The sequence below is a fragment of the Martes martes genome, assembly GCF_963455335.1.
Source record: "Martes martes genome assembly, chromosome: 1".
Lineage (NCBI taxonomy): Eukaryota > Metazoa > Chordata > Mammalia > Carnivora > Mustelidae > Martes > Martes martes.
The window spans coordinates 210,716,931-211,005,288 of NC_137888.1; the positions used below are offsets into that span (position 1 = coordinate 210,716,931).

At 40.1% G+C, this 288,358-nt stretch overlaps 13 protein-coding genes and 2 pseudogenes across 15 annotated transcripts; 7 read left to right on the forward strand and 8 right to left on the reverse strand.

Annotated features, from left to right (window-relative positions):
* Nucleotides 1-59,121: 59,121 nt before the first annotated feature.
* Nucleotides 59,122-60,048, forward strand: LOC308349614 (olfactory receptor 7G3-like; the record flags this gene model as incomplete). The annotated part of the gene is made up of 1 exon (XM_080814391.1): nucleotides 59,122-60,048. One exon carries the CDS (start codon nucleotides 59,122-59,124, stop codon nucleotides 60,046-60,048), a length of 927 nt encoding a protein of 308 aa, XP_080670517.1.
* Nucleotides 60,049-63,074: 3,026 nt separating this feature from the next.
* LOC308349685 (olfactory receptor 7G1-like) lies at nucleotides 63,075-64,025 on the forward strand (the record flags this gene model as incomplete). Its single annotated transcript, XM_080814482.1, has 1 exon — nucleotides 63,075-64,025. Exon 1 carries the CDS (start codon nucleotides 63,087-63,089, stop codon nucleotides 64,023-64,025), a length of 939 nt encoding a protein of 312 aa, XP_080670608.1. The 5' UTR covers nucleotides 63,075-63,086.
* Nucleotides 64,026-73,119: 9,094 nt separating this feature from the next.
* Nucleotides 73,120-74,079, forward strand: LOC308349649 (olfactory receptor 7G1-like; the record flags this gene model as incomplete). The annotated part of the gene is made up of 1 exon (XM_080814437.1): nucleotides 73,120-74,079. Exon 1 carries the CDS (start codon nucleotides 73,141-73,143, stop codon nucleotides 74,077-74,079), a length of 939 nt encoding a protein of 312 aa, XP_080670563.1. The 5' UTR covers nucleotides 73,120-73,140.
* An 11,014-nt stretch (nucleotides 74,080-85,093) lies between these two features.
* LOC308353625 (olfactory receptor 7G1-like) lies at nucleotides 85,094-86,047 on the forward strand (the record flags this gene model as incomplete). Its single annotated transcript, XM_080820579.1, has 1 exon — nucleotides 85,094-86,047. One exon carries the CDS (start codon nucleotides 85,094-85,096, stop codon nucleotides 86,045-86,047), a length of 954 nt encoding a protein of 317 aa, XP_080676705.1.
* Nucleotides 86,048-100,044: 13,997 nt separating this feature from the next.
* Nucleotides 100,045-100,980, forward strand: LOC308349582 (olfactory receptor 7G2-like; the record flags this gene model as incomplete). The annotated part of the gene is made up of 1 exon (XM_080814347.1): nucleotides 100,045-100,980. The coding sequence occupies one exon, from the start codon at nucleotides 100,045-100,047 to the stop codon at nucleotides 100,978-100,980; it is 936 nt and encodes a 311-aa protein (XP_080670473.1).
* A 14,992-nt stretch (nucleotides 100,981-115,972) lies between these two features.
* On the reverse strand, nucleotides 115,973-116,939 carry LOC308349557 (olfactory receptor 7G2-like; annotated as a pseudogene). The gene has a single exon. The product of its transcript is annotated as an olfactory receptor 7G2-like (transcript).
* A 6,574-nt stretch (nucleotides 116,940-123,513) lies between these two features.
* LOC308349630 (olfactory receptor 7G2-like) lies at nucleotides 123,514-124,431 on the reverse strand (annotated as a pseudogene). Its single transcript has one exon. The product of its transcript is annotated as an olfactory receptor 7G2-like (transcript).
* A 5,370-nt stretch (nucleotides 124,432-129,801) lies between these two features.
* LOC308349594 (olfactory receptor 7G2-like) lies at nucleotides 129,802-130,737 on the forward strand (the record flags this gene model as incomplete). The annotated part of the gene is made up of 1 exon (XM_080814371.1): nucleotides 129,802-130,737. One exon carries the CDS (start codon nucleotides 129,802-129,804, stop codon nucleotides 130,735-130,737), a length of 936 nt encoding a protein of 311 aa, XP_080670497.1.
* Nucleotides 130,738-143,254: 12,517 nt separating this feature from the next.
* LOC308349566 (olfactory receptor 7G2-like) lies at nucleotides 143,255-144,220 on the reverse strand (the record flags this gene model as incomplete). Its single annotated transcript, XM_080814312.1, has 1 exon — nucleotides 143,255-144,220. One exon carries the CDS (start codon nucleotides 144,218-144,220, stop codon nucleotides 143,255-143,257), a length of 966 nt encoding a protein of 321 aa, XP_080670438.1.
* A 12,224-nt stretch (nucleotides 144,221-156,444) lies between these two features.
* Nucleotides 156,445-193,298, reverse strand: LOC308353704 (olfactory receptor 7E24-like; the record flags this gene model as incomplete). The annotated part of the gene is given in 4 exon segments (XM_080820695.1): nucleotides 156,445-157,375; nucleotides 192,377-192,462; nucleotides 192,466-192,569; nucleotides 192,572-193,298. Coding segments are annotated over 4 exon segments (1,848 nt in total).
* A 5,547-nt stretch (nucleotides 193,299-198,845) lies between these two features.
* Nucleotides 198,846-199,769, reverse strand: LOC308349704 (olfactory receptor 7G2-like; the record flags this gene model as incomplete). The annotated part of the gene is made up of 1 exon (XM_080814502.1): nucleotides 198,846-199,769. The coding sequence occupies exon 1, from the start codon at nucleotides 199,761-199,763 to the stop codon at nucleotides 198,846-198,848; it is 918 nt and encodes a 305-aa protein (XP_080670628.1). The 5' UTR covers nucleotides 199,764-199,769.
* A 21,809-nt stretch (nucleotides 199,770-221,578) lies between these two features.
* Nucleotides 221,579-222,538, reverse strand: LOC308349656 (olfactory receptor 7G2-like; the record flags this gene model as incomplete). The annotated part of the gene is made up of 1 exon (XM_080814448.1): nucleotides 221,579-222,538. The coding sequence occupies exon 1, from the start codon at nucleotides 222,515-222,517 to the stop codon at nucleotides 221,579-221,581; it is 939 nt and encodes a 312-aa protein (XP_080670574.1). The 5' UTR covers nucleotides 222,518-222,538.
* A 12,965-nt stretch (nucleotides 222,539-235,503) lies between these two features.
* Nucleotides 235,504-236,424, reverse strand: LOC308349623 (olfactory receptor 7G2-like; the record flags this gene model as incomplete). The annotated part of the gene is made up of 1 exon (XM_080814404.1): nucleotides 235,504-236,424. The coding sequence occupies one exon, from the start codon at nucleotides 236,422-236,424 to the stop codon at nucleotides 235,504-235,506; it is 921 nt and encodes a 306-aa protein (XP_080670530.1).
* A 7,338-nt stretch (nucleotides 236,425-243,762) lies between these two features.
* LOC308349675 (olfactory receptor 7G2-like) lies at nucleotides 243,763-244,716 on the reverse strand (the record flags this gene model as incomplete). The annotated part of the gene is made up of 1 exon (XM_080814471.1): nucleotides 243,763-244,716. Exon 1 carries the CDS (start codon nucleotides 244,699-244,701, stop codon nucleotides 243,763-243,765), a length of 939 nt encoding a protein of 312 aa, XP_080670597.1. The 5' UTR covers nucleotides 244,702-244,716.
* A 28,964-nt stretch (nucleotides 244,717-273,680) lies between these two features.
* On the forward strand, nucleotides 273,681-274,622 carry LOC308349572 (olfactory receptor 1M1-like; the record flags this gene model as incomplete). The annotated part of the gene is made up of 1 exon (XM_080814325.1): nucleotides 273,681-274,622. The coding sequence occupies one exon, from the start codon at nucleotides 273,681-273,683 to the stop codon at nucleotides 274,620-274,622; it is 942 nt and encodes a 313-aa protein (XP_080670451.1).
* Nucleotides 274,623-288,358: the final 13,736 nt, after the last annotated feature.

A 288,358-nucleotide genomic window follows, 5' to 3' on the forward strand; every position in this document is an offset into this window, starting at 1 on the left:
CCAATTGTTCCAGGATCCCGAGACTCAGTTCTCAGGTTTCTTTCTGTCTTCTTAGCGTTCTCTCTGTGGTAGCAGTGAATCTCACCATTTTAAGTACTGTTTATGCACTCAAGGCTCAAATTTCCATCCACAGCCCCACACGTCTACCCTGGATTCCAGATGGTAAGAGGCTTGCTCTCTCCCCTTGGCTATTTTATAGATACTTAAAAAATTTTTTTAAAAAGATTTTATTTATTTATTTGACACAGAGAGAGATCACAAGCAGGCAGAGAGGCAGGCAGAGATAGAGGGGGGAAGCAGGCTCCCCGCTGAGCAGAGAGCCCAATGCGGGGCTCGATCCCAGGACTCTGGGCTCGATCCCAGGACTCTGGGATCATGACCTGAGCCGAAGGCAGAGGCTTTAACCCACTGAGCCACCCAGGCGCCCCAATTTTATTGATACTTTTAAAATGCCACAGATCAAACTCCTGACTTCACCCTCTCAACCTCAAGTAATAGCAACCCTATCTTTCCACTTGTCCACTGAAAACCTTGACAACACTCTCAACCCTTTGGTTTGTCCCATCTATCCACTGTGGAACGTTCAGTCCTACCTTGACCATCAACCCAGAGCCCGATCACTGCCAAAAAAGAAAAAAAAAGAAAGAAAGAAAGAAAGAAAGAAAGTTTTCCTTGCTTCTGAATCAAGAGAGGTCATGGCCGGGCTTGGAAAAGTCCAGGTTAGTGTTCTGTGGTCCTCTTACAATGCCTTAGCCAGTTTAGGAGACCTAAATTCCAAGTGAGGGGAAGGTGAGCACAGGAGGAACGCAACAGGGGTCGGTGTCTGCTTCTTAGTTCTAATTCCAACTCCACCAAGACAGGCAACTTCAGTATATAGCCTATAGCCTGTCCCTTCTATAGAAATGAGCTACCTCCTAAATTGTTGTGAGACTCAAATGGGAAAAGTAAGTAATTCTGATTACTCTTAACAGGAACAAGAGGGGGACAGAACAAGCCCACTGCAGAGAGGAGAGCAAAAATGAAATAACCCAGGGCAGTGTGGGTGCTTGGGTCAAGACTGGGGGAAACTCCAGAGAGGGGAAAGGGTCACATCTTAAAGATCTGGAGCCAGCACAGAGGAGGAGAAAAGGGAAAAGATTCAGTTAGGACTCAGGCAGGACCTGGGGGCATACAACAGAAATTGGGTATTTAAAATTAGTAAACAATGCTTGGTCAGGATCAGAGTTTGTCTAGTCAATGCTGAATCCCAGTAAACTCACAAGGATTAATTGGTGGAATGAATGAAAAGGAAAAATATCATTCACTGAAGTCTTCAAAATTAAGAATAGGAAAATTCTGCAATATTCCTCAGTGGGAAGTATTATTAAGGGGACTAGCGCCCTGAGGTTTGGAAAAACTTCATGCACATTGTGTTTCTGTATAAAGATATGATTATTGTAATGAGATAAAATATGTTAACCTTCAAAATGAAACTGCCAGTTATTTTACCAGCCAAAAAAAAAAAAATTATGTGGGAATAGTAGAGAATTGCAACTCAGGACCAGCAGCTATGGAGTCCACAGAACAAAGGAGAGGAACGCTCTGTGATAAAGGAAAGCGGGAAGTTGGGAAGGCTGTCATAAACAAAAAGTCCTTTGGAATGAATTGGTAGATTGAAGTATAGTGGCTTTTCATTGGCTGACTGGTGACAGTCTCATTGCCTGGGCTGTTGCCAAGAGAGGAGAAAACCTTTCATCCTCTTGCTGGGGTAGTAAAGTGGTGTTAACTTGCAAGGTACCTCTCTTCCTGTTTGGTCTGCAACTGGCAACCAGTGGTGGGGCTGAGAACACCCTCCCCCCCATCTCCCCACCTTCTAGACTCCATTCTAACAAGATTTCCTTTTATTATTAATTTTTGCAGTTGATGAGTTTATACTGGTAAACATTCCCCTACTTGTGTAAATGGCTTTTAGTCATTCACACTACCTAGAAAAGATGGAAAGAGATAAAGTGGACTTTTTAAAATTATTTGTTGGAGTATAACGAACATGCAGAGAGTCTGTGAATAAATTTTAAAAGTGAGCACATCTATGCGCAAATCATCAAAACGTTCTCAAAGGGTACATGCCTATGCAATTGCTACCTAGGTTTTTTATTTTTTATTTTGTTTTTATGTATTTTTTACTTTTTAGTTTTTTTGCTACCCAGGTTTTTAAAAAAGAAAATTACCAGGAACCCAGAAGCCTCTTCCACGCTTCTCCTGGTCACTACAACCCCTCATCCTCCAAGAAAAACCCTATTATAAATTCTTTTAACATCTGAGAGGGTTCCGAATACGGCTGCCTTAAAATATGACATCTTAGCGTATCGAATATGTTAAGTTGAAGAAATTTGAGAAATGGCAGGTTCAGAAAGGACTCTGTGCCTTCCCCTGAAGCAGGCCATAAGATGGGCATGTCATGGATGTCCTTTCTATACCCAAAGAAGCATCCTTGTCTCTGAAGATGGAGGGACATAGAAAGGAATCCAAATGAACGGGATTGCTAAATTTGCCTCAGTTTACTAATCTTAAACTCGTATCCTATTGCCCTAACACATTTTCCCACTACTTTCTACTCTTCATCAAACCTAGCATAAAAACGTCTAGGTTAACAACTTTGTGCTTTCATTTCCCTTTAAAGGGTCCCGTGCCAAATAAAACTTAAATACATTTGCATGTTTTCCCTTGTTAATCTGCCTTTTGTTACAGAACCCCAACCTAGAACCTAGAAGGGTAGAAGGGAAGATTTTTTTCACCCTTTCTTACGCATCCTAGAATAGTTCAGCCTGTTTTTTGAACTTTGTGTAAATAGCCTTTAATTCCTTAGGGATTGATGCAGGAGTAAAAACCTGAGCAATGCAAGAGAACAGTGCCACCTAGTGTGTGATGGCAACGAGTGCAGTGGGGCAAGGGACCATCTTTTCAGTAAAGCTGGATCCATTCTCATACTATCCATCAAAATCAAAATCATTCTAGAATGAATGCAGAAATAAATGTGAGAGGTAAAACAAAATATATAGAGAAAAATGTGACTTCATATTGGAATAGGAAGATATTTCTTAAAGAGGAGGCAAAGAAAAGAAACATTTGATAAACTGGAATGCATTAAAATTAGAAACTGCTCAGAAAAAACAACCAAACAAACAAACTACTCATCAAAAGACATCATTGGGGTGCCTGTGTGGCTCAGTCTGTTCAACATCTGACACTTGATCTCAGCTCAGGTCTCTGTGTCAGGGTTGTGAGTTCAAGCCCTGCATAGGGCTCCACATGGAGCCTACTTAAAAAAAAAAAAAAAAAAAGACATCATCGATAATGAAAAAGCAGCCTTCTCTTAATAGACACAGGGTACCACACTACTCCTTGTGATTTTCCTAAAGCCCACCCATGCCTTTTGTAAATATTGCCTTATTAAGCTCTACTCAAGTTATTCTTGAGTCGTTTGAATCCTACTGGGCCTTGATGAATATGGTAAGGGGTACCATGATCGGCCTCAAGAAAGAGGCTCTCTTATAGAGGTTGGGTTGGTTACATACTTGAGGAGCTCATGGATGACCTCTTTGTGACGAGAGAAATGGGACATGGATAACACGGATAACACATGGATAACACGGCTGATAGTGGTATCACGATTACTCAAATTATCATCCATGGTAGCTAATGAAGTCCAAGAGAAAGCACTGGGGGGTGAAGTGGTGTGGCACCCACTTTACTGCTGTAACAATAGTGACTATGAAATTTGTAGAGTCTCCTGCTTTTTAAGACATCCCTAGAGAGAGACACACGGGTGAAAAGAGAAACAAAAAGCTGTAAATACACAGTTGAGACCATGCATAGAAAGTTAGAAACCGTACACATACCTCGTATCTCTCAAAGTGATATTCTCAGGATATACTTAATTAGTCACATAAAAAACATTTTTTTGAAAGTTAAAAAAAAAAAAAAGAAAGTTAGAAACCTTGGGGGAAAAAATTGGGAATTTGGAGGGTGTGTGTCTGGCTTCGTCATGGGTAAACAAGGGGGTCACCAGTGAGTCTTATCCAAGTCATAGAGGAAAGGGAGCTCTCTGTGGTAAGTAGTTTCTGGAACACAAAAGGGTAGGAGGTGGGGGTATTAACTGTCTTGGTTTTCTGGCAGCACAGATGAAGCTGAATATTGTCATTCTCCTTCACATGTTGGTATTCGAACAACAGACATAAATGACTGGTTTTCTCTCAGATGCCTTACCTGTTTTCAATAATAATAATAATAATAATAATAATAAATAATAATATATAATTATACATTATATATTATGTATATATTATATTACATATGATAATAAATTATATAATTATGATTATATAATTATTATTATGTAATTATATTAATTATATTTATTATTATTATTATTATTATTATTATTATTATTTTGAGCGGGGGTTCTCAATGGGAAGTGATTGGATGTCATAGCTGAGTTTGGGTGGGGTGCTCCTGGCACCTGGTGGCAGAAGCAAGGACGCCGGTAAACATCCCCCAATGCGCAGACCACTCCCATTACAGGTACATTGGGCTCCAAACGTGGTTAGTGCCCAGGTAGGGGTGCAGGGGGCGTGAACACAAAAAAATCACTGCTTGTCTCTCCTTCAGAACCAGAGCTCTATGTGCTGGGTGGCCATGTCCGAAAACCTATCAGGAAACAGACAGGATCTGAAGATCTTGAGGTGCACCTTGATTTTCCCTTGGAGTTACTGGTCGTTATTCATATGTTTGTTTACTTGCATTTGAAACAGCAGTTCAGACTTCTAGGATTTTTATATGGAGTGTGTCGAATTTAATTATAAAAATATATAATTTTTATATAAAATTATATATAATTTATATAATTATATATATAATTATATATATTATATATAACTTATATAAAATTTTTATATAAAATATAATTTTTATATGGAGTGTGTCGAATTTAATTATAAAAATTCAGAAGCAAGGGCCTCTGAGTTTTAGCTGAGAGACGGAAAAGGGCAAGAAGCCAATCTTTTCCTGTGATGGACCATATGGTAAATATTTTAGGCTTCATGGGTCTAAAGAAAATCTCACTTCCCCCTCTGCATCTCCTTTAACCTCACACAACCCTTAGAGCTTCTTCTGATACCTCTAGCCTCCAAATGTGCGTGTGTTTGTTCCCTCACACTGAATGACACATGTTCTTTCTGGCTACCAGCTGGGTGTCTTGTCATTCAACTTAGTTCTGATACTATCTACCTGGATACAGTGTCACATCCCACGAGTTAAGGGTTCAGTCCCACAAGACCGCCGCTGCCCCACTTGAGAAACCAATTGCAAGTCCAGATTGTCTCCTATGCTTCTGACTGACTGGCTGTAAATCAGAGGGGTTCCCTTGGCCCTCTCCTCAGGTTAGATGAATTTCCTAGAGCAGCTCACAGAATTCAGGAAAACAGGTTACTTACTAGATGACTGCCTTTTTTTTTTTCCTTACAAAGGATGAGAATGAATAGCCAGATAAAGAGATATGTAGGGCCAGGTCCAGAAGGGTCCCGAGCTGCCGTCCCTGGGCAGCCCGGGGTTCTCTACTCTCCTAGAACATGGGTGTGTCCTTGTTCACCAATCCAGAAGCTCTCTGAACCCTGTCTTTTTAGTTTTTTGGTGTTTTTTTTTTTTTTTTTTTTTTTTTTAGGTTTCATTACATAGGTTGGATTGATTGAATCCTTGGTCATTGGTAGATTGGTTCAACCTCCAACAGCTGGAGGTTGGAGGTTGGAGCTGAAAGTCCCAATCTTCTAACCACTTCTTGGTCTGTCTGGCAACCAGCCCTGAGGCTATCGAGGAGTCCCAGAGCCGAGACTTGTCTCATTAGCATGCCAAGGACACTTATCAATCAGGAGAGTCCCAGGAGTTCTGTGCTAGGAACTGTGGACAAACACCAAATAGTTTTCCATAGAGACAAAAGCCAGCCTTCCATCTGTACAAATTTCCTTCCCATGTCTCTCTCAGAGGGCACACAGAACACACCCCAGAAAGTATGTTCTGCTTAAAAACACTGTTTCCTCCATAGAGCCTGCTTAGTACAGAAATTTAGCTTCGGGGCGCCTGGGTGGCTCAGTTGGTTGAGCGACTGCCTTCAGCTCAGGTCATGATCCTGGAGTCCTGGGATGAGTCCTGCATTGGGCTCCCTGCTTAGCAGAGAGCCTGCTTCTCCCTCTGACCCCCTCCCCTCCCATGCTCTCTCTCTCACTCTCTTGCTCTCTCAAGTAAATAAAATCTTTAAAAAAAATTCAAAAAAGGAAGAAATGTAGCTTCAAACATGATAGCATGGATTTAATAATCAAGTGTGTAATATTACTCTGCCCATTTTATAGATGTTGATGTGAACTCAGAGAGTTAAGTTGGTCAATAAATGACAGGTACTAAAACATGGGACTGTAGGACTTAATACAAAATCTAACTTGAAAGTCATGATTAACCAGTTTGTTAGAAATCAGTTAGGGAGGAGTCAGGATTTCTAGCATACGCAGTATTTCATTCCCTTTCGGTCCTTCCAGAAACCTACACCCAAGGCAGATGACAGAATCATGAAAAGGAAGGTGTCCCAGAGATGAGTTTCCTCAAGGCTCCCTTCATGTCCCTGTTCCTCAAGCTGTAGATGAAGGGGTTCATCATGGGCGTGACCACCGTGTACATCACTGAGGCCACTGCTCTCCTTCTGGAGGAGACGGAAGCTTCAGAACTAAGGTAGACTCCAAAACAAGTCCCATAGAATAAGAAAACAACAGACAGGTGAGACCCACAGGTGGAAAAAGCTTTGAACTTTCCACCAGTTGATGGGATTCTCAGGATGGAGGAGACAATTCGAGTGTAAGAGAAAATTATCCCTGAGAGGGGACCAACCCCCAACAGGCTGGTCACCAAATACACCAGAATGTTATTGGTAAGAGTGTCAGAACAGGCAAGCTTGAGGATCTGAGCAAGCTCACAGAAGAAGTGGGGGATTCGCAAGTCTGTGCAGAAGGACAGTGGCAAGACCATCAGGTTGTGGAGCAGGGCATTCCCAATGCTCATGAGCAAGGAGAGAAGAATCAGCAGGCCACAGAGGCGGGGGTTCATGATGACCGCGTAATACAGAGGACGGCAGATGGCCACATAGCGGTCATAAGCCATCACAGTTAGCAGTAAATTGTCCATACATACAAAAACCATGAAAAAATACAGCTGAGTGAGGCAGCCTGCGTAGGTGATGGCTTTGCTCTCCGTCTGGATGTTCAGCAGCATCTTGGGGACTATAGTGGAGGTGAAACAGATGTCGACAGAGGACAGGTTGGAGAGGAAGAAGTACATGGGGGTGTGGAGGTGCGGGTCAGAGCTGACGGCCAGGATGATGAGCAGGTTTCCAAACACAGTGATCAGGTACATGGAGAGGAACAGCCCAAAGAGAAGGGGCTGCAGTTCTGGTTCCTCGGAAAGTCCCGTGAGGAAGAATTCTGACACTTCTGTCTGGTTTTCTGATTCCATGTGGTTGATGTGTCTGCTGAGTTAGAGACACGAGTTAGTTACCGTGAAACAGACACACAGGCATCCCTAGTTGGAGAGAAGTCTTTTATCTATTGCTTTAAAATATTGTAATATTTAGGGGCGCCTGGGTGGCTCAGTGGTTTAAGCTTCTACCTTTGGCTCAGGTCATGATCTCAGGATCCTGGGATCGAGCCCCGCATCGAGCCCCGCATTGGGTTCTCTGCTCAGCGGGGAGCCTGCTTCCCCCCCCCCACCCTCTGCCTGCCTCTCTGCCTACTTGTGATCTCTCTCTCTCTCTATGTCAGATAAATAATAAAAAAATAAAAATAAATAAAATCTTGTAATATTTAAACAATTCTTCTCATCAGGTTCATTTATCCTTTCTTTCCTCACCGAGTAAATTTTGAGCGGCTTCTATGTATCACCCATATTTCTAATGCTAAAATTAAGAATGAAAATACGTGCTGTTTTATTATTTTTTTAAGGAACTATCATGCCTGCATGCCAGTTTAAGATCTAGGGTTAAATTCTAATAGTTTCTTCAAACTATTAAACCTTGTTAGACAACTTTACTTTCTCAGAAAATCTTCACTGTGTAGTTAACTCTGTACTGGGTCTGCTCATAATTGCAAATCTCAGGAAATCCTGGAAATTAAAATCTGACATTCTCTACTGCCTCCATGTGAGGAATAATACTATTAACCCATTCTTTTAAATATCCTGAATTTTATAATTACATCAGAGCCTTCTGTCGGGACCTGTCTGTTTCAAAGGAATTGCTTTTGCAGGACTTGTGATTTGTCATCACAAGCCTACGGTGAGAATAAAAGACATTCTAAGAAAAGGCTGAATAAGTCTGTCTCTTGTGTCTATTGAGGAAATGTCACATCGAGAGGGAAAATTCTCGTCTGTTCCTTAAAACAAGAATAGCTAATGCTTTTTATGAGCAATTGATTATTTTCTCTAATAATCATATTTCTTTTTCTTTTCCCTTCTCTTCCTTCCTTTTTTCTTCCCTCCCTCCCTCCCTCCTTCCTTCCTTCCTTCCTTCCTTCCTTCCTTCCTTCCTTCCTTCCTTCCTTCTTTTCTTTTCTTTCCTTCATCTTCTTTCTGCTAGTAAGCTTAGAGCCAGATACATGGGTCACGTCTAGATCTGAGGAAGAGTGATTTTATTTTATTTTTAAATGTTTAAAAAGATTTTATTTATTTATTTGACAGAGAGAGACAGAGCAAGAGAGGGAACACAGCAGGGAGAGTGGGAGAGGGAGAAGCAGGCTTCCTGCTGAGCAAAGAGCCCAATGTGGGGCTCCATCCCAGGACCCTGGGATCATGACCTGAGCTGAAGGCAGAGGCTTAATCCACGGAGCCACCCAGACGCCCCTAGTATATTCTCTCTCTTTTTTTAAAGATTTTATTTATTGGGGCGCCTGGGTGGCTCAGTGGGTTAAAGGTCATGATCCCAGGGTCCTGGGATTGAGCCCCGCATCGGGCTCTCTGCTCAGCAGGGAGCCTGCTTCCCCCTCTCTCTCTGCCAGCCTCTCTGCCTCTTGTAATCTCTGTCTGACTTGTGATCTCTGTCTGTGAAATAAATAAAATAAATTAAAAAAATCTTTAAAAAAAGATTTTATTTATTTATTTGGCAGGCAGAGATCACAAGTAGGCAGAGAGGCAAGGTAGGGGGAGGGGAAGCAGGCTCCCTACTGAGCAGAGAGCCCAATTCGGGGCTCCATCCCAGGACCCTGGGATCATGACCAGAGCCAAAAGCAGAGGCTTTAACCCACTGAGCCACCCAGGCGCCCCTATATTCTTTTTTTTAAAAAAGATTTTAGTTTGAAGTAATCTTTACTCCCAGTGGGGCTCAAACCCGAGAACCCATAATCGAAGGTTGCACGCTCCAACAGGTGACCCTATAGTATATTTCTTTTTGACCGATTTTTTCTGAGTAGCCACCCCCTAGGATATGTCCAAATAGCAATGGTTTTGTAATTATTCCCCACCTTCCAAGTACTCTTGAGTGCATTTGATTTTGTGCATCTTTACAGAGCAATCTTCCCACCGAGGTCAGCAGAGGTCCAGCACAACCTTGCAGGATTCTTCAGTGACATTCCCCTGAAACCAAGTCCTTAGTGGCATTCAAGTCTCTTCATTATGTGGCCCCTGTAATAATTACAGATGGGGTGGTGTACTCCCAGCAGCCGCACCTGGTAAAAGTGTCACTCCAACTCACCGCCAAGTCAAGAAATCTTCAAGAGTGAGTAATTCTAGGAGCTGGTATGCAAATACGTTATTGACAAACCTGTATTGTTTCCTGCTTTAATCAGAACCAAGCTATCTTAGGAAGGATCCATATTCATAACAGAAGTACAGGGGGGATGGAATGTGTGGTGTCTTGAGAGACCAGAGTGGGTAAGTGAGCATTTTTTCTTCTGCCCTCAGACTGGCCTAAGTGGGGGAGAGAACTGTTGAACCAGCCAGTGCTAACATCCAGGCCACTTGACAGGATCACAGTCCGCAGGATGGTTTATGAAGCAAGGGTGGGAGGACAGTTGTCTGTTCATGAAGAGAGAAGCTGACCAAAGTTCAAAGGATGTTTACGTCCTTCAAATGAGTAAGATGCTCTATGCATTAAACAAGAAAAGGTCTCAGTGCTAGGGACATAATGAATACTCCAGAAATATTGGCTATAATTATTGCTGTTGTTATTTTTATGAGTAACAGTCTAGTGGTTATACTAATCTTTACACTTGATCTTAGCCAAAAGGCCAAGAAACAATGTAGTAGTCTTTATGGAGGAGAAAATGTTGAACTTGGTTTAGGATAATTCCCTTTCCCCTTGATTTCCTGACACACAGACTGTTACCTTTTTCAACAGTGACTATTGCAGAAACATGAATGGAGGTGATACATTTGGGAAATTAACAATGCGCAAAAGAGTCTTTATAATTCCTCTATGTTAAAATGTTGAAGGGTTTCATAAAAAATATTAAAAAATAGAATTGCCATATGATTTAGCAATTCCTAATCTGAGTATATACTTGAAAGAATTGAGATTAGGGTCTCGAAGATATATTTGTTCATCCATGCTCACAGGAGCATTATTCACAATGGCCAAAATGTGGGAGCAACCCAAGTGTCCACTGACAAATGGATAAACAAAATGTGGCATATCCATACTATGGAGTATTAAATATTATTCAGGGTTGGAAAGGAACGACATTCCGACACCTGCTACAACATGGATGAACTTTGAGGACATTATGTTAAGTGAAATAAGCCAGTCTCAGAAAGATAAATACTGGGGGCGCCTGGGTGGCTCAGCTGGTTAGGCGGCTGCCTTTGGCTCGGGTCATGATCCCAGGGTTCTGGGATCGAGTCCCACATGGGGGGGGGGTCCCTGCTCAGCGGGGAGCCTGCTTCTCCCTCTCTCTCTGCCTGCCTCTCTGCCTACTTGTGACCTCTCTCTCTGTATCTCTCTGTCAAATAAATAAATAAAAATCTTTAAAAAAAAGATAAATACTGGGAACCTGGGTGGCTCAGTGGGTTAAAGCCTCTGCTTTCGGCTCAGGTCATCATCCCAGAGTCCTGGGATCGAGTCCCGCGTTGGGCTCTCTGCTCAGAGGGGAGTCCGCTTCCTCCTCTCTCTCTGCTTGCCTGCCTACTTGTGATCTCTGTCAAATAAATAAATAAAATCTTTAATAAAAAAAGATAAATACTGTATGATTCCACTTCTGTGAGGTCCCCAGAGGAGTCACATTTATAGAGACAGAAAGTAGGATGATGGGTGATGGAGCTGGCAGAGGGGGATGGAGAGTTAGTGTTTACGGGGGACAGTTTCAGTTTTGCAAGTTAAAAGAATTTCTGGAAATGGATGAGGGGGATGGCTGTACAACGTTGTGAATGTACTTAATACTACTGAACTGGACACTGAAAAATGGTCAAAATGGTACCTTTTATGTCACGTATATTTTACTATGGTTAAAATTAATACAAAATGTTGAAGAAACTTTATCTGATTTACTTCATTATGCTCCTGTCCTTCATGGTGCTTTGAGAAATCAGTTGCCCCTCATTTCTCACACTTCACGGATGTTCTTAGGGAACACAACGCCAGGGGCAGATGGATGAAATAAGCAAAGGGGAGGAGTGCCTGGGTGGCACAGTGGGCTAAGCATCCGGCTCTTGGTTTTGGCTCAGGTTATGATCTCAGGATCCTGGGATTGAGCCTGAGTCAGACTCTGCGCTCAGCAGGGAGTCTGCTTGAGATTCTCTCTCTCCCTCAGTTCCTCCCCACATTCCCAGGCATTCTGTCTCTGAATAAATAAAATATTTAAAAAAAAGAAATAGGCAAAGGAGATTAAGAAGTACAAACTTCCGTTTATAAAAGAAATAAGTCATGAGGATGAGGAGTACAGCATAGGGAATATAGTCAATAATATTGTAATAACTTTGCACAGTGGGAGATAGTGACTACACTTAATGGTAAGCATTTTTTAGCATATATAATTGTCAAATCACTACGTCATACACCTTAAACCAATGTAACATTGTAGGTTGGCTATACTTCAATTTAAAAAAACCCACACAGATCTCTCTTCCCTACCCAAGAATTTCCAGTTGACTAGGTCTGGGATGGGGCCCTAGTGTTTGCCTTTCTAATAAGTTCCCAGGTGATGCTGATACAGCTGGGTGGAGGGCCAGGAACCACACTCTGAAAACCATTGCTGTGGAAGTTTCTAAAGTGTGGTGTAGAATGAGCCCATCTGGGTTCAATCCAATCAAAGCCAATTTAGGAAATCCATGAACACGCTCGAGCTTTTGTTAGTGTGTTTCTTTCTTTCTTTTTTTTAATATTTTATTTATTTGACAGAGAGACACAGTGAGAGAGGGAACACAAGCGGTGGGAGAGGGAGAAGCAGGCTTCCCGATATGGGGCTCGATCCCAGGACTCTGGGATCATGACCTGAGCCGAAGGCACTTAACTGAGCTACCCAGGCACCCTGTTTCTTTCTTTCTTTTTTTTTAAAGATTTTATATATTGGGGCACTTGGGTGGCTCAGTGGGTTAAGCCCCCGCCTTTGGCTCAGGTCATGATCCCAGGGTCCTGGGATCGAGCCCCGCATCAGGCTCTCTGTTCAACAGGGAGCCTGCTTCTTCCTCTCTCTCTGCCTGCCTCTCTGCCTACTTGTGATCTATCTCTCTCTGTCAAATAAATAAAATCCTTAAAAAAAAAAAAAGGATTTTAGGGGTGCCTGGGTGGCTCAGTGGGTTAAGCCTCTGCCTTCGGCTCAGGTCATGATCTCAGGGTCCTGGGATTGAGCCCTGCATCGGGATTTCTGCTCAGCAGGGAGTCTGCTTCCCATCTCTCTGCCTAGCTTTCTGATTACTTGTGATCTCTCTCTCTGTCAAATAAATAAATAAAATCTTTAAAAAAAGTCACTGCAGAAAGTTTGTAAACATTAAAAAAAAAGGATTTTATGGGACACCTGGGTGGCTCAGTGGGTTAAGCCTCTGCCTTCAGCTCAGGTCATGATCCCAGGGTCCTGGGATTGAGTCCCACATTGGGCTCTCTGCTCAGTGGGGAGCCTGCTTCCCCCCTTTCTCTCTCTGCCTAGTTGTGATCTGTCAAATAAATAAATAAATATCGAAAAAAAAAAAAGGATTTTATTTATTTATTTGCCAGAGAGACAGAGAGAAAGCACAAGCAGGGGGAGAAGCAGGCTCCCTCCTAAGCAGGGAGACTGACGCAGGACTCGATTCCAGGACCCTGGGATCATAACCTGAGCCAAAGGCAGGTGCTTAACCAACTGAGCCACACAGGCATTCAGACCTTTCATTTTTTATGTGCATAATAGAAATGAGAATATAGTATCAACATTCCAGGAATGCATATACGAAGGAAAAAGCAAAGTACATGTCTGAGTGTCTACTCATTTGCTCATATTATTTATATTACTATCACTGGAACTTGAGAAGATCCTGACATGATTCCTTCCTTTGAACGGCACGTATTGGAGAGTGTAGGGGAAAAGGACAGGAAGATAAAGGAGCAGCAGGAGGAGGAGAGAGAACAGCTATGGGGCAACACCCGTGAGTTATGAGGGAAGAAGACCGTTTTGAAAATTCTACTACGACTCTTGATTACATTAAGTGGCAAGTAGACTGGGGAGACTGGCCTCCTTCCCTTGAATTTCAGTGCCTTCCTCAAAGGATTGGATTTAAAACTAACAATGAGGGGATAGAGCAGAAAGGTCCCCTCCTGTTCTACCAGGAAGATAAAGTGGTGCATTGGAGCAGCCTGGAATCCGGGAATCAGTTCTTGCAAACTTCAGGTGAGGAAAAGGTGTCGGCGGAGTCAGCAGCAATTCTGAATCTAGTGTCAGGGGACTTGGAAATATGCCAAGTAGTTAATGAAAAATCGGGAGTGCCTTTATGAGACTGACTCGGGACCTTCTCGGGAGTGCCTTTAGACAACTATTCCAATCTGACCATACATCCGACTCACCTGAAGGGTTTCTTAAAAACTATTGCTGGGTACCACCCCAGATTTCCGCATGTCTAGGTGAGGACTGAGAAAGTGTATTTCAAAGAACTCGCCAGGTGAGCATACTTCAGGTGAAACCAGCTGCACCCTTTTTAGGTCCTGGGGCGAAATGAAAAGGTGGGACCCCTAGTTCAAAAACTTCAAGACCATGACAGCAAAGCATTAAACCAAGAGTGGGATTCCCTGTGACTGTCCATGTTGTAGACGTATGAACCCAGTCCTGGCTGGTGGTCTGGGGACAACATTTTGAGAACCACTGCTTTAGACTTCCTACTTAACCTAGGACTACCCCTACATGGGAATAATAATAATAATAGTAAATGGCCCCTTTTCTCCAGAACTTACAGGAGATTTCTGTATCTCCAGGATGGTCCCACAGAAGGCCACAGGAGTTGAGTTTCTCCCCAGGATGTGGATGTTGAAGACAAACTGGCCTTTGAGAATTTCAAGGAGACGGTCTTGTGTGGAGTTTCCGGACAAGAAAATTCTCTAAGAAGTGACGCGGTGTCTTCCTCCCTGGTCTGGTAGGTGTGAGATTGTGTTGATAGGGGACAGACAGTCTATTTACATTTTTTTTTTTTGTCCCTAGAGGCCTCATTTCCACAGCTCCTCATTAGCCAAATTATTCTCTTTCTTTTTTAAAGATTTTCTTTATTGGAGAGAGAGGGAGAGAGCGAGTGCATGTGCTCAAGTCGGGGGAGGGACAGAGGGAGAAGGAGATGCAGACTCTCTGCTGAGCCTTGAGCCCCATGCGGGGATCAATCCCAGGACCCTGACATCATGATGGGACCCAAAGTCAGATATTTAACCGACTGAGCCACCAGGTGCTCCCAGATTGTTCTCTCTTCATTCTTTTTTTTTTTTTTTAAAGATTTTATTTTATTTGACAGAGAGAGAGAGAGAGAGAGAGATCACAAGCAGGCAGAGAGGCAGGCAGAGAGGCAGGCAGAGAGAGAGAGGAGGAAGCAGGCTCCCTGCGGAGCGGAGAGCCCGATTCGGGGCTCGATCCTTCATGACCCGAGCCGAAGGCAGAGGCTTTAACCCACTGAGCCACCCAGGCGCCCCTTCTCTCTTCATTCTAATCCTGCAGCAGAAGACGGGAAACTACTGTCTTGCTAATTACCTGACAGGGCATAATGCATTTGCCCTTTCCTTCTTCTGCCTCTCCTCTGTTACAGGATTAGAGCTCACAGTCCAGGGCTGATAAAGATGCTCAAAATCAGAGAAGGTTACCTTTCCTCACGTACCACTCACCTTTCCGGGAGGCAGTTTCCCAAACCCCAGTCATTCCTGATTGTCTTCATGGTTCTTGCCAATACTCTTATTGACTTGGAAGCAACTCTTAATTGGCAAAGTTTAACTCACCACAATCCTAAGCAATTTTTTTCCCTAAGCAAATGTTTTGTGGGTATGTGTTGGCAATATATTTTTTATAGGTACTAAAATATGTAGTATTTTTTTTTAAAGATTTTATTTATTTATTCGTCAGAGAGAGAGAGAGAGAGAGAGTGAGCACTGGCAGACGGAGGCAGAGGGAGAAGCAGGCTCCCCGCCGAGCAAGGAGCCCGATGTGGGACTCGATCCCAGGATGCTGGGATCACGACCTGAGCCGAAGGCAGCTGCTCAACCAACTGAGCCACCCAGGCGTCCCTAAAATATGTAGTATTTAAAATAAAATATGTAGTATTTAAAATGCTTTCTGCATTCTATTGTGGAAACACTAGTGATGGCATCTCCAGATTTTTTGCCTTAGCAGCACCTGCTTGACTCTGGTCCTGGGCAAGTGTTCTTGATTTGGGGCTCTCCTGCAAGGTGGCTAGTCATTGACGGCACTCGCCTACAACTGTACAGAGGTGCAGGATTCTTGCCATTGTTTGAATAAAGCCCTCTTTGTGCTGTAAGCTCCAACTCTGAGAGAACAAGGACTTGCCATTTTTTTTGCTCACCATGACCCAAATAAGAGCCGATTAAGTATTACTGGTAATGAGACAAGAACTTGTCTCAACCTATGAGGTAGGTGCCATTGTTATACCTATAATAGAAATGAAGAGACCAGTGGTAAGAGGCAATGTTTTGCTGGGAAGTTGGTGAAAAGCTCTCATTTGTGACATTGGCGGGTTTCTGTAGTGTAAATTCTCCCCCCACGATTGCACTCCACTAGTGGGGAGTCGTTGAAGGTAGAGTTGAAAGGGGACTGAGTGGTCAGCTCTACAGAGAGAACTTGGTTCCCCCCTGAAAGGGAGTCTCTCTTCTGCCAACTCTCCAAGCTTGTTCATGCCTGAAGACATTTGTACTGGCATTTCTCTTTGGAAATGTCTTCTCCCAGGTAGTCCCCATAGTTGGCACTTGTAATTCAGGTTGGTAAATTTCTTTTTAAAGGGCACTTCAAAATTAGTATGGAAAGACTTTTTTTTCTTTAAAAAAAATTTTTTTTTTTTAATTTGACAGAGAGTGTGTGTGTGGGAGGGGCAGAGGGAGAAGCAGACTTCCTGCTGAGCAAGGAGCCTGATGTGGGGCTCAATCCCAAGACTCTGGGATCATTACCTGAGCCAAAAGCAGACACTTAACTGACTGAGCCACCCAGGTGCCCCCGGAAAGACTTTCTTTCTTTTTTTTTTTCTCTTTGAATTGATGTTTTTTTTTCTTTATTTTTTTCTTTATTTTTTTTTTAATTTTTTATTTCTTTTCAGCGTAACAGTATTCATTGTTTTTGCACCACACCCAGTGCTCCATGCAATCCGTGCCCTCCCCAATACCCACAACCTGGTTCCCCCAACGTCCCCCCCCGCCCCCCCCCCCGCCCCTTCAAAACCCTCAGGTTGTTTTTCAGAGTCCATAGTCTGTCATGGTTCACCTCCCCTTCCAATTTCCCTCAACTCCCTTCTCCTCTCCATCTCCCCATGTCCTCCATGTTATTTGTTATGCTCCACAAAGAGAAATAAAAGGTATCCGGAAAGACTTTCTTAAGAGGGACTCTTGCGACAGGAAGGCATGCAAAGTTTATGCACAATGGGGGAGGAGTGGGTGAACAAAAGTTTAATATGCAGAGAGGCTGGTAGCTGGGGAAAGGGAAAGAGGCCTGTGTCTTGAAACTCAACAGCCTGCATTAAATATTGCACTAACAGGAAAGTTGAGGTAGGAATGTTCACGTGTTGTGGGCATGTGGGAATCTGGACCTGATGTGGAGGAAACAAGTTCACAGAAAATTTAGGGCCCAGATGTCTCTGTCAATTTGGCCTAAATTACGTCAAGCACGAAGTGTGATCAGTCTTGTCAAGGTCTCAGCTGCAACATTAGCTCCTCAAAGGGAGCCTGTGTTGCATCAATTATAACTCATTTAAAAAAAAAAAGCCCACAATTCCTAACTAGGGAAATAAGATTTCCTGTCTTCACCTACACTAATCAGTCACTATCCCTTTACCATTAACTTCTCTTTAAGCAGTTGTCATTGCGGAAGCTTTCTTACTTGATTTTTCTGTATAATTGTGTGTGGTTTCCTCTACATTCCTGATATTTAGAATCGTGCATGGCACACAGTAGGCACTCAATAAATATTTATTCAATGAATGAATGAATGAATGAGCGAACGATAAAGTACCCTGCAAAAAGAAGCAGCAGTTTAGACTTTCGTAGGCAGGGAATCACCGTACCGAGATTTCTGAGTCCTCTTATATCTTTCTGGATATTTAGAAAATACCAAGTAAGTGGAATTAAGGTCATCAGGGCGTACTCTTTGGTTATCAATACCCCTATCCAAAGTGCACTACTTTAGTCTAATTGAGGAGACCAGGGTGTGTCTTTTAATCCTTTTGTCCTTTCAGTTGCATTACTTGGTAAAGGCAGTGACCTTGTGTGCTTCTCCAGACCAGAAGTGTGGTGTGGTGCGGGAGTTTGTGAACAGCCATCTGGCTCAAAGCCTTACCTTGCTCACATATGGATTTCTGTGTGTCTTGGTGAGTAATTGTGGTAGGGGTTCCCCTCTACCCTTCACTTTGTAAGAGAATTTTTAATTTACAGAATGTTTGCTCTTTTTTTTTTCCTTTTTAAAAGGTTTTATTTGTTTACTTGAGAGAGTGAGGGAGAGAAAGCATGAGTAGGGGGGAGGGGCAGAGAGAGAAGCAGGCTCCTCACTGAGCAGGGAGCAGGGAGCCCAATGCAGGACTAGATCCCAGGACCCGGGATCCTGACCTCAGTTTAATGGACTGAGTCATCCAGGTGCCCCAGAGTGTTTGCTCCTGACTGTGGGTATCAGGGTACACTTTGCGATTGGGGTGTTTTGTGAGATGTAATTTTTCAGTTATTTATGTTGGGTAGGTTTTGTTCACAGGGTATCAGAATGGGAAATGTATTACCTTTAATAGTGAGTTCTGTTATCAGCTTTGTTCCTTTCAGATGAGCTCAACTAAAAATTATAACCCCCAATGCTTGAAAATCAAGAGATTCTAGAAAAAGTAACACAACTTCATTAAGAAGTTAATGAAATTAGAGTTGAATTGACTGCACCAGATGAGTTTTGCCTAGTGTTAATGAGATACATGTTTATTTTCCCACAAGCCAGATAAAATATAATAGGCAAATTAGGTATCAACTTCGATTTTAAATACTAAGGATTTGGTCATAAAAAGAGTAGTCTCAGAATTTGAAGCCTTGTTTACTTAGATAGAATTCGCCTTATTTTAAACTCAATAAACTTCATTGTTTTTACCTTTTATTGTTACGTAAATGTCAGTGATTCTTATCATTTAGTGTGTTCACACTACAAGGTTTTGGGCTGCGTTTTTGCGTTTTTGTTGCCTGCGTTTGCCACAGATAGTTACTTCTTGCCTACGCTAAGCTTGTTACTGTTAGCTCAGGACCACAGGTTTGATGGCAAACAAAATTAGTAAGGGTCTCGCCCCCTGGATTGTACAGTCTAGCCATTAAGTGTGATAAATGATGGTTTTTGGCGAGATATTGTAAATGAGATGATGTCAGAGGAAGACTTGATCTGAGCTTCATAAAGCTTTTTGGAAAGAAGAGACGTTAAAGCCACGGTCTTAGAAATGACTAGTGTAGAGGCTGCTTTTAGGCAAACAGGCTTGAGCAATGGAACCCAGAAAGGGTCACCGTGACCCTCTGGCTGAAGGCAGGCCCATCAGGCAGCCCACCTCAAATTATCCATAGGCCCTAACTTACCAATGGGCTACTTATAACCAGGCACAGTTCCCAGAAAAGGGAAGATGCCATTTGTTGCCGTATTTCCTTACCTTGCCCTTTTAAGGATTAAAAAAAAAAAAAAAAAAGATTTTGAGAGAGAAATACAGCGAGGGGGGCAGGGAGAGAGGTTATGGGGGGAGGGCAGAGGGAGAAGCACACTCCTCGCTGAGCAAGGAGCCCAAGGTGGGTTCCCATCCTGGGACTCCAGGATCATGATCTGAGCCAAAGGCAGATGCTTAACTGACTGAGCCACCCAGGTGCCCCACAAAGATTTTTTAAAAAATTTAGAGTGTGTGGGAATGGGGGGAAGGGCAGAGGGAAAGGGGGAGAGAGAAGCTGCAACAGACTTTGAACTGAGCACAGAGCCAGATGTGGGGCTCATCTCAGGACACTGAGGCCACTGACATGAGCTGAAATCAAGAGTTGGGCACTCAGCTGACCGAGCCACCCAGGCACCCCAACTTCCCCCTTTAAAAACAGCCCTCATCACTGCCTCACTGCAGACAGCCTCTCCTCTGCTGTCCTGCCTGCTGTCCCTTGTGGTGTATTCAGTAAACTTACATCTCCTTTGTTCTGCCTCGGAATCCTTTCACCAGCCATTCCATCGGCTTCTACCCAGTCATCCCCCACATTTGGGGGGCTCCATCTGATTGAGATACTCTGTTAAGACATCACGGCTAGGCAGTTAGCTGGGATGTGGTGGGCCACGAATGGGGAGAGCATTTTAGCAGGATTGCTCTTCCCATGCAAAATGCCTGGGGCAGCTAAGAGCTTGGAGTGTTCTGGGAACTGAGCAAGACAGGACAGGGCTGAAAACAAAGCAAGAGAGGAGGAAGGTGAGCTAGACAGTATGATTTCCAACCTTGAAAGCAAGATACGGATTTAATGCTAAGGCTGGTAGGAAGCCATTGTGAGCTGGGGTGGCCCACCCGGTTGCATTGGTGTTTAGCTTAGAAGAGCTAAAGCTGGAGGGCAGAAGGACAAGTTTGAGGGAATGGATACAAGATTAAGTTAGTAGCAGGGGTTAGGAACGGATGATGGCAATCTAGACTCTTGGTCTCATTTTTTAAAAAAGGATTTTATTTATTTGGGGAAGAGGGAGAAAGAGTGCTTTGAGTACAAGCAAGGGGAGCAGTAGAGGCAGATGGAGAAGCAGGCTCCTCGCTGAGCAGGGAGCCCGATCCGGGGCTTGATCCCAGGACTCTGGGATCATGACCTGAACTGAAGGCAGGCACTTAATCTGAGCCACCCAGGCATTCCCAGACACTTTTGGTTTCAAAGTGAAATGAGTGAGGATGTCAGGACAGATAGAAGGTGGAATGGATTCTTCAGAGACTCATTTCTTCACCTGGAATTCTGGGCACTTGACGTGGCTACAGATGTTCCAGTGACTGGGTATAGTGTTTTAATAAGAAAAGGCCACTCTTGTACATTTGAACATTATAGTCTAGGGGAAGAGAAAGACTATAAGTAAGCAGAGAACTAAATACGTAATTACAAGTTGTGAAAAAGGCTGCATGGGAAGAATAACAGGCTTAGACAATAAGGGGAGACTAGCTTTATATTGGCTCTGGGCCCCACCGTAAAGGTGAATGACATCAAAGAGACCAAAAAGTAACAGGAAGAATTATCCAGGTGAGGCAGGGGCTGGGGGGCAAGAGTTCAGTGGTTGGGGAGATTTTCTCTGGAGAAACCGTCATTAAATGTAAGATTTGGGTGTTGGGGAGAGAGTGTGTAATGGTTTGGATTAGTATGAGTTTCAACCAATTTCTGCTATGTGGTAGGGTGGGGGATCCCATCAGGGAATAATTTCAGGTTTCAAGTGACTGTGGCTATCTTTGGGGTGGGGGAGAAAGTGTGCCTATATTTTAATTTTTCACTGGCTGTTGGGCCAAAGGGAGAGGAATCAAGGATTCTTCTGTTAGGTTTTGATTGCAGCCCAAGAGAGGCCAGATGCCCTTGTCAAATGGTTAATCTCATTTCAATTAGTTATAGCTGTGGGGTGGGATGAAGGGTGGGATACCAGTAATCCTTTCTGCCCTCTTTGAATAGCTAGGGAACTCCCATGCCTTACCAAGTGTGCAAATGTTTTTTTTTTGGGGGGGGGAGATAAGTTCAGTTTTTAAAATTTCTATCAGAGGAGTCTATGAAAATTTTAGATGTCAGTAGTTGAAAAGCAGCAGGATATAGGTCTTAAGCATTAATTTGAGGTCCCTCACCGGAGATTTGGGTAGAGGTGAAAATTAAGTTCAGGGGGATGTATAGATAGAGAAGACACAGAATGGGGCAAGAAGTAGGGGCCAAGACTGATCCTGGAACATAGTCAGTAAAGGGAGAAGAGCTTGCCGAGGTGAACGAGGGTAGCCAGAGCCATAAGGTGTGGTCACAAAAGCCCAGGGAAGAGAATAACTTGAGAAGAGAGTAGACAATAGAATTTCTCTGAGGGACCAGCTTAGTCAAAGACAGAAGTGCATTTACTGGATTAACTCTGATTAATTCTCTCAAACCCATGGCAGTCTTGGCAGAGGGGTGAAGGGAGATAGTGGGCTGCAAGCCAGGTTAGAGTATATTAAGGGAGGAGAGGAATTGGGAGCAGTGGGAGTGTAGACGACTCTTCTGAGAAGTTTGGTGGTAAAGAAGAGAGAGTGAGCAGTAACCAGAGGGTAGGTGGAACACGAGGCATTAATTGTTTCAAGATGGGAGAGATTTATTATGTATTAAGCTTAAATATTAAAGGTGTGAATACAGTGAAGTAGAAGTTGATGGTGTTTCCCAAAACTGAGTTCACCTCGTGGTTGGGTGTTAAGTCAAAGGACACAATTAAGCCAAAGGAGAGGAAAAGAAAAGGTTTTACTTCCAAAAAAATAAAGAAGAAACTTTGGGGACATTTCCCAAAGCAGTGCCATCTCCAACAACGAAACGGGAAGGTTTAAGCTAAGGGTGCATACACATTCACAAAGGGGCTTATGCATTGGAGAATTCAGCCTGAAATTGGGGCAGAAATCATTTTAAGGTGACAGATTCCAAGTCTTAGTTGATGGAAGTCACCAGGCCTACAAGGTTCAACATCTGTTAGTTCCCAGGCTCCTGTTTGTCTGGTGTTTGAGTGATCAAAGGAGTTTAAATCCTGAATGTGCTTTGGGCAAGTAGTCCTGGTCAGATATAGATCACAAGGTGGCCTGGGGCCTAAAATGGCTTTTCTTATGTCAAGAAAGCTATGTTTCACTTTTTCTGGGGACCCCTAACTCTTTGTGCTTACAGTGGGGATGGAAAAGAAAACCAAGGAATAACCATAGAGTAAGCCTTCTGGAGAGAAGATGTGAAGGGATTAGACCAGTAGTTCTTAATGGGGGCAGTTTTGCCCCCTAGGGGACACTTGGCAATATCTGGGGATAGTTTTAATTTTGCAGCTGGAGAGGATACTACTGACATCTACTGGGTAGAATCCAGAGATGCTGCAAAGCATATGGGTCCCCCATAATAAAGACATACCCAGTCCCACATGTCAGTAGTGTCAAGGATGGGAAACCCTGGCATAGCAAAGTTAGAGATCCTGGCTTTAGATAGGAAGGAAGAAGGGCACCTGGCTGGCTGCATGGGAAGAAAATGTGATTCTTGATTTTGGGGTTGGATTTGAGCCCTACACCGATTGTAGAGATTACTCAAAAATAAAATATTTTTTAAAGATTTATTTACTTACTTGACAGAGGGAGTGACAGTGAGAGAGGGAGCACAAGCAGGGGGAGTGGGAAGGGAGAAGCAAGGTTTCTGCTGAGCAGGAAGCCCGACTTCGGGCTCTGTCCCAAGACCCTGGGGGTTGTGACCTGAGCCGAAGGCAGATGCTTCATGACTGAGCCACCCAGGTACCCCTCAAAAATAAAATCTTAAAAAGAAAAAAGGAAGACCCTCCCTTGTTTCCAAAATGAAAGGAGAAAGAAACCATGATGGTAAGGAGAGGAAAAATCCTTCTCATCCTTGTTACTGTTCGCAGAGTAAAATATAAGATCATTTGTTGTTGAAGAGGGAAAGTTGAGACCATGTGAGATTCAAAGTCCTGGAGGAATTATGAAAAGAGCTTTAGATAACTAAGGGATTAAATTACTTGTGGGGCTTTTTAGCGATGGAGACCTGTTTAGAGTAGGTGGCCTCAAAATTTTAGTGGGAATCACCCAGCTGGGATGGACAGATGGCTGAAATTATCCAGAAGAGGTGTTATAATAGGCCAGAGAGAGAACGGAATTTGAGTCTTTGGAAAATACATGATTGAAATAAAGGGCCATGGCCTTTTATATGTAGTGCCAAGGAAATAAGGGATTATAAATAGCAAAATAATGGGAGTTTGGATAGCTTGGATGCCACTTTGGGGGAAGAGAGCAGGTGCAGTACAGATTAAAAAGTGAACAGGGTAGGAGTGTAGCTACTGTGTTCAGAGCAGGATGGTCTGGCTTTTTGTCTTCGAGAGGGCAAGAGTCTCAGGTGAGAAGTTCAAGGTATGTGACTGAGATGTGAAAGTATGGGTGTTTGCTAAGCTTATGCCCTAGAATCTTGAAACAAGGTGGAGAGTCATAGTGGGAGTCAGGTGCTGATGACTTAATGAGTTAGATCTATGCCTTGGGGCCATTGCAGATGAGAAACCAGGAAGTACCTCAGTGGAGATGGCAGTTTTGATAAGTGATGGACAGTGTGGTTTGTTAATATGGTAGGTTTACATTAGGGATGTGGAAGATCAAGTACGCCTATCAGATTGCTTTGAGGTTGTCCATGGCAAGAAAAACAAGGACCCATGATCAAAGACTGCTTGAATCTGAAAGGAACACATGCTAGATGGGCTATGATGGAATTGTCCTCAGTGCAAAGGAGAAATGGAACGCTTGCACATTCTCTTGTTAATGCCTCTTCATTTCAGAGCCCTGCCTGCGGTGGACCAGAGAAGCAAGAAGAGGAGCATCCTGGGCGTACTTACTCAAGAGTCTTGCAAAATGGTAGCCACATGTCTGTCTGCTGTGGTTGGTAAGTTCCTAGGGTAGATGCACTTCACTAGAATTAAATGGCCTTTCCCCCTTAGAAAGGGCAGCAAAGAAGAAAGCTGAGTAGCCATGAAGGAGAACTGGGAAGGAGAGGTTAACATGAGAGGAGATGCTGTGGAACTCCACAAGCCCATGGAGCCCCATAATTTGTTCCCATATGATTCAGCCATCTTTGGGATTTTGGAGGGAAGGCATTTGTGCATCATGGGGAGAGAGGGAAGAACATTGAGAGGTGGCACCTCATTACCTCATTATTCCATCCATGTGATCTATAAAGTTGGGAAAGATCACAACTCTACCATTCTGAGTTTCAATTTCCATGCCTAAGAAAATGGAGACTAAATGCATTCCTCATGGATATCAAGGCTCCCTATTCTTCTACATATAGCTGTCCAGTTTTCCCAGCACCATTTATTGAAGAGACTGTCTTTTTTCCACTGGATATTTTTTCCTGTTTTGTCGAAGATTATTTGACCGTAGAGTTGAGGGCCCATATCTGGGCTCTCTACTCTGTTCCACTCGTCTATGTGTCTGTTTTTATGCCAGTACCATGCTGTCTTGGTGATCACAGCTTTGTAGTAAAGCTTGAAATCAGGTAATGTGATGCCGCCAGTTTTATTTTTGTTTTTCAGCATTTCATTAGCAATTCGGGGTCTCTTCTGATTCCATACAAATTTTAGGATTATTTGCTCCAGCTCTTTGAAAAATACCAATGGAATTTTGATTGGAATGGCATTAAAAGTATAGATTGCTCTAGGCAATATAGACATTTTGACAATGTTTATTCTTCTGATCCAAGAGCATGGAATGGTCTTCCATCTTTGTGTCTTCTTCAATTTCTTTCATGAGTGTTCTGTAGTTCCTCGAGTACAGATCCTTTACCTCTTTGGTGAGGTTTATTCCCAGGTATCTTATGGTTCTATATGTAGAAGAATGAAACTCAACCATTCTCTTACACCGTACACAAAGATAAACTTGAAATGGATAAAAGACCTCAACGTGAGACAGGAATCCATCAGAATCCTAGAGGAGAACATAGGGAGTAACCTCTTTGATATCAGCCATAGCAACTTCTTTCAAGATATGTCTCCAAAGGCGAAGGAAACAAAGGCAAAGATGAACTTCTGGGACTTCATCAAGATAAAAAGCTTCTGCACAGCAAAAGAAACAGTCATCAAAACAAAGAGGCAACCCACGGAATGGGAGAAGATACTTGCAAATGACAGTGCAGACAAAAGGTTGATATCCAGGATCTATAAAGAACTCCTCAAACTCAACACACACAAAACTGATAATCATATGAAAAAATGGGCAGAAGATATGAACAGACACCTCTCCAATGAAGACATACAAATGGCTATCAGACACATGAAAAAATGTTCATCATCACTAGCCATCAGGGAGATTCAAATCAAAACCACATTGAGATACCACCTTACACCAGTTAGAATGGCCAAAATTAGCAAGACAGGAAACAACGTGTGTTGGAGAGGATGTGGAGAAAGGGGAACCCTCTTACACTGTTGGTGGGAATGCAAACTGGTGCAGCCACTTTGGAGAACAGTGTGGAGATTCCTCAGGAAATTAAAAATAGATCTTCCCTATGACCCTGCAATTGCACTGCTGGGTATTTACCCCAAAGATACAGATGTAGTGAAAAGAAGGGCCATCTGTACCCCAATGTTTATAGCAGCCATGGCCACGGTCGCCAAACTGTGGAAAGAACCAAGATGCCCTTCAACGGATGAATGGATAAGGAAGATGTGGTCCATATACACTATGGAGTATTATGCCTCCATCAGAAAGGACGAATACCCAACTTTTGTAGCAACATGGACAGGACTGGAAGAGATTATGCTGAGTGAAATAAGTCAAACAGAGAAAGTCAAGTATCATATGGTTTCACTTATTGGTGGAGCATAACAAATAATATAGAGGACAAGGGTAGATGGAGAGGAGAAGGGAGTTGAGGGAAATTGGAAGGGGAGGTGAACCATGAGAGACTATGGACTCTGAAAAACAACCTGAGGGTTTTGAAGGGGTGGAGGTGGGAGGTTGGGGGAACCACGTGGTGGGTACTGGGGAGGTCACGTATTGCATGGAGCACTGGGTGTGGTGCAAAAACAATGAATACTGTTAGGCTGAAAATTTAAAAAAAAAAGGCTCCCTGTTTTCCGACTCTGGGGAGCTGGGTAGGTTGCTCTGGCTAATATGCTTTGTGGGTGTGTGTGTATGTATGGATGACTCGACTGATGATATTGGGAAATTTCTAGGCTTGTGGGTGTTATAATAATGGATGTGCCCAGACTCTCATGGCACCCTGTCTTCTGTCTTTGCTTGTTCTAGACCCTGCTGGTGCCCATGAAAGGGTCACAGAGGTGGAAAACATGTACTCTGCATTACAGGTGAATTTTCTCCTAAAATACATTTCTTCCCTGGAGTGAATGTGTTTCCTGCCAGCATCCCACAGAGTATTAACCTTAGAAATAAAAATTGTCCATGATTTTACCAGCAGAAATGGGTTTATTCAGGAATAGCAGGGAATTATAATTTGGGACAAGCGAGCTACAGCAAAACTACAGGCAGGTCTGGAGAACCAAGGAGAGGACTCTTCTGTAGCAGAAAGAGGGAGTTGGAAGGCTGTTACAAACAAAATATCTATTGAATAAATTGGGAATTCAGTGTATTGTGGCTTTCCATTGGCTGAGTTGTGGCAGTCTCTCATTCCCTGGGCTGTTGCCTAATGAGGAGAAAACCTTTCTTCCTCCTCTGGGATAGTAAGTAGTAGCTGAAGTAAGGAAGGCCTTGCAAAGTCTTGTCTCTTCCTGGTGGGTCTGCAGTGACCACTGGTGGTAGGGTGTGAGAGCTCTCCCTGCTAGCCAGCTGGTTCCATTTCAGTGAGGTTTCCCTTCATTAATTTTCACAGGGGCCTTACAACTGATCTTTTATCTTGAGACCTGATGGTGGTTCAGGAATTTCCAAGAAATTACTCCACTACTCTACTACTTACAAATTTTTTCAGGGCATCTTTTGTACTTAGTGATGTTAGAGAAGGTAAAAGGATATAAAATTTATGGTCATTCTGTTGCGGTGGAAATGTATTTATTTAGCAAGTATTTTTCTTGCAATGTGTTCAGGTCTGTGTTGAATCCTAGAGATAGAGTAAGACTAAAAACTCTCAGGCTAGAAGTGGAGAGATACATCTTATCACGTGTTAGAGAGATGCTTTAAATTCTTGAGACTGAATGAGATCCTTAAGGAGTAAGAGGGAAGAGGACTGAGTTCTAGGATCTTGAAATTATTATGAAAGAAGTCATTCATTCCCAGTGAAGTCACCATGACTCTCTTCCCAAGAATGTTGGTGGGGTTGGTTGCTGATGGAGATAAAATGTGTTGATCTTTTAGAACTCAGTAACCTTTGAGGATGTGGCCATGGACTTTACCCAGGAGGAATGGGTGTTGTTGAATTCACGTCAGAGAAAACTGTACAAAGATGTGATGCTGGAGAACTATAGGAACCTGGCATCTCTGGGTAAGACTGACAATCCCTCCATTTATTTGTTGAGTTTGAGCATGGGTTTCTGGGGTAAATAAGCCCCAGTTACCTTGTAGTTTATATGAATATTCCTGTTGGTTTCTTGTAGGTTTTTGTAGACTTTTACACTTAAGAAAAATAGCTTGTATTAAGATACAATACACCTACCATTTAGCCATTTAGAGAACACAAAGCAATATGTTGTATATATTTGGGTGTCCTTTTTTTTTTTTTAAGTGTATTCAGAGTTGTGCCATCATCACCACTATCTAATTCCAGAACATTCTTTTTTTTTTTTTTAAGATTTTATTTATTTATTTGACAGAGATCATCACAAGCAGGCAGAGAGAGAGAACGAAGCAGGCTCCCTGCCGAGCAGAGAACCTGACATGGGGCTCGATCCCAGGATCCTGGGATCATGACCTGAGCCGAAGGCAGAGGCTTTAAACCACTGAGCCACCCAGGTGCCCCTAATTCCAGAACATTCTCATTGGCCTGCCTACAGGGCATTTCATTCCTCCTTGTTCTCCAGACCCAGGCAACAACTAATCTACTTTCCATTTCTGTAGACTTGCCTATTCTGAATATTCATATGAATGGATTCATACCACATGTGGTCTTTGTGACTGGTTTCTTTCACATAGCATAATGTTTTCTAGGTTTTTTCATGTTGTAGCATTTATCAGTACTTAATTCTTACTTATTGCTGAATAATACTCTGTTGTATAGACGTGCCATTTTGTCTGTCCGTTAGCTGATGGACATTTGGATTTTTGTTACTTGATGCTATGAATAGTTGCTATGAGCATTCATACAGTGCAAGTTTTTGTGTGGACATATATTTTCATTTATCTTGGGTATATGCCTAGGAGTGGAGTTGCTGGGCCATTTGATAACTCTGACATTTTGAGGAACTGCCAAGCAGTTTTCCAAATTAGCTGTATTATTTTACATTCTCTCCAGGAATGTATAAATGTTCCAAAATCTCCACATTCTTGCCAGCACTTAATACTGCCTTTTTGTTTGTAGCTATCCTAATGTTTGTAAAATGGTATCCCATTGTGGTTTTGATTTGCCTTTCCTTAATGACTAATGATATTGAGCAATATTTCTTGTGTTTATTGGGCATTTGTATATCTGCTTTGGAGAAATTTCCATTTAAATCCTTTGCTCATTTGGGGTGCCTGGGTGGCTCAGTCGGTGAAGAGTCTGACTCTTGTTAGACTCAGGGCTTGATCTCAGTGGGAGTCTCAGTGGGGAGTCTGCTTGAGACTCTCTCTCTCTTCCTCTGCCCCTCTGCCCATTCAAGCATGTTCTTTCTCTCTCTAAAATAAACAAATGTTTAAAAAAATTCTTTGCCCATTTAAAAATTGGATTGCCATTTTTTTTCTGTTGAGTTGTGAGTGTTCTTTATGTATTTGGGAAAGAGATTATCAGATACATGATTTGCAAATATTTCCCTACATTCTCTGTGTTGCCTTTTTACTTTCTTGGTGGTATCATTTGTGGTATAAAAGTTTAATTTTAATCCAACTTTTCGATTTTCTGAACTCCCAGTTCTGTGCTTATACCAGTACCATGCTGTTGATATGGTTGTAGCTTTGTAGGACAAGGGGAGATGGAGAGGAGAAGGGAGTTGAGGGAAATTGGAAGGGGAGGTGAACCATGAGAGACTATGGACTCTGAAAAACAGCCTGAGGGTTTTGAAGGGGTGGCGGTGGGAGGTTGGGGGAACCAGGTGGTGGGTATTAGGGAGGGCATGTATTGCATGGAGCACTGGGTGTGGTGAAAAAACAATACTGTTACGCTGAAAAGAAATAAAACAAACAAACAAAAAAAGCCAAACAAACAAACAAAAAAAGATTTGATTTGGTAAGTGTGAGTTTTCCAATTTCATTTCTCTTTTTCAAGATTGCTTTATATGCTGTGTCCCTTGATTTTCGTATGAATTTTAGGCTAAGTTTGTCAATTTCTGCAAAGAATGTAGGTGGGGGTTTGATAAAAGCCACCATGAGTCTGTAGATCAGTCTGGGGAGTGTTGATATTAATTATTCCAATCTATGAACATGGGATGTCATTTCATTCATAGAGGTCTTTATTTGTGTTAATATATTTTTATTTTTTTATTTACTATTTTTTAAAAAAATTATTTGTTTATTTACTTATTTGAGAGAGAGAGAGAGAGAACATGGGAGAGAGGTCAGTGGGAGAAGCAAACTCCCTGCTGAGCAGGGAGCCTGATGTGGGACTCGATCCCAGGACTCCGGGATCATGACCTGAGCCACCCAGGTGCCCTTAATATGTTTTTAATTAAAATTTTAAAAGTATAATTAACGGTGTTTTATTAGTCTCAGGTGTAAAATAGAATGATTCAGCAGTTTAATACATTACTTAGTGCTCATCAAGATACGTGCGTGCTTCATCTCCTTCACATTTTTCAGGAGGTTTGTTGTCCATACTTTGTTTTCTATAGTTAAGAATTTGTTTTTTTTTTTTTTTTTCGGTTCGTCTCTTTTTCTTTGTTGGTTTGTTATGTTTCTTGAAGTCCATATGTGGGTGAAATCATTGGTCTTTTTCTCCAACTGACTGACTTCACGTTATACTCTAGATCTATCAATATTGTTGCAAATGGCAAGATTTTATTCTTTTTTATGGCTGAATAATATTCTATCATAGATGCACCACATCTTATTATACATTCATCTGCCAATGGACACTTGGATTCCTTCCATATTTTTGCTATAGTAAATAAGGCTGCAATGAAAAGGGATGGAGATACCTTTTTGAAATAGTGTTACCATTTTCTTGTGGTAAATACCTAGTAGTGGAATTACTGGATCATATGATAATCATAATTTAAAATTTTTTGAGGAACCTCCATATTGTTTTCCACAGTGGGTGCACCAGTTTATGTACCACATCTTAACCTTTTTCTCCACATCCTTACCAATACTTATTATTTCTTGTTGTTTCTGATTTTAGCTGTTCTGACAGATGGGAAGTGATAGCTCACTGTGGTTTTGAATTGGATTTCTGTGATGATGAATAATGTTGTGGATCTTTTCATGTGTCTGTTGGCCATGTAGATGGATGGAAAAATGTCTGTTCGTGTCCTCTGGCCACTTTTTAATTGGAATGTCTGGTTTTTTTTTGTGTTATGTATAAGTTCATATATTTTGAATATTAACCTCTGATTTGATACATTATTTGCAAATATCTTCTCCCATTTAATAAGTTGTCTTTTTGTTGATTGTTTCCTTTACTGTGAAAAAGCTTTTTATTTTGTTGTAGTACCAGTAGTTTAATGTTGCTTTTGTTAACCTTGCCAGAAGACTTGTATATAGAAAAATGTTTCTACAGCTAATGGCAAAGAAATTACTGCCTATGTTTTCTTCTAGGAATTTAACGGTTTCAGATTTTACATTTAGGTCTTTAATCCATTTGAGTTTATTTTTGTGTATGGTGTAAGAAAGTGATCCAGTTTCATTCTTCTGCATATTGCTGTCCAGTTGTGTCAACACCATTTGCCAACACCCTGAGATCATGACCTGAGCCCAAGGCAGATGCTTAACTGAGTACCCAGGAGCCCCTTGTAGAATGAATTTGGAAATTTTCCTTTCTAATATTTTTTTTTGGAATAGTTGGAGATGAATACGTATTAACTCTTCTTTAAATGTTTGGTAGAATTCACCTGTGAAGCCATCTGGTCCTTGACTTTTGTTTGTTGGGAGGTTTTTTTTGTTGTTGTTGTTGTTTTGTCTTAAAGATTCAGTTTCATTGTTCATAATTGGTCTGTTCAAAAATTTTCTTCCTGATTCAGTTTTGGGAGGTTATATGATCCTAGGAATTTATCCATTTCTTCTAGGTTGTCCAGTTTCTTGGCACATAATGTTTTATTCTCTTACAATCATTTCTGTGGTGTTGGTTGCTATTTTTCTTCCTTCATTTATGATTTTGAGTCCTCTCTCTTTTGATGAATGTGGCTAAAAAGATACTGATTTTGTTGATCTTGTGAAAGAACTAATTCCAGGTTTCACTAATCTGTTCTATAATTTTTTAGTCTTAATTTTATCTATTTTCTCATCTTTATTATTTCCTTCCTTATACTGGATTTGGGCTTTGTTCTTGTAACTCCTTTAGGTGGGAGGTTAGCTTGTGTATTTTTCATGCTTCTGGAGATACACTTGTATTGCTATAATCTTCCCTCTTAGAAAAGTTTCTGCCGCATGCCAAAGATTTTGGACAATTGTGATTTCATTTTTAGTTGTTTCCATGTATTTTTAAACTTCCTCTTTGATTTCCTGGTTGACCCATTCATTGTTTAATAATATGTTGTTTAAGCTCAATGTATTTGTATTCCTTCCAGATTTTTTTTCTTGTGGTTTATTTCTAGTTCTATACCATTATGGTTAGAAAAGATGCATGATATGATTTCAATCTTTTGTATTTGTTGAGACTTGTGACCTTATGACCTAACATGATAATCTTCTGTAGAATGTTTTGTGTGCACTTGAAAAGAATGTGTATTCTGCTGCTTTGGGATGGAATGTTCTGAATATCTATCTATTGGATGCATCTGGTACAGTGTGTCATTCAGATCCATGGTTTCCTTGTTGACTTTCTTTTTCTAAATTTTTAAAAAGATTTTATTTTTGTGAGGGAGAGAGGGTATGAGCAAGGGAGAGGGTCAGAGGGAGAAGCTGACTTCCTACTGAGCAGGGAACCCAATATGGGACTCGATCCCAGAACCCTGGGATCTTGACTTGAGCCAAAGGCAGATGCTTAACCAACTGAGCCACCCAGGTGTTGGTTTTCTGTCTGCATGATCTATCCATTGATGTAAGTGGGGTGTTAAAGTCCCCTGCTGTCATTGTATTTCTATCGATATCCTCTGGTTTTTATAGTTTTATGTATTCGGGTGCTCCCAAGTTGAATGCATAAATATTTAAGAATTGTTACGTCTTCTTGTTGGGTTGTTCCCTTTATGATGATGTATTGTCCTTGTCTCTTGTTACAGTCTTTTTTTTTTTTTTTTGCAGGAGGCTGAAAAGGTATATTACAAAGCTGGGTTTTCTTTCATTATTTTTTACATCTTTTTTTTTTTAATTTCTTTTCAGTGTAACAGTATTCATCGTTTTTGCACCACACCCCGTGCTCCATGCAATACGTGCCCTCCCCAGTACCCACCACGTGGTTCCTCCAACCTCCTACCCCCCGCCCCTTCAAAACCCTCAGGTTGTTTTTCAGAGTCCATAGTCTGTCATGGTTCACCTCCCCTTCCAATTTCCCTCAACTCCCTTCTCCTCTCCATCTCCCCATGTCCTCCATGGTATTTGTTATGCTCCACAAATAAGTGAAACCGTATGATAATTGGCTCTCTCTGCTTGACTTATTTCACTCAGCATAATCTCTTCCAGTCCTGTCCATGTTGCTACAAAAGTTGGGTATTCATCCTTTCTGATGGAGGCATAATACTCCATAGTGTATATGGACCACATCTTCCTTATCCATTCATCCGTTGAAGGGCATCTTGGTTCTTTCCACAGTTTGGCGACCACGGCCATTGCTGCTATAAACATTGGGGTACAGATGGCCCTTCTTTTTACTCCATCTGTATCTTTGGGGTAAATACCCAGTAGTGCAATTGCAGGGTCATAGGGAAGCTCTGTTTTTAATTTCTTGAGGAATCTCCACACTGTTCTCCAAAGTGGCTGCAGCAGCTTGCATTCCCACCAACAGTGGAAGAGGGTTCCCCTTTCTCCACATCCTCTCCAACACACCTTGTTTACTGGCTTGTTAATTTTGGCCGTTCTAACTGGTGTAAGGTGGTATCTCAATGTGGTTTTAATTTGAATCTCCCTAATGGCTAGTGATGATGAACATTTTTTCATGTATCTGATAGCCATTTGTATGTCTTCATTGGAGAAGTGTCTGTTCATATCTTCTGCCCATTTTTTGATATGATTATCAGTTTTGTGTGTGTTGAGTTTGAGAAGTTCTTTATAGATCCTGGATATCAACCTTTTGTCTGTACTGTCATTTGCAAATACCTTCTCCCATTCCGTGGGTTGCCTCTTTGTTTTGTTGACTGTTTCCTTTGCTGTGCAGAAGCTTTTGATCTTGATGAAGTCCCAAAAGTTCATTTTTGCTTTTCTTTCCTTTTCCTTTGGAGACAGTCTATTTTGTTCCATGTGAGTATTGCTACTTCAGTTTCTTTTCACTTCCGTTTGCACTGTAAATGTTTTTTCATCTCTTTACTTTCAGTCTGCATGTGTCTTTAAGTCTGAAATGATTGTCTTATAGACAGCATATAGATGGCTCCTACTTTTTTTTTTTTAAATCCATTCAGTGCTCTGTCCTTTGGAGTGTTTAGTCCATTTATATTCATAGTTACTATAGATAGGTATGTACTTATTGCCGTTTTTTCACTTGTTTTATGGTTGCTTTTGTAGTTCTTTGTTCCTGTCTTGTCTTGCTCTGTTCTGTTGTGATTTTGTGGCTTTCTTTAGTGATATACTTGAATCCCTTTGTCTTTTTTTTTAGGGTATCCATTAAAGGTTTTTGACTCGTGATTACCATTCTTCGGCTTATATATAATGTCATATTCATATAGCAAGTCTATATTAGTTTGGTCTCTTAAGTTTGAACCCATTCTAAAAGTACTAAATTTTTACCCCCCCCCCCACTTTTAAGTATATGATGTCATACTTTACATTCTTTCATTTTGTGAATCCCTTGATTGATTTTTTTTGAAGATTTATTTATTTGAGAGAGGGAGAGAGAAAGAGAGAGCATGAGCAGGGGGAGGGGAGGGGCATAGGAATAGGGAGAAGCAGACTCCTCACTGGCCAGGAACCCTGATGCGGGCTCAGTCCCAGTACCCTGAGATCGTGACCTGAGCTGAAGGCAGATGCTTAACTGACTGAACCATCCAGGTGCCCCTCTTGACTGATTTTTGTAAATGTAATTAATTTTACTGCTTTTGTGCTTTAACCTCCATGCTGGCTTTAATAAGTGATTAGTCTGCTACTTTTTTTATGTTTCAATGTATCTGTGAAAATTTTTTCCTTTTATAGTTGTATTACTTCTGGTTATGGCCTTTCCGTTCCACTCAAAGGAATTCTTTATCTTGTATTATGAATGACAGCTTTGCTAGGTAGAATATTCTTGGTTGCAGGTTTTTTCCTTCCAGCACTTTGAATATGTCCTACCACTTCCTTCTGGCATGCAAAATTTCTGCTGAAAAATCAGCTGGGAGCCTTACAGGATTTCCCTTGTATGTAACTATTTTCTTTACTCTTGCTGCTTTTAAAATTCTCTGTCACCACTTTTTTCCATTTAGTAAGTTTGTGTCTTGGTGTGGACCTTCGTAGGCTGATTTTATTGGGGGTGACTTCTGGATCTGGATATTTGTTTCCTTCCCCAGATTAGGGAAGTTTTCATTTATTATTTCTTCAAATTTTATGCCCTCTTTTTACCCTTCTTCTAGGATCCATATAATGCAAGTTATATTATGCTCGATGGTATCATTGAGTTCCTTCAAAGTGTTCTCAAAATTTTTTAAAGATTTTTTTAAGTAATCTCTACGCCCAATGTGGGACTCAGGCTCCTAACCCTGAGATCAGGAGTTACTTGCTACACCAACTGAGCCGGTCGTGACTCTACTTTTAATTTTAATCATTCTTTTTATTTTTTTGCCATTCATCTTGGTTTCTTTCCACTGCCCTATCTTCCAGCTCCATGATCTGTTTTGCTTTCTCTAGTCTGCTATTATTTAGTTATTGAGTTCTTCATCTCTGATTGGTTGTTTTTATATTTTCTATCCATAGAGGTCTTTAAATTCTGTTATCAGGGTCTAAGTCTTAAAATTCCTTTTTAAAAATACTTAAAAAATATTTTATCTGTTTACTTGGCGGGGGATGCATGGGCAGGGGGAGGAGCAGAGGAAGAGGAGAGGGAGACAGTCTCCAGCAGACTCCACCTTGATTACAGAGCCTGACACTGGGCTCAATTCCACGACCCTGAGACCATGACCTAAGCTGAAACCCAGAGTCAGATGCTTTTATTTTTTTTTAAAGATTTTTATTTATTTGACAGAGAGAGAGAGATCACAAGTAGGCAGAGAGGTAGGCAGAGAGAGAGGGGGGAAGCAGGCTCCCCACTGAGCAGAGAGCCCGATATGGGGCTTGATCCCAGGACCCTGAGATCATGACCTGAGCTGGAGGCAGAGGTTCAACCCACTGAGACACCCAGGTGTCCCCAGAGTCAGATGCTTAACTGAGACACTCAGGCACCTGTAAGTCTTAAACTTCTTAGTGTTAAATTTGTCCCTAATCATTTTTTGATGCTATTGTCAATGAAATTGTTTTCTTGGTCTCATTTTCATTATATTAATTGCTTATATATAGAAATACAATTGATACATTGTATATGATTTTTTAGCTTGCAACCTAATAGTTTTTTGTGTGGATTATTTCAGATTTTCTATTTATAAGTTTATGACATCTGTGAATAGAGATGGTTTTTCTTCTTTCCAAATGGAAAGAAGAAAATTATTTCTTTCCTCCTTGCCTAGTTGCCCTGGACAGAACTTCCAGTGTAATGTTGTAATGGCAAGAATGGACATCATTTTCTTCTTGTTCCTAATCGTAGGGGGACAGTTTTCAGTCTTTGTCCATTAAATCTATTTATAATAGATGATTTTAAAGATTTTTATTTATTTGACAGACAGAGATCACAAGTAGGCAGGGAGGCAGGCAGAGAGAGAGGGAAGCAGGCTTCTTGCTGAGCAGAGAGCCTGATGAGGGGCTCTATCCCAGGACCCTGGAATCATGACCTGAGCTGAAGGCAGAGGCTTTAACCCATTGAGCCAAACAGGTGCCCTTACAATAGGTGATTTTAAATATTTGTTTACTAACTGCAAAGTGTGGCCTTTAAAGGGATGTTTTCTTTTGGCTGCTTTTCTTAACTCTGTATGTGTGGTATACTTTCCTGTCTCTTTGCGTGTCTCAGTTCCTAAAAATGAGGTTTTACTTAAAAATTTTTTTTAAAGATTGTATTTATTTATTTGACAGAGATAGACACAGCGAAAGTGGGAACACAAGCAGGGGCAGAGGGAGAGGGAGAAGCAGACTCCCCTGTTAAGCAGGGAGCCTGATGTGGGGCTCGATCCCAGGACCCTGGGACTATGACCTGAGCTGAAGGCAGATACTTAATGACTGAGCCACCCAGGTGTCCCTAAAAATTGTTTAAATTTAAATTCAACTAGCCAACATACTTTACATCATTAGTTTCAGATGCAGTGCTCAATAATTTATCAGTTGAATATAACACCCAGTGCTCATCATACCACATGCCCTCCTTAATACCCATCACTCAGTTACTCCATTCCCCACCCACCTTCCCTGAAGCAACCCTCAGTTTGTTTTCCATAGTTAAGAGTCTCTCATGGTTTTTCTCCCTCTGATTTCTTCCCATTCAGTTTCTGCTCCATTCTCCTATGATCCAGTGGCCTATTTATTAATTTTCACATATAAGTGAAACCATATGATAATTGTCTTTCTCTGATTGACTTAGTTCACTCAGCATAATACCCTCTAGTTCCATCCATGTTTATGTAACAGACACATGAAAATGGCATTTCAAGATAATATATTTTACCAACTCTAGTATCGGATGCCTTTGCCATCAGGGTTCATTGTTGTTTTCTCTTCAGTGCTTATTTGTTTTGTGACCTTCCTAGCTGAATTCCACAGATTCTGTATCCCCTGTAATATTCAGCCACAGAGTTTTCTCCTAACTTTTCTTTTCTTTTTCTTTTTTTTTTAAATTTTATGTTAGTCACCATACAGTACATCATTAGTTTTTGATGTAATGTTCCATGATTCATTGTTTGTATATATATATTTTAAGATTGTATTTATTTATTCGACAGAGAGGGAACACACGCAGGGGAAGTGGGAGAGGGAGAAGCAGGCTTCCTGCTGAGCAGGGAGCCTGACGCAGGGCTTGATCCTAGGACCCCAGGATCGTGACCTGAGCCGAAGGCAGATGCTTAATGATCGAGCCACCCAGGTGCCCCTCATTGTTTGTGTATTTAAAAAAGTGCTTATTTTGGGGCACTTGGGTGGCTTGGTAAGTTGAACGTCCTACTCTTGATCTCAGCTCAGGTCTTGATCTTAGGGTTGTGATTTCAAGCACTGTGTTGGGCACCACACCAGGCATAGAGCCAACATAAAAAAAAATAAAAATAAATAAAAATTAAAAAGTGCTTATTTTAATTTTTAAGCCTGGTTTCCTGGTCATTGTAACTTGAGTAGTCCAACAATGATTAGTATCGTTTTCTTAAATGCCTTGCCTATGTCTCTTCATCTCATGCCAAGTAGATCTATGTAAGAAGTAATGCCTTTAAGCTTCAGGCAACTTATAAGACTAGTGCCTGCCTGGGCAAGGTCTAAAAGTCAACCAAAGCTAGGTGACTTGGGACTTAACCTCTTTTTCTGGCCATGTGCATAGCCTTGGCTTATGCAAAGAATTCTGGATCCCCAGGAACTGATTGGAGCTATTCAAAGTCCCTAAGGTGATGCCTTGGGGATAAGAGTTTTTTTTCTGCTAAGCTGAGCTCTGGCTAAAATCCAATAGCCACAACAACTTGAGGATATAGATTTTATAGGGAATTTCAAGCTTAGACTAAGAAGATATCTTTATCTATAATCATATATATGTATATATATGTTTTATATCTATACAACTACAGTGGATATTAATGTAAGAGTACAAAGGACTCATTGATATGGTTTCAGATTCTGTGTTGCAAATAACCTAAAGAAACCTCTACTTTTACTGAGTTTTGGTGCCTTATCAAAGAATATCTACACTGATTTTCAAAGAGTATTAATATATTCCTCTTCTCTCCAACTACTTGTCTCTCTGAGTCTAGATTTTCTTCATATCGTTTTTTTAAACTTAATTTTTTCAGTGTTCCAAGATTCATTGTTTAGGTACCACACCCAGTGCTCCATGCAATACATGCCCTCCTTAATACTCACCACCAGGCTCACCCAACCCCTTACCCCCCTCCTCTCCAAAACCTTCAATTTGTTTCTCAGAGTCCACGGTCTCTTACGGTTTATCTTCCCTTCTGATTTCCCCCAATTCCCTTCTCTCCTTCTCCCAATATCCTCTGTGTTATTCCTTATGCTTCAAAACAACATAGAAAGCTGCACTGTATGCTGAAACTGATATAATAATCCAGTGATCTTCTTTTGAGCCATGCATTAGCAAGGTGTACAAAAATCTAAAAAAAAAATACCACTCTTCTTAATAGCTTTTTAAAAATAAATGTATTTTAGAAAAATTATATTAACTGTTCTGGGGCTGGTTATTTTACCAGCGCTCCAGTCTCTTTGTTGACTGCAAGGCTGGTGGCTTTTTCCTCTTACCAAGGTTCAGTGATTTTTCTTGGATAGACAACTTACCATTTGTTCTGTGTCTTTGGTTAATTTCTAGAGTTCTGAATTGATGGATTCTGCTTGTTTTGCCCATTATTTGTTGTTTTAGTGGGGGAGATGAATTAAACAGGGTCTTCATTCTATCATTATGAAAGCTGATCTCCCAGGGGCTTTACTTTTGTTTTATCTGTTAGAAATTTCTCATCATCATTTTGCCGCTCCTAAAGCCACACTTGTCTATCTTCAGAACCTCAAAGATAAAGTTGCCACTGTTGTTTTCTTGTACACCACATGGTTCTCTCCCATGCATTGTTCCCTATTACAGAAAAGCAGCTCAGCAAACCCACTCTGATCACCCAGATGGAACAAGAAGATGAGATGAAAACGGAGACAGGAAATCACCAAGATATCTGTTCAAGTGAGCAGTGGGCATGAGTGAATGTTTTGTACCACATCTGGTGGGGCTGAGGAAGAGGTACATTATGAAGAGTCAAACAGGGGACTTAAAAAAATCCTCTAAATTTGAGTAGAGAGCAGAGACCATTTGGTGTGAGCTTATTCATGTACTTTCAGAATTCCCTAGTCTTTGGCTTTTAACCTGTCATTTCATACTTTTTTAAAATGTGATGTTAGTCACCATACGGTACTTCATTGGTTTTTGATATAGTGTTCCAAGATTCGTTGTTTGCATGTAACACCCAGTGCTCCATGCAATATCACCAGGCTCATGCATCCCCCAACCCACTCCCCTCTGAAACCCTCAGTTTGTTTCCTGGAGCCCATAGTCTCTCATGGTTTTTCTCCCCCCTCTGATTTCTCCCCTTCATTTTTCCCTTCCTTCTCCTTATGTCCTTCATACTTTCCTATGCTCTGAAAGAAAGACCTGTTTTGTGCTTTAATATTTACATTTAGAATAACTAATTCTTCCCATTTTGTGTGTACAATATACCAGCCTTTGCTTATTAACACTAAAACATGTAAATATCATTCTTTTGATCAAAATACATTTTTTTTTCTTGCACATTGCCTTCCTAAGTTTAGGGTATATTTGAAGAGATCCACATGGATATTAGTTTTGGTCCTTGTCATCCCACCATTTCATACTCAAGATTGTTTCCTGTTTGTTTCAGATTGGGCTTGGGTTTTGCCTGCTTTTGTCAGCATATTGACAAAAACTTACTTTCCCCCACTTTGTTCAGATGGGATGGTTCCCCTTAAAACCAAACAGTCACAACGTAAGCAAGATATTTTGGAGAAAGAAGCACTCAGTGGCAAGAAGGTAGGAGTCATATGAGAATTTTTTGCTGTCTGTTAGAAGTCCAGAGTTCCATGTAATAGAAAAGGAACACATGAACTAAGGGGGCAATTTGAGGCATTCGTTCTACCAATAAAAAACAGGAAATTCTCTAAATACCATAAATATGAAGGAAACTTACCCACTAGCTCCAAAAATGGTTGCAGAGAATCCTCAAAGTAAATATTTTCATAATGGACATTAGATACTAAATATTAAAAACATTCACTCCAAAGCATTTGTATGTTAAAACTTTAAAGAACACTGATGAGAACCAAGTGGTATAAGATTCATCTTATTCAAGCTAATAAACTCAGATAGGAACTGTGTATATTCACTTAAAAAAATGTTATATAAGCTCTAATTTTAATAAAGTGCATGTTTAAACCTGTCAGAATTTATGAGTATGGGTCGGGGGTGGGGGGGAGATTCTCAGTCAACATAATGATTGTGATAAATCTTGTGATCACAACTAATTTTAACCAATAGGAGCAAACTCTTGGAGGAAGATCCATTGAACAGAATAAAATTGCCTTGAGACTGAAATCTAGCATTACTCAGAATCAGAGGATTCATCCTGGTGAGAATCCCCATCAACACCTTCATCTTGGGAAAGCCCTCAGAGATTGTTTACACCTTAACCCACATGAGAACATTCTTTCTGGGGAAAAATCCAATGACTGTAAAAATGATAAAAATACCTTCATCAGGAGTTCTTTCTTAGCTGTGCACAAGAGACCCCATACAAGAGAGAAATCCTGTGAATGCCCTGACTCTAGGAAAGTCTCAAGTTCAGTCTTAAATCTTAAGCATCAAAAAACTTGCATTAGGGAGAAATCTTTTCAATGTAGCCAGTGTGATAAAGTATTAGTGAACCACTCATCCATTGCATTGCACATGAGAACCCACATTGGAGAAAAACCTTTTAAGTGTAACCAGTGTGGGAAAGCCTACAGTTCAAACTCTTACCTCACACGACACAAGAGAATTCACACTGGGGAGAAGCCCTATGAATGCCATGACTGTGGAAAAACCTTCAGAGATAGTTCACTTCTCAGACAACATGAAGGAATTCATTCAAGGGACAAACCCTACAAATGTGATCAGTGCAGCAAAACCTTCAGTAGGAGCTCTAGGCTTACCATGCACAAGATAATACATACCAAAGAGAAGCCCTATGCCTGCACTGATTGTGGGAAAACCTTCAGCATTCTTTCATACCTCACAAGACATAAGAGAGTACACACTGGTGAGAAGTCTTTTGAATGCAGCCACTGTGGAAAAGCCTTAAGTAGTCCATCAGCTCTGAAGACACACTTACGGATACATACTGGAGAAAAACCTTACAAGTGTGATCAGTGTGGGAGAACTTTTAGAATGAGCTGTAATCTTAATGTGCACAAGAAAATGCATGCTGGAGAGAAACCGTGTACTTGCATTGACTGTGGGAAAGCCTTCAGGGATCACTCATGCCTTAAAGAACATGTGAGAATTCACACTGGAGAGAAGCCCTTTGCATGTAATCAGTGTGGGAAAGCCTTCAGAGTGAAATCTTTCCTCACTTTGCACAAGAAAGTTCACATGAGAATGAAACAGTATGAGTGTAAGGAATGTGGGAAAGCCTTCAGTGGTCTCTTATCTCATAGGAGACATATGAAAAAGCACACCAGGGAATATAAACCCTTCAAGTGTAGTCAGTGTGAAAAAGCTTTTAGGAGGCATGTGTCCCTTACAATACACATAAGAACTCACACTGGAGAGAAACCCTATGAGTGTGATCAGTGTGGAAAAACCTTTAGCGTAAGGTGCAATCTTACTGTGCACAAGAGAGTCCACACTGGAGAGAAGCCCTATAGATGCAGTGCATGTGGACATGCTTTCAGTAAGCTGTCTTCCCTTCGGCGGCATCACAAGAGCACTCATGCTGGATAAAGCTCCGAGTAATGTCCACGTACAGTAGTTTTCAGTGAACTCTGAATCTTGAAGGCGTATAAGCAGATACTAACTGCAGAGAACTGGATGTAAAGAATGGAAAAAAGCCTCTAAAAATCTGTAGGAGAAATATAAGTTATGCAGTGACTTTGATAAATCCTTTAATCATCTCCTAGATATGTGACCAATTGATACTAAAAGTAAAAACTTTTTAGTGTCTTCAAAACTTGTTGAGAAAAATAAATGCCTCATGTTTTAAGCCACCATGTTTACAGTGTGTGTGTGCATGTATTTTGGGAGGGAGGTTTTATTCACAAATGTGTCACCAATATAACCCATGTCAGGTTTTTAGAAATTTATGTATATAATTAAAAAATTGAATTGCTACTGGAGTACCAGGATGGAGGTTATCTGTATAACTCACACTGGTCATTCCCTTTTCACTCTCTGATCACCCTAATTCTTGACACCTTAACATGTGTACTCTGGATTCATTGCATTTTTTTAAAGATTTTATTTATTTATTTGTCAGAGAGAGAGAGAGAGAGAGTGAGCACTGGCAGACGGAGGCAGAGGGAGAAGCAGGCTCCCTGCTGAGCAAGGAGCCCAATGTGGGACTCGATCCCAGGACGCTGGGATCATGACCTGAGCTGAAGGCAGCTGCTTAACCAACTGAGCCACCCAGGCATCCCTCATTGCATTTTTTAGAAGTTTTTTTTTTTTTTTAAAGTAATCTCTACAGGAACTCACAGCCTGAGATCAAGAGTCACATGTTCCACTGACCTGGCCAGGTGCCCCTAGAATCATGCCTTTTTAACAGCTTTATTGAGATGTAATTTACATGTTGAAGTATAAAATTCCCATGGGTTTTAGTATGTTTACAGAGTTATATGCCCTATTCTACCCGATATGTTATTGTACCTGGATTCTGCTCAACACTCTTTGTGAGAATCATCTGTGTTCTTTCTTTAGCAGAATTTTATTGTCATTGATACATAGCTTCCCATTTTATGAATATGAACAATTAATTCAACTGTTCTGGACATTTGGGTTGTTTATAGTTGGAGTATTTTAAAAAATATTTTACTTATTTGAGAGAGAGAACACAATCAGAGGAAGAGACAGAGGGAGAGGGGGAAGCTGACTCCCCACTGAGCAGAGAGCTTGATGTGGGGCTCAATCCCAGGACCTTGAGATCATGACCTGAGCTGAAGGCAGGTACATAGCTGACTGAGCCACTCAGGAGCCCTATAGTTAGGGTATTTTATAAGTAATTCTGCCATGAACATTCTTGTACATGTTTTAGTTCACAGCTGTACATATTTTTGTCGGGTATATATTTTAGGAGTGCAGTTTCTGGGTCATAGGGAATACACATGGTCACATTTATTCAACACTACCTGGTCACATTTATTCAACAGTATCCCACAGTTTTATGAAGTAGTAGTTCTAGTATGCATGTCTGCTCTCTTGGTAATATTTTACATTGTCTTTTTCATTTTGGTCATTTTGATGTGTATGCCATGGGATTGTATTTTAATTTTTAAATTTTTAAAAACTTTTCATTTGGAACCATTTTTGCACTTACTGGAAAAGTTTTTACAGAGTCCTGTATATCCCTCAGTTTCCCAGTGTTAATGCAATTAATTTGTCACCTGCTTTCTTCTGGTTAGTATTTTTTTGTGTGGGATCTCTAAGATTTTTTTTTTTTGATGTCTGTTTTCCAGACAACCTCCAAAAGCCTTCCCAAGTAACTAGTAAATTGGTTCTTCGCATGTACTCTTTGCTATTATAGTACTTACCTCACTCACGAAGTGTTTTTGGTTAAAGAAAAATTGGAGAGTGAGTTTGTGGAGATGATCCCATGGTACATGCTCTGTATCCCCAGTCTCTGTCCCTATGGGGACTTAAACACCACCTTGCTTCTCTTACTCTTCCAGTGATAATCTCTGCCTCAGAGAAAGCTGGGAGTTGGTCTGATGAGAAGTTCATCAGTTCTCTTAAGGTCAGCCCCAAGAAATCCAAGAATGAGATTCCCAGTCTGGAGATGAGAGGAAACATATGGGAAGAGAATTTATGTACACCCGTCCTCTCAGGTTCAGGAAATCTGGTCATTCATGCATCCTATCTATGAGCTGTTCTCCTCAAAGATTTGAAAAGCCTTGGGGAAGAAATGATAGTATATATCTGGCTAATGAGGAGCTTTGGAAATTGAGTTCCCAGGCCCACAGAGATTAGAGTTTACCTGTGACCCCTTCTCTCAAAGCAATGTTCATGTCAGGAAACACACCTGAGTCTCCTGAGATCAGCCTTCTTGCCCTGGAGCCCAGTTGCCTTGGTCCCTCTGCCTTTCCTGGGGACAGATTTCCCATCTCTGCCCTTCAATATCTAGAGGAAAGGTGAATTACTCATTGGTGACTTCAAGATAATCTGGTGTGCCCTACTAAATGCTGTGAGAAATTGAATGTACAGTTTTGTTTTTTTTTTTAAAATCAGCCTATCTGGAGGACATCTAAGAGGTAAAAGAAAGTTCGGTAGGATGAAGCTATATTGAATTTGCGGTCAACTTTCATTTTCCTGCTCTTACTCTGCTTTTTAAATTCCAGGGACGTTTTTCCTTACTTGAACATGAATTAGCACCTTCAGAAATCGGACAGATAGGGGCTCCTGGGCGGTTTGACTGAACCATTTAAGCATCTGACTTCAGCTCAGGTCATGGTCTCAGAGTCCTGGGATTGAGCCCTGCGTTGGGCTCCCTGCTCAGTGGGGAGCCTGCTTCTCCCTCTACTGTTCCCTCTGCTGGTGCTCTCTCTCTTCCTCTGTCAAATAAATAAAATCTTTAAAAAAAGAAAAAAAGAAATTGGACAGATAATTCAACAATTCACTGGTTTCCCTCATTTTGGTGGGCTGAGAATGGGACTAGGATGGGTGAGTTTGGCTTCTCAGTTTTCCCCATATCTGATTCCAGCTTTTATCCTCAGAAAGTTCAAGTCTTGTCTTTACCTCTTACTTGTAAGGACCTTGAGAGAGAAGGTTGAGACCCATTAGTCTACCTTTCTAGTCTTTCTCTGAAAACCTTCAAAGAAAATACAGAATATTTTATTTTATTTTTTTTAAAAAGATTTTCTTTATCTATTTGAGAAAGGGAGTGAGAGCACGAGAGGGGAGAAGGTCAGAGGGAGAAGCAGACTCCCCATGGGCCTGGGAGCTGGACGTGGGGCTCGATCCCTGGACTCCGGGATCGTGACCTGAGCTGAAGTCATATGCTTAACTGGTTCAGTCAAATCACCCAGGCACCCAAGAAAATACAGAATATTTTAAACCATCAGAATAGCACAGTACTTTCCAGAATTAATGTTGACATTTGGGCCATATTAGCTTCAGACATTTAAAAAAATATATATAGTAGTATACATTATATACGATTGTTTTATTTTATTTTTTTTAAGATCTTATTTATTTATTTGGCAGAGACACAGTGAGAGACAGACACAAGCAGGGGGAGTGGGAGAGGGAGAAGCAGGCTTCCCGCCAGAGAGCCAGAGGCAGGGCTCATCCCAGGACCCCGGGATCATGACCTGAGCTGAAGGCAGACACTGTCATCATATTTTAGACTGAGTGTCAGATCCAGATCCCACAGGGAAAGGCCTTTCTTCACTTTTAGACAGGGATAACTCTGTATCAGCATGGACAAATCCTCTATTATGTTACTGTTCCCCTCCTCCCTTCCCAGAGGTTACCAGTCTGGAATTGGTAGATATTTGCCATGGGTAGTTCAATACTATTAGTACATGTGAACATGTCTGATAAATCTCTGATACAGAAAAAAATTGTAATTAGCCCAAATGCCCACTGATACAAGAATGTATATTAAAATTAATAAATCTTCTATGTCAATCTTCATAAATACAGAAAATACAATATAAAACCAAAAAAGTGGTTGAGTTAAATAATAATGTATAACAAATACGAGCTTATAACATGACGTGACGTAGGCATAGAATGTTTATGGTTACATTTTTACTCATGTGAAATATTTCAGGGGGATGATACATGTAAAGTTCAGTATCAAGTTTACCTTCAGAGGGAAATGGCCTGCCTTCTGTATTGAGGTTATGTATGAATATGCCGGGGCTTAAAAGCGATCTGCATTGTTTTTTTTTTTTTTTAAGGATTTTATTTATTTATTTGACAGAGAGAGATCACAAGTAGGCAGAGAGGCAGGCAGAGAGAGTGGGGGAAGCAGGCTTTCTGCTCAGCAGGGACTCGATCCCAGGACCCTGGGATCATGACCTGAGCCGAAGACAGAGGCTTTAACACACTGAGCCACCCAGGTGCCCCGATCTGCATTGTTTTATTTAAAAAACTGGGGCACGGGGCGCCTGGGTGGCTCAGTGGGTTAAAGCCTCTGCCTTCGGCTCGGGTCATGATCTCAGGGTCCTGGGATCGAGCCCCGCATCGGGCTCTCTGCTCAGCGGGGAGCCTGCTTCCTCCTCTCTCTCTCTGCCTGCCTCTCTGCCTACTTGTGATCTGTCTATCAAATAAATAAATAAAATCTTTAAAAAAAAAATAAAAAAAAAAAATAAAAAACTGGGGCAAGCTTGGCACAGTATCAGCTGGTGGGCTTAAGCCTTTCATTGTCACTTTTTCTTTGTTGAGTTACTTAAATTGAACATAAAACATCTAACAATTATTTTAAGGAGTATTTTATAATTACATAAATTTTATCATGTTATACCTATCATAAATTGCTTTTCTCCTTTAATAATTTTTGGTCTAATTTTATACAGTGAGAAGTAATGTAAATACTTAGATTTTTTCATTTTTAAAACATAACATTTAAAAAATGAAGGATGATATAATAGTATAAAATATTTAAATAACATGGTGTACCATGACTGTGCCATAACTTATGTATGTATTCATACTATGTTTGTTTCGCTTATTTCCTTTCTCTATTTCATTATACTGAGGGCTCCCAGTAGGGATTTGAGTACATCCTTTTCAGCCCTAAGATATTCTTGGGGTGCCTTTGCTTGCCTCTTTCACTCTGTCTCACTCAGCTTGCTTCCCTTCTAGACATTAGGACTGTCCACTGGTAAAACTGAAAGTGATAGGAAAAGTCTTTGCAAGTCCCCACTGTGCTGGGTGCTTTTCATTTATTAATTTTTTATTCCTGTGATACCTTTGTATATTTTTTATAGGAGTTCCCATTATAAAAATGAGAAAATTGGGACACCTGAATAGCTCAGTCAGTTAAACATTCACCTTCGGCTCAGGTCATGATCTCAGGGTCCTGGGATCAAGTCCTGCATCCATCTCCTTGCTCAGTGGGGAGGCTGCTTCTTAGCCTGCTGCTCCCCTGCTTCTGTGTGCATGCACCTTCTCTCTCTCTCTCTCTGACAAATAAGTAAAATCTTTAAAAAAAATTAAAAAATTGAATCTGCTCAGAGAGGTTCAGGGACCTTCTAATGTCACAGATCCATGTTACAGTTGGGAGATTCGTGACCAAACCAAGGAGTGTCTGTGTTCAAGCCTTATCCCTAAATGGTTTTTATGATCCCTTGTCTTTCTCCAGGAAGAGAGTCAATTCTGCTCAGGGTCTCAGCTTGTGAAGCAGAGGGCTCACATTATGTGGGCTCACTGTACACATCTTGTGATTCTATCATGCATTTGATATGCTGTTGCAGAAATTCCTTCATGGGAGTAGGTAGAGGCGTAGACACTGCTACCCATTCCTATCCCCTGTTGCCACTTTTGGGGACATCATGATAAATTTCTCAGGAATCTGGATAAGCCAGATGGGATATGAGAGGCTTGTAGCTGGTCCTGGGTAGGTCCACGTGGGACGACTCCTCTGAACCAGGGACTGAGGTGGCTAAACCCAGAATAATCAGGAAGGAGGGTGTGATCTATGGGTTACTCCTAACATTTTCTTTCTTTTAATTAAGTTGTAACATTGCTGTAGTTTTAGATGTACAACATAATGTCTTGATATGTGTAAATATTGCATAAATCATTACCAGAATAAGTTCAGTAACATCCATCACCACACATGGTCACACATTTTTTTCTTGTGATGAGAACTTTTAAAAGATAACATTTTTAGGGGTGCTCCATCAGTTAAGCATCTGCCATTGGCTTGGGTCATGATCCTGGGGTCCTGGGATCAGGTTCTACATCGGGCTCCCTGCCCATCAGGGAGTCTGCTTCTCTCTCTACCCTCAGCGGCAACCGTCCCCACCCCACCTTCTTGTGATCTTTCTCTTCCTCTCAAGTAAATAAAATCTTTAAAAAAGGAACATTTTTATATTGTCTATTATAGAAATAAAAGACAAGGGTTAAGACAAAAAAAATAAGGGTCTTAACCCTTAACAAGGTTTAAGACCTATGCTACTGGATAAACAGGTTTATTTTCACTTCAGAAACTGCAGTAAGAAAGGAGAAATGATGGGAGAGAAAGACATTATGGGATATGTATTAAGGAAGCAAAAGGGTAAATATTTCTATCCAGGCTATTATTCTAAGTACAGAGCTTGACCCTAATGACATTCACTAATATTTGAATATTTTTGGGATTAATTATCCCCCTTTCTTGTTTTCTTTCTTTCTTTTATCTTTTTTCCCACTTTTATCTCATCATCATGGGGTTAAGGAGTGTTAAGTGGAAAAGAGAAAATACCAGTGAGGAAGAGGTAAGGAACTTCTAAAATTGAGTGTGTCGTTTTTTCCTCCCAAACATAGACCTAATTGGGTAAAACATGCTAATGTGTTACTGCTTGCATGTGCCCTGTCAAACATTTTGCATTTATTACTGTAAGTCCCCCCATTACCCCGAAAGTGTAATCATCCAGGTGTATATGCTTCTTTTTTAAATATTTATTTGAGAGAGAGAGCGAGCAAACGAGCATGGGGAGTGGAGGGCCAGAGGGAGAGGGAGAAGCAGCCTCCCTACAAGGAGCCTGACACGGGGTGCAATCCCAGGGCTCTGAGATCATGACCTGAGCTGAAGGCAGATGCTCAACCAACTGAGCCATCTGGGTACTCCTTGGTGTATTTGTTTCTATTTCCTTCTTTCTGTCCACCAACCTTTCTGGGGGCTCAAGTGTTCAGTGGCCTTGATATCAGGGTTAGGTAATTAAGAGATACTGTCTAGGCTTATGAGAATGACACTTAAAAATTTTATTTGATTAAGACTCCTTATATCTCATTCTCCTGCTCTTCTGTTACAGAAGAGAAGTGCTTCACTCTAGCTTCAGAGAGGGACATTAGCCTTCAAACAATGGAGAGAAAATTGCAGCAAATATTTTCCCAGCCTACTTGTGTTCTCTCTCCTTAAGGGAAAGAATCGGAATTTGCAAACATTTTAAAATCCACCACAATCATGACTAGCAAGGCCACATGTTCCAAGTGATACAACTATAAGACTGGGATCCCCAGCAGCCTGCGTCCCTGAGTGACTGTGGAGCAGACTGTGACCAGTGTCTGTTAATTATATGCACATGTGTGTAACTCATGACTGATTCATACAAGCCTCTCTCTGAGCTGGCATCATTTTCTAAGCTTGACTTAGGTCCTGCAGATGGGCTCTGTTTTGATGTTAACCAGCACACACCACATGTGGCGTGTACGGGTATGGGAGCACGGGCATGGGACATAGGCATGGGAGACAGAAGACCAAGGCATTGATGAGTCTAGAACAACTTTCATGCCAAACTTAAGGGAGACCTGAAGCTGTAAGGCTTGTTTCAGAAGAGCTCAGAGGCAAGTTGAGGAATGGCCAAAGATGGCACATTGTCTGAAGATGAACGTTGTGTGTCATGCAGAAAGCCATTTTATTATTTTAACAAATGATGAATACAAGAATCAAGATGTATCCCGCCTTGCGAGAATGCAGTCCTCAGGTGACCAGTTGTATAATTAGGGAAAGTTCCTTCTTATTTTTTCTTAAAGATTTTATTTATTTACCTGACAGAGAGAGATCACAAGCAGGCAGAGAGGCAGGCAGAGTGAGAGAGGGGGAAGCAGGCTCCCTGCTGAGCAGAGAGCCCGATACGGGGCTCGATCCCAGGACCCTGGAATCATGACCTGAGCTGAAGGCAGAGGCTTTAATCCACTGAGCCATCCAGGCGACCTAAAGTTCCTCCTTATTGAAGTATTTTTTATTGAAGTATTTTAACCAATAAATGTCAGCATTTTGTAACTCCCACTGAATTAATGGATCAAAGTGATAATTATTACAAAAAGCAAGAGAGTATGTGGGTCCTCATGAAAATATTTAAAAGGGTTTGCCAAAAAATTGAACCTAAATCTAATCAGGCTTCCAGACTAGAGGTAGGCAGACTGTTTCAATAAGGAGCCAGATGGAAAATGTCTTAGATTTTGTGGGCCATGTAGCCTCTTAAAAGTACTCAACTCAGATGTAGCTTACAAGCTGCCATGAATGATAAAGAAATGAATAGCTATGTTCTCATAAGCCTTTATTGACTGGATCTTGCCCATAGGCTGTATTTTCTCAAACTGTGTTCTAGAATACAGCCTCAGTAATTTTATTCTAGAGTTACTGGTTTACAGGCATTTTAAAAATTAACATATAGTGTATTATTTGCCCCAGGTGTACAGGTCTGTGAATCATCAGTCTTACACATTTCACAGCACTCACCACAGCACATACCCTCCCCGGTGTCCATAACCCAGCCATGATATCCCTACCCCCCCCCCCCCCCGCCTCCAGCAACCCTCAGTTTGTTTCCTGAGATTAAGAGTCTTTTATGGTTTGTCTCCCTCCTGATCCCATCTTGTATTATTTTTTCCCTCCCTACCCCCCACAACTCCCCACCCTGCCTCTCAAATTCTTCATATAAGGGGGATCATTGTCTTTCTCTGATTGACTTATTGCACTTACATAATACTTAGTTCCATCCATGTTGTTGCAAATGGCAAGATTTTGTTTCTTTTGATGGCTGCATAGTATTCCATTGTATATATATATACCACATCTTCTTTATCCATCCATCTGTTGATGGACATCTAGGTCCTTTCCATAGTTTGGCTATTGTGGACATTGCTTCTATAAACATTTGGGTGCACGTGCCCCTTCAGATCACTACATTTGTATCTTTAGGGTAAATACCCAGTAGTGCAATTGCTGGTTCATAGGATAGCTCTATTTTCAACTTTTTGAGGAACCTCCATACTGTTTTCCAGAGTGGCTGCACCAGCTTGCATTCCCACCAACAGTGTAGGAGGGTTCCCCTTTCTTCGAATCCTTGCCAACATCTGTCATTTCCCGACTTGTTAATTTTAGCAATTCTGACTGGTGTGAGGTGGTATCTCACTGTGGTTTTGATTTGTATTTTCCTGATGCCGAGAGATGTTGAGTACTTCTTCATGTGTCTGTTGGCCATTTGGATGTCTTTTTTGCAGAAATGTCTGTTCTTGTCCTCTGCCCATTTCTTGATTGGATTATTTGCTCTTTGGGTGTTGAGTTTGATAAGTTCTTTGGATACTAGCTCTTTATCTGGTATGTCATTTGCAAATATCTTCTCCCATTCTGTCAGTTGTTTTTTGGTTTTGTTGACTGTTTCCTTTGCTGTGCAAAAGCTTTTGAGCTTCATGAAGCCCCAATAGTTCATTTTTTGCTCTTGCTTCCCTTGCCTTTGGTGATGTTTCTGAGAGGAAGTTGCTGTGGCTGAGGTTGAAGAGGTTGCTGCCTGTGTTCTCCTCTAGGAGATTTTGATGGATTCCTGTCTCACATTGAGGTCTTTCATCCATTTTGAGTCTATTTTTGTTTGGATTTTGATGGATTTTGATGGATTCCTGTCTCACATTGAGGTCTTTCATCCATTTTGAGTCTATTTTTGTTTGTGGTGTAAGGAAATGGTCCAGTTTCATTCTTCTGCATGTGGCTGTCCAATTTTCCCAACACCATTTGTTAAAGAGACTGTCTTTTTTCCATTGGACATTCTTTCCTGCTTTATTGAAGATAAGTTGACCATAGAGTTGAGGGTCCATTTCTGGGCTCTCTATTCTGTTCAATTGATCTATGTGTCTGTTTTTGTGCCAGTACCATACTTTCTTGATGATGACAGCTTTGTGATAGAGCTTGAAGTCTGGAATAGTGATGCCACCAACTTTGGCTTTCTTTTTCAACTTTCTTCTGGCCATTCAAGGACTTTTCTGGTTCCATGTAAATTTTAGGATTATTTGTTCCATTTCTTTGAAAAAAATTGATGGTATTTTAATAGGGGTTGCATTAAATGTGTAGATTGCTCTAGGTAGCATAGACATTTTCACAATACTTGTTCTTCCAATACATGAGCATGGAACATTTTTCCATTTCTTTGTGTCTTCCTCAATTTCTTTCATGAGTACTTTATAGTTTTCTGAGTACAGATTCTTTGCCTCTTTGGGTAGGTTTATTCCTCGGTATCTTATGGTTTGGGGTGCAACTGTAAATGGGATTGACTCCTTAATTTCTCTTCTGTCTTATTGTTAGTGTATAGAAATGCAGCTGATTTCCATGTATTGATTTTATATCCTGACACTTCACTGAATTCCTGTGTGAGTTCTAGCAGTTTTGGAGTCTTTGGGCTTTGGAGTCTTTGGGCTTTCCACATAAAATATCATATCATCTGCAAAGAGTGAGAGTTTGGTTTCTTCTTTGCTGATTTGGATGCCTTTTATTTCTTTTTGTTGTCTGATTGCCAAGGCTAGGACTTCTAGTACTGTGTTGAATAGCAGTGGTGATAGTGGACATCCCTGCCATGTTCCTGACCTTAGGGGGAAAGTTCTCAGTTTTTGCCTGTTGAGAATGATATTCACTGTGTGTTTTTCATAGATGGCTTTGATGATATTGAGGTATGTACCCTCCATATCTATACTTTGAAGAGTTTTGATCAAGAAAGGATGCTGTACTTTGTCAAATGCTTTTTCAGCATCTATCGAGAGTATCATATGGTTCTTGTCCTTTCTTTTTTAATGTATTGCATCACATTGATTTGCAGATGTTGAACCAACTTCACAGCCCAGGAATAAATCTCACTTGGTTGTGGTGAATAATCCTTTTAATGTACTGTTGGATCCTATTGGTTTAGCATTTTGGTGAGAATTTTTGCATCTGTGTTCACCAAGGATATTGGTCTGTAATTCTCCTTTTTGATGGGGTCTTTGGTTTTGGAATCAAGGTAATGCTGGCCTCATAAAATGAGTTTGGAAGTTTTCTTTCCATTTCTATTTTTTGGAACAGTTTCAGAAGAATAGGTATTAATTCTTCTTTAAATGTTTGGTAGAATTCCCCTGGGAAGCCATCTCGCCCTGGGCTCTTGTTTGTTGGGAGATTTTTGATGACAGCTTCAGTGTCCTTACTGGTTATGGGTCTGAACAGGTTTACTGTTTCTTTCTTTCTTTCTTTTGATTTTTTTTTTATTTATTTGACAGAGATCACAAATAGGCAGAGAGGCAGGCAGGGGTAGGGGGAAGCAGGCTCCCTGCTAAGCAGAGAGCCTGATGTGGAACTCAGTTCCAGGACCCCGTCAGTTCATGACCTAAGCCAAAGGCAGAGGCTTAATCCACTGAGCCACCCAGGCACCTCTATTTATTTTCTTTTCTTTTTTAAAAAGATTTTATTTATTCACTTGACAGAGAGACAGAGAGCACAAGTAGGCAGAGTGGCAGACAGAGGAAGCAGTTTCTCCGCTGAGCAGGGAGCCTAATGCAGGGCTTCATCCCAGGACCCTTGATCCCAGGACCCAAGCTGAAGGCAGTTGAGCCACCCAGGTGCCCCCAGGTTTTCTATTTCTTCCTGGTTCAGTTTTGGTAGTTTATATGTCTCTAGGAATGCATCCATTTCTTCCAGTTGTTAAATTTGCTGGTGTATAGTTGCTTATAATATGTTCTTATAATTGTTTGTATTTCTTTGGTGTTGGTTGTGATCTCTTCTTTTTCATTCATGATTTTATTAATTTGGGTCCTTTCTTTTTTTCTTTTTGATAAGTCTGGCCAGGGGTTTATCAGTCTTTTTAATTTTTTCAGAGAACCAGCTCCTAGTTTTGTTGATTTGTTCTTCTGTTCTTTTGGTTTCTATTTCACGGATTTCTGGTCTGATCTTTATGATTTCTCTTCTCCTGCTGGGTTTAGGCTTTCTTTGCTGTTCTTTCTCCAGCTCCTTTAGGCGTGAGGTTAGGTTGTGTACGTGAGACCTTTCTTCTTTCTTGAGAAAGGCTTGTATTGCTATACACTTTGCTCTCAGGACTGCCTTTGCTATGTCCCAAAGATTTTGAACAGTTGTGTTTCCATTTTCATTTGTTTCCATGAATTTTTAAAATTCTTCTTTAATTTCCTGGTTGACCCAATTATTCTTTAGAAGGATGCTCTTTAGCCTCCATGTATTTGGATTCTTTCCAACTCTCCTCTTGTGACTGAGTTCTAGTTTCAGAGCATTGTGGTCTGAAAATATGCAGGGAATGATCCCAGTCTTTTGGTACCAGTTGAGACCTGATTTGTGACCCAGGATGTGATCTGTTCTGGAGAATGTTCCATGTGCACTAGAGAAGAATGTGTGTTCTGTTGTTTTGGGATGGAATGTTCTAAATACATCTTTGATGTCCATCTGGTCCAGTGTGTTACCGAGAGCCTTTATTTCCTTGTTGATCTTTTGCTTAGATGATCTGTCCATTTCACTGAGGAGGGGATGTTAAAGTCCTCTACTATTATTGTGTGATTGTCGATGTGTTTCTTTGATTTTGTTACTAGTTGGTTTATATAATTGGCTGCTTCCATGTTAGGGGCATAGATATTTAAAATTGTTAGATTTTCTTGTTGGACAGGCCCTTTAAGTATGATACAGTGTCTTTCCTCATCTCTTATTATAGTCTTTGGCTTAAAATCTAATTTATCTGTTATAAGGATTGCCACTCCAGCTTTCTTTTGATGTCCATTAGCATGGTAAATTGTTTTCCACCTCCTCACTTTAAATCTGGAGGTGTCTTTGGGTCTAAAATGAGTCTCTTGCAGACAGCATATCAATGGGTCTTATTTTTTTTTATCCATTCTGATACCCTAGGTCTTTTGATTGGGGCATTTAGCCCATTTACATTCAGGGTAACTGTTTAAAGATATGAATTTAGTGTCATTGTATTGCTTGTAAGGTGACTGTTACTGTATATTGTCTCAATTCCTTTCTGGTCTGTTACTTTTAGGCTCTCTCTTTGCTTAGAGGACCCCTTTCAATATTTCCTGTAGGGCTGGTTTGGTGTTTGCAGATTCTTTTAATTTTTGTTTATCCTGGAAGCTTTTTATCTCTCCTTCTATTTTCAGTGACAGCCTAGCTGGATATATTATTCTTGGCTGCATATTTTTCGTGTTTAGGGCTCTAAATATATCATGCCAGTCCTTTCTGGCCTGCTAGCTCTCTGTGGATAGGTCTGCTGCCAATCTAATATTTCTACTGTTATATGTTACAGACTTCTTGTCCTGAGCTTCTTTCAGGATTTTCTCTTTGTCACTAAGGCTTGTAAGTTTTACTATTAGATGACAGGATGTTGACCTATTTTTATTGATTTTGAGGGGTGGTTCCTTGTGCCTCCTGGATTTTGATGCTTGTTCCCTTCACCAAATTAGGGAAATTTCTCTAATTTTCTGTAATTTGCTCCAGTATACCTTCTGCCTCTCTCTTTCTTCTTCTTCTGCCCATCATTCTAATATTGTCATCTTATGGTATCACTTATCTCTCAAATTCTCCCCTCATGGTCCAGTGGTTGTTTGTCTCCCTTTTGCTCAGCTTCTGTATTCTCCATCATTTGGTCTTCTGTATCACTAATTCTCTGTTCTGCCTCATTTATTCTAGCAGTAAGAGCTTCCATTTTTAATTGCACCTCATTAATACCTTTTTTATTTCAACTTGGCTAGATTTTAGTTCTTTTATTTCTCCAGAAAAGGTTTTTATTTCTCCATAAAGGGAATCTTAAATATCTTTCATGATTTTTTCGAGCCCAGCTAGCACCTTGATAATCATCATTCTGAACTCTGGTTCTGACAAATTACCCACGTCTGTATTGATTAGGTCCCTAGCCATTGGTACTGCCTCTTGTCTCTTTTTTGTGGTGAGTTTTTCTGCCTTGTCATTTTATCCAGATGAGAATAGACAAATGAGAGAAGAAAATACTAAAAGGGGAGCAACAACCCCAGAAAAATACACACTTACCAAATCAGAAGAGACCCAAAACTGGGGGGAGAAGAAAGGGAGAAAAAAAGAAAAAAAATGTATTAGACTGGTGATTAGAACAGAGCCACACACTTGATTTTGTGTGTATTTTGGTCTGTTAGAAGAAACTACCTCCCAAAATTTTAAAGAAAGAAAAACATATATATACAAAAATAAAGGTAAACACAATGACGGGATGGAATATGACCATAAAGATGAACATTTAAAGATTCTAAAAAAAGAATTGGTAAGGTAAGAAGTTGGTTGAAAAAAGAAAAGAAAATAAAGGAAAGAATGTGATCAGGCTGGAGACTAGAACAAAGCCATGTGCTAGATTTGGGTATATTTTGATTAGAAGAAATTGTTTCCCTAAATTTTAAAGAAAAAAAAACCTGTATATGTAGGCAAAAAATAAGGTTAAATACAATGAAGGGTTAAAATATGACTATAACAATGAAAATTTTTAAAAATATTTTTTGAGAAGGTATTGATAAGAGTCCACAGACTCTCCTGGTTCATCTACCCTTCTGATTTATCCCATCTCACTTCTCTTCTCCTTCACCCAATGTCCTCTGTGTTATTCCTTATGCTCCACAAGTAAGTGAAACCATATGATAATTGACTCTCTCTGCTTGTCTTGTTTGAGGGTTTTGGAGGGAGAGAGGTGGGGGATTGGGAGAGCCTGGTGGTGGGTATTAAGGAGGGTACGTATTGCATGGAGCACTGGGTATGGTGCATAAACAGTGAATCTTGGAACACCGAAAAAATAAAATTAAATTAAAAAATAAAGATCTCTATTTTAAAAAATAAAACATTTGTACAAAAAAGGTATTGATAAGATAAAATAGTTTAAAAATTAAAATAGGAAAGAGGAAAGAAAAAAATGAATTAAAAAAATTAACTTTGAAAGGCTAAAGGATCATGGGAAAAAAGCCATGAATTCTGTGTGTTGCTTTCCCCTTGCTCTGGAATTCAGCAGTTCTCATTGATCCATGAACTTGGTCTTGGCTGGATGTTCTTGCTGATTTTCTGTGGGGAGGGGCCTGTTGCAGTAATTCTTAAATGTCTTTACTGGAGGTGGAATTGCACCACCCTTGCCAGGGGCCAGGCTAAGTGATCTGCTTGGGTTTGCTCTTGGGAGCTTTTGTTCCCTGAATGATTTCTGTAGAGCTTTGGAGGATGGGAATGAAGATGGAGGCCTCCCAGTCTCCCGGCCTGTAGGAGCCGAGAGCTCAGGGCCCCACTACTCAGCGCACCCTCAGAGAAAAGCAGTCAATCTCTCCCGTCTCCCTGGTCTCCAGCCACGCTCTGAGCTCACCTGGCTTGTGACTGAGTGTTTCTGTCTCTGGCACATGGCCCTGTTTGGAGTCTCCAAACTCAGCAGATTCCTGTTGTGTGCTCCAGTGCTGCTCCCCCCAGAGGAGTAAGGTGAGTCTCCCCAGATCTGCCACTTCTGGGGTCCCTGCTCACAGAGTAGTGACCTGGCTGTGCCTCGGTCATGGTTTTTTAAGGTAACCCTGAGCTGAGAGTGCCCTCCTTGGCTCTGCCTCTACAGCTGGCTTCCCTGCTCTGATGCCTGGGGCCTCTGTCATCCTCAGACATCCCTGGTCTACTGTAACCCTGTGAGTCCTGAGACCACACTGTCCCCTCACTGTCCCCGTGAGGGCTCCACCCCCTGCTTAGCCTCTGAAGTGACATCCCTCAGTGGAGCAGACTTCTAAAAGTTCTGGTTTTGGGCTCTGCTGCTCTCTCACTTGCTGGGAGCTGGCCTCTCCCTCTGTGGTCTCTTCCCGTTGCTTTGGATTCACTTCTCTACACGTCATACCTTCCAGAAAGTGATGGATTTTCTGTTTCTAGAATTGCTGCTCCTCTTCTCTTCTATCTCTTGTTGAGTTTGTAGGTGTTAAAAATGGTTCGATTACTATCTAGCTGAACTCCTGGGACCTGATGATATTTTTCCTACTCCTCGCCCTCTTGCTTCTCCTTCCATCTTTTTAAAAAAAAATTTACTTATTTATTTGAGAGAGAGAGAGCAGGAACAGGGGGAGTAGCAGAGGGGAGGGAGAAGCAGACTCCCCGCTGAGCAGGCAACCCAACTTGGGGCTTGATCTTGGGATTTCGGAATCATGACCTGAGCTAAAGGTAGACACTTAACCACCCAGCCGTCATAACAGGGCAACATTTCATTCCTATTTTCTTATTAAGTACCTCTGCTTCACAAAGAATTGATAGAAGAAAAAACCTTGGGACAGGATGGTATATCTGGGAGTGTTGAGGGAAACACAAAACAGGAAAAGGAGGGGTAAAAAGGGGAGAGAGGGAAGCAGGAGAAAAGATAGGCATGTTTAAGAAAGTTTCTCTAAAGGTTTGTTTTCTTGTCATTTCCAATTTTTCTCTCAGACCCTTCAGCAACATGAACTCCAGAAACCTCTCAGATACTCTAGAATTCCTCCTCCTGGGACTGTCAGAAGATCCAGAGCTACAGCCCCTCCTATTTTGCCTGTTCTTGTCTGTGTACCTGGTCTCTGTGGCTGGGAACCTACTCATCATCCTGGCCATTATGTATGACTCCCACCTCCACACCCCCATGTACTTCTTCCTCTCTAATCTGGCTTTTGTTGACATCTGTTTCACTACCACAACCATCCCCAAGATGCTGGTGAACATCCAGACACGGAGCAAATCCATCAGTTACACAGGCTGCCTAACCCAAATCTGCTTTGTCCTGACTTTCGCTGGGTTGGAAAATGGAATTCTGGTCATGATGGCCTTTGATCGATTTGTGGCCATCTGTCACCCACTGAGGTACAATATCATCGTGAACCCCAAACTCTGTAGGCTGCTGGTTCTGCTGTCCTTCCTTATAAGTGTTCTGGATGCCCTTCTCCACACTTTGATGGCACTGCGGCTTTCCTTCTGCACAGACCTGGAAATTCCCCACTTTTTCTGTGAATTAGCTCATATTCTCAAGCTTGCCTGTTCCGATATCCTCATCAATAACATTCTTGTGTATTTAGTGACCAGCCTTTTGGGTGTTATTCCTCTCTCTGGGATAATTATCTTTTACACTCGAATTGTCTCCTCTGTCCTGAAAATCCCATCAGCTGGTGGAAAGTATAAGGCATTTTCCATCTGTGGGTCACACTTAATAGTTGTTTCCTTGTTCTATGGGACAGGTTTTGGGGTTTACCTTAGTTCTGCAGCTACACAGTCCTCGAGGAAGAGTGCAATAGTATCAGTGATGTACACTGTGGTCACCCCCATGATGAATCCCTTTATCTATAGTCTGAGGAACAAGGACATGATGGGAGCTTTGAGGAAACTTATCTCTAGAATATAATCTTTTCATTAATGTGTCAGCTGCTTTGGGCTTAACACTGCTGGAATTTGACAGAAAGAAATAAGGTGTAATCCAGACATCCTGACTGACTTTGAATATATAAAACCTGAGATCTAATGGTTAAGGGTAAGAATTTTGAAATTAGACCAGCTGGGTTTGAATCCTACCTCCACTAAAACATACCTTTGTGGCCTTTGACAATTTATTTCAACTCTAAACTCAGTTTCCTCGTCTGTAAAATTGACGTGATTATATTAATTTATATTTTGGGTAGATTTGAGAAACTTAAACTCAGTTAGTGAGGATGCATGCCTTCAGCTGTAATAAAGCAAGATTTTCAAATCCCGTAGGGTCAAATGATAAAAACAATGATCTTTCCTAACAAAAACTTCAGGGATTGCTTAGGTCCAGGCACAGAACCAGAGGAGTGCATTTCACTCTGCCACATGGTGATATTTTCCTATTAGGGCTATTCTCCTGGTGGTCACTGATCTCTGCTCCAGTGCAGAGGCCTTTCAAAGTCAGAAACAAAACCTGATAGCCTCTCCTTGAGTTTCCTTGCAACACAACCATAATATTTCCGAGGAGACATCCAGAAACTATTGTTATCATTAGCCCAAATTGAGCTATGTGTCCTGTATTCACTTTCTGTAATCGTAATTTCTGTCATCGTAATACGTTACAAACTTAGCCGCTTAACACGAATGTATTCTGTTGCAGTCTGAAGGTCAGAAGTCTGAAATCAGCTGTATGGCAAGGTGTTAGGTTCCTTCTGAAAGCTGGTTGGAGAAAAAGTTATCATTTAATAGGTACAGAGTTTCTGTTTGGGATGATAAAAACATTCAGGAAATGGATAGTGGTGATGGTCCTCCAACACTGTGAGTGTTCTTAATGCCATGGCATTGTACACTTAAAATGGCTGAAATAGTAAATTTTATGTTATACATATTTACCACAATATAAAAACTCAAAAGAATTCATTCCAATATACCAAAGCATTAGACACAAGAATCAAAGTGATTAAATATTTCTGAAGACAAAATAAGAAAACATTTTTATTACTTCAGAGAAGTTAAACATTTCTTTAAGATTTATTTATTTTTAGAGAAAGAGAGAGAGCATGTGAGTGTTCACACAAGTGGGGGAGGGGCAGAGAGAGGGGGAAAATCTCAAGCAGACTCTGGCTGAGCCCAGGCGCCCACACAGGGCTCAGTCACATGACCCCAGCCAAGATCATGACTGAGCAGAAATCAAGAGTTGGACACTTGACTGAGCCACCCAGGCACCTCAAAGTCAGGCATTTCTTTTTTCTTTTTTTGTCTGTTTTTGCTGAAGTCGAGCATTTTTTAAGAGAATAAGCACAATCTAAAAGATAAGTACTAAGAAATTCAAGCACCTCAAAAATGAGCCAATAAAACAAGCTACTCATTCAGTGAAAATTCAGAATTATTTTTTCACTATAACAAGGAAAGAAAGAGCAGGGCACATAAACTTCCAGTGAAATATTTCCAGATGGGGAGGTACACAGTACCTGTGTGTACACAGGTACACACTAAGGTACACAGTCACTATGATTTTGCTCACCCTACCAATAGGAACATGATTTTATTAGCACAGACAACAGTTGTTAAGATATTCTGGCACGCTAAAAAATTATTCCTTTCTTCCCTCCCCTGGGAACAGTGTTCATGTGCCTATTCGAGGCTCCTTAAACTAAAATTATACAATATTTGTTCTTTCTCATCTGCTCATTTTACCGAGCATAAGTTTTTAGGGTTCATCCATGTGGTAGCACCTGACAGAATTTCATTCCTTCTAATGGCTGAAATACAAATATATAATTTCACACCTACAGTTATCATCAGGCTTCCTGATATCACTGATTACATAGAGATGCCAAAGGAGGGCATGTCCACATCTGCAATGTACGTGACATAGAAGATGTGAGCAGAAACTGGTGGAGAAATGAGTGGTGATAGACTCATCGCATTAGGGTATCAACCATCTTGAATTCCTCAATTCTACTGCTTTAGTCTGAAAAGAATTTGCACCGCCCTGGGATCAGAATGAAGATATAATTGTTCAGTTAATGAAGAGCTTTGGATATTGATTCTCCAGAGGTACAGAGACATAATTGTGATGGCCTCGCTCAACAGCCCTGCCCCAGGAAAGAAATAGCGTATCTGTGCCTCACCCTGATGATGGTCTCTCTTGCCCAGGAGCCTGATGCTTCACTCCATCCCTTTCCTCTTTCTACCGGTGGAGCACTAGTCTCCATCATCCAGCATCTAGCAGAGATGTCCTGTATCATTCCACAGTGATGTCACCTAGGTAACCTGATGTCCCTTAGTTAATGTTTGGAAATGAGGGCATATATTTTACTACAAGTTTATCCAGCAGAAATTGTGAGGAGTACATGTGGAATCAAGACATCCATTTGCTTCCTGCCTGTCTTCTATTTTTTTGACTTGTTTCCTTGTACCTTTCCTCCAGTTCCCAAATAGTTATCTTTCTGTCAGTTTCTTTCTTTCTGTAAGGAGAAAGACACTTTTCCTTCTCAGCAGGAACATGCTCATTTGCAAATAGGATGATTGTTATTATAACATTTGCTTAATCTTTCTACTGGTTTCTGGGAGTTGGCTTGGGCAGTTTCCCTGTATCTTCCAGTTGCGGGTTTTTAACATACTGTTGTATTATCTTTGTTGCCAGACTGTGAGGTCTCTGCAGAAGGGAGTGGAGATCCAGACAGTCTGACTACCCATTTCTTCTAGTGAAGATACAAATTAAAGAATAGTCTAATTTTTAAAATGACGATTCCACAACCCTTTCCAGAATTAACAAATCTTGACTCACTGCTTTATTCACTTCAGATCTTTTTTCAAAATAACAAAATAATATGCAAAGAGAAGGCATCTCTCCATTTGACAGTTTCCTTTCCCAACAAGGTGCTTGCGCTTGGTGATACTCCTGCTGCTTGCCTAGGGGCTGACATTTCATTGTCTTGTTGCCTTATAATTTCCATCAGATTCATCAACAATATGGAACCCAGAAATGAAACAGACATTTTAGAATTTCTTCTCCTGGAAGTGACAGAGGATCCAGAACTGCAGCCCCTCATCTTCAGCCTGTTCCTGTCCGTGTACCTGGTCACTGTCCTGGGAAACCTGATCATCATCCTGGCTGTCATCTCTGACTCCCACCTCCACACCCCCATGTATTTCTTCCTCTCCAACCTGTCCTTTACTGACATCTGCTTAAGCACAACCACAGTCCCAAAGATGCTGGTGAACATCCAAACACAGACCCAGAGCATCACTTACACAGGCTGCCTCACACAGGTCTGCTTTGTCCTGGTTTTTGCGAGTTTGGATAGTTGTATTCTTTCAGCAATGGCTTATGACCGCTACGTGGCCATCTGTTATCCACTAAGGTACACAGTCATTATGAACTCCCGCCTCTGTGGCCTCTTGATACTTCTCTCCCTGTTTATTAGCATTGTGGATGCCCTGATGCACAGTCTGATGGTGTTGCAACTGACCTTCTGCACAGACCTCGAAATCCCTCTCTTCTTCTGTGAAGTTGTTCAGGTCATCAAGCTTGCATGTTCTGATACCCTCATCAATAACATCCTGATATATTTTGCAACTAGCATATTTGGTGGTATTCCTCTGTGTGGAATCATTTTCTCTTACACTCAGATAGTGTCCTCTGTTTTGAGAATGCCATCAGCAGGTGGAAAGTATAAAGCTTTTTCGACCTGTGGGTCTCACCTGTCAGTTGTATCTTTGTTCTATGGGACAGCTTTTGGGGTATACATTAGTTCTGCTCTTACTAACTCTTCCAGAAACACTGCAGTGGTTTCAATGATGTACACTGTTGTCCCCCAAATGATGAACCCCTTCATCTACAGCCTGAGGAACAGGGACATGAAAGGAGCCTTGAGGAAACTCATAAATAGAACACCTTCTGTTCTGTGACTGTGTTGTCTGAATGGACTGGGGTTTCTAGAATGAATCAAAGTGACAGAAATATTGGGTGAGCCAGAATGTCTGATTCTTGCATCACCAAGTTCTTCTAGAATGACTAGAGAACTTAATGGGTAAGTTCATCTTAACTTTGGGTTGAAACTTGATCTGTTCTTTGAATAGTTCTGTGATGTTTCAGAAACGAATTCCATTATCAAGCTCAGTTTCTTTGGTCAGGTCCATAGAGCTGAACCTGAGGGAGGGCATACAGTGATTTTGGGGGGATATTCCAGGAAGAAGAAAAGTAAAGAAGTTGGATGGATTGTGGAGAGGATCCAAATAAGTCTGTAGTCACAGAGAGATAATACTGCCAATCCCATACATGTACTTTGAAAGTAAGCCTACTATGAAACATGGGAGAAGCGGATCTTTTACACCTAATTTGGTGATTTACAAGAGTGGTCACTGGTAGACTGTGTCTGTGCAAAGGCACTATCAGCATCTACTACACCATAGTAGTTTGAGATGATAGTGAAAAAATTTATCTTAATTAGTAAAAAAAGCTTTGCTTCTGCTAAAAGAAAGTAACCCTGGCTCTAATGGACACAAGCAATAAAGATTTTTATATTTTTTTAATAAGTTTTAATTTTAATTCCAGGTAGGTAACACACAGTGTCCTCTTAGTTTCAGGTGTACAATATAGTGATTCAACACTTCCATACGATACCCAGTGGTCATAACAAGTGCCCTCCTTAATTCGGATCTCCTATTGATTTCACCTACCCACTTCCCCTCTGGTACCCAACAGTTTATTCTCTAAAGTTAAAGAGTCTGTTTCTTGGGTGGCCTCTATGTCTTTTTTCCCCTTTTTGCTTATTTGTTTTGTTTCTTAAATTCCACATATAAGTTAAATCATACAGTATTTTTCTTTCTCTGACTGACTTCACTTAGCGTTATACTCTCTAGCTCCATTCATGTTGTTGTTACAAATGGCAAGATTCCATTTCTCTTTATGGCTGAATAATATTCCATTTTATATGTCTGCTTGTATATGTTATATATAGATATATAATGAATACTATATATACACAGTAGAATATTATTCATTCATATACATATATGTAAATGTACATATATGTATATGTACGTGTGTATGTATATATATGCATATATATACACATACATAGTGTGTGCATATATATATATACATACAATGTCTATATATATCTATATCTACAGATATATCTATATCTATCTATATATAGATATATCTATATATACACAATGTCTTCTTTATCCATTCATCTATGAGAGGACACTTGGGATGCTTCCATAATTTGGCTATTGTAAATAATGCTTTAATAAACATAGGAGTGCATGTATACCTTTGAATTCGTGTTTTTGTATATTTTGGGTAAATACCCAATAGTGTGATGACCAGATCATGGGGTAATTCTATTTTAACTTTTTGAGGACCCTCCATACTGTTTTCCACAGTGGGTGTAGCAGTTTGCATTCCCTCCAGTAGTGCATGAGGGGTTCTTTTTCTCCAGATCCTTGCCAACACCTTTTGTTTCTTGTATTGTTGATTTTAGGAATGTTGTATTCCTGACAACTACTTCAGAGGTAGGGAATGTAGAGGTAAACTTATATGTTTTTCTGTGTGGTGGGTTTATCTTGGGCTGGTACCCCTCATGGACACAGATGGCTGCAACAGATATGAGCATCTTATCCTGATATGATACCTGGAGACAAATCTGACTGTTGAACTCTGGCTTTGTTGTTACTTGACATTGCGTTGAGTCATGCAGAATAAATGCAGAATAAATGCCCTTTAGTCTATTCCCTGAGAGTAGGATTCTACTTAATCTAATTCTTGGTTTGGGGAAAATGATTACTGATCATATGGAATGTTAACTCCTGCTGGGAAGTCCACCCCCATAAGCATTACAAACACTTAGGACAATGCCTGACAACTAGCAAGTATTCCACAGGATTTAACTGTTGTCATTGTGTTCCATATCTTACAGGTCTTTAAAAAAAAAAGATTTATTTATTTATTTGAGAGAAAGAGAGCATGCACCTCTGCGTGAGAGCAGGGGGAGGAACAGAGAATCTCAAACAGATTCTTTGCTGAATGGGGAGCCCACTGTGGGGCTCGATCTCATGACCCCGAGATAATAACCTGAGTGGAAACCAAGAGTTGGCTGCTTAACCAACTGAGCCACCCAGGCACCCCTCTTTTATGTCTTACACAGCCTATATATTCTTAAGTCTTGTAACTCAACATATTCTTTTACCATTGGTGTCAGCAGTTTGTTTTTTTATATTTATCAATTGACTTTTCTGGTCTGAATTTTTTAAAAAAGGGCAAACGTTGATCTTATTTGCTTAGAAACCTCATTGGTTATTTATTTATTTATTTTAAAGATTTTTATTTATTCATTTGACACAGAGAGAGGGAGTGCACAAGCAGGGAAAGCAGGAGAGGGAGAAGCAGGCTCCCGGCTGAGCAGGGAGCCGGAGCCTGGGATCACGATCTGAGCTGAAGGCAGATGTTGAACTGACTGAGCCACCCAGGGGCCCTCCATTGGTTTATTTATAAGAATGTATCTGCGCTTTTATTGCTGTTTCCTACATATCTCTGATGGGGAAACATAACTGAATAAAATTAATTGTATCATTAATGTCATAGAGATTGGGTGCAGTCTTAGGGCTATAATGCAAATATTTTAAGTGTGTCTTTATTTTTTTATTTTTTAAAGATTTTATTTATTTATTTGACAGACAGAGACCACAAGTAGGCAGAGAGGCAGGCAGAGAGACAGGCAGAGAGAGGAAGGTAAGCAGGCTCCCTGCCAAGCAGAGAGCCCGATGCGGGGCTCAATCCCAGGACCGTGGGATCATGACCTGAGCCGAAGGTAGAGGCTTTAACCCACTGAGCCACCCAGGTGCCCCTAAGTGTGTCTTTATTATAAAGTTATTCTGCGGACAAATGCTTTTTTTGTTTGTTTGTTTTTTGACAAGGAGATATTGAGTGTAAGAGTAGAGAAAAGGGACATTGTCACGATTAGGAGCATTTCTTTCCCCATAAATGCAGGAAACAAGGTCTATAAGTTAGAATCAGCTTTTCTGGGAGGGGGTTAAACAGTGGCGGTCTCTGGAGAATTGGAGTTGCTGGAGAACCTGTTGTTATTGGACGTTGAGGGATGGTTTTATTTTCAGCACCACATCTGAGAAACAGCTCTCTGCCCTGGCACTGGTAGTGTCTGAGTGTGAAGGTTCCTTCATTGAAGCTACAGCACAGCCGCGTAGGTAAATCACTTGAGACCTTTTTTCACACTGAGGTTTCCCTGACTCCAGCAAGAATGACTGACTTTGAACCTCTGGGGAGACATTTGAGGGATGTGCATGCATGTCTTTTTTTTTTTTTTTAAAGATTTTATTTAATTATTTGAGAGAGCTTGCTAGCAAGAGAGCATAAGCCGGGGGAGCAGCAGAGGGAGAGGGAGAAGCAGGCTCATGGCTGAGTAGGGAGCCCCATGTGGGGGACTCAATCTCAGGACCCTGAGACCATGACCTGAGCTGAAGGCTTAACTGACTGAGCCACTCAGGCATCCCTGTGCACTCATTTTTATACTCAGAACTAAATTTGAGATTTTTTTCAAAGCATGACCCATTTTAATTAAAAAAAGAAATGGGAAGAGGGGTGCCTGGGTGGCTTAGTCAGTTAAATGTCTATTTTCAACTCAGGTCATGACCCCAGGGTCCTGGGATCGAGCCCTACATTGGGCTCCCTGCTCAGGCAGGAGCCTGCTTCTCCCTCTCCCTCTGCATCCCTCCACTCGTGCTCTCTCTACCTCTCTCTCAAATAACGAAATAAAATCTTTAAAAAAAAAAAGAAAAGAATAAAAAGCTTATGGGAGGATGTATTCCCAGTTAGGAAGATGGCAGATCTTTCTTCAGTTTTGCTTTTTTATGTTGTATATACTAAACAGTGCATAAAATCTACCTGTAGTTTTGAAAGAATAGTCACATAATGAGAACATTTATACTTATACAGGGGTTAAAAAGAACAGTGCCATCCACCCTAGGACCTATCTGTGTGATCTGCCACTCACATCACCCTCTCCTCATTCTAGGTGCAAACACTTTTGACTTGTTTACTGATTTTCTTTGAAGTTCTTCTTTTGGGTTGAATTCTATGAAATTTCAAGTATTTGATCATATTTGCCCTATGAAACTGGCAGTAGAATTAAACATCATTGTCTTATCATCTGATACATGTTCCTGTTCAATTTATAAATCTGCCTGTTTTCAAACTTGTTAGACGTTTAATATGTATGAATTTTCATCTTAATTGTTTTTCTCATTATTGTACTTTGATGTTTAATCATGTTGTTGGGCATATAAATAAATAATTTATTTCCAGTCCTCTGTGTTTTTACATGATATATGGTGAGTTTTCAAAGTAGGTATCCTGTCCAATATTGATGGAAATTTTGTTTGTAACTAGTTTTCTGTTACTATGAATAACCTGTTGGAATACTCTTATATATGTCCCTTGATGGAAATAAGAGAGCTAATTACACACGTTAGAAGGTCCTGATAATCTATGCCACATCAATATACTTTCAAGGATACTGATAACCTGGTGGGAGTAAAAATAATTTATTAATTGGTGTATCTTATTGTTATGTGGGTGGGCGTCTTCACATATTAACTTCCTTTTCTTTTATTATTTATAAATTTTTAATTTAAACATTTTTTAAATTTAAGCATTTTTTATTCCAGTATAATTAATACTATATCATATGAGTTTTGCTATACAATAGAATGATTCAGTAGTTTCATACATTACTCAGTGCTCATGATGATAAATGTACTCTTCATCCCTCTCAACCATTTTTTAAAAAATTTTTTATTTTTTTATTTTTATTTTTTTCCAATTTTTTATTTATTTTCAGTGTAACAGTATTCATTGTTTTTTCACCACACCCTGTGCTCCATGCAATCCGTGCCCTCCCTAATACCCACCACCTGGTTCCCCCAACCTCCCACCCCCCACCCCTTCAAAACCCTCAGGTTGTTTTTCAGAGTCCATAGTCTCTCATGGTTCACCTCCCCTTCCAATTTCCCTCAACTCCCTTCTCCTCTCCATCTACCCTTGTCCTCCATATTATTTGTTATGCTCACAAAAAACCATTTTACCCATCCCTCCGCACGCCTGCCTTCTAGCAACCAGCAGTTTATTCTCTATATATATGAGTCTGTTTTTTTTGTTTGTTTGTTTGTTTTTTGTGTGGGTTTTTTTTTTTTGGTCTCTTTTTTTAGATAAGATCTTATGTATTTATTTATTTGAGAGCGAGCGAGCAAGGGAGCATGGGCAGGGTGGGAGAGGTAGAGGGAGATGGAGAACAGAGTCCCTGATGTGGGACTTGATCCCAGAATCCTGGGATCATGACCTGAGCCAAAGGCAGACGCTTAACTGACTGAGCCACCCAGGTGCCCTGTCTCTCTTTTTCTTTGATGATTTGTTTTGTTTCTTAAGTTCTACCTGTCAGTGAAATCATGTGGTATTTATCTTTCTCTGACAAATCTTGCCATGTTGTTGCAAATGGGAAGGTTTCGTTCTTTTTTATGACTGAGAAATACTCCATTGTATGTATATACCATATCTTCTTTTTAAAAAATTTTTAAAAAAAGATGTTGTTTGTTTATTTGACAGAGATCACAAGTAGGCAGAGAGGCAGGCAGAGAGGGAAGGGGAAGCAGGCTCCCTGCTGAGCAGAGAACCTGATGTGGGGCTTGATCCCAGGACCCTGGGATCATGACCTGAGCTGAAGGCAGTGGCTCCAACCTACTGAGCCACCCAGGTGCCTCTATATCACATCTTCTTTATCCATCCATCTATGAATGGACACTTGGATTGCTTCCATAATCTGGCTATTGTAAATAATGCTGTAATAAACATAGGGAGATATATATCTATATATCTATATATCTGTATCTTTTTGAATGAGTATTTTTGGATTCTTTGGGCAAATATCCAGTAGTAGAATTACTGGACCATATGGTAATTCCATTTTTAATTCTTTGATGAATCTCCATATTGTTTTCCACAGTGGCTGCACCAGCTTGGATTCCCACCAACAGTATGTGAAGCTTCCTTTTTCTCTACATCCTTGCCAACACCTGTTTCTTGTATTTTTGAATTTAGTCATTCTGATGTGTGTGAGGTGACATCTCATTGTGGTTTTGATTTGCATTTTCTTGATGATCACTAATCTTCAGATGTTGAGCATCTTTTCATTGTCTGTTGTCCATCTGTATGTCTTCATTGGAGAAATGTCTATTCATTTCCTCTGTCCATTTTTTGATTGGATTAATTTTTTTCTGTTTGAGTTGTATAAGTTCTTTGCATATTTTGGATACTAATCCCTTATCACATGTATCTTCTCCCATTCAGTAGGCTGTTTTTTGTTCTGTTGACTATTTCCTTAGCTGTGCAGAAACTTTTCATTTTGATGTAGTCCCAATAGTTTAATGTTGCTTTTTTGTAATTTATTTAAATTCAGTTATCCAATGTACTATACCTTGGATAACTGAATTTAATAGTTCTTGATACAATGTTCAATGATTCACTTGTTTCCCTTGCCTTAGGAGATATAACTAGAAAATGTTGCTGTGGCTGATGTCAGAGAAATTACTGCCTGTGCTTTCTTCTAGGATATTTATGGATTCAGGTCTCAGCTTCCCTTTCTTTTAAATATATGTTGTGGTATTTCTACTGGGTTTATGTTTTTCTTATTGATTCATATGAGTTCTTTAGATAATTTTAACCCACAGTCCCCTAAAGTGAACAAATATGTACATTGAAAATACTGTGAAAAAAAAGAAAAAATAGTTACAAATATGTAAAAAGAAGTAACAGAGTCTGCATTGACTATAGACAAAATTGTCACACAGGATAAATTAGAATCTAATTATAGATATACTTGTAAATATACACAGTGAAGATTAAGCTTCAGGAAACAGTGATTCTTAGAAGAAAAACTTTCTTTTAAAATATTTATTTATTTATTTACCAGAGAAAGAGAGAGAGAGAGAGATCACAAGTAGGCAGAGAGGCAGGCAGAGAGAGAGGGGGAAGCAGGCTCCCTGCTGAGCAGAGAGCCCGGTGTGGGGCTCAACCCCAGCACCCTGAGATCATGACCTGAGCTGAAGGCAGAGGCTTGACCCACTGAGCCACTCAGGCACCCAGAAGCAAAACCTTTGAGTGTTACCATTTTATAACAACTCAGCTATATTTTTACCTCTATTATTTATGTCAATATATACAAACTATATTTTCACAACTAGAATTGATATCAGACTTACTGATGTCATTCATTGGATAGAAATCCCTTCATTAATACCTAAAAAAAGAAGACTGAAATTCAATTAGAGAAGGATGGTGTGTCTATATTTGCAAAGTATTTGAAATGGAGATAAACAGACCCAAGTGTACATGATGTACACCTGGTCTTGTAGGGTCAAGAAAGTACCACCCTGAATTCTACTGTTTCTAGCGTCCTGGTCTTTAAGGATTTAGACTGCCTTGGGATGTCTGTGACAAAAAAATTGCTTAGTTAATGAGGAGCTTTGGAAATTGAACCTTTAGGGATACAGACACTGCAATCTGGCTGTGACCGCCTCATTCAACATGAAAAGTAGTAAGTAACACATCTAAGCCTCCTCCCATAGGCAATCCCTCTTGCTCAGGAGTCCCGGTCTCACTCAGCCCCTCTGCCCTTCCTGAGAGCGGATCTTCCATAAGGTATCAGAAATGTCACTCACCATTCCACTCTGATGCCAACCAGGTAACTTAATACCCCTTACTCAGTTTTTGGAAATGGGAGCAAATGTCTTACTACAGGTTCATCTGGGGCAGCTGTGAAAATAGCACATATACCAGGTGATTGAAACCAAGTCACACACACATGGTCCTCCCTCCTGTCTTGTCTTCATATGTTTCCTTGTGCTTTTTGCCATCATTCCATTTACTAATATCTTTTCACTCACTTGTATGACCAGGACCATTTCTTCCTGAGTACAAATTTGCCTTTTAAAAAACACGACTGTTGGGGTTCTTGGGTGACTCAATTTGTTAAGCATCTGCCTTCTGCTCAGGTCATGATCCCAGAGTTCTGGGATTGAAACCTGCATCTGGCTCCTTGCTCAGTGGAGAGCCTGCTTCTGTCTCCCTCTGCTGCTCCCTGTGCTTATGCTCTCTCTCTCAAATAAATGAATAAAATCTTTAAAAAATGAAGTTTAAACATTATTATTGAAGTGTAACATACACAAAGAAAGGTACACTAATTGATGAATTTTCTTAGAGTGGAACAAACCCACATAACAACTAAGTCTGATAAAGATATTAAGCATTATAAGTTGTTCACATTCTGCATATCAGTTTATTTTTTATCTTTTTAAAAAAGATTTTATTCATTTGAGAGAGAGAGAGAGAGAGCCTGAGCATGAGCAGAGGGAGAGGGAGAGGGAGAGAGAAAAGCCTGACATTGGGTTCAATCCCAGGACTCAGATTATGACCTGAGCTAAAGTGAGATGCTTAACTGACTGAGCCACCCAGGTACCCCTAAAATTACTGAATGTTTTAAATAAACAGAGCATCATAAACAATGTAATTTTTAAAAATGACTATCTGTTAACCCTCTTCAGACTTAACAATGGTTGATTCTCTGCAATATCAGCTTCGGGTTATTATGATTTTTTTAAAGGTTTTTATTTATTTTATTTGTCAGAGAGAGAGAGAGAGCACAGCAGGGAGAGAGGCAGACAGAGGGAGAAGCAGGCCACCTGCTGGGCAAGGAGCCTGATGTGGGACTCTGACTCCAGCATGACCTGAGTGAAGGGAGACACTTAACTGAGCCATGTAGGCATCCCAGGTGTTTATTATTCTTAAAGAAACAGAATAATAGACACACAGAAGGCACCATCTCTTATTCCTCCCTATTAGTCTCCATCCCATCCCAAGATGGTTTTTGCCTCTAGTGATGCTTCTCCTCTTACTCTAGGAAACACACATTTGACTGACTTCATCTTTCCCATCAGATTCATCAACAACATGGAACCCAGAAATGATACACGTGTTTCAGATTTCCTTCTCATGAGAGTGGCAGAGGATCCAGAACTGCAGTTCCCCCTACTCATCCTGTTCCTGTCCATGTACCTGGTCACCGTCCTGGGAAACCTGCTCATCATCCTGGCTGTCAGCTCTGACTCCCACCTCCACACCCCCATGTACTTCTTCCTTTCTAATCTGTCTATTAATGACATCTGCTTAAGCACAACCACGATCCCAAAGATGCTGGTGAACATCCAAGCACAGAATCAGCGCATCAGTTACACTGGCTGCCTCACCCAGATCTGCTTTATCCTGGTTTTTGCAAGTTTAGAAAGTAGTCTTCTTGCAGTAATGGCCTATGACCGCTATGTGGCCATTTGTCATCCACTGAGGTACACAGTCATTATGAACTCCCGCCTCTGTGGCCTGCTGGTTTTACTCCCCCTGTTCATTATTGTTATGGATGCCCTGATGCACAGCCTGATGGTGTTGCAACTGACCTTCTGCACAGACCTCGAAATCCCTCTCTTCTTCTGTGAAGTTGTTCAGGTCATCAAGCTTGCATGTTCTGACACCCTCATCAATAACATCCTGATATATTTTGCAACTAGCATATTTGGTGGTATTCCTCTGTGTGGAATCATTTTCTCTTACACTCAGATAGCGTCCTCTGTTTTGAGAATGCCATCAGCAGGTGGAAAGTATAAAGCTTTTTCGACCTGTGGGTCTCACCTGTCAGTTGTATCTTTGTTCTATGGGACAGGTTTGGGGGTGTACATTAGTTCTGCTCTTACTAACTCTTCCAGAAACACTGCAGTGGTTTCAGTGATGTACACTGTTGTCCCTCAAATGATGAACCCCTTCATCTACAGCCTGAGGAACAGGGACATGAAGGGAGCCTTGAGGAAACTCATAAATAGAACACCTTTTGTTCTGTGACTGTGTTGTCTGAATGGACTGGGGTTTCTAGAATGAATCAAAGTGACAGAAATATTGGGTGAGCCAGAATGTCTGATTCTTGCATCACCAAGTTCTTCTAGAATGACTAGAGAACTTAATGAGTAAGTTCATCTTAACTTTGGGTTGAAACTTGATTTGTTCTTTGAATAGCTCTGTGATGTTTTGAAAATGAGTTCTGATTCCTAAGCCTGGTATTTTTGGTGGGGTCTTCACAAGCCGTCCCAAGGCAAGGGTTATACAGATACCGAAATGTCAGAAGAGAAGTGGGAAAAGTTGGATAGGTCAGGAAAGGATCAAATAAGTCTGTGGTTATAGCAGAGACTTGAGTCTGCCTGATATGCCTGATCTGCCATGCGAATTGCACTCTAGAGACAAGCCAAGTATGTGACATGGTGTGTATGTAGGGGGAACTGTTCTTTCTTACTCCCGTAATTCCTGAGACCTGTCACTGGTAAACTATGTCAGTGCAGGGCAACATCAGCATTAACTATACTCAGTTTTACAATCTGCAAAACTGCTATAGTGTGATTATCTCATTGGTTTGAGATGGTCATTAGACCTTTGATTCTGATCGGTGAGAAAGCCGTCATATCTACTAAGAGAAAATAATCTTGATTGTAAAATGCCAACACAATAAATATATTTGTAATTTCCCTGATGATTGGTGATGGTGAACATCTTTTCATGTATCTGTGGCCATCTATATGTCTTCTTTGGGAAAAGGTCTGTTCATGTCTTCTGACCATTTTTTAATTGGATTTCATTTTTGGAGTGTTGAGTTTTATAAGTTCTTTATAGATTTTGGATATTAACCCTTTATCATGTGTGTCATTTGCAAATATCTTCTCTCATTCCAGAGGTTGCCTTTTAGTTTTGATGGTTTCCTTCCCTGTGCAGAAGCTTTTTATTTGATGAAGTCTTAGCTGCTTATTTTATTTTTTGAATCATGGTGTGTTTTAACAATAATTTTGTGTTCCAAAGTGGTTATAACAATTTACATTCTGATCCACAGTATATGTGTTCCTCTTGCTTCAAGTTCTCACCAATACTTTGATTACCAGTCTCATGGGTGAGGTTACATATACTTCATTATGGTTTTAATGTGCATTTCCTTAACTACTAATGAGATGGAACTTTTTTTAAAAGATAGAACATTTTTTTTAAAGATTTTATTTATTTATTTGACAGACAGAGATCACAAGTAGGCAGAGAGAGAGAGACGGAGAAGCAGGCTCCCCACTGAGCAGAGAGCCCAATGCGGGGCTCGATCCCAGGACCCTGGAATCATGACCTGAGCTGAAGGCAGAGGCTATAACCCACTGAGCCACCCAGGCGCCCCTGTATTGATTGTCATCTTAAAAATGAAATCTTTCTACCCATTAATACCAAACCCAGATCCATTTATTTAGGTTTTCTTCAATTTATTTCAGACATGTGCTTAATTTTCATTGTACAAGTCTCTTAACTCCTTGGTTAAACTTACTTCTAGGTGTTTCATTGTTTTAGATGCTATTTTAAACAGAATAACTTTTTAAAAAAGATTTTATTTATTTATTGGACAGAGATCACAAGTAGGCAGAGAGGCAGGCAGAGAGAGAGAGAGAGGTTCAGAAGCAGGCTCCCTGCTGAGCAGAGAGACCAATGTGGGGCTCTACCCCAGGACCCTGAGATCATGACCTGAGCTGAAGGCAGAGGCTTAACCCACTGAGCCACCAAGGTGCCCCCAGAATAACTTCTTATATTCCTTTCAGTTGCTCCTTTCAGATGTGTAAAAACACAACTGATATTGGTGTGTTGATCACATATCCTACAACAGTTCTTTGCTCAGTATCTTTCCTGTGAACTCTTTGGAGTTTACTATATATAGGATCAGGTCCCTGTGAATAGAGGTAGTTTTACTTCCTCCATTCCAATCTAAATGACTTTTATTTGGTTTTCTTGACTAGTAGCTCTGGCTAGAACTTCCAGTTCCATGGTGACCAGCAATGGTGAGGTCAGCTTCCCTGTCTTGTCCCTGATGTTAGGGAGAAAGTTTTCAGTCTTTCAATGTCAGGTGTGGTCTTAGCTATGGGTTTTTCATAAAAACCATTTAACATATAGAGGAATTATTGCACTATTCCTCGTTTTCTGAGTTTTTAAAAAATTATCATAAATGGGTTTTAGATTTTAGAAAATCATTTTCTTCATCAAATTGAGTTTTTTGTCCTTTTGTTTATTGATGTGATGTATTTCCTTGATCTAGTTTTGTACGTTGAACCACCCTTGAGTTCTTGGATAAATATCTTTGGTTATGGTAAATTATCCTTTTAATTTGGTGTTAGATTCAGTTTGTTGATATTTTTTGATGATTTTTACATCTCTTTATTAGGGATATTGCTTTATAATTTTATTGTGATGTATTTATATGGATTTGGTGTCAGGGTAATGCTGGCTTCATGAGATGATTTAGGAAATGTTTCCATCTTTAAAAATTTTTGGAAGAATTTGAGAAATACTGGTGTAAATTCTTCCTTAAATGTTTGGTAGGAATAACCAGTGAAACCATGTCATCATGAGCTTTTTTGTGTTGGGAGGTTTTTGATTACAGATTCAGTTTCCTTCCTCATTATTGGTCTCTTCAAATTATTTTTTTTTCATGATTCAGTCTTGGTTTCCTTTATGTTTTTAGGAGTCTTCTAGGTTATCTATTTTTTCTAGATTATCCAGCTTATTGACATATAATTGTTCATAGAAGCCTCTTACGATCTTTTGTATTTCTGTGGTATCAGTTGTAATGTTTCCTCTTTCCCTTCAGATTTTATTTGAGTCTTCTCTCTCTCTTTTTTCTTGATATAGCTAAGTTTTATCAATTTTGTTTATTATTAAAAAAAACAGTTCTTACAATGAATCTTGGAACACTGAAAAAATAAAATAAAGTTAAAAAAATACCCAGCTCTTAGTTTTGTTGTTGTTGTTGTTGTATTTATATATAGTTTTCATGGGGTGCCTGGGTGGCTCAGTTGGTTAAGCACTGGACTCTTGGTTTCAGCTAATGTCATGATCTCAATTATGAGATTGAGCCTTGGGTTAAGTGTCCAACTCTTGGTTTCAGCTCAGGTCATGATCTCATGGGCTGTGAGATGGGGCCCTGAGTTGAGGTCTGCACTCAGTGGGGAATCTGCTTGAAGATTCTCTCCCCCTCCCCTTCCCCTCACTTGCTGTTTCTCTGACTCAAATAAATAAATCTTTATACAGTTTTCTGGTCTCTATTTCATTTATCTCTGCTCTTTATGTTTACCTCCTTCTCCTAAGTATGACCTCAGTTTGTTCTTTTTTGAGATTTTTTTTTCCTTAATGCAGACTTACATTATTCTAAATATTTCTGTTAGACCTGTTTTTTAAAAGATTTTATTTATTTGTGAGAGATAGAGATAGGGAGAGGGAGAGAGAGAGAGAAAAGGAAAGCACAGAGGGAGAGTGAAAGGGAGAAGAAAATTTCTAGCCAAGCAGAGAGCCCAATGTGGGGCTTGTTCTCAGGATTCCAGGATCAGGGCCTGAGATGAAGGCAGATACCCAACCCCCAGACCCAGACACCCCACCCTTAGAACTGTTTTTGTAGCATCCTGTAGTTTTTGATACATTGTGCTTTCATTTTTTTGTTTGTTTGTTTCAAGGTATTTTTTACTTCTCTTTTGATTTCTTCTTTGACTCATTGGTTGTTCAGGACTGTGTTGTTTAATTTCCACATATTTGTGAGTTTTCCAGCTTTTCTTATATTAACCAATTTCTAGTTTCATAGCATTGTGGTTGGAAACATACTTGGTATGATCTCAATCTTTATAAATCTGCCAAGACTCTTTGGGAACCTATCATATGATCTATCCTGGAGAAAGTTCCATGTGCAGTTGAGAAGAATATGTTTTCTGAGGCTGTCAGTTGAACGTTCTGTATATGTCTGATAGGTGCATTTGGCCTGATGTGTGGTTCAAGTTTATTTCCTTGCTGATTTTCTCTCTGGATGACTTATTCATTGTTGAAAGTGGGGGCATTGGAGTCCCCTACTATTATTGTACTGCCTATTTTTCCTTTAGTCTGTTAGTATTTGCTTAACATATTTAGGTGCTGTGATGTTGGGTGCATGTATGTTTATGATTTTTATATATTGGAGCGGGGCCCAGTAATGGGGGTTGGTCTGGGAGCATGGAGGTGCATAGCTGGAGGGGTTGGCTACAGATGAGTTCAGTGGTGTAGGCCAGTGACAGAAGACAAGGCCTGATGCATATCCACAAGCAGCTATGGGAGCCCTGGCTTTTGGTGAGCTCGTCCTTTGCTGTACCATCTGCCCCAGGCATGCACACTGCCATGGAGGTTGGTGATCAGTGTCAGCTGATGGCCTGCAATGCACTGCTGGAGGGATATCTCCAAGTGAGCACATAGTGCTGGGAAGCCAGTGAGGGGGTTTAGGGTGGTGACTTGCATTTACAGCTTCAGAGGCCTGAGCTGGCTGCTGTCACATGTTCTGGGCTCAGAGTAGAGGGGAAGGGGTGGTGAGGAACTCAGGTGGATGTTGTTACTAAACATGTATATCTGTGGGGTGAAAGGGAGTGCAGGGAGTAATCAGTGGCTGTGTTGGACTTTGTTTTTTTTTCTGTAACAAAATCTGCTAGGTTTTTATGTGTTGCAGGTCCCTGTGAATCGAGATCAGTCCTGGTATTAGTATCCACTGCTTTTCTTCCTTGATCCTTGCCTTCTCATTATGTCTCACCTTTGCTAGTCTGGGTAGGGTGAAGGGAAGTGGTGTGTGATGCGCTTAAATGCCTGGAAACTGATAGCTCAACCCACTCTTTCTTTCTTGGTAAGGGGACTCTTCCTAGCTGAAGTTCCTCTTGGTGCACAACGATGCCAACTAGAGGGATAGGGTAGTGCAGGCAAAATAAAGCTGTCTTCCTTTTCTTCTTCTGTGATTGTTCTCAGGTTTTTTCCACTGTGTTGGTAACATTTCTTAAGTGGACTCCAGAGCTCTCCCAGAACTGATTTTTTTTTGTTGAATATTTGTCTAATTCTCTTTTTTTTTAAATTAAATTTTTTATTTATTTTCAGTGTAACAGTATTCATTGTTTTTTCACTACACCCAGTGCTCCATGCAATCTGTGCCCTCCCTAATACCCACCACCTGGTTCCCCCACCCTCCCACCCCCCGCCCCTTCAAAACCCTCAGGTTGTTTTTCAGAGTCCATAGTCTCTCATGGTTCACCTCCCCTTCCAATTTCCCTCAACTCCCTTCTCCTCTCCATCTACCCTTGTCCTCCATGTTATTTGTTATGCTCCACAAATAAGTGAAACCATATGATACTTGACTCTCTCTGTTTGACTTATTTCACTCAGCATAATCTCTTCCAGTCCTGCCCATGTTGCTACAAAAGTTGGGTATTCGTCCTTTCTGATGGAGGCATAATACTCCATAGTGTATGTATATGGACCACATCTTCCTTATCCATTCATCCGTTGAAGGGCATCTTGGTTCTTGCCACAGTTTGGCGACCGTGGCCATTGCTGCTATAAGCATTGGGGTACAGATGGCCCTTCTTTTCACTCCATCTGTATCTTTGGGGTAAATACCCAGTAGTGCAATTGCAGGGTCATAGGGAAGCTCTGTTTTTAATTTCCTGAGGAATCTCCACACTGTTCTCCAAAGTGGCTGCACCAGTTTGCATTCCCACCAACAGTGGAAGAGGGTTCCCCTTTCTCCACATCCTCTCCAACACACGTTGTTTCCTGTCTTGCTAATTTTGGCCATTCTAACTGGTGTAAGGTGGTATCTCAATGTGGTTTTGATTTGAATCTCCCTGATGGCTAGTGATGATGAACATTTTTTCATGTGTCTGATAGCCATTTGTATGTCTTCATTGGAGAAGTGTCTGTTCATGTCTTCTGCCCATTTTTTAATATGATTATCTGTTTTGTGTGTGTTAAATTTGAGTTCTTTATAGATCCTGGATATCAACATTTTGTCTGTGCTGTCATTTGCAAATATCTTCTCCCATTCCATGGGTTGCCTCTTTGTTCTGTTGACTGTTTCCTTTGCCATGCAGAAGCTTTTGATCTCGATGAAGTCCCAAAAGTTCATTTTCGCTTTTGTTTCCTTTGCCTTTGGAGACATATCTTGAAAGAAGTTGCTGTGTGAGACAGGAATCCATCAGAATCCTAGAGGTGAACATAGGCTGTATTGTATATTTTTAAAATGAATGCAGTATAGTTATATTTAATAATTTTTTCTTTTCTTTTCTTTTTCTTTAAAGATTTTATTTATTTATCTGACAGAGAGAGATTACAAGTAGGCAGAGAGGCAGGCAGAGAGAGAGAGAGAGGGGAGCAAGCTCCCTGCTGAGCAGAGAGCCCAAGGTGGGGCTCGATCCCAGGACCCTGAGATCATGACCTGAGCCGAAGGCAGCAGCTTAACCCACTGAGCCACCCAGGCGCCCCAACAATTTTGTCTTTTAGACATTACCCTAGAGTTATAACCATTAAAATATTAGACTTTTCTGCATTTGACTACCTTTACCACTGAGTTTTATACTTTAATATGTTTTCACGTTACTAATTGATATAATTTATTTATTTTTGCTTTATTTTATTTTATTTTTAAAAAAGATTTTATTTATTTGACAGAGAGATAGAGAGAGCCAGAGAGCACAAGTGGGGGTAGTGGCAGAGGGAGAAGGATAAGCAAGCTTCCCACTGAACAGGCAGCTGAATGTGGGGTTTAATCCTAGGATCCTGGGATCATGACCTGAACCGAAGACAGACACTTAACTGCCTTAGCCACCCAGGTGCCCCCACATCATTTATTTCAACTTGAAAAATTCACTTAGAATTTTTTTTAAGGCTGGTCTAGTGGTGATGAACTCCTTCAGCTTTTGTTTTTCTGTGAATATCTTTATCTGTCACAGCTTTGCTGGGTAATGTTTTTTTTTTTTTTTTTTGGGGGAATGTATTCTTTGTTAGCAGGGTTTTTCTTTCAATATTTTACATATAAAATCTCATTCTCATTCTCTCCTGGCCTTCAAGGTTTTTGTTGAGAAATCTGCTGATTACCTTATGGGATTTCCCTCATGTTTGATGAGCTTCTTTTCTCTTGCAGCACCTCCAGAATCAATGATCAGGGTCCAGGAAAGGTCAGGGTTAGCAGTGTGCAAACACCCTACTGTGGGTGGTAGCTGTAGTTTCCTACATGGTGGCACAGAAAACTGTAAGTACTTGAATGGTAGTGAGGGTCAGGGGAGTGGCAGGGGTCAGCTATGGATGTGTGTGCATGGTGGTAGAGGCCAGTGATAAGGGTTGAGGTTTTCTGCCTGTGTATGCACAGCTGTGGCTGCTGGGGCTGAATGTATGCATTTGCATCATGACAGAGATAGCCATGGGTTTGCATGGGGGTGGAGACCAGGGACAGGAAATGGGGCTGGCAGCAAGCATATGTGTAGCTGTGGGGGCCAGGACCAGCTGTGAGTGTGTGCTTGGTGGCCATGCTGACTTCCAGGACCAGGGCATCTGTGTAGTGGGAATGGGACTCAAGCTGTTGGTCTTTGAATGTGAAACCCTGCAGAACTCTTGGTGATGAAAACTGCAGGGGGTCTGTAGCTCTTATGTTTCCTCAGTGAAGAAAGCTTCTGGGGTCATCTGTGGAGCAGACTGCTGGGGTCTGCAATGGTGAACACTTGATAAAATATGGTATATATACACAATGGAATATGATTCTTTAAAAAGGGAGGAAATCCTGACCCATGAAACTACATGGGTGAATGTTACGGGCATGAAGCAAAGTAAAATGAGCCAGTCACAAAATGAAACTGTATGGTTCTACATGAGGTCTCTAGAGGAGTCAAAATTACAAAGCCAAAAATGGAATGGTAGTTACTAGGGGCTGGAGGAGGCAGGGGATTTGGTCTTATTGAAATGACATAGATGCAGGGACGTATTTTATGGTGACTAACATAACACAATAGGAAAAAAAAAAAAAAAAAAGGAAGTTCCATGCTACACACACACACACACGAAGAAATGACATAGAATTTTATTTGTACCAGATAAAGACTTTTGGAGATTGGTTGCACAGCAGTGAGAAATACTTAACATTAATGAACCACACATTTAAAAATGGTTAAGATGGCAAATTTTATGTTTATCTTTATGTTAAAGTTTCAATCCTCAATCCCCTAAAGTAAGGAATACTGTACCTTGAGACTTGTGACAAAATTAGAAAATATGACTGTGCACACCAGTCAGAATGGCTAAAATCAACAACATAGGAAACAACAAGTGCTGGTGAGGATGTGGAGAAAGGGGAACCCTCTTACACTGTTGGGGGGAATGCAGACTGGTACAGCTACCCAGAAAAAGCATGGAGGTTCCTCAAAAAGTTAAAAATAGAACTACCTTACAATCCAGCAATTTCACTACTAGGTATTTACCCAAAGAATACAAAAATACTGATTTGAAGGGGCACATGCACCCTGATGTTTATAGCAGCATTATCATAATAGACAAACTATGGAAAGAGCTCGTGTCTATCTACTGATGAGTGGATAAAGAAGATTGTGTGTGTTTGTGTGTGTGAGTGTGTGTGTACTCAGCCACCAAAAAGAATGAAATTTTGCCATTTGCAACAGTGTGGATGGAGCTAGTTTTATGCTAAGTGAAATAAGTCAGTCAGAGAAAGACAAATACCATATGATTTCACTCATGTGGAATTTAAGAAACAAAGCAGGTGAACATATGGGAGGGGGGAAAGAGAGAGATCAGTAAACAAACGATAAGCAACTCTTAACTACAGAGAACAAACCAGGGGTTGATGGAGGGAGTTGGGTGGAAGATGGGCTAGATGGGTGGTAGGTATTAAGGAGGGCACTTGTGATGAGCACTTGGTGTTCTATGTAAGTGATGAATCACTGAATTCTACTCCTGAAACCAATATTGCACTGTGTGTTAACTGAGTGGAATTTTTTTTTAAAAGAAGATTTTATTTATTTATGTATTTATTTATTTGAGAGAGAGCAGGAGAAAGAGAGAGCAAGAGCACGGGGAGGGGGAGAGAGATGCAGACTCCACGCTGAACAGGGACCCTACGGAGGCTGGATCCCAGGACCTTGAGATTATTACCTTAGCCGAAGGCAGATACTTAAGTTGACTGAGCCACCCAGGTGCCCCAACTGACTGGAATTTAAATAAAAACTTGAAGAAGAAAAAAATATGTGACTATGAAAACCTAAAATGGGAGTAGCAGGTTTGAGTTCATCAGAGAACTGTCACAGAGAACAGATTAGAATCTATTGTGTAAAATGTATTGTATATGCTCTGTGTATACACAGTTAAGATTAATGTTTAGGAAACATTTAAAGACTCAGAGAGATAAACTTTTTTTTTTTCAGAGAGATAAACCTTAGAGTGTTTGCATTTTTTAAAAAGATTTATTTACTTATTTATTTGAGAGAGAGTGACAGTGAAAGAGAGCATGAGAGAGGAGAAGCAGACTCCCCATAGAGCGGGAGCCCGATGTGGGACTTGATTCTGGGACTCCGGGATCATGACCTGAGCCAAAGGCAGTTGCTTAACCAACTGAGCCACCCAGGTGCCCCTAGAGTGTTTGCATTTTTATAATAATGTAGCTATGCTGTTATTTTTTTGTAGCTATGTTTTAAAATATTTATATAATATATATAATCTAACAATACATATAAGATATATTAAAGTATACATAATATATATAAACATGCACAGTGTATTCTCACACCCCCAATAGGTATCAAAATTCCTGATGTCATTGATTAGTTAGCAATATCTTTGTCCATAACTAAGGAAAGAAGGCTCTTATCCAATTAGAGAAGGATGGTGTGTCCACATTTCCAAGAATTTGAAATGGAGATGAGTAGAGACAGGTGGAGAAAAGTACATCCTGGCTCTGGGATTCACAGATTCTTGGTCTTGAAGGATTTGCACTTACCTGGGATCTCAGTGACAATGAAATTGTTTGACTAATGAGGAGCTTTGGAAATTGAATCTCTAGGGACACAGAGACTGCAGTCTGCCTGTGACCACTTATTTCAGTAATCTTTCCCATGAAAAGTAGCAGCATAATTGGACCTCCTCCCATAGAAGATCCTTTTTGTTCAGGAGCCTAGGTCTCATTCAGTCCCTCTGCCTTTTCTGAGTAGAAATCTCCCAGATGGCGCAGTCAGGGGAAATGTCAATCATCATTCCACTGTGATGCCAGCCAGGTAACCTACATGGATATTTGGAAATGAGTGCAGGTGTTTTACTACAGGTTCATCCAGGGGAAGTCATGACGAGAGTACATGTACCAGATGATTAGAACCAAGTCGTCCAGGGTCCACCTGCCTGTCTGTCATCCTCTTCACATCTTCTACTTTGCACCAATTTCAAGTACCTCCATTTACTAATGTACTCACTCTCTAGTATGGCCAGGGCCATTTCTTAATGAGTGGAAATCTGTTTTTTTTTTTTTAAATAAGATGACTATTAGACAAGTCTCTGATGTTTACTTACAATTTTGTGGAGGTGAGAGGGCAGGAAATGTTTGGTAAAGTTCACTTTATCTTCCCATTCTTGGTTCTTGACATACTTACATATTATCTCAGTTGCTTGCCTCTGAGGTCTCTGGGGATCCAGACAGAATCATCCACTGCCTCCCCAGTCTGTTTCTCTTTATAAAATTACCAAATGTTTCAAATAATCAAAATGATACAGTCAATATTTAAAAAATGCCCAGCTGTTAACCCTGTGGGAATTAATGGATGGCACTTTGCTGTATCTGCTTCAGGTTTTTGTTAAAGGAAAAGAATAACACGCATATAAAAGGCACCTACTTCTTATCCCTCTCTTCTAGTCTCGATCCCATCCCAAGACACTGTTTGTCTCTGGTGATGCTTCTCCTGCTGGTCAGAAAACACACATTTGATTGTGCTGTCACTCCACCTTCTCTGACAGATTAATCAACAACATGGGACTCAGAAACAAAACAGGGGTTTCAGAATTCCTTCTTATGGAAGTGACAGAGGACCCAGAACTGAAGCCCTTTCTCTTCATTCTGTTTCTGTCCATATACCTGGTCACCATCCTGGGAAACCTGCTCATCATCCTGGCTGTCGTCTCTGACTCCCACCTCCACACCCCTATGTACTTCTTCCTCTCCAACCTGTCTTTTACTGACATCTGCTTAAGCACAACCACCGTCCCAAAGATGCTGGTGAACATCCAAGCACAGAATCAGAGCATCACTTATGCAGGCTGCCTCACACAGATCTACTCTATCCTGGTTTTTGCTAGTTTAGAAAGTTTTCTACTTGCAGTAATGGCCTATGACCGCTATGTGGCCATTTGTTATCCACTGAGGTACACAGACATTATGAACTCCCGCCTCTGTGGCCTGCTGGTTCTACTCTCCTTCTGCATTAACATTGTGGATGCCCTGGTGCACAGTCTGATGGTGTTACAACTCACCTTTTGCATAGAACTTGAAATCCCTCTCTTCTTCTGTGAAGTTGTTCAGGTCATCCAGCTTGCATGTTCTGATACCCTCATCAATAACATCCTGATATATTTCGCAACTGGTATATTTGGTGGTATTCCTCTGTGTGGAATCATTTTCTCTTACACTCAGATAGTGTCCTCTGTTTTGAGAATGCCATCAACAGGTGGAAAGTATAAAGCTTTTTCGACCTGTGGGTCTCACCTGTCAGTTGTGTCTTTATTTTATGGGACAGGTTTGGGGGTGTACATTAGTTCTGCTTTCACTAACTCTTCCAGAAACACTGCGGTGGCCTCAGTGATGTACTCTGTGGTCCCTCAAATGATGAACCCCTTCATCTACAGCTTGAGGAATAGGGACATGAAGGGAGCCTTGAGGAAACTCATGGGCAAGATATCACTCTTTTTTCAGGAGTGTGTTGTTTGATTTCCACATATTTGTATATTTTCCATTTGTCCTTCAGTTACCGATTTCTAGCTTCACACCATGGTGATCAGAAAAGACATTTTGAATGATTTCAATATTTTTAAATTTACTGAAGCCTGCTCTGTGGCCCAACAGGTGATCTATCCTGGGGAATGTGCCATGTGTTCTGGAGAAGAGTGCGTTTTCTACTGTTGTTGGATGGAGTGTTCACATGTATCTGTTAGGTTTTGTTTGTTTATACTGTTTTTCAAGTTCGTTATTTTTTTTTTCACAGGATTTTTTTTTTTTATTGAACTGTACTTGACGTACAATGTTACATTAGTTTCAGGTATACAACATAGTGATTTTTTTAAAAATTTTTTATTTATTTTCAGCGTAACAGTATTCATTGTTTTTTCACCACACCCAGTGCTCCATGCAATCTGTGCCCTCCCTAATACCCACCACCTGGTTCCCCCACCCTCCCACCCCGCCCCTTCAAAACCCTCAGGTTGTTTTTCAGAGTCCATAGTCTCTCATGGTTCACCTCCCCTTCCAATTTCCCTCAACTCCCTTCTCCTCTCCATCTACCCTTGTCCTCTATATTATTTGTTATGCTCCACCAATAAGTGAAACCATATGATACTTGACTTTCTCTGTTTGACTTATTTCACTCAGCATAATCTCTTCCAGTCCTGTCCATGTTGCTACAAAAGTTGGGTATTCGTCCTTTCTCATAGTGATTTTTTAAAAATTTCTTTTCAGGTTTCCAGAATTCATTGTTTATGCACCACACCCAGTGCTCCGTGCAATACATGCTCTTAATACCACCACCAGGTTCACCCATTGCCCCACCCCTCTCCCCTCCAGAACCCTCAGTTTGTTTCTCAGAATCCATAGTCTCTCATGCCTCATCTCCCCCTCTGATTTTCCCCCAACTCCCTTATCCTCATGTCCTCCATGTTATTCTTTATGTTCCACAAGTAAGTGAAACCATATGATAATAGACTCTCTCTGCTTGACTTATTTCACTCAGTATAATCCCTTCCAGTCCCATCCATGTTGATACAAAAGTTGGGTTTTCATCCTTTCTGATAGAGGCATAATACTAAGTTCATTATTCCTTGTCAATCTATCCAGGGGCACTAAGCATTGTTGAATATGATGTATTGACGTCTCTTTAGTATTACGGGGGAAACGTGTATTTCTTACTTCACTTCTGTCATGTTTGCTGCATGTATTTTGAGGCTCTGTTGTTTGGTGTATGTATGTTTATAATTGTTATATTGTCTTGATTACTGACTTTTTAAAAAAAAGATTTTATTTATTTATTTGACAGACAGAGATCACAAGTAGGCAGAGAGGCAGGCAGAGAGAGAGGAAGAAGCAGGCTCCCCACTGAGCAGAGAGCCCGATGCGGGGCTCAATTCCAGGACCCGTGATCATGGGATCATGACCTGAGCCAAAGGCAGAGGCTTTAACCCACTGAGCCACCCAGGTGCCCCTAATCTCTACCTTTTGACTGGAGAGTTTAATCTGCTTAGGTTTAAAGTACTCACTGATAAGGAGATACTTAATTCTTCCATTGAAAATTTTATTTTATTTATGTCTAAAACCTTTTTTGTTCTTTATTTCTTCCATTACTGCCCTCCTTGCTGCCTTGTTGATTTTTTGTAGTGAACATTTTGGATTTTGTTCTCATTGTCTTTTTGGAATATATCCAGATAATTGTCTTTATGGTTACCATGGGCATTACATTTAACATTCTAAGTTTATAAAACTCTAGTTAGAATACATACCATTTTTATTTCAATAACATACAAAACCTCTGCTCTTATATTGCTCTGTCTTTATGTTGTTACTATCACAAATTAAATCTTTATACAGTGTTTCCAATAGCATAGATTTAACAATTTTTACATTTGTTTTTAAAACCAGTAGGAAAGAAAAAGTAGAATTATAAGCCAAAAATACAATGCTGTTTTTTTATTTGCCCACACATTTATCCAAAATCTTGATTTTTTTTTCATACAGAATTGAATTGCTATTTAGTGTCTTTTCATTTTAACCTAAAGGACTCTGTTAGATATTTTCATAGAGCAGGCTTAGTGATAATGAACTCCTTCAGCTTTATTCTTCTGGGAATGTTTTATTTCTCTCTCATTTTTCAGAAGGAAAATTTTGTCAAATATAAAGTTCTTGGTTGTCAGTTTTGTTTCAATACTTTTAAATATGTCATCCCACTACCCTCTCACCTTCATGGTTCTTGTGAGAATTGGTTTTTAGTCTTATTGAGGACCTCTTGTATGTGTGGAGTTGATTTTCTCTTAAGTTCTTGTATATGATGAGCACCTTTCAAGATTCTCTCTTTCCCTTTGCTTTGCTTTGATGATAATGAGTCTTAGTATCTCTAAGTTATCCTTCTTGGAGTTCACTAAGCTTCCTAGTTTTTTAGATTCATGTCTGTTATCCTGTTTGGGAAGTTTTTGTTCATTTTATTCTCAGTTACTCTTCTGTTTCTCTTCTCCTTCTGGAACTCTCATAATGCATATGTTTTTTTCACTTGATGGTCTCACCGGTCCCTTAGGGTCTGCTCACTTTTCTTCATTCTTTTTTCTTTCTGCTTCTCAGGCTCAATATTATAATGTAATGGCTCTGGGTATCAGAATCTCCCCCAGAGTTTGCTCTTTTCCACAGTTTTATTGAGAAATAATTGACATACATCACTCTATAAGTTTTTTTTTGGTCTTTTCAAAAAAATTTTTAATTTCTTTTCAGTGTAACAGTATTCATTGTTTTTGCACCACACCCAGTGCTCCATGCAATCCGTGCCCTCCCCAATACCCACAACCTGGTTCTCCCAACCTCCCACCCCCCACCCCTTCAAAACCCTCAGGTTGTTTTTCAGAGTCCATAGTTATTTGTGGAGCATAACAAATAACATGGAGGACATAGGGAGATGGAGTGGAGAAGGGAGTTGAGGGAAGTTGGAAGGGGAGGTGAACCATGAGAGACTATGGACTCTATAAGTTTAAGGTATACAGCATGATGGTGTGTTTTACATATATTGTGAAACGATTACCACAGTAGGTTTAGTTAACATCCATCATCTCATATAAATACAGTCAAAAGAAAAGAAAAATATTTCCTCCTTGTGATGAGAACCTGAAGGATCTATGCTAACAACTTTCCTGTATATCATATAGCAGTGTTAGCCATAGTCATCATGTTGTATGTTATACCCCTAGAACTTATGTATTGTATAACCAGAAATTTGTACTTTTTGACTTCTCTCCAATTCCTCTTCACACCACCTCTCATCTCTGGTAATCACAAATCTGTTTTCTTTTTCTTTGAGTTAGGTGTTTTGTTTTGTTTTTTAGAGTCTACATATAAGTGAGATCACATAGTATTTGTCTTTCCCTGTCCGATTTATTTCATTTAGAATAATGCCTTCAAGGTCCATCCATGTGTCCAGTGATGGATGAATGGATTAATAAGTTATGGTGTGTATGTGTGTGTGTATCATAAAAAAATGAGGTAATCCTATGATTTGCTTTTTAAAAAATTGTTCATGGTGGTAGTAGTCTGTTTAGTAACTTTCCCGGAATGTTTGCAAGGACTAAAATTTTTATTTTATGTGGTCCTTGAAATCTGTGTTCCTTACTTTGTTTAGCTAGTGTTATGAGAGAATTCCTTAAATGCCAGGAGTGATACAAACACCAAAGAAATAACAAAGCTCTATGGTATTTTTTGTTGTTGTTGTTAAATACAAAAAAAAAAAAAAAAGAGGAAGTAATGGTTACATAATGCCAGGATATTATATAAATGAACTACAAAAAAAGTAGGATGGGGGGCACCTGGGTGGCTCAGTGGTTTAAAACCTCCGCTTTCAGCTCAGGTCATGATCTCAGGGTCCTGGGATTGAGCCCCGCGTTGGGCTCTCTGCTCGGCGGGGAGCCTGCTTCTCTCTCTGCCTGCCTCTCTGCCTGCTTGTGATCTCTGTCTGTCAAATAAATAAATAAAATCTTTAAAAAAAAAAGTAGGATGGGGTGGGGAAGAGAGTTTTAAAATTGTATGCTCACTATATAAATTAAAAATTTTAAAACATTAGAAAGTGCAAAAAAGTAAAAAAATAACAAAGCTCTCTGAATCTTTTCAGGTTGGGTCTGTGCTACAGTACTCTTTCAATACTTACCCAGGTTTGCATTGAAAGTAGAGATCAGTGTGAACGTTTAGGATGTTCTCTGGTCTTTTCTGAGGATACGTCTTGCCATGGGGGTGCATGTGGCTTTCTAAATTTTCCCATATTTATTTTTTATGTTACTTTGTTTTTTTAAAGGTTTGTTTATTTATTTTAGAGAGAGAGAGAGAGAGAGCGAGCATGAGCAAGGGGAGAGGCAAAGGGAGAGTGGGGGAGAGAGAATCTCCAGAAGACCCCCTGCTGAGCGTGGAACCCAATGTGGGGCTTGATCCCATGATCCTGAGATCATGACCTGAGCCAAAGTCAAGAGTCAGATGCTTAACCAATGGAGCTACCCAGGTGCCCCAACTTGGTTGCTTTTAAACATCCTAATTTCTTAAAGAAAAATTCCCCTGTTTTACTCTGGGGTTTAGTTGGTCTATTTTATGGTTTTTAAAATTTTACAAAAGATTCTATGTATGTATGTATGTATGTATGTATGTATGTATTATTTTGGGCAGGGAAAGGGAGAGATCTCAAACAGACTCCACACTGAGTATGGAGTCCAGCCTAGGCCTTAATCTCATGACCTTGAGATCATGACTTGAGCCAAGACACTTGGCTTGATCCTAAACTTTCACATTGGTTTAGCACGAGTCCGACTATATTTTATGTTATGACTTAGTCTTTTACCATAAGTGTGTATAGGCTGATAGTTCAGTTTGCACTATTTTTGAACAATTCCCACTCCTTTTCCAGCCTGAGTTCTGAGTTAGGTAAAACAGAGATGAGTGCCTTGTGTCCGTTCTTCAAGTAGCTTCCAGACAGGTTAAAACAGACATACAGAATGGTTTGAGAAAGGATCTATTCTGGTTCCTCCGAATGCCTGGACCAGGGTCTCATCCTGATCAAACATTTTCATACTAAGTATTGCCATGCCAGGGAAAGGGAGGGGAAAGGGCAGGTAAAAATGTCACATAACTTTCCTGCCAGTTTGAAGTTGCTTATTTCTTGATTCAGCATTTAAATTGTTGCTATAAATTTTGGCTGTTTTCAGGAGTTCTGACGAAGTCAGTTCTGACACTTCTGCTTGTTTTTTTTCAGTGTTACTTTGAGAGGACAAGAGCTTTGAGCCTCCTGATCTCCCATATTTTTTCTTTTTGCTGAGGCTACTCTTCTATGCACAGTTCATTTTGATTATAGGGAATACACGAGAAATGATTGACTATACAGGTCAAGGCTCTCAGGCTGTGCTGTCCTTTGGGGGAGCCACTGCATACATGTGGCTGCTAAGCACGTGAAGAATGGTGGTCTGCGCTGAGACAGGTGCTGAGGTTTAAAACCTACAGTGGATTTCATGGGACGCCTGGGTGGCTCAGTTGGTTAAGACGCTGCCTTCGGCTTGGGTCATGATCCCAAGGTCCTGGGATCGAGTCCCGCATTGGGTTCCTTGCTCGGCAGGGAGCCTGCTTCTCTCGCTGCCTCTGCCTGCCTCTCTGCCTGCTTGTGTGTACTCCTCTCTCTCTCTCTCTCTCTGGCAAATAAATAAAATCTTAAAAAAAAATATTTAAAACCTACAGTGGATTTCAAAGAGAAAAAAAGTAAAATATCTCACTAATAATTTTATATGGCTTATATATTGAATTAATACGCTAGTTTAAATAAAATATATTGTTAACATTTATTAAAAAAATAAACTGTTGAATATAATATGTAGAAACAGAATACAATGCGCCATACATAGAATTAGTCCTTAGAATTTGCTTTTATTTGCTTTATTTAATATATCTGCTTTATTATCATGCATATTACCACTTGCATTTTATAGGTGATCTGTACTATCTCTCTTATCTATCTATCTATCTATCTATCTATCTATCATCATCATCTATCTATCATCTATTTCCATATAATAAACTATGCTTTTAAGCTTACATGTCCTGTCTGTCTTCCTTACATTGTTGCTATAAGGGGTACCTTTGAATGTACCTTAGGAAACAAGACTAGAATACAATTACAGAAGGGAGCTGCATCCATGTATAAAAGGAATTTGAAATGGATACGAAAATAAATAGGTGGATGGGGAAGAGCTTCATACTTTTAACCTCCTGGGATGAGGGAGTTAGCTAGTGTTTTTTTCCTTTTTTTTTTAAGATTTTATTTGTTTATTTGACAGAGATCACAAGTAGGCAGAGAGGCAGGCAGAGAGAGGGGGAAGCAGGCTCCCCACTGAGCAGAGAGCCTGAGGCGGGGCTCGATCCCAGGACCCTGAGATCATGACCTGAGCCAAAGGCAGAGGCTTAACCCACTGAGCCACCCAGGTGCCCAGGAGTTAACCAGTTTTAAGTTTTCCCTTCTCTAAGTCTAGTTCCTTAAAGATTCTTACTACTTGGGGATCTGCATGATAGTAAAAGAATGTGACTAATGAGGAGCTTTGGATATTGAACCCTGAAGGACCACAGAGACTGCAAATTGTCTTCCTGTGGCCACTTTATTCAGGTCACTGGGCAGCACACTTGAGCCTTTCCTCAAGGACCATCATTTTGTAAAATGGCCTAGTCCTTTGAGCTGTGTTTTCATTCTCCCTGAGAAATATCAAAGGGAGAACCGGGTATCATTTTTTAGATCTGGCACCCAGGTCGTCTGAAGTTCCCTAGTATATGGTTTTCAGATAGGAAACGGCAGTCCGTTTGGGTCTGTGAGTGAGAACGTGGTGGAGATGACCTGATCTTATTTATCTATGAAGTGCCTTATTGTTCATCATCTGATTTAAACACATACTTTTGCAGCAATACCGAATAAGTCTTGTTTTCTACTCTGAACCCAAAGTTCTAGAGAGCTTTTCCATCCTCAGGAGAAAATTTCCCTTGTACAATTTTATAGAAAGCTCTAGAATTCTCTAAAATGTTTAATCTCTGGGCACAGAATTGAGGTAGATGGTTAGCACATATTTGTTCCTCCATGTCTGTTTTTTAATACTCCTTTGTAGGGATGGTCCTTGGTTTGGGTCCTGGTCCCTGTCTTTGAGGACTCTGGAACAGGAAATGGACCAGGGTAAATCCCATAAAGCTACATCTCTAGTGCTGGCCCTTCTTCAGTAACCTACTAAATATTTAAAAATGGAGACTAGGGACACCTGGGTGGCTCAGTTGTTAAGTGTCTGCCTTTGGCTCAGGTCATGATTCCAGGGTCCTGGGATCGAGCCCCGCATCAGGCTCCTTGCTGCCCCCTATAATCCGTTCCCCACACCACAGCCCAGAAGACCCTTTAAAAACACCTTCTGAATTGAGAAACTCTCAGTGTTTTTAAAAACCAATACATATGTGTCTATGTACATATAAAAGAATATTTTAAAAGCAATATTTTATAAGTTCAGAACCTGGGTGGCTCAGTCGTTAAGCATCTGCTTACGGCTCAGGTCATGATCCCAGGGTCCTGGGATCGAGCCCCACATCGGGTTCCCTGCTTGACAGGAAGCCTGCTTCTTCCTCTCCCACTCCCTCCGCTTGTTTTTCCTCTCTCACTGTGTCTCTCTCTGTCAAATAAATAAATAAAATCTTTTAAAAAATAAAAAATAAAAATGGAGACTAATACAGAATATCAGGACAGGTACTCATGTATCTGTGTCTGGAATTAATAAATTTTGATATTTGCCATAATAATTTTCTTCTTAAAGTAATAAAATAGTTTTCTTAGAGACAGCATTCTGTTTTTGTTTTTCTCCATTCCTGTCCTTCCCTTCCCAGAGGAAACCACAGTCTTTAGTTGGTTGGGTATCTTGGCGTTGTATGTGTATTTGTGTGTGTGTATATGCAGGTGCATGTATGTGTGTCTGTATGTCACAATGCAAATGCCCATTCCTTCAAGAAGAAATAAATAGTGATGTTGTAAGACAGGGGAATATAGCAAAGGAGTGAAAGTCAGTGAACCAGAGTGAAATGTACCAAGGTTTGTTTCCTCTCTCTGCTTCTATACGTGAGCAAGATTTACAATGGGAGTTTTATCACATAAATTCCTTCCTGACATTTGTTACCTTGCCAGGATTTTTCTTTCTTTCTCTCCTCTTTTTTTCCTCTTGTCCCATTCCTCACTTCCCTCCCTATAATGAACCATGCATGTTTGTCCAGTCATTGTCATGCCATAAACAATTTTTTTTTGAGAGAGAGAGAGAGACAGTGGGATGAGGAGCAGAGGGAGAGGGAAAGAGAGAATCCCAAACAGGCTTCTTGCCCAGTGTGAAGCCAGTGTTTGGCTCACCTCACAACCCGGAGGTTATAACCTGAGCTGAAATCAAGAGTTGGACACTTAATGGACTGAGCCACCCAGGAGCACCTCCATAAACAAATTCTTATAGACAGTATTAAGAAGATCCTGTATGTGAAGCACTGTGTTTGGTGGTATTTCCTAGTTGTAAACATCTCCTTGTTCCCAGAGTATGTGCTGAAACCTGGAATAAACTCAAGTGTTTCTGAGTCCAAATTTATAGTCCAAATGATCAGTTCTGATATAGTTGCTTATTTTCACAACTCCATGCATGGCTCAGATTTTCTCATTGGTGAAGCAGAGTTTTTATATTGCTATTCATCTTTATTTTATTTTTGTTCTTTAAGATTTTATATATTTATCCATGAGAGAGAGAGAGAGCACAGGAGAAGGGAGAGGGACAAGCAGACTCCACTATGAGTGTGGAGCTCAATGCAGGGCTTGATCTCATGACCCTGAGATCATGACCTGAGCTGAAATCAAGAGTCAGATGCCTAACTGACTGAGCCACCCAGGTGCCCCACTATTCATCTTTAAACATTAGGATCCTGATGAGTGTTTCTTTTTTTTTTTTTTTAAAGATTTTATTTATTTATTTGACAGGCAGAGATCACAAGTAGGCAGAGAGGCAGGCAGAGAGAGAGGAAGAAGCAGGCTCCCTGCTGAGCAGAGAGCCCGATGCGAGGCTCGATCCCAGGACCCTGGGATCATGACCTGAGCCAAAGGCAGAGGCTTTAACCCACTGAGCCACCCAGGTGCCCTCTTTTTTTTTTTTTAAAGTAATCTCCACACCCAACATGGGGTTCAAACTCACAACCTGGAAGTCAAGAGTCGATGCTCCATCAACTGGGCCAGCCAGGCAACCTCTGATGAGATATTTACCTTTAAAAAATCATGAGAGAGGGGTGCCTTGTTGGCTCAGTCCATTAGTCACCTGCCTTCTGCTGGGGTCATGATCCCGGGGTCCTGGGATCAAGTCCTGCGTCAGGCTCCCTGGTTAGTGGGGAGACTGCTTCTCCCTCTCCCTCTTTCTGCAGCTCCCCCTGCTTGTGTTCTTTCTCTCTCTCTATCAAATAAATAAAAATCTTAAATCATTAGAGGATTTTTCTAAATCAGTACCTCAAAAGAATTACAGGCAATACATGGATACACCCAGGACTGAGCCAACTAGGCCTCCCCTGTTTGAAAGGATCCAAGGTCAATAATCTAGTGCATAAACAATGAATTTTGGAACATGGAAAAAATAAAATAAAATAAAAAATAGGAAAGATATCATCTTAACCCAGGAAATAGGAGTGTCCTAGAGTTGATGCTGGTACCTATCTTCTGAATAACTTCAGGAGGCACAGCCCAAAGCTGCCTGACCCAAACTTTAGTGGGGCCCAATTAGGAAAAAAAAAGGAGGATCTGAACTTCTGTGATGGATTTTTTATAGTGCAACCATGATTAAATTAACCTACAAAAGCACTTTATTTTAGATATGATTGGCATGTAAACAAGCTGTACATACCAACATAAAACTCAATGAGTTTGGGATAAGTGTTATACTTGTGAAACTATTACCACCATCAAGACCATAGACATATCCATCATTTCCAAAGTTTCCACTCATCCCCATTATTACTATTTTTATTTTTTAAAGATTTTATTTATTCATTTTAAGAAAGAGAGAGACAAAGAGACCACAAGCAGGGGGAGAGGTCAAGGGAGAAGGAGAAGCAGGCTCCCCCCCTGAGCTGGGAGCCCAACATGGAGCTTAGTCCCAAGACTTGGAGATCATGACCTGAGCTGAAGGCTCCTGTGAGCCACCCAGGCACCCCTCTTATTTCATAATGATTAGTTTTTGTGATAGGACTACTTAATTATAAGATATACCCTCTTAGAAAATTTCGAATGTACAGTACATTATTGTTAGCTGTAGGCACTATGGTATATAGCAGATTTCCAGAACTTATTTTGCACAACTGAAACTTTGTACTCTTTGACTACCACCCCTCTATTTACCTCTCTCCCAAGCCAGTAGCAACCACCATTTGACTCTGCTTCCAAGACTTTGACTATCTTAGATTCCACATATAAGTGATACCATACAGCATTTGTCTTTCCCTGTTGGACTTAGCATAATATCCTCTGGGTCTATCCATCTTGTCATAAATGGCAAGATTTCCTTTTTTTTAAGATTAAATAATATTCTGTTGTGCATATATACCTCATTTTCTTTACCTGTTCATGCATTAATGAACATTTAGGTCAGTTTCATATCTTAGCTATTGTGAATGATGCTGTGCAACGAACATGGGAGTGTAGGTTTCTCTTTGAGATCCTGATTTCAATACACCTGAGTATATACCTGGAAGTGGGATTGCTGGATCAAATGGTAGCTCTATTTTGAACTTTTTGGGGTATCTCCATAGTGTTTTCCATAGGGCTCTACCAATTTACGATTTCCACCAAAGTGCACCAGGTTTTGTTTTCTCCACACACTTGACAACACTTCTTCTTCCTCTCTTCCTCCTCCTCCCCTTTCTTCTCCAGTAGCCATCCCGACATGTGTAAGGGGATTTCACATTGTGGTTTTGATTTGCATTTCCCTGATGATTAGTCATTTTGAACATCTTTTCGTAGAACATTTGTATGTTTCTTTGGAGAAGTGTCTTTTTAGTTTCTTTCATCATTTTTTTAATGGGGTTGCTTTTTTTTTTTTTGCTATTAGTTTGGATATTAGCTCCTCATCAGATGTGTGGTTTGCAAATATTTCTCCCATTTTGTAGGTTGTCTTTTCATGTTCTTGTTTCTTTCTTTATGCTGTGCAAACTTTTTAGTACAGTGTGTCCAAGTTGTTTATTTTTTTCTTATGTTGCCTGTGCTTTTCATGTCATACCAAGAACACATTGCCAAGACCATGCCAAGGAGTTTTTTCCTTATGTTTTATCCTAGGAGTTTTATGATTTTAGGTCTGCTGTTTAAGTCTTTAATACATTCAAGTTGATTTTTAAATACCTATCTTGCTGTTTTTCTTTTTCTTTTTTCTATTTGAGTAAGGTTGACACATAGTGCTACATTAGTTTCAGGCATACAACATACTGATTCAACAAGTTTTTACGTTATGTTGTGTTCACAACAAGTGTAGCTGGCACCTGTCCTGACACATTGCTATTACAGTATCATTGACTATATTCCTTATGCTGTGACTTTTATTCCCATTACTTATTCATTCCATAACTGGAAGCCCATATCTCCCACTCCTCCTCATCCATCAATAGATGAGAAAAGATAAGGAAGATTTGATATATATATATATATATATATATATATATATACACAATGGAATATTAGGCAGCCATAAAAAGGATGATATTGTGCCATTTGAGACAACATGGATGGACATAGAGGGTATTAAGCTAAGTGAAATAAGTCAGACTGAGAAAGACAAATACTATATGACTTCATTCATAATTGGGTTTTTTTTTGTATGGTGTAAGATATGTATCCAATTTCATTCCTGTGCATGTAGATAGCCAGTTTTCTTTTCTTTTCCTTTTTTTTTTAAGATTTTATTTATTTGAGGAGAGAGAGAGAATGGGAGAGAGAGAGGGGATGAGCTGGGGCAGGGAGAGGGAGAAGCAGGCTCCCCATTGAGTTTTATTAATACCATTTGTTGAAGAGACTACCTCTTCTCCACTGAATATTCTTGGAACCCTTGTCAAAGATTAGTTGACTGTATATGTGTCAGTTTATTTATTGACTCACTATTCCATTGCATTGGGCTCTGTGTCTGCTTTTATGCCAGTATTTTTTTTTAAATTTTATTTATTTATTTGACAGACAGAGATCACAAGCAGGCAGAGAGGCAGGCAGAGAGAGAGAGGGGAGGAAGCAGGCTCCCTGCTGAGCAGAGAGCCCAATGTGGGGCTTGATCCCAGGACCCTGAGATCGTAACTCAAGCCAAAGGCAGAGGCTTTAACCCACTGAGCCACCCAGGCACGCCCTTTTATGCCAGTATTATACTGTTTTGATTACTATAGTTTTGATATGTAGCTTGATATAAGGAAGAGTAGTGCCTCATGCTTTGTTTTTCTTGTCCAAGATTGCTTTCACTCCTTGGAGTCTTTTGTGATTCCATATACATTTTAAGTTTTTTTCCCATCTATTTATACATACTATATAGTGAAAGGTATATACCCAGCCTCAGAATCAGAAAAGCAGTCGTCCTGAATTCCTCCCTCTGGAGTCTTGGCCTTGAAGGATTTGCACTGCCCTGGATCACAGTGACAATAAAATTGCTTGGCTAATGAGGAGCTCTGGAAATTGAACCTCTAGGGATACAGACACTGCAATCTACCTGTGACCACTTGCTTCAACAGTTCTTCTCCAGAAAAGAAGTAGTACACCTGAGCCTCATCTCATAGATGATCCTTCTTGCCCTGGAGCCTGAGGGTTACTCAGTCTTTCCGCCCTTCCTGAGTATTGATCTTCCATTTGGTGCATTCAGAGAAAATGTCAAATCATTCTGTGATGGCCACCAGGTAATCTGATTTCTGTTAGTCAATGTTTGGAAATGAGGGTAGCTATTTTATTACAATGCCATCCAGAAGCTGTGAAGACTTCATGCATCAAATGATTAAAACCATGTCACCAGGGTCCTCCTGCATGTCATCTTCTTCACATGTTTCCTTGTACTTTACCCCAATCTCAAGTACTGCTGATTTACTAATATCATACTGTACTATATACACTATAGCCAGGACCATTTTCCTACTGGGTAGAAATACATTTTTATAAAACAGAGTGGCTGTTATAAAATTATCTGACATTTGCTTGCAGTCTGGTGGTTGTGGGAGGCAGGAAGTTCGGTAAAATTCACTTCATCTTCCCATTCTTCGTTCTTTTTTTTTTTTTTTAAAGATTTATAGATGTTATATTTTTATTATGTGTATTATACATCAATAAAATATTCCTGGTTCTTGACATACTTATGTATTATCTCAGTTGCTTGCCTCTGAGGTCTTTGTTGAGCCAGAAAGAATCTTCAGCTGCCTCCCAGTCTGTTTCTCTTTATAAAGTTACCACATGTTTCAAGTAATCAGAACAGTATATATAGTGTAACTTTTTTTTAAAAAATGGCCATCGCTTAACCCTTTGTTGAATTAACATGGATGACACTCTGCTGTATCAGCTTCAGGCTTTTGTTAAAGGAACAGAATAATTACATACAGAAGGCACCTACTTTTTTTAAAAAGATTTTATTTGTCATAGAGAGAGAGAGAGAGCGCTACAGAACGGAAGCAGTGGGGAGCAGCAAGGCAGAGGGAGAAGCAGACACCCTGCTGAGCAGGGAGACCACTGTGGGACTTGATTCCAGGACCCTGGGATCATGCCCTGAGCCAAAGGCAGGCACTTCACTGGCTGAGCCACCCAGGCATCCTGAAGGCACCTACTTCTTATCCCTCTCTTCTAGTCTCCATCCCATCCCAAGACAGTGTTTGTCTCTGGTGATGCTTCTCCTGCTGGTCAGAAAACACACATTTGATTGTGCTGTCACTCCACCTTCTCTGACAGATTCATCAACAACATGGGACTCAGAAACAAAACAGGGGTTTCAGAATTCCTTCTTATGGAAGTGACAGAGGACCCAGAATTGAAGCCCTTTCTCTTCATTCTGTTTCTGTCCATATACCTGGTCACCATCCTGGGAAACCTGCTCATCATCCTGGCTGTCATCTCTGACTCCCACCTCCACACCCCCATGTACTTCTTCCTCTCCAACCTGTCCTTTACTGACATCTGCTTAAGCACAACCACCGTCCCAAAGATGCTGGTGAACATCCGGGCACAGATTCAGAGCATCACTTATGCAGGCTGCCTCACACAGATCTACTCTATCCTGGCTTTTGGTGGTTTGGAAAGTTTTCTCCTTGCAGTAATGGCCTATGACCGCTATGTGGCCATTTGTCATCCACTGAGGTACACAGTCATTATGAACTCCCGCCTCTGTGGCCTGCTGGTTCTACTCTCCTTCTCCATTAGCATTGTGGATGCCCTGATGCACAGTCTGATGGTGTTGCAACTGACCTTCTGCACAGACCTTGAAATCCCTCTCTTCTTCTGTGAAGTTGTTCAGGTCATCCAGCTTGCATGTTCTGACACCCTCATCAATAACATCCTGATATATTTTGCAACTAGCATATTTGGTGGCATCCCTGTGTGCGGAATCATTTTCTCTTACACTCGGATAGTGTCCTCTGTTTTGAGAATTCCATCAGCAGGTGGAAAGTATAAAGCTTTTTCGACCTGTGGGTCTCACCTGTCAGTTGTGTCTTTATTTTATGGGACAGGTTTGGGGGTGTACATTAGTTCTGCTTTCACTGACTCTTCCAGAAACACTGCGGTGGTCTCAGTGATGTACTCTGTGGTCCCTCAGATGATGAACCCCTTCATCTACAGCCTGAGGAACAGGGACATGAAGGGAGCCTTGAAGAAACTTACAAGTAGGACACCTCTTCTCTGATTGTGTCATTGGCATTGGACTGGTTTCTAGAATGAGTCAAAGTGACAAAAATACACAATGAGCCAGAATATCTGATTCTTGCATCATCAGCTTCTTCTGAAATTACAAGATAGCATAGTGGCCATGTGCATTTTAATTTGATGTGGAAAACTAATTTGCACTTTATCCAGCAATGTGGTGTTTAGCAAGTGGTTTCAAATCTCTAAGCTCAGTTTCTGAGTCAGAGTCTCTAAAAGCAGAACCAGAGTTAGGGGATCCTGTAGTAGTGATTTTGTGAGGTTTGTTTTCAGAAGAGAAGTGGGATAAGGTGGACAGAACAGGGAAAGAATTTAAATGAGGATGTTGTGAGTCTACCTGATTCTAGGGTCATGTCATGAGAATCGCACTCCAGTGTTGAAACTACTAGGAGGCCAGGTGCTGACATTTTACACCTTGTTTCAGTAATCACCAATTCCAGTCACTGGAAAGTGTCCCTGTGTAGGGAAACATCCGCAACCACTACATTCAGTTCCAGGACATATAAAATGGCATTATTAGATTATCTTAGTGGTTTGGTATGTTAGGAGTTAATTAAATTTTACCAGTGAGAAGGTCCTTGGTTGTAATAAGAAAAAGAAATCCTGACTCTACGATGCTCAAAACATAAAGAGGGTTACGAGGTAATGGATGTGTTAGTTAGCTTTCCTGTTGTACTCAGTGCATGGTGCATACATAAATTGAGTCATCACGTTGTACACCTTAACTTTATACAGTTGTGCTAATTATACCTCTGTAAAGCTGTAAAAAAGAAAGAGTTCACTTTCATTGTAAAGACTTCAGCAGTAGGGATATACAAGAATGGGACAGTAAGGCTTCATTTATTCCTCCACGTAGTGACTTCTTCCTAGGTCTGGCTCCCCTTATGGTCCAGATGTTTGCAACATATGGAAGAAATCTGTGGAAGGATGTATTTAGAATCTGGAATATGAAACCTTTCCTGACAAGTTCTCTTGTTAAAATATATACAAAAAAAATACACACACACACACACACACACACACACACACATATATGGTTTAAAAAATAAAAAAAAAATAGTAAAACACATACCTCTCACCCAGGTGACAAAATAAAGCAGTGCTACAGCCAATCCATTTGTTGATGTCCCAGCCACATTACCCTCCCTCTCCAGTAACAAACACGATACCAAACTTTGTATTTATCATTCTGTTCGATGTTCTTCTGTTTGGTTGAATCCTGTGAGGTTGCCCGTATTTGATCACGTTTGCCCTCTAAAATGGGTAGTGGGATCCAATGTTAATATCACCTATATGTATCCTATCCAGTTGGTAAATTTTCTTATTTTTCAACAAGTTAAAAGTTAAATTTTAATGTATACACTTTGTGCCTTGATTGTTTTTCCATCTTTGTGCTTTTGAGGTTCAAAAGTGTTGGTTTTAGCGGTAATTCATTTTATTTTCATTGCTCTCTATTATTATATTACATATGGAGACATTACAAGATTGGTATTCTTGTGAGGCTGAAAGATATTTTCGTTGGTACTTTTCTTCATTTATAAATTTATCATACATTCATGGTGAAAAGAATGTTTTATACTTAGGCTAGAATTATTATGTATATGAGTGTACCTAGTTTCCTTAAGATATTTCTTTAAAAAAATTTTTAATTCAATTTGGTTAACATATAGTGTATTATTAGGCTCAGGTGTAGAATTTAGTGATTCACCAGTTGTATATAACACCCAGTGCTCATTTAATCAAGTGCCCTCCTTAATGCTTATCACCCAGTTACCCCAGCCTGCCACCCGCCTCCCTTTCAGCAACCCTCAGTTTGATTTCTAGAGTTAAGAGTCCCTTATGGTTTGTCTCCCTCTCTGCTTTCATCTCACTTTATTTTTCCTTCCCTTCCACTATGTTCACCTGTTTTCTTTCTTAAATTCCTCATATGAGTGAAAACATATGGTTCCTCAAAAGTTAAAAATAGAACTACCCTATGATGCAGCAATACAAAAATACTGATTTGAAAGGGCACATGCACCCTAATGTTTACAGCAGCAATATCAAAATAGACAAACTGTGGAAAGAGCCCAAGTGCCCATTGACAGATGAATGGATAAAGAAGATATGGTGTACACAGACACAGACACATACACACACACACACAGGAATATTACTCAGCCATAAAAAAGGATGAAATCTTGCCATTTGCAATGATGTGGATGGAACTAGAGGGTATTACGCTAAGTGAAATAAGTCAGTCCTCTGGATATCTCTAAAGACTTTCCCTAAATGGTTGAATAATTTAACATGCTTATCAAAATGCCTGGTGATCCATATTATCACTAGCACATTTTCATTTATACTGACAATCTAGCAAACATAAAATTATTTCATTATTTGGGATTTCCCTTATTATCTCTGAGATTGAGTGTCATTTCATATATTTATGGGCCGTTTATTTTACTCTCTGTTAACTATCTGTTTATGGCTTTTCTTCTGAGCTGTTGTCAAAATGGCAGAATTTCTTTGTATTTTAATGGCAGAAGAATAGTGCATCATATATACACCAAATTGTCTCTATCTATTCTTCTGTCAGTGGACACTTAGGTTATTTATATATCTTGGTTATTGTGAATAATGCTGAAATTAACACGTGAGAGCAGATATCACTTCAAGATACTGATTTTGCTTCCTCTGCATATACACCCAGAAGTGGAATTACAGGGTCATGTAGTAGTTCTATCTTTAATATTTTAAATTGAGGTGTAATTGGCATAAAACATTACTTTAATTTCAGGTGTACAATACAATGATTTGATATATGTATATATTGCAAAATGATAACCACAATAAATCTAGGTAACATTCATCACCATAAATAGTAAAAATTTTTCTTATTAACATATAGTGTATTATTTGTTTCAGGGGTACAGGTCTGTGATTCATCTGTCTTACACAGTTCAAAGTGCTCACCATAGCACATAACCTCCCCAGTGTCCATGACCCAGCCACCAATCCCTCTCACCACCCTCCACTCCAGCAACCCTCAGTTTGTTTCCTGAAATGTAGAGTCTCTTATGATTTGTCTCCCTCTCTAGTTTCATCTTGTTTCATTTTTCCCTACCTTCCCCTATGATCCTCTGCCATGTTTCTCAAATTCCACATATCATTGAGATCATATGATAATTGTCTTTCTCTGATTGATTTATTTCACTTAGCATAAAACCCTCTAATTCCATCTACGTCATAGCAAACAGCAAGATTTCATTTTTGATGGCTGTATAATATTCCATTGTATATATATATCACATCTTTATCCATTCATCTATTGATGGACATCTGTGCTCTTTCCATAGTTTGGCTGTTGTGGACATTGCTGCTATAAACATTGGGATGCAGGTGCCCCTTCAGTTAAGTCCATTTTTATGTTTGAGGTAAATACCCAGTAGTGCAATTGCTGAGTCATAGGATAGCTCTATTTTCAACTTTTTGAGGTACCTCCATACTGTTTTCCAGAGTGGCTGCACCAACTTGCATTCCCACCGACAGTGTAGGAGGGTTCCCCTTTCTCCCTATCCTTGGGAGAACAAGAAACAATGTCTATTGTTTCCTGGCTTGTTAATTTTAGCCATTTTAGCAATTCTGACTAGTGTGAGGTGGTATCTCATTGTGGTTTTGATTTGTATTTCTCTGATTCTGAGTGATATTGAGCACTTTTTCATGTGTCTGTTGGCCATTTGGATGTCTTCTTTTTAAAAAAAAATATTTTATTTACTTATTTGACACAGAGAGATCACAAGTAGGCAGAGAGAGAGAGGGGGAAGCAGGCTCCATGCTGAGCAGAGAGCACAATGAGGGGCTCGATCCCAGGACCCTGAGATCATGGCCTGAGCTGAAGGCAGAGGCTTAACCCACTGAGCTACCCAGGCGCCCCCATTTGGATGTCTTCTTTCCAGAAATATCTGTTCATGTTTTCTGCCCATTTCTTGATTAGATTATTTGTTCTTTGCGTGTTGAGTTTGATAAGTTCTTTGGATACTAGCCCTTTGTCTGATATGCCATTTGCAAATATCTTCTCCCATTCTCCCTGTTGTCTTTTGATTTTGTTGATTGTTTCCTTTGCTGTGCAAAAGATTTTGATCTTGATGCAAGTCTCAATAGTTCATTTTTGCCCTTGCTTCCCTTGCCTTTGGCAATGTGTCTAGACGGAAGTTGCTGTGGCTGAGCTTTTGGGTTCAAATGTAAATGGGATTGACTCCTTAATTTCTGTTTCTTCTGTCTTGTTGTATAGAAATGCAACTGATTTCTGTGCATTGATTTTATATCTTGACACTTTACTGAATTCCTGTGTGAGTTCTAGCAGAGTGGAGTATTTTGGGTTTTCCACATATAGTATCATATCATCTGCAAAGAGTGAGAGTTTGACTTCTTTGCCAATTTGGATGCCTTTAATTTCTTTTTGTTGTCTGATTGCTGAGGCTAGGACTTCTAGTACTATGTTGAATAGTAGTGGTGATAATGGACATCCCCTGCCGTGTTCCTGACCTTAGCGGAAAAGCTCTCAGTTTTTCTCCATTGAGAATGATACTTGCGGTGGGTTTTTCATAGATGGCTTTGATGATATTGAGGTATGTACTCTCTATCCCTACCCTTTGCAGAGTTTTGATCAGGAAGGGATGCTGTACTTTGTCAGATGCTTTTTCAGCATCTATTGAGACTATCATATGGTTCTTGTTCTTTCTTTTATTAATGCATTTTATCACATTGATTGATTTGTGGATGTTGAACCAAACTTGCAGTCCTGGAATAAATCCCACTTGGTCGTGGTGAATAATCCTTTTAATGTACTGTTGGATCCGATTGTCTAGTATTTTGGTGAGAATTTTTGCATCTGTGTTCATCAAGGATATTGGTCTGTAATTCTCTTTTTTGATGGGATCCTTGTCTGATTTGGGGATCAAGGTGATGCTGGCCTTTAAAATGAGTTTGGAAGTTGTCCTTCCATTTCTATTTTTTAGAAGAGTTTCAGGAGAATAGGTATTAATTCTTTAAATGTTTGGTAGAATTCCCTGGGAAGCCATCTGGCCCTGGGCTCTTGTTTTTTGGGAGATTTTTGATGACTGTTTCAATCTCCTTACTCGTTATGGGTCTGTTCAGGTTTTCCATTTCTTCCTGGTTCAGTTTTGGTAGTTTATATGTCCCTAGGAATGCATCCATTTCTTCCAGTTTGTCAAATTTGCTGGTGTAGAGTTGCTTATAATATGTTCTTATAATTTTTTGCATTTCTTTGGTGTTGGTTGTGATCTCTCCTCTTTCATTCATCGTTTTATTTATTTGGGTCCTTTCTCTTTTCTTTCTTAAGTCTGGCCAGGGGTTTATCAATCTTATTAATTCTCTCAAAGAACCAGCTCTTGGTTCATTGATTTGTTCTGTTTTTTTTTTTTTTTGGTTTCTATTTCATTGAGTTCTGCTCTTATCTTTATTATTTCTCTTCTCCTGCTGGGTTTAGGCTTTCTTTGTTGTTCTTTCTCTAGCTCCTTTAAGTGTGAGGTTAGGTTGTATATTTGAGACCTTTCTTGTTTCTTGAGAAAGGATTGTACTGCTGTATATTTTCCCCTCAGGACTGCCTTTGCTATGTCCCACAGATTTTGAACCATTTTGTTTTCATTATCATTTGTTTCCATGCTTTTTTTTCAATTCTTCTTTAATTTCCTGGTTGACCCATTCATTCTTTAGAAGGATGCTCTTTAGTTTCCATGTGTTTGGATTCTTTCCAAATTTCCTCTTGTGATTGAGTTCTAGCTTCAGAGCATTGTGGTCTGAAAATATGCAGGGAATGATCCCAGTCTTTTGATACCAGTTGAGACCTGATTTATGACCCAGGATGTGATCTATTCTGAAGAATGTTGCATGTGCACTAGAGAAGAATGTGTATTCTCTTGCTTTGGGATGGAATGTTCTGTATATATCTGTGATGTCCATCTGGTCTAGTGTGTCATTTAAGGCCTTTATTTCCTTGTTGATCTTTTTCTTGGATGATCTGTCCATTTCAGTGAGGGGAGTGGTAAAGTCCTCTACTATTATTGTATGATTGTTGATGTGTTTCTTTGATTTTGTTATTAATTGGTTTATGTAGTTGGCTGCTCCCATGTTAGGGCATAGATATTGAAAATTGTTAGGTCTTCTTGTTGGACAGACCCTTTGAGTGTGATATAGTGTCCTTCCTCATGTCTTACAGTCTTTAGCTTAAAATCTAATTAATCTGATCTAAGGATTGCCACCCCAGCTTTCTTTTGATGTCCATTAGCATGGTACATTGTTTTCCACCCCCTTACTTTAAATCTGGAGGTGTCTTTGGATCTGAAATGAGTTTCTTGAAGACAGCATATTGATGGTTTTTGTTTTTTTATCCATTCTGATATCCTGTGTCTTTTGATTGGGGCATTTAGCCCATTTACATTCAGGGTAACTATTGAGAAATGTGAATTTAGTGCCATTGTATTGCCTGTAAGGTGACTATTACTGTATATTGTCTCTGTTCCTTTCTGATCTCCTACTTTTAGGCTCTCTCTTGCTTCGAGGACCCCTTTCAATATTTCCTGTAGAGCTGGTTTGGTGTTCACAAATTCGTTTAGTTTTTGGTTGTCCTGGAAGCTTTTTATTTCTCCTTCTATTTTCAATGATAGCCTAGCTGGATATAGTATTGGCTACATGTTTTTCTCGTTTAGTGCTCTGAATATATCATGCCAGTTCTTTCTGGCCTGCCAGGTCTCTGTGAATAAATCTGTTGCCAATCTAATATTTTTACCATTGTATGTTACAGACTTCTTGCCCTTGGCTGCTATCAGGATTTTCTCTTTGTTGCTAAGACTTGTAAATTTTACTATTAGACGACAGGATGTTGACCTATTTTTACTGATTTTGAGGGGGTTCTCTGTGCCTCCTGGATTTTGATGCATGTTCCCTTTGCCATATTAGGAAAATTTTCTACAATAATTCTCTCCAATATGCCTTCTGCTCCCCCTCTCTCTTTCTTCTTCTGGAATCCCAATTATTCTGATGTTTCATCTTATGGTATCACTTATCTCTCGAGTTCTGCCCTTGTGGTCCAGTAGTTGTTTGTCTCTCTTTTGCTCAGCTTATTTATTCTCTGTCATTTGGTCTTCCTTTTTTTTTTTAAATTTTGTTTATTTACTTGACAGAGAAAGATCACAAGTAGGCAGAGAGGCAGGCAGAGAGAGAGCGAGAAGCCAACTCCCCGCTAAGCAAAGAGCCCAATGCGGGGCTCGATCCCAGGACCTGAGATCATGACCTGAGCCGAAGGCAGTGGCTCAACCCACTGAGCCACCCAGGCGCCCCTCATTTGGTCTTCTATATCACTAATTCTTTCTTCTGCCTCATTTATCCTAGCAGTAAGAGCCTCCATTTTTTATTACACCTCATTAATAGCTTTTTTAAATTTCAGCTTGGTTAGATTTTAGTTCTTTTATTTCTCCAGAAAGGGCTTTTATTTCTCCAGACAGGGTTTCTCTAATCTTCCATGCCTTTTTCAAGCCTGGCTAGCACCTTGAGAATCGTCATTCTGAACTCTAGATCTGACATATTACCAATGTCCATATTGATTAGGTCCCTGGCCTTCGGTACTGCTTCTTGTTCTTTTTTTTGTGGTGAGTTTTTCCGCCTTGTCATTTTATCCAGATAAGAATTTATGGAGTGAATAAAATACTAAAAGGGTGGCAAAGACCCCAGTAAAATGTGCTTTAACCAAATCAGAGGAGACCCCCAAATCATGGGGGTGGGGAAGAAAGGGGGTAAAAAGAAGTTCAGAAAAATTTAAAAAAATTAAAAAGGGAAAAAAATAAGGAAAAAATATAAAAAAGAATATATATGTATGTATGTATATATATATATATATATATATATATATATATATATATATATTAGACTGGTGAATAGAACAGGTTCACCCACTTAATTTTGGGAGTATTCTGGTCTCTTAGAAGAAACTACCTCCAAAAATTTTAAAGAATGAAAAACGTATATAAGGGTAAACACGATGAAGGGATGGAATATGATTATAAAGATGAAAAAATTTTTTTTTCAATTTCTAAAAAAGGAGTTGATAAGATAAGTTGGTTGGGAGAATAAAGAAAAAGAAAGTGGAAAGAATTTGCTCAGGCTGGAGACTAGAACAAAGCCCTGTGCTAGATGTAGGGTATATTTTGATCTATTAGAAGAAGTTGTACCCCAAATGTTTTTAGAAGAAAAAAACCCTATGTGTATACAAAAAATAAAGTTAGATACAATGAAGGATAAGATGTGACTGTAATAATGAAAGTTCAAAAAAGATTTTTTTCGAAGGGTATTGTTAAGATAAACTAGTTTAAAAACGTTAAAAGAGGAAAGGGTCAAAGTTAAAAAAAAATTAGCAGAAGAAAAAAATAAAATAAAATAAATAATTAACTTTGCAAGACTAAAGAATCATGGGGAGAAAGCCATGAATTCCATGCTTTGTTTTCACCTCCTCTGGAATTCCACCATTCTCCCTGGTAAGTGAACTTGTTCATGGCTGGATTTCTTGCTGATCTTCTTGGGGAGGGGCCTGTTGTAGTGATTCTCAAGTGTCCTTGCCCGAGGCAGAATTTCACTGCCCTAACCAGGGGACCAGGCTAACTAATCCACTCAGGTTCGCTTTTGGGAGCTTTTGTTCTCTGAAAGCTTTCTGTAGAGTTCTGGAGGACGGGAATGAAAATGGCGGCCTCCCAATCCCTGGACGGGAGGAGCTGAGAGCTTGGGGCCCACTCATCAGTGCACCCTCAGAGAAAATCGCTCAATCACGCCCGTCTCCCTGGCCTCCAGCTGTACTCCGAGCTCACCCAGCCTGTGACCAAGCATCTCTGTCTCTGGCACACAGCCTTGCCTGGAGTCTCTGAACCCCGCAGATCCCTGAGCTCTTCCAGGGGAGTCTCCCCGGGTCTTGTGGGGTCCCCGCGCACAGAGCAGTGACCTGTGCCATGGATCACGATAAGGTAACCCTGAGTTGAGAACTCACCCCTCAGCTCTGTCTCTGTAGCTGGCTTCCCTGCTCTAATACCTGTGAACTCTGTGACACTCAGACACCCCTGATCCTTCTGTGACCACGCAGAACCTGAGACCATGCTGTCCCTGCGTGGGCTTCACCCATTTAGCCTCTGGAGTTATGTCCCTCAGTGGGGCAGATTTTTAAAAGTTCTGATTTTGTGCTTTGTTGCTCCACCACTAGCCGGGAGCCAGCCCATCACCCTGTGGTCAGTCTTCCTATCGCTTTGGATTCACTTCTCTCACGGTCCTACCTTTCAGAAAGTGGTCCGATTTTCTGTTTCTAAAATTGTTGCTCCTCTTCTCTTTGATCTATTGGATTTGTAGGTGTTCAGAACGGTTTGATAACCTATCTAGCTGATCTCCTGCTACCTGATGTCCTCTCAGCCTGCTACTTCTCCACCATCTTCTGTCTTTGTCTTACTTATTTCACTGCACATAAAGCCCTCGAAGTCTATCCATATGTCTCAAATGGTAGGATTTCCCTCTTGTAATGGGTGAATAACATTCCTGTGTGTGTGTCTATGTGTGTGTGTACATACATATACCAACTTCATTTCTTTATCTGTTTATCTGCTGATAGACACTTAGATTATTTCCATGTCTTGGCTCTTGTAAATAATGCTGCAGTGAACATGGGAGTACACATATCTTTTCAGAATAGTGATTTCATCTCCTTCAGTTATATTTCCAGAAGTGGGGTTGAAGGATCATACTGTTTTCCATGACTGCACCAGTTTATATTCCTAGCAGCAGTACTTATATTCCTACAAGCAGACTTCCTTTTTCTCCACATTCTTGCCATCACTTGTTGTCTCTTGTCCTTTTGATGAAAGCCATTCTAACAGGTGTGAAGTGATACCTCATTGTTGTTTTGATTTGCCTCTTGTGATTATTAGTGGTATTGAGCATCTTTTCTTTAACTTGTTAGCTGTCTGTATGTGAAAAGTGCGAGCTAATAACCTAATTGGGGAAAATCGGAGCGCTTTCCCTCTATGGTCAGGGAAGTCCACTCCTACCACTTTTATTCAACATAGTACTGGAAGTCCAAGCTACAACAGTCAGACAACAAAAAGAAAGGGGATCCAAATCAGCAAAGAAGAAGAAACACTTCCATTCTTTGCAGATGACATGATACCGTATATAGAAAATTTCAAAAGATTCCACCAAAAAACTGCTAGAACTATATGTCTTCTTTAGAAAATGTCTACTCAGCTCCTCTGCAGATTTTTAAAAAAAGATTTTATTTATTTATTTGACAGAAATCACAAGTAGGCAGAGAGGCAGGCGGGGGGGAGGGGGAGCAGGCTCCCCACTGAGCAGAGAGCCTGATGTGGGGCTTGATCCCAGGACCCTGGGATCATGACCTGAGCCGAAGGCAGAGGCTTTAGCCCACTGAGCCACCCAGGCGCCCCTCTGCTGATTTTTAAATCAGATTGTTTATTTTTTGCTACTAAGTTGTATTTTTTATGTCTATACTGCCCAGAGCAATCTATACTTTTAATGCCATTCCGATCAAAATTCCACCAGTATTTTTCAAAGAGCTGGAGCAAATAATACTAAAATTTGTATGGAATCAGAAGAGACCCCGAGTTGCTAAGGAAATGTTGAAAAACAAAAATAAAACTGGTGGCATCACGTTACCTGATTTCAAGCTTTACTACAAAGCTGTGATCACCAAGACAGCATGATACTGGCATAAAAACAGACACATGCAACATGGACAGGACTGGAAGAGATTATGCTGAGTGAAATAAGTCAAACAGAGAAAGTCAAGTATCATATGGTTTCACTTATTGGTGGAGCATAACAAATAATATAGAGGACAAGGGTAGATGGAGAGGAGAAGGGAGTTGAGGGAAATTGGAAGGGGAGGTGAACCATGAGAGACTATGGACTCTGAAAAACAACCTGAGGGTTTTGAAGGGGCGGGGTGGGAGGGTGGGGGAACCAGGTAGTGGGTATTAGGGAGGGCACAGATTGCATGGAGCACTGGGTGTGGTGAAAAAACAATGAATACTGTTACGCTGAAAATAAATAAAAAATTAAAAAAAAAAAAACAGACACATGGACCAGTGGAACAGAGTAGAGAGCCCAGATATGGACCCTCAACTCTATGGTCAAATAATCTTTGACAAAACAGGAAAAAATATCCAGTGGAAAAAAGACAGTCTCTTCAATAAATGGTGCTGGGAAAACTGGACAGCTATATGTAGAAGAATGAAACTTGACCATTCTCTTACACCGTACACAAAGATAAACTCGAAATGGATAAAAGACCTCAACGTGAGACAGGAATCCATCAGAATCCTCGAGGAGAACATAGGGAGTAACCTCTTTGATATCAGCCACAGCAACTTCTTTCAAGATATGTCTCCAAAGGCAAAGGAAACAAAGGCAAAGATGAATTTTTGGGACTTCATCAAGATCAAAAGCTTCTGCATAGCAAAAGAAACAGTCATCAAAACAAAGAGGCAACCCACGGAATGGGAGAAGATATTTGCAAATGACAGTACAGATAAAAGGTTGATATCCAAGATCTATAAAGAACTCCTCAAACTCAACACACACAAAACAGATAATTATATTAAAAAATGGGCAGAAGATATGAACAGACACTTCTCCAATGAAGACATACAAATGGCTACCAGACACATGAAAAAATGTTCATCATCACTAGCCATCAGGGAGATTCAAATCAAAACCACATTGAGATACCACCTTACACCAGTTAGAACGGCCAAAATTAGCAAGACAGGAAACAACGTGTGTTGGAGAGGATGTGGAGAAAGGGGAACCCTCTTACACTGTTGGTGGGAATGCAAACTGGTGCAGCCACTTTGGAGAACAGTGTGGAGATTCCTCAAGAAATTAAAAACAGAGCTTCCCTATGACCCTGCAATTGCACTCCTGGGTATTTACCCCAAAGATACAGATGGAGTGAAAAGAAGGGCCATCTGTACCCCAATGTTTATAGCAGCAATGGCCACGGTCGCCAAACTGTGGCAAGAACCAAGATGCCCTTCAACGGATGAATGGATAAGGAAGATGTGGTCCATATACACTATGGAGTATTATGCCTCCATCAGAAAGGACGAATACCCAACTTTTGTAGCAACATGGACAGGACTGGAAGAGATTATGCTGAGTGAAATAAGTCAAACAGAGAAAGTCAAGTATCATATGGTTTCACTTATTGGTGGAGCATAACAAATAATATAGAGGACAAGGGTAGATGGAGAGGAGAAGGGAGTTGAGGGAAATTGGAAGGGGAGGTGAACCATGAGAGACTATGGACTCTGAAAAACAACCTGAGGGTTTTGAAGGGGTGGGGTGGGAGGGTGGGGGAACCAGGTGGTGGGTATTAGGGAGGGCACAGATTGCATGGAGCACTGGGTGTGGTGAAAAAACAATGAATACTGTTACGCTGAAAATAAATAAAAAAAAATATTTTGGCTATTAACCTCTTATCAGATACATGATTTATAAGTATTTTGTTCCGTAGGTAGGCTTTTCATTTTGTTGATGGTGTCTTTGCTATGCAGAAGCTTTTTAGTTTGATATAGATACACTTTTTAATTTTTGCAGCTGTGGTTTGTGTTTTTGGTGTCTTAATTGTTGCCAAGATCAATGTCAAGGAGCTTTCCTCCTAAGTTTTCTTCTACGAGTTGCATGGTTTTCAGGTCTTATGTTTAAGTCATTAATAATTTTGAGTTAAATTTTGTAAGTGGTGTAAGACGGGTTCAATTTCATTCTTATGCATTGGGATATATAGTTTTTCCAACAGCATTTTAAAAGAGATTATCCCATGTCCTTTGAGTATCCTTGGCTCCTTTGTCAAATACAAGTTGATTGTATATGTGAGGGTTTATTCTGGGCTCCCCATCCTGTTCCATTGGTCTATGTGTGTGCTTTAATGTCAGTACCACATAGTTTTGGTTACTATAATTTTGCAGTGTAGTGTGAAATCCGGATATCTGATGCCTCCATCAGAGTTGTCTAGAAGCCATTTCAGGCTTCCAGAGAAGCCCAATCAGATCACAGATATAGGCTGAGTAGAGTCCAACCCTTGGGAAAGTAAGTAGTCAAAACACCTCCCAGGGAAAAAGTGGGAGCCTTGTGTTTCTACCTCTTCCCTCTGTGCTGAGCCTAGGGGGATAACCATGAGAAGTACTTACGTTGTCCTGTAAAAACTGCCTCTTGGTTTTCTGTGGTATCTGGGAACTTGGAAACACCAAGCCACATTGCTTTCAGAGCTAGAAGATATGGGAGCCAGTCCCTCAGGTTTGCCATACAAGTTGGGGCCCGATGTGTGTGGTCTTAAACTTTCACTCTTCAGGGAGATTCTGAGTTGGGGATTCTCTCCTGGTTGTAAGGTGCTGTCCCAGGAGTGGGGTCGATGGTGTGAGCATACCTCAGCTTTTCCTACCTGTTTAGAGGTCAGTATTTTCTCAGTCCTCTGATATGTAGGAGTCACCCAACCAGTTTCTGGATTTCTCTCAGAGGGAATTAATCTCTGTGTACCTGTATGGTGAGTGTGTTCCCAGGGGGACGGGGAGGTCAGGAACCGTCTCTTCTGTCATATGGATGGTTTGGTGAGAATTCATTAAGTTTAAACATTTAACCAGACCAATATTAGGTCAGATTTATTTAATATGCAGTATTGGGCAATGTAAAGGAGTGTTTAAAAAAAGACACCTTAGGGTCCTATAAAAATGACAGTTTGTAGGACAAAAATGATCAGATACTGGAAATCAAATACTGGTGGCATCAGTCTTAATATCTGTCTCCATGGCCACATTGCCTCCTCCTTTTCTCTGCGTCTCCTTCACTTCTACCTGTTTTATAAGGAAACATATGATTTCTATTTAGGGGTCACCCAGATAACCTAGTGTAAGTGCATCCTTTGGAAAGACCCCTTTTCCAAGTAAGTTCTAATACCATTCATCTTTTTATTATATGAGGTACTAATCACAAATTAGGGGGATTAGGATGTGGACATATCATATCAGGGGCCCCCATTTCACCTCCTACAGATGTGCTTTGATTGACTCCATCAAGAGGCCTATTCTCATCTGACACTGGGAAGGACAGTTTCTTGTCCCTGGGTGTCATGTTCCAGCATGACATCTATATTTGCTGCCACCACCTTGTGACTGGAGGAGAACCAGTCCTAGGACAAAGCCAGCAAATGTAGAACAGAGTGAAGCCCACTCCCCTGTTTCACATTCCCTGTCTCGAAGTTCTAATAATGACACTGTTTCCTGTTCGATCATATTAGGGATAGGTATATTTCTCTTCTTAGAACTAAAGGCTTCCTCACTGATGAAACACCAATAACTCACAATTATTTCAAAATGAGATGATATCATTATACCAATTGTATAGATAATGAAACTGGTCTAGTGGATGGATGCTAATATTGCCTCAAAGGAATACACTTGACCAGTGACTGGTCTCCATAATTACTAAGTTGGGGTGTGAAAGGTGAGCTCCGTTGCCTCACTGTAGCCTGATTGGGTTTCAACTGACATGGTCTGTTTTGGGATGAGGGAGAAGCAAGTCTCTAAATATGACAACAGTCATTTTTCTATCCTTTCTCTGAGCTATTCATATTCTGCATTTACTTCTTCTGAGTCATCCATACAAACATAAAACTTTGATCTCTGCCTCAGGCTCTACCTCTGAGGAACTGAGAAAAGCCTTGAAGTAAGAATTGATATAATTTGTCAAACTTAAAAAGCTAAAGAAAAATAAAAGTTAGGTTTCAACTCTCAGTTAAAATATACTTGGCTGTTATGTTATCTACTTGTGTTAGAAGCATTCAGTGATAGAAGAATTAAACTTCCTTGTTCTCCTGTGATTCATATAACGTTGATTTATTCTTACACCGCAGCCCAGGGCACATGGCTCAATCACAGAAAAAAAGGTATCCTAATTATGAGTTTCTTCAAGGCACCCTGCATGTCACTATTCCTCAGACTGTAGATAAAGGGGTTCATCATTTGAGGAATCATGATGTACATCACGGAGGCCACAGCAGTCTTTCTGGAAGAGTCACTAACTGCAGAAATAATGTACACTCCAAAAGCTGTCCCATAGAACAAGGACACAACTGACAGGTGAGACCCACAGGTGGAGAAAGCTTTATACTTCCTGCCTGCTGATGGCATTCTCAAAACAGAGGAGAAAATTTGAGTGTAAGAGAAAATGATTCCAGAGAGTGGAACACCCCCAAATAAGCCAGCTGCAAAATATGCCAAGATATTATTGATGAGAGTATCAGAGCAAGCAAGCTTGACAATCTGACCAAGTTCACAGAAGAAGTGGGGGATGTCCAAGTCCTTACAGAAGGATAACTGTAGTATCATCAGACTATGGAGCAGGGCATTGGCAATGCTAGTGAGCAGGGAGAGCACTGTCAGCAGGCCACAGAGTTGGGCATTCATGATAACGGTGTACCTCAAGGGATGGCAGATGGCCACATAGCGGTCATAGGCCATTGCTGCAAGGAGAAAATTTTCCAAACCAACAAAAGTCAAGACAAAAGCAGACCTGGGTGAGGCAGCCTGTATAACTGATGCTCTGAATCTGTGCTTGGATGTTCACCAGCATCTTTGGGATGGTGGTTGTGCTTAAACAGATGTCAGTAAAGGACAGGTTGGAGAGGAAGAAGTACATAGGGGTGTGGAGGTGGGAGTCAGAGATGACAGCCAGGATAATGAGCAGATTTCCTAGGATGGTGACCAGGTATGTGGACAGGAAGAGACTGAAGAGGAGGTGCTGCAGGTCTGGATCATCTGTCAGTCCTAGGAGAAAGAATTCTGAAAATACTGTCTGGTTTCTGGGTTCCATGTTGTTGATGAATCTGATGGAAAACATGGGGGGAAAAAAAAATAAAGGAATGGTCTCTGGGTGAGCCACAGCAACATCACCTGGGAATTGTTAGAAATACAAATTCTGGTATCAGTCCAGATATACTGCTTTATTAAAATTTATTTATTATAGTTTATTAAACTCTGAGGTGCAGAGCAGCCATCTATTTTTGGCAAGCCAGCCAGATGAATTTGATATCACCAAAGTTTAAGAGCCAGTGCTTTTAGAAAAATGAAAAAAAAAATTGAGAATCCATGCTAATTTTTCCTATGCTAATTTTTCCATCATTATTTCCTGGTCTTTTCCCCCCTCTTTCCTCCATTGGCCCTTATTTTGTTTTTTTGATCACAAGCTCTGCTTCACACATTGTGTTAAGTGCTAAGTTTAAGATGAATAAGAATGGTGTTTCCTTCAGAAATACTTCTTTTCTCCAAACAGTAGAAAGACAAGAATGATGTTATTCAGTCTCTCCTACAGAGTCTGCTCTGCCATCTTTGACATGCTCAGAATCATCTGAAAGGTGTGTCAAGTTACTGACGAGTTAAGTCATTTTATTACTCCATTCACCCATGGGGACACTTAGGTGAGGTGAATTATATCATGGATATGAAGTACACAGTGTATGGCAAAGACTAGGTCTGAGTTCAGGTCATCTGACTGCTGAAATGACAGTCTCTTTTTTTAAGTTTTTATTGAAGTTCCAGTTAGTTAACTTAGAGTGAAATATTAATTTCAGGTAACAGTCCATGATTCAACACCTCCACACAATACCAGGTGATCAAACAAGTGCCTTTCTTGAACTCCATCATCTAAATTATCCCTCCCAAGCCCTCCTCTCTGGTACCCATCCATTTTCTCTATAGTTAAGAGTCTGTTTCATGGTTTCTCCTCTCTCTTTTCCCCTGTACTCATTTGTTTTGTTTTTTAAGTTCCACATATGGGATGACTTGACTGACTTGACCAGTCATTTTTAATGCTCCTGGATTATACAGCATTAGCATTCTTAAAACATCTTATGTTTCACAAGTTCCTATTATAGTTTTAATATTTTCATTTTGAGAAATGCCTTAAATCATTCGTCACATACAAGGCATGTCTACCTCTATCCATGACATAGAGTAGCAGTGTGAAAATATGTAGCAGGTCATGGCATTTATTCAAGTGTATGCTCTACACCTTAGCATAGATTGAAAAGTGTTGTTTATAAAATTGAAAGTCTTAGGACTCCTTCATGGAAATGCTACTCATCTATGTTAGTGGTTCATTCTAAGAGAAACTAGGCAACTATGTCAGTGATGTTCTCTGTCCTTAGGGGACTTTCCCACCCAAGGTGGGAAACTCAAACTCAACACTTAAAAAACAGATAATCATGTCAGAAAATGGGCAGAAGACATGAATAGACACTTCTTCAATGAAGACATACAAATGGCTAACAGACACATGAAAAAATGCTCATCATCATTAGCCATCAGGGAGTGTGGTGAAAAAACAATGAATTCTGTTACACTGAAAATAAATAAAAAATTTAATAAAAAAAAAACCACATTGAGATAACACCTTACTCTAGTTAGAATGGCCAGTTTTAACGAGACAGTAAAGGAGAGGATGTGGAGAAAGGGGAACCCTCTTACATTGTTGGTGGGAATGCAAGTTGGTGTAGCCACTTTGGAAAACAGTGTGGAGATTCCTTCAGAAATTAAAAATAGAGCTTCCCTATGACCCTGCAATTGCACTACTGGGTATTTACCTCAAAGATACAGATAACAGGGGAGGTGAACCATGAGAGACTATGGACTCTGAAAAACAACCTGAGGGTTTTGAAGGGGCAGGGGGTGGGAGGTTGGGGGAACCAGGTGGTGGGTATTAGGGAGGGCACAGATTGCATGGAGCACTGGGTGTGGTGAAAAAACAATGAATACTGTTATGCTGAAAATAAATAAAAAATTTAATTAAAAAAAAGATACAGATAACAGTGAAAAGAAGGGCCATCTGTACCCACAATGTTCACAGCAGCAATGGCCACAGTCACAAAACTGTGGAAAGAGCCAAAATGTCCTTCAACAGACGAACGGATAAAGAAGATATGGCTCATATATACAATGGAGTATTATGCCTCCATCAGAAAGGATGAATACCCAACTTCTGTATCAATATGGACGGGACTGGAGGAGATTATGCTGAGTGAAATAAGTCAAGCAGAGAAAGTCAGTTATCGTATGGTTTCACTTGTGGAGCATAAGGAATAACATGGAAGACATTGGGAGTTGGAGAGGAGAAGTGAGTTGGGAGAAATTGGAGGGGGAGAGGAGCCATGAGAGACTGTGGACTCTGAGAAACAAACTCAGGGTTTTGGAGGGGAGGGGACAGGGGGATGGGTAAGCCTGGTAGTGGGTATTAAGAAGGGCACGTATTGCATGGAGCACTAGGTGTGGCACATAACAATCTTGGAATATGGGAAAAAAATTAAAAAAACAAAAATGTAAATTTTATGCTATGTGAATTTTGCCTCAATTTTAAAATAATAAATACCATGTGATCTCACTTGTGTGGAGTTTAAGAAATGAAACTGATGAACAGAAGGAGCAAAAAAGAGAGGAAGGCAAACCATAAAATGGGTTCTTACTAGAAAGGACAAACAGGGTTGCTGGAGGGGAGGTGGGTTGGGGGTGGTTTAAATGGGTGGTGGGCATTAAGGAGAGCACTCGTCATGATGAGCACCAAGTGTTGTATGTAAGTGACGAATCACTAAATTCCACTCCTGAAACTGGTATTACACTGTATGTTAACTAACTGGGATTTAAATAAAAACTTGAAATTAAAAATTTTAAAGAACATAAAATAGGAAAAGGACCTGAATACCCAGCTTCTTAAAAAAGACATAAAATTACCATCACGTACATAAAAAGGTTCTCAACATCACTAGACATCAGGGAAATGCAAATCAAAACCTCCCTGAGATATTACTTTATATTTGTTTACATGGCTGTTACCAGAAACACCAAATACCCATGAGTAGATTAAAAAGACAACCCATCTACACTATTTTTTTTTCAAAAAAATGTTTTAATTTATTTATTTGTTAGAGAGAGAGAGAGCGAGCGAGCACAGGCAGACAGAGTGGTAGGCAGAGGCAGAGGGAGAAGCAGGCTCCCCGCCGAGCAAGGAGCCCGATGTGGGACTTGATCCCAGGATGCTGGGATCATGACCTGAGCCGAAGGCAGCTGCTCAACCAACTGAGCCACCCAGGCGTCCCCCATCTACACTATTTGTGGGATTATAAACTGGTACAGCCACCATGAAAAATAATATAGCAGGTCCTTAAAACACTAAAAGTACTATAAGGGAGACCCAAATAAGTTTAAAGAATATTTTATTGTTGGATAGATATGCACAGTGTGGTAGAAATGTCAGCTTGCCTTAAATAGCTTTATGGATTTAATGGAAATTATGTAATGTTATTGTGTTTGAGAGACTGGTTTTAAAATTGTTTGAAAGCAATGGAGAAATAGTATTTGATTTGATGGCAGATGAGAACAGAGTAATTGCTTTCTTATATATCAAGATTAATTATAGAGATACAGTAAGTAAAATGGTCTGGTTCTGAAGCAGAGTGAAAAATAGATCCAGTGAAATGGGCACACATCGGAAGATTCTATTGAGGACAGAAGCAGTGGACAGTTTACTTAACAACAATGTGGCATTGCAGGGGAAGGATGGTGCCATTCAACAAGTCTTTAGGTGGTAAAACTCTAAATATTGAAACAATACAAATTGTTTAGCAGGAAACTGGCATTATTAGAGTTCTTGTTAAGATAAGATTATCAGGATAATTGGTAAAAGAAATGACACCTCAGTTTGCCAAATTCCTTGCCTTTCTCAAATTCACATAGGCTGTTTGCCTCATGCTGAGACTGAGAATGCTTTGCTTTTATCTCCACCTCTTTTTTTAAATATTTTTTTCATATAAAAATTATGTTTATATTGTTGCATTTTTATACACTAATAATGAAATAGCAAAAGGGAACTTAAGAAAGCAATCCCATTTACAATTACACCAAAAATAATAAAATATCTTGGGATAAACTTAACCAAGGAGGTTTCACCTGTACTCTGAAAACTATAAAACACTGATGAAAGAAATTGAAGATGACACAAACAGATGGAAAGGTATTTCATTCTCATGGATTAGGACAATAAATATTGTTAAAATGTCCATACTACCCAAAGCAATCTACACATTTAATGCAATTCCTATAAAAATATCAACAGCATTTTTCACAGAACTAGAAGAAACAAACTTATCCTAAAATTTGCATGGAACCAAAAAAGAATCCCAGTAGCCAAAGCTGTCTTGAAAAAGAACAAAGCTGGGGCTATCACAATCACATTTCCAGATTTCAAAATGTACAACAGAGCTATAGTAATCAAAACAGTAGGGTGCTGATGCAAAAATAGACACATAGATCAACAGAACAGGATAGAAAGCCCAGAAATAAAACCCGCCATTATATGTTCAATTAATCTTTGACAAAGGAGGCAAGAATATGCAATGGGGGAAAAACATTGTCTTTTTAAAAAAATTTTTTTTAAAAGATTTTATTTATTTATTTGTTGGAGAGAGTGAGCACAGGCAGACAGAGAGGCAGGCAGAGGCAGAGGGAGAAGCAGGCTCCCTGCTGAGCAAGGAGCCCAATATGGGACTCGATCCCAGGACCCTGGGATCATGACCTGAGCCGAAGGCAGCTGCATAACCAACTGAGCCACCCAGGCGTCCCTTTTTTTCAAATTTTTTTATTTATTGTCAGCGTAACAGTATTCATTGTTTTTTCACCACAGCCAGTGCTCCATGCAATCTGTGCCCTCCCTAATACCCACCACCTGGTTCCCCCAACCTCCCACGCCCCACCCCTTCAAAACCCTCAGGTTGTTTTTCAGAGTCCATAGTCTCTCATGGTTCACCTCCCCTTCCAATTTCCCTCAACTCCCTTCTCCTCTCCATCTACCCTTGTCCTCTATATTATTTGTTATGCTCCACAAATAAGTGAAACCATATGATACTTGACTCTCTCTGCTTGACTTATTTCACTCAGCATAATCTCTTCCAGTCCTGTCCATGAATTTTTTAATTTTTTTTATAAACATATAATGTCTTATTAGCCCCAGGGCTACAGGTCTGTGAATCATCAGGTTTACACACTTCACAGCACTCACCATAGCACATACCTTCTCCAATGTCCATAACCCTACCCCACCTCCCTCTCCCTACCCCCCTCCCCTCAGCAACCCTCAGTTTGTTTTCTGAGATTAAGAGTTTGTCTCCCTCCTGATCCCATCTTGTTTCATTTATTCTTTTCTCACCCCCCAAACCCCCCACATTGCATCTCCACTTTCTCATAACAGGGAGATCATATGATAGTTGTCTTTCTCCAATTGACTTATTTCACTAAGCATAATACCCTCTAGTTCTATCTACGTCTTTGCAAATGGCAAGATTTCATTTCTTTTGATGGCTGCATAGTATTCCATTGTGTATATATACCACATCTTCTTTATCCATGCATCTGTTGGTGGACATCTAGGTTCTTTCCATAGTTTGGCTATTGTCTCCACCTCTTTTAAAAAGAGATTACTTTTAATTTTTTTCTAAAGATTTTATTTATTTATTTGAGAGAGGGAGACTGAGCAAGAGAGAGCAGAGCACAAGCCAGGGGAGGGGCAGAGGGTGAGGGAGGAGCACACACCCCACTGAGCCGGGAGCCCAATATGGGACTCAATCCCAGGACCCTGCAATTGTGACCTGAGGTGAAGGCAGATGTTTAATGATTGAGCCATCCAGGTGCCCTGCTTTTTATTATTTTAAGGTTTATTTTTATTTATTTGAGAGAGAGTGTGTGAATGTGAGGAGAGGGAGAGGGAGAGGGAGGGAATCCCCAAACTATTCCCCGCTGAGCACAAAGCCCATCGTGGGGCTGGATCATATGACCCTGAGATCATGACCTGAACCGAATCAAGAGTTGGACTCTTAACTGACTGAGTCACCCAGGAACCTCTCTTTTTTTAATTATATATTTAAAGTGTACATAATGATGAGTTGATACACATACATAATGGAATTATTACTGTGAGCAAGCTAATTAACGTACCCATCTCCTCACATGGTTACCTTTGTTCTAGTGTCTAGTCATTAAGAGCACATCAAATCAAGGCTGAGGCAAGTCCTCTGACTATAATCACACCATTGTTTGGCATTTTCCCCACCCTCTCCTTCTGTCACTAACATTTTCCTGAGAACAGTTCCCCTAAAACAACCATATAAAGAATCACTTACTCTAATTCTTCTTCGATGGTTCCCAAAAAATCAGTTGAACAGTGTTCATATAAAGTTTTAAAAATACCAAAGCTAAAGAAACCAAAGTCAGTTTTCAAACCTAAGTTGAACTCCCTTTATGGTGTTTAGCCACTGAAACATAAAAACTTACTGAGGGAAGGGTCAGACAATCTGACTCACCCAGTATTCCTTTACTTCGACTCATTCTAGAAGCCCAAGAGCAAGGCAGATGACACAATAAGAAGATGTTTCTCAGATGAGTTCCTTCAAGGCTCCCTTCATGTTCTTGTTCCTCAGGCTGTAGATAAAGGGGTTCAACATTGGAGGGACCATGGCATACATCACGGAGGCACTTGCAGTATCCCTGGAAGAATGAGTAACTGGAGAACTAATGTACACCCCAAAAGCTGTCCCATAGAACAAAGAAACAACTGAGAGATGAGAACCACAGGTAGAAAAGGCTTTGTATTTCCCTCCAGCTGATGACATTCTTCGAGTGGAAGAGACAATTTGAATGTAAGAGAAAATAATCCCAAGGAGAGGAACACCACCCAATATGCTAGTTACTAAATACACCAGGATGTTATTGATGAGGGTATCAGAACAGGCGAGTTTGATGACCTGAGCAAGTTTACAGAAGAAGTGGGGAATTTCCAGGTCTGTGCAGAAGGAGAGTCATAGCACCATCAGACTGTGGAGTAGGGCATCTGCAGTGCTGATGCTCAGGGAGAGTAGAATCAGCAAGCCACAGAAGTGGGGATTCATGATGACTGTGTACCGCAGTGGATGGCAGATGGCCACATAGCGATCATAAGCCATTGCAGCAAGGAGGAAGTTTTCCAAGCCTGCAAAAAAGAGGACAAAACCAACCTGGGTGAGGCAGCCTGTGTAACTGATGGATTTGCTTTGTCCTTGGATGTTCACCAGCATCTTGGGAATGGTGGTGGTGCTGAAGCAGATGTCAGTGAAGGCCAGGTGGGAGAGGAAGAAGTACATGGGCGTGTGGAGGTGGGAGTCAGAGCTGATAGCCAGGATGATGAGCAGGTTTCCAAGCACAGTGACCAGGTATACGGTCAGGAACAGTCCAAATAGAAGGGGCTGCCCTTCTGGATCTTCTGAGAGACCCAGGAGGAGGAATTCTGCTACACCTGTTTGGTTTTCTGGCTCCATGTTCTTGATGAGACTGATGGAAATAATACAGAGGAGAGGATATGCAACAGATGTACAAGGATCCCTTGTATATATACAATGGAATATTACTCAGCCATCAGAAAGGATGAATACCCAACTTCTGCATCAACATGGATGAGACTGGAGGAGATTACGTCGAGTGAGCTAAGTCAAGCAGAGAAAGTCAACTCTCATGTGGTTTCACTTACTTGTGGAAAATAAGGAAAAACATGAAGGACATTAGGAGAAAGAAAGGAAAAGTCAATTGGGGGAAATCAGAAGGGGAGACCAACCATGAGAGACTGTGGACTCCAAGAAACTAACTGAGGATTTTAGAGGGGAGGGGGGTGGAGGGATGGGTGAGCCTGGTGGTGGGTATCAAGGAGAGCAAGGATTGTATGGAGCCCTGGGTGTTATACATAAACAATGAGTCTGGGAATTCTACATCAAAAACTAATGATGTATGGTGAGTAACATAACATAATAAAAAAAGAGAGAAAATCCTGACATGAATTGAATCATATTATTTTTTCTTTTAAAACCGTACACAAAGATAAACTTGAAATGGATAATAGACCTCAACGTGAGACAGGAATCCATCAGAATCCTAGAGGAGAACATAGGCAGTAACCTCTTCGATATCAGCCACAGCAACTTCTTTCAAGATAAGTCTCCAAAGGCGATGGAAACAAAAGTGAAAATGAACTTTTGGGACTTCATCAAGATCAAAAGCTTCAGCACGGCAAAGGAAACAGTCAATAAAACAAAGAGGCAACCCACGGAATGGGAGAAGATATTTGCAAATGACAGTACAGACAAAAGGTTGATATCCAGGATCTATAAAGAACTCCTCAAACTCAACACACACAAAACAGACAATCATATTAAAAAATGGGCAGAAGATATGAACAGACACTTCTCCAATGAAGACATACAAATGGCTATCAGACACATGAAAAAATATTCAGCATCATTAGCCATCAGGGAGATTCAAATCAAAACCACATTGAGATACCACCTTACACCAGTTAGAATGGCCAAAATTAGCAAGATAAGAAACAACGTGTGTTGGAAAGGATGTGGAGAAAGGGGAACCCTCTTCCACTGTTGATGGGAATGCAAACTGGTGCAGCCACTTTGGAGAACAGTGTGGAGATTCCTCAGGAAATTAAAAATAGAGCTTCCCTATGACCCTGCAATTGCACTACTGGGTATTTACCCCAAAGATACAGATGGAGTGAAAAGAAGGGCCATCTGTACCCCAATGTTTATAGCAGCAATGGCCACGGTCGCCAAACTGTGGCAAGAACCAAGATGCCCTTCAACGGATGAATGGATAAGGAAGATGTGGTCCATATACACTATGGAGTATTATGCCTCCATCAGAAAGAACGAATACCCAACTTTTGTAGCAACATGGATGGGACTGGAAGATATTATGCTGAGTGAAATAAGTCAAACAGAGAGTCAAGTATCATATGGTTTCACTTATTTGTGGAGCATAACAAATAACATGGAGGACAAGGGTAGATGGAGAGGAGAAGGGAGTTGAGGGAAATTGGAAGGGGAGGTGAACCATGAGAGACTATGGAGTCTGAAAAACAACCTGAGTGTTTTGAAGGGGCGGGGGGTGGGAGGTTGGGGGAACCAGGTGGTGGGTATTAGGGAGGGCACAGATTGCATGGAGCACTGGGTGTGGTGAAAAAACAATGAATACTGTTACGCTGAAAAGAAATAAAAAATTTAATTAAAAAAAAGAGAGGTTAGGGAAAATTTCTATTAACTCACCTCTTATATTTAAGTATGCATTTCATGGTGTTAGCATTTTATGTTGCTGGCTAGTTTTTTAGCTCACTAAAAATTGTAAATGTTATAATGTAGAGACGAAGAGAGAAAGTAACATCAAAAGCATAATGACATTAAAGATCTGCTGTTTCAATGGACTCCAATACGCTATTATAATCTCAATAGGTGTCAATGAGGCTTCCATTATCATCAACATGAATGGTCATAATGACTCTTTGAAATCCATTAAAAAAAAAAAAAGATGTTCTAGAAACAACAATCAGACAACAAAGAGAAATAAAAGGTATCCAAATTGGCAAGGAAGAAGTCAAACTCTCTCTCTCTTTGCAGATTACATGATTCTTTATATGGAAAACCTGAAAGACACCACCCCCAAACTACTAGAACTCATACAGCAATTCAGTAATGTGGCAGGATACAAAGTCAATGTCCAGAAATCAGTGGCTTTCTTATACACTAACAATGAAAATACAGAAAGGCAAATTAGAGAATCGATACCATTTACTATAGCACCAAGAACGATAAGATACCTGGGAATAAACCTAACCAAAGAGGTTAAGGATCTGTACTTGAGGAACTACAGAACACTCCTAAAAGAAATTGAAGAAGACACAAAAAGATGGAAGACCATTCCATGCTCTTGGATTGGAAGAATAAACACTGTCAAAATGTCTATATTGCTTAGAGCAATCTATACTTTTAATGCCATTCCGATCAAAATTCCACCAGTATTTTTCAAAGAGCTAGAGCAAATAATCCTAAAATTTGTATGGAATCAGAAGAGACCCCGAATTGCTAAGGAAATGTTGAAAAACAAAAATAAAACTGGCAGCATCACGTTACCTGATTTCAAGCTTTACTACAAAGCTGTGATCACCAAGACAGCATAGTACTGGCATAAAAACAGACACATAGGCCAGTGGAACAGAGTAGAGAGCCCAGATACGGACCCTCCACTCTATGGTCAATGTGGTTTTAATTTGAATCTCCCTGATGTCTAGTGATGATGAACATTTTTTCATGTGTCTGGTAGCCATTTGTATGTCTTCATTGGAGAAGTGTCTGTTCATGTCTTCTGCCCATTTTTTGACATGATTATCTTTTTTTTGTGTGTTGAGTTTGAGAAGTTCTTTATAGATCCTGGATAGCAACCTTTTGTCTGTACTGTCATTTGCAAATATCATCTCCCATTCCGTGGGTTGCCTCTTTGTTTTGTTGACTGTTTCCTTTGCCGTGCAGAAGCTTTGGATCTTGATGAAGTCCCAAAAGTTCATTTTCACTTTTGTTTCCTTTGCCTTTGGGGACATATCTTGAAAGAAGTTGCTGTGGCTGATATCAAAGAGGTTACTGCTTATGTTTTCCTCTATGATTCTGATGGATTCTTCATAGAGAAGAACATAAACAGTAACCCAAAGTCCAGTTTTATTAATACTATTTGTTGAAGAAACTACCCCTTCCCCATTGAATATTCTTGGAGCCCTTGTCAAAGATTAGTTGACTGTGTATGTGTCATTTATTTATTGACTCACTATTCCATTCCATTGGGATCTGTGTGTGCTTTTGTGCCACTATTTTTTAAAAATTTTTGTTCATTTATTTGACAGACAGAGATCACAAGTAGGCAGAGAGGCAGGCAGAGAGAGAGAGGGGGGAGGAAGCAGGATCCCCGCTTAGCAGAGAGCCTGATGTGGTGCTTAATCCCAGGACCCTGAGATCATGACCTGAGCAGAAGGCAGAGGCTTTAACCCACTGAGCCACCCAGGCACCTCCTTTTATGCCTGTATTATAATGTTGTGATTACTATAGTTTTGTGTTGTTTAGACTTTTTTTTGTTTATTCATTTGACAGACATCACAAGTAGGCAGAGAGGCAGGCAGAGAGAGAGAGGAGGAAGCAGGCTCTGAGAGCCTGAAGTGGGGCTCGATCCCAGGACCCTGGGATCATGACCTGAGCTGAAGGCAGAGGCTTTAACCCACTGAGCCACCAAGCGACCTCTAATTACTATAGTTTTGATACGTAGCTTGATATAAGGAAGAGTAGTGCCTCACGCTTTGTTTCTCTTGTTCAAGATTGCTTTCACTCCTTGGAGTCTTTTGTGATTCCATATACATTTTAAGTTTTTTTCCCATCTATTTATACATACTATATAGTGAAAAGTATATACCCAGCCTCAGAATCAGAAAAGCAGTCATCCTGAATTCCTCCCTCTGGAGTCTTGGCCTTGAAGGATTTGCACTGCCCTGGATCACAGTGAGAGTAAAATTGCTTGGCTAATGAGGAGCTCTGGAAATTGAACCTCTAGGGATACAGACACTGCAATCTACCTGTGACCACTTGCTTCAACAGTTCTTCTCCAGAAAAGAAGTAGTACACCTGAGCCTCATCTCATAGATGATCCTTCTTGCCCTGGAGCCTGAGGGTTACTCAGTCTTTCCGCCCTTCCTGAGTATTGATCTTCCATTTGGTGCATTCAGAGAAAATGTCAAATCATTCTGTGATGGCCACCAGGTAATCTGATTTCCGTTAGGCAATGTTTGGAAATGAGGATAGATATTTTATTACAGTTCCATCCAGAGGAAGCTGTGAAGACTTCATGCATCAAATGATTAGAACCATGTCACCAGGGTCCTCCTGAATGTCATCTTCTTCACATGTTTCCTTGAACTTTACCCCAATCTCAAGTACTGCTGATTTACTAATATCATACTGTACCATATGCACTATAGCCAGGACCATTTTCCTACTGGGTAGAAATATATTTTTATAAAACAGAGTGGCTGTTATAAAATTATCTGACATTAACTTGCAGTCTGGTGGTCGTGGGAGGCAGGAAGCTTGGTAAAGTTCACTTCATCTTCCCATTCCTAGTTATTTTTTTTTTTAGATTTGTAGATGGTGTATTTTTATTATGTGTATTATACATCAATAAAACATTCCTGGTTCTTGACATACTTATGTATTATCTCAGTTGCTTGCCTCTGGGGTCTTTGTTGAGCCAGAAAGAATCTTCAGCTGCCTCCCCAGTCTGTTTCTCTTTATAAAGTTACCAAATGTTTCAAGTAATCAGAACAGTATATATAGTGTAACTTTTTTTTAAAAAAATGGCCATCGCTTAACCCTTTGTTGAATTAACATGGATGACACTCTGCTGTATCAGCTTCAGGCTTTTGTTAAAGGAACAGAATAATTACATACAGAAGGCACCTACTTTTTTTTTTAAAAGATTTTATTTGTCAGAGAGAGAGAGAGAGAGAGAGAGAGCGCTACAGAACAGAAGCAGGGGGGAGCAGCAAGGCAGGCGGAGAAGCAGACACCCTGCTGAGCAGGGAGCCCGATGTGGGACTTGATCCCAGGACCCTGGGATCATGCCCTGAGCCAAAGGCAGGCACTTCACTGGCTGAGCCACCCAGACATCCTGAAGGCACCTACTTCTTATCCCTCTCTTCTAGTCTCCATCCCATCCCAAGACAGTGTTTGTCTCTGGTGGTGCTCCTTCTGCTGGTCTAGAAAACACACATTTGATTGTGCTGTCACTCCACCTTCTCTGACAGATTCATCAACAACATGGGACTCAGAAACAAAACAGGGGTTTCAGAATTCCTTCTTATGGAAATGACAGAGGACCCAGAACTGAAGCCCTTTCTCTTCATTCTGTTTCTGTCCATATACCTGGTCACCATCCTGGGAAACCTGCTCATCATCCTGGCTGTCATCTCTGACTCCCACCTCCACACCCCCATGTACTTCTTCCTCTCCAACCTGTCCTTTACTGACATCTGCTTAAGCACAACCACCGTCCCAAAGATGCTGGTGAACATCCAAGCACAGAACCAGAGCATCACTTATGCAGGCTGCCTCACACAGATCTACTCTATCCTGGCTTTTGGTGGTTTGGAAGGTTTTCTTCTTGCAGTAATGGCCTATGACCGCTATGTGGCCATTTGTCATCCACTGAGGTACACAGTCATTATGAACTCCCACCTCTGTGGCCTGCTGGTTCTACTCTCCTTGTGTGTTAACATTGTGGATGCCCTGATGCACAGTCTGATGGTATTACAACTGACCTTCTGCACAGACCTTGAAATCCCTCTCTTCTTCTGTGAAGTTGTTCAGGTCATCCAGCTTGCATGTTCTGACACCCTCATCAATAACATCCTGATATATTTTGCAACTAGCATATTTGGTGGTATTCCTCTGTGTGGAATCATTTTCTCTTACACTCAGATAGTGTCCTCTGTTTTGAGAATTCCATCAGCAGGTGGAAAGTATAAAGTTTTTTCCACTTGTGGGTCTCACCTGTCAGTTGTGTCTTTATTTTATGGGACAGGTTTGGGGGTGTACATTAGTTCTGCTTTCACTGACTCTTCCAGAAACACTGCAGTGGCCTCAGTGATGTACTCTGTGGTCCCTCAGATGATGAACCCCTTCATCTACAGCCTGAGGAACAGGGACATGAAGGGAGCCTTGAAGAAACTTATAAGTAGGACACCTTCTCTTTAGTGATTGTGTCATTGGCATTTTACTGGTTCCTAGAATGAGTCAAAGTGACAAAAATACATAATGAGTCAGAATATCTGATTCTTGCATCATCAGCTTCTTCTAAAATTACAAGATAGCACAGTGGCCTTGTGCATTTTAATTTGATGTGGAAAACTAATTTACACTTTTATCCAGCAATGTGGTGTTTAGCAAGTGGTTTCAAATCTCTAAGCTCAGTTTCTTAGTCAGAGTACCTAAAAGCAGAACCAGGATCAGGGGTTCTTGTAGTAGTGATTTTGTGAGGTTTGTTTTTAGAAGAGAAGTGGGATAGAGTGGACAGAACAGGGAAAGAATTTAAATGAGGATGTTGTGAGTCTACCTGATTCTCGGGTCATGTCATGAGAATCGCATTCCAGTGTTGAAACTACTAGGAGGCCAGGTGCTGATATTTTACACCTTGATTCAGTAATCACCAATTCCAGTCACTGGAAAGTGTACCTGTGTAGGGCAACATCAGCAACCAGTACACTCAGTTCCAGGACATATAATAGGGCATTATTAGATTATCTTAGTGGTTTGGCATGTTAGGAGTTAATTAAATTTTACCAGTGAGAAGGTCTTTGGTTGTAATAAGAAAAAGAAATCCGGACTTTACGATGCTCAAAACATAAAGAGGGTTATGAGGTAATGGATGTGTTAGTTAGCTTTCCTGTTGCAGTCAGTGCATGGTGCATACATAAATTGAGTCATCACGTTGTACACCTTAACTTTATACAGATGTGCTCTCTATTATTATGTTACATATGGAGACATTACAAGATTGGTATTCTTGTGAGCCTGAAAGATATTTTGATTGGTACTTTTCTTCATTTATAAATTTATCATACATTTCAGGGTGAAAAGAATGTTTTATACTTGGGCTAGAATTATTATGTATATGAATATACCTAGTCTCCTTAAGATACTTCTTTAAAAATTTTCTTTTAATTCAATTTGGTTAACATACACTGTATCATTAGGTTCAGCTGTAGAATTTAGTGATTCACCAGTTGTATACAACACCCAGTGCTCATTTAATCAAGTGCCGTCCTTAGTGCCCTTCACCCCTTTACCCCAGCCTGCCACCCGCCTCCCTTTCATCTGTTTTCTTTCTTAAATTCCTCATGTAAGTGAAAACATATGGTTCCTCAAAAGTTAAAAATAGAACTACCCTATGATGCAGCAATACAAAAATACTGATTTGAAAAGGCACATGCACCCTGATGTTTACAGCAGCAATATCAAAATAGACAAACTATGGAAAGAGCCCATGTGCCCATTGACAGATGAATGGATAAAGAAGCTTTGGTGTACACACACATATACACACACACAGGAATATTACTCAGCCATAAAAAAGGATGAAATCTTGCCATTTGCAATGATGTGGATGGAACTAGAGGGTATTATGCTAAGTGAAATAAGTCAGTCCTCTGGATATTTCTAAAGACTTTCCCTAAATGGTTGAATAATTTAACATGCTTATCAAAATGCCTGGTGATCCATATTATCACTAGCACATTTTCATTTATACTGACAATCTAGCAAACATAAAATTATTTCATTATTTGGGATTTCCCTTATTATCTCTGAGATTGAGTGTCATTTCATATATTTATGGGCCATTTATTTTACTCTCTGTTAACTATCTGTTTATGGCTTTTCTTCTGAGCTGTTGTCAAAATGGCAGAATTTCTTTGTATTTTAATGGCAGAATAATAGTGCATCATATATACACCAAATTGTCTCTATCTATTCTTCTGTCAGTGGACACTTAGGTTATTTATATATCTTGGTTATTGTGAATAATGCTGAAATTAACACGTGAGAGCAGATACCACTTCAAGATACTGATTTTGCTTCCTCTGCATATACACCCAGAAGTGGAATTACAGGGTCATGTAGTAGTTCTATCTTTAATATTTTAAATTGAGGTGTAATTGGCATAAAACATTACTTTAATTTCAGGTGTACAATACAATGATTTGATATATGTATATATTGCAAAATGATAACCACAATAAATCTAGGTAACATTCATCACCATAAATAGTAAAAATTTTTCTTATTAACATATAGTGTATTATTTGTTTCAGGGGTACAGGTCTGTGATTCATCTGTCTTACACAGTTCAAAGTGCTCACCATAGCACATAACCTCCCCAGTGTCCATGACCCAGCCACCAATCCCTCTCACCACCCTCCACTCCAGCAACCCTCAGTTTGTTTCCTGAGATGTAGAGTCTCTTATGATTTGTCTCCCTCTCTAGTTTCATCTTGTTTCATTTTTCCCTACCTTCCCCTATGATCCTCTGCCATGTTTCTCAAATTCCACATATCATTGAGATCATATGATAATTGTCTTTCTCTGATTGACTTATTTCACTTAGCATAAAACCCTCTAATTCCATCTACGTCATAGCAAACAGCAAGATTTCATTTTTGATGGCTGTATAATATTCCATTGTATATATATACCACATCTTTATCCATTCATCTGTTGATGGACATCTATGCTCTTTCCATAGTTTGGCTGTTGTGGACATTGCTGCTATAAACATTGGGTTGCAGGTGCCCCTTCAGTTAAGTCCATTTTTATGTTTGAAGTAAATACCTGGTAGTGCAATTGCTGAGTCATAGGATAGCTCTATTTTCAACTTTTTGAGGTACCTCCATACTGTTTTCCAGAGTGGCTGCACCAACTTGCAGTCCCACCGACAGTGTAGGAGGGTTCCCCTTTCTCCCTATCCTTGGGAGAACAAGAAACAATGTCTGTTGTTTCCTGGCTTGTTAATTTTAGCCATTTTAGCCATTCTGACTAGTGTGAGGTGGTATCTCATTGTGGTTTTGATTTGTATTTCTCTGATTCTGAGTGATATTGAGCACTTTTTCATGTGTCTGTTGGCCATTTGGATGTCTTCTTTTTTAAAAAAATTTTTTTATTTACTTATTTGACACAGAGAGATCACAAGTAGGCAGAGAGAGAGGGGGAAGCAGGCTCCATGCTGAGCAGAGAGCACGATGAGGGGTTCGATCCCAGAACCCTGAGATCATGGCCTGAGCTGAAGGCAGAGGCTTAACCCACTGAGCTACCCAGGCGCCCCCATTTGGATGTCTTCTTTCCAGAAATATCTGTTCATGTTTTCTGCCCATTTCTTGATTAGATTATTTGTTCTTTGCGTGTTGAGTTTGATAAGTTCTTTGGATACTAGCCCTTTGTCTGATATGCCATTTGCAAATATCTTCTTCCATTCTCCCTGTTGTCTTTTGATTTTGTTGATTGTTTCCTTTGCTGTGCAAAAGATTTTGATCTTGATGCAAGTCTCAATAGTTCATTTTTGCCCTTGCTTCCCTTGCCTTTGGCAATGTGTCTAGACGGAAGTTGCTGTGGCTGAGCTTTTGGGTTCAAATGTAAATGGGATTGACTCCTTAATTTCTGTTTCTTCTGTCTTGTTGTTGTATAGAAATGCAACTGATTTCTGTGCATTGATTTTATATCTTGACACTTTACTGAATTCCTGTGTGAGTTCTAGCAGAGTGGAGTATTTTGGGTTTTCCACATATAGTATCATATCATCTGCAAAGAGTGAGAGTTTGACTTCTTTGCCAATTTGGATGCCTTTAATTTCTTTTTGTTGTCTGATTGCTGAGGCTAGGACTTCTAGTACTATGTTGAATAGTAGTGGTGATAATGGACATCCCCTGCCGTGTTCCTGACCTTAGCGGAAAAGCTCTCAGTTTTTCTCCATTGAGAATGATACTTGCGGTGGGTTTTTCATAGATGGCTTTGATGATATTGAGGTATGTACTCTCTATCCCTACCCTTTGCAGAGTTTTGATCAGGAAGGGATGCTGTACTTTGTCAGATGCTTTTTCAGCATCTATTGAGACTATCATATGGTTCTTGTTCTTTCTTTTATTAATGTGTTGTATTACATTGATTGATTTGTGGATGTTGAACCAAACTTGCAGTCCTGGAATAAATCCCACTTGGTCATGGTGAATAATCCTTTTAATGTACTGTTGGATCCGATTGTCTAGTATTTTGGTGAGAATTTTTGCATCTGTGTTCATCAAGGATATTGGTCTGTAATTCTCTTTTTTGATGGGATCCTTGTCTGGTTTTGGGATCAAGGTGATGCTGGCCTTTAAAATGAGTTTGGAAGTTGTCCTTCCATTTCTATTTTTTAGAAGAGTTTCAGGAGAATAGGTATTAATTCTTCTTTAAATGTTTGGTAGAATTCCCCTGGGAAGCCGTGTGGCCCTGGGCTCTTGTTTGTTGGGAGATTTTTGATGACTGTTTCAATCTCTTTACTGGTCATGGGTCTGTTCAGGTTTTCCATTTCTTCCTGGTTCAGTTTTGGTAGTTTTTATGTCTCTAGGAATGCATCCATTTCTTCCAGATTGTCAAAATTGCTGACATAGAGTTGCTCATAATATGTTCTCATAATTGTTTGTATTTCTTTAGTTTTGGTTGTGATCTCTCCTCTTTCATTCATGATTTTATTTATTTGGGTCCTTTCTCTCTCTCTCTTTTTTTTTTTAAGTCTGGCCAGGGGTTTATCAATCTTATTAATTCTTTCAAAGAACCGGCTCCTAGTTTCATTGATTTGTTCTGTTGTTTTTTTTTTTTTTTTTGTTTGTTTCTATTTCAGTGATTTCTGCTCTTATCTTCATTATTTATCTTCATATGCTGGGTTTAGGCTTTCTTTGTTGTTCTTTCTCCTGCTCCTTTAAGTGTAGGGTTAGGTTGTACATTTGAGACCTTTCTTGTTTCTTGAGAAAGGATTGTGCCACTGTATATTTTCCTCTCAGGACTGCCTTTGCTATGTCCTACAGATTTTGAACTGTTGTGTTTTCATTATCATTTGTTTCCATGAACTTTTTTCAATTCTTCTTTAATTTCCTGGCTGACCCATTCGTTCTTTAGAAGGATGCTCTTTAGTTTTCATGTATTTAGATTCTTTCCAAATTTCCTCTTGTGATTGAGTTCTAGCTTCAGAGCATTGTGGTCTGAAAATATGCAGGGAATGATCCCAGTCTTTTGATACCAGTTGAGACCTGATTTATGACCCCGGATGTGATCTATTCTAGAGAATGTTCCATGTGCACTAGAGAAGAATGTGTATTCTCTTGCTTTGGGATGGAATGTTCTGTATATATCTGTGATGTCCATCTGGTCTAGTGTGTCATTTAAGGCCTTTATTTCCTTGTTGATCTTTTTCTTGGATGATCTGTCCATTTCAGTGAGGGGAGTGTTAAAGTCCCCTACTATTATTGTATGATTGTTGATGTGTTTCTTTGATTTTGTTATTAATTGGTTTATGTAGTTGGCTGCTCCCATGTTCGGGGCATAGATATTGAAAATTGTTAGGTCTTCTTGTTGGACAGATCCTTTGAGTGTGATATAGTGTCCTTCCTCATCTCTTATTATAGTCTTTAGCTTAAAATCTAATTGATCTGACATAAGGATTGCCACCCCAGCTTTCTTTTGATGTCCATTAGCATGGTACATTGTTTTCCACCCCCTTACTTTAAATCTGGAGGTGTCTTTGGGTCTGAAATGAGTTTCTTGTAGACAGCATATTGATGATTTTTGTTTTTTTAATCCATTCTGATATCCTGTGTCTTTTGATTGGGGCATTTAGCCCATTTACATTCAGGGTAACTATTGAGAGACAAGAATTTAGTGTCATTGTATTGCTTGTAAGGTGACTGTTAACTGTATATTGTCTCCATTCCGTTCTGGTCTGTTACTTTTAGGCTTTCTCTTTGCTTAGATGACCCCTTTCAATATTTCCTTTAGGGCTGGTTTGGTGTTTGCAAATTCTTTTAGTTTTTCTTTGTCCTGGAAGCTTTTTATCTCTCCTTCTATTTTCAGTGACAGCCTAGCTGGATATGGTGTTCTTGGCTGCATGTCTTTCTCGTTTAGTGCTCTGAATATATCATGCCAGTTCTTTCTGGCCTGCCAGGTCTCTGTGGATAAGTCTGTTGCCAATCTAATGTTTTTACCATTGTATGTTACAGACTTCTTGTCCCGGGCTGCTTTCAGGATTTTCTCTTTGTCACTAAGACTTGTAAATTTTACTATGAGATGACAGGGTGTGGACCTATTCTTATTGATTTTGAGGCAGGTTCTCTGTGCCTCCTGGATTTTGATGCATGTTCCCTTTGCCATATTAGGAAAATTTTCTACAATAATTCTTTCCAGTATGCCTTCTGCTCCCCTCTCTCTTTCTTCTTCTTCTGGAATCCCAAGTATTCTGATGTTGTTTCATCTTATGGTATCACTTATCTCTCGAATTCTCCCCTTATGGTCCAGTAGTTGTTTGTCTCTCTTTTGCTCAGCTTCTTTATTCTCTGTCATTTGGTCTTCTATATCATTAATTCTCTCTTATGCCTCATTTATCCTAGAAGTAAGAGCCTCCATTTTTTATTACACCTCATTAATACTTTTTTGATTTCAGCTTGGTTAGATTTTAGTTGTTTTTTTTTTTTTTTAGATTTTATTTATTCGTTTGACAGACAGAGATCACAAGTAGGCAGAGAAGCAAGCAGAGAGAGGAGGAAGCAGGCTCCCTGCTGAGCAGAGAGCCCAATGTGGGGCTCAATCCAAGAACCCTGAGATTATGACCTGAGCCAAAGGCAGAGGCTTTAACCCACTGAGCCACCCAGGTGCCCCAGATTTTAGTTCTTTTATTTCTCCAGAAAGGGCTTTTATTTCTCCAGACAGGGTTTCTCTAATCTTCTATACCTTTTTCAAGCCTGGCTAGCACCTTGAGAATTGTCATTCTGAACTCTAGATCTGACATATTACCAATGTCCATATTGATTAGGTCCCCGGCCTTCAGTACTGCCTCTTGTTCTTTTTTTGTGGTGAGTTTTTCTGCCTTGTCATTTTATCCAGATAAGAATGTATGAAGGAGTGAATAAAATACTAAAAGGGTGGCAAAGACCCCAGTAAATTGTGCTTTAACCAAATAAGAGGAGACCCCAAATCGTGGGGGGAGAAAAGGGGGTAAAAAGAAGTTCAGAAAAATTTAAAAAAATTAAAAAGGGGAAAAAATAAAGAAAAAAAATATATTAGATTGGTGAATAGAACAGGTCCACCCACTTAATTTTGGGAGTATTTTGGTCTCTTAGAAGAAACTACCTCCCAAAATTTTAAAGAGTGAAAAACATATATAAGGGTAAACACGATGAAGGGATGGAATATGATTATAAGGATGAAAAAAAATATTTTTTCAATTTCTAAAAAAGGAGTTGATAAGATAAGTTGGTTGGGAGAATAAAGAAAAAGAAAGTGGAAAGAATTTGCTCAGGCTGGAGACTAGAACAAAGCCCTGTGCTAGATGTAGGGTGTATTTTGATCTATTAGAAGAAGTTGTACCCCAAATTTTTTTAGAAGAAAAAAACCCTATGTGTATACAAAAAATAAAGTTAGATACAATGAAGGATAAAGTGTGACTATAATAATGACGTTTTGAAAAAGATTTTTTTTGAAGGGTATTGTTAAGATAAACTAGTTTAAAAATGTTAAAAGAGGAAAGGATAAAAGTTTAAAAAATTTGCAGAAGAAAAAATAAAATAAAAAAAATAATTAACTTTGCAGGACTAAAGAATCATGGGGAGAAAGCCATGAATTCCATGCGTTGCTTTCACCTCCTCTGGAATTCCGCCATTCTCCTTAGTAAGTGAACGTGTTCATGGCTGGATTTCTTGCTGATCTTCTTGGGGAGGGGCCTGTTGTAGTGATTCTCAAGTGTCCTTGCCTGAGGTGGAATTGCACTGCCCTTACTAGGGGGCCAGGCTAAGTAATCTGCTCAGGTTCACTTTCGCTTTCGGGAGCTTTTGTTCCCTGAAAGCTTTCTGTAGAGTTCCAGAGGACGGGAATGAAAATGGCAGCCTCCCAATCCCTGGCCCAGAGGAGGCGAGAGCTTAGGGCCCACTCCTCAGTGCGCCCTCAGAGAAAAGCGCCCAATCACTCCCATCTCCCTGGCCTCAGCAGCGCTCCGAGCTCACCCAGCCTGTGACCAAGCATCTCTGTCTCTGGCACACAGCCTCGCCTGGAGTCTCCGAACCCCGCAGATCCCTGAGCTCTTCCAGGGGAGTCTCCCCGCATCTTGTGGGCTCCCCACGCACAGAGAAGTGACCTGTGCCACGGATCATGATAAGGTAACCCCGAGTTGAGTGCTCACTCCTTGGCTCTGTCTCTGTAGCCGGCTTCCCTGCTCTAATACCTGTGAGCTCTGTGACACTCAGACACCCCGATCCTTCTGTGACCCCACGGGACCTGAGACCATGCTGTCCCTGCGTGGGCTTCACCCCTGTTTAGCCTCTGGAGGTATGTTCCTCAGTGGAGCAGACTTTTAAAGGTTCTGATTTTGTGCTTTGTTGCTCTGCCACTTGTCAGGAGCCGGCCCCTCCCCCTGCAGTCTATCTTCCTGTCACTTTGGATTCACTTCGCTGCCAGTCCTACGTTTCAGAAAGTGGTCGATTTTCTGTTTCTAGAATTGTTTGTTGCTCCTCTTCTCTTCGATCTCCTGTTGGATTTGTAGGTGTTCGGAATGGTTTGACAAGCTATCTAGCTGATATCCTGCTACCTGATGTCCTCTCAGCCTGCGACTTCTCCACCATCTTCTTTGTCTGTCTGTCTTATTTCACTGCACATAAAGCCCTTGAGGTCCATCCGTATGTCTCAAATGGTAGGATTTCCCTCTTGTAATGGGTGAATAACATTCCTGTGTGTGTGTCTATATGTGTGTGTACATACATATACCAACTTCATTTCTTTATCCATTTATCTGGCGATAGATACTTAGATTGTTTCCATGTCTTGGCTCTTATAAATAATGCTGCAGTGAACATGGGAGTACACATATCTTTTCAGAATAGTGATTTCATCTCCTTCAGTTATATTTCCAGAAGTGGGGTTGAAGGATCATACCATTTTCCATGACTGCACCAGTTTATATTCCTAGCAGCAGTACTTATATTCCTACAAGCAGACTTCCTTTTTCTCCACATTCTTGCCATCACTTGTTATCTCTTGTCCTTTTGATGAAAGCCATTCTAACACGTGTGAAGTGATACCTCATTGTTGTTTTGATTTGCCTCTTGTGATTATTAGTGGTATTGAGCATCTTTTCTTTAACTTGTTAGCTGTCTGTATGTGAAAAGTGCGAGCTAATAACCTAATTGGGGAAAATCTGAGCGCTTTCTCTCTATGGTCAGGGAAGTCCACTCCTACCACTTTTATTCAACATAGTACTGGAAGTCCAAGCTACAACAGTCAGACAACAAAAAGAAAAGGGATCCAAATCAGCAAAGAAGAAGAAACACTTCCACTCTTTGCAGATGACATGATACCGTATATAGAAAATCTCAAAAGATTCCAACAAAAAACTGCTAGAACTATATGTCTTCTTTAGAAAATGTCTCTTCAGCTCCTCTGCTGATTTTTTTTTAAGATTTTATTTATTTATTTGACAGAGATCACAAGTAGGCAGGGAGGCAGGCAGGGTGGGGGGAGCAGGCTCCCCACTGAGCAGAGAGCCTGATGTAGGGCTCGATCCCAGGACCCTGGAATCATGACCTGAGCTGAAGGCAGAGGCTTTAACCCACTGAGCCACCCAGGCGCCCCTCTGCTGATTTTTAAATCAGATTGTTTATTTTTTGCTACTAAGTTGTATATATATTTTTTAATTAAATTTTTTATTTCTTTTCAGCGTAACAGTATTCATTGTTTTTTCACCACACCCAGTGCTCCATGCAATCTGTGCCCTCCCTAATACCAACCACCTGGTTTCCCCATCCTCCCACCCCGCCCCTTCAAAACCCTCAGGTTGTTTTTCAGAGTCCATAGTCTCTCACGGTTCACCTCCCCTTCCACTTTCCCTCAACTCCCTTCTCCTCTCCATCTACCCTTGTCCTCTATATTATTTGTTATGCTCCACCAATAAGTGAAACCATATGATACTTGACTTTCTCTGTTTGACTTATTTCACTCAGCATAATCTCTATTTTTTAAAATATTTTGGCAAGTAACCTCTTATCAGATACATGATTTATAAGTATTTTGTTCCGTAGGTAGGCTTTTCATTTTGTTGATGGTGTCTTTGCTGTGCAGAAGCTTTTTAGTTTGATATAGATACACTTTTTAATTTTTGCAGCTGTGGTTTGTGTTTTTGGTGTCTTAATTATTGCCAAGATCAATGTCAAGGAGCTTTCCTCCTAAGTTTTTTTCTAGGAGTTGCATGGTTTTCAGGTCTTATGTTTAAGTCATTAATAATTTTGAGTTAAATTTTGTAAGTGGTGTAAGACAGGTTCAATTTCATTCTTATGCATTTGGATATATAGTTTTTCCAACAGCATTTTAAAAGAGATTATCCCATGTCCTTTGAGTATCCTTGGCTCCTTTGTCAAATACAAGTTGATAGTATATGTGAGGGTTTATTCTGGGCTCTCCATCCTGTTCCATTGGTCTATGTGTGTGCTTTAATGTCAGTACCACATAGTTTTGGTTACTATAATTTTGCAGTGTAGTGTGAAATCAGGATATCTGATGCCTCCATCAGAGTTGTCTAGAAGCCATTTCAGGCTTCCAGAGGAGCCCAATCAGATCACAGATATAGGCTGAGTAGAGTCCAACCCTTGGGAAAGTAAGTAGTCAAAACACCTCCCAGGGAAAAAGTGGGAGCCTTGTGTTTCTATCTCTTCCCTCTGTGCTGAGCCCAGGGGGATAACCATGAGAAGAACTTATGTTGTCCTGTAAAAACTGCCTCTTGGTTTTCTGTGGTATCTGGGAACTTGGAAACACCAAGCCACATTGCTTTCAGAGCTAGAAGATATGGGAGCCAGTCCCTCAGGTTTGCCATACAAGTTGGGGCCCGATGTGTGTGGTCTTAAACTTTCACTCTTCAGGGAGATTCTGAGTTGGGGATTCTCTCCTGGTTGTAAGGTGCTGTCCCAGGAGTGGGGTCGATGGTGTGAGCATACCTCAGCTTTTCCTACCTGTTTAGAGGTCAGTATTTTCTCAGTCCTCTGATATGTAGGAGTCACCCAACCAGTTTCTGGATTTCTCTCAGAGGGAATTAATCTCTGTGTACCTGTATGGTGAGTGTGTTCCCAGGAGGAGGGGGAGGTCAGGAACCATCTCTTCTGTCATATGGATGGTGTTGGTGAGAATTCATTAAGTTTAAACATTTAACCAGACCAATATTAGGTCAGATTTATTTAATATGTAGTATTGGGCAATGTAAAGGAGTGTTTAAAAAAAGACACCTTAGGGTCCTATAAAAATGACAGTTTGTAGGACAAAAATGATCAGATACCGGAAATCAAATACTGGTGGCATCAGTCTAATATCTGTCTCCATGGCCACATTGCCTCCTTCTTTTCTCTGTGTCTCCTTCACTTTTACCTGTTTTATAAGGAAACATATGATTTCTATTTAGGGGTCACCCAGATAACCCAGTGTAAGTGCATCCTTTGGAAAGACCCCTTTTCCAAGTAAGTTCTAATACTATTCATCTTTTTATTATATGAGGTACTAATCACAAATTAGGGGGATTAGGATGTGGACATATCATATCAGGGGCCCCCATTTCACCTCCTTCAGATGTGCTTTGATTGACTCCATCAAGAGGCCTATTCTCATCTGACACTGGGAAGGACAGTTTCTTGTCCCTGGCATCATGTTCCAGCATGACATCTATATTTGCTGCCACCACCTTGTAACTGGAGGAGAACGAGTCCCAAGACAAAGCCACCAAATGGAGAACAGAGTGAAGCCCACTCCCCTGTTTCACATTCCCTGTCTCGAAGTTCTAATAATGACAACTGTTTCCTGTTCAATCATATTAGGGATAGGTATATTTCTCTTCTTAGAACTAAAGGCTTCCTCACTGATGAAACACAAATAACTGACAATTATTTCAAAATGAGATGATATCATTATACCAATTGTATAGATAATGAAACTGAGTATAGTGGATGGATACTAATATTGCCTCAAAGGAATACACCTTACCAGTGACTGGTCTCCATAATTACTAAGTTGGGGTGTGAAAGGTGAGCTCCCTTCCTTCACTGTAGCCTGATTTGGGTTTCAACTGACATGGTCTGTTATGGGATGAGGGAGAAGCAAGTCCCTAAATATGACAACAGTCATTTTTCTATCCTTTCTCTGAGCTATTCATATTCTGCATTTACTTCTTCTGAGTCATCCATACAAACATAAAACTTTGATCTCTGCCTCAGGCTCTACCTCTGAGGAACTGAGAAAAGCCTTGAATAAGAATTGATATAATTTGTCAAACTTAAAAAGCTAAAGAAAAATAAAAGTTAGGTTTAAGCTCTAAGTTAAAATATACTTGGCTGTTATGTTATCTACTTATGTTAGAAGCATTCGGTGATTGAAGAATTAAACTTCCTTGTTCTCCTGTGATTCATATAACGTTGATTTATTCTTACAACCCAGCCCAAGGCACATGGCATGATCACAGAAAAAAAGGTATCCTACTGACAAGTTTCTTCAAGGCACCCTGCATGTCACTATTCCTCAGACTGTAGATAAAGGGGTTCATCATTTGAGGAATCACGATGTACATCACGGAGGCCACAGCAGTCTTCCTGGAAGAGTCACTAACTGCAGAAATAATGTATACTCCAAAAGCTGTCCCATAGAACAAGGACACAACTGACAGGTGAGACCCACAGGTGGAGAAAGCTTTATACTTCCTGCCTGCTGATGGCATTCTCAAAACAGAGGAGAAAATTTGAGTGTAAGAGAAAATGATTCCAGAGAGTGGAACACCCCCAAATAAGCCAGCTGCAAAATATGCCAAGATATTATTGATGAGAGTATCAGAGCAAGCAAGCTTGACAATCTGACCAAGTTCACAGAAGAAGTGGGGGATGTCCAAGTCCTTACAGAAGGATAACTGTAGTATCATCAGACTATGGAGCAGGGCATTGGCAATGCTAGTGAGCAGGGAGAGCACTGTCAGCAGGCCACAGAGTTGGGCATTCATGATAACGGTGTACCTCAAGGGATGGCAGATGGCCACATAGCGGTCATAGGCCATTGCTGCAAGGAGAAAATTTTCTAAACCAACAAAAGTCAAGACAAAGCAGACCTGGGTGAGGCAACCTGTATAACTGATGCTCTGAATCTGTGCTTGGATGTTCACCAGCATCTTTGGGATGGTGGTTGTGCTTAAACAGATGTCAGTAAAGGACAGGTTGGAGAGGAAGAAGTACATAGGGGTGTGGAGGTGGGAGTCAGAGATGACAGCCAGGATAATGAGCAGATTTCCTAGGATGGTGACCAGGTATGTGGACAGGAAGAGACTGAAGAGGAGGTGCTGCAGGTCTGGATCATCTGTCAGTCCTAGGAGAAAGAATTCTGAAAATACTGTCTGGTTTCTGGGTTCCATGTTGTTGATGAATCTGATGGAAAACATGGGGTGAAAAAAAAAATAAAGGAATGGTCTCTGGGTGAGCCACAGCAACATCACCTGGGAATTGTTAGAAATACAAATTCTGGTATCAGTCCAGATATACTGCTTTATTAAAATTTATTTATTAAAGTTTATTAAACTCTGAGGTGCAGAGCAGCCATCTATTTTTGGCAAGCCAGCCAGATGAATTTGATATCACCAAAGTTTAAGAGCCAGTGCTTTTAGAAAAATGAAAAAAAAAATTGAGAATCCATGCTAATTTTTCCTATGCTAATTTTTCCATCATTATTTCCTGGTCTTTTCCCCCCTCTTTCCTCCATTGGCCCTTATTTTGTTTTTTTGATCACAAGCTCTGCTTCACACATTGTGTTAAGTGCTAAGTTTAAGATGAATAAGAATGGTGTTTCCTTCAGAAATATTTCTTTTCTCCAAACAGTAGAAAGACAAGAATGATGTTATTCAGTCTCTCCTACAGAGTCTGCTCTGCCATCTTTGACATGCTCAGAATCATCTGAAAGCTGTGTCAAATTAGTGATGAGTTAAGTAATTTTATAACTCCATTCACCCATGGGGACACTTAGGTGAGGTGAATTATATCATGGATATGAAGTACACAGTGTGTGGCAAAGACTAGGTCTGAGTTCAGGTCATCTGACTGCTGAAATGACAGTCTCTTTTTTTAAGTTTTTATTGAAGTTCCAGTTAGTTAACTTAGAGTGAAATATTAATTTCAGGTAACAGTCCATGATTCAACACCTCCACACAATACCAGATGGTCAAACAAGTGCCTTTCTTGAACTCCATCATCTAAATTATCCCTCCAAGCCCTCCTCTCTGGTACCCATCCATTTGTTCTCTATAGTTAAGAGTCTGTTTCATGGTTTCTCCTCTCTCTTTTCCCCTGTACTCATTTGTTTTGTTTTTTAAATTCCACATATGGGATGACTTGACTGACTTGGCCAATCATTTTTAATGCTCCTGCATTATACAGCATTAGCATTCCTAAAACATCTTGTGTTTCATATGTTCCTTTCATAATTTTAATATTTTCATTTTGAGAAATGCCTTAAATCATTCATCACATACAAGGTATGTCTACCTCTATCCATGACATAGAGTAGCAATGTGAAAATACGTAGCAGGTCATGGCATTTATTGAAGTGTATGCTCTACACCTTAACATAGATTGAAAAGTGTTGTTTATAAAATTGAAAGTCTTAAGACTCCTTCATGGAAATGCTACTCATCTATGTTAGTGGTTCATTCTAAGAGAAACTAGGCAACTATGTCAGTGATGTTCTCTGTCCTTAGGGGACTTTCCCACCCAAGGTGATGGGTGGCATATCATTTTTAAAAAGCAGCTACATGAGAGAAGATATTTGCAAATGATATTACAGTCAAAGGGCTGATATCCAAGATCTGTAAAGAACTCCTCAAACTCAACACTTAAAAAACAGATAATCATGTCAGAAAATGGGCAGAAGACATGAACAGACACTTCTCCAAAGAAGACACACAACTGGCTAACAGACACATGAAAAAATGTTCATTATCATTAGCCATCAGGGAGATTCAAATCAAAACCACATTGAGATACCACCTTACTCTAGTTAGAATGGCCAGTTTTAATGAGACAGTAAACAACAAGTGCTGGAGAAGATGTGGAGAAAGGGGAACCCTCTTACACTGTTGGTGGGAATGCAAGTTGGTGCAGCCACTTTGGAAAACAGTGTGGAGATTCCTTAAGAAATTAAAAATAGAGCTTTCCTCTGACCCTGCAATTGCACTACTGCGTATTTACCTCAAAGATACAGATAATAGTGAAAAGATGGGCCAACTGTACCCGCAATGTTCATAGCAGAAATGGCCACAGTCACCAAACTGTGGAAAGAGCCAAGATGTCCTTCAACAGATGAATGGTTAAAGAAGATATGGCTCATATATACAATGGAGTATTATGCCTCCATCAGAAAGGATGAATACCCAACTTTTGTATCAGAGTGGGTGGGACTGGAGGAGATTATGCTAAGTGAAATAAGTCAAGCAGGGAAAGTCAACTATCATATGGTTTCACTTAGTTGTGGATCATAAGGAATAACATGGAAGACATTGGGTGTTGGGGAGGAGAAGTGAGTTGGAAATCGGAGGGGGAGATGAACCGTCACAGACTGTGGACTCTGAGAAGCAAACTGAGGGTTTGGAAAGGAGAGATGTGAGGGGATGGGTGAGCCTGGTGGTGGGTATTCAGGAAGACCCATATTGCATGGAGCACTGGGTTTGGTGCATAAACGATTCTCAAATACTGAAAAAATAAAATTAAATTAAAAAAAATTTAAATAAAATAAAAAAAAAACCACACATACATACTATTTAGCCTTGCTAGGTCACCTCTATTAAACTGTTTATGATAACAATAAATAAATAAATAAATAAATAAATAAATAAATAACAGCTACATGAGAGAAATAATCAAATGCACAGACTCTTCAAAATAGAGGAAAATTCAAACAGTTATCGGTCCTTCGAAGACAAAGACCTTGAAGACAGTGCAGATTTATAAGATACTTAGAAGGTAATCTGGTACCCTAATAGGATTTCTTTGTGAAGCAGTGGTGCTTCCTCACCTGGGGGAGACAGAAGTGGCCATGACAGCCTTTATCATTTGGTGTATTCCATAGACCCAGAACTCAGAATGTGACCCAAACCAGCACTTGCTTTGTGAAAGGGAAAAGCTGCTCAACTGCATGGAGGCATTGGTGTCTTCAATATAGAGTGGAAACTGTCACCAAGTCTTATGGGGATGTTGTAGTGATGAGCAGTTTATAGAAGAAAAGCAGCCAGCACAGCACTCCGCATATGGGACACTGCTAGTAACATTTACTGTCTCTGTGTGTGTGTTTGTGTGTTTGTGTGTGTGTGTGTGTATGGTTTTGGTCCAGGAACAGTGGCACCTGGAATATTTCATTTGTCAGAAGGAAGCAGTGGGAAGGACAACAGAGGAAAGACAATAAAAAGAGAGTACATCCTTACCATGATACCTGCAAATTTCAGAGAAGTGTTTATGAGTTGAAACTCTAGCTGGGGATCCTTATTATGCAGAAAAGGAATAAAGTGCCCAGGAATGATGTCAGTATTCATTTGGCATGGACAGATGATGAACTGTATAGCAATCAAAATGAATTAAAGAAAAAATGAGTACCCAACATTTGCATCAACATGGATGGAACTGGAGGAGATTATGCTAAGTGAAATAAGTCAAACAGAGAAAGACAATGATCATATGGTTTCACCTATTTGTGGAACATAAGGAATAGCATGGAGAACATTAGGCAAAGGAAGGGGAGAATGAAGAGGTGGGTAATCAAAGGGGGAAATGAACCATGAGAGACGATGGACTCTGGGAAGCAAACTGAGGGTTCTGGCGGGGGCATGGGTGAGCCCAGTGATGGGTATTAAGGAGGCCACATATTACCTGGAGCACTGCTTGCTTTATGCAAACAGTGAATCATGGAATAATGATGTAGTGTATGGTGACTAACATAACATAATAAAAAATCATAATAAACAAAAAGAGAAAAATGAATCAGGATTATAGGTTGATATAATATAAAAAGCTAAGAAAAATTTACATGAGAAAACTTATATGTTTTCAAATATATATGTTGAAATCTCTCAGGCTATAATCCCTAATAAAAATAAACCCCAGCAAAAAATAACAGAGAGACCACAGTGAAGTGCTGGGTTTCCCAATAGTTGATATGATCAAGTTTAGACATTTCACTGTCCTCATTCTTGGTGTTTTGATGGCGATAAATCATAGAGATACACGTGAAGCCCCCACATCATAAGTTTGTACAATCTTGATTCTTTTCCTTCTCCAGGGGAACCAGTACACTGACTTTATATACATTATTCCCCTGAAATTTTTATTATGATTAGTATTATCCTCTCATAAAAAAACTTATATTCTTTTGCATTTTAAAAGCTTTATATACATGGAACCATACAATACATGCCATTTAAAACTGGCAGGCTTATGCTATTTACTTTTTTGTTATGTTGGTATATTTAGTCCCATTCACTAATTTTAATTACCAGAGAGTATTACATGATATTGTCACATCAGTTTATTTCTCAATTCCCTAATTGATAGTTATTATGGTCAATGTCTTTTATCCTATGTATGTTTATGAAGACGTGCAATATGAAACTATGCATGGGGGATACCATCATATTCGAGATTGTATTGTGTCTGGGAAGAGAGAACAGGAAAGGAGGTGGAGAAAAAGAGGTGCTTTCTCTTTGCATATACACACATTTTTCTACTTTATAAAAAAGACCTGAAGCCAGTATGGCAGAATGTCAACATTTGCTCATTCTGGAATGAGTGGAAGGGTGGCCATATGTTTTTTGTTAAAAATCTCTGCTATTGTTATATAAAATGCTTGGTAATTTTATGAAGAGAAATTACATGTCCTAGGAAAGTGTCTGGCTCTGTCTGTCTGTATGTGACTTCCTTCCTTGTGTCCTCAAGTGAGCTACAGGGATAATATCCTCATCTCCACATGGTATGTTAGGAATCAGGAATGCAAGTAAAAGGAAAAACTGACCCAAAACCCTTCCCCATGACCATCACAAGAACCAAGTTAAGTGGGAGAAAGTATATAATAGTCATCTTGTTTTAAGAGGGGCTGATTTCTACTCAGGAGGAAAATACATTCTGTCATGTTTTAGAGAGATTAGGAGTCCAGCTGATTGAGACTGGGGTCTGTATCCATACAAATGGGAACTTGTTAACAGAAAAACAGGCTGGAATGTGTGGGACACTGGGTCTCATCATTTCATGCATGCCTACTCCTCATTGCTTCCCCTGGATGAATCTGTAGTAAAATGCCTGCTCTCCTTACTGAAGCATTAACTAAAGGATTTTCAGTTACCTGGCTGGCATCAGTGTGGAGTGGTGCATGACATGTCACCTAGATACAAAGATGGAAGATCTGTCTTCAGGAAGGGCAGAGAGATCAAGTGAGGCAGTGGGCTTGTGGTCAAGAGAGATCATTCCTGGTTGGAGCCTCAGGTGTGCTTCTTCCTGACTAGGTAAGGGCTATGGAATTAGGTTGTCACAGGCTGACTCTTTACAGTGTTCTCTCCCTGGAGGGTCAATATCCAAAGCTCCTCATTAGACAACACTTTTAGTGTCCTTCCGATCCCTGGGCTCTGCAAATCCTTAAAGACCAAGACTATAGAAGAGAGGGATGCCTGATGGCTAATACTTGAGACTTTGAGGCCAGGCGTATGTCATATATTCTGCCTATCTGTTCATGCTCACCTCCATCTAACACACCTTGCACACACATACACACACTCCTTTTCTAATGAATTCTATACTTAAAGTTACAAAGGTATCACTATATGATTACGGATATCTCAAAGCCTGATTGCCATTTTAAGTGTGCAGATATTTTTTACATATGGGTGTAAGTAATAAATTTATAAATATAGTTAAGATATTGTAGAATTCAGACTCCTAGGGATATTTCACCTTTGGAGTCATCGAATGTTTCCTGTACCTCTTAACTGATCTCTGTGTTTTAAATGGGAAAATCTCATTTATTCTTTGTGATCCTTGTGGCTGTGATTAATGTAGACAGACTTCATACTCTTTTCAAACTTTCATAATCACTTGTTCCAAGTTCTGCACAATAGATACAGTGCACATTTTTCTCCCCATTGGGGGGATTTTAGATTGAATGGCGCTTCTTCATTTTTATTTATTTATTAAAAAATCTTTTTTTTTTAGATTTTATTTATTTATTTGACAGAAATATAGACAGTGCAAGTAGGCAGAGTGGCAGGCAGAGTGAGAGGAAGAAGAAGGCTCTCTTCTGAGCAGGGAGCCTAATATGGGGCTCAGTCTGAGGACCCTGGGATCATGCCCTGAGCCCAAGGCAGCTGCTTAACTGACTGAGCCACCCAGGCACCTCTAAGATCTTTTTTGAGAGAGAGAGAGTGAACAAGGATGGGGAGAGGCAGAGGGAGAGAGAGAGAATCTCAGGCAGGTTCCATGCCCAATGTAGAGCCAGACATATAGCTCAATCTCATAACCCTGAGATTATGACCTGAGCCAAAATCAAGAGTTGGATGCCTAACCAACTATGCCACCAAGTTACATCAAGGTTCTTTATTATTATATTTTAGGATTATTTATTTATTTATTTATTTGACAGGAAGAGAGAGAGAGAGAGATTGCATGTGATAGCAGAGGGAGGGGCAGAGTACAAAGAAGATGGAGAGAGTCTCCAGCAGACTCTCCACTGAGTGTGGAACTTAACTTAGGGCTTGATATCATAACCTGAGTGAAACCAAGAGTTTGGCACTCAACTGACTAAGCCATCCGGTACCCCAGGTTCTTCATTTTTAATTGTGTTATGATGAAATACAGTGTCGCTGGAAGGCAGTAGTGGGCAGTTTGTCCATCACCCAGAGATTTCATCTGTAATAATAGGTGTGGGTGATACTCCATATTCGTATTCACTGGAAAACTTTTTTTTTTTTAAGAATTTCAGTATTTTCATGTATTCACCAATGTATTTCACATTTTAACTCTTTCTAATGGACTTTTCTTAATCTATGTTTTCAAGGTATATTTTTTGAAAGTAGACTGATGACAGGATGGCATTGTAATATTAGTCTTCACCGTCTTAACACCAGTAAACTTCAAACACATGAAAGATAGAGAAATATGAATATGTAGTTGGGCTCAAAAAATGATATAGTTTTCTGTGTGCCATAAGAAAAAGAAAATGTAAATGGCAAGTGAGCTGGAGCCAAAGGGTTCTGCTGATTTATGTTCACATAAATACTTATTCTTCTGAGTAATGAGGAATAAAGAATGAAAGTGGACTCCAATCTTACACCACTCACAGAAGTCAGTTCAGAATGGATTAAACACTTCAATGTAAGAGCTGAAACTATAAAACTCCTAGGACAATACGTAGGGGATAGCCTGATTGACATTGTCTTGGCAATGATTTTTTGGATTTGACATGAAAAGCAAAGGCAACAAAGCAAAAATAAATGTGGGAGTACATCAAACTAAAAAGAATCTACATAAGAAAAGGAACAATCAAGAAAATGAGAAGACAACCTGTGAAATGGGAGAAAATCATTGCAAAACTCATATCCAATAAGGGGCTCATATCCCCATTATATAAGAAACTCATATAACTTGGGGTGCCTGGGTGGCTCAGTGAGTTGAAGCCTCTGCCTTCGGCTCAGGTCATGATCCCAGGGTCCTGGGATCGAGCCCCGCATCGGGCTCTCTGCTCTGTGGAGAGCCTGCTTTCTCCTCTCTCTCTGCCTGCCTCTCTGCCTGCTGGTGATCTCTGTCTGTCAAATAAATAAATAAAATCTTAAAAAAAAAGAAAGACACTCATATAACTCAATACCAAAACCTCAAACAATCGGATTTTATTTTATTTTATTTTATTTTATTTTTTTAAGATTTTATTTATTTGACAGAGAGAGACCACAAGTAGGCAGAGAGGCAGGCAGAGAGAGAGGAGGAAGCAGGCTCCCCATTGAGCAGAGAGCCCGATGCGGGGCTTGATCCCAGGACCCTGGGATCACGACCTGAGCCAAAGGCAGAGGCCTAACCCACTGAGCCACCCAGGTGCCCCCAGATTTTATTTTTTAAAAAAGATTTTATTTATTTCGCAGAAAGAGAGAGCACAAGCAGGGGGAGTGATAGGCAGGGGGAGAGGGAGATACAGGCTCCTTGCTGATCAGAGAGCCCCAACATAGGGCTCAGCCCCAGGACCCTGGGATAAAGACCTGAGCCAAAGACAGATGCTTTAACTAACATAGCAACCCAGATACCCCTCAAATAATCAGATGTTAAAATAGGCAAAGGAGACTATCAAAATCCTAGAGGAGAACATAAGTAGTAACTTCTTTGACATTGGCCACAGCAACTTCTTTCAAGACATGTCTCCAAAGGCAAAGGAAACAAAAGCAAAAATGAACTTTTGGGACTTCATCAAGATCCAAAGCTTCTGCACAGCAAAAGAAACAGTCCACAAAACAAAGAGGCAACCCACGGAATGGGAGAAGATATTTGCAAATGATACTACAGACAGAGGGCAGATACTCAAGATCTGTAAAGAACTCCTCAACTCAACACTCAAAATGGGTGTGTCAAAAAAATGGGCTGAAGACATGAATAGACACTTCTCCAAAGAAGACATACAAATGGCTATCAGACACATGAAAAAATGTTCATCATCATTATCCATCAGGGAGAGTCAAATCAAAACCACATTGAGATACCACCTTACTCTAGTTAGAATGGCCAAAATTAACAAGCCAGTAAACAACAAATGCTGGAGAGGATGTGGAGAAAGGGGAACCCTCTTACACTGTTGGTGGGAATGCAAGTTGGTGCAGCCACTTCGGAAAACAGTGTGGAGATTCCTTAAGAAATTAAAAATATAGCTTCCTTATGACCCTGCAATTGCACTACTCGATATTTGCCCCAAAGATGCAGTGAAAAGAAGGGCCATCTGTACCCCCAATGTTCATAGCAGCAATGGCTACAACTGCCAAACTGTAGAAAGAGCCAAGATGCCCTTCAACAGATGAATGGATAAAGAAGATTCGGTTCATGTATACAATGGAATATTATGCCTCCATCAGAAAGGATGAATACCCAACTTCTGTATCAACATGGACGGGACTGGAGTAGATTATGTTGAGTGAAATAAGTCAAGCAGAGAAAGTCAGTTATCATATGGTTTTACTTGTGGAGCATAAGGAATAACATGGAAGACATTGGGAGTTGGAGAGGAGAAGTGAGTTGGGAGAAATTGGAGGGGGAGAGGAACCATGAGAGACTGTGGACTCTGAGAAACAAACTCAGGGTTTTGGAGGGGAGGGGAGAGGGGGATGGGTAAGCCTGGTAGTGGGTATTAAGGAGGGCACGTATTGCATGGAGCACTAGGTGTGGTGCATAAACAATCTTGGAACATGGAAAAAAATAAAAAAAACAAAAAATGTAAATTTTTGGCTATGTGCATTTTGCCTCAATTTTAAAATAATAAATACCATATGATCTCACTTGTGTGGAATTTAAGAAATGAAACTAATGAACAGAAGGAGCAAAAAAGAGAGGAAGGCAAACCATAAAATGGGTTCTTACTGAAAAGGACAAATTGAGGGTTGCTGGAGGGGAGGTGGGTTGGGGGTGGTTTAAATGGGTGGTGGGCATTAAGGAGAGCACTCGTTATGACAAGCACCAAGTGTATGTAGGTGATGAATCACTAAATTCCACTCCTGAAACTGATATTACACTGTATGTTAACTAACTGGGATTTAAATAAAAACTTGAAATTAAAAATTTTAAAAAACATAAAATAGGAAAAGGACCTGAATAGCCAGCTTCTTAAAAAAGACATAAAATTACCATCGTGTACCTAAAAAGGTTCTCAACATCACTAGACATCAGGGAAATGCAAATCAAAACCTCCCTGAGATATTACTTTATACTTGTTTACATGGCTGTTACCAGAAACACCAAATACGCATGAGTAGATTAAAAAGACAACCCATTTACACTATTCGTGGGATTATAAACTGGTACAGCCACCATGAAAAATAATATAGCAGGTCCTTAAAACACTAAAAGTACTATAAGGGAGACCCAAATAAATTTAAAGAATATTTTATTGTTGGATAGATATGCACAGTGTCATAGAAATGTCAGTTTGCCTTAAATAGCTTTATGGGTTTAATGGAAATTCTGTAATGTTATTGTGTTTGAGAGACTGATTTTAAAATTGTTTGAAAGCAATGGAGAAAGAGTATTTGATTTGATGGCAGATGAGAACAGAGTAATTGCTTTCTTATATATCAAGATTAATTATAGAGATACAGTAAGTAAAATGGTCTGGTTCTGAAGCAGAGTGAAAAATAGATCCAATGAAATGGGCACACATAGGAAGATTCTATTGAGGACAGAAGCAGTGGACAGTTTACTTATGACAATGGCATTGCAGGGGAAGGATGGTGCCATTCAACTAGTCTCTAGGTGGTAAGACTCTAAATATTGAAACAATACAAATTGCTTAGCAGGAAACTGGCATTATTAGAGTTCTTGTTAAGATAAGATAATCAGGATAATTAAAAAAAAAAGATCAGATTATCAGGATAATTGGTAAAAGAAATGAGACATCAGTTTGCCAAATTCCTTGCCTTTCTCAAATTCACATAGGCTGTTTGCCTCATGCTGAGACTGAGAATGCTTTGCTTTTATTTTTTAATATAATTAATATAATTTAAATTTAATTTTAATATAATATAATTTTATTTATAATAAATATAATATATTTGTGAATATATTATATTATATATATTATGAATATAATATAATTAATATAAATTTATATATTATAAAATTATATATTATATATTATATATTATACATATTATATATAAATATATATAAATATATATATTTATATATAATTATAAATATATTATATATTATATATAATTATAAATATATTATATATTATATATAATTATAATATAGATAAATATATTTATATTTATATAAATATAATTATATAATATATATAAAATTATATATAAATATATTTATATATATATAAATATATATAATTATATATTATATATTATAATTAATATAATTAATATAATTTTAATATAATTTTAATTTAATATAATTTTATTTATAATAAATATAATATATTTGTGAATATATTATAATATATTGTAATTATATAATATATTTGTGAATCACCAGGTTTACACACTTCACAGCACTCACCATAGCACATACCTTCCCCAAAGTCCATAACCCCACCCCACCACCCTCTCCCTACGCCCCCTCCCCCCAGCAACCCTCAGTTTGTTTTGTGGGATTAAGGGTCTCTTATGGTTTGTCTCCCTCCCGATCCCATCTTGTTTCATTTATTCTTTTCCTACCCCCCAAACCCCCCACGTTGCAGCTCCACTTTCTCATAACAGGGAGATCATATGATAGTTGTCTTTCTCCAATTGACTTATTTCACTAAGCATAATACCCTCTAGTTCTATCCATGTCTTTGTAAATGGCAAGATTTCATTTCTTTTGATGGCTGCATAGTATTCCATTGTGTATATATACCACATCTTCTTTATCCATTCATCTGTTGGTGGACATCTAGGTTCGTTCCATAGTTTGGCTGTTGTCTCCACCTCTTTTTAAAAGAGATTACTTTTTGTTTTTTTTCTAAAGATTTTATTTATTTATTTGAGAGAGGGAGAGTGAGCAAGAGAGAGCAGAGCACAAGCCAGGGGAGGGGCAGAGGGTGAGGGAGGAGCACACACCCCACTGAGCTGGGAGCCCAATATGGGACTCAATCCCAGGACCCTGGAATTGTGACCTGAGGTGAAGGCAGATGTTTAATGATTGAGCCATCCAGGTGCCCTGCTTTTTATTTTTTTAAGGTTTATTTTTATTTATTTGAGAGAGAGTGTGTGAATGTGAGGAGAGGGAGAGGGAGAGGGAGGGAATCCCCAAACTATTCCCCGCTGAGCACAAAGCCCATCGTGGGGCTGGATCATATGACCCTGAGATTATGACCTGAACCGAATCAAGAGTTGGACTCTTAACTGACTGAGTCACCCAGGAACCTCTCTTTTTTTAATTATATATTTAAAGTGTACATAATGATGAGTTGATACACATACATAATGGAATTATTACTGTGAGCAAGCTAATTAACGTACCCATCTCCTCACATGGTTACCTTTGTTCTAGTGTCTAGTCATTAAGAGCACATCAAATCAAGGCTGAGGCAAGTCCTCTGACTATAATCACACCATTGTTTGGCATTTTCCCCACCCTCTCCTTCTGTCACTAACATTTTCCTGAGAACAGTTCCCCTAAAACAACCATATAAAGAATCACTTACTCTAATTCTTCTTCGATGGTTTCCAAAAAATCAGTTGAACAGTGTTCATATAAAGTTTTAAAAATACCAAAGCTAAAGAAACCAAAGTCAGTTTTCAAACCTAAGTTGAACTCCCTTTATGGTGTTTAGCCACTGAAACATAAAAACTTGCTGAGGGAAGGGTCAGACACTCTGACTCACTCCATATTCCTATACTTTGACTCATTCTAGAAGCCCAAGAGCAAGGCAGATGACACAATAACAAGATGTTTCTCAGATGAGTTTCTTCAAGGCTCCCTTCATGTTCTTGTTCCTCAGGCTGTAGATAAAGGGGTTCAACATTGGAGGGACCACGGCGTACATCACAGAGGCACTTGCAGTATCCCTGGAAGAATGAGTAACTGGAGAGCTAATGTACACCCCAAAAGCTGTCCCATAGAACAAAGAAACAACTGAGAGATGAGAACCACAGGTAGAAAAGGCTTTGTATTTCCCTCCAGCTGATGACATTCTTCGAGTGGAAGAGACAATTTGAATGTAAGAGAAAATAATCCCAAGGAGAGGAACACCACCCAATATGATAGTTACTAAATACACCAGGATGTTATTGATGAGGGTATCAGAACAGGCGAGTTTGATGACCTGAGCAAGTTCACAGAAGAAGTGGGGAATTTCCAGGTCTGTGCAGAAGGAGAGTCGTAGCACCATCAGACTGTGGAGTAGGGCATCTGCAGTGCTGATGCTCAGGGAGAGTAGAATCAGCAGAGCACAGAGGTGGGGGTTCATGATGACTGTGTACCTCAGTGGATGGCAGATGGCCACATAGCGATCATAAGCCATTGCAGCAAGGAGGAAGTTTTCCAAGCCTGCAAAAAAGAGGACAAAACCAACCTGGGTGAGGCAGCCTGTGTAACTGATGGATTTGCTCTGTCTTTGGATGTTCACCAGCATCTTGGGAATGGTGGTGGTGCTGAAGCAGATGTCAGTGAAGGCCAGGTGGGAGAGGAAGAAGTACATGGGCGTGTGGAGGTGGGAGTCAGAGCTGATAGCCAGGATGATGAGCAGGTTTCCAAGCACAGTGACCAGGTATACGGTCAGGAACAGTCCGAATAGAAGGGGCTGCCATTCTGGATCTTCTGAGAAACCCAGGAGGAGGAATTCTGCTACACCTGTTTGGTTTTCTGGCTCCATGTTCTTGATGAGACTGATGGAAATAATACAGAGGAGAGGATATGTAACAGATGTACAAGGATCCCTTGTATATATACAATGGAATATTACTCAGCCATCAGAAAGGATGAATACCCAACTTCTGCATCAACATGGATGAGACTGGAGGAGATTATGCCGAGTGAGCTAAGTCAAGCAGAGAAAGTCAACTCTCATGTGGTTTCACTTACTTGTGGAAAATAAGGAAAAACATGGAGGACATTAGGAGAAAGAAAGGAAAAATGAATTGGGGGAAATCGGAAGGGGAGACCAACCATGAGAGACTGTGGACTCCAAGAAACAAACTGAGGATTTTTGGAGGGGAGGGGGGTGGGGGGATGGGTGAGCCTGGTGGTGGGTATCAAGGAGGGCAAGTATTGTATGGAGCACTGGGTGTTATACATAAACAATGAGTCTGGGAATGCTACATCAAAAACTAATGATGTATGGTGAGTAACATAACATGATTAAAAAAGAGAAAATCCTGACATGAATTGAATCATACTATTTTTTCTTTTTAAAAAAGTTTTTACTTAAATTCCAGTTAGTTAAATACAGTGTCATATTATTTTCAGGTATACAATATCATCATTAACACTTATGTACAACACCCAGTGCTCATCACAAAATTGAATATTATTAAGCTTTGCCAGGGAACCTGGGTTGCTCAGTAGGTTAAGCATCTGCCTTGGGCTCGGGTCATGATCCCAGGGCATCAAGGCCCAGGATTCAGCTTCCTGCTTGGTGGGGAGCCTGCTTCTCCTTGTCCCTCTGCCCCTCCCCACTACTCCCTCTCTTTCTCTCTCTCTCTTGCTCTCTCACTCGCTCTGCTCTCTCTCTCTCTCTCTCAAATAAATAAATAATATTTTAAAATCTTTTCCTTTGTCTTTTACCTCTCTTTTGGTCTCTCTCCTTTCCTCAGCCTCTTTTGTTTTTGTCCTCTTTCTTTCTTTTTCTTTTTTTGTTTTAATTTTTTATTTCTTTGCAGCGGAACAGTATTCATTGTTTTTGCACCACACCCAGTGCTCCATGCAATCCGTGCCCTCCCTAATACCGAGCACCTGGTTCCCCCAACCTCCTACCCCCCCCTTCAAGACCCTCAGGTTTTTGTCCTCTTTCTTAACACTACTCAATTACCCCAATTTTTTAAAAGATTTATTTATTTATTTATTTATTTATTTGACAGACAAAGATCACAAATAGGCAGAGAGAGGAGGAAGCAGGCTCCCTGCTGAGCAGAGAGCCCAATGTGGGGCTCCATCCCAGGACCCAGGGATCATGACGTGATCCGAAGGCAGAGGCTTTAACCCACTGAGCCACCCAGGCGCCCTTCAGTTACCCCAATTTTATTTACTCATTCTTCACATTGTGCCAAATCATAGGAATAAGATAGGAAAAACGTAAGTTTTTTTCCTTTCAAAATTCTGCAGCTTCCACTTAGCCTGCAGGAAACTCAAAACCAAGCAATATTAACTCAGGGTTTCCCAGCAGAGTTTCTCAAACTGTGCTTTGCATCAGAATCCACTGGAAGGTTTGTTAAAACTCACATTGCTGCCCCCTGCCCCAGCTCTGAATATGAGATTCGGGCTTAGGGATCAGGCTGACAATTTGCCTTTCTAATAAATTCCCAATGTTGCTTCTCTCAGTGTGAGTTTTACTTTGAGGACCCCAATTTTAGAGTGTAGAAGATTGTGGGCGTGGAAAATCAGCTTGACGACAGGTTGCAGCCAACACATCATAACTATGGGAAGAATGGTGGCTTGGCTTATCAACGCTCTGCGGAGTGAGCCAGCTGGGAGTTCAAATCCATGTCTCAGTTAAGTATCTTTATATTCTTTTTTTTCCTTCCTTCCTTCCTTTCTTCACTAACACTCTGCTTTTATTAACTCATTCTTAATTACAAAATTAGACTCTATCATTACTGTGTAGCAATAACTTTTGAGAACTCCAGATTAGCTCTTCATTTTCAATGGGTCATCCCAATCTGCCTAATATCTCATTTCCATTTCAGTGTCTGGTCACTGGAGTCTAAAACAAAAGCCTTGCTATAATTGTTGTAATTAATGCTAATAGCAGATATTACACAAATGAATGTAATGATTATTTTGAACTGCACACACTCTCTTGAACACAGCATCTGTTGCCAGACATGGTCTTCAGTAGTCTTCTCATGCTAACTAATTTTATTCACTCACTGCCCTATGAGTCAGGTGCTTCTACCATCCTCCTGTTTACTCCTGAACACAATTTGAAGAGAAAGGTCAGGCGGCAGCTGGGTGGCTCAGTTGGATAACTGTCTGCCTTTCGCTCAGGTTTTGATCCCTGGGTCCTGGGGTTGAGCCCCCAAACAGGCTCCCTGCTCAGTGGGGAATCTGCTTCTCTCTTTGTGCCTCTCCCCTTGCTCGTGCACTTCTCTCTCAAATAAATAAATAAAATCCTTTAAAAAATGAAAGAAAAGAGAGAGGTCAAGTGAAGTGAAATTACGGATATAAAATCTCGACACTCCAGTGAGATGTGGTGCAGGGACTTGAACTCAGGCTTCCAGACTTGGAGCTGAACTCAGAACACCATGTGATGCAGTCTCTGTCTAGTGCAGGTATAGGTGTCTTGAAGGGTTGATCAGACTTCATCACGTGCCTTTTGAAAGTTTACACCCGCATAAGACTGCAAGTGTTTCAGGGCGCCTGGGTGGCTCAGTGGGTTAAAGCCTCTGCCTTTGGCTCAGGTCGTGATCCCAGGGTCCTGGGATTGAGCCCCGCATCGGGCTCTCTGCTCAGCAGGGAGCCTGCTTCCTCGTCTCTCTCTCTCTCTGCCTGCCTCTCTGCCTACTTGTGATCTCTGTCAGATAAATAAATAAAATCTTTAAAAAAAAAAAGACTGCAAGTGTTTCCCCTGCTTGAACGTCATCTAATCTCTGACCACATAGGTAGTACGTAGCAAGTGATAGCTTCAGAACACTCCACACTCAGAACCAGAGATCAAGATTATAATATGGTACTTTAAGTCGTTACGGGTATTTTTCAATGAGATTCACTTTTCTCCTAGTATTAGAATATTAAAACATTCTCTTAAGGTGATACATAACACATCTATATTTTTCCTCCATACTGAAGAATTTGAGGAAGGAGGAATTGCTTGGCATCTTGAAGGAAAAAAAAAAAAAAAAGCAAAAATTTGTTAGTGTGTTTAAAGCAGAATCCTGGGAGGAGAAAGATAAAGTCTACTGATACTAATGTCCGGGCTGCTTGACAGGAGTGTTGGTGTATTGGTAAGAAGAGGAAGAAGAATGTCAAGTTAGCTTTCAGAGGGAAAATGGAAATTGAGAAAGATATATCTGGATACCTCAAATGTCTTGCTAGTTAGGCTTAAAGAATTTAATCCATAAAAATGGGAGCTTAGTGCCTGCAGAATGTGAAACACTTTTTATTTAGGATGATCGTGACAATTAGTTGAGAAAATGAGACCTTATTTTTAGGAATATCTACCTCTCCCTGCACCCAGGGACCCACAGTCCCACCCACCCACCCCACCCCCACAGCACCATATGAAATAAATACATGCATACTCTTTTTGTTTGATCAGCAGTCACATTTTCATACATTTTCAAGATTTTGTTTATTTATTTTAAAGAGAGAGAGAGAGAAGAGAGCAGGGAGAGGAGCAGAGGGAGAGGGACAAGCAGACTCCATGCTGAGTGGAGCCTGAAGCAGGGCTTGATCTCACCACCCTGAGATCATGACCTGAGCCAAAATCAAGCGTCAGACTTTCAATAGACTGAGCCACCCAGGTGCTTTTTTCCTTTCCAGGGTAGCTTAATGAGATCAGTCCCTTCTTTCATTTCCCTCTTTTTATGTGGATTAAGGAAATAATTCCTTCCTACTCAGTTTAATGGACTTTCTATCGCTTTCAAAAAAAATAACAGTTCTGTCCCTGTTGTATAACAGAGTTTTAAGGAAAGAAATGTTGAAAATCATTCATAGAAATTCAGATTCTCCTCTTTCTATGTGTTTAGGCCCCTATCAAAGTCTGGGTCAGGCAATCTTGGCCACTCATTTCCAAAGGAATCTTTAATTTATGTATCAGGAAGAACTCAAGGGTACCTCTGTTTCCTTTGTTACAGTGAACTCCTGAGAATACTGTTATGGATCACCCCAAAAGGCAAAACATGGCTATGTCCTGGATGAGCCAGTGGATCTGCCAAATATTCTTAGGAACCGGTGTTTTAGAAAAAGTCTCTTCTGTGAGCAACTCATTAAGATTAACTGATGTTCAGAACTGAATGGTCCGAGGTAATCTCTATTTCACCAGTGAGAAACTATGAGCCCTTAGCATGGAGTCGTGAAAACAAGCAACCAGAAGTGCAAATCAGCTTTCCAATTTGGACACATAGGAGTTTGATTCTGTCTCCAGCACTTGCTTTGTAAAGAGGGACGTTTTCTTTTCAACTGTGCAAGAAGCCTAAGTCTCATTTGGATAATGAGAACCATTATAAAACCTTATGGAAATGTTGCAAGAATGAGTGATGAGTAGATGAAATCACCAAACACAGTGTTTGATATACGAGACACTCTCAATATTTCCTATTGTGATTTGTTTCTGCCATGGACACAAGGGTACCACCTGGCATGGTTCAGTATAAAAGGGAAGTGATTGGAGGGACAAAGTGTAGGAAGAGAGGAGAAACAAAGAATATCTTCAGCATGGCAACCATAAATTTCAAGGAAAAATGGATGTGTTGAATCTCTTTATGGGATTATTGCTTATGTAGGGGAACATATGAACAATCTGGATGAACATCAGTGGTTAATGCTCATTTCTCATGGCCATATGATAAAATGTATAGCAACTACAGTGAATAAGTTAGGCCCAGACATATCAACACAAATATTAAAAATCCAAAGAGAAGGTAATTTTCCCAACAAGACCTATGCCATGATACAATTTAAGTGTCTTAAAATAATACTGATCTTAAACCTTTAACTTCTTATTATAAAGCATTTCAAGCAAACAAAAAGTACAGAGAAAACATAGTCGTAAGTATTTACCACTAAGGACCACTAAATTAAAATATATTCTTATATTTGCAGTAAATACTTTCAGAATTAAATTAATACATATTTATTTTCCCATATCCTTAATAACTTTTTCTTACCCAGAGGTACCACCATACTGAACGTGGCATTCATGATTCCCTTGTGGTTTTTAATATTTGAATAAAAATGCATAAACTTCTGTTTTGCATTTTAAACTTCACATATTGTAAATTTTGCATGGGGTTTTTTAAAGTAATACATTTAAATTCTTGGTACATGTTTCTCTGGTTCGTTAACTTTAAATATCTTACTTTATTGATTGTTTCCTTTGCTGTGCAGAAGCTTTTGATCTTGGTGAATTCCCAAAAGTTCATTTTTGCTTTTGTTTCCTTTGCCTTTGGAGACATATCGTTTTTTTAAATATATTTTTAAATTTTCAGCGTAACAGTATTCATTGTTTTTGCACCACACCCAGTGCTCCATGCAATACATTCCATCAGTTTCCTCTTTGTTTTGTTGACTGTTTCCTTTGAAAAGAGAGAAGCCCAAATTAATAAAATTATGAATGAAAAGGGAGAGATCAAACTAACATCAAGGAAGTAGAAACAATCATCAGAAGTTATTATCAACAGTTATATGCCAATAAGCTAAGCAACCTAGATGAAATGGATGCATTCCTGGAAAACTATGAACTGCCAAAATTGAACCAGGAAGAAATTGACAACCTGAATAGACCGATATCTAGTAATGAGATTGAAGCAGTGATCAAAAACCTCCCAAAAAACAAGAGCCCAGGACCTGATAGATTCCCTGGGGAATTCTACCAAACTTTCAAAGAAGAAATAACACCTATTCTTCTGAAGCTGTTTCAAAAAATTGAAGCAGAAGGAAAACTTCCAGACTCTTTTCATGAAGCCAGCATTACCCTGATCCCCAAACCAGGCAAAGACCCTACCAAAAAGAAGAATTTCAGACCAATATCCCTGATGAATATGGATGCTAAGATTCTCAACAAGATCCTAGCAAACAGGATCCAACAGCACATTAAAAAGATTATCCACCATGACCAGGTGGGATTCATCCCTGGGTTACAAGGATGGTTCAACATTCGCAAATCAATCAATGTGATAGAACAAATCAATGAGAGAAGAGAGAAGAACCATATAGTCCTCTCAATTGATGCAGAAAAAGCATTTGAGAAAATCCAGCATCTGTTCCTGATTAAAACCCTTCAAAGTGTAGGGATAGAGGGAACATTCCTGAACTTCACCAAATCTATCTATGAAAGACCCACAGCAAATATCATCCTCAATGGGAAAAAGCTTGCAGCCTTCCCGTTGAGATCAGGAACACGACAAGGATGCCCACTCTCACCACTCTTGTTCAACATAGTATTAGAAGTCCTAGCAACAGCAATCAGACATCAAAGAGAAATAAAAGGTATCCAAATTGGCAAGGAAGAAGTCAAACTCTCTCTCTTCGCAGATGATATGATTCTTTATATGGAAAACCCAAAAGACTCCACCCCCAAACTACTAGAACTCATACAGCAATTCAGTAATGTGGCAGGATACAAAGTCAATATTCAGAAATCAGTGGCTTTCCTATACACTAACAATGAAAATACAGAAAGGGAAATTAGAGAATTGATTCCATTTACTATAGCACCAAGAACCATAAGATACCTGGGAATAAACCTAACCAAAGAGGTAAAAGGATCTGTACTTGAGGAACTACAGAACACTCATGAAAGAAATTGAAGAAGACACAAAAAGATGGAAGACCATTCCATGCTCTGGGATTGGAAGAAGAAACATTGTTAAAATGTCTATACTGCCTAGAGCAATCTATACTTTTAATGCCATTCTGATCAAAATTCCACCGGTATTCTTCAAAGAGCTGGAGCAAATAATCCTAAAATTTGTATGGAATCAGAAGAGACCCTGAATTGCTAAGGAAATGTTGTAAAACAAAAATAAAACTGGTGGCATCACATTACCTGATTTCAAGCTTTACTACAAAGCTGTGATCACCAAGACAGCATGGTACTGGCATAAAAACAGACACATAGATGAGTGGAACAGAGTTGAGAGCCCAGATATGGACCCTCAACTCTATGGTCAAATAATCTTCGACAAAACAGGAAAAAATATACAGTAGAAAAAAGACAATCTCTTCAATAAATGGTGCTGGGAAAACTGTACAGCTATATGTAGAAGAATGAAACTCGACGATTCTCTTACACCATACACAAAGATAAACTCGAAATGGATAAAAGACCTCAACGTGAGACAGGAATCCATCAGAATCCTTGAGGAGAACATAGGCAGTAACCTCTTTGATATCAGCCACAGCAACTTCTTTCAAGATATGTCTCCAAAGGTGATGGAAACAAAAGCGAAAATGAACTTTTGGGACTTCATCAAGATCCAAAGCTTCTGCACGGCAAAGGAAACAGTCAACAAAACAAAGAGGCAACCCACAGAATGGGAGAAGATATTTGCAAATGACAAATGCAAATGACAGTACGGACAAAAGGTTGATATCCAGGATCTATAAAGAACTTCTTGGGGCGCGTGGGTGGCTCAGTGGGTTAAAGCCTCTGCCTTCGGCTCAGGTCGTGATCTCGGAGTCCTGGGATCGAGCCCCGCACCGGGCTCTCTGCTCAGCAGAGAGCCTGCTTCCCCCTCTCTCTGCCTCTCTCTCTGCCTGCTTATGATCTCTCTCTGTCAAATAAATAAATAAAATCTTTAAAAAAAAAAACACTTCTCAAACTCAACACACACAAAACAGATAATCATATCAAAAAATGGGCAGAGGACATGAACAGACACTTCTCCAATGAAGACATCCAAATGGCTACCAGACACATGAAAAAATGTTCATCATCACTAGCCATCAGGGAGATTCAAATTAAAACCACATGGAGATACCACCTTATGCCGGTTAGAATGGCCAAAATTAGCAAGACAGGAAACAACGTGTGTTGGAGAGGATGTGGAGAAAGGGGAACCCTCTTACACTGTTGGTCGGAATGCAAGCTGCTGCAGCCACTTTGGAGAACAGTGTGGAGATTCCTCAAGAAATTAAAAATAGAGCTTCCCTATGACCCTGCAATTGCACTACTGGGTATTTACCCCAAAGATACAGATGGAGTGAAAAGAAGGGCCATCTGTACCCCAATGTTCATAGCAGCAACAGCCACGGTCGCCAAACTGTGGCAAGAACCAAGATGCCCTTCAGCAGACAAATGGATAAGGAAGATATGGTCCATATACATTATGGAATATTATGCCTCCATCAGAAAGGATGAATACCCAACTTTTGTAGCAACATGGACGGGACTGGAAGAGATTATGTTGAGTGAAATAAGTCAAACAGAGAGAGTCAGTTATCATATGGTTTCACTTATTTGTGGAGCATAACAAATAACATGGAGGACAAGGGTAGATGGAGAGGAGAAGGGAGTTGAGGGAAATTGGAAGGGGAGGTGAACCATGAGAGACTATGGACTCTGAAAAACAACCTGAGGGTTTTGATGGGCGGGGGGGGGGGGGTGGGAGGTTGGGGGAACCAGGTGGTGGGCATTATGGAGGGCATGTATTGCATGGAGCACTGGGTGTGGTGCAAAATCAATGAATACTGTTACACTGAAAAGAAAGAAAAAAAAGAAATGGAAAAAAAATCTTAGTTTATTTTCAGTGTCTTATTATAACACAACTTATTTATCCTTTCTCCAACTGAGGCATTTTATAGTTGCCTTTGATACACACACACATGCACACACACATACAGTGTGTAAAAAATTTAAATTTAAAAAATTTTTTTTTAATTTATTCACTTGTTAGAGAGAGCGAGCGAGCACAGGCAGACAGAGTGGTAGGCAGAGTCAGAGGGAGAAGCAGGCTCCCCACCAAGCAAGGAGCCCGATGTGGGACTCAATCCCGGGACTCCGGGATCATGACCTGAGCCGAAGGCAGCCGCTTAACCAACTGAGCCACCCAGGCGTCTCCAGTGTGTAAACAATTTAAATAACATGGGGAGAACAACCATATTCCAGACTGTAGTTGCCTCTGTGAATGGAGGGGAACATAAAGGAATGCTCTGTCAGTTCATGTTATTTTGTTACTTTCAAAAACATTTTAATTTTAGTTCCAGTATAGCTAACATACTGTGTTATATTAGATTCAGATGTCCAATATAGTGATTCAAGAATTCTGTACATTACACAGTGCTCATCATGATAAGTGTACTCTTAATTCCCTGCACCTGTTTCACCCATGCCCAACCCAACTCTCCTCTGATAACTTCCAGTTTGTTCATGTTATTTTGTTATTTACGAAAAGAACTCTGTGTGGGAAATAGTATGGAGGTTCCTCAAAAAGTTAAAAATGGAACTACCTTATGATCCAGCAGTTGTACTACTGGGTATTTACCCAAAGAATACAAAAACATAAAATCAAAGGGATACATGCACCCCTATATTTCTAGCAGCATTATCTACAATAGCCAAGATACACACACACACACACACACACACACACACACACACACACGAATATTATTCATCCATCAAAAAAGATGAAATCTTGCCATTTGCAATTACATGGTTGGAGCTAGGGCATATAATGCTAAGTGAAATAACTAAGAGAAAGACAAATACCTTATGATTTCATTCACATGTGGAATTTAAGAAACATAACAAAGATACAAAGGGGAAAAATGAGATAGAGAAAGTAGAGATGGAGAGAGAAATCAAGAAACAGACTCTTGATTATAGAGAACAAACTGATGGTTACTGGATGGGAGGTGGTTAGGGGATGGTTTAAATAGGTGATGGGGATTAAGGAGTGCATTTGTTGTGATGAGCACCAGGTTTCATATGGAAGTGTTGAATCGCTGTATTGTACACCTGAAACTAATATACACTGTATGTTAACTAACTGGAATTAAAATGAAACGTAAAAAAAGGACCAAAATCTCTGATGGCAAATATAAAATTTTACGAATTCCAGAAGCATGAGTACCTGCTTATTTTTTCTATTATTCCATGCTCTTTTTTTTATGGTACTTTAAATCTTTTGTGGATTTTTTTCACATTTTTTAATTAAATTTTTTATTTATTTTCAGCGTAACAGTATTCATGGTTTTTTCACCACACCCAGTGCTCCATGCAATCTGTGCCCTCCCTAATACCCACCACCTGGTTCCCCCACCCTCCCACCCCGCCCCTTCATAACCCTCAGGTTGTTTTTCAGAGTCCATAGTCTCTCATGGTTCACCTCCCCTTCCAATTTCCCTCAACTCCCTTCTCCTCTCCATCTACCCTTGTACTCTATATTATTTGTTATGCTCCACAAATAAGTGAAACCATATGATACTTGACTTTCTCTGTTTGACTTATTTCACTCAGCATAATCTCTTCCAGTCCTGTCCATGTTGCTACAAAAGTTGGGTATTCATCCTTTTTGATGGAGGCATAATACTCCATAGTGTATGTATATGGACCACATCTTCCTTATCCATTCATCCGTTGAAGGGCATCTTGGTTCTTGCCACAGTTTGGCAACCGTGGCCATTGCTGCTATAAACATTGGGGTACAGATGGCCCTTCTTTTCACTCCATCTGTATCTTTGGGGTAAATACCCAGCAGTGCAATTGCAGGGTCATAGGGAAGCTCTATTTTTAATTTCCTGAGGAATCTCCACACTGTTCTCCAAAGTGGCTGCACCAGTTTGCATTCCCACCAACAGTGTAAGAGGGTTCCCCTTTCTCCACATCCCCTCCAACACACGTTGTTTCCTGTCTTGCTAATTTTTGCCATTCTAACTGGTGTAAGGTGGCATCTCAATGTGGTTTTGATTTGAATCTCCCTGATGGCTAGTGATGATGAACATTTTTTCATATGTCTGATAGCCATTTGGATGTCTTCATTGGAGAAGTGTCTGTTCATATTTTCTGCCCATTTTTTGATATGATTGTCTGTTTTGTGTGTGTTGAGTTTGAGGAGTTCTTTATAGATCCTGGATATCAACCTTTTATCTGTACTGTCATTTGCAAATATCTTCTCCCATTCCGTGGGTTGCCTCTTTGTTTTGATGACTGTTTCTTTTGCTATGCAGAAGCTTTTGATCTTTTTTTTTTAATTAAATTTTTTATTTATTTTCAGCGTAACAGTATTCATTGTTTTTTCACCACACCCAGTGCTCCATGCAATCTGTGCCCTCCCTAATACCCACCACCTGGTTCCCCCACCCTCCCACCCCGCCCCTTCAAAACCCTCAGGTTGTTTTTCAGAGTCTGTAGTCTCTCATGGTTCACCTCCCCTTCCAATTTCCCTCAACTCCCTTCTCCTCTCCATCTACCCTTGTCCTCTATATTATTTGTTCTGCTCCACCAATAAGTGAAACCATATGATACTTGACTTTCTCTGTTTGACTTATTTCACTCAGCATAATCTCTTCCAGTCCTGTCCATGTTGCTACAAAAGTTGGGTATTCGTCCTTTCTGATGGAGGCATAATACTCCATAGTGTATATGGACCACATCTTCCTTATCCATTCATCCGTTGAAGGGCATCTTGGTTCTTTCCACAGTTTGGCGACCGTGGCCATTGCTGCTATAAACATTGGGGTACAGATGGCCCTTCTTTTCACTCCATCTGTATCTTTGGGGTAAATACCCAGCAGTGCAATTGCAGGGTCATAGGGAAGCTCTATTTTTCATTTCCTGAGGAATCTCCACACTGTTCTCCAAAGTGGCTGCACCAGTTTGCATTCCCACCAACAGTGTAAGAGGGTTCCCCTTTCTCCACATCCTCTCCAACACACCTTGTTTCCTGTCTTGCTAATTTTGGCCATTCTAACTGGTGTAAGGTGGTATCTCAATGTGGTTTTGATTTGAATCTCCCTGATGGCTAGTGATGATGAACATTTTTTCATGTGTCTGGTAGCCATTTGTATGTCTTCATTTGAGAAGTGTCTGTTCATATCTTCTGCCCATTTTTTAATATGATTGTCTGTTTTGTGTGTGTTGAGTTTGAGGAGTTCTTTATAGATCCTGGATATCAACCTTTTATCTGTACTGTCATTTGCAAATATCTTCTCCCATTCCGTGGGTTGCCTCTTTGTTTTGATGACTGTTTCTTTTGCTATGCAGAAGCTTTTTATCTTGATGAAATCCCAGAAGTTCATCTTTGCCTTTGTTTCCTTCGCCTTTGGAGACATATCTTGAAAGAAGTTGCTGTGGCTGATATCAAAGAGGTTACTGCCTATGTTCTCCTCGAGGATTCTGATGGATTCCTGTCTCACGTTGAGGTCTTTTATCCATTTCGAGTTTATCTTTGTGTACGGTGTAAGAGAATGGTCAAGTTTCATTCTCCTACATATAGCTGTCCAGTTTTCCCAGCACCATTTATTGAAGAGACTGTCTTTTTCCCACTGGATATTTTTTCCTGTTTTGTCAAAGATTATTTGACCATAGAGTTGAGGGTCCATATCTGGGCTCTCTACTCTGTTCCACTGGTCCATGTGTCTGTTTTTATGCCAGTACCATGCTGTCTTGGTGATCACAGCTTTGTAGTAAAGCTTGAAATCAGGTAACGTGATGCCACCAGTTTTATTTTTGTTTTTCAACATTTCCTTAGCAATTCGGGGTCTCTTCTGATTCCATATAAATTTTAGTATTATTTGCTCCAGCTCTTTGAAAAATACTGGTGTAATTTTGATCGGAATGGCATTAAAAGTATAGATTGCTCTGGGCAGTATAGACATTTTAACGTTGTTTATTCTTCCGATCCAAGAGCATGAAATGGTCTTCCATCTTTTTGTGTCTTCTTCAATTTCTTTTAGGAGTGTTCTGTAGTTCCTCGAGTACAGAGCTTTAACCTCTTTTGTTAGGTTTATTCCGAGGTATCTTATGGTTTTTGGTGCTTTAGTAAATGGAATCGATTCTCTAATTTCCCTTTCTGTATTTTCATTGTTAGTGTATAAGAAAGCCACTGATTTCTGGACAGGACCCATCCATATGTTGTCTACAAGAGACCCATTTTGAACCTAAAGATACACCCAGACTGAAAGTGAAGGGATGGAGAAGCATCTTTCATGCCAATGGGCCTCAAAAGAAGGCCGGGGTAGCAATTCTCATATCAGATAAATTAGATTTTAAACTAAAGACGGTAGTCAGAGATACAGAAGGACACTACATCATTCTTAAAGGGACTATCCACCAAGATGATCTAACAATTGTAAATATCTATGCCCCCAATATGGGAGCAGCCAATTACATAAGAAAACTATTAATCAAGATAAAGAGTTATATTGATATGAATACATTAATAGTAGGAGATCTTAACACGCCTCTCTCAGAAATAGATAATCGAAGCAGAAAATCAATAAAGAAATAAGAGCATTGAATGACACATTGGACCAGATGGACCTCATAGATATATACAGAACATTCCACCCTAAAACAACAGAATACTCATTCTTCTCAAGTGCACATGGAACCTTCTCCAGAATAGACCACATACTGGGTCACAAATCAGGGCTCAACCGATACCAAAAGACTGAGATTATTCCCTGCATATTCTCAGATCACAATGCTTTGAAACTGGAGCTCAATCACAAGGAAAAGTTCAGAAGGAACTCAAATATTCCATGCTCTTTTGCCTTTTAAATATTTCCTACGTTACTAAAAGGAAACAGCATCGAGTATAGTTTGGGTACCTGCCTCATTCTCCACCTCCTCTGTCTCAAACACTCATAACCAGGAAGCAGTGTGAAAAGCAAAGAACTCTTCTAGAAAGGAGTATCATGTGCCAGAAGTGGAAAGGAAAGGAGGGACTGGCCACATACCTCTTCCTTTTGCCAAAGAAATGAAAGAAAATATAGAGGAATCTACAATATTCTTCAAAGTTGAGCCAAAGTAGATTGCCCTTGAGAACAGAAAAAGTCCTAGAACTTTAGGATCAGAGTAGGAGATGAGCAGAATGAGAGTTGGCCAAGCATCGTTGCAAAGGTGGAGCGAAACAGGTGGAGAAGATTGATGGATCCTTAGGCAGGCACCTCACAGGTCATCTAACTCTGCTCATCTTTCCATGTTCTCACCAAACAGTTATTGCATGGATCACTAAACAAAGAGCTGTCCTTATTGCAAAACATAAAGTAGGGGACTTCAGATTACCTGGGTATCAACAGTTAGGAATGACATTCAGTTCTTCCCTGGATGTGAAGAAAAATGGAAGCTCTGTTCTCAGTGAGCAGAGAAAGATACTGGAACCCTGGGCTCCTGTGCAGAGATGCTGGATCCTGGGACAAGGCCCAGGTGGCCTGCAAATGACCTGGGTATGCCTGTTGAGTGTGGTGATCACATGCAGACTATTTGCAGTCTCTTTGTCTTTTGGGGGTTCAATATCCATAGCTCCTCATTAGCCAAACTCTTACTCTCATGTGATTACAGGGCAGTGCTAATCACGGGGGAGTGAGGCTCAGATGAGGAACTTTGCTTTGTCTGATTCTCTCACCCTGACTGGTCAAACATATGTTATCTTCTTCCTCCTCAATTCTTGGCTCCCATCCATTTCAAGTCACCTACACAATCAACCACATCTTCCTCTGTTATTAGATTCTAGACTTTCTTAAAGGTATATTTATTTTTTAAAAATTTTTAAATTTATTTAAATTTATTTAAATTTATTTAAATTTATTTAAATTTATTTAAATTTATTTCTTTTCAGTGTAACAGAATTCGTTGTTTATGTACCACACCCAGTGCTCCATGCCCTCCTTAATACCCACCACCAGGCTCCCCCAACCTTACCCTCCACCCCTTCAAAGCCCTCAGACTGTTTTTCAGAGTCCATAGTCTCTCATGGGTCATCTCCTCCTCCAATTTCCCTCAACTCCCTTCTCCTCTCCATTTCCCCATGTCCTCTGTGTTATTCCTTATGCTCCACAAGTAAGTGAAACCATATGATAATTGACTCTCTCTGCTTGACTTATTTCATTCAGCATAATCTCTTCCAGTCCCGTCCATGTTGCTACAAAAGTTGGGTATTCATCCTTTCTGATGGAGGCATAACACTCCGTAGTGTATATGGACCACATCTTCCTTATCCATTCATCCGTTGAAGGGCATCTTGGTTCTTGCCACAGTTTGGCGACTGTGGCCGTTGCTGCTATGAATATTGGGGTACAGATGGCCCTTCTTTTCACTACAACTGTACCTGTGGGGTAAAATACCCAGTAGTTCAATGCAGGGTCATAGGGAAGCTCTATTTTTAATTTCCTGAGGAATCTCCACACTGTTCTCCAAAGTGGCTGCACCAACTTGCATTCCCACCAATAGTATAAGAGGCTTCCCCTTTCTCCACATGCTCTCCAAAACATGTTGTTTACTTCCTTGCTAATTTTGGCCATTCTAACTGGTGTAAGGTGGTATCTCAATGTGGTTTTAATTTGAATCTCCCTGATGTCTTGTGATGATGAACATTTTTTCATGTGTCTGATAGCCATTTGGATGTCTTCATTGGAGAAGTGTCTGTTCATGTCTTCTGCCCATTTTTTGACATGATTACCTGTTCTGTGTGTGTTGAGTTTGAGAAGTTCTTTATAGATCCTGGATATCAACCTTTTGTCCGTACTGTCATTTGCAAATATCTTCTCCCATTCCGTGGGTTGCCTCTTTGTTTTGTTGACTGTTTCCTTTGCCGTGCAGAAGCTTTTGATCTTGATGAAGCCCCAAAAGTTCATTTTCACTTTTGTTTCCTTTGCCTTTGGGGACATATCTTGAAAGAAGTTGCTGTGGCTGATATCAAAGAGGTTACTGCCTATGTTCTCCTCTATGATTCTGATGGATTCCTATCTCATGTTGAGGTCTTCAGAGAGGAGAACATAAACAGTAACCCAAAGTCCAGTTTTATTAATACTATTTGTTGAAGAGACTACCCCTTCCCCATTGAATATTCTTGGAGCCCTTGTCAAAGATTAGTTGACTGTATATGTGTCAGTTTATTTATTGACTCACTATTCCATTCCATTGGGCTCCATGTGTGCTTTTGTGCCACTATTTTTTTTTAATTTTTGTTCATTTATTTGACAGACAGAGATCACAAGTAGACAGAGAGGCAGGCAGAGAGAGGGAGAGGGGAGGAAGCAGGATCCCTGCTGAGCAGAGAGCCTGATGTGGTGCTTGATCCCAGGACCCTGAGATCATGACCCGAGCTGAAGGCAGAGGCTTTAACCCACTGAGCCACCCAGACACCTCCTTTTATGTCTGTATTATACTGTTATGATTACTATAGCTTTTGTTTTGTTTAGATTGTTTTTATTTTTTAATTTTTTAATTTTTTTAATTAATTTTTTTATTTATTTTCAGCGTAACAGTATTCATTGTTTTTTCGCCACACCCAGTGCTCCATGCAATCTGTGCCCTCCCTAATACCCACCACCTGGTTCCCCCACCCTCCCACCCCCCGCCCCTTCAAAACCCTCAGGTTTAGATTTTTTTTTATTTATTCATTTGACAGAGATCACAAGTAGGCAGAGAGACAGGCAGAGAGAGAGAGGAGGAAGCAGATTCTGAGAGCCTGAAGCCGGGCTCGATCCCAGGACCCTGGGATCATGACCTGAGCTGAAGGCAGAGGCTTTAACCCACTGAGCCACCAAGGGACCCCTAATTACTATAATTTTGATACATAGCTTGATATAAGGAAGTGTTGCGCCTCCTGCTTTGTTTTTCTTGTTCAAGATTATTTTAACTCCTTGGATTCTTTTGTGATTCCATATACATTTTAAGATTTTTTTCCCATTTATTTATACATATTATATAGTAAATGGCATATACCCAGCCTCAGAATCAGAAAAGCAGTCATCCTGAATTCCTCCCTCTGGAGTTTGGCCTTGAGGGATTTGCACTGCCCTGGATCACAGTGACAATAAAATTGCTTGGCTAATGAGGAGCTCTGGAAGTTGAACCTCTAGGGATACAGACATTGCAATCTACCTCCAGTTCTTCAACAGTTCTCCAGAAAAGAAGTAGTACACCTGAGCCTCATCTCATAGATGATCCTTCTTGCCCTGGAGCCTGAGGGTTACTCAGTCTTTCTGCCCTTCCTGAGTACTGATCTTCCATTTGGTGCATTCAGAAAAATGTCAAATCATTCTACGATGGCCACCAGGTAATCTGATGTCCGTTCATCAATGTTTGGAAATGAGGGTGGATATTTTATTACAATGCCATCCAGAGGAAGCTGTGAAGACTTCATGCATTAAATGATTAGAACCATGTCACCAGGGTCCTCCTGCATGTCATATTCTTCACATGTTTCCTTGTACTTTACCCCAATCTCATCATACTGTACTATATACACTATAGCCAGGACCATTTTCCTTCTGGGTAGAAATACATTTTTATAAAACAGAGTGGTTCTTATAAAATTATCTGCCATTTGCTTGCAGTCTGGGGGTCGTGGGAGGCAGGAAATTCGGTAAAGTTCACTTCATCTTCCCATTCATATTTCTTTTTTTTTTTTTTAGATTTGCAGATGGTATATTTTTATTATGTGTATTATACATCAATAAAATATCCCTGGTTCTTGACATACTTATGTATTATCTCAGTTGCTTGCCTCTGAGGTCTTTGGTGAGCCAGAAAGAATCTTCAGCTGCCTCCCCAGTCTGTTTCTCTTTATAAAATTACCAAATGTAAAAAAAAAATAATAAAAAAATAAAATTACCAAATGTTTCAAGTAATCAGAACAGTATATATAGTGTAAGCTTTCTTTTAAAAAATGGCCATCGCTTAACCCTTTGGGGAATTAACATGGATGACACTCTGCTGTATCAGCTTCAGGCTTTGTTAAAGGAACAGAATAATTACATAGAGAAGGCACCTACTTCTTTTATTTAAAGATTTCATTTGTCAGAGAGAGAGAGAGAGAGAGCAAGCTACAGAGAAGAAGTGGGGGCGGGGAGCAGCAAGGCACAGGGAGAAGCAGACACTCTGCTGAACAGCGAGCCCAATGTGGGACTTGATCTCAGGACCCTGGGATCATGTCCTGAGCCAAAGGCAGGCACTTAACTGACTGAGCCACCCAGGCATCCTGAAGGCACCTACTTCTTATCCCTCTCTACTAGTCTCCATCCCATCCCAAGACAGTGTTTGTCTCTGGTGATGCTTCTCCTGCTGGTCTAGAAAACAAACATTTGATTGTGCTGTCACTCCACCTTCTCTGTCAGATTCACCAACAACATGGGACTCAGAAACAAAACAGGGGTTTCGGAATTCCTTCTTATAGAAATGACAGACGATCCAGAATTGAAGCCCTTTCTCTTCATTCTGTTTCTGTCCATATACCTGGTCACCATCCTGGGAAACCTGCTCATCATCCTGGCTGTCATCTCTGACTCCCATCTCCACACCCCCATGTACTTCTTCCTCTCCAACCTGTCCTTTACTGACATCTGCTTAAGCACAACCACCGTCCCAAAGATGCTGGTGAACATCCAGGCACAGATTCAGAGCATCACTTATGCAGGCTGCCTCACACAGATCTACTCTATCCTGGCTTTTGGTAGTTTGGAAAGTTTTCTACTTGCAGTAATGGCCTATGACCGCTATGTGGCCATTTGTCATCCACTGAGGTACACAGTCATTATGAACTCCCGCCTCTGTAGCCTGCTGGTTCTACTCTCCTTGTGCATTAGCATTGTGGATGCCCTGGTGCACAGTCTGATGGTGTTGCAACTGACCTTCTGCACAGACCTTGAAATCCCTCTCTTCTTCTGTGAAGTTGTTCAGGTCATCCAGCTTGCATGTTCTGATACCCTCATCAATAACATCCTGATATATTTTGCAACTATCATGTTTGGTGGCATCCCTGTGTGTGGAATCATTTTCTCTTACACTCGGATAGTGTCCTCTGTTTTGAGAATTCCATCAGCAGGTGGAAAGTATAAAGCTTTTTCGACCTGTGGGTCTCACCTGTCAGTTGTATCTTTGTTCTATGGGACAGGTTTGGGGGTGTACATTAGTTCTGCTTTTACTGACTCTTCCAGAAACACGGCGGTGGCCTCAGTTATGTACTCTGTGGTCCCTCAGATGATGAACCCCTTCATCTACAGCCTGAGGAACAGGGACATGAAGGGAGCCTTGAAGAAACTTACAAGTAGGACACCTCTTCTGTGATTGTGTCATTGGCATTGGACTGGTTTCTAGAATGAGTCAAAGTGACAAAAATACACAATGAGCCAGAATATCTGATTTTTGCATCATCAACTTCTTCTGAAATTACAAGATAGCATAGTGGTCGTGTGCATTTTAATTTGATGTGGAAAACTAATTTGCACTTTATCCAGCAATATGGTGTTTAGCAAGTGGTTTCAAATCTCTAAGCTCAGTTTCTGAGTCAGAGTCCCTAAAAGCATAACCAGAGTCAGGGGTTCTTGTAGTAGTGATTTTGTGAGGTTTGTTTTCAGAAGAGAAGTGGGGTAGAGTGGACAGAACAGGGAAAGAACTTAAATGAGGATGTTGTGAGTCTACCTGATTATAGGGTCATGTCATGAGAATCGCACTCCAGTGTTGAAACTACTAGGAGGCCAGGTGCTGACATTTTACACCTTGTTTCAGTAATCACCTATTCCAGTCACTGGAAAGTGTCCCTGTGTAGGGCAATATCAGCAATCACTACATTCAGTTCCAGGACATATAAAATGGCAATATTAGATTATCTTAGTGGTTTGGCATGTTAGGAGTTAATTAATTTTACCAGTGAGAAGGTCTTTGGTTGTAATAAGAAAAAGAAATCCGGACTCTATGATGCTCAAAACATAAAGAGGGTTATGAGGTAATGGATGTGTTAGTTAGCTTTCCTGTTGTACTCAGTGCATGGTGCATACATAAATTGAGTCATCACATTGTACACCTTAACTTTATACAGTTGTGCTAATTATACCTCTGTAAGCTATTTAAAAAAGAGTTCTCTTTCATTGTAAAGACTTCAGCAGTAGGGATATACAAGAACAGGACAGTAAGGCTTCATTTATTCCTCCACTTGGTGGCTTCCTCCTAGGTCTGGCTCCCCTTATGGTCCAGATGTTTGCAACATATGGAAGAAATCTGTGGAAGGATGTACTTAGAATCTGGAATATGAAACCTTACCTAACAAGTTGTCTTGTTAAAATACATATAAAATTATATATATATAATTATATATATAATATATATAATTATATATTATATATTATATATTATATATTATATATTATATATTAATATATATTAATATATAATATATATTATATATATTAATATTATATTATATATAATATATATAATTATATAAATTATATAATTATAATAATATATAATATAATATATTATTATATTATATATATTAATATTATATATATTAATATATATAAATAATATTATATTATATATTAATATATATTAATATATAATATATATAATATATAATATATAATTATATATTATATATAATATATATTATATATTATATATATTATATATAATATATAATATATTATATATAATATATTATATATTATATATAATATATATAATATATATATAATATATATATAATAATATATATAATATAATATATAATATATATTATATATATATTATATATATATTATATATTATATATAATATATAGTATATATTATATATATAATATATACTATATAATATATAATTATATATATTATATATATACATAATATATATATAATTATATATGGTTCATTTTTTAATTTGATTTTCATTTTATTTTATTTTATTTTTTTATTTTATATATATATGTGGTTCATTTTATTTTTTTAAAATTTTTTATTTCTTTTCAGCATAACAGTATTCATTGTTTTTCCACCACACCCAGTGCTCCATGCAATCTGTGCCCTCCCTAATACCCACCACCTGGTTCCCCCAACCTCCCACCCCCCGCCCCTTCAAAACCCTCAGGTTGTTTTTCAGAGTCCATAGTCTCTCATGGTTCACCTCCCCTTCCAATTTCCCTCAACTCCCTTCTCCTCTCCATCTACCCTTGTCCTCTATATTATTTGTTATGCTCCACAAATAATATGATACTTGACTCTCTCGGTTTGACTTATTTCACCCAGCATAATCTCTTCCAGTCCTGTCCATGTTGCTACAAAAGTAGGGTATTCATCCTTTCTGATGGAGGCATAATACTCCATAGTGTATATATGGATCACATCTTCCTTATCCATTCATCCATTGAAGGGCATCTTGGTTCTTGCCACAGTTTGGCGACCATGGCCATGGCTGCTATGAACATTGGGGTACAGATGGCCCTTCTTTTCACTCCATCTGTATCTTTGGGGTAAATACCCAGCAGTGCAATTGCAGGGTCATAGGGAAGCTCTATTTTTAATTTCCTGAGGAATCTCCACACTGTTCTCCAAAGTGGCTGCACCAGTTTGCATTCCCACCAACAGTGTAAGAGGGTTCTCCTTTCTCCACATCCTCTCCAACACACGTTGTTTCCTATCTTGCTAATTTTTGTCATTCTAACTGGTGTAAGGTGGCATCTCAATGTGGTTTTGATTTGAATCTCCCTGATGGCTAGTGATGATGAACATTTTTTCATGTGTCTGATAGCCATTTGGATGTCTTCATTGGAGAAGGGTCTGTTCATATCTTCTGCCCATTTTTTGATATGATTGTCTGTTTTGTGTGTGTTGAGTTTGAGGAGTTCTTTATAGATCCTGGATATAAACCTTTTGTCTGTACTGTCAATAAGAGAAGAGAGAAGAACCACATGGTCCTCTCAATTGATGCAGAAAAAGCATCTGACAAAATCCAGCATCTGTTCCTGATTAAAACCTTTCAAAGTATAGGAATAGAGGGAACATTCCTGAACTTCATCAAATCTATCTATGAAAGACCCACAGCAAATATCATCCTCAATGGGAAAAAGCTTGCAGCCTTCCCATTGAGATCAGGAACACGACAAGGATGCCCACTCTCACCACTCTTGTTCAACATAGTATTAGAAGTCCTAGCAACAGCAATCAGACAACAAAGAGAAATAAAAGGTATCCAAATTGGCAATGAAGATTTCAAACTCTCTCTCTTCACAGATGACATGATTCTTTATATGGAAAACCCGAAAGACTCCACCCCCAAACTACTAGAACTCATACAGCAATTCAGTAACGTGGCAGGGTACAAAGTCAATGTACAGAAATCAGTGGCTTTCTTATACACTAACAATGAAAATACAGAAAGGGAAATTAGAGAATCGATTCCATTTATTATAGCACCAAGAACCATAAGATACCTGGGAATAAACCTAACCAAAGAGGTTAAGGTTCTGTACTTGAGGAACTACGGAACATTCATAAGAGAAATTGAAGAAGACACAAAAAGATGGAAGACCATTCCATGCTCTGGGATTGGAAGAATAAACATTGTCAAAATGTCTATACTGCCTAGAGCAATCTATACTTTTAATGCCATTCTGATCAAAATTCCACCGGTATTTTTCAAAGAGCTGGAGCAAATAATCCTAAAATTTGTATGGAATCAGAAGAGACCCCGAATTGCTAAGGAAATGTTGAAAAACAAAAATAAAACTGGCGGCATCACGTTACCTGATTTCAAGCTTTACTACAAAGCTGTGATCAACAAGACAGCATGGTATTGGCATAAAAACAGACACATAGATGAGTGGAACAGAGTAGAGAGCCCAGATATGGACCCTCAACTCTATGGTCAAATAATCTTCGACAAAGCAGGAAAAAATATGCGTGGAAAAAAGACAGCCTCTTCAATAAATGGTGCTGGGAAAACTGGACAGCTATACATAGAAGAATGAAACTTGACCATTCTCTTACACCGTACACAAAGATAAACTCAAAATGGATAAAAGACCTCAATGTGAGACAGGAATCCATCAGAATCCTCGAGGAGAACATAAGCAGTAACCTCTTTGATATCAGCCACAGCAACTTCTTTCAAGAGATGTCTCCAAAGGTGATGGAAAGAAAAGCGAAAATGAACTTTTGGGACTTCATCAAGATCCAAAGCTTCTGTACGGCAAAGGAAACAGTCAACAAAACAAAGAGGCAACCCACGGAACGGGAGAAGATATTTGCATTTTATTTTCATTGCTTTCTATTATTATATTACATATGGAGACATTACAAGATTGGTATTCTTTTGAGGCTGAAAGATATTTTGATTGGTACTTTTCTTCATTTATAAATTTTATCATATACATTTCATGGTGAAAAGAATATTTTATACATGGGATAGAATTATTATTTATATGAGTATACCTAGTCTACTTAAGATATTTCTTTAAAGGGGCGCCTGGGTGGCTCAGTGGGTTAAAGCCTCTGCCTTCGGCTCAGGTCATGATCCCAGGGTCCTGGGATCAAGCCCCATATCAGGCTCTCTGCTCAGCAGGGAGCCTGCTTCCTCCTCTCTCTGTCTGCCTGCCTCTATGCCTACTTGTAATCTCTGTCTGTCAAATAAATAAATAAAATCTTAAAAAAAAAAGACAGGAAACAACGTGTGTTGGAGAGGATGTGGAGAAAGGGGAACCCTCTTCCACTGTTGGTGGGAATGCAAGCTGCTGCAGCCACTTTGGAGAACAGTGTGGAGATTCCTCAAGAAATTAAAAATAGAGCTTCCCTATGACCCTGCAATTGCACTACTGGGTATTTACCCTAAAGATACAGATGTAGTGAAAAAGAAGGGCCATCTGTACCCCAATGTTTATAGCAGCAATGGCCACGGTCGCCAAACTGTGGCAAGAACCAAGATGCCCTTCAACGGATGAATGGGTAAGGAAGATGTGGTCCATATACACTATGGAGTATTATGCCTCCATCAGAAAGGATGAATACCCAACTTTTGTAGCAACATGGACGGGACTGGAAGAGATTATGCTGAGTGAAATAAGTCAAGGAGAGAGAGTCAGTTATCATATGGTTTCACTTATTTGTGGAGCATAACAAATAATATGGAGGACAAGGGTAGATGGTAACGAGAAGGGAGTTGAGGGAAATTGGAAGGGGAGGTGAACCATGAGAGACTATGGAGTCTGAAAAACAACCTGAGTGTTTTGAAGGGGCGGGGGGTGGGAGGTTGGGGGAACCAGGTGGTTGGTATTATGGAGGGCATGTATTGCATGGAGCACTGGGTGTGGTGAAAAAACAATGAATACTGTTATGCTGAAAAGAAATAAAAAATTTTAAAAAAAGATATTTCTTTAAAAAATTTTTTTTAAGATTTTATTTATTTATTTGACAGACAGAGAGATCACAAGCCGGCGGAGAGGCAGGCAGAGAGAGAGAGGAAGAAGCAGGCTCCTCACTGAGCAGAGAGCCCAATGAGGTGCTTGATCCCAGGATCCTATTATCATGACCTCAGCCAAAGGCAGAGGCTTAACCCACGGAGCCACCCAGGCGCCCCTAAAATTTTTTTTTATTTCAATTCAACTTTTTTTCATTTTTTATTTCTTTTCAACGTAACAGTATTCATTGTTTTTTCACCACACCCAGTGCTCCATGCAATCTGTGCCCTCCCTAATACCCACCACCTGGTTCCTCCGACTTCCCACCTCCGGCCCCTTCAAAACCCTCAGGTTGTTTTTCAGAGTCCATACGTACTGTAATATTAGGTTCAGGGGTAGAATTTAGTGATTCACCAGTGATATATAACACCCACTGCTCATTTAATCAAGTGCCCTCCTTATTGCCCATCATCCAGTTACCCCATCTCGCCACCCACCTCCCTTCCAGCAACCCTCAGTTTGATTTCTAGAATTAAGAGTCTCTTACGGTTTGCCTCCCTCTCTGCTTTCATCTTACTTTATTTTTCCTTCCCGTCCACTATGTTCATCTGTTTTCTTTCTTAAATTCCTCATATGAGTGAAAACATATGGTTCCTCAAAAGTTAAGAATAGAACTACCCTATGACGCAGCAATAAAAAAATACTGATTTGAAGGGGCACATATACCCTGACGTTTACAGCAGCATTATCAAAATAGTCAAATTATGGAAAGAGCCCAAGTGTCCATTGACAGATGAATAGATAAAGAAGATACGGTGTACACACACACACACACACACACACACACACACACACACACACAGGAATATTACACAGCCATAAAAAAGGATGAAATCTTGCCATTTGCAATGATGTGGATGGAACTAGAGGGTATTACGCAAAGTGAAATAAGTCAGTCTTCTGGATATTTTTTTTTTCAAATTGCATATACTTTAATGATCACAAAGCTCATAAATTGGACAAAGTCTTTGAATGTTTTTAACAAGTCTAGTTTTATAAGTATAGCTAAATTAATGGTTATAAATTATTGTTACTAACACTGCACATTATTCAATCATTAATATTATTTATTAAAATAGATGTGGATATGAGTGGAATTTCAAAGGTTTATATTTTCACTAATTCTGAAACTTTTACTGTTGTTCAAATGAAGGCATTTAATGCATACATAATCGTTTTGTTTTGTTTTGTTTTGTTTTGGTAACAAAACTAGAAAGGATAAATAATATTATTAAGATACCAGCCTTACAGAATTGGATATAAAAAATGTTTCAAAAATATACTGTATAAAATCTTTAAAATTTAGTACAGATTAGTTGAAGTCTTAAATATATGTTTTTTTGTCTTTTATTTTTTTTAATTTTTTATTTATTTTCAGCGTAACAGTATTCATTGTTTTTGCACCACACCCAGTGCTCCATGCAATACGTGCCCTCCTTAATACCCACCACCTGGCTCCCCCAACCTCCCACCCTCCACCCCTTCAAAACCCTCAGGTTGTTTTTCAGAGTCCATAGTCTCTCATGGTTCACCTCCCCTTCCAATTTCTGGATATTTCTAAAGACTTTCCCTAAATGGTTGAATAATTTAACATGCTTCTCAAAATTCCTGGTGATCGATATTATCACTAGCACATTTTCATTTATACTGACAATCTAGCAAACATAAAATTATTTCATTATTTGGGATTTTCCTTATTATCTATGAGATTGAGTGTCATTTCATATGTTTATAGGCCATTTATTTTACTCTCTGTTAACTATCTGTTTATGGTTTTTCTTCTGAGCTGTTGTCAAAATGGCAGAATTTCTTTGTATTTTTGTGGCAGAATAATAGTGCATCATATATACACCAAATTTTCTCTGTCTGTTCATCTGTCAGTAGACACTTAGGTTATTTATATATCTTGGTTATTGTGAATAAAGCTGAAATTAACACGTGAGAGCAGATACCACTTCAAGATACTGATTTTGCTTCCTCTGCATATACACCCAGAAGTGGAATTACAGGGTCATGTAGTAGTTCTACCTTCAATATTTTAAATTGAGGTATAAGTGGCATAAAACATTACTTTAATTTCAGGTATACAATACAATGATTTGATATGTGTATATATTGCAAAATGATAACCACAATAAATCTAGGTAACATTCATCACCATAAATAGTTAAAAATATTTTTATTAACATATAATGTATTATTTGTTTCAGGGGTACAGGTCTGTGATTCATCTGTCTTACACAGTTCAAAGTGCTCACCATAGCACGTAACCTCCCCAATGCCCATCACCGAGCCACCCCATGCCTCCCACCACTCTCCACTCCAGCAACTCTCAGTTTGTTTCCTGAGATGTAGAGTCTCTTATGATTTGTCTCCCTCTCTAGTTTCATCTTGTTTCATTTTTCCCCACCTTCCCCTATGATCCTCTACCTTGTTTCTCAAATTCCACATATCATTGAGATCATATGATAATTGTCTTTCTGTTTGACTTATTTCACTTAGCATAATACCTTCTAGTTCCATCCATGTCATAGCAAACAGCAAGATTTCATTTTTTGATGGCTGTATAATACTCCATTATATATATATATATATATATATATATATATATATATATATACACACCACATCTTTATCCATTCATCTGTTGATGGACATCTACGCTCTTTCCATAGTTTGGCTTTTGTGAACATTGCTGCTATAAACATTTGGGTGCACATGCCCCTTCGGATCACTACATTGTGTCTTTGGGGTAAATACCCAGTAGCGCAGTTGCTGGGTCATAGGGTAGCTCTATGTTTAACTTTTTGAGGAACCTCCATACTGTTTTCCAGAGTGGCTTCACCAGCTTGCATTTCCACCAATAGTGTAAGAGGGTTCCCCTTTCTCTGCATCCTCACCAACATCTGTCATTTCTTGACTTGTTAATTTTAGCCATTCCGACTGGTGTGAGATGGTATCTCATTGTGGTTTTGATTTGTATTTCTCTGATGCTGAGTGATATTGAGCACTTATTCATGTGTCTGTTAGCCATTTGGATATCTTTTTTTAAAATTTTTTTAAAGATTTTTATTTATTTATTTGAAAGACAGAGATCACAAATAGGCAGAGAGGCAGGCAAAAGGAGGGGGGGAAGCAGGCTCCCTGCCGAGCAGAGAGCCCGATGCGGGGCTTGATCCCAGGACCCTGAGATCATGACTGGAGCCAAAGGCAGAGGCTTAACCCACTGAGTCACCCAGGTGCCCCAGATATCTTCTTTTTTAAAAAAATATTTTATTTACTTATTTGACAGAGAGAGATCGTAAGTAGGCAGAGAGGCAGGCGGGGGGTGGGGAAGCAGGCTCATTTTGGAGCAGAAAGCACAAAGAGGGGCTCTATCCCAGGACCCTGAGATCATGGCCTGAGCTGAAGGCAGAGGCTTAACCCACTGAGCCACCCAGGTGCCCCCACTTGGAGGCTTTCTTTGCAGAAATATCTGTTCATGTCTTCTGCTCATTTCTTGGTTAGATTATTTGTTCTTTGCGTGTTGAATTTGATAAGTTCTTTGGATACTAACCCTTTGTCTGATATGTCATTTGCAAATATCTTCTCCCATTCTTCCAGTTGTCTTTTGATTTTGTTGATTGTTTCCTTTGGTGTGCAAAGGCTTTTGATCTTGATGCAAGTCCTAATAGTTCATTTTTGCCCTTGCTTCCCTTGCCTTTGGCACTGTGACTAGAAGGAAGTTGCTGTGGCTGAGGTTGAAGAGGTTGCTGCCCATGTTCTCATCTAGGATTTTGATGGTTTCCTGTCTCACATTGAGGCCTTTTATTCAATTTTGAGTCCATTTTTGTGTATGGTGTAAGGAAATGGTCCAGTTTCATTCTTTTGCATGTTTGTCCAATTTTCCCAACACCATTTGTTGAAAAGATTGGTTTTTTTCCCATTGGACATTTTTTCCTGCTTTATCGAAGATTAGTTGACCATAGAGTTGAGGGTCCATTTCTGGGGTCTCTATTCTGTTCCACGGATCTATGTGTCTGTTTTTGTGCCAATACCATACTGTCTTGATGATTACAGCTTTGTAATAGAGCTTGAAGTCTGGAATTGTGATGCCACCAGCTTTGCTTTCCTTTTTCATCATTCCCCTCACTATTCAGGGTCTTTTCTTGTTCCATACAAATTTTAGGTTTATTTGTTCCATTTCTTTGAAAAAATTTGATGGTATTTTGATAGGGATTACATTAAACGTATAAATTCCTCTGGGTAGCATTGATGTTTTAACAATAGTTATTCTTTTAATTCGTGAGCATGGAACGTTTTTCCATTTCTTTGTGTCTTCCTCAGTTTCTTTCATGAGTATTCTATAGTTTTCTGAGTACAGATTCTTTGCCTCTTTGGGTAGGTTTATTCCTAGGTATCTTATGGTTTTGGGTATAATTGTAAATAGCATCAGCTCCTTAATTTCTCTTTCTTCTGTCTTGCTGTTGGTGTATAGAAATGCAACTGATTTCTGTGCATTGATTTTACATCCTGACACTTTTCTGAATTCCTGTATGAGTTCTAGCAGTTTTGGAGTGGAGTCTTTTGGGTTTTCCACATAAAGTATCATATCATCTGCAGAGTGAAAGTTTGACTTCTTTGCTGATTCAGATGCCTTTATTTCTTTTTGTTGTCTGATTGTTGGCTAGGACTTTCAGTACTATGTTGAATAGCAGTGGTGATAGTGGACAACCATGCTGTGTTCCTGACCTTAGGGGAAAAGCTCTCAGTTTTTCCCCATATAGAATGATTTTTGCTGTGAGTTTTTCATAGATGACTTTTATGATATTGAGGTATGTACCATCTGTCCCTACACTGTGAAGAGTTTTGATCAAGAAAGGATGCTATACTTTGTCAAATGCTTTTTCTGCATCTATTGAGGGTATCATGTGATTCTTCTCCTTTCTTTTATTAATGTAGTGTATCATATTCAATTATTTGCAGATGTTGAACCAACCTTGCAGCCCAGGAATAAATCCCACTTGATCATAGCGAATAATCCTTTTAATGTACTATTGGATACTATTAGCTAGTATTTTGGTGAGAATTTTTGCATTCATGTTCTTCTCAAGGATATTGGTCTATAGTTCTCCTTTTTGATGGGGTCTTTGCCTGGTTTTGGAATCAAGGTAATGCTGGCCTTATAAAAGGAGTTTGGAAGTTTTCTTTCCGTTTCTATTTTTTTTAAGTTTCAAAAGAATAGATATTAATTCTTCTTTAAATGTTTGGTAGAATCCCCTTGGGAAGTCATCTGGCTCTGGGCTGTTTGTTGGGAGATTTTTTTATTACTGTTTCAATTTCCTTGCTGGGTCTGTTAAGGTTTTCTATTTCTTCCTGGCTCAGTTTTGGTAGTTTGTATGTCTCTAGGAATGCATCCATTTCTTCCAGATTGTCAAATTTGTTGGCATATAGTTGTTCATAATGTAAGGGCCTATTTAGCCAGAGTGATTCCATCTGGTTAAACAGTGATTTTGTTGTTTATTCATAAAACTTAAACTGACCCTGCCCCCCCCCAGGGGAACTTACTTAAAAGCAAGTCTGGGAAACCAGTAGAAATGGTTGACCAGTCCCTGATAACAGAGACCAAATACAAGGGCGGGTCAGGTCAGGTGGAGGTAACAGAGCTTGAATGCAGGGATGAGTCAGGCCAGGTGGAGACATCCAATCAGTAAAGCACTCATACTGTCTCCCTAGCTACCAAGGAGTGTGGGCCCCGCCTTTTGGGCACCAATTCTGACCAAGTTTATAGGCTAGTTCAAATAGCCACTATGGGGTGAATTGTAATTCAATTGGCCACCCGTGTGTTACCTAGCATGACTGTGCAGCTTTCTCTGTGTGTTGCAATCTCATTGGCCACCTGTGTGTGGCCAGGCTCAACCACATGGCCTTTGCCCTGTAAAAGTTAGTCTGTAAGGCAGGGAGGGGTCGCCCTCTCTGTAAGAGGCGGCCCTGACTGGTGGGTTTGCTTCTTGATGCTTGGCACAAAATAAAGCTTTGCTTGACCTTCACTTTGTATCAGTCTCATTCTTTTGATTACGGACTCATCAATAATATGTTATAATTTTTGTATTTCTTTGGTGTTGGTTGTGATCTCTCCTTTTTCATTCATGATTTTATTTATTTGGGTCCTTTCACTTTTCTTTTTGATATGTCTGGCCAGGGGTTTATCAATCATTTTTTTTTAAAGATTTTATTTATTTATTTGACAGACAGAGATCACAGTAGGCAGAGAGGCAGGCAGAGAGAGAAAGGGAGAAGCAGGTCCCCCGCCGAGCAGAGAGCCCAATATGGGGCTCTATCTCAGGACCCCGGGATCATGATTGGAGCTGAAGGCAGAGGCTTTAACCCGCTGAGCCAACCAGGCACCCCGGAGTTTATCAATCTTAGTCTTTCAAAGAACCAGCTCCTAGTTTTATTGATCTGTTCTTCTGTTCTTTTGGTTTTTGGTCTGATCTTTATTATTTCTCTTCTCCTGCTGGGTTTAGGCTTTCTTTGATGTACTTTCTCCAGCTCTTATAGGCATAGGATTAGGTTGTGTACTTGAGACCTTTCTTGTTTCTTGAGAAAGGCTTGTATTGCTATATACTTTCCTCTTAGGACTGCCTTCGCTGCATCCCAAGGATTTTGAACAGTTGTGTTTTCATTTTCATTTATTTCCATAAATTTTTAAAAATTCTTCTTTAATTTCCCGGTTAAACCATTAATTCCTTAGTAGGGTGCTCTTTAGCCTCCATGTATTTGAGTTCTTTTCCAAATTTCTTCTTATGATTGAGTTCTAGTTTCAAAGCATTGTAGTCTAAAAATATGCAGGGAATCATCCCAGTCTTTTGGTACCAGTTGAGACCTGATTTGTGGCCCAGGATGTGATCTATTCTGGAGAATGTTCCATGTGCACTAGAGAAGAATGTGTATTCTGTTGTTATGGGGCGGAATGTTCTGAATGTATCTGTGAAGTCCATCTGGTCCAGTGTGTCATTTAAAGCCCTTATTTCCTTGTTAATCTTTTGCTTAGATGATCTGTCCATTTCAATGAGGAGAGGTGTTAAAGGCCCCTACTATTACTGTATTACTGTCAATGTGTTTCTTTGATTTTGTTATTAATTGGTTTATATATAAATATATATATTTCCAGCAGCAGTACTTACATTCCTACCAGCAGACTTCCTTTTTCTCCACATTTTTGCCAACACTTGTTATCTCTTGTCCTTTTGATAAAAGCCATTCTAACAGATGTGAAGTGATATCTCACTGTTGTTTTGATTTGCCTTTTGTGTGATTAGTGATATTGAGCATCTTTTCTTTCACTTGTTAGCTGTCTGTATGTGAAAAGTGAGAGCTAATACCCTAATTGGGGAAAAACTGAGAGCTTTCCCTCTGTGGTCAGGGAAGTCCACTCCTACCACTTTTATTCAACATAGTACTGGAAGTCCAAGCTACAACAATCAGACAACAAAAAGAAAAGGGATCCAGATCAGCAAAGAAGAAGTAACACTTCCACTCTTTGCAGATGACATGATACTGTATATAGAAAAACTTGAAAGATTCCACCAAAAAACTGCTAGAACTGTATGTCTTCTTTAGAAAATGTTTATTCAGCCCCTCTGCTGATTTTTATTTTTTTAAATTTTTTTAAAAGATTTTATTTATTTGACAGAGATCACAAGTAGGCAGAGAGGCAGGCGGAGGGTGGGGGGAGGAGCAGGCTCCCTGCTGAGCAGAGAGCTCGATGTGGGGCTTGATCCCAGGACCCTGGGATCATGACCTGAGTTGAAGGCAGAGGCTTTAACCCACTGAGCCACCCAGGTGCCCCTCCTCTGCTGATTTTTAAATCAGATCGTTAATTTTTTTGCTACAAAGTTGTATATATTTTTTAAATATTTTGGCTATTAACCTCTTATCAGATACATGATTTATAAGTATTTTGTTCTGTCGGTAGGCTTTTCATTTTGTTGATGGTGTCTTTGCTGTGCAGAAGCTTTTAGTTTGATATAGATACAGTTTTTAATTTTTGCAGCTGTGGTTTGTGTTTTTGGTGTCATACTTGTTGCCAAGATCAGTGTCAAGGAGCTTTCTTCCTAAGTTTTCTTCTAGGAGTTGCGTGGTCTTCAGGTCTTATGTTTAAGTCATTAATAATTTTGAGTTAATTTTTGTAAGTGGTGTAAGACGGGTTCAATTTCATTCTTATGCATTGGGATATATAATTTTTCCAACAGCACTTTTTAAAAAGATTTTATTAATTTATTTGACAAACAGATCACAAGTAGGCAGAGAGGCAGGCAGAGAGAGAGAGAGAGAGGGAAGCAGGCTCCCTGCTGAGCAGAGAGCCCGATGCAGGGCTCGATCCCAGGACCCTGAGATCATGACCTGAGCTGAAGGCAGCAGCTTAACCCACTGAGCCATCCAGGCGCCCCACCAACAGCATTTTTAAAAGAGATTATCCTATGTCCTTTGAGTATCCTTGGCTCCTTTGTCACATACAACTTGATTGTATATGTGAGGGTTTATTCTGGGCTCTCCATCCTGTTCCATTGGTCTATGTGTGTGCTTTAATGTCAGTACCACATAGTTTTGGTTACTATAATTTTGCAGTGTAGTGTGAAATCAGGATATCTGATGCCTCCATCAGAGTTGTCTAGAAGCCATTTCAGGCTTCCAGAGGAGCCCAATCAGATCACAGATATAGGCTGAGTAGAGCCCAACCCTTGGGAAAGTAAGTAGTCAAAACACCTCCCAGGGAAAAAGTGGGAGCCTTGTGTTTCTACCTCTTCCCTCTGTGCTGAGCCCAGGGGGATAACCATGAGAAGTACTAACGTTGTCCTGTAAAAACTGCCTCTTGGTTTTCTGTGGTATCTGGGAACTTGGAAACACCAAGCCACATTGCTTTCAGAGCTAGAAGATTTGGGAGCCAGTCCCTCAGGTTTGCCATACAAGTTGGGGCCCGATGTGTGTGGTCTTAAACTTTCACTCTTCAGGGAGATTCTGAGTTGGGGATTCTCTCCTGGTTGTAAGGTGCTGTCCCAGGAGTGTGGTCGATGGTGTGAGCATACCTCAGCTTTTCCTACCTGTTTAGAGGTCAGTATTTTCTCAGTCCTCTGATATGTAGGAGTCACCCAACCAGTTTCTGGATTTCTCTCAGAGGGAATTAATCTCTGTGTACCTGTATGGTGAGTGTGTTCCCAGGAGGAGGGGGAGGTCAGGAACCATCTCTTCTGTCATATGGATGGGTTGATGAGAATTCATTAAGTTTAAACATTTAACCAGACCAATATTCGGTCAGATTTATTTAATATGTAGTATTGGGAAATGTAAAGGAGTGTTAAAAAAAAAAAAAGACACCTTAGGGTCCTATAAAAATGACAGTTTGTAGGACAAAAATGATCAGATACTGGAAATCAAATACTGGTGGCATCAGTCTAATATCTGTCTCCATGGCCACATTGCCTCCTCCTTTTCTCTGTGTCTCCTTCACTTCTGTTTTATAAGGAAACATATGATTTCTATTTAGGGGTCACCCAGATAACCCAGTGTAAGTGCATCCTTTGCAAAACTGCTTTTTCAAGTAAGTTCTAATACCATTCATCTTTTTATCATATGAGGTACTAATCACAAATTAGGGGGATTAGGATGTGGACATATCAAATCGAGGGCCCCCATTTCACCTCCTACAGATGTGCTTTGATTGACTCCATTAAGAGGCCTATTCTCATCTGATACTGGGAAGGAATTTTTTTTTTTTTTGTCCCTGAGCATCATGTTCAAGCATGACATCTATATTTCCTGCCACCACCTTGTGACTGGAGGAGAACCAGTCCTAGGACAAAGCCAGCAAAAGCAGAACAGAGTGAAGCCTATGCCCCTGTTTCACATTCCCTGTCTTGACGTTCTAATAATGACAAACAACTGTTTCTTGTTCGATCATATTAGGGATAGGTATTTTTCTCTTCTTAGAACTAAAGAACTTAGAACTAAACTAAACTTAGAACTTCTTAGAACTTCCTTACTGATGAAGCAGAAATAACTCACAATTATTTCAAAATGAGATGATATCATTATACAAATCTTATAGATAATGAAACTGGGTATAGTGGATGGATACTAATATTTCCTCAAAGGAATACACTTTACCAGTGACTGGTCTCCATAATTACTAAGTTGGGGTGTGAAAGGTGAGCTCCTTTGCCTCATTCTAACCTGATTTGGATTTCAACTGACATGGTCTATTACGGGATCAGGGGGAAGCAAGTCTCTAAATATGACCACAGTTACTTTTCTGAGCTATTCATATACTGTAACTTTACTTCTTCTGAGTCATCCATACAAACATAAAACTTTGATCTCTGCCTCAGGCTCTTCCTCTATGGAACTGAGAAAAACCTTGAAGTAAGAATCAATATAATTTGTCAAACATAAAAAGCTAAAGAAAAATAAAAGTTAGGTTTAAGCTCTAAGTTAAAATATACTTGGCTGTTATGTTATCTACATGTGTTAGAAGCATTTGGTGATAGAAGTATTAAACTTCCTTGTTCTCCTGTGATTCATATAACGTTGATTTATTTTTACAACCCAACCAAAGGTACATGGCACAATCACAGAAAAAAAGGTATCCTACTGACGAGTTTCTTCAAGGCACCCTGCATGTCGCTATTCCTCAGACTATAGATAAAGGGGTTCATCATTTAAGGAATCACGATGTACATCACAGAGGCCACAGCAGTCTTCCTGGAAGAGTCACTAACTGCAGAAATAATGTACACTCCAAAAGCTGTCCCATAGAACAAGGACATGACCCACAGGTGGAGAAAGCTTTATACTTCCTGCCTGCTGATGGCATTCTCAAAACAGAGGAGAAAATTTGAGTGTAAGAGAAAATGATTCCAGAGAGTGGAACACCCCCAAATAAGCCAGCTGCAAAATATGCCAAGATATTATTGATGAGAGTATCAGAGCAAGCAAGCTTGACAATCTGATCAAGTTCACAGAAGAAGTGGGGGATGTCCAAGTCCTTACAGAAGGATAACTGTAGTATCATCAGACTATGGAGCAGGGCATTGGCAATGCTAATGAGCAGGGAGAGCACTGTCAGCAGGCCACAGAGTTGGGCATTCATGATAACGGTGTGCCTCAAGGGATGGCAGATGGCCACATAGCGGTCATAGGCCATTGCTGCAAGGAGAAAATTTTCCAAACCAACAAAAGTCAAGACAAAGCAGACCTGGGTGAGGCAGCCTGTATAACTGATGCTCTGAATCTGTGCTTGGATGTTCACCAGCATCTTTAGGATGGTGGTTGTGCTTAAACAGATGTCAGTAAAGGACAGTTTGGAGAGGAAGAAGTACATAGGGGTGTGGAGGTGGGAGTCAGAGATGACAGCCAGGATAATGAGCAGATTTCCCAGGATGGTGACCAGGTACATGGACAGGAACAGACTGAAGAGGAGGGGCGGCAGTTCTGGATCATCTGTCAGTCCTAGAAGAAAGAATTCTGAAAATACTGTTTGGTTTCTGGGTTCCATGTTGTTGATGAATCTGATGGAAAATGGGGTGAGAATTTAAAAAACAACAACAACAAAGGAATGGTCTCAGTGAGCCACAGCAACATCACCTCGGAATTGTTAGAAATACAAATTCTGGTATCAGTCCAGATATACTGCTAATAAACTCTGAGGTGAGGACCAGCCATCTATTTTTGGCAAGCCAGCCAGATGAATTTGATATCACCAATGTTTGAGAGCCATTGGAAGGGGAGGAGAACCATGAGAGACTATGGACACTGAAAAAACAACCTGAGGGTTTTGAAGGGGCGGGGGGTGGGAGGTTGGGGGAACCAGGTGGTGGGTATTGGGGAGGGCACGTATGCATGGAGCACTGGGTGTGGTGCAAAAACAATGAATACTGTTACACTGAAAAGAAATTTTAAAAAAAGAAATAAAATATATATATGTAAAATGGAAAAAAACACACCAAATATTGAGAATCCATGTGACTATTCCAATTTTTCCCTATGCTAATTTTTCCATCATTATTTCCAACTCTTTTTCCCCCTCTTCCTTCCATTGGCCCTTATTTTGTTTTTTTTTTTTTTTATCACAAGCTCTGCTTCACACATTGTGTTAAGTGCTAAGTTTAAGATGAATAAGAATGGTGTTTCCTTCAGAACTATTTCTTGTCTCCAAACAGTAGAAAGAAAAGAATGATGTTATTCAGTCTCTCCTACAGAGTCTGCCCTGCCATCTTTGACATGCTTAGAATCATCTGAAAGGTGTGTCAAGTTAGTGATGAGTTAAGTCATTTTATTACTCCATTCACCCATGGGGACACTTAGGTGAGGTGAATTATATCATGGATATGAAGTACACAGTGTGTGGCAAAGACTAGGTCTGAGTTCAGGTCACCTGACTGCTGAAATAACAGTCTCTTTTTTTAAAGTTTTTATTGAAGTTCCAGTTAGTTAACTTAGAATGCAGTATTAATTTCAGGTAACAGTCCATGATTCAACACCTCCACACAATACCAGGTGATCAAACAAGTGCCTTTCTTGAACTCCATTATCTAAATTATCCCTCCCAAGCCCTCCTCTCTGATACCCATCCATTTGTTCTCTATAGTTAAGAGTCTGTTTCATGGTTTCTCCTCTCTCTTTTCCCCTGTACTCATTTGTTTTGTTTTTTAAATTTCACATATGGGATGACTTGACTGACTTGACCCATCTTTTTTTTTTTTTTTTTTTTTACTTAAGGCATTTTTAAAAAAATTCCTTATTTAAAAAAAAAAAAATATATATATATATATATATATATATATATATATATATATATATTTAGTGTAACGGTGTTCATTGTTTTTTCACCACACCTAGTGCTCAACCATTTTTAATGCTCCTGGATTATACAGCATTAGCATTCTTAAAACATCTTATGTTTCATAAGTTCCTTTCATAATTTTAATATTTTCATTTTGAGAAATGCCTTAAATCATTCATCACATACAAGGTATGTCTACCTCTATCCATGACATAGAGTAGCAGTGTGAAAATATGTAGCAGGTCATGGCATTTATTCAAGTGTATGCTTTACACCTTAACATAGATTGAAAAGTGTTGCTTATAAAATTGAAAGTCTTAAGACTCCTTCATGGAAATGCTACTCATCTATGTTAGTGGTTCATTCTAAGAGAAACTAGGCAACTATGTCAGTGATGTTCTCTGTCCTTAGGGGACTTTCCCACCCAAGGTGATGGGTGGCATATCATTTTTAAAAAGCAGCTACATGAGAGAAGATATTTGCAAATGATATTACAGTCAAAGGGCTGATATCCAAGATCTGTAAAGAACTCCTCAAACTCAACACTTAAAAAACAGATAATCATGTCAGAAAATGGGCAGAAGACATGAACAGACACTTCTCCAAAGAAGACATACAAATGGCTATCAGACACATGAAAAAATGTTCATCATCATTAGCCATCAGGGAGAGTCAAATCAAAACCACATTGAGATACCACCTTACTCTAGTTAGAATGCCCAGTTTTAATGAGACAGTAAACAACAAGTGCTGGAGAAGATGTGGAGAAAGGGGAACCCTCTTACACTGTTGGTGGGAATGCAAGTTGGTGCAGCCACTCTGGAAAACTGTGTGGAGATTTCTTCAGAAATTAAAAATAGAGCTTCCCTATGACCCTGCAATTGCACTACTGGGTGTTTACCTCAGAGATACAGATAACAGTGAAAAGAAGGGCCATATGTACCCCCAATGTTCATAGCAGCAATGGCCACAGTTGCCAAACTGTGGAAGAGCCAAGATGTCCTTCAGCATACAAATGGATAAAGAAGATATGGCTCATATATACAATGGAGTATTATGCCTCCATCAGAAAGGATGAATACCCAACTTTTGTATCAACATGGGTGGGACTAGAGGAGATTATGCTGAATGAAATAAGTCAAGCAGGGAAAGTCAATTATCATATGGTTTCACTTAGTTGTGGATCATAAGGAATAACAAGGAAGACATTGGGTGTTGGGGAGGATAAGTGAGTTGGAAATCGGAGGGGGAGACGAACCATGACAGCAAGCAAACTGAGGGTTTTGGAAGGGAGAGGTGTGAGGGGATGGGTGAGCCCGGTGGTGGGTATTCAGGAAGACCAATATTGCATGGAGCACTGGGTGTGGTGCATAAAAAATTCTGGAACATTGAAAAAATAAAATTAACTTAAAAATTTTTTGAATACTCCATAATGTATATGGAACACATCTTCCTTATCCATTCATCCGTTGAAGGGCATCTTGGTTCTTTCCACAGTTTGGCGACCGTGGCCATTGCTGCTATAAACATTGGGGTACAGATGGCCCTTCTTTTCACTACATCTGTATCTTTGGGGTAAATACCCAGTAGTGCAATTGCAGGGTCATAGGGAAGCTCTATTTTTAATTTCTTGAGGAATCTCCACACTGTTCTCCAAAGTGGCTGCACCAGTTTGCATTCCCACCAACAGTGTAAGAGGGTTCCCCTTTCTCCACAGCCTCTCCAACACACGTTGTTTCCTGTCTTGCTAATTTTGGCCATTCTAACTGGCATAAGGTGGTATCTCAACGTGGTTTTGATTTGAATCTCCCTGATGGCTAGTGATGATGAACATTTTTTCATGTGTCTGATAGCCATTTGTATGTCTTCATTGGAGAAGTGTCTGTTCATGTCTTCTGCCCATTTTTTGATGATTGTCTGTTTTCTGTGTGTTGAGTTGAGGAGTTCTTTATAGATCCTGGATATCAACCTTTTGTCTGTACTGTCATTTGCAAATATCTTCTCCCATTCCGTGGGTTGCCTCTTTGTTTTATTGACTGTTTCCTTCACCGTGCAGAAGGTTTTGATCTTGATGAAGTCCCAAAAGTTCATTTTTGCTTTTGTTTCCATTGCCTTTGGAGACATCTCTTGAAAGAAGTTTCTGTGGCTGATATTGAAGAGATTACTGCCTATGTTCTCTTCTAGGATTCTGATGGATTCCTGACTCACATTGAGGTCTTTTATCCATTTCGAGTTTATCTTTGTGTACAGTGTAAGAGAATGGTTGAGTTTCATTCTTCTACATATAGCTGTCCAGTTTTCCCAGCACCAATTATCGAAGAGACTGTCTTTTTTCCACTGGATATGTTTTCCTGCTTTGTCAAAGATTATTTGACCATAGAGTTGAGGGTCCATATCTGGGCTCTCTACTCTGTTCCACTGGTCTATGTGTCTGTTTTTATGCCAGTACCATGCTGTCTTGGTGATCACAGCTTTGTAGTAAAGCTTGAAATCAGGTAACGTGATGCCGCCAGTTTTATTTTTGTTTTTCAACATTTCCTTAGCAATTCGGGGGCTCTTCTGATTCCATACAAATTTTGGCCCATATGCACTATGGAGTATTATGCCTCCATCAGAAAGGACGAATACCCAACTTTTGTACCTACATGGACGGGACTGGAAGAGATTATGCTGACTGAAATAAGTCAAGCAGAGAGAGTCAAGTATCATTTGGTTTCACTTATTTGTGGAGCATAACAAATAACATGGAGGACAAGGGTAGATGGAGAGGAGAAAGGAGTTGAGGGAAATTTTTTAATTTTTAAATTTTTAATAAACATATAATGTCTTATTAGCCCCAGGGCTACAGGTCTGTGAATCATCAGGTTTACACACTTCACAACACTCACCATAGCACATACCTTCCCCAATGTCCATAACCCTACCCCACCTCCCTCTCCCTCCCCCCCTCCCCCAGGCAACCCTCAATTTGTTTTGTGAGATTAAGAGTTTGTCTCCCTCCCGATCCCATCTTGTTTCATTTATTCTTTTCCTACCCCCCAACCCCCGCACATTGCATCTCCACTTTCTCATAACAGGGAGATCATATGATAGTTGTCTTTCTCCAATTGACTTATTTCACTAAGCATAATACCCTCTAGTTCTATCCACGTCTTTGCAAATGGCAAGATTTCATTTCTTTTGATGGCTGCATAGTATTCCATTGTGTATATATACCACATCTTCTTTATCCATTCATCTGTTGGTGGATATCTAGGTTCTTTCCATAGTTTGGCTATTGTCTCCACCTCTTTTAAAAATATATTACTTTTTGTTTTTTTTTTCTAAAGATTTTATTTATTTATTTGAGAGAGGGAGAGTGAGCAAGAGAGAGCAGAGCACAAGCCAGGGGAGGGGCAGAGGATGAGGGAGGAGCACACACTCCACTGAGCCAGGAGCCCAATATGGGACTCAATCCCAGGACCCTGGAATTGTGACCTGAGGTGAAGGCAGATGCTTAATGATTGAGCCATCCAGGTGCCCTGCTTTTTATTTTTTTAAGGTTTATTTTTATTTATTTGAGAGAGAGTGTGTGAATGTGAGGAGAGGGAGAGGGAGAGGGAGGAAATCCCCAAACTATTCCCCGCTGAGCACAAAGCCCATTGTGGGGCTGGATCATATGACCCTGAGATCATGACCTGAACCGAATCAAGAGTTGGACTCTTAACTGACTGAGTCACCCAGGAACCTCTCTTTTTTTAATTATATATTTAAAGTGTACATAATGATGAACTGATACACATACATAATGGAATTATTACTGTGAGCAAGCTAATTAACGTACCCATCTCCTCACATGGTTACCTTTGTTCTAGTGTCTAGTCATTAAGAGCACATCAAATCAAGGCTGAGGCAAGTCCTCTGACTATAATCACACCATTGTTTAGCATTTTCCCCACCCTCTCCTTCTGTCACTAACATTTTCCTGAGAACAGTTCCCCTAAAACAACCATATAAAGAATCACTTACTCTAATTCTGCTTCGATGGTTCCCAAAAAATCAACTGAACAGTGTTCATATAAATTTTTAAAAATACCAAAGCTAAAGAAACCAAAGTCAGTTTTCAAACCTAAGTTGAACTCCCTTTATGGTGTTTAGCCACTGAAACATAAAAACTTGCTGAGGGAAGGGTCAGACACTCTGACTCACCCCATATTCCTATACTTTGACTCATTCTAGAAGCCCAAGAGCAAGGCAGATGACACAATAACAAGATGTTTCTCAGATGAGTTTCTTCAAGGCTCCCTTCATGTTCTTGTTCCTCAGGCTGTAGATAAAGGGGTTCAACATTGGAGGGACCACGGCGTACATCACAGAGGCACTTGCAGTATCCCTGGAAGAATGAGTAACTGGAGAGCTAATGTACACCCCAAAAGCTGTCCCATAGAACAAAGAAACAACTGAGAGATGAGAACCACAGGTAGAAAAGGCTTTGTATTTCCCTCCAGCTGATGACATTCTTCGAGTGGAAGAGACAATTTGAATGTAAGAGAAAATAATCCCAAGGAGAGGAACACCACCCAATATGATAGTTACTAAATACACCAGGATGTTATTGATGAGGGTATCAGAACAGGCGAGTTTGATGACCTGAGCAAGTTCACAGAAGAAGTGGGGAATTTCCAGGTCTGTGCAGAAGGAGAGTCGTAGCACCATCAGACTGTGGAGTAGGGCATCTGCAGTGCTGATGCTCAGGGAGAGTAGAATCAGCAGAGCACAGAGGTGGGGGTTCATGATGACTGTGTACCTCAGTGGATGGCAGATGGCCACATAGCGATCATAAGCCATTGCAGCAAGGAGGAAGTTTTCCAAGCCTGCAAAAAAGAGGACAAAACCAACCTGGGTGAGGCAGCCTGTGTAACTGATGGATTTGCTCTGTCTTTGGATGTTCACCAGCATCTTGGGAATGGTGGTGGTGCTGAAGCAGATGTCAGTGAAGGCCAGGTGGGAGAGGAAGAAGTACATGGGCGTGTGGAGGTGGGAGTCAGAGCTGATAGCCAGGATGATGAGCAGGTTTCCAAGCACAGTGACCAGGTATACGGTCAGGAACAGTCCAAATAGAAGGGGCTGCCATTCTGGATCTTCTGAGAGACCCAGGAGGAGGAATTCTGCTACACCTGTTTGGTTTTCTGGCTCCATGTTCTTGATGAGACTGATGGAAATAATACAGAGGAGAGGATATGTAACAGATGTACAAGGATCCCTTGTATATATACAATGGAATATTACTCAGCCATCAGAAAGGATGAATACCCAACTTCTGCATCAACATGGATGAGACTGGAGGAGATTATGCCGAGTGAGCTAAGTCAAGCAGAGAAAGTCAACTCTCATGTGGTTTCACTTACTTGTGGAAAATAAGGAAAAACATGAAGGACATTAGGAGAAAGAAAGGAAAAATGAACTGGGGGAAATCGGAAGGGGAGACCAACCATGAGAGACTGTGGACTCCAAGAAACAAACTGAGGATTTTGGAGGGGAAGGGGGTGGGGGGATGGGTGAGCCTGGTGGTGGGTATCAAGGAGGGCAAGTGTTGTATGGAGCACTGGGTGTTATACAAAACAATGAGACTGGGAACGCTACATCAAAAACTAATGATGTATGGTGAGTAACATAACATGATAAAAAAAGAGAAAATCCTGACATGAATTGAATCATACTATTTTTTCTTTTTAAAAAAGTTTTTACTTAAATTCCAGTTAGTTAAATACAGTGTAATATTATTTTCAGGTATACAATATCATCATTAACACTTATGTACAACACTCAGTGCTCATCACAAAATTGAATATTATTAAGCTTTGCCAGGGAACCTGGGTTGCTCAGTAGGTTAAGCATCTGCCTTGGGCTCGGGTCATGATCCCAGGGCATCAAGGCCCAGGATTCAGCTTCCTGCTTGCTGGAGAGCCTGCTTCTTCTTGTCCCTCTGCCCCTCCCCACTACTCCCTCTCTTTCTCTCTCTCTCTCTCGCTCTCCCACTCGCTCGCTCTGCTCTCTCTCTCTCTCAAATAAATAAATAATATTTTAAAATCTTTTCCTTTGTCTTTTACCTCTCTTTTGGTCTCTCACCTTTCCTCAGCCTCTTTTGTTTTTGTCATCTTTCTTTCTTTTTCTTTTTTTGTTTTAATTTTTTATTTCTTTTCAGCATAACAGTATTCATTGTTTTTGCACCACACCCAGTGCTCCATGCAATCCATGCCCTCCCTAATACCGAGCACCTGGTTCCCCCAACCTCCCACTGCCCACCCCTTCAAACCCTCAGGTTTTTGTCTGCTTTCTTAACACTACTCAATTACCCCAATTTTTTTAAAGATTTATTTATTTATTTATTTATTTATTTATTTATTTATTTGACAGACAAAGATCACAAATAGGCAGAGAGAGGAGGAAGCAGGCTCCCTGCTGAGCAGAGAGCCCAATGTGGGGCTCCATCCCAGGACCCAGTGATCATGAAATGAGCCGAAGGCAGAGGCTTTAACCTACGGAGCCACCCAGGCGCCCCACAATTTGCCTTTCTAATAAATTCCCAATGTTGCTTCTCTCAGTGTGAGTTTTACTTTGAGGACCCCAATTTTAGAGTGTAGAAGATTGTGGGCGTGGAAAATCAGCTTGGCGACAGGTTGCAGCCAACACATCATAACTATGGGAAGAATGGTGGCCTGGCTTATCAACGCTCTGCAGAGTGAGCCAGCTTGGGAGTTCAAATCCATGTCTCAGTTAAGTCTCTTTATATTCTTTTTTTTCCTTCCTTCCTTCCTTTCTTCACTAACACTCTGCTTTTATTAACTCATTCTTTTTTTTCCTTTTTTTTTAAATTAAATTTTTTATTTATTTTCAGCGTAACAGTATTCATTGTTTTTTCACCACACCCAGTGCTCCATGCAATCTGTGCCCTCCCTAATACCCACCACCTGGTTCCCCCACCCTCCCACCCCACGCCCCTTCAAAACGCTCAGGTTGTTTTTCAGAGTCCATAGTCTCTCATGGTTCACCTCGCCTTCCAATTTCCCTCAACTCCCTTCTCCTCTCCATCTACCCTTGTCCTCTATATTATTTGTTATGCTCCACCAATAAGTGAAACCATATGATACTTGACTTTCTCTGTTTGACTTATTTCACTCAGCATAATCTCTTCCAGTCCTGTCCATGTTGCTACAAAAGTTGGGTATTCGTTCTTTCTGATGGAGGCATAATACTCCATAGTGTATATGGACCACATCTTCCTTATCCATTCATCCGTTGAAGGGCATCTTGGTTCTTTCCACAGTTTGGCGACCGTGGCCATTGCTGCTATAAACATTGGGGTACAGATGGCCTTTCTTTTCACTCCATCTGTATCTTTGGGGTAAATACCCAGCAGTGCAATTGCAGGGTCATAGGGAAGCTCTATTTTTAATTTCTTGAGGAATCTCCACACTGTTCTCCAAAGTGGCTGCACTAGTTTGCATTCCCACCAACAGTGTAAGAGGGTTCCCCTTTCTCCACATCCTCTCCAACACACGTTGTTTCCTGTCTTGCTAATTTTGGCCATTCTAACTGGTGTAAGGTGGTATCTCAATGTGTTTTGATTTGAATCTCCCTGATGGCTAGTGATGATGAACATTTTTTCATGTGTCTGGTAGCCATTTGCATGTCTTCATTGGAGAAGTGTCTGTTCATATCTTCTGCCCATTCTTTAATATGATTATCTGTTTTGTGTGTGTTGAGTTTGAGGAGTTCTTTATAGATCCTGGATATCAACCTTTTATCTGTACTGTCATTTGCAAATATCTTCTCCCATTCCGTGGGTTGCCTCTTTGTTTTGTTGACTGTTTCTTTTGCTATGCAGAAGCTTTTGATCTTGATGAAGTCCCAAAAGTTCATCTTTGCCTTTGTTTCCTTTGCCTTTGGAGACATATCTTGAAAGAAGTTGCTGTGGCTGATATCAAAGAGGTTACTCCCTATGTTCTCCTCGAGGATTCTGATGGATTCCTGTCTCACGTTGAGGTCTTTTATCCATTTCGAGTTTATCTTTGTGTACGGTGTAAGAGAATGGTCAAGTTTCATTCTTCTACATATAGCTGTCCAGTTTTCCCAGCACCATTTCTTGAAGAGACTCTCTTTTTTCCACTGGATATTTTTTCCCGTTTTGTCAAAGATTATTTGACCATAGAGTTGAGGGTCCATATCTGGGCTCTCTACTCTGTTCCACTGGTCCATGTGTTAACTCATTCTTAATTACAAAATTAGACTCTATCATTACTGTGTAGCAATAACTTTTGAGAACTCCAGATTAGCTCTTCATTTTCAATGGGTCATCCCAATCTGCCTAATATCTCATTTCCATTTCAGTGTCTGGTCACTGGAGTCTAAAACAAAAGCCTTGCTATAATTGTTGTAATTAATGCTAATAGCAGATATTACACAAATGAATGTAATGATTATTTTGAACTGCACACACTCTCTTGAACACAGCATCTGTTGCCAGACATGGTCTTCAGTAGTCTTCTCATGCTAACTAATTTTATTCACTCACTGCCCTATGAGTCAGGTGCTTCTACCATCCTCCTGTTTACTCCTGAACACAATTTGAAGAGAAAGGTCAGGCGGTAGCTGGGTGGCTCAGTTGGATAACTGTCTGCCTTTCGCTCAGGTTTTGATCCCTGGGTCCTGGGGTTGAGCCCCCAAATAGGCTCCCTGCTCAGTGGGGAATCTGCTTCTCTCTTTGTGCCTCTCCCCTTGCTCGTGCACTTCTCTCTCAAATAAATAAATAAAATCCTTTAAAAAATGAAAGAAAAGAGAGAGGTCAAGTGAAGTGAAATTACGGATACAAAATCTTGACACTCCAGTGAGATGTGGTGCAGGGACTTGAACTCAGGCTTCCAGACTTGGAGCTGACCTCAGAACACCATGTGATGCAGTCTCTGTCTAGTGCAGTTATAGGTGTCTTGAAGGGTTGATCAGACTTCATCACATGCCTTTTGAAAGTTTACACCCGCATAAGACTGCAAGTGTTTCAGGGCGCCTGGGTGGCTCAGTGGGTTAAAGCCTCTGCCTTTGGCTCAGGTCGTGATCCCAGGGTCCTGGGATTGAGCCCCGCATCGGGCTCTCTGCTCAGCAGGGAGCCTGTTTCCTCGTCTCTCTCTCTCTCTGCCTGCCTCTCTGCCTACTTGTGATCTCTGTCAGATAAATAAATAAAATCTTTAAAAAAAAAAAAAGACTGCAAATGTTTCCCCTGCTTGAACGTCATCTAATCTCTGACCACATAGGTAGTATGTAGCGAGTGATAGCTTCAGAACACTCCACACTCAGAACCAGAGATCAAGATTATAATATGGTACTTTAAGTCGTTACGGGTATTTTTCAATGAGATTCACTTTTCTCCTAGTATTAGAATATTAAAACATTCTCTTAAGGTGATACATAACACATCTATATTTTTCCTCCATACTGAAGAATTTGAGGAAGGAGGAATTGCTTGGCATCTTGAAGGAAAAAAAAAAAAAAAAGCAAAAATTTGTTAGTGTGTTTAAAGCAGAATCCTGGGAGGAGAAAGATAAAGTCTACTGATACTAATGTCCGGGCTGCTTGACAGGAGTGTTGGTGTATTGGTAAGAAGAGGAAGAAGAATGTCAAGTTAGCTTTCAGAGGGAAAATGGAAATTGAGAAAGATATATCTGGATACCTCAAATGTCTTGCTAGTTAGGCTTAAAGAATTTAATCCATAAAAATGGGAGCTTAGTGCCTGCAGAATGTGAAACACTTTTTATTTAGGATGATCGTGACAATTAGTTGAGAAAATGAGACCTTATTTTTAGGAATATCTACCTCTCCCTGCACCCAGGGACCCACAGTCCCACCCACCCACCCCACCCCCACAGCACCATATGAAATAAATACATGCATACTCTTTTTGTTTGACCAGCAGTCACATTTTTCATACATTTTCAAGATTTTATTTATTTATTATAAAGAGAGAGAGAGAGAAGAGAGCAGGGAGAGGAGCAGAGGGAGAGGGACAAGCAGACTCCATGCTGAGAGTCGAGCCTGAAGCGGGGCTTGATCTCACCACCCTGAGATCATGACCTGAGCCAAAATCAAGCGTCAGACTTTCAGTAGACTGAGCCACCCAGGTGCTTTTTTCCTTTCCAGGATAGCTTAATGAGATCAGTCCCTTCTTTCATTTCCCTCTTTTTATGTGGATTAAGGAAATAATTCCTTCCTACTCAGTTTAATGGATTTTCTATCGCTTTCAAAAAAAATAACAGTTCTGTCCCTGTTGTATAACAGACAATTTTAAAGAAAGAAATGTTGAAAATCAGTCATAGAAATTCAGATTCTCCTCTTTCTATGTGTTTAGGCCCCTATCAAATTCTGGGTCAGGCAATCTTGGCCACTCATTTCCAAAGGAATCTTTAGTTTATGTATCAGGAAGAACTCAAGGGTACCTCTGTTTCCTTTGTTACAGTGAACTCCTGAGAATACTGTTATGGATCACCCCCAAAGGCAAAACATGGCTATGTTCTGGATGAGCCAGTGGATCTGCCAAATATTCTTAGGAACCAGTGTTTTAGAAAAAGTCTCTTCTGTGAGCAACTCATTAAGATTAACTGATGTTCAGAACTGAATGGCCCAAGGTAATCTCTATTTCACCAGTGAGAAACTATGAGCCCTTAGCGTGGAGTCGGGAAAACAAGCAACGAATAGCATTAATCAGCATTCCAATTTGGACACATAGGAGTTTGATTCTGTCTCCAGCACTTGCTTTGTAAAGAGGGACGTTTTCTTTTCAACTGTGCAAGAAGCCTAAGTCTCATTTGGATAATGAGAACCATTATAAAACCTTATGGAAATGTTGCAAGAATGAGTGATGAGTAGATGAAGTCTCCAAACACAGTGTCTGATATATGAGACACTCCTAATATTTCCTATTCTGCCACCTGGCATGGTTCATTATAAAAGGAAAGTGATAGGAGGGACAAAGTGTAGGAAGAGAGGAGAAACAATATCTTCAGCATGGCAACCATAAATTTCAAGGAAAAATGGATGTGTTGAATCTCTTTGTAGGGTTATTGCTTATGTAGGGAAACATATGAACAATCTGGATGATCATCAGTGGTTAATGCTCATTTCTCATGGTCATATGATAAAATGTATAGCAACTACAATGAATAAGTTAGGCCCAGACATATCAGCACAAATATTAAAACTCCAAAGAGAAAGTAATTTTCCTAACAAGGAATCATGTATATCATGACACAGTTTAAGTGTCTTAAAGTGTCTTAAGATAATATTGATCTTAAACCTTTAATTTCTTATTATAAAGCATTTCAAGTATACAAAAAGTACAGAGAAAACAAAGCTGTGGGTATTTACCACTAAGGACCACTAAATTAAAATATATTCTCATATTTGCAGTAAATATTTTCAGAATTAAATTAATACATATTTATTTTCCCATATCCTTAATAACTTTTTCTTACCCAGGGGTACCACCATACTGGACATGGCATTCATGATTCCCTTGTGGTTTTTAATATTTGAAAAAAATGCATAAACTTCTGTTTTGCATTTTAAACTTGACATATTGTAAATTTTGCATGTGGGTTTTTTTTAAATTTCTTTTCAGCATAACAGTATTCATTGTTTTTTCACCACACCCAGTGCTCCATGCAATACATGCCCTCCCTAATACCCACCACCTGGTTCCCCCAACCTCCCACCCCCTGCCCCTTCAAAACACTCAGGTTGTTTTTCAGAGTCCATAGTCTCTCATGGTTCACCTCCCTTTCCATTTTCCCTCAATTCTCTTCTCCTCTTCATCTCCCCCTGTCCTCCATGTTATTTGTTATGCTCCACAAATAAGTGAAACCATACGATAGTTGACTCTCTCTGCTTGACTTATTTCACTCAGCATAATCTCTTCCGGTCCTATCCATGTTGCTACAAAAGTTGGGTATTCATCCATGTGGTTTTTTAAAGTAATACATTTAAGTTCTTGGTATATGTTTCTCTGGTTCATTAACTTTAAATATCTTACTTTATTTTCAATGTCTTATTATAACACAACTTATTTATCCTTTCTCCAACTGAGGCATTTTATAGTTGCCTTTGATACACACACACACACACACACACACACACACACACACACACACACACACAATGTGTAAGCAATTTAAATAACATGTGGAGAACAACCATATTCCAGACTGTAGTTGCCTCTGTGAATGGATGGGAGCATAAAGGAATGCTCTGTCAGTTCATGTTATTTTGTTACTTTCAAAAACATTTTAATTTTAGTTCCAGTATAGCTAACATACTGTGTTATATTAGATTCAGATGTCCAATATAGTGATTCAAGAATTCTGTACATTACACAGTGCTCATCATGATAAGTGTACTCTTAATTCCCTGCACCTGTTTCACCCATGCCCAACCCAACTCTCCTCTGATAACTTCCAGTTTGTTCATGTTATTTTGTTATTTACGAAAAGAACTCTGTGTGGGAAATAGTATGGAGGTTCCTCAAAAAGTTAAAAATGGAACTACCTTATGATCCAGCAGTTGTACTACTGGGTATTTACCCAAAGAATACAAAAACATAAAATCAAAGGGATACATGCACCCCTATATTTCTAGCAGCATTATCTACAATAGCCAAGATACACACACACACACACACACACACACACACACACACACACACACACGAATATTATTCATCCATCAAAAAAGATGAAATCTTGCCATTTGCAATTACATGGATGGAGCTAGGGCATATAATGCTAAATGAAATAACTAAGAGAAAGACAAATACCTTATGATTTCATTCACATGTGGAATTTAAGAAACAAAACAAAGATACAAAGGGGAAAAATGAGATAGGGTAGAGATGGAGAGAGAAATCAAGAAACAGACTCTTAATTACAGAGAACAAACTGATGGTTACCGGATGGGAGGTGGTTAGGGGGTGGGTTAAATAGGTGATGGGGATTAAGGAGTGCATTTGTTGTGATGAGCACCAGGTTTCATATGGAAGTGTTGAATCTCTGTATTGTACACCTGAAACTAATATACGCTGTATGTTAACTAACTGGAATTAAAATAAAACATAAAAAAACCCAAAAACTCTGATGGGAAATATAAAATTTTACAAATTCTGGAAGCATGAGTACCTGCTTATTTTTTCTATTATTCCATGCTCTTTTGCCTTTTAAATATTTCCTAGGTTACTAAAAGGAAACAGCATGGAGTATAGTTTGGGTACCTGCCTCATTCTCCACCTCCTCTGTCTCGAACACTCATAACCAGGAAGCAGTGTGAAAAGCAAAGAACTCTTCTAGAAAGGAGTATCATGTGCCAGGAGTGGAAAGGAAAGGAGGGACTGGCCACATACCTCTTCCTTTTGCCAAAGAAATGAAAGAAAATATAGAGGAATCTACAATATTCTTCAAAGTTGAGCCAAAGTAGATTGCCCTTGAGAACAGAAAAAGTCCTAGAACTTTAGGATCAGAGTAGGAGATAAGCAGAATGAGAGTTGGCCAAGCGTCGTTGCAAAGGTGGAACCAAACAGGTGGAGGAGAAGATTGATGGATCCTTAGGCAGGCACCCCATAGGTCATCTAACTCTGCCCATCTTCTGCATGTTCTCACCAAACAGTTACTGCATGGATCACTAAACAAAGAGCTGTCCTTATTGCAAAACATAAAGTAGGGGACTTCAGATTACCTGGGTATCAACAGTTAGGAAGGACATTCAGTTCTTCCCTGGATGTGAAGAAAAATGGAAGCTCTGTTCCCAGTGAGCAGAAAAAAATACTGGAGCCCTGGGTTCCTTTGTAGAGATGCTGGACCCTGGGATGAGACCCAGGTGGCCTGAAAATGACCTGGGTATGCCTGTTGAGTGGGGTGATCACACGCAGACTATTTGCAGTTGAACTGCAAATAGACTATTTGTCTTTTGGGGGTTCAATATCCAAAGCTCCTCATTAGCCAAACTCTTACTCTCATGTGATTACAGGGCAGTGCTAATCCTGGGGGAGTGAGGCTCAGATGAGGAACTTTGCTTTGTCTGATTCTCTCACCCTGACTGGTCAAACATATGTTATCTTCTTCCTCCTCAATTCTTGGCTCCCATCCATTTCAAGTCACCTACACAATCAACCAAATCTTTCTCTGTTATTAGATTTAGACTTTGTTAAAGGTATATTTATTTTTTAATTTATTTTGTTTATTTAATTTCTTTTCAGTGTAACAGATTTCATTGTTTATGCACCACACCCAGTGCTCCATGCAATACCTGCCCTCCATAATACCCACCGCCAGGCTCCCCCAACGTCCCGCCCCCCACCCCTTCAAAACCCTCAGGTTGTTTTTCAGACTCCATAGTCTCTCATGGTTCATCTCCCCCTCCAATTTCCCTCAAGTCCCTTCTCCTCTCCATCCCCCCATGTCCTCCGTGTTATTTATTATGCTCCACAAATAAGTGAAACCATATGATACTTGACTCTCTCTGCTTGACTTATTTCACTCAGCATAATCTCTTCCAGTCTCATCCATTGTTGCTACAAAAGTTGGGTATTCATTCTTTCTGATGGAGGCATAATACTCCATAGTGTATATGGACCACATCTTCCTTATCCACTCGTCCATTGAAGGGCATCTTGGTTCTTTCCACAGTTTGGCGACCATAGCGATTGCTGCTATGAACAATGGGGTACAGATGGTCCTTCTTTTCACTACATCTGTATCTTTGGGCTAAATACCCAGTAGTGCAATTGCAGGGTCATAGGGAAGGTCTATTTTTAATTTCTGAAGGAATCTCCACACTGTTCTCCTAATTGGCTGGACCAACTTGCATTCCCGCCAACAGTGTAAGAGGGTTCCCCTTTCTCCACATCCTCTCCAACACACGTTGTTTCCTGTCTTGCTAATTTTGACCATTCTAACTGGTGTAAGGTGGTATCTCAATGTGGTTTTAATTTGAATCTCCCTGATGGCTAGTGATGATGAACATAGGCAACCCATGGAATGGGAGAAGATATTTGCAAATGACAGCACAGACAAAAGGCTGATATCCAGGATCTGTAAAGAACTTCTCAAACTCAACACACACAGAACAGATAATCATGTCAAAAAATGGGCAGAAGACATGAACAGACACTTCTCCAATGAAGACAAACAAATGGCTATCAGACACATGAAAAAATGTTCATCATCACTAGACATCAGGGAGATTCAAATTAAAGGTATATTTAAATTCAAGTCTGTTATAATTAAAATCTCAAGAAGACTGATAATACATTTGAGCTAAAAAAATATGGTTTCTTTACATGGGTAGATAAATATTACCTGGATAATACATGTGATAATGTAGGAAATGTACCCTAAAACTGCAAACACTGAGGACTAATGTTATGTGTGGCTCACTGAATGTTGACACTTCTTGTGCATATTATATTTAGCAGTTGATAGTATTTTCTGTATAGTCAAGTGTACCAGACAGTTGTACAATTTTATAAAGAAATTTCACTTTCAACCTTTCCCAATTCAATATTAATGGCTTCAGTATACTTTTTTTTCACATTAAGGACCATGGGTTAAAATTATGGGTCTTGTGTCTGGTAGCCATTTGTATGTCTTCATTGGAGAAGTGTCTGTTCATATCTTCTGCCCATTTTTTAATGTGATTGTCTGTTTTGTGTGTGTTGAGTTTGAGGAGTTCTTTATAGATCCTGGATATCAACCTTTTGTCTGTACTGTCATTTGCAAATATCTTCTCCCATTCCGTGGGTTGCCTCTTTGTTTTGTTGACTGTTTCTTTTGCTGTGCAGAAGCTTTTGATCTTGATGAAGTCCCAAAAGTTCATCTTTGCCTTTGTTTCCTTCACCTTTGGAGACATATCTTGAAAGAAGTTGCTGTGGCTGATATCAAAGAGGTTACTGCCTATGTTCTCCTCGAGGATTCTGATGGATTCCTGTCTCACGTTGAGGTCTTTTATCCATTTCGAGTTTATCTTTGTGTACGGTGTAAGAGAATGGTCAAGTTTCATTCTTCTACATATAGCTGTCCAGTTTTCCCAGCACCATTTATTGAAGAGACTGTCTTTTTTCCACTGGATATTTTTTCCTGTTTTGTCAAAGATTATTTGACCATAGAGTTGAGGGTCCATATCTGGGCTCTCTACTCTGTTCCACTGGTCCATGTGTCTGTTTTCATCATCACTAGCCATCAGGGAGATTCAAATCAAAACCACATTGAGATACCACCTTACACCAGTTAGAATGGCCAAAATTAGCAAGACAGGAAACAACGTGTGTTGGAGAGGATGTGGAGAAAGGGGAACCCTCTTACACTGTTGGTGGGAATGCAAACTGGTGCAGCCACTTTGGAGAACAGTGTGGAGATTCCTCAGGAAATTAAAAATAGAGCTTCCCTATGACCCTGCAATTGCACTGCTGGGTATTTACCCCAAAGATACAGATGGAGTGAAAAGAAGGGCCATCTGTACCCCAATGTTTATAGCAGCAATGGCCACGGTCGCCAAACTGTGGAAAGAACCAAGATGCCCTTCAACGGATGAATGGATAAGGAAGATGTGGTCCATATACACTATGGAGTATTATGCCTCCATCAGAAAGGACGAATACCCAACTTTTGTAGCAACATGGACAGGACTGGAAGAGATTATGCTGAGTGAAATAAGTCAAACAGAGAAAGTCAAGTATCATATGGTTTCACTTATTTGTGGAGCATAACAAATAATATAGAGGACAAGGGTAGATGGAGAGGAGAAGGGAGTTGAGGGAAATTGGAAGGCGAGGTGAACCATGAGAGACTATGGAGTCTGAAAAACAACCTGAGGGTTTTGAAGGGGCGTGGGGTGGGAGGGTGGGGGAACCAGGTGGTGGGTATTGGGGAGGGCACAGATTGCATGGAGCACTGGGTGTGGTGAAAAAACTATGAATACTGTTATGCTGAAAATAAATAAAAATTTAAAAAAAATTATGGGTCTTGGTTATCGATATTGTTGCAGTAAATTAGGAATTATCAGAGTAAGAGTCAACCTGTGATAGCATATGACTCTGAGGATGTAATCATAAGATTTGGGGTCCACTTGTTGTAACAACTAATTTTTTAATTTGATTTTATCTTATTTTTTTCCCAAGTTTTGTTTAAATTCTATGTAGTTAACATATAGTACACTAATTGTTTCTGGTGTAGGATTTATGATTCATCACTTACATAGAACACCTAGTGCTTATCACAGCATGTGCCCTCCTTAATACCCATCACCCAATTAGCCCATCCCTCTGCCCACCTCATCTTCAACAACCCTCAGTTTATTCTCTATAGTCTCTTATGGTCTGCCTCCCTCTCTCTTTTTACCTTTTTTTCCCTTCCCTTCCTCTATGTTCATCTGTTTTGATTCTTAAATTCCACATATGAGTGAAATCATGTGGTACTGGTCTTTCTCTGAGTGACTTATTTCAGTTAGCATAATACCCTCTAGTTCCACCCACATTGTTGCAAATGACAAGATTTTTTTTTTTGATGGCTGAGTAATATTCTATTGTTTATATAGACCATATATTCTTTATCCACTCATCAGTCAGTAGACATTTGGGCTGTTTCTATAATTTGGCTATTGTTGATAATTCTTATGTAAACATCGGGGTGCATGTGTCCCTTCAAAACAGTGTTTGTATGTCCTTTAGGTAAATATCTAGTAGTGCAATTACTGGGTCATAGGGTAGTTCTATTTTTAACTTTTTGAGGAACCTCCATGCTATTTTTCAGAGTGGCTGCACCAGTTTGCATTCCCAACAGTGTAAGAGGGTTCCCTTTTCTCTGCATCCTTGCCAACATCTGTTGTTTCCTGTGTGGTTAATTTTAGCCATTCTGATGGGTGTGAGGTGGTATCTCATTGTGGTTTTGATTTGTATTTCTCTGAAGATGAGTGATGCTGAGCATCTTTTCATGTGTCTGTTAGTCATCTGGGTATCTTCTTTGGTAAAATTCCTGTTTGTGTCTTCTGCCCATTTCTGGACTTGATTATTTGTGTTTTGGGTGTTGAATTTGATAAGTTCTTTATAGATTTTGGACACTAGCCCTTTATCCAATATGTCATTCGAGAATATCCTCTCCCATTCTGTAGGTTGTCTTTTAGTTTTGTCTGTTGTTTCCTGTACTGTGCAGAAGCTTTTTATCTTGATAAAATCCCAACAGTTCATGTTTGCTTTTGTTTCCCTTGCCTCTGGAGACTTGTCTAGGCAGAAGTTGCTATGACCAAGGTCAAAGAGGTTGCTGCCTCTGTTCTCTAGGATTTTAATGATTTTCTGTCTCACATTTAGGTCTTTCAACCATTTTGAATTTATGTTTGTGTGTGGTGTAGGAGAGTGGTCCAGTTTCATTCTTTTGCATGTGTCTGTCCAGCTTTCCCAGCACCATTTGTTGAATACTGTCCTTTTCCCACTGGATATTCTTTCCTGCTTTGTCAAAGATTAATTGAACATGTAGTTTTGGGTCCATTTCTGGGTTGTCTGTTCTGTCCATTGATCTATGCATCTGTTTTTGTAGCAGTACCATACTGTCTTGATGACTATAGCTATATAATACAACTTGAAGTCTGGAATTGTGATGCCTTCAGCTTTGCTTTTCTTTTTCAAGATTGCATTGGCTACCAAGATGCCCTTCAATGGATGAATGGATAAGGAAGATGTGGTCCATATACACTATGGAGTATTATGCCTCCATCAGAAAGGACAAATACCCAACTTTTGTAGCAACATGGACAGGACTGGAAGAGATTATGCTGAGTGAAATAAGTCAAGCAGAGAGAGTCAAGTATCATATGGTTTCACTTATTTGTGGAGCATAACAAATAATATAGAGGACAAGGGTAGATGGAGAGGAGAAGGGAGTTGAGGGAAATTGGAAGGGGAGGTGAACCATGAGAGACTATGGACTGAAACAAAACAAACTGAAACAAAACAACCTGAGGGTTTTGAAGGGGCAGGGGGTGGGAGGTTGGGGGAACCAGGTGGTGGGTATTAAGAGGGCACAGATTGCATGGAGCAGTGGGTGTGGTGAAAAAAACAATGAATACTGTTACGCTGAAAATAAATAAAAAATTTAAAAAAATTGCATTGGCTATTCAGGGTTTTGTGGTTCCACACCAGTTTTAGGATTGTTTTTTCTAGCTCTGTGAAAAACAGAGGGATTGCATTAAATGTGTATTGCTTTGGGTAGTACATACGTTTGAACAATATTGGGTCTTCCAGTCCATGAGCATGGAATGTTTTTCCATTTCTTTGTGTCCTCTTCAATTTCTTTCATAAGTGTTCTATGGTTTTCAGAATATAGATCTTTTACCTGTTGGGTTAAATTTATTCCTATTTCTTTATCCATATATCTACTTTTTTAATGTTTTATTTCTTTTCAGCGTAACAGTATTCATTGTTTTTTCACCACACCCAGTGCTCCATGCAATCCGTGCCCTCCCTAGTACCCACCACCTGGTTCCCCCAACCTCCCACCCCCTGCCCCTTATCCATATATCTATTGATGGACACTTAGGTTGTCTCCATGTCTTGGCTGTTGTAAATATGTTGCAGTGAAGATGGTGGTACACCAGGACGCCTGGGTGGCTCAGTCCGTTAAGCGGCTCCCTAAAGCCCAAGTCATGATCCCAGTGTCCTGGCATTGAGTCCCACATTGGGCTCCTTGCTCCGTGGGAAGCCTGCTTCTCCTTTTCCCCCTGCCGCTGCTCTGCCTGCCTGTGCTCTCTCTGTCTGACAAGTAAATAAAATCTTAAAAAAGAAAAGATGGTGTTACACCATCTTGAAGATAGTAATTTCATCTCCTTCAGTTATATTCCCAGAAGTGGGGTTGAGGGATCTGATGGTAGTTCTATTTTTATATTTTTGAGGTAACTTCCTTGTGTTTTCCATAATGACTGCACCAATTTACATTCCCACCAACAGTATGCCAAATTTACCTTTTCTTTACATCCTTGCCAATGCTTGTTTTCTCTTGGCTTTTTGATGATTCTAACAGGTATGAGGTAATATCTCATTGTGGTTTTGATTTGCATTTCATGATGCTTATTGATGTGGAACGTCTTTTTGTGAACCTGTTGGCCATCTGTATGTTTTCTTTAGAAAATGTCTATTCAGGAATGCTGGAGTGGCTCAGTTGGTTAAACATCTGCCTTCAATAAACTACCACAACTGAACCAGGAAGAAATAGATAACCTGAACAGACCCATAACCAGTAAGGAGATTGAAACAGTCATCAAAAATCTCCAAACAAACAAAAGTCCAGGACCAGACGGCTTCCCAGGGGAATTCTACCAAACATTTAAAGAAGAATTAATTCCTATTCTCCTGAAACTGTTCCAAAAAATAGAAATGGAAGGAAAACTTCCAAACTCATTCTATGAGGCCAGCATCACCTTGATCCCAAAACCAGACAAGGATCCCACCAAAAAAGAGAATTACAGACCAATATCCTTGATGAACACAGATGCGAAAATTCTCACCAAATACTGGCCAATAGGATCCAACAGTACATTAAAAGGATTATTCACCACGACCAAGTGGGATTTATTCCAGGGCTGCAAGGTTGGTTCAACATCCGCAAATCCATCAATGTGATACAATACATTAATAAAAGAAAGAGTAAGAACCATATGATACTCTCAATAGATGCTGAAAAAGCGTTTGACAAAGTGCAGCATCCCTTCCTGATTAAAACTCTTCAAAGTGTAGGGATAGAAGGCACATACCTCAATATTATCAAAGCCATCTATGAAAAACCCACCGCAAATATCATTCTCAATGGAGAAAAACTGAAAGCTTTTCCGCTAAGGTCAGGAACACGGCAGGGATGTCCGTTATCACCACTGCTGTTCAATATAGTACTAGAAGTCCTAGCCTCAGCAATCAGACAACAAAAAGAAATTAAAGGCATCCAAATCGGCAAAGAAGAAGTCAAACTATCACTCTTTGCAGATGATATGATACTATATGTGGAAAACCCAAAAGGCTCCACTCCAAAACTGCTAGAACTTATACAGGAATTCAGTAAAGTGTCAGGATATAAAGTCAATGCACAGAAATCAGTCGCATTTCTTTACACTAACAACAAGACAGAAGAAAGAGAAATTGAGGAGTCAGTCCCATTTACAATCGTATCCAAAACCATAAGATACCTAGGAATAAATCTAACCAAAGAGGCAAAGAATCTATACTCAGAAAACTATAAAGTACTCATGAAAGAAATTGAGGAAGACACAAAGAAATGGAAAAATATTCCATGCTCATGGATTGGAAGAACAAATATTGTGAAAATGTCTATTCTACCTAAAGCAATCTACACATTTAATGCAATCCCTATCAAAATCCCATCCATTTTTTTTAAAGAAATAGAACAAATAATCCTAAAATTTATATGGAACCAGAAAAGACCTCGAATAGCCAAAGGAATATTGAAAAAGAAAGCCAAAGTCGGTGGCATCACAATTCCAGACTTCAAGCTCTATTACAAAGCTGTCATCATCAAGACAGTATGGTACTGGCACAAAAACAGACACATAGACCAATGGAACAGAATAGAGAGCCCAGAAATAGACCCTCAACTCTATGGTCAACTAATCTTCGACAAAGCAGGAAAGAATATCCAATGGAAAAAAGACAGCCTCTTCAACAAATGGTGCTGGGAAAATTGGACAGCCACATGCAGAAAAATGAAATTGGACTTTTTCCTTACACCACACACGAAAATAGACTCAAAGTGGATGAAGGACCTCAATGTGCGAAAGGAATCTATCAAAATCCTTGAGGACAATGCAGGCAGCAACCTCTTTGACCTCAACTGCAGCAACTTCTTCCTAGGAACATCGCCAAAGGCAACAGAAGCAAGGGCAAAAATGAACTATTGGGATTTCATCAAGATCAAAAGCTTTTGCACAGCAAAGGAAACAGTTAACAAAACCAAAAGACAACTGACAGAATGGGAGAAGATATTTGCAAACGACATATCAGATAAAGGGCTCGTATCCAAAATCTATAAAGAGCTTATCAAACTCAATACCCAAAGAACAAATAATCCAGTCAAGAAATGGGCAGAGGACATGAACAGACATTTCTGCAAGGAAGACATCCAGATGGCCAACAGACACATGAAAAAATGCTCCACATCACTCGGCATCAGGGAAATACAAATCAAAACCACAATGAGATACCACCTCACACCAGTCAGAATGGCTATAATTAACAAGTCAAGAAATGACAGATGCTGGCGAGGATGCGGAGAGAGGGGAACCCTCCTACACTGTTGGTGGGAATGCAAGCTGGTGCAACCACTCTGGAAAACAGTGTGGAGGTTCCTCAAAAAACTGAAAATAGAGCTACCCTACGACCCAGCAATTGCACTCCTGGGTATATATCCTAAAGATACAAACGTGGTGCTCCGAAGGGGCACGTGCACCCGAATGTTTATAGCAGCAATGTCCACAATAGCCAAACTGTGGAAAGCGCCTAGATGTCCATCAACAGATGAATGGATAATGAAGATGTGGTATATATACACAATGGAATACTATGCAGCCATCAAAAGACATGAAATCTTGCCATTTGCGACGACGTGGATGGAACTAGAGGGTATCATGCTTAGCGAAATAAGTCAATCGGAGAAATATAACTATCATATGATCTCTTTGATATGAGGAAGTGGAGATGCAAGGTGGGGGGGGTTTGGGGAGAGGTAGGAAAAGAAAAAATGAAAAGATGGGATTGGGAGGGAGACAAACCATAAAAGACTCAATCTCAAGAAACAGACTGAGGGTTGCAGGGCGGAAGGGGGACGGGAGAGGGTGGTGGGGAAATGGACATTGGGGAGGGTATGGGCTATGATGAGTGCTGTGAAATGTGTAAACCAGACGATTCACAGACCTGTACCCCTGGGGATAAAAATACATTATATGTTTATTAAAATAAAAAAATTAAAAAACAAACAAAAAAAAACAAAAAAAACATCTGCCTTCAGCTCAGGTCATGATCCCAGGGTTGTAAGATGAAGTCTGGCATTGGTGTCCTTGCTCAGCAGGGAACCTGCTTCTCCTTCTGCCTGCTGCTCCCCCTGCTTGTGCTCTCTTTCTGACAAATAAATAACTGAAATCTTAAAAAAAAAGTAAACGTAACTGGGTGATGGGTATTAAGGAGGGCACATGTTGGCATGAGCACTGGATGTTATGTGCAACTAATGAATTGTTGAACATTACAACAAAAGCTTATGATGTACTATATGTTGGCTAACTGAACATAAAATAAATAAGTAAATACTCAGTTTCTCTGCCCATTTTAAAATTAGTTTATTTATTTATTTTTTTGCTGTTGAGTTATATGTGTTTATCACATATTTTAGATGTTATCAGATACATGATTTATAAGTATTTCATTCCATAGGTACACTTTTCATTTTGTTGTTGCTTACTTTGCTGTGCAGAAGCCTTTTCTTTGATGTAGACACACGTTAATTTGTGCAATTGTGGCTTTTATTTTTGGTGTCTTAATTGTTGCCAAGATGAATGTCAAGGAGCTTTCCCTCTGTTATCTTCTAGGAGTTGTATCATTTTCAAGTGCTATGTTTAAGTCATTAATCTACTTGGAATTAATTTTGTGAGTGGTGTAACATAAAGGGTTCAATTTCATTCTTATGCATGGGGATATATAGCTTTTTATTTTTTATTTATTATTTTTTTAACATCTTAATTTAATTTTGTTTTTTTCATGTTCCAAGATTCATTGTTTATGCACCAAACCCAGTGCTCCATGCAATACGTGTCCTCCTTAATACCCACCACCAGGCTCACCCATCCCCCCACCTCCCTCCCCTCCATAATCCTCAGTTTGTTTCTTAGAATCTGCAGTCTCTCATCTTTCATCTCCCCCTCCAATTTACCACAATTCACTTTTCCTTTCCTTCTCCTAATGTCTTCCATGTTATTCCTTATGCTTCACAAGTAAGTGAAACCATATGATAATTGACTCTCTCTGCTTCACTTATTTCACTCAGCATAATCTCCTCCAGTGCCATCCATGTTGATACAAAAGTTGGGTATTCATCCTTTCTGATGGAGGCATAATATTCCATTGTATATATGGACCACATCATTTATAGTTTTTTAAAAATATTTATTTATTTATTTGAGAGAGAGAGAGAGAGAGACCAGGGGGAGGAGCAGAAGAAGAGGGAGAGAAAGAAACTCAAGCAGATTACCCGACAAGCTTGGAGCCTAACATGGAGCTTGATGCCATGACCCTCAGATCATGACTTGAACTGAATTCCAAGAGTTAGACACTCAACTGACTGAGCCACCCAGGCACCCCTATAGTTTTTCCTACACCATTTACTAAAAAGGCTGTCTTTTCTCCTTTGAGTGTCCTTGGCTGCTTTGTCAAATACAAGCTGATTGTATATGTGAGCGTTTATTCCGGGCTCTCTCTCCTGTTCCATTGGTCTGTGTGTGTGCTTTAATGTTAGTACCACACAGGTTTTTTTTTTTTAGATTTTATTTATTTATTTGACAGAGAGAGGGAGAGATCACAAGTAGGCAGAGCAGCAGGCAGGGGGTGGGGGGAGGAGGCTCCCCGCTGAGCAGAGAGAGAGATGCAGAGTTCAATCCCAGGACCCTGAGATCATGACCTGAGCCAAAGGCAGATGCTTAACCGACTGAGCCACCCAGACGCCCCCACAGTTTTGATTACTATAACTCTGTAGTGTGGTGTGAAATCAGGACATGTGATGCCTCCATCAGAAGTGTCCAGAAGTTATTTCAGGCTTCCAGAGGAGCCCAGTCACATCACAGATATAGGCTGATTAGAGCTCAACCCTTGGGAAACAATTGGGAAAGCATGCAGTTAAACACTTTCCAGGGAGAAAATGGGAGCATTATGTTTCTACCTCCTCTTTCTGTGCTGAGCTTGAGGGGGGAGGGTGGGATAACCATGAGAAGTGCTCATGTAGTCCTATAAAAACTGCCTCTTGGTTTTCTGTAGTATCTGGGAACTTGGAAACACAAAGCCACATTGCCCTCACAGCTAGAAGATTTGGGAGCCAGTCCCTCAGGTTTGCCATACGAGTTGGGGCCCTATGTGTGTGGTCTTAAACTTTCACTCTTCAGGGAGATACTGAGTTGGGGATTCTCTCCTAATTGTAAGGTGCTGTCCCAGGAGTGGGGTCGATGGTGTGAGCATACCTCAGATTTTCCTACCTGTTTAGAGGTCAGTATTTTCTCAGCCCTCTGATTCGTAGGCATCACCCAGTCAGTTTCTGGATTTCTCTCAGATGGAATTAATCTCTATGTACCTGTATGGTGAGTTTGTTCCCAGGAGGAGGGATGTCAGGAACCTCCTCTTCTGTCATGTGGCTGGTGTTGGTGAGAATTCATTAGGTTTAAGCATTTAACCAGACCAATATAAGTTCAGATTTATTTAATATGTAGTATTGGGCAATGTAAAGGAGTGTTTTAAAAAAAAAGACACCTTAGGGTCCTATAAAAATGACAGTTTGTAGGACAAAAATAATCAGATACTGGAAATCAAATACTGGTGGCATCAACCTAATACCTGTCTTCATGGCCACATTGCCTCCTCCTTTTCTCTGGGTCTCCTTCACTTCTATCTGTTTTATAAGGAAACATATGATTTCTATTTAGGGCTCACCCAGATAACCCAGTGTAAGTGCATCCTTTGCAAAGACCGCTTTTCCAAATAAGTTCTGATACCATTCATCCTTTTATCATATGAGATACTAATCACAAATTAAGGGGATTAGGATGTGGACATATCATATCAGGGGCCCCCATTTCACCTCCTACAGATGTGCTTTGATTGACTCCATCAAGAGGCCTATTATCATCTGACACTGGGAAGGACAGTTTCTTGTCCCTGGCATCATGTTCGAGCATGACATCTATATTTGCTGCCACCACCTTGTGACTGGAGGAGAACCAGTCCTAGGACAAAGCCAGCAAATGCAGAACAGAGTGAGGCCTACTCCCCTGTTTCACATTCCCTGTCTTGAAGTTCTAATAATGACAAACAACTGTTTCTTGTTCGATCATATTAGGGATAGGTATTTTTCTCTTCTTAGAACTGAAGGCTTCCTCACTGATGAAGCAGAAATAACTCACAATTATTTCAGAATGAGATGATATCATTATACCAATCTTACAGATAATGAAACTGAGTATAGTGGATGGATACTAATGTTACCTCAAGGTAATACAGTTTATCAATGACTGGTCTCCATAATTTCTAAATCAGGGTGTGAAAGGTGAACTCCCTTGCCTCACTGTAGGCCTGACTTTGGGTTTTACTTATTTATTTTTATTTTTTTAAAGATTTTGTTTATTTGACAGGCAGAGATCACAAGTAGGCAGAGAGGCAGGCAGAGAGAGAGGAGGAAGCAGGCTCCCTACAGAGCAGAGAGCCGGATGCTGGGCTCCATTCCCGGACCCTGGGATCATGATCTGAGCCGAAGGCAGAGGCTTTAACCCACTGAGCCACCCAGACACCTCATGACTTTGGGTTTTAATTGACATGATCTAATCACAGGATCAGGTGGAAGCCAGTCTCTATATAAGACCACAGTCATGCTTCTATCCTTTTCTGAGCTATCCATATTCTACAACTTTCCTTCTAAGAGTCATCATATAAACATTATAAACTTTGACCTCTGCCTCAGATTCTACCTCTATGGGGCTGAGAAAAACCTTGAAGTAAGAATTGAAATAATTTTTCAAGCATAAAAAAGTTGAATAAAAGTAAAAGTTAGGTTTTAACATTAAGTTAAAATATACATCATGTTAGAAGCATTTGGTGACAGAAGTAGCAGGCATTCTGGTTCTCCTGTGATTTGTATAACTTTGATTTATTCTTACAATGCAGCCTAAGGTACATGGCCCAATCACAGAAAAGAAGGTATACTTCTGGCCAGTTTCTTCAAGGCACCCTGCATGTCACTATTTCTCAGACTGTAAATAAAGGGGTTCATCATTTGAGGAATCACGATGTACATCACTGAAGCCATGGTATTCCTCCTGGAAGAGTCACTAACTGCGGAACTAATGTACACTCCAACAGCCGTCCCATAGAACAAGGACACAACTGACAGGTGAGACCCACAGGTGGAGAAAGCTTTATACTTTCCACTCTCTGACGGCATTCTCAAAACAGAGGAGAAAATTTGAGTGTAAGAGAAAATGATTCCAGAGAGAGGAACACCCCCAAGTAAGCAAGCCAAAACATACACCAAGATATTATTGATGAAAGTATCAGAACAGGCAAGCTTGACAACTTGAGCAAGCTCGCAGAAGAAGTGGGGGATGTTCGGGTCCTTACAGAAGGATAGCCGTAGCACCATCAGACTATGGAGCAGGGCATTGGCAATGCTAATGAGCAAGGAGAGCACCGTCAGCAGGCCACAGAGTTGGGCATTCATGATAACGGTGTACCTCAAGGGATGGCAGATGGCCACATAGCGGTCATAGGCCATTGCTGCAAGGAGAAAATTTTCCAAACAGACAAAAATCAAGACAAAGCAGACCTGGGTGAGGCAGCCTGTGTAACTGATGCTCTGAATCTGTGCTTGGATGTTCACCAGCATCTTTGGGATGGTGGTTGTGCTTAAACAGATGTCAGTAAAGGACAGGTTGGAGAGAAAGAAGTACATAGGGGAGTGGAGGTGGGAGTCAAAGATGACAGCCAGGATGACCAGCAGATTTCCCAGGATGGTGACCAGGTACGTGGACAGGAACAGATTGAAGAGGAGAGGCTGCAGTTCTGGATCATCTGTCAGTCCTAGGAGAAAGAATTCTGAAAATACTGTTTGGTTTCTGGGTTCCATGTTGTTGATGAATCTGATGGAAAAGATGGAGTGAAAATTAAAAAAAAAAAAAAAGAAAGAAAAGGAAGAGTCCCCAGATGAGCCCCAGCAACTTCACTTGGGAATTGTTAGAAATGCAAATTCTGGTTTCAGTCCAGATTGCTAATAAACTCTGAGGTGAGGACCAGTGATTGATTTTTGGCAAACCATCCAGTTGAATTTGATATACACCCAAGTTTGAGAGCCAGTTCTTTTAGAAAAATGAAAAAAAAAAAAACCACTATTGAGGATCCATGTGAATGTTCCAACTTTCCCTCTGCTAATTTTTCCCTCTAACATCATTTTGCACTCTTCTATGTGGCCTTTTTTTTTTCTTTAAATCATCAGCTTTGTCAGAAATATTTCTTGCCTTCAAACAAATAGAAAGACAGGAATGATGTTATCCTATCTATCCTATAGAGTCTGCTACTGAATCTTTGACATGCTCAGAATCATCTGAAAAATGTGTCAAATTTCTGATGAGTTAAATCATAGTATTACTCCATTAACCCGTGGGGACACTTAGGGGAGGTGACACTTACATCATGGATGTGCAGTACACAGTGTGTCGCAAAGACTAGGTCTGAGTTCAGATCATCTGACTGCTGAGTTGACCATCCTTTTTTTTTTTTAATGTGTTTAAGTTTTTACTGAAATTCCAGTCAGTTAACATACAGTGCAATATTAATTTCAGGTAACAGAACAGTGATTCAGGGGCACCTGTGTGGCTCAGTGGGTTAAAGCCTCTGCCTTCAGCTCAGGTCATGATCTCAGGGTCCTGGGATGGAGCCTGGCATCGGGGTCTCTGCTCAGCGGTGAGCCTGCTTCCTCCTCTCTCCCTCTCTGCCTGCCTCTCTGCCTATTTGTGATCTCTGTCAAATAAACAAATAAAATCTTAAAAACAAAACAAAAAACATTACAGTGATTCAGTACCTCCACACAATACTAGGTGATCAACACAAGTGCCTGCCTTGATCCCCATCATCTAACCAATCCCTCCACCCCCTCCTCTCTGATAATCATCCATTTGTTCTCTACAGTTAAGAGTCTGTTTTTTGGTTTGCCCCCCTCTTTTCTTTTCCCCCTGTACTCATTTGTTTTGTTTCTTAAATTCCACATATGGAATGACTTGACGGACTTGACCAATCATTGTTAATGCTTCTGGATGATATGGCATTACTATTCCTAAACCATCTCATGTTTCATAATTTCCCTTAAAATGTTAATATTTATATCTTGAGAAATGCCATAAACCTTTCCCTAACCTACAAGGCATGTCCACCTCTACCCATGATGTAGAGTAGCAGTGTGAAAAAAAATGCAGCCTGTCATGGCATCCATTCAAGTATATGCTCTGCACCTGAGTATAGATTGAAAAATGTTGCTTATAGGGACTCCTGGACGGCTCAGTCGGTTAAGCATTTGCCTTTGGCTCAGGTCATGATCTCAGGATCCTGGGATTGAGTCCCATATTGGCCTCCCTGCTCTGTGGGGAGCCTGCTTTCCCTCTGCTTGTGCTCTTTCTCTCTCTCTCTCTGGCAAATAAATAAACAAATAAAATCTAAAAAAAAAAAAAGAAAGAAAGGAAAAGTGAACTGGGAGAAATTGGAGGGGGAGACAAAGCATGAGAAACTGTGGAGTCTGAGAAACAAGCCAAGGGTTTTGGAGGGGAGAGGGTGGGTGTTACATGAGCCTGGTGGTGGATATTAAGGAGGACATGTATTGCATGGAGTACTGGGTGTGGTGCATAAACAATGACTCTTGGAACACTGAAAAAAAATAAAACAAAATTAAGATGTTAAAATAAAAAAGAAAAGAAAGTGTTGCTTATTGACTTGAAAGTCATAAGATTCCTCCATGGAAATGCTACTCATCTGTGTTAGTGGTTCATTCTAAGAAAAACTAGGCAACTATGTCAGTGATGTTCTCTGTCCTTAGCAGACTTTTCCACCAAAGGTGATGGGGGCATATCGTTTTTAAAAAGAGAACTTCTCCAAGGAAGACATACAGATGGCTAACAGACACATGAAAAAATGTTGAACATTATTAGCCATTAGGAAAATTCAAATCAAAACCACATTGAGATACCACTTTACACCAGTTAGAATGGCAAAAATTAACAAGGCAGGAAACAACAAATGTTGGCAAAGATGTGGAGAAAGGGGAACCCTCTTACACTATTGGTGCAAATGCAAGCTGGTACAGCCACTTTGGAAAACAGTACAGGGATTCCTCAAAAAATTAAAAATAGAGCTACCCTATGACCCAGCAATTGCACTACTGGGTACTTACACCAAAGATACAGATATAGTGAAAAGAAGGGGCACATGCACCCCGAAGTTCATAATGTCCACTATAGCCAAACTGTGGAAGGAGCTGAGATGCCCTTCAACAGATGAATGCATAAAGAAGATGTGGTCCATATATACAATGGAATATTACTCAGCCATCAGAAAGGATGAATACCCACCATTTGCATGGACACGGATGGAAATGGAAAGGATTATGCTAAATGAAATGAGTCAAGCAGAGAAGGACAATTAATATGGTTTCACTCATATGTGGAACCTAAGGAATAGCATAGAGGACATTAGGGGAAGGAAGAGAAAACTGAAGGGGATGAGTCAGAGGGGGAGATGAACCATGAGAGACTATGGACTGCAGAAAACTATCTGAGGGTTTCAGAAGGGAGGGAGGTGGGAGAATGGGGTAGCCAGTGATGGGGTAGCCTGGTGATGGGTAGTAAGGAGGGCACGGGTTATAATGAGCACTGGGTGTTATATGCAAATAATGAATCATTGAAAACTATATCAAAAACAGATGATGTAGTAAGTAAATCAATCAGAGAAAGACAATTATATGACCTCACTAATATGAGGAATTTGAGAAAAAAGACAGGATCATGGGGAAGGGAGGGAAAAAATGAAACAAGACAAAACCAGAGAGGGAAACAAACCATACAAGACTCTTAATCTGAGGAAACAAACATGGGTTGCTGGAGGGGAGGGGAGAGGGGGAGGCTGGGTAATGGACATTGGGGAGGGTATGTGCTATGGTGAGAAAAAAAACAACTAATGGTGTAAATTGGAGGGGGAGACAAACCATGAGAGACTGTGGACTGCGAGAAACAAACTGAGGGTTTTGGAGGAGAGGGGAGTGGGGGGATGGGTGATCCTGGTGGTGGGTATTATGGAGGGCATGTATTGAATGGAGCATTGGGTGTGGTGCATAAACAATGAATTCTGGAACACTGAAAAGAAATAAAATGAAAAAATAAAAAACCTAATGGTGACCACCATAACATAATATAAATAAGTAAATAACAGCTACATTAGAGAAAGAATCAAACGCACAGACTCTTCAAAATAGAGGAAAATTCAAACAGTTACTGGTCCTTGGAAGACAAAGACCTTCAAGACAGTGCAGATTTATAAGATACTTAGAGGATAATCAAGTGCTCTAATAGGATTGCTCTGTGAAGCAGTGGTGCTCCCTCACCTGGGGGAGACAGAAGCGGCCATGACGGCCTTTATCATTTGGTGTATTACTTAGACCCAGAACTCAGAATGTGACCCAAGCCAGCACTTGCTTTGTGAAGGGGAAAAGCTGTTCAACTGTATGGAGGTGTTGGTGTCTTCAATATAGAGTGGAGCTATCATCAAGTCTTATGGGGATGTTGTTGATGAGCAGTGTATAGAAGAAAGCAACCAGCGCAGCACTCAGTATATGGGACACTGTTAGTAATATTTGCTATCGTGTGTGTGTATGTGTGTGTGTGTGTGTGTGTGTGTGTGTGTGTGTGTGTGTGTGTGTTTTGGTCCAGGAACAATGGCACCTGGAGTATTTCATTTCTCAGAAGGAAGCAGTGGGAAGGGCAACAGAGGAAAGACAGTAAAAAGAGAGTACATCCTTACCATGATACCTGCAAATTTCAGAGAAGTGTTTATGAGTTGAAACTCTAGCTGGGAATCTTTATTGTGTACAAAAGGAATGAAACGCCCAGGAATGATGTCAGTATTCATTTGGCATGGACAGATGATGAACTACATAGCAATCAAAGTGAATTAAAGAAAAAATGAGTACCCAACATTTGCATCAACATGGATGGAACTGGAGGAGATTATGCTAAGTTTCACTTATTTGTGGAACATAAGGAATAGCATGGAGAACATTAGGAGAAGGAAGGAGAAAATGAAGGAGGGAGGAATCAAAGGGGGAAATGAACCATGAGAGACTATGGACTCTGGGAAGAAAACTGAGGGTTCTGGCAGGGGGGATGGGTGAGCCCAGTGATGGGTATTAAGGAGGGCACATATTGCATGGAGCACTGGGAGTTATATGCAAACAGTGAATCATGAAACACTACATCAAAAACTAATGATGTAGTGTATGGTGACTAATATAACATAATAAAAAATTATAATAAACAAAAAATGAATCAGGATTATAAGTTGATACAATATAAAAAGCTAAGAAAAAAATTACATGAGAAAACTTCAAATATATATGTTGAAATCTCTCAGGTTATAATCCCTAATAAAAATAAACCCCAGCAAAAAATAACAGAGAGACCACAGTGAAGTGCTGGTTTTCCCAATAGTTGATATGATCAAGTTTAGACACTTCACTGTCCTCATTCTTGGTGTTTTTCTTGCAATAAATCATAGAGATATAGGTAAAGCCCCCACATCATAAGTTTGTACAATCTTAATTCTTTTCCTTCTCCAGGGGAACCAGTACACTGACTTTATATACATTATTCCCCTGCAGTTTTTGCTATGATTAGTATTATCCTCTCATAAAAAACTTACATTATTTTGCATTTTAAAAGCTTTATATACATGGAACCATACAGTACATGCCATTTAAAGCTGGCAGGCTTATGCTATTTATTTTTTCATTATGTTGGTATATTTAGTTCCATTCACTAAGTTTAATTACCAGAGAGTATTACATGATATTGTTACATCAGCTTATTTCTCCACTCCCTAAGTGATAGTTATTATGGTCAATGTCTTTTGTCCTATGTATGTTTATGAAGACATGTGCAATATGAAACTATGCATGGGGGATACCATCATATTCAAGATTGTATTGTGTCTGGGAAGGGGAGAACAGGAAAGGAGGGGGAGAAAAAGAGGTGCTTTCTCTTTGCATATAGACACATTTTTCTACTTTATAAAAAAGACCTGAAGCCAGTATGGCAGAATGTCAACATTTGCTCATTCTGGAATGGGTGGAAGGGTGGCCATATGTTTTTTGTTATACGTCTCTGCTATTGTTATATAAAATGCTTGGTAATTTTATGAAGAGAAATTACATGTCCTAGGAAAGTGTCTGGCTGTGTCTCTCTGTATCTGACTCCCTTCCTTGTGTCCTCAAGCGAGCTACAGAGCTACAGGGATAAAACACTTGTCCCTGCATGGTACGTTAGGAATCAGGAATGCAAGTAAAAGGAAAAGCTGACCCAAACCCTTCCCCATGACCATCACAAGAATTCAAGTAAATGTGAAAAGAGTATATAACAGTCTATCTTGTTTTAAAAGGGGCTGATTTCTACTCAGGAGGAAAACATGTTCTGTCATATTTTAGAGAGATTAGGAGACCGGTTGATTGAGACTGGGGTCAGTATCCATATAAATGGGAACTTGTTAACAGGAAAACAGGCTGGTATGCATGACACCTGGGTCTCATTTCATGCATGCATCCTCTTCATTGCTTTCCCTGGATGAGTCTGTAGTAAAATATTGCCCTCCTTACTGAAGCATTAACTAAAGGATTTTCAGTTACCTGGCTGGCATCAGTGTGGAGTGGTGCATGACATGTTACCTAGATACAAAGACGGAAGATCTGTCTTCAGGAAGGGCAGGAAGACCAAATGAGGCAATGGGCTTGTGGTCAAGAAAGATCATTTCTGTATGGAGCCTCAAGTGTTCTTCTTCCTGATGGGTAAGGGCTGTGGAATGAGGTTGTCACAGGCTACCTCTTTACAATACTCTATCCCTAGGGGTAGGGGGGTGGGGAGTCAATATCCAAAGCTCCTCATTAGACAACATTTTTAGTGTCCTTCTGATCCCTGGGCTCTGCAAATCCTTAAAGGCCAAGACTGTAGAAGAGAGGGATGCCTGATGACTAATACTTGAGCCTGTGAGGCCAGGTGTATGTCATCTGTTCTCTATATCTGTTCATGCTCACCTCCATCTCACACACCTTGCACACATATACACACACTCCTTTTCTAATGAATTCTAGACTTCTTTTAAAGTTACAAAGGTATCACTATGTGATGAATGATATCTCAAGGACTGATTCCGATTTTAAGTGTGCAAATACTATTTATGTGCTGGGTGTAAGTAATATGTTTATAAATATAGTTAAGTTATTATAAGATTCAACTCCTGGGGATATTTCACCTTTAGAGTCATTGAATGTTTCCTGTATTTTCTTTCTCTTCCTTATATTTTACATGGGAATATATCATCTATTCTTTGTGATTATTGTGGCTGTGATCAATGTAGACAGACTTCATACTCTCTTTTTAAACTACTATACATTGGTTAATTGAATTTAAATTAAAAAAATTTAAAAAAACAAAATAAACTTTTCCCCCTAGATTTTATTTACTTATTTGAGAGAGAGAGAGAGAGAGCATGAGTGGGATGAAGGGCAGAGGGAGAAGCAGACTCCCCACTGAGCAGCAAGCCTTAGGTGGGGCTTGATCCTGGGACTCCAGGAACCCAATCTGAGTGGAAAGCAGATGCCTAATAGACTGAGCTACCCAGGCACCCCTCTTTTTAAACTTTCATGATTACCTGTTCCAAGTTCTGCACTATAGATACAGCACATATTTTTCTTCCCACTGTGGAATTTGGATTGAGTTATGGTTCTTCATTTTTAATTGGGTTGTGATGAAGTACAATATCACCTAAAGGTGGTAGTGGGCAAGTTGTGAATCACCCAGATATTTCCTCTGTAATTCAGTAGGTATGGATGATACTCCTTGTTAATGTTCACTTAAAAACATTTTTCTTTAGGACTTTGGTATTTTCATCTATTCAGTAATTTATCTCACATTTAAAAAAGATTTTATTTACTTATTTGAGAGAGAGAGAGGGAGCATGAGCAAGGGGAGGGGTAGAGGGAGAGGGAGAGGCAGACTCTTCATTGAGCAGAGCGACCAATGCCGGGCTCCATCCCAGGTGGGTGAGATCATGATCTGAGCTGCAGTCTGATGCTTAATTGACTGGGCAACCCAGGTGCCCCTATTTCACATTTTTTAAAATGTAAATTCAAGTTCATTGAATTATTTATGTGCTGGGTGTAAATAATATGTTTATAAATATAGTTAAGTTATTATAAGATTCAACTCCTGGGGATCAGACAGTATAATATTGGATGAGTAGAATGTAGTGACTCATCACTTACCTATATCACCCAGTGCTCATTACATCCTGCGCCCTCCTTAATGCCCATCATTCATTTAGCCCATCCCCTGCGCACCTCCCCTCCAGCAGCCCTCACTTTGTTCTCTACAGTTAAGAGACTCTTATGGGGTGGGGGGAGAAACCAAGATGGTAGAGTAGTAGGAGACCTTAGTTTCTTTGGTCCCAGGAACTCAGTTAAATACCTTTCAAGTCATTCTGAACACCTGCAGATGCAACTGGAGATCTAAGAATAGCTGCAACTCTACAAATAGAAAAGTATCTACTTTTTGCAAGGTAGGAGGTGTGGGGAAGTGAATCTATGGCCATATATGGGAAGATAAACCATGGGAGGAGGGAGCCTCTCTGTAAGCCAGCGACCAGAAAGTGATATAACAGTGAAGCACAAAATCAGAACTTTCAGAAGTCTGCTTTGGTGAGGGATGTCACTCAGGTGGCTAAGCGGGGCTGGGACCCTCGCTGGGACAGTGTGGTCTCAGGATCCTTGGGGTCTCAGGAAGACCATGGGTGCCTGAGTGCAACAGAGTTCCCAGGCATCAGAGCGGGGAAGTTGGCTGTAATCAGCAAGCCCAGGAGTGGGCTCTCAGCTCCGTGTTGCCACAAATCACAAACCGAGGCAGTGGGGTGACTGCTCTGTGAGCAGGGGCCCAGCAAGCGTCAGAACCAGCAAGAACCCACTTCCTTCTGCAGGGAGGAGTGACACAGGAGCACGCCACAGGAGTCTGCAGAGTTTGGAGACTTGAAGGGGGTCACGTGTCTGAGATAGAAATGCTCAGTCACAGGCTGGGTGAGCACGGAGTGCTGATAGAGACCAGGGAGACAGGAGAGATTGACTGCTTTTCCAAGAGGGCTCACTGAGGAGTGGGTCCCTGAGCTTTTGGCTCCAGGTCACAGACCAAGAGCCTGCCATTTTCATTCTCATCCTCTAAAGACTCACGGAAAGCCTTCAGGAACAAAAGCCACCTAGAGCAAACCAGCAAACCAGAGCTGAATAGTTAACCTGGCCCCTTGGCAAGGGTGGTGCAATTCTGCCCAAGGCAAATACACTTGAGGATCAAAGTATCAGGCTCCTCTTACAGAAGATCAGCAAGAACATCCAGCCAAGATCAAGTTTAATGATCAATAATATAACTGCAAACCTCCAGTTTTAGAGGGGAGAAGTGTAGGGGTGGGGGTGACAGGGTGATGAGTATTAAAGAGGGCAGGTGCTGTGATGAGCACTGGGTGTTATATGTAACTAATGAGTCACTGAACACTACATCAGAAACTAGTGATGTACTATACAGTGGCTAACTGAACATAATAAAAAAAATTGCAAAACTCCAGTGCTAGGGGACTATACGTATAGAATTCATGGGTTTTCCCCCCATGATTCTTTAGTCTTTCAATTTTAATTTTTTTCTCTTTCCTTTTTCAACCAATTTGTTATTTTATGAACTCTTTTTATAAATCTTTTTAAATTTTCATTTTTACAGTTACATTCTATTCCCTCATTGTATTTAATTTTATGTGTGTGTATGTATGTATGTGTGTGTGTATACATATATGTATGTATAATATAATATATACTTTCATTACAATTTTGAGATATAGTTTCTTCTAACAAACCCACCAAAATACACTCAGGATATAGTGTATTGCTCTGTTCACCTGTCTGTTTATATCCCTTCCTTTTTTCTGTTGTTTTTTTCTCTTTTGTGTTTTCTTGTCTTTTAATTTTCATTTTTACAGTTACCTCCTATCCTTTCATTGTATTTAATTTATTTTTGTGCATACATACGTTTTTCTTTCTTTGCAATTTTGAGATCTAGTTTTCTAACAAAGAGACCAAAATACACACAGGATCCAATGTATTGCTCTATTCTGTCCCCCTGTGTGATTATATTCTCTCTTTTCCTTTTCTTTTTAGTTTATTTTTTTGGTTTCAGGTCTCTTCTGGTTTGTTTAGTGTATATTTCTCTGGGGTCGTTGTTGACATTTTATTACTTTGTTCTCTTTTTCATCTATTCTTCCTGGACAGAATGACAGGATGCAAAAATTCACCTCAAAAAAGAACAAGAGGCAATACTGACTTCCAGGGACCTAATCAGTATGGGCATAAGTAAAATGTTGAAATTAGAGTTCAGAATAACAATTATAAAGATACTAGCTGGGCTTGAAAAAATAGCATGGAAAACACTAGAGAATCCCTTTATGGAGAAATAAAAGAACTAAAATCTAATCAAATCGAAACAAAAATGGGTATTAATGAGATGCAATAAAAATGGAGGCTCTAACTGCTGGATAAATGAAGTAGAAGAGAGAATTAGTGATAGGGAAGACAAAATGATGGAGAATAAAGAGGCTGAGAGAAAGAGATAAACAACTATGGGATCACAAGGGGGAGAATTCAGGAGATAAGTGATCTGATAAAGAGAAACAATATTAGATTAATTGGGATCCCAGAAGAAGAGGAAAGAGAGAGAGAGAGGGACATAAGAATAGTAATAAAAATTTAAAAATTAAAGTAAGAAGGAAGATAGACCCCATTTCCCATAGAACTGGAGCTTTGCAGCATCTATGATCAGTAGACTGGTGTATGTGAGGTATTTGTGCTGGTCTTCTGGGAAGGGACATGCGGTTCTGATTTTCAGGTGGACTTGCCCTCGTGGAGAATCACCTCCCCACCTAGTGGATGGGGCTTGGTGTAAGTGGCTCTGGGCTCCGCTAGGTGGCACAGTTTTGAAGTGCTGAAGGCTCTCAGCACTAATATGCTGGATGAAAATGGCTGTGCCCTGCTCTCTAGCTGCAGAGCGGAGAGTTCATGCCCCCCACTCTCCAGGAAGCCCTCACAGAAAAGCTGTCAATCAGTTTTGTGTCCCAGACTTCAGTAAGATACCTGTCTGCACCCTGCCTGTATACCAGCTTTTTTTTTTTTTTTTTTTTTTTTATCTCAGGTGTGTGGTTGAGTTTTAAAACTCCAGATTTTAGGGACTCTCATGACACATACCCATGCTGATCTTCTGAGGGAGGGTCTTGCCCATTTTTGCTGTTTGCCAGCCCATGCCAGGCAAGCAGTTGCACAACTGGGCAGCAGTTGAGTTTATGGCAAGGCAGAGCAGAGAGCTGACACCTAGGCTTGCTGCCCTCAGCTGGAGTCCCTGCTCCTCTGCCTGGGAACAGTGCAGCATGTAGGTGCCACCCATTCTTCTTGTGACCCAGAGGATCCTCTGACCATGCTGTCCATGCTTGAGCCTCCACACTCCTTCCCCACCCGAGTGCCTTTATGTGATGCACAACCCTGGTGGTGGTGGACTTCTTAAAATTTCCTATTTTGTGCTCCACTGCTTATAATATTTTCTGTAAGCAGGTGATCTATCTCTGCAGGTGTTCTGTGGATGTCAATGGGGGAAGTTCTGCCCTAGAACTCACCAGGGCAGCAGGCAGAGAGCTATCCCCCAGTTGTGGTGCTGACATAATACTTCCTCTCCTTACAATGAACCGTACTCCTTTGGTTATCCTGGGAGACCTCTGTCATTTTCCCCTAACACACATCCAGAAAGATACTTCTGGGGGGTGCCTGGGTGGCTCAGTTGGTTAAGCATCTGCCTTCAGCTCAGGTCACGATCCCGGAGCACTGGGATGGAGCCCCGTGTTGGGCTCCTGGCTCAGCAGGGAGTCTGCTTCTCCCTCTCCCTCTGCCACTCTTGTCACTCATGCTCTCTCTTTCTCCCTCTCTCTCAAGTAAATAAAATCTTTAAAAAAAAGAAAAAGAAAGATACTTCTGTCTGATGGCCCCGCATTGTTGTACTTGTGGAAAAAGTGATAGTCCCCAACACTACCAACTTCTTTTTTCTCCTGTCTTATGTTACACTCCTCCACAGAAACACTGTTTTATTCACAATAACATATTATAAATTTTGTATAAGAGCCCTAATTATGCAGCCAAATCTTTTAAGACTTTAATCACTCCATCAGTTTTACTCAACCATGTTTCTCTGTGTGGACTCCACCTGAGATGAGTAAGAGGTACTGCAAGGAGAAGTAATTAAAATAAATAAAAACTCAGATACGTTGTTGTTTGTTTTTTTTTTTTTTAGCTGCATTCTTACCAATGAATCAACGAGAAGGAATTAAAGCAAACAGGGTCTCAGAAAAAGGATGAACATCCATTACCCTGCTTACTCAATTGTTTGATTATATTATTCAGACCAGAAAAACTACAGTAAAGATAAACAAATATGAATGTTGAAGCAGGTGGTAAAAGTATGTGAGTTCGAAAGGATTACACAAGTTACGAATATAGGCAAGATATGAAAGACTATGATACGACTCAAATGTTAATTCTTACTGTATGTCAGGCATTGTATTAAGTGCTTGTCATGGTTATGACAGCTGACTGCCCAACATGAATTAACCCTAGATGGTTAGTCTAAGGCTTTCATATTAATCATTTCTCCCACACCAGTAATTATATTAAAAAGGAGTATATGGTCTTCTTTGTGGTGATATTTAAGGAGATATCTTCTGGATGATGCCATGGAAAGGTCAATTTTCAAATGGCTCAGGGAAAGACAGTCCGTTTTCTGTTCCTGGGCATCACAACTGAGTATGACACCTGTGTCTGCTGCTACCATCAGTCCTAGAATGACATCACCTCATGGAGAACTAATGAATCCCTATTCTCTTATCCTTATACATTCCCTACCTCTGAATGAAAGATACTTCCCTTTCTTGTTTGAGAATATTAGAGAAAAGTTTTCTTTTCTTCTTCTTCTTCTTCTTTTTTTAAAGTAGGCTCCATGCCCAGTGTGGAGCCCAGCACAGGGCTTGAACTCAGGACCCTGAGATCAAGACCTGAACTGAAAGCAAGAGTCAGATGCTTAACCACCTGAGACACCAGGCACCCCCAAAGGTTTTCTTTTCATTATTAGAACCGAAGACCTTCAGCTTCAGGTTTACATATTTCACAGCTATCTCAAACCACTGAGATAATCAGATTACATGGATTCTATGGATGATGAAACAGTTTGGTGGATTCTGATGTTCCTCCAGAGAAATACAGTTTGATAGGGACAACTCTCAGTGATTACTGAGTGTGAGTAAGAAAGGCCAGCTCCCTTGCCTCATGGTATAAGCCCATCTGGGGTGAGATTTGCATGGTCCTAGATGTGGGATAAAGTGGAAGCTAGTCTCTACCTGTAACCATGATCCTGCTTACACCATTTCTCTGCCCTGTCTAATTTCTTCCACTTTTTTTGTGAACTTGCTGTCCCCCCAAATCTATATAACAGGATTCCAGGATTCAGGTTCTCCCTCTATAGAACGCTACCCAAAAGACTGAGTTTAGATGCTTGAAATCACTGCCAAACATCACAGAGTTGGACAAAAAGCAAAATCAGAATTCAAGCCCATGCTGAAATGCATGTATCCATCATGTTATCTAGTCGTTTTAGATGATCTTGGTGATAGAAGATATTCTGAAAGACCAGAATACCTTTTACTTTGACTCATAGAAAGCTAGCCCAAATATGATGAAACGTTATCCTACCTGATTATTTTTTTCAAGGCTTCCTTCATATCCCTGTTGCGCAGACTGTAGGTAAAGGGGTTCATCAATTGAGGAACCACAGTGTACATCACTGAGGCCACCGCAGTGTTTCTGGAAGAGTCAGTAACTGCAGAGCTAATGTACACCCCTAATCCTGTCCCATAGAACAAGGAAACAACTAAGAGATGAGACCCACAGGTGGAAAAGGCTTTATATCTTCTGCCAGCTGATGGCATTCTCAAAAGAGAGTAGAGAATTTTAGCATACGAGAAAATGATCCCAAAGATAGAAATACCACTCAACACACTAGCCATAAAATTAGCCAAGATGGTATTGATGAAGGAATCAGAACAGGCGAGCTTGATGACCTGTGCAAGTTCACAGAAAAACTGGGGGATTTCCAAGTCAGTGCAGAAGGACAGTTGCAACACCATCAGACTGTGGAGGAGGGCATCCATGATGCTAATGTACAAAGAGAGTAGAATTAACCATCCACAGAGGTGGGGGTTCATGATAACGGTGTACCTCAGTGGATGACAAATGGCAACATAGCGGTCATAGGCCATTACTGCAAGGAGAAAATTCTCAAAACCAAGGAAAACCAAGACAAAACAGACCTGGGTGATGCAGCCTGTGTAACTGATGTGCTGATTTTGTGCTTGGATGTTCACCAGCATCTTTGGGATGGTAGTTGTGCTTAAGCAGATGTCAGTAAAGGACAGGTTGGAGAGGAAGAAGTACATGGGGGTGTGGAGGTGGGAGTCAGAGATGACAGCCAGGATGACGAGCAGATTTCCCAGGATGGTGACCAGGTACATGGACAGGAACAGGCAGAAGAGCAGGGGCTGTAATTCTGGATCCTCTGTCACTCCCAGAAGAAGAAATTCTGATACATCTGTTTGGTTTCTGGGTTCCATGTTGTTAATAGAAGATATTGGGTGACAAGAGAATAAAATGTATGGTCAACTGGACCTCCAGCAGCAGTACCTGGGAACTTGTTTAAAATGCCAATTTTTGGATCCCACTCCAGACTTACTGATGAAAAGCTCTAGGGATGATGACAGGCAGTCTGTTTTAACAAGCTTTCCAGATGATTCTGACATATGATAAAGTCTCCGAACTTCTGTTCTCAAAAAATGTTTATCTATATTGTGAACCCAGGTGAATATTCAGATCTTTCCTCTGTGTATTTCTCCCTCCGTCCTTCTTCTCTCCCTCATCCTCTTTCCTCTGCTCAGTTATCAGCCAAATTTTTAAAAAGATTTTATTTATTGATTTGAGAACGTGAGAGAGAAAATGACAGAGCGTGAACAGGGAGGAGGGCAGGGGGAGAGGGAGAGGGAGAAGCAGACTCCCCACTGAGCTGGGGCCCCCCACAGGGGGCTCAGTCCCAGGACCCTGAGATCATGAACTGAGCCAAAGGCAGTTGCTTAACTGACTGAACCACCCAGATGCCCATCAGCCAAAATTCTAATGAGCAATGAGTGTCTAACATGTATCAAGTTTTGAGAGTGAAAAAAGAAAACATGGCTTTATTTCTTTAGAATTATTCCACACTTTCAAAAATTCAAACATATAAGAATAAAATTATAGGGGCACCTGGGTGGCTCCATTGGTTTAAGGGTCTGCCTTCAGCTCAGGTCATAATCCCAGGGTCCTGGGATTGAGCCCTGTGTCAGGCTCCTTGCTCAGTGGGGAGCCTGCTTCTCCCTCTCCCTCTGCCTGCTGCTCGCCTGCTTGTGCTCTCTCTTTCACTTTCTGTTTCAAATAAATAAAATCTTTTAAACAAAAGAATAAAATTACAGAATTCGTCTGATCTTTAGGGATGTTCTTCACCTAATGCAACAGATGACACAGGATCACAAACAACAACAAAAATCCCCAGGTGAATGGGGGAAAGGATAAAATGCAAAGGATCCTGAAAAGTTGAATAAAAAATAATAACAATTTGTCTTTGGGAGATAGAGACTCATAAGTTGACATTAGCACCAGGCATCCTAAGAGGCATGTCCCTGTGTCTTTCCTGAGGGACACAAGTGGCCAACAGAGGATCAGTCACTTGTTATAATACTTAGATACTCTGAATTTAATCCAGGCTCCAGTACTTGCTTTGTGAAAAGGGAAACATTTTTAACTTTATTAGAATCCCAGTATTTTTGTGTCTATATTGGTAACTATCATAATACTTTATGGGATTGTTGCAACGAGGAAAAATGAATAGGCTTAAATCAGTCAGCGCAGTGCTCAGCTTATGAGACCCTCATAGTGACATTTCTTACTGTGATTTTTTTTTTATGCCATGAACAATAGCATCTGGCATGTTTCACTCCTAGGGTAGAACTGGTGGGTTGGTACCAGGAAAGTAAGAGAACATCCTTGGTGTGATAATTGCAAATTTCAGTGTTGGGTTTCTGTGCCAAAACTCCCTCTAGCAATCTTGGTCATGTGCAAGGGAAAGGAAGGAAATATCGATATATCAATATTTATTTGGCATGAACATAAAACAAAGTAAACTAAATATTAGAATAAAATAGATCTATGAATCAATATAAGCAATGAAAACCAACAAGAGATAAGATTTTTTATATAAAATACCATAAATATATACACACATATTATACACATATATGCACACAGTATGAATATATGCTTGGGGGATAACATTATATTGGTGTTGCTTCTGTGAGTGGAACTATGAGGAACACAAAAAGAGTGCCTTCTGTATTTATATTATTTTGTTAATTAAAAAATAGGCATGAGATGATACACTAGAATGTCAACATTTGCTAGTTGTGGAAAGGGGTTAATGGTAACATATTATATTTATTATTACAATATCTGTGCTGTTCTTATAATTTAAAACACATGGTAATTTTATAAAGAGGAACAAATAGATGAAGAAGGTAGCCTGCTCTGTCTGTCTGGGTCTACACTTCCTTCTTGAAGTCCTTACACCCAAGCTATAAAGATAACACCAAAAGCTCTTCTGTACCATGTATGGGGGATTCAAATGAAGCCGATTAATATCTCTCCCTTCCATCATGAAAAGATGCAAGTAAATGTCAGAGAACTTTACAGTTATTACCATGTTTATGAAGGGGAGGATTCAAGAGCAAAATGGTTTCTGCCATTAAATAGACAGAATAGAAAACTAGCAAAATCAGAGCTGCATCAGCATTGTTGTGGAGGTACAAAGGAACATGTCAAGATGATGACATTCAGGCAGGAGTCCCATTGGGGAGTTAGTACTGATCGTCTTAGGCATGGATTTGCATTGTGTCTGTGCAGGGAAGCAACTCCAGTAGACACCTTCCCTCATGTCCACAGTATTGTCTAAGGGACTTTCTGTTACCTGGCTGGCATCATTGCAGGATGATGCTTGATATCTTCCCTGGATATTGAATGATGGAGACAGAAGCTCTATCTCTGAGAAGGGCAGAGGTGCTGAGAGAAGATATGTTTCTAGGCAAGTGGGATCATTGCTGGGAGGTGGCCCAGATGTTTCTTCCTGACTGGGCAGGGCTGCTAAATCAGGTGTTCATAGACAGACTCTTCACAGTTTCTGCATCCCTGAGGGTTCAATATCCAAAGCTCCTCATTAGACGAACACTTTTATTTGGATCCCAGTACAGTGTAAATCCTTAAAGACCAAAACTATAGAAGAGAGAAATTCAAGATGGCTAATCCCTGACCCTGTGAGGCCACACGTATGCCATACAGTTCTTTCCACCTGGTCATGCTCACGTCCATTTCACATACCTTGCATGTGACGACACAACATCCTTTTCTAATTGGATTCCTGTCTTTAGGTTTTAGATTTAAACAATGGCATCTCAATCTAATTAGTGATATCAGGAAACCAGATTCTAAGTTTAAGTGTGAAGACACAATTTATATATATGTGTATAAAATATCTATTTATAAATAAATCTAAGCTGTGTAAAAATGCAAGCAATTGGTGAAGAGTTTTTTTTTCTAAGAATCATTGATGTTTCCTGATCATTCATTTTCATTCTGTATAAATTCATACAGCAGATTTTAATTTATATAATCTCTAAACAATTCTGACTGTGATCAGTATATGAAAGACTTTAGAATTTCATAAACAACATTTCCAAGTGCATCACAATGGGTTCAGTGTACATTTTTCTTCACATTAGTGGGTCATGGGTTGAAATTATGACACTTTAAAAAAACAGATTTATGAGAAATTACAGTGCCATTGATAAGGCACTGGTATGCTGGTTCATCCATACTCTCAGAATGAGTGAGATTTCAGCAATAATTTAATAGGAAAAAATGGTGCTCTATGTTAATACTTAACTACAAATATTCATTATTTAATATATTCACACACATCATTTTATTTTTGCCACATGTTAACTCTTTTTGTATACCTTCACTTTTAAAAAAGATTTTATTTGTTTATTTGAGAGAGTGCATAAGTAGGGTAGGGGGCAAAGGGAGAGGAGAAGATTCCCCACTGAGCAGGGATCCTGATGTGGGGCTCAATCCTGGGGATCATGACCTGAGCTGAAGGCAGATGCTTAACCAACTGAGCCACCCAGGTGCTCCTATGACTTCATTTTTTAATTATTGGAGTTCTTGTGATAGTATTTGAAACCACCATAAGACAAGATGTCATTTGAATGTCACCCTTTCACTTCAACACATTATATAATAGGTACATATAAAAATTCATAGCTGGTCTCATAAAACAAGACAAACCTTTCCATGTGCTACAAAAATAACTCACATAAAGGGTGAAGGCACTGAAACCTAGAGGCTCTATGGAGTCACCTCCAGAAGGAAGAAGTTACTCTATCCAGGTAATGAACAACTTGGAAGCTAAATGTCCTAGAAAAAATTAGTGCTTGAAGTCAAAGACAAAAATGGAGATTCAGTATTTGAGCAATACGGGTGAACACAAAAGTGGTAGACACTGCCTGGACCCAACCATAAATACAGGTTTGGAACAACTGAAGGTCTTAGAAAAGCCTCAATATCTCAATCCAAGTTACCTGTTGGCTTGGAGACTGGGTTTGTGATATTCGCAATATAGAAAAATAATCCTCAAATTCGTATAGAGTCCCAAAAGACCCCAAAGAGCCAAAGCAGTCCTGGGTAAGAAGAACAAAGTTGGAGGCATCGCACTTCTTTACTTCAGACTATAATGCAAAGCTAAAGTAATCAAAACAGTATGGTTTTGGCATAAAAGTAGACACAGGGACCAATGAAACATAATCCAAAATCCCAGAAATAAACCTTGGTGTATGTGGTCAACTAATATTTAACAAAGGAGCTCCATACTCAATGGGTAAGGACAGTCTCTTCAATAATTGATTTCAGGAAAAATGGATAAACACATGGAGTGAAATGCAATTGAGCCCCTGTCTTCTACCACTTATGAAAATTAACTCAAAATGGACTAAAGACTTAAATGAAAGACATGAAGCCATAAAACTTTTAGAAGAAAACTTAGGAAAAAGCTCTTGACTTTGGTCTTGGCACCAGTTTTTGGATATGATAACAAAACACAAAGGCCAAAATGAACAGGTGGGACTACATCAAATTAAAAGCTTTACATGAAGAAGTAAGCTATCAACAAAATGAAAAGGCAACCTACTGAATGGGAGAAAATATTTGCAAATCATATATGTGATCAGGGGTTAATATCCCAAACAACTCTGTAGCAAAAAAGTAAATAACCCAATTGAAGAGTGAACAGAGGAACTGAATAGACGTTTTTCCAGAGAAGACGTATGGATGGCTAACAGACACATGAAACAGTGCTTCACATCACTTATCATCAGGGAAATGCAAATCAAAACCAGAATGTCACCTCACACCTGTTAGAATGGGTTACATCAAAGCAAAGGTGTGGAGAAAAGGGAACAGTTGTTCACTGGGGTGGGGATATAAATTGTTATAACACTTGTGGAAAACAGTATAGAGGTTTCTTAAAAAATTAAAAATAGAGCTACCATATGATCTAGCAAGTCCACTTCTTGATATATATCCAAGGAATTAAGATGAGGATCTTATAGAGATATCTGCACTCCAAGGTTCATTGCAGCATTATTCACAGTAGCCAAGTTATGAAAACAACCTAGTGTCAACAGATGAATGGTTAAAGATGTTGTATAGGGACACCTGGGTGGCTCAGTTGGTTAAGCAACTGCCTTTGGCTCAGGTCATGATGCCGGAGTCCCAGGATCAAGTCCCACATCAGGTTCCCTGCTCAGCAGGGAGTCTGCTTCTCCCTCTGACCCTCTCCCTTCCCATGCTCACTCTCTCTCTCTCTCAATAAATAAAATATTTTTAAAAATATGTCATACATATACAACAGAATATTATTTAGCCTTGAAAAAGTAGGAAATCTGGAGTGTCTGGGTGGCTCAGTCGGTTAAGCGTCTGCCTTTGGCTCAGGTCATGATCCCAGGGTCCTGGGACCAGCCCCACATCTATCAGGCTTCCTGCTCAGTGGGGAAGTCTGCTTCTCCCTCTCTCTGTGTTACTCCTCCTGCTTGTACTCTGTGTCAAATAAAAATCTTCTAAAAAAGAAAAAAAAAAGAAAAAAAGAAAAAGTAGGAAATCCTGCCTTTTGTGGCACCTTGGATGCATCTTGAGGGCATTGTGCTAAGTAAAATAAGTCAAACAGAGAAAGACAAATGCTGTATTATATCATTTACATGTGGAAAATATGAAAAAGCTAAACTCATAGAAACAGAGACTAAAATGATAGCTGCCAGGGGCTGGGCGGTGGGGAAAATGGAGAGATTTTGGTCAATGGGTGTAAACTTCCAGTTATAAGATTAACAAATTCTGGGGATCTAATATAGATCATGACAATTATAGCTAATAGTACTATATTATATACTTAAATATTGATAAAACAGTAGAATATGAAATATTCTCACCAAAGAAGAAATGGTAATTAAGTGATGGCATGGAGATTTTATCCATGCAATGGTGGTAATCATTTTGCAATATATAAATACATCAAATCAGCACATGGCATGCCTTAATCTTACAGAATGTTATATACAATTATATCTCAATAAAGCTGGAAAAATGACCAAATACTGGAAATTAAATACTGGCTGCATACATCCAATTTCTGTCGCCATGGTTACATTACCTCCTCATTTTCCTCTAGTTCATTTCCACTTCTGTCTATCTTAGAAGGATACATGTGATTTTATTCAGAACCTTCCCAGATATTAGGGGGTAAGCTCATCTTCTACAAAGACTCCAAGTAAGTACAATTTGCCCTTCTATCAAAAAATATTACTAAATTATGGGGCTGGGATGTGGACAAATTCTTTTGAGGACCATATAGCCCATTATAGCTGGGGTTCTAGTTGACTCTTATAACTGACTCTGGAAAATTCTGTAATCATCTAACTCAAGGAAGGACAGTCAGAGTTCTGTCTCTGGGAATCATGTCCAAGTATGACATCTCTATCTGGTGCAACCACCTGGTGACCTGAGGAAAGCCAGTCCTAGGACCATACAACCCATCGAGAACTGGATGAATCTCTACCTGTTCTTACACATTCCCTGCCTCTAAGTGCTTGTAATGAAAGATGACTCTCTTTACTGTTGGTAATATTTGAGTTAGGGATTTTTTCTTACTGTAGCTGAAGGTTTTATCACTGAGAATGTTTGAATATCTCACAATCATCTCAAACTACTGAGATAATCTAATTATGCAAATTTCATAGATAATAAAATGGAATATGGTAGATGGTAAAGTTCCTCAGACAGATACAGTTAATAGTGAACAAATTAATTACTAACTAGGTATATAAAAGGTAAACTCCCATACTCCATTATAGCTCTAACTCTAGTGTTAGTGGCAGGCCCTAACCTGAAATCAGGTGGAAGCTAGTCTCTAGATAGGACCCCAATCTTCTTTCAGTACTTTCCCTGTCCTTCATACTTTCTGCAATATTCCTTCTGAGAGTGATAAAAAAAAATCACTGTAAAAAGAACCCTTGCCTCAGGCTGTGTTTCTTTATAGAATCTGAGCAAAGAAACAATTTAGAGAATTGAAATCATGTGTCCAAAATCATAAGACTAGACAAAAAAGTAAAATATGTTTCAACCACAAGTTAAAATTAACTTGGACATTCTGTTATCTGGCTAGTTTAGAGGAATTCAGTGATGGAAAAATCAAGCATTATGGCACGTCCAGGAGTCCTCTCATTTTGCCTCCTTCTAGAAACCCAAGTCCAAAGTAGATGGCATAATCACAGCAAAGAAGGGATTCCACTGATGAGTTTTCTCAAGGCTCCTTTCATGTCCCTGTTCCTCAAGCTGTAGATAAAAGGGTTCATCATTTGAGGGACCACAGCATACATCACTGAAGCCACTGCAGTCTTCTTGGAAGAGTCAGCAACTACAGAACTAATGTACACCCCAACAACTGTCCCATAGAACAAGGACACAACTGACAGGTGAGATCCGCAGGTGGAGAAAGCTTTGAGCTTTCCTCCCACTGATGGCATTCTCAAAACAGAGGAGACAATTTGAGTATAAGAGAAAATGATTCCAGAGAGAGGAATACCACCAAATAGGCTCGCCACAAAATAAATCAGGATGTTATTGATCAGGGTATCAGAACAGGCAAGCTTGATGACCTGAGCAAGTTCACAGAAGAAATGGGGGATTTCCAAGTCCTTGCAGAAGGATAACCGTAGCACCATTAGACTGTGGAGCAGGGCAACCACAAGGCTAAAGAACAGTGAGAGTAGAATCAGCAGAACACAGAGTTGGGGGTTCATGATAACAGTGTACCTCAAGGGGTGACAAATGGCCACATAGCGGTCATAGGCCATTGCTGCAAGGAGAAAGTTTTCAAAACCACCAAAAGCCAGGACAAATCCAACCTGGGTGAGGCAGCCTGTGTAAGTGATGCTCTGGCTCTGCCCTTGGATGTTCACCAGCATCTTTGGGACGGTGGTTGTGCTTAAGCAGATGTCAGTAAAGGACAGGTTGGAGAGGAAGAAGTACATGGGGGTGTGGAGGTGAGAGTCAGAACTGATGGCCAGGATGATGAGCAGATTTCCCAGGAGAGTGACCAGGTACATGGACAGGAACACACAGAATAGGAAAGGCTGCAGTCCTGGATCATCTGTCAATCCCAGTAGAAGAAATTCTGAAACATCTGTGTGATTTCTGGGTTCCATGTTGATGGATCTAGTGGACAAGATGGGGTAAAAATAAAATAAAATGAATGGTCCCTGGGTCACCAATAGCAGCATCACCTGGGAACTACTGAGAAATGCAAAATCTTGGTGATGCTCCAGATACACTGCTGGTAAAGTCTGAGAAAAGAACTAGCAATCTAAGTTTTAAACAAACCATCCAAATAAATCTGATATATGGTAGTTTGAGACCCAGTGCTTAAGTAAAAAGAAATACAACTTTATGTTTATGGCGAAGCCGAGCAAATATTGAAATCTTTCCCTCTGCTAATTTCTCCCGCCATCATCATCATCTCTTACTTTTCTTCTACCACTCAAATTATTGCCTCAAATTCTTATTGATCATCAACTCTTTTCATTCATTGTTCCAAGTGCTGAGACTGAGACAAAGAATCAACTATGGCATTTCCTTCAGAAATATTCCTTGTCTCAAAAAAACAAATGAGATTGAAGTTATCCACTCTCTGTTGTAGAGTATGGTGCCTGACCCTTGGTGTGCCTCAGAATCAGCTGAAGGGCTTGTCAAATTACAGATGAGTTAGATCATACCATCCATTTATCTATAGGGACATTTAGAGGGGGTGAAGTACACAGTGCCTGGAAAAGACAAGGTGTGAACTCAAATGGTTTGACTGAGGAGTTGTCTAGACCAATATGTTAATGTCTCTAGATAATGCAGAATTAGCATTCTTTTTTAAAATTTTTAAATTTTGTTTATTTATTTGACAGACAGATATCACAAGTAGGCAGAGAGGCAGGCAGAGAGAGGAAGGGAAGCAGGCTCCACACTGAGCAGAGAGCCTGATGCAGGGCTCGATCCCAGGACACTGGGATCGCGACCTGAGCCGAAGGCAGAGGCTTTACCCACTGAGCCACCCAGATGCCCCCAGAATTAGCATTCTTAAACCAACACTCAGATTTCATAAAATATCCTTTAAAGGGGCACCTGGGTGGCTCACCTTTAACTCAGTGGGTTAAAGCCTCTGCCTTTGGCTCAGGTCATGATCCCAGGGTCCTGGGATTGAGCCCCACATCAGACTCTCTGCTCAGCAGGGAGCCTGTTTCCTCCTCTCTCTCTGCCTGCCTCTCTGCCTACTTGTGATCTCTGTCTGTCAAATAAATAAAATCTTTTTTAAAAAATCCTTTAAGGGGGGAAGACAAGATGGCGGGGAAGTAGGAGGAGGCGCCTTTTCAACCTGTACCCTAAAGTGAGCTGATTACCTACCAAAGAACTCCGATCACCCATGAAATCAGCCTGAGATCAGAATTATACACGTCTGGATCTCTACGTGGGGCAGAAGATGCCAGTGGGCATGTAAAGTGGAGTGGGAACGTCGGACTGATATCAGAAGATAAACAAAAGGGGGAGGGAGCCACCAGAGGCGACCGATTGGAAAATAATACCCCCATACGAGAGTGCCCTGCATCTGGGGACCAGCATTAACTTGGAGTCTGGTTGAAAGCACTCAAAAGAGCAAAGGATCGCGGGGGGGAATTATGGGAATCGGGGTGGCTAGGGACAGGGGCTTAAGTCCCCAGACCCAGGACAGCCTCCCCTGGCGCTGAGCCAGAGAGAGTGCGGTGGAGAAACCAGGTCTTGGTCCCCGAGCCGCCAGCGCGCCCGATAACGAGTGGAGTCCGGCTCCCGTGAGGGGCTGGGAGCCACACCAGACGGCAGAATGCGCACCTTGCCTGAGATGCGCGTGCGCCTTACCCTCCCCTGAGAGAGGTGCACGAACGCCCAGCCTGGTGTTCTGGGACCCACGCTGTGCTAGAGCCGGAGACGCCCGTGCCCCACACTCTCCCCTGGGAGAGGTGCGTGCAAGCCTGGTGCTCTTAGACCTGGAAAGACCAGGCAGTCCCAGCCCCGGCCAGCGGGAAAATCTCGGTGTGCGATCGCTGCTTGGAACCTCTCTGGTGGTCTGGAGCTGCCCAGACAGCCGCCGCTGCTGTGGTTTTGCATACAAGCAGGAGATCCTGCGTCCCCAGGGACCACAACTCAGAACCTGCTCTGCCATCAGAACCTGCTCTGCCAGCGGCCCAGCGGCTGTAGCACCTGCAGGGGAGCAGACTGAGGCTTCTCTCTGAGAGGGAGGTCGGGGTGCAGTTTGCTTTCCTCTAAACCTCCAAAAACCATCAAAAGCTGTCAAGGTGAGAGAAAAGAAGTGAACAAACATAAAAACCTCCAGAGAACAGAAGCCTGAAAAAACTGTTTTCCTCAGAGCCCACCCCCTTGAGGGGGGCTGGAGGACTTAACTCAGGGAACATCACTGACTGAAAACCCACGTGGCAGCCCCCTCCCCCAGAAAACAAATCAGGAAAGAAAAAAAAAAAGACTACAAGAGAACAACCACCACTACTTCATAGATACAACTTTTATTTTTAACTCATTCCCACTATTCTGGTTCATTTTTTTTCTTTTTTTATATAGATAATTTTTTAACCTATTTACCATCACAGTGAGATGTCCAGTACATCAAATTCCATAATAAACTTCTAACCTGAATTTTTTGATACCTACACATGTGTTTTTCTTTTGCTTTTCTATTTTTTTAATTTTTAAAAAATTTTAGTTTAGTTTAGTCCAGTTTATTCCTTTTTTATTTTTATTTTCTAATATTCATATAGAGTTAAACTTCAAGGTAACCCCTTCTCTCCAATCAATGCTACCCCTATAGGTAAACCAATTTTTAATCCCCCTTTATCTTAGGAAAGTTGAGTCCTTTAACAAAGTTATCAAGATACATCCAGGAAGAATCAAAATAACCTTCCTCGCCCACACTGAGAATCTATAACCATGCTCCCATCTTTTTCTTCTGCCAGTGTCTCTGTGTATTTATGTTTGTCCTGATAGTATATAAATCTTAGACTTGGGGTTCTTTTTGATGAGGTTCTTACTTTTTTTGCATATATATATATTCTCTCATCATATACTTTTATCAGTCTTTTTGTTTGTCTGTTTTTGTTTGTATACGTCATAAATCTTACCCTGGGGCCCATTTGGGCTGAACCTTCTCTTTTATCTTCCCTTTTTTCCTCTCTCTCTCTTTTTTCTTTTTCTTTTCTTTTTTCTCTCGTTTGGGTGGGGAATCCTGAGTGCTCAGAAGCATTCCAGGGTGCACCTTGACGGCACCACGGTCGATACATCCAGCTACATCTGTCCAGTCATCTCTCACCAAAATGACTAGGAGGAGGAATCCCCAACAGAAGAAAAATACAGAGGATGGGCCTTCTGCAACAGAGCTAACGGCTATCAACATAGACAATATGTCAGAAAGAGAATTCAGGCTAACAATTATCCAGGCAATAGCTAGGTTGGAGAAAGCCATGGATGACCAAACGGAATTGATTAAGGCAGAATTGAAAGCCACCAGGGATGATGTTCATAATGTTAGGGCAGAGCTGAAGGCCCCCAGGGATGAGGTTCACAACGCTCTCAATGAGTTCCAATCTAATCTAAATTCTCTAAAAGCTAGGGTAACTGAGACAGAAGATAGAATTAGTGATCTGGAGGACAAACAGATAGAGAGAAAGGATCAGGAGGAAGACTGGAACAAACAGCTTAGAAGCCACGAAAACAGAATCAGGGAAATAAATGATGCCATGAAACGTTCCAACGTCAGAATTATTGGAATCCCTGAAGGGGAGGAAAAAGAAAGAAGTCTAGAAGATATAGTGGAACAAGTTCTTCATGAAAATTTTCCCAATCTTGCGAATGGAACAAGTGTTCATGTACTAGAGGCAGAACGGTCTCCCCCCAAGATTATAAATTCCAAAAAAAAACATCCAGGCACCTCATAGTAAAATTGAGGAATCATAATTGTAGATACAATCTCTTGAAAGCCGCTAGGACAAAGAAGCTCCTTACGTACAGAGGAAAGCCCATCAGAATAACGTCAGACCTGTCCACAGAGACCTGGCAAGCCAGAAAGGGCTGGCAAGATATATTCGGGGCACTAAATGAGAAGAACATGCAGCCAAGAATACTTTATCCAGCAAGACTGACATTCAAAATGGATGAAGAGATAAAGAGTTTCCAAGACCGGCAAGGCTTAAAAGACTATGCAACCACCAAGCCAACACTGCAGGAAATATTAAGGGGGGTTCTATAAAAGAGGAAAAACCCTAAGAATAGCATTGAACAGAAATATAGAGACAATCGACAGAAAGACTTCAAAGATAACACAATGTCAATAAAAACGTATCTCTCAATAATCACTCTCAATGTGAATGGCCTAAATGCATCCATAAAATGACACAGGGTTGCAGATTGGATAAAACGACAGGACCCATCCATATGTTGTCTACAAGAGACCCATTTTGAACCTAAAGATACACCCAGACTGAAAGTGAAGGGATGGCGAAGCATCTTTCATGCCAATGGGCCTCAAAAGAAGACCGGGGTAGCGATTCTTATATAAGATAAATTAGATTTTAAACTAAAGACGGTAGTCAGAGATACAGAAGGACACTACATCATTCTTAAAGGGACTATCCACCAAGATGATCTAACAATTGTAAATATCTACGCCCCCAATATGGGAGCAGCCAATTACATAAGAAAACTATTAATCAAGATAAAGAGTCATATTGATATGAATACATTAATAGTAGGAGATCTTAACACGCCTCTCTCAGAAATAGATCATCGAAGCAGAAAGTCAATAAAGAAATAAGAGCATTGAATGACACATTGGACCAGATGGACCTCATAGATATATACAGAACATTCCACCCTAAAACAACAGAATACTCATTCTTCTCAAGTGCACATGGAACCTTCTCCAGAATAGACCACATACTGGGTCACAAATCAGGGCTCAACCGATACCAAAAGACTGAGATTATTCCCTGCATATTCTCAGATCACAATGCTTTGAAACTGGAGCTCAATCACAAGGAAAAGTTCAGAAGGAACTCAAACACCTGGAAGCTAAAGACCACCTTGCTTAAGAATGCTTGGATCAACCAGGAGATCAAAGAAGAACTTCAACAATTTATGGAAACCAATGAGAATGAAGACACTTCACTCCAAAACCTATGGGATACAGCAAAGGCGGTTTTAAGGGGGAAATACATAGCCATCCAAGCCTCCCTCAAAAAAATTGAAAAATCCAGAATACACCAGCTGTCTCTACACCTTAAGGAACTGGAGAATCAACAACAAATCAAACCAACTCCACACATAAGAAGGGAAATAATCAAGATTAGAGCAGAGATCAATGAGGTAGAAACCAGAGATACAGTAGAACGTATCAATGAAACTAGAAGCTGTTTTTTTGAAAGAATCAATAAGATCGATAAACCATTGGCCACACTAATCCAAAAGAAAAGAGAGAAAGCCCAAATTAATAAAATTATGAATGAAAAGGGAGAGATCACAACTAACACCAAGGAAGTAGAAACAATCATCAGAAGCTATTATCAACAGTTATATGCCAATAAGCTAAGCAACCTAGATGAAGTAGATGCATTCCTGGAAACTATAAACTCCCAAAATTGAACCAGGAAGAAATTGACAACCTGAATAGACCGATATCTAGTAACGAGATTGAAGCAGTGATCAAAAACCTCCCAAAAAACAAGAGCCCAGGACCTGACGGATTCCCTGGGGAATTCTATCAAACTTTCAAAGAAGAAATAACACCATTCTCCTGAAGCTGTTTCAAAAAATTGAAGCAGAAGGAAAACTTCCAGACTCTTTTTATGAAGCCAGCATTACCCTGATCCCCAAACCAGGCAAAGACCCTACAATAAGGAGAATTTCGGACCAATATCACTGATGAATATGGGTGCTAAGATTCTCAACAAGATCCTAGCAAACAGGATCCAACAGCACATTAAAAAGATTATCCACCATGACCAGGTGGGATTCATCCCTGGGTTACAAGGATGGTTCAACATTCGCAAATCAATCAATGTGATAGAACAAATCAATAAGAGAAGAGAAAAGAACCACATGATCCTCTCAATTGATGCAGAAAAAGCTTTTGACAAAATCCAGCATCCGTTCCTGATTAAAACACTTCAAAGTATAGGGGTAGGGAGAATATTCCTGAACTTCATAAAATCCATCTATGAAAGACCCACAGCAAATATCATCCTCAATGGGAAAAAGCTTGCAGCCTTCCCGTTGAGATCAGGAACACGACAAGGATGCCCACTCTCACCACTCTTGTTCAACATAGTATTAGAAGTCCTAGCAACAGCGATCAGACAACAAAGAGAAATAAAAGGTATCCAAATTGGCAAGGAAGAAGTCAAACTCTCTCTCTTCGCAGATGACATGATTCTTTATATGGAAAGCCTGAAAGACTCCACCCCCAAACTACTAGAACTCATACAGCAATTCAGTAATGTGGCAGGATACAAAGTCAATGTCCAGAAATCAGTGGCTTTCTTATACACTAACAATGAAAATACAGAAAGGCAAATTAGAGAATCAATTCCATTTACAATAGCACCAAGAACCATAAGATACCTCGGAATAAACCTAACCAAAGAGGTTAAAGATCTGTACTCGAGGAACTACAGAACACTCCTAAAAGAAATTGAAGAAGACACAAAAAGATGGAAGACCATTCCATGCTCTTGGATCGGAAGAATAAACATCGTTAAAATGTCTATACTGCCCAGAGCAATCTATACTTTTAATGCCATTCCAATCAAAATTCCACCAGTATTTTTCAAAGAGCTGGAGCAATTAATCCTAAAATTTGTATGGAATCAGAAGAGACCCCGAATTGCTAAGGAAATGTTGAAAAACAAAAATAAACCTGGCGGCATCACATTGCCTGATTTCAAGCTTTACTACAAAGCTGTGATCACCAAGACAGCATGGTACTGGCATAAAAACAGACACATGGACCAGTGTAACAGAGTAGAGAGCCCAGATATGGACCCTCAACTCTATGGTCAAATAATCTTCGACAAAACAGGAAAAAATATACAGTGGAAAAAAGACAGTCTCTTCAATAAATGGTGCTGGGAAAACTGGACAGCTATATGTAGAAGAATGAAACTTGATCATTCTCTTACACCGTACACAAAGATAAACTCAAAATGGATAAAAGACCTCAACGTGAGACAGGAATCAATCAGAATCCTCGAGGAGAACATAGGCAGTAACCTCTTTGATATCAGCCACAGCAACTTCTTTCAAGATATGTCTCCAAAGGCGAAGGAAACAAAGGCAAAGATGAACTTTTGGGACTTCATCAAGATCAAAAGCTTCTGCACAGCAAAAGAAACAGTCAACAAAACAAAGAGGCAACCCACAGAATGGGAGAAGATATTTGCAAATGACAGTACAGACAAAAGGTTGATATCTAGGATCTATAAAGAGCTCCTCAAACTCAACACACAGAAAACAGACAATCACATTTAAAATTGGGCAGAAGATATGAACAGACACTTCTCCAATGAAGACATACAAATGGCTACCAGACACATGAAAAAATGTTCATCATCACTAGCCATCAGGGAGATTCAAATTAAAACCACATTGAGATACCACCTTACACCAGTTAGAATGGCCAAAATTAGCAAGACAGGAAACAAGGTGTGTTGGAGAGGATGTGGAGAAAGGGGAACCCTCTTACACTGTTGGTGGGAATGCAAGCTGCTGCAGCCACTTTGGAGAACAGTGTGGAGATTCCTCAGGAAATTAAAAATAGAGCTTCCCTATGACCCTGCAATTGCACTACTGGGTATTTACCCCAAAGATACAGATGCACTGAAAAGAAGGGCCATCTGTACCCCAATGTTTATAGCAGCAATGGCCACGGTCGCCAAACTGTGGCAAGAACCAAGATGCCCTTCAACAGATGAATGGATAAGGAAGATGTGGTCCATATACACTATGGAGTATTATGCCTCCATCAGAAAGGATGAATACCCAACTTTTGTAGCAACATGGACAGGACTGGAAGAGATTATGCTGAGTGAAATAAGTCAAACAGAGAGAGTCAAGTATCATATGGTTTCACTTATTTGTGGAGCATAACAAATAATATAGAGGACAAGGGTAGATGGAGAGGAGAAGGGAGTTGAGGGAAATTGGAAGGGGAGGTGAACCATGAGAGACAATGGACTCTGAAAAACAACCTGAGGGCTTTGAAGGGGCCGGGGGTGGGAGGGTGGGGGAACCAGGTGGTGGGTATTGGGGAGGGCACAGATTGCATGGAGCACTGGGTGTGGTGAAAAAACAATGAATACTGTTACGCTGAAAATAAATAAAAAATTTAATTAAAAAAATAAATAAATAAAATTAAAAAAAGAAAAGAAAAAAAAAGAACTAAAAGCAGAAACCAGAAGAAATATTTGGACAACTACTTTCATAGTAGCATCATTCCCAATAGCCAAAAGGTAGAAACAATCCAAATGTCCACAGGCAGATGAACAAATAAGCAAAATGTGTATATTCATTGCAATATTATATAGCCTTAATTTTTTAAATATAGCCTTAATTTTAAGAAAGGAACAGAATTCTGAAGTATGCTACAACATGGATAAACCTTGAGGACATTATGCTAAATAAAATAATCCAGTTACAAAAAAAATTTAATAAAAAATGCATATGGTAGATTTTTTTCTTTTTACAGAATGTTATGTGATCATTGTAAAGATTTGAAGCATGGAGAAAACTTAAAATTGTACTCTTCAAGTCCACAACTCATAGATAACCATGCTTGACATTATGCTCCATACTGAGAAAAATATGGGGGGAAAAATCCTTTAAAATTTTAATGTATTCATCTTGAAGAACGCCCCAAATATTTACCCTTGATCTATTGCATATGTCCACCCTACCCATGAAATACTGTGTAGCAGGTGCATGACATCCTTCCAAGCATATGCTATGTACCTAAGCAAAGATTAGAAAATGTTGCATATAAACTTGACTCCCACATGGAAACCCTACTCACCAGCATTAGCAATTAATTCTAAGAGAAGCTGGGCAAATGTCAATGTCAATGACAGTCTCTATCTTATCCTAAGGAGACCACTTCCCCTAGGTGATAGGTAGCAGGACTATCATTAAAAAACAAAAACAAAAACAAAAGCAGCTAAATGAGAGAGAAAGGAAACATAGTCTTCTAAAAAAACAGATGAAAATAGCAACAATTTTTCATCCTTGGAAGACAGAGAGTTAAAAGGTAAGATGGACTTATATGACAATTATAAGATAATCAGGCATCCTTAACAGTAGCACTATTGTAAAGCAGTGGTCTTCCCTTGCCAGAAGGAGACAGAAAAGGCTATGACATTTGGTGTATTACTCAGGCTTTAATACTGAATTTAATCCAGACCAGTACTTGATTTGTGTTTTGGGAGGGGGCATGGAATTGTTCACTTATGAAAAACCTCATTTATATAAAAGGGACTGTCACAAAACCTCATGGGGATATTGCAATTAATGGAAATGAATAGAGGAAAATCACCTGGTACATATTCAGTATACAGGACCCTGGTACTGATGTTTCCGTGTGTGTGTGTCCTGCCATGAACAACACCACCTTGTACATTTCACTCCTCACAAGGAAGCAGTGGGGTAGGGTAACTTGAGGAAAGATAATAGAAAGAAAGAATACCCCTAGCACATTAACTGCAAATTTGTGGGAAAAGATTATGAGCTAGAAACTTTTATCATGGAGAAGGACTCATCAATGATATCAGTATTCATTTGAAACAGACACAGTGGGGGGACGGGGTAACTGAGTGATGGGCATTAAGGATGGCATGGTGATGTAGTGAGCACCGGGTGTTATATGGAACTGATGAATTACTGAACTTTACCTCTGAAATTAAAAATACACCATATGTTAATTAATTGAGTTTAAATAAAACTAAATTAAAAATTTAAAAAGGGAAAAATGAAATGGACATAATGATGGGAGTGCTTGGGTAGCTCAGTTGATTAAATGTCTGACTTTGGCTTAGGTCATGATCTCAGGGTCCTAGAATCAAGCCCTTCATGGGGCTCCAAGTTCAGTGGGGAGTCTGCTTGGCCCTCTCCCTCTGTCCCTCCCCGTACTCATGCTCTCCCCTCACCAAATACATAAATAATTTTTTAAAGAGATGGACATATGATGAAAACTATAGAAGTTAGGGGTCACCTGGGTGGCTCAGTCAGTTCAGCATCTGCCTTTGGCTCAGGTCATAATCCCAGAATCCAGGATGGAGCCCAACCTCAGGCTCCCTGTTTGGTGAGGAGCCTGCTTCTCCCTCTCCCTCTGCCCTTCCCCTGCTTGTGCATATGTGTGTGCTCTCTCTCTCATGAATAAAAGCTTTAAAAATATATAGCCATTAAAATAAATTACATAATAAAAGGTATTAGATGTGCAAATTAGTAAAAATGAAGACCTATAAGTGAATATTTTTGAGTGATGTAAAGTACACATCATTAGAAAATTTTAAATATATTTTGAACCATTACAGGAAATAATCCATAATAAAAATAACAAAATAAACCCAACTTTTGTAGCAACATGGACAGGACTGGAAGAGATTATGCTGAGTGAAATAAGTCAAACAGAGAGAGTCAAGTATCATATGGTTTCACTTATTTGTGGAGCATAACAAATAATATAGAGGACAAGGGTAGATGGAGAGGAGAAGGGAGTTGAGGGAAATTGGAAGGCGAGGTGAACCATGAGAGACTATGGACTCTGAAAAACAACCTGAGGGTTTTGAAGGGGCAGGGGGTGGGAGGTTGGGGGAACCAGGTGGTGGGTATTAGGGAGGGCACAGATTGCATGGAGCACTGGGTGTGGTGAAAAAACAATGAATACTGTTACGCTGAAAATAAATAAAAAATTTAACTTAAAAAAAAAAAAGAATTTATAAGACCAAAAAAATAAATAAATAAACCTAACAGGTTTTTTCTTTATTATGGATCATTCAAGCAAAACAAACAAACAAACAAACAAAAAAACCAAAACCTACAAAAAAAAAAAAAAACCCATTGAGATAAATGAAAGATGGTACCCACCAATCACAAGCATCAAATTCACACACATCACCATCTTCATTCTAAATGGGTTTTTAAAAATATGTATTTTTAAAGTTTTATTTATTTAAGTAATCTCTATACCCCAGGTGGGGTTCAAACTCAAGACCGTGACTGAGATCAAGAGTTGCATGTTCACCTGCTGAGCCAGCCAGGGGTTCCTCATTCTAAGTGTTTTTATTGCAAGAAATAGTACAAGTATACACATCATGTATTTGAACAATCTTGGTTCTTTTCTTTCCCCAGGGGAATCACTACACAAATTTCATACAGGTTATTCCGCAGCAATTTTTACTATAATTAGTATTGTTGTTAATATAATGACATAAACAACTATATTATTTTCTTTTTTTTAAGATTTTATTTATTTATTTGGCAGAGAGCAAGAGAGAGAAAGCACAAGCAGGGGGAGCAGCAGGCAGAGGGAGAACCAGGCTCCCCACCAAGCAGGGAGCCTGACATGGGGGCTCAGTCCCAGGACCCTGGGATCATGTCCAGAGCCTGAGGTAGATGCCCAATTGACTGAGCCACCCAGGTTTCCCATAACTACATTATTTTCAATTTTGGAAACCTTATATAAACAGAACCATATAGGACATGTCATTTATATTTGGAATTCTTATGTGATTTATCTTTTCTTTATTATTAATATATTTAATTCCACTTTATTTTAATTATCAGAGAGTAATCCACTGTATTATTATGTGATGATTTATTTCTCCATCCCCTGACTGGTAGGTATTATAGTTAATGCCTTTTATCCTATGTATGTTTATGAGGACATGTACAATATAAAGCCATGTATAGAGACCACCACATTCAAGACGATGTTGTCTCAGGAAAGGCAAAACAAGAGTTCAGGATACAAAAGAGGTGCTTTCTGTATGCATTTTTTTAAGTGGGCTCCATGCCCAGAGTGGAGCCCAACATGGGGCTCAGACTCACAGGTGTGAGATGAAGACCCGAGCTGAGACCAAGAGTCAGACACTCAACCAACTGAGCTACCCAGGTTCCCCTATTTTGTTAATTTACAAAAAAGGCCTGAACTTTGTATAGCAGAAGTCAACATTTGTTGTTTCTGGAGTGAGTTGAAGGATGTCTTTTAATTTATTATACTATCTCTGTTGTTCTTATATAAAATCATTGTTAATTTTACAGAGAAACAGGTGTATTAAGAGGGCAGCCAGCTAGATCTGTGTTTCCACCTTCTCCTCACCATCCTCAAGCAAGCTACAGGGATTACATACTCTCCTGCACAATGGTGTATCAAGAACCAGGAATGCAAATAAAAAGGAAAAGCTGACCAAAACCCCTCCCCATGACCACCATAAAAATTCAAGTAAATACCAGAAAGTTTTATAACAGTCATCTTGTTTGGGAAGAGGCCAATTTCTGTACTAGAGAATAACTGGGTTCTGTCATTTTTAAAAGAGAGATTAGGAGGCCAGCAGATTGAGAACTGGGTGAGTATCAGTGTATCAGTACAAACATACATGGGAGCTTGTCAACAGGAAGGCAGGCTGGAGTGCATGGGACACTTGGTTCTCATCATTTCATGCATGCCCACTCCCCATTACTTTCCCTGGACAAATCGTCAGTAAAATAATTACCCCCCTTACAGAAACATTAACTAAAGGACTTTCAGTTACCTGGCTGGCATCAGTGTGGAATGATGCTTGACATATATCACCTGGATCCTGAAGACAGGGCAGGAACACTGAGTGACACAATGGGCTTGTGGTCAAGAAAGATCATTCCTGGATGGAGCCTCAGGTGTGCTTCTTCTTGACTAGGCAAGAGCTGTGGAATGAGGGTGTCACAGGCTGACTCTGCAGTGTCTCTCTGTGTCCCTGGGGAATCAATATCCAAAGCTCCTCATTAGACAGATATTTTTAGTATCATTCTTATCCCCAGGCCATGCAAATCCTTAAAGACCAACACAATAGAAGAGAGGAATTCGTGACGTCTAAACCTTTACCATGTGTGGGCAGCTGTACACCATGCGATTCCCTCCACCTGCTCATCCTCTCACCCATTTCACATGCCTCGCACATGCAGACACACCATCCCTCTCTAACTGGACTCCAGTCTTCGGTTTTTCGATCGAGGCAAAGGCATCTCAATCTAATTAGTGATATCAGGAAACCAGATTCTAGCTTTAAGTGTGAAAACACAGTTTATATATGTGGGTATAAAATATACATTTATAAATACAGCTAAGCTATGTAAAAATGCAAACAATCAATGGTGGTTTTTTCTAAGTCATTGAATATTTCCTGAACATTAATTTTCATTCTGTATAGTCCATACTGCAGATCTTAATCTATAATCAGTAAACTAATGGGACTGTGATCAATATAGATAAGACTTAAGAATTTCATAAACACCATTTCCAGTTTCATCACAATGGGTTCAGTGTACATGTTCCTTCACATTAGTGGGTCATGGGTTGAAATTATGACACTTCTTTTTTTTTTTAATCATTCTGCTACTCTTGTTTTTAAGTTTTATTTAAATTCCAGTTAATTAACATGCAGTGTAATGTTTGTTTCAGATGTACAATATAGTGATTCAATAGTTACAACACCCAGTGCTCATCCAAGTGCACTCCTTAATCTCCATCACCTATTTCATCCATTTCCCCCCTCCACCTCCACTCTGGTAACTATCAGTTTCTTTCTTTTTTTTTTTAAAGACTTTATTTATTTATTTGACAGACAGAGATCATAAGCAGGCAGAGAGGCAGGCAGAGAGAGTGGGGGAAGCAGGCTCCCCGCTGAGCAGAGAGCCCGATATGGGGCTCGATCCCAGGACCCTGAGATCATGACCTGAGCTGAAGGCAGAGGCTTAACCCACTGAGCCACCCAGGCGCCCCTCAGTTTTTCTATAGTTCAGAGTTTTCTATAGTTCAGAGTTTGTTTCATGGTTTTCTATAGTTTTTCTATAGTTCAGAGTTTGTTTCATGGTTTTCCTCTCTCTCTTTTTTCCCTTTGCTCATTTGTTTTTCTTAAATTCTGCGTATGAGTGAAAACATATATTTGTCTTTCTCTGACTGACTGATTTCACTGAGCATGACACTCTCTAGTTCCATCTCTGTCATTGCAAATGGCAAGATTCTTTTTTAGTAGAGTTATAAGAAGTTGAGCAATGCAGTAGCATGCTCGTTCATCCATACTCTCAGTAGAATGAGATTTCAACCCTCTTTTAATTGGTGAAGATGGTGCTCAATGTTAATAATTACAAACTTTTCATTATTAGTGAATGTAATATGTCTAAAGGAAAGTAAAGGAAGTATAGAATTCCATAGCCTTTATGCAAAAATTAATATTTTAAACATTGCATGATCAAATTTTGTTGAATTACTATTTGTCAGGAAGGATTTGACAAATTCACTGATTTATCTTCTCTTTTACCAGTATACTTCTGCCATTCAAATCCTTCCCCGGATCTGTAGCAGAATGTGTTGTGAATGTTGCTAACATCAAAACCTACCGAGTTTCATGGTGTTCAGGCAATCACCTCTTGTCTCAGTGACATTGGCCAAAAATGAAAGTTCTTCCCAGAGCATCATGTAGATCCTCCCTAGAGCAGATGTTTAAGTTATGAGTCATGCCATTTCAAGTGTTAGTAGTGCTTATGGCTAATTCATTATTTTTCTAAAATTGTCGGCGCCTGGGTGGCTCAATCAGTTATGTGTCTGACTTTGTGTCACTTTGTGACTATGTGTCTGGCTCAAGGTCATGATCTCAGGGTCTGAGATCGAGCTCCATGATGGGCTCTGCACTCTGTGGGGAGTCTGCTTCTCCCTCTCCCTCTGCCCCTCCCCCAACTTGTGCTCTCTCCCTCTCTCAAATAAATAAATAAAATCTTAAAAAAATAAAAAATTGAGTAGAATTTACCTAATGTAAAATTAAACATTAACAATTTTTTTAATTGAAGTGTAGTTGACACACAGTGTTTTATTGGGTTCGGGTGTACAACATAGGGATTTGACAAATCTATACATTAAGTTGTGCTCACATCAAGTGTAGCTACCATCTGTCACCATGAAATGCTGTACCTTTTATTCCCATAATTTATTCATTTCAACAGTGGAAGCCTGTACCTTCCACTCCCCTTCACCCATTTTGTCCAACTCCTCACTCCCTTCTGACAACCATTAATTTGGTCTCTGTATTTATGGGTCTGTTTCTGCTTTTTGTTTGTTTGTTCATGTGTTTTTTAGATTCCACGTAGAAGTGAAATCACAAAACATTAGCCATTTTTAAGTGTTTGATATAGTGGCATTAATTACACTCATGATGTTCTGCAACCATTACCAAGATTTGTTTTCAAATCTTTTCCATCAATCCAAACAGAAACTCTGTAACCATCAGTCGAGCACTTATAATTTCCTCTCCTTCCAGCCCCTGGTAATCTCTCACCTACTTTCTGTGTCTGTGAATCATATAATATATGTCCTTTTGTATCAGGCTTATTTCACTTAGCGTAATTTTCAAGGTTCATCCATGTTGTAGCAGATACCAGAACTCAATTCCTTTTTCTGATTGAGTAATATTCCATTATATGTACATACACCACTGGGCTGTCTTGTGCATTAAAGGATGCTTAGTAGCATCCTGGCTTCTACTTGGCAGAGGACAAGAATACTCCCCTCAATTGTGACAACCTAAACTGTTCCAAAAAACATTGCCAAATATCTGCTGGGGGACACACTCATCCTGATTGAAAACTGGTATCTTAACCTCTTTCTGCCTCAATCCACTAGGAAAATACACATTCAGGAATGACATTCCTATTTAAATAATGGAAACTTCATCACTAAGGCCTACCTGACAATTTCAAGATGGCGCTCCACTGAGGTTGTGAGGTCTAAACAAGGCTGACACACGTAGGTAACCTATTCCAGGTATAGAATTCTTATCAATTGAGGCTCTCAGGGATAGGGGTTCCTTCTCCTTGTAAATGGGCAACAGTCACCCACTTACTGATCACATCCCAGAGTTCAATGTCACAGGGTGCCCACCCTTACTCATCTATCTCATTCCACATGTCTTAGGTGGAATGTAGCCATGTAGTAGGTTTTGTCCCAGCACAGAGAAGACAAATTCTTCTGTGTGTGTTTGTGTACACAATTCACAGTATAGTCTGACTCAATTGTGTGTCTAATGGAATAACATTTTCTTCTAAGGAAAAGAAAATTTTATATATATATATATATATATATATATATATATATATATATGTGTATATACACACACACACATATATGATAATATATAATTATATATATATATGTGTGTGTGTGTGTGTGTATATATATATGTGTGTGTGTGTGTGTGTGTATATATATATATATATATATATATATATATATCTCCAGGTGGAGGCCTTAGGCAAGAAGGATCAAATCAACTTTCTCTTTCTGAATGCCAATAAGAAACACTAAAGTAGAGGTCCCTGGGTTAAGCGGTTGCCTTTGGCTCAGGTCATGATCCCAGAGTTCTGGACATGGAGCCTGCTTCTCCCTGTCCCTCTGCCCTTCCCCCCCGCTCATGCTCACTCTCTCATGCTCTCAGTTTTTCTCAAATTATTAAGTAAAATCTTAAAAAAAAAAGAAACACTAAGGCAGTCAACCATAGTAAATACGCATAAAAGCAAAACTTTATTTGATTTTTTAATCTCACAGGAGGCAGAATTCCCATCTGCTCATGCTTTTTTCACTTTTTAGACTCACATAAAAGTTGCAAGAATAGCACCAAGATTTTGGTATACACTTCCCAGAGCTCCCCTTGACGGTGACATAATCTCTCACAATCTTAGTAAGTTATCCAAACCAGGAAAGAGATCTTAGCAAAATACCATTAACTAAAACTATATACCTTACTGGGATTTAAACAGAGTTCACTTCTGGAAACACGGAAAAGACAGACTTCATGCATTCACACTGAAATCAGATGGAAGCCTTTGATTAAAGTCTCAGTTCATTAAAAGAGGACATAGCCATACTTTTGAAATTATGGAATAATTTATTTCCAGTCTCAGTGAGGGCCAGCCTGTATTCATAAAAAAATAGAAATCACTCCAGGACACCCCTTTGTACATTAATCCACATGCATGCATGTCTTTTCTTTCTCAATTCCCTAATGCTGCAGCTCTCAGCTGCACAAAAAGCACAGCCAGGTTTTGAACCTCCTCCTGTGGTGCTTTTGAAAATTCCAGTGCATGAGACTCATACTAGACCAATTAAATTCAAATCTCCAGAGGCCACATTTAAAAAATTCTCCAATGATCCCAAATGCAGCCAAAGTTGAGAATCACTGCTTTCAAAGATTCTGCAATAAAAAAGACTCAAATTGACAGGCTCCCAAGCTAATGATAAGCTGTAGTGGGAGACAGACTTTCCGCTGAATTTCATATCAAGGCTAATTTTAATTTGTGCTATTCAGAGCTGAAAGGGCCTGTTCTCTATTGCCCTCCAAGCTGTTGTGAACATTAGCAAAGAAAGAGGATAGAAAAAGATGACAACCAGAGGGCACTTGTGGGCTAATGTAGGGAGAAAAAAACAACATTCACATCGTTTTAAAGAAAACAAAAGGAATTCAAAAAAATAATTCTCCAAATGGAAACATACACCAGTTTCTACATGGAAAGACTCAATATTGTAAAGTTTTAGTTCATCCCAAAATAATCCTAAAAGTTAATGTATTTGTGAAATTATTCAAATTAGAAGATGATTAAAACCCCTAAAACTTAGTTGCAAGAATAAAAAGAATTCCAAGAATATTTTAGAAAAGCTGAATAATAGATGTAATTACAGCAACTGTCAAAGCAAAACTTTTTTTTAAAATGATGTGGTACTAATCTCAGGAATATGTAGACCAAATTATATGGAAAACCTAGAATAGACCAAAATTGAAACTGAAATAATCAAGTGATTTTCTATAGGCTTACACTGTCCCATTAGAATATGAGCTTGAATATGAGATCAAAATGTTCAAAATGAAGTGCTGCTATGTTGATTTTGTTTCCTTTTGCATTTATTTCCTCTAGAGAAATAGACACATGTATAAATTATTATCATCATAAATGTTATTGTTATCACAACTAACTTGTATTTAATGTTCCTTATTGGGTCAGAAACTATTCTAAGCCCATTATAGATATTGTATTATTTAACAGATATAACAGCTTTATGAAATTGCTACAATTATTTGTACGGATAAAGATACTGAGACTTAAAAATTTGCAGTAAATACCCATAGAGAGTGATGGTGAGGCCAGGATGCAAACACGGGTGATCTGGTATCAGAGCCCAGGTTTTTTTGTTTTTTTTTTTAAATATTTTATTGATTTATTTGAGAGAGAGAGAATGAGAGAGAGCATGAGAAGAGAGAGGTCAGAGGGAGAAGCAGACTCCCTGCTGACCAAGGAGCCCGATGAGGCACTGCATCCCAGGACTCCAGGATCATGACCTGAACCAAAGGCAGACACTTAACCAACTGAACTACCCAGGTGTCCCCAGAGCCTGCCTTCTTATGAATTGAACTGTAACTTCACATGTACACATATGCTTATATTTTTAGGTGTTATTCAGTAGCAGGCCAAAGTCATAACACAGATGACAAAAATAGCAATGCCATTTTTCTTTTGGAAGTGATCATTTTTCTTTATACCTAAATATTTAAAAAATTATGTAATAAGCATTACTTTTATAACCACAGAAAAGTACTTCTAAAAGGTAAAAAAAAAAAAATTCTCTACCTGTCTGGTCTCAGTAGTGGTCATATTATAATTAAACCCAAAGGAAGGAAGTCAGACAGAAGTCCCCAGCAAAGGAATTGAAGCAAGCTCCTTACCTACAAATGGAATTCCCAGAAAGTAGCCAAAGGTGAATTTCTATAACACCCAGTTCGAATGCATAGTGAGATCTGAAAAGAGCCTACTGAAAACAAGCAAAAATGACTTAGCTCCTTGAGGTTAAGAGTATGAACCAATTCAAATAATTTACTTATCAAAATTAACAGCTTGCTCATTAAGACTCACTGTGCTATGACCACCATGCAAACCTACCACGTCGTAAACCACCCTATCCTCACCACCCTACTTGAAATCACCAGCCCAGGTACTAAGACCCTATCAATATCCTTTCTTGAGTTCCCCTCTGAGACACTAGTCAGATCCTTTCAGGGTGGTGGTCTTCTTTGCTATGGTGGGTCTAATAAGCTTAGTCACTTACTGTACAGCATTCTCGGGTGTTCTTTAAAGAGTCAACTATGGACAGAAGCTTCAAGATTCATGGTTAGATCACACATTATTTTTTTTAAGATTTTATTTGTTTATGTATCAGAGAGAGAGAGAGAAAGAGAGCACGCGCATGAGTTGGGGGAGGGGCAGAGAGAGAGAGAGAGAATCCTCAAGCAGACTCCCCGCTGAGTGCAGAACCTGACACAGGGCTCAATCTCATGACCCAGAGATCACGACCTGAGCCAAAAATCAAGACTTGGAAGCGTAATCAACTGAGCCACCCAGATGCCCTACATCACACTTTTTTTTTAAAAACTGTGTCCGGTGGCATGACACAGCATTTATTTTCTTTTTTCAAACTTCACCCTCCTCCTTTTTTTAAAATCTAAATTTTTTTTTCAGTGTTCCAAGATTCATTGTTTATGCACCAAACCCAGTGCTCCATGCAGTACGTGCCCTCCTTAATACCTACCACCAGGCTTACCCAACCCCCCAGCGTCCTCCCCTTCAAAACCCTCAGTTTGTTTCTCAGAGTTCACAGTCGCTCATGGTTCATCTCCCCCTCTGATTTCCCCCAACTCACTTCTCTTTTCCATCTCCCCATGTCTTCCACATTATTCCTTATGCTCCACAAGTAAGTGAAACCATATGATAATCGACTCTCTCTGCTTGACTTATTTCACTCAGCATAAGCTCCTCCAGTCCCATCCATGTTGATACAAAAGTCAGGTATTCATCCTTTCTGATGGAGGCGTAATATTCCATTGTATATATGGACCATATCTTTTTTATCCATTTGTCCACTGAAGGGCATTTTGGCTCTTTCCACAGTTTGGCAACTGTGACCATTGCTGCTATGAACATCGGGGTACAGATGGCCCTTCTTTTCACTACATCTGTATCTTTGGGGTAAATACCCAGTAGTGCAGGGTCACAGGGTAGCTCTATTTTAATTTCTTAAGGAATCTGCACACTGTTTTCCAAAGTGGTTGCACCAAATTGCATTCCCACCAACAGCATACATCACATTTTAAAAGTTCACGTGGGGAAGAGTGATGGCAGCAAGATGGCAGCATAAGCATTTCTGGTGATCATCTGCTCCTTGAAACATCCTTCAAAGTGGTGATCCACACAGGAAAATACTGTAAGGAGTGCTAAGGATTCAGGTGAGGGATTACACAGAAATAAGTGAAAATGCCTTGGAGTGGATGGGGACATCAGTTTTACTCTACCCTGACAACCGTCCCCTAAGACCAGGCAGCACAGCGTGGACAGAGATACCCTCCTGTAACACAGGGAGAGTGAAGTGAGCACCCTATTTCACCTATGCACCAGGGCAGTTCTCATGGTACCAGGCTCCTGGCTCACCTCAGTGCCAGGCTGGCACCTGTGGACCTAGACCCCAAACCAGTTCCCACAAACCTAGGCTCCTGGAGTACACCAGCACTGGATTGGCTCTGGGAGCCCCAGGTTCTAGGCAGGTTCCCAGGCACTGAGGCTCCTGGCCAGACCCAGTGCCAGGTCAGCTACTATAGACCCAGGTGCCTGGCTCACTCCATGACAAGGCTGGATCTTGTGACCCCAGGGCCCTGGCCTGCCCCAGCACCAGGCCTGCCTCTGTGGGCCTGGAATCCAGACCAGCTCCCGCCAACCCAGGCTCCCAACCCACTATCATACTGGACTGGCCCCTATGACCCGAACCTCCAGGTAGATTCCCACAGACTCAGCTTCCAAGCTTGCCCCAGCACCAAGCCAGCCCCAGGCCCCCAACTGGCCCCAGCACCCTGTGGCCTTAGACTCCAACTGGGCTCTCATGAATCCAAACTCTGATCTTTCCCAGTCCCAGGCCAGCTCCTGGGCCCCCAGCCTCCAGACCAACTACCACAAACCCAAACACCAAACCCACTTCAGTGGTTTCTGGTGCCTATTGGCCTCCGTGCACCCAGGATCTAGGCCCACTCATACAGACACAGGTCCTAGGCCCATCTCAGTGAAGCCAGTTTGGTCCCCATGTATCCAAGTGCCAGACCTGCCCATCTGGCAATCCAGGCACTGGACTGCCCGCTTGAGAACTCCAGCTGCAAGCATGTAAGAAAGCCAGTTTTATTGGCCAAAAATAGTTGAATGTTGGCAATTTCATATGACTCAGCCTAGTACTATATTCTCCACTTTTGTCGATGATTGGGTGATTTCCATAACTAAAGGCTTTTTAAAAACTGGCACTTAATGTATCAGTCGGTTCCATGGGTGTTTATTGACCCATGACTCAATAATCTGGCGGTGACCTCATAAAACTCAATTCCTAAAAATGCAAAGGTAGAGACTCCCACTGATGCCACCCAGGGACCAAGACTCAGAGCAAGGACCTGGTTGCAGATCCATTCAGCCAGCCTCTCTCTTCATATGTGCCCATCAGGTAAGATTCTACTTTCTCCATCAGCAGAACTAGGAGGAAGTCATGGTATCTTTACAGAAAGTTGCCCTCTTGAGGGTAAGTGAGGCTGGAGGCAGCCTTTGTTTCTCAGTGTGACATCACTAGGGTGAATGCAGGGAGATGTTTCTTGGTTCCTGAGCTGATGAGGAACTCTGGCTTCAAAGAAGAATAGGTACTTCCTCTAGGAGACGCCCTTGACCTTGGGGAGACAGAGTTTAGGAGGGTTTGCTCCCTGAGGAGAGGGTGCAGAGCACGTTGGGAAACCTACAACTTGCAGCCAGTTGCCCCCTGAAGACCTCACATAGTCAATACGGGCTTCTTACTGCCGTGTCCCAGCCCCCATAGGAAACAACTATTCAGGGAATAGAAGTGAAATTGGACAATTTGTCTAACAAGGAGCCTTGGGAATTGACTTCTTATTGGACCAGAACGTGTAAATATTCCCTCTGTTCTTATAATTCATCCCCACCCTAGCTTTTCTTCTTTGGGCCAGGTGGACACCTACCTGCGCCTCTATGAGGCATCGTCTGTCCCCAAGATATAACCTCATCATTCTTGTACTTTGTGGAAGCAGAGCAGCATCTTTATTGACCATCACCAGGGAGGAAACTGAGTGAAGTTTGCTTCAGTGATAATGTCAAGAAGAGGAAAGATAGTCCAATAAAGGGACTTGGAGGACAAGGAGGGAGAGCAAGAGAGAGAACCTCAGTGAATGTTGGCAAAGTGAGTAAGTGGCAGCCTTTGTATTTCCAGAAACACTGGAAGGTTTTACTTGGCTGAGCTCAGCACCATTTCCCAGCTCAGAATTCAATAACCACACCTATCTACTGGCTCAAACTAGTGCAACTATAATACCACCAATGTCTTTCTAAAGCCGGGGATTTATAACACAGTTCTTAGTAACTGGATGTGTTTTTCCAAGTCTACTTGAACACCCTGAAGAACAAAAGCATTCCCTCCAAGATGCTTGCATTACTACTCCCACCCTTGACTTCCTGAAGCCCTTGGATTTCTTGATCTTTTCAGGTTGAGAGGCCCTACAAACAAGTCCTGGGACAGGACTTGGGTTTACTTGAGTTGAGCCTAACCAAGAAGGTGAAGAGAACACTTGAGTCTCCTGCTTCCTAAGACTTAAAGCTTTCCCAAGAGTTTGGAAGGATAAGGAGGGACAGAGTAAGTGAGTGATAGCTTAGGTGTGCAGGACAGAAGAATGTGAGATGAGCACATTGCCTAGTAATGTAGTCTATAGGGTACTCACTAGTTCCTTTTGGTGTTAAGAATATGACACCATGAGGTAGGTTGTCAGTGCCATAGAGTGGCATAACCTCTGATCTGATGTCAAAACACAGAGTAAGAAACCACCTTTGACATGGGGGTTTTATGGGGGTGACATTTGGTGGAGGATAGTAAGGCGGCCAGGGAACTTCAGGAAGAGAGAACGCAGGACAGCATGGCTCCGTGGAAAGACCATGAGCTTTAGACTCAGGAAGGCATATGGTGGAACAAAGCTCACCTCTGAGAGCTGTGGGAGCTACACATCCTTCCTCATCTTTAGGTCTCAATTACCACACCTATAAAAAGGGATCATAACCCCTTCCTCATGGTTTGTTCCAATGACAATATGTCATGTATGTGAAGTAGTTACTGTAGTAGTTGGCACATATTAGGAATTTATTAAATAATTTGAAATGTGAAGAAGCATGGAGACAGAAATAGCAGGGAAGGATGAGATTTTAAAGGGATTGGCATACTGCCCCCCAAAGCTGGTGTAAAACATAATTTTAGGAGGGCAATAGTGAACAATGTGAGATGTACAGATTTGCATGGGTGTCTTCACCTTTGAAGAAATAGACACTTCTTCCAGACTTTATGGACTGACTTCAGTAAGAGAACAATTTCACTTGTGGGTGGAGGCATACTAGAGCATGCTGTGACCCTGGGTCTAGTGGTGTGGGGTGCCAGGTGCAGGGGCTTCTGTTGGCTTGGGTAGGGAGGGGTGATGTTTTTTCAACCGAGACTGCTGGGACCCTCAGCATTGACAACTGTGTGGTGATCGTTGGTGAGTGTTGTGAGGGGTCCATAATGGTGGCAAGGGCTCTTGCCTCCAGATCCTTCAGTTAAGGACCACAGCAGGCAGGAGTGGTGGCTGGAACCACTGACGTGCACACACTTGGCTGGGGGCCAGGGTAGGCAGCAAGGGCTGGGACCAGCTATGAATTCACTGGCAGCTGTGGGGGCCCTGGCTGTTGGTGTGTTTTCCTGTGCCTGCATGATTTCCCCGCTGACATTTGCACTGCATTGAGGCCAATAACGGGTATCAGGACAGAAGCCTGTACATGCACAAATGGAGTGGGTAGTCCTGAGCATGCACATTGTGAAAGTCAGCAGGAGGAGCTAGTCTGGCATCTTGCACTCCTACAGCTGCAAGAGGCCAGAGTGGACGGCGGGGGAGGTTCCTAGGCTGTTGCCAGAGCAGGGAGACTCATACAGCTGTTTCCATGAATGGGAATCACTCTGGGGCAAAAAGCTGGTAAAATCTGGAGGTGGTCCTAACAGCTGTGCTCACTATTGATTCCTTCATCAGTGCTAAAATCTGCTGAGTTCGTTTGCAAAGCAGATCTCTGGGAACTGTAGTCACTTAGGCTGTGTGGCTGCTTTTCTTCCTTGTTTTTAGCTGTCTCTATACATCTCAGCCTTGTAGGGTTTAGGTGGGGTAAAACTGAAGCAGGTCCTTTGTGCGGTGCCCCAGGAAGCTGGAGAAGCTGGCTGCTCACCTGACTCCGGTAAGGGCGATCTCTTCGGGGTTGTGAAGGTCCTTCTTTTTTTTTTTTTTTCCCCAGTGTTCAAAGACTCATTGTTTATGCACCAAACCCAGTGCTCCATGCAATACCTGCCCTCCTTAATACCCACCACCAGGCTCACCCCTACACCCCCCTCCCTTCCCAAACTCTCAATTTGTTTCTCAGAGCCCACAGTCTCATAGTTTATCTCCCCCTCCAATTTCCCCCAGGTCACTTCTCCTCTCCAACTCCCAATGTCTTCCATGTTATTCCTTATGCTCCACAAGTAAGTGAAACCATATGATAATTGACTTTCTCTGCTTGACTTATTTCACTCAGCATAATCTCCTCCGGGCCCATCTGTGTTCCTTAAAAAAAAAAAAAAAAATTTATTTATTTATTTGATAGAGAGATCACAAGTAGGCAGAGTGGCAGGCAGAGAGAGGGGGAAACAGGCTCCCTGATGAACAGAGAGCCCGATGCAGGGCTGGATCCCAGGACCCTGAGATCATGACCTGAGCAGAAGGCAGAGGCTTAACCCATTGAGCCACCCAGGCACCCCCATGTTCCTTTTTGATCCTGAACAATGCTGACTTGGGGGATAGGATAGTGCAGGCAGAAAGAAGCTGTCTTCTCTTGTATGATTAATCAGTCTCTGGTTTTGTGTTCCACTGTCTTGCTAAAATTCCTTGAGTGGATTTTAGAGCTCTCCCAGACCTTGTTTTTGTTCATAGATAGCTTTCTAATTATTGATATTTGCATTTGGATGGAAAGGGTGAGTCTTCTGTATTGCCATTTTGGTCTCTCACACTTCCTGGCTGATTTTAATCAACGACTTGGATAACTTAAAAATGTCTTCTAACGGAAAAAAAAATCTTTTAGCTGTAATGACCATGGCCATGACTATAAAAGCTTTCACTGAGATTTGTGAGTATTTCTGGCAAATTAACGAACCTCTGGGGGTTTGGGGACCCCTTGAAACTTGCAGGTGGTGTCAGACATGGGAATGAACCACATTGAGTTTGTGTTCTCTTTAATTTTGTAGTGTGCCAGCTCCTTGCAGGTGGTGTCAGAACAGGATTCACAAGGATGACCCTAATTCACTGAAAAACACTCATCCTTCCACTTTGACTCTTGGATGGCATCATGGGAGGAACAGCTGTGCCATGATCAGTTATTGGAGGTAAAAGTTATCAATAGAATTTAAAATGATGGATCTAAATCCTGAGGATTAGCTCACTAAATGCCTTAGGAAATGTAAGCTAACGAGAAATAGGCATAGTTTCCATGCAATCATTTAGTTACTATAATCTGTTAAAGCTAAAATGTTGTTGAAGGACAGTATTGGGGCAGATACTGCCTCTGGTCCAAGTTTGGATATGGACAGAGGGAAATCCATATACACAGCTGGCAAACCAGATGGGTTCGCTGACCCAGGCCCCAAATGGGTGTTGACAGGACACTTACTCTGACTGGGCTTTTCATACTCAGTGGCAGATAAAAATGCTCAGGACACTATGGAAGAACTGAATCAGAAGATACTGTATTGCTGTGGACTGCTTAATCACATCAGACCAAGGAACCCACTTTCATCCTCTGAGTAATACAGTTTGGTAGAGAATTGGAGTGAACATTTGAAACACTGTTGTCTAAAACATGGAGAGATATCAGGGCATGATGTGCTGGCTTACACACCTTCACAGGCGTGCTATCACATTCAGTATCAGGGGGCCCAGGAATATCGCCACTAGATAGATGCCTTCATTTATAGGGGGAGCTGGGTAAGTAAGTTTTGGGGAGGACTCAAACCCATAACTTTGCATTATGACCATGCAATTCTTCCTTATATCATCTCAACTTTTTTTCCCTGCCTAATTCAATAGTCCCAGGACTGGTGCTACTCTGCGGGTGCTGGGTGCAGGGATAATCCCTAATCAAAAAACTGTAACTATACTTTTAAATCCTTACGTCAGAATTCCCAAGAGCCTGACAACTTAGATTTTGCCTTTACCCCATCTAGCAAAATTGGGTTAGTAGTGAATGCAGCTATATCACCTAGTAGACCAGATATCCCCCCTAGTTCTATACCAAGATAACTTAATTCCATGTAAGTGGGAACAGAGGGGGAAAGTACTTGGTTAACTATTTCTGCCCACCATCTGGACCAGCAGAAGAACAGAACAATGGTGTGCAAGGCTGAGTGAAAAGAAATGATAAATGAGGAAAAGGAAGAATAGTCATTGAAGGTAAAGGGATATGTACATTATACTGGTGCCTTGGCACAGGCTCTGAGCAAAGGATGATAGTGTTTCTTAGCTCAGTTACACCAGATGCTGAGAGGACCTGCTTTTGGAACCTGACCAAGTCAAATGGAAGGCTGCAACTCTGAGTGGCATCACTCCGGATGGCATTTTGGTTGTATATTCTGATAATGGGCGGGACTTACTATTAATGACTGACTGGTAATGTTCCCAGTTGTCTCTGACTTGTATCTTTCAGTTTGCATCTACTACCATACTGCAATATAGTACAAGACAGGCATTGTTGGTAAGGTTATAATGCTGATAACTGATAGTTTAATGTATTGGGAAATTGGGTTAAATCCTCCTCATTATGTAATACTAATGGAAAATGGTCTGAGAAAGAGCTAATTTTAGATAATTGTCAATTACTTTCTATGCCATATGATTCACAAGTTTTTCATAATGTATAAGAGGTAGATCAAGTGACAAAGATATGAAAACAGATGTAATGGCTTTCTAGGGTAGATTAGTTGTTTCTTGAATGTATCCCTATCCACACTGATAGTGACAAGTGTTAGGCATATGATCATATTGGAGAGCCTTAGCCAAGGATGGCAGGTGTTTGCCTGTGTGGTAAAGAATTTATCCCTGCTCAAAAAACTTCTGGGAGGTAATCTTTAAGCCCTTGGAATGTCATGCCTGAAAAGGGAGTCTTGGTTTGTCTGGAGGTCTTGAGCCACACTAGATGTGAGTTGGGGTGGGGATTGGCTGTACCAGATAGTCTTAGGGAGGAAATGGCCACAAAAAGTAGTAGTAATGTGACTTCAGGAGGGGATTTGGATCATATGGTATCAGTTAATCTTTAGAGGACTGGAGCTTGGAGACTGATAGGAGTGTTGTGGATAGTCATTCATACTCACGAATCTCAGATTCTGAACACTGAGGTTGAGGGGAGCTTCCCTGATTGGCAATACTCTGTATGTATTGAAAGTGATGTTGTCTTGACTCTAGGGGAGTGGACAACAGAGGCTCCATGTTTGGTATTTTATTGGGCTCCATCCTGTTGTGCTTCTTCTATGGTTGACTTTAATCTGTACCCTTTAGCTGTAATAAGCTAATTTTTTAATTGGAGTATAGTTGACATACAATGTTAGTTTCAGGTGTATCAAATAGTGATTCAACAATTCTGTACATCACACAGTGCTTACCACAATAAGGGTAGTTACCATCTGTCACCACACAGAATTATTAGAATATTATTGATAGCTGTAATAAACTCGAACCATGAGTGTAATAGCTTTAACCATGAGTGTAACAACTGTGTGTCTTTCTAGTGAATTCTGAAATTGTGAGTTTTTCAGTGAACCCCTAAGCATGCAGTTAACGTAAAGACAGTCTTGTAGAATGTGTTCCTTCTGACTTTGTAGTGGGCCATCTGTCACACACTGATTCATAGCATTTGGTGATTTCCATAGTGTAAGTATGATCATAGTGATCAATTTTAGGCTACCAACATCTTAACAAAATTTATTAAGGCTTAAGTGTCTACTCTTGTGAGACAATATAAGTCAACTTCAAAACACCTTTCCTGTTCCAGTTGGTATGATGAAAATCTCTTTGTTTCTAGTTTACCTATTGTACCAAACTAGAAGCTATGTACTCTATGTTCATTATTTTGATGATTTCACAAAGTCTTTTATCATATGTGTTTGACATAGAAGGTCTAAAATAATATATCTATTCTTCTGCAAATCAATATAAGAACCTTATAATATTTTCATTCTAATTACCTTTATTAAATTCTCTGTTATTGTTGCCTAATATTTTAATTCACCTTGATTATGTACTTTTTCAATTACTACTTTACAGATTCAATGTTTTATTTAAATGTTTCCTACATATATTCCAATTTCTTAGTAACCATTGCTTCTTGGACAACATTTACTCTGTCAGGATTCAATTTAGGTTAGCATATTATTGAGTAATTCTTTCAGCAAAGATCCAGGCATGGTGTGCTCTCCCAATCTTTATCTGAAAGGGGAGTATTCAATCAAGGTCCTTTGAACTGAATCTTCAAACCTCTGTTGCTACAATGTATCAATTGTTCAAGATGCAAAACATATATAAGCCAGTGTTGTAAATAACACAGATAAGAAATTGGCTATAAGCTCATCTAAACTTCCAGAATCATCTTCATAGTGCTCATATGACTTCCCCCTTTCAATACTTCCAGAGGAATCATACCCATGGAACCAAGGAATCAATCCAGCACGTCTGAATTCATCCTCCTGGGACTTTCAGAAAATCCAGAGCAGGAGACTCTTCTTTTTGCTCTGTTCCTCTGCATGTATGTGGTCATGGCCATGGGAAACCTTTCAATCATCCTGGCCATCAGCTCAGACTCTCACCTCCACACTCCCATGTACTTCTTCTTAGCCAACCTGTCTTTGGTTGATTTTGGTCTGGCCACCAACACAGTCCCCCAGATGCTGGTGAACATCCAAACCAAAAGCAAGTCAATCTCCTATCCCTGCTGCCTGACCCAGATGTACTTTTTCCATTTCTTTGGCATTGTTGACAGTGTCTTAATTGCTGTGATGGCTTATGATAGGTTTGTGGCTATATGTCACCCCTTACATTACACCACCATCATGAGTCCGCGTCTCTGTGGCCTGCTGGCTGGTGGCCCATGGGCATTTTCCTACTTTATCTCCCTCACTCATATCCTCTTGATGGTGCGCCTGGTTTTCTGTGGGAACAACAAGATTCCTCACTACTTCTGTGACCTCACTCCCCTTCTCAGGCTTTCTTGCACTGACACCTCTGTGAACAGGATCTTTGTGCTCATCGTGGCCGGGATGGTGATAGCCACACCTTTCATCTGCATCCTGGCCTCCTATGCTCGAATCATTGTGGCCATCATGAAGGTCCCCTCTGCAGGGGGCAGGAAGAAAGCCTTTTCCACCTGCAGCTCCCATCTCTCTGTGGTTGCTCTCCTTTATGGGACCACCATTGGGGTCTATTTGTGTCCTTCCTCTGTGCGCACAGCTGTGAAGGAGAAAGCCTCTGCTGTGATGTACACTGCAGTCACTCCCATGCTAAACCCTTTTATCTACAGCCTGAGGAACAGAGATCTGAAGGGCGCCCTGAGGAAGCTTGTCAGTAAAAAAATAATTTCATCTTCCTGACCACAAGAACACTTGGAAACTTCCAGGAAGTAGGATCTCAACATCCAGGATCTTGGGCAAAAGAATGGAATTGCATGGTTTGGGAGAGTAACCACTTTGGATTTTGAGTTGAAGATGTTTAAAAGGAAGTCTCAAGATGGCTCTGTTACTACTTTCTCAATTACTTGGACAAATAAGAGTCCTTTTGGGTATGTCCAGTGCTGTTTTCCCAGAAAGATCAGTCTAGCCCTACCAGATTGGATTTATCCTAGTTCAAAACCCAGTTAGCTCTCAACACATATTTATGGCGTTCATGTTCTGGGCTTGCTGTGAGTGCTGACCGTGGAGTGGTGAGCAGGATACACAAGGTCCCTATTGTGCAGAGTTTACAGTTGAATGTGGGAGAAGATATTGGACACTAATTGTAATAGAATGACCTATGCACATGAAGGCAAGGATAGGACAGAGTAGGAACCCCCTACAGAATCTGGGAGGGGGAATCTGGGAAGGTTTCCTGGGAGAGATGATCCTAAACCTCCAGGGATAAGATAATGTTTTTCAGGAAAATATGAGGGAAAGGGTATCAGAAAAAGAAAAAAAAAACAGTATGTGAAAGGGTCAGAGAACAAGAGGAAGAGAGAGAAGGATGCATTTGTGGAGTGAAAAATCCAATTATGGTGAATAACTTGGGGAATGCCAGGTCAAGAAGGACTTTGGGACCAACTCAAGAATTTGGCCTTTTCCTGAGAACCAGACAGTTCATTGACTTCCAGAGACCAAAGTCAGGGAGCATATCGGTGAGTCATGTCTCCCCTACCCTCACTCCTATTCTGTCTTCTGGAGGAGCAAGATGGCATGGGCTAGATAAAAGTTATACACAGCACAGGGGAAAAAGTTCAGACCATGCATTAAGGAAATGAAGAACTTCTTGACATGTAAGTCTTTGTAGCCAGAGGGGAAAATACCAATCAGTTAAATCATGAATGTCAAAGCCAAAAGGAAGCCAAGGCATGTCTCAGTTGCCATACACGCCTATGGAATGCATATGAGTAGTAACATTGCTTACAACAGAAATGGGAATTACTCATTATGAGCTTGTCTTGTGCCACACACCATACTATTTCTTCTCTTTGTTTCATTTGGTCATTCTAAAGCCCCTATGGAGGCAATACATTTCATTAATTTTATTGGATATTAGTTCTAATACTCATGGAGATTTACAACTGAAGTGAAATGAGTGGTGACTTAGCAGGGGCCAGAGAATCTCAAATGGTGATAAGAAGCTGACATCATCTTAAGCAGAATGGCTTTGAATAGCCACACAACCCATTTGCTTTTGGTACTTCCTTCCATGACAAATTAGAATTTCTCCATTGAACAAACAGATATCCAGATCTGGTTCTGTTATGGCAACTATTAGTGAGAGTATAGGTAGAAAATGTGAAAAAATCCATTTAGTAGGGAATATTCTATTGGATAAAATACAGAATTTAATAATTTTTGAGTTTACCCTCTGCAGATGGCAGAAAGAAAGCCTTGTCCATCTGCAGGTCCCACCTCTCTGTGGTTGCTCTCCTGAATGGGAACCACCATCGGGTTCTATTTGTGTCCTCCTTCTGTCCAAAAGCTGTGAGAGAGAAAGTCTTGCCATGGTGCACCCATGCATCTGGTCATGGACTTTTCCAAATAACCAAAAAAACGGTAAAAGTTGATCCACAGCCCTCTCCCTTCCCTCCATTCTCTTGCCACATGCATGGAAGTAGTTACAGTGTTGGCTGGAGGAGAGCTGGAATTTGCACACTTGGAAGATTATTACAATTGGGACTCAGAATATTTGTGAATACTTCTCTCTCTGATACAGAAAGATACGGCTTGAGCTAAAGCACTGATTTTACCACCTCCTCCTCTGTGGAATGAGAGATCTCAGGCCAGTAAAAATCTCTTAAGATTTTGTCAGCTGAACTATCTTCATCCTGTTCTGTGTTAAGAAATAAAGACCACAGATCAGGAGAGACTTGTTCTATTAGTCCCTATAATACCACTTAATATCAAATTCCATCACTTGTTGACATTGACATATGCCTTATCCATTCATTCAACAACTATTTACCAAGTGCCTACTCCGTGATAATTATTTTGCTCTACATTAGGGGTAGAGCATTGAATAAGCAAGCATAATACCTTCCCTGTGTCCACAAATAGGTAGCAAGAGGGAATTTTTGGGATGTCCTGATCCTGATCTTAGGGCAATAATTTTTAAGGGCCAGATATTTTCAAATGGTGCTCTTCCCTTCAATAACCATGAATCTATACATGGGATAAAATTCTAAACACTATGCATCAAAGCCAAAACAAACACATTTATTTATTTATGTTAATTTTAGTTTTTATTTTTTTTAAGATTTTATTTGTTTATTTGAGAGAGAGAGAGAGCACAAACAGGCAGACTGGCAGGCAGAGGGAGAGGGGGAAGTAGGCGCCCTGTCTGCTGAGCAAGGAACCTGATGTAGGATTGGATCCTAGGATGCAAGGATCATGACCTGAGCTGAAGGCAGATGCTTAACTGACTGAGCCACCCAGGTGCCCCTGATGTTAATTTTAAAAATAAAATTAAATAATACAAAACAAAACAAGCATTACTAGTCCAGAATGGAAAATAACAATTAAAAAATTAATTAATTAATTAACCAAATACCGGTGGTGAGAAGAACATCAAAGTCATAATGCCAGATGCATAGTTAAGAACAGATTTGCATTTGAATAAATTTTAAGGAGTTATCCGTGTCTTTTTCTTTCTTTTTTTTTTTTAAGATTTTATTTATTTATTTGACAGACAGAGATCACAAGTAGGCAGAGAGGCAGGCAGAGAGAGAGGAGGAAGTATGCTCCTGGCCAAGCGGGGAGCCTGATGTGGGGCTTGATCCCAGGACCTGGGATCATGACCTGAGCTAAAGGCAGAGGCTTTAACCCACTGAGCCACCCAGGTGTCCCATCCATGTCTTTTTCATAAAGATTATTTCTCTTCTCAATCTTGGAATAAATTCTGCAAGTATTATGAACCCAAGGTATAGTTCAGGTTAAAACAATACTTAAAACATTATTTCACAGTTTCTGCAGATCAAGTACTCCAGTATGAGTTAGCTGAGCACCTCTGCTTTAAGTTATCTCACAGGCTGCAATCAGAGTGTGATAAGCAGAATAACATTCTTATAAAAGATACTGCAGAGATCTCCTTTTTCCCTTCCGCTTTGGAGGACTCAGTGAAAAGTTGGTCATCTATATGGAGAAAGGGGAGCCCTCTTGCATTGTTGGTGGGAATGCAAACTGGTGCAGCCACTCTGGAGAACAGTATGGATTTTCCTCAAAAGTTAAAAATAGAACTACCCTGGGGCACTGAGTTGGCTCAGTTGGTTAAGTGTCTCCCTTGGGCTCAGGTCATGATTCCAGTGCCCTTGGGCTCCTTGTTCAGTGGGGGGCCTACTTCTTTCTCCGGCTGCCACACCCACAGCTTGTGCTCTCTCCCTTTTTCTCTGACAAATAAATAAATAAAATCTTTTAAAAAGTCTGCCTTTGGCTCAGGTAATCCCAGGGGTCCTGGGATGGAGCCCCAGGTCAAGCTTCCTGCTCAGTAGGGAATCTGCTTCTCCCTCTGCCTCTCCCCACCACTCATACACTCTCTCAAATGTATAATTAAAAAAAATATATAACTACCCTACAGTCCAGCAATTGCACATACTAAATATTTACCCAAAGGATACAAAATACAGGTGTGAAGAGGTCGATACATGCACCCTGATATTTATAGCAGCATTATCAATGTAGCCAAACGATGGAGAGATTCCAAATGTCCACTGACTGATAAATGGATAGAGAAGATGTGGTGTATATATGCAACGGAATATTTCTCAGCCATTAAAAAGTTTGAAATCTGCCATTTGCAACAATGTGGGTGGAGCTAGAGTGTATCATGCTAAGTGAAATGAGTCAGTCAAAGAAAGACAAACATCATATGATCTCAGTCATATGTGGAATTTAAGAAACAAAACAGGTGAACATATGGGGGTGGGGGGAAAAAAGGAGAGAGGGAAACAAGCCATAAGAGACTCTTGATGATGGAAAACTCCTGAGGGTTGATGGAGGAATGTGGGTGGGAGATGGGATAGATGGGTGATGGATATTAAAGAGGACACTTGTGATGAGCACTGGGTGTTGTATGTAAGTGATGAATCAATTAATTCTACTCCAGAAACCAATATTGCACTGTATGTTAACTAAGTAAATTTAAATAAAAAAAGAAAAATTTAATAAAAAATGAAAAAGAAAAGCTGGCAATCTATAAATGAGGAAATAGGTCTTCATCATATACCACATCTTCTGGTGCCTTGATTTAGGAAGTCTTAGCCACCAGATCTGTAAAAATAAATTTATGTTATTTATGAACCACCCTCTACATGGTATTTCGTTATAGAAGTCTGAACAGACTAAGACAATTGATAAAGAGGGAGATTTATAGCTATAAGTACTTACATTGAAAAAGATCTGAAATCTATCTAACTTTACAGTTTAAGTAATGGAAGATCAAACTAAAGAAAAGAAGATAAAAATTAAAAGATGATCAAATAAATCCAACACTAGTGAAAGGAAGGAAAATAAGGACATTAGAGCAGAGATAAATAAAATAGAGAACAGAAAATCAATAGAATTAACAAAATCAAAAGCTGGTTCTTTGAAGACATCAACAAAAGGGACAAATCATCAGTCAGATTGACTAAGAAAAAAGAAAACTTGAACAATTAAATCATAAATACAAGAGGGAACATTAGTAGTGATTTTACATAAATAAAAAGGATTGTAAGAGAGTATTATGAAGAATTGGATGCCAACAAAGAAAAGTAACCTAGGCAGGGGCGCCTGGATGGCTCAGTTGGTTAGGCAACTGCCGTCAGCTCAGGTCATGATCTTGGGGTCCTGGGATTGAGCCCTGCATCAGGGTCCCTGCTCAGTGGGAGTCTGCTTCTCCCTCTCCCTCTCCCTGCCTCCCATTCATGCTCTCTGTCTCACTCTCTCTCTCTCTCTCTGTCAAATAAATATATAAAATCTAAAAAAAAAGTAACTAGGAAAAATGGACAATTTCCTAGAAAAACATAACCTACCAAGACTGAATCACAAAGAGAAAATCTGAGTAGACTTATAACTAGTAAGGAGATTGAATTAGTAATTCATAATCCCCCAAGAAAGAAGTGCTTGGAACCAAATGGGTTCAGTGGCCCAAACTTTTAAAGACGAATTAGCACTAATCCTACTCAACTCTTCTAGAAAGAGGAGGTAACACTTCCAAACTCATTCTATGAGGCCAGCACTGACCTGGTATTGAAGTCAGACAAAGACACTCCAAGAAAAGAAGTTTGCAGACCAATATCCTTTATGAATATTAATGTAAAAATTGTTAACAAAATACTAGCACACCCCAACATAGTAACAGGATTGAACATCATGACCAAGTGAGATTTATTCTTGGAATACAAAGATGTCCAACATAAGAAAAATCAATGTATATAGCACATCAGCAGAATGAAGGAGGAAAACATACTATTTCAACTGTGGAAGAGAAATCATTTAATAAAATTTAATACTGTTTTATCATAAAAATGTCCCAGAAACTAAGAATGGAGTGAAACTACCTCAATATAATAAAGGCCATACACAAAAAACCCATAGCTAACACCATCCTCAATGGTGAAAGACTAAGACTACTTCTTTTCATCATAATACTGGAAGTCCTAGCCAGGGCAATTAGGCTGGAACAATAAATAAAAGACACCCAAAATGGAAAGGAAAAAATAAAATGATCTCTGTTCACAGATGGCATGATCTTATATAGAAAACCCCAAAGATGCCACCAAAAAATTAGAATTAGTAAATTCAACAAAGCTACTCATAAAAAGTTGTATGAAGAATATAAAATCAACATACAAAAATCAGTTGTGTTTCTATACACTAGCAATGAGCCATCTGTAAAAGAAATCAAGAAAATAATCCCATTTACAATAGCATCACAAAAGGATTTAAAAGAGGATAAAATATAATTCTTAGGAATAAACTTAAGGAGGTAAAAAGTTTGTATACTGAAAACTAAAACATTGCTGAAAGAAATTGAAGACACAGATTAATAAGAAAGTCTACTGTGTTCATGGATTGGGAGACTTAATATTGTTAAGATGTCAGTACTACCTAAAGCGAGTGACAGATTCACTACGCCATGAAATTTATGCTGAGTGAAATAAGTCAAGCAGAGTCAGTTATCATATGGTTTCGCTTATTTGTGGAGCATAAGGAATAACACGGAGGACATGGGGAGATGGAGAGGAGAAGGGAGTTGGGGGAAATTGGAGGGGAGAAATGAACCATGAGAGACTGTGGACTCTGAGAAACAAACTGAGGATTTTGGAGGGGTGGGGGGTGGGAGGTTGGGTGATCCTGGTGGTGGTTATTATGGAGGGCAGGTATTGCATGGAGCACTGGGTGTGGTGCATAAACAATGAATTCTGGAACACTGAAAAGAAATTTAAAAAATAAAAATTAAAAAAAAATCCCTATGCAAATTTCAACAATGTTTTATGCAGAAATAGAAAATCTATCATAAAGTTCATATAGATTTCAAAGACTCTAAATAGCCAAAATATTCTTGAAAAATAGGAACAGACTCAGAGGTCTTACACTTCCTGATCCCAAAACTTACTATGAAGCTACAGTAATCAAAATAGTATGGTGCTAGCATAAGTGCAGATGTAGAAACTAATGTTAGACTAGAGGGCCCAGAAATAACCCATTGCATATATGGTCAAATGAGGGTGGCAAGACAATTCAGTGGGGGAAAGGACTGTCTTTTCAACAAATGATGTTGGGAAACTGGATATTCACATGGAAAAGAATGACCCCAAATGTTGGACCCCTTCCTTCCACCATATACAAAAATTAACTTAAAATGGATCAAAGAGGGGCGCCTGGGTGGCTCAGGGGTTTAAGCCTCTGCCTTCGGCTCGGGTCATGATCTCAGTGTCCTGGGATCAAGCCCCGCATCGGGCTCTCTGCTCAGCAGGAGCCTGCTTCCCCTTCTCTCTGTCTGCCTAGCTCTGATTTCTCTCTGTCAAATAAATAAAATCTTTAAAAAAAATGGATCAAAGATTTAAACCTAAAAGCTGGAGCACCTGGGTGGCTCAGTGGGTTAAAGCCTCTGCCTTCGGCTCAGGTCATGATCCCAGGGTTCTGGGATCAAGCCCCGCATTGGGCTCTCTGCTCAGCAGGGAGCTTGCTTCCCTCTCTCTCTCTCTCTGCCTGCCTCTCTGCCTACTTGTGATCTCTCTCTGTCAGATAAATAAATAAAATCTTTAAAAAAAAGAAAAGAAAAGAAAAAAATTATTAAATATAACTATACTGCATTCATTTTAAAAATATACAATACAGCCTATGTTCTCCTCTAGGATTCTGATGGATTCCTGTCTCACACAGCAACTTCTTTCAAGATATGTCTCCAAAGGCAAAGGAAACAAAAGCGAAAATGAACTTTTGGGACTTCATCGAGATCAAAAGGTTCTGCATGGCAAAGGAAACAGTCAACAGAACAAAGAGGCAACCCACGGAATGGGAGAAGATATTTGCAAATGACAGTACAGACAAAAGGTTGATATCCAGGATCTATAAAGAACTTCTCAAACTCAACACACACACAAAACAGATAATCATATTAAAAAATGGGCAGAAGACATGAACAGACACTTCTCCAATGAAGACATACAAATGGCTATCAGACACATGAAAAAATGTTCATCATCACTAGCCATCAGGGAGATTCAAATCAAAACCACATTGAGATACCACCTTACACCAGTTAGAATGGCCAAAATTAGCAAGACAGGAAACAACGTGTGTTGTAGAGGATGTGGAGGAGAAAGGGGAACCCTCTTACACTGTTGGTGGGAATGCAAACTGGTGCAGCCACTTTGGAGAACAGTGTGGAGATTCCTCAGGAAATTAAAAATAGAGCTTCCCTATGACCCTGCAATTGCACTACTGGGTATTTACCCCAAAGATACAGATGGAGTGAAAAGAAGGGCCATCTGTACCCCAATGTTTATAGCAGCCATGGCCACGGTCGCCAAACTGTGGAAAGAGTCAAGATGCCCTTCAACGGATGAATAGATAAGGAAGATGTGGTCCATATACACTATGGAGTATTATGCCTCCATCAGAAAGGATGAATACCCAACTTTTGTAGCAACATGGACAGGACTGGAAGAGATTATGCTGAGTGAAATAAGTCAAGCAGAGAGAGTCAAGTATCATATGGTTTCACTTATTTGTGGAGCATAACAAATAACATGGAGGACATGGGGAGATGGAGAGGAGAAGGGAGTTGAGGGAAATTGGAAGGGGAGGTGAACCATGAGAGACTACAGACTCTGAAAAACAACCTGGGGGTTTTGAAGGGGCGGGGGGTGGGAGGTTGGGGGAACCAGGTGGTGGGTATTAGGGAGGGCACAGATTGCATGGAGCACTGGGTGTGGTGAAAAAACAATGAATACTGTTATGCTGAAAATTAGAAAAAAAATATTTTTAAACAAAGCGTACAGTTTGCTACATTAAAGGGGTCACAGACAATTTAGGAGAACATTATGAGTGATTCCCTTTTTTTTTTAATTTGACAGGAAGAGAGAGAGAGCAGGAGCACAAGCAGGGGGAGTGGGAGAGGGAGAAGCCAGCTTCTCACAAAGCAGGGAGCTCAATGTGGGGCTCAATTCCGGGACCCTTGGATCGTGACCTGAGCTGAAGGTAGAAGCTTAATGACTGAGCCACACAGGCACCCTAGAGTGATTCTGTTTGCATGTAATTCCAGAATTGCTCAATAAGCTTTATCTACTTTGTTCCATAACTTATTAAATGTAATGTCCCTAAGCCCAAGTTTTCATATTTCTGTAGGTAAATGAGATAATAAAACTAATTTCAGAGGAATACTGTAGTAATAAACCAATGCGTGGTCTTATTTTCTAAATCCCTAATAAAATGTTCAAAGGTGAGGGGTAAAAAAAATAAATAAATAAATAAATAAATAAAATCTTTAATAAAAAAATAAATAAACCTAAAAGCTATAATTATTGAATAGTTTGGAAGAAAACATAGAGGGGAAACTTTATGGCATTGGATTTTGCAATGATTTCTTAATTTCTTAATATGACACCGAAAGCACAGATAACAAGAGAAAACATAGAATGTACTTCATCAAAATTAAAAACTTTTACACATCAAAGTATACAACAGAATGAAAAGACAACTTATGGAATGGGAAAAAGTATTTGCAAACCATATATCTGGTAAGGGATTAATATCTAGAATATATGAAGAACTCCTACTTGTCAACAACATCAGGACCAAAACAATCCAATTAAAAATGGGGAAAGGATTTAAATAGACATTTCTCTAAAGAGAATATACAAATGGCCAATAAGCATATGAAAAAGTATTCAACATCACCAATCATTAGGAAAATGCAAATCAACCTCAGTGAGATGCCATTCACACTTATTAGGATGACTATTATAAAAACAAACAAAACAGGCAAATAGAAAAAACAAGTTTTGACAAATATATGGATATCCTGGAACCTTTGCTTGTAGAAATAGAAAATGGTGTGGATGCTATGGAAAATAGTATGTCAGTTCCTCAAAAAATTAAACGCAGAATTATCATCTGATCAAGCATCCACTTTTAGGTATGTGCCCCCCACCATTGAAAATTGAAAACAAGGACTCAAACAGATGCTTGGGTATCCATGTTCATAGCAACGTTATTCACCATTGCTATGTGGGGAAGAAACCCGAGTGTCCATTGCATCCTACATAGATGAACCTTGAAGACATTACGCTAAGTAAAGTAAGTCATACACAAAATCCAGACACAGTGTGGGTCCACTTATATGAGGTGCAAAGAAGAGTCAGATTCATAGCAACAGAAAGTGGAATGATACTTACCAATGGCTAGAGGGAGAGAGGGTGGGGAGTTAGTGTTTAGTGGAGATAGAGTTTCAGTTTGGGAAGATGATAAGTTTGGAGATGGATGGTGGGGATGGTTGCACAAATGTGAACATACTTAATGCCACTGAGTTGTACAGTTAAAAATGGTTAAAGTGGTAAAGAGAGAGGGAGAGAGAATCTTTTCCTTTGAGCAGTGAGAATACAAGGGGTTTTACTTTCTCATTTGTACTTTTCTGTATTTTCCAATTTTCCTTCAAGTAACATTTGTTGCTTTTGTAAAAAGAAACAGGAATGCCTTTAAAATTACATTTTAAAGGATGTTAAAGAGAAAACACAAAAGCAATTTTGAAAATTGACTTTTTTGTCTTTTTTAGATTTCCAGCATTTATTTATCTCACAGAACTGTCCACAGTAGCCAAACTGTGGAAAGAGCTGAGATGCCCTTCAACAGATGAATGGATAAAGAAGATGTGGTGCATATATACAATGGAATATTACTCAGCCATCAGAAAAGATGAATACCCAACCTTTACATCAACATGGATGGGACTGGAGGAGATTATGCTGAGTGAAATAAATCAAGCAGTGAAAGTTGACTTTTAACAGCCATGTCTAATGGCAATAGCATCAGACCAAAAAAAAAAAAAAAAGTGACGCTAAACCATATTTTAGAGGAAATTTCTTTAAAAATTTTTTTAAATTAATTTATTTATTTGAGAGAGAGAGGAAGAGAGAGCACAAGTGGTGGGAGGGGCAGAGGGAGAGGGAGAGAGAGAGAATCTCAAGCAGAATCTGCACTGAGTGGGGGAGCCTGCCCTGGGGCTCAGTCTCATGACCCTGAGATCATGACCTGAGCTGAAACCAAGAATCAGACACTTAACCGACTGAGCCACCCAGACACCCCAAGAGGCAATTTCTAGGATGACTTTAATGGGTTGAATACTATCCACCCTCCCAAATTCATGTCCACCTAGAACCTCAGACTGTGACTGTATGAAGATTTAGTAGAGTTTTTGCAGGTGAAACAAAGGTAAAGATTTTAAGATGAAATGATGTTAAAGAGAGCACTAAGTCCAATGACTGGCATCCTTATATAAGGAGGAAGTGATAGCTTTAAGGCACACAGACACAGGGAAGAAGGCCATGTGAAGGTGAAAGCAGATTTTGGATTTAGCCCCATGCTGAAGAATGCCAAAGATCTCCTGCTGTCAACAGAAGCTGGAGAGAAGCAGAAAATAGATTGTTTCTCGGTTTCCAGAAGGAACTAAGCCTGCCTAGACCTTGATTTTGGGCTTCTGGTCTCCAAAACTATGAGAAAATAAATTTTTGTTGCTCAAAAAAATGTTAAAAATACAAGGATTCATAAAAACAGACACATAGACCAGTGGAACAGAGTAGAGAGCCCAGATATGGACCCTCAACTCTATGGTCAAATAATCTTCGACAAAACAGGAAAAAATATCCGGTGGAAAAAAGTCTCTTCAATAAATGGTGCTGGGAAAACTGGACAGCTATATGTAGAAGAATGAAACTTGACCATTCTCTTACACCATACACAAAGATAAACTCGAAATGGATAAAAGACCTCAACGTGAGACAGGAATCCATCAGAACCCTTGAGGAGAACATAGGCAGTAACCTCTTTGATATCAGCCACAGCAACTTCTTTCAAGATATGTCTCCAAAGGCGAAGGAAACAAAAGCGAAAATGAACTTTTGGGACTTCATCAAGATCAAAAGCTTCTGCACAGCAAAGGAAACAGTCCACAAAACAAAGAGGCAACCCACGGAATGGGAGAAGATATTTGCAAATGACTACAGACAAAAGGTTGATATCCAGGATCTATAAAGAGCTCCTCAAACTCAACACACAAAAAACAGACAATCATATTAAAAAATAGGCAGAAGATATGAACAGACACTTCTCCAATGAAGACATACAAATGGCTACCAGACACACGAAAAAATGTTCATCATCACTAGCCATCAGGGAGATTCAAATCAAAACCACATTGAGATACCACCTTACACCAGTTAGAATGGCCAAAATTAGCAAGACAGGAAACAATGTGTGTTGGAGAGGATGTGGAGAAAGGGGAACCCTCTTTCACTGTTGGTGGGAATGCAAGCTGGTGCAGCCACTTTGGAGAACAGTGTGGAGATTCCTCAGGAAATTAAAAATAGAGCTTCCCTATGACCCTGCAATTGCACTACTGGGTATTTACCCCAAAGATACAGATGGAGTGAAAAGAAGGGCCATCTGTACCCCAATGTTTATAGCAGCCATGGCCACGGTCGCCAAACTGTGGAAAGAACCAAGATGCCCTTCAGTGGACGAATGGATAAGGAAGATGTGGTCCATATACACTATGGAGTATTATGCCTCCATCAGAAAGGACGAATACCCAACTTTTGTAGCAACATGGTCAGGACTGGAAGAGATTATGCTGAGTGAAATAAATCAAGCAGAGAGAGTCCAGTATCATATGGTTTCACTTATTTGTGGAGCATAACAAATAATATGGAGGACAAGGGTAGATGGAGAGGAGAAGGGAGTTGAGGGAAATTGGAAGGGGAGGTGAACCATGAGAGACTACGGAGTCTGAAAAACAACCTGAGGGTTTTGAAGGGGCGGGGGGTGGGAGGTTGGGGGAACCAGGTGGTGGGTATTAGGGAGGGCACAGATTGCATGGAGCACTGGGTGTGGTGAAAAAACAATGAATACTGTTACGCTGAAAATAAATAAAAAATTTTTAAAAAAGAGATCAAAGTAGGTTTTTCAAAGATAGCTTTTATGAAGTAGAGGAATGTTCCCTCTATCCCTATACTTTGAATCATTTTAATCAGGCACAGATTCTATATCTTGTCAAATGCTTTTTCTGTATCAGTTGAGAGGATGATGTATTTCTTCTCTCTTTTCTTACTGATTTGTTCCATCACATTGATTGATTTGTGAATGTTGAACCACCCCTGTATCCCATGGATAAATCCCACATGGTCATGATGGATAATCTTTTTAATGTACTGTTGGATCCTATTAGCTAGGATCTTGTTGAGAATCTTGGCATCCATATTTATCAGAGGTATTGGTCTGAAATTCTCCTTTTTGGTGGGGTCTCTGCCTGGCTTGGGGACCAGGGTAATGCTGGCTTCATAAAAAGAGTCTGGAAATTTGCCTTCTGCTTCAATTTTTTGAAACAGTTTCAGGAAAATAGGTATTATTTCTTCTTTGAATGTTTGGTAGAATTCCCCAGGGAATCTGTCAGGTCCTGGGCTCTTGTTTTTTGGGAGGTTTTTGATCACTGCTTCAATCTCGTTGCTAGATATTGGTCTATTCAGGTTGTCAGTTTCTTCCTGATTCAGTTTTGGAAGTTTATAGGTTTCCAGGAATGCATTCATTTCATCTAGGTTGCTTAACTTATTGGCATGTAACTGTTGATAATAATTACTGATGATTGTTTCCTTGGTGTTAGTCAAGATCTTTCCCTTTTCATTCATAATTTTGTTAATTTGGGTCCTCTCTCTTTTCTTTTGAATTAGTTTGGCCAATGGTTTATTGATCTTATTGATTGTTTCAAAAGACCAGCTTCTGGTTTCGTTGATGTTTTCCACTGTATCTCTAGTTTCTATCTCATTGATCTCTGCTCTAGTCTCGATTATTTCCCTTCTTGTGTGTGGGGTTGGCGAATATCATCCTCAATGGGGAAAAGCTGACAGAGTTCCCTTTGA